Consider the following 261,823-nt stretch of genomic DNA (forward strand, 5'->3'; position numbering starts at 1 on the left):
TACTGTTCCGGCTCTTGCATATTGGCTGTCTGTGGCTTAAGACACCTCTGAAATGCCTAATCAGTGCAAAACGAAAACAAAAGAAAACAAGACAACTGCCACTAACAGAAACCAATGCACAGGAGCAGGCTATCCCTGTGTGTCATTTTTCATGATCTATAATGTTGGGGTGTGCTCATGTCTGAAATTCTGCAGTTACAGATTAAATCTTGTTTCCTGGTTAAAATATATATATATATACACACATATATATATATATATATATATATATATATATATATATATATTGCCTTTGCTGAAAAAGAAAAGTGATACATCGGATCATTTCCTTTTACTGGGGCCTTGCCCTTGAGCTGAAGAATGCTATTTATTATTTTATACTCCTCCTGACATTGTCTTATTGTCTTGCTGCATACAATCTGTCCTCAAACTGAATCTCCAAATTTCCTGATTTTTTTGAGTAACTCTGGTCCCAAGACTCGAAAGACAGCTCAGCTAAGAGAAAAATTCTCTAACCAAAAAGAAGAAAAAGAAGGAGGGGGAGGAAAGAAAGCAAAAGGAAAGAAACTCAAAGCAATTAAAACTTTAATTTTTCATGACTCATGTTTCTATAAATGTAAATGACTAATAGACACCATGAAATATTAATCAAGTCAGTAATCCAGGATTATATATGATGCCAAATTGCTCCCTGTTGCCAGTGAAAAAGCTATCAGGCAGCAATTTCTGCAAACAAACACAAGCTTCCAAATGCCCCAACGGGGGAGTGAGGTCTCGCTTGGTGCTTCATTTTTCATAAGGACCAGTCTTGGATTGGAAGGCTGTGCTGTTCTCAGTCGCAGGACAAAAAAGAGAACAACCCAGGAAGATGCGGGACAGACCTACACGGAAATCTACCAGGGGCTGTCATCTGATATCGCAGATGCTTTACCAGAGGGGCTACTATTCACCAGGATTAAACTCTGGAAGCATATGTGTTTATGCATCAGGGCATTGTATTAGAGGGAAGGCCCTGCTGGGGATTAAACTTGTTTTATTAGTTTCTTTTCTTCAGCAAAGTAGGTTATAGGCCATGTCACAGTAGAGCAAATGCTATGAGTAGTGGCCTCTGGAAAGAGTGTTTTGGGGGTTCCTGGAAGTCAGGCATATGACCTCCCCTTGCAGTTACAGCTGTCCAGGAAGAAGAGAGAGCTCACCTGGAAGATGGGAGCCAGTGACTCCAGGTCCCTTATCAGAGCTCCCAGGACCAGATTGAGCCCTGAGAAGAAGCTGATTCTTGGAAGCTGGCATTTTGGGAGCAGAGACTGGGGCCTCATGGTTGGCTTAGTGCTAAGGGTACATGATTGTCTTCCCTAGAACTGCACCCAGGACAGGCTTCCCAGCCAGCAAAGGGTCATCTCATCAGGGGATGAACAACACTGTCATCAGGGAGCCATTCTTCAGCAGTTCCATCATGTGCCGGGGGATGAGCACAGAACTGAACTGATCAACTCTAGTTCTCTCTCCCAGTGACATGTGAAGGCTGGGCCAACTTACTAAAGTTGGTCTAAGGGTCCCTGGACTTTCTAGACAACTAGGGATGGAGTGGCGTGGGAGCCTCAATAGGGAAATACTAATTTTCTGATAATGGGGAATGTTGTATGAACAACTATTTTGTGGCAGGAACTGTTATCTGTGTTCCCAACAGCCTTTGTCTGGTAGAGCCCACCTCTCATGACAGAGACTTAAAATGCCAAGAACTCACTCTCCCAGACTGTCTTCATATGTAGTCCGGTTTTGGCCAATGAGAACCTGAAATAGTTTACTAGGAGCTTGAGGGAACATTTTTTTTTTTTTTTTTTTTTTTTTTTTTTTTTTTTTGTCTCTGATAAAAAGAGAGGGATAGACAAAGAGAACTCGCCTCTTTCTTCCTGTCTTGAACATGGTTTGAGTGAATACATGACATTTGGAGCTGTGACAGCAATATTGTTTCCATGAGGAAAAGACTGGGAGAATCACATGTAAGTCAACCCAGAGCCCTGATACTGCACAACCACCAACCAACACTGGAATCACCTACTTCAAGACTTCCTGTTAGGTGAGAAAAATATCCACTCCCTTTAGAAGTTTCTTTTAGTTAGGTATTACTGTTAGTTGCAGTTGAAAACATTTCCATTGGTTAGTAATGTCTTTGATTGCAAATGACAGAAAAATCCAGTTAACCCCGGCTTAAAACATAGGCACTTCTTACTTAATAGGAAGTCTAAGGGTAGATCGTCCCAAAGTTGGCTCAGTAGCTCAGTCATGTCATCAAGAACGCAGGCTCTTCCCATATTTCAATAGGCTTTGACCTCTGGTTGTTGCCTCATGGTTGCAAAATAACTGCTGGAGTTCCAAGCATTCCATGTTGGCATAGGATGGGAAGGGAAGAAGAGAGCAGAGTGGGAGCTTTTGCCCCAGCTATTTCTCCATTATCCAGGAAGAAAATTTTTCCCAAGGTCCCCTAGGAGAGTTCTCCTCTTACATCCCATTGACCAGAATTGGGTAACATGTTCATCCATCAGTCGATCACTAGCAAAGAAGACGAAGACACCCATTATTGACTCAAATCAGGCACTGCTGAGCATTGGTTCTTGTCCTCTTTTCCTCTCCTCCCTCAGAATGTCCACTGCCCTTGCTTGCAGCCCTCTAAGTGGTCCTCTGGTGATGCTACAGTCTTTGGGTTTCTGTTAAAGAACAGAGATTTTCCTTCCTTTGAGCTTCCCGCCATCAGCTGAACCCAAAACAGATTGTGTGTTCCCCAAGGCTAGTGTTTGCTGATGTTTTTAGGGGGAAAGGCACCTCCAAAACAATAATAAAAATGATCTTCAGGTGCTGCTTCCACTGCTTGTCTCCCTAGAGCTAGACCCTAGAACAGTGGTTCTTAACAAGGGGTGATTTTGCACACAGCCTCCAGGGACATTTGGTAATATCTGTAGACATTTTTGTTTTTCATGACTCAGGGCTGGGGATGGTAGAACTACTGGCATTTAGTGGGGGGGATGGCAGGGATGCTGCTAAACATCCCACAATGTACAAAACAGCCTCCCACAAGAAAGAATTATCCAGACCAAAATGTCAGTAGTGCCAAGGTTGAGAAAACCAGCCCTGAAGGATAAGACTGAGCCTGAGAATCAACTTTCCTCCTTTTCTTAGTGCTTTCTTGCTTCTCCCTCAGGCCCTTATACATAAGAATCGCCACATTCTGTGCCTCACTCCAAGGATGCTAACTTGCCCCTGGGCAGTAGCAGTGACCGAGTAAGAACCATGAAGGAGGCACCAAGTACTTGTGTCACACTGACAAAATCAACCTAATCTCTTCTGAGTCTGTTTTCACCTTTGGGAAAATTGCAACAATCCCTGGATGACTTTTGTACAAAATTACAAAGTGTTGCGTTGCGGCATAGGCAAGAATGTGTCCCGTAGCCAGTTCATCAGAGGGAAGCACTGTGGGAGGATTGTGGCAGATTCATTCCCTTGCTGTTGATGAACTTTGGAAATGAGTGAAAGGGCAATTTAGCACATTCTAAAAATTAAGCCTGGCTGGGCCGCAGTGGCTCATGCCTGTAATCTCAGCACTTTGGGAGGCCGAGGGAGACCGTTCACCTGAGGTCAGGAGTTTGAGACCAAAAAAAAAACTGGGTGTGGTGGTGCGTGCCTGTAATCCCAGCTACTTGGGAGACTGAGGCAGGAGAATAGCTTCAACCTTGCAGATGGAGCTTGCAGTGAACTGAGATTGCACCACTGCACTCCAGTGTAGGCAACACAGTGAGACTCTGTCTAAAAAAAATTAAAATTAAGCCTTCTGAACAATTTTGATTTGGGGCAAGGTCTTCTCTTTTCCTGCTCACTTTCATTTTAACTCCACCAGGCTGAAGTGAGAAGTTAAAATTACCTTCTCTTTAGAGATGTCACTTCTTATTTTCCTTTCCTACATTCTCCTATTCTTATCCCATTTCCATTCAAAAATAGAGACAGAGACCAAGTAAAGGAAAACAGAGAAATCAAGGACGCACTGAGGCGGGATTCCCTGCTTGTTGGTGCTGTCTCAAGAGATGATCCTTTTGACTTCTTTCCTGCAGTTACCTTCTGCTTGGAGTCTGAAGATGTTAAGATACAGGTTTGGCTGCTGTTACAAAGAGATTGCCATCCCAATACTTGTTTTGAATAAACTTGAAGTTTCTCTTACATGCCCAATGGGGTAGAAGTTCTAGGGCTGGGAGGGTGGCTTAGTGGTGTGAAGTCCCCCAGATCCTTTTGCTCCACTTTGCTCAACATGCAGCTTCTACCTGGTTGTCAAGGATGGCTGTACCAACTCCCACCCTCGAATCCACACTCCAGACAGCAGGAAGGGGCAGAGGACGATGCAGAGCACCCCCTTACCTTCAAAGGCAATCATTTGCAAGTTACACTCATGACTTCTGGTCCAAGGCACCTGGCCAGAATTACCCACACTGCTACATCACCCCACTGCTGTGGGTGGGACGTGGAAAATACAGTCTTTATTTGTGGGGGCCCAGTGTGCTAACTATAATTGGAAAGTTCTATTACTAATGTTCTGTGACTAAAGTGCTGCCCGAGAGTCATACTCTGTGTTGGTATTTCCAGGGGGTACTCTATTTAATCCTCATGATGAAGACAGATAGTCTGAATCTCTATTTCACAAATAAGAAAGATGAGGCACAGAAAGCCCTCCTCCCCAAGCAGACCTTCAGTCAAGGATTCTTGTGCAAATGCTTTGTTAAGAGAGTCATGGCGGGTGGTGCAGGGGGCACTGAGAGAGGGGGAAGCAAGACAGAACAGGGGAGGAAGCCAAGCAAGGGCACGATTTCAGGAAAAGCCCCAGCTCCAGCCTGACCCCACAGGAAGCTCCAGAGCAGGCGCTGCCTCTCAGAATTTGTCCTTGAGGCAAGGGAGCCCGTGTGCACACTCCCACGCCAGTTAGGTGTTGGCAGTCACCCTGGAGGGGACTAAACTCCCAGGCCCTGTCAGCCTGTGGAACCTGCTGCCTATCAGCTCCAGCAGCCCGGGGGCAGTCCTCTGTGGAGGTTTATAAGGACCGGCCATCAGGAGCAAAGCTGGGGTAGAGCACACAGAACCTGTGGGAGGGGTTGAGAAGGGGTTGAGGGGATTTTGGGAAGGCGCCATAGTGTCCACCACACCATGGGCTCAACAGTACCTCATGGTTAAGACCATGCCTGGAGCGAGGCCACTCAGCAGTCCTGCCTCCCTGACCACACACATGCCAATTTTATCACACTTGAGAAGCTGTCCACTGTGAGAAAGTCCTTCACTCAGTCACTCAACACACTTTTATTGAGTACCTTTAATATGCCAGGCTCTGGTTAGTGACCAGGCATATGAAGACCAATAAGAAACACAGTGGTCCATTCCCTTACAGAGTTTACAGCTAAAGGTCAACAGAGACAGGAAAATGAATAGACCTTAGATTCAGAATAATCAACATAATAGTCTTGCTGTATTCAGGAGATTTCAGAGGTGAGAGACACACGGAAGAAGCAGAAAACATTTGACAGAGGAGGAGACAGTTGATTCTGGGTTTTAGAGGTTGAACAAGCGCCCTTCCAGCCAGCATGTTCAAAGCTATGGAAGCACAGAAGAGCCGGGGATGTACTGTGGGCCTAGGAGAAGTTGCCAAATGAATGAGAGAGTGAAGGAATTAGTGAATGAATGGGTCCATTGCTTGATCATTCTCAGGGGGCAGAAGATCATTTAGAAATTCTAATTATTGGCCAGGTGCGGTGGCTCATGCTTGTAATCCTAGCACTCTGGGAGGCCAGAACCGTTGGATCACCTGAGGTCAGGAGTCTGAGACTAGCCTGGCCAACATAGTGAAGCCCCTTCTCTACTAAAAATACAAAAATTAGCCTGGCCTGGTGGCGGACGCCTGTAGTCCCAGCTACTCAGGACGCTGAGGCAGTAGAGAATCGCTTGAACCAGAGGCGGAGGTTGCAGTGAGCCAAGGTCATGCCACTGCACTCCAGCGTGGGTAACAGAGTGAGACTCTATCTCAAAAAAAAAAACAAAAACCAAACCAAAACAAAACAAAACAAAAAAACAAAAGAAAGAAATTTCTTATTATAAGTAGGGTTTTCTCCCAACATACACAACCCTCTCCCTCTCATTCTTTTTCTCCCCAGGAGATTCTAACACACCCCCAGGGCAGCAGGTGCCTCCAAATGAGAACGTCTGTTACCCTCAGGAGTGAAGGACAGAACAAAAGGTGGAAACTCAGCCCTGTTGCTCAGTAAGAATGTTCTTTTTTCTTCCATCATCAGCCAAATCTGACCAGCCTGTGATTTGGCTGCAGTGTTAAGTTTCAGGAAGCCTTACTTCTCCCATTTGAAACCAAGAGGATAAGAATAGTTTGCCCTGGTTCAAGAATTACATTGAGATAAGCAGCACCTATCCCTCAGGATAAAATGCAGGTAGAGTATCCCCTATCTGAAATACTTGGGGCCAGAAGCGTTTTGGATTTTTTTATTTTTTAAATTTTGGAATTTTTGCCTGATACGGCTTGAGCATCTTAAATCCAAAAATCCAAAATCCAAAATGTTTCAATGAGCATTTTCTTTGAACATCATGTTGATCCTCAAAAAGTTTGAGATTTTGGAACATTTCAGATTTTGGATTTTTGAATTTGGGTTGCTCAACCTGTAAAAAAATATATATAAATATAAACTCCCTTCCCCAGACCAACTGGCCAGCCCCTCCCTATCTGTCCTCAAGGTCAGATTCACAAATCCCACGGGAAGTGCAGGCATCCTGTCAAGGGCAGGTGGCAGGAGCCCAGGGGGGTGTGTGTGGCACACATGCCCTGGACCTCCCACCAGGGCGTGCACAATTAAAGTCTCCACATGCTTTGTATTGATTAGCTACACAAGGTCACTGGTTTAATGACAATCATATGAATCAAGGAAAAGACCCTACAATTTCAAATAAAATGAGAGGAGCCTGGCTTAATAAAAGACAGTGTGTTCCACATTGCTTTCGCCCCCACCAGCATCAGCCCCTAGGCCCTCTCTGTGCCGGGAGAGTGGTCTCTGTGAAGTGCCACCCTGCCCATCCCAGGGTCTTTTAATGTCAAGACCCAGGGTCTTTTAATGTCACACTCCCTGCCTGATGTGCTAGGATAGTACTTCCTCCAGAGGCCCCTGGAGACTCAAATATGACATTTAAAAACCAACACCTCCTTTAATAGCTAATGACAGCAGTAAGGTGGGAACCCTATGGTGGCCTTCACTGCCTTGTGTCTCTGTCCCCAGATGTGCTGTGGTGAGCACCCAGCCACCGTGCTTGCTGAGGCTGGCAGAGCACTTTGGGTCCTTGGTGACTCTCTGGGAGACGCTGGGCAAATTGACAGCATGACTGCATCATTCTCAGAAAAATCTCATAGTTCCAGACACCAGATATCTGTTGCTAAGAATTGGAAAGAATGCCATTTTCTTCTGGAGAATTTGCAGTTTGGCCAACTTTGAGGGAGGGATTTCAATAAAGAGTGGGGAAAAAGGGCAGTTCTCTGTATTAAGTTACTGTGCTTGGCCTGGTACCTGCTCATTCAATACTTACACTCATATGACCCTGTGCAGTGTGATTGTCTCCATTTTACAGATGTCTCACAGATGTTTAGGTCACTCACTTTTAAAACTTGGGTTTGACCAGGCGCAGTGGCTCACGCCTGTAATCTTAGCACTTTGGAAGGCCAAGGAGGGCGGATCACCTGAGGTCAGGAGTTCAAGCCCAGCCTGGCCAACATGGGCAGACCCTGTCTCTACTGAAATACAAAAATTAGCTGGGCATGATGGCGGGTGCCTGTAATCCCAGCTCCTCGGGAGGCTGAAACGAGAGAATCGCCTGAACCTGGGAGACGGTGGTTGCAGTGAGCTGAGATTGCCCCATTGCACTCCAGCCTGGGCAGTTGAGCAAGATTCCATCAACAAACAAACAAACAAACAAACAAATAAAACTTGGATTTGCACCCAGGCCTCTCTGACTTGAAAAATTCAGTTTACTACCTCAATGGTACCCTAAATTAAATTAAACCTTTTCTCAAGGTTGAAATCTGTCCACATCCTTGCCCCTCTGGAAGTAAGAGCAGGGTTGCTGTCGGCCCTCCACACATCTGACCATGTCTGGGTGGAGGGCAGGCTTGGCTCTGCCCCAGTGCTGCCAACAGATTGGCCTCCAGGAGAACTTAAAGGAGGGCCCCAATCTCTAGCAAGAAATTCTTGGCCCAGGTGTGTTTTAAGATTCAGAGTTTTCCAGATTTTAGACTTACAGAATTATAGTGCCTATGCCATGTCATGCAGAATACCCAGCAGAGTCGGGGGCAGCACCTTGAAATTAATTACATGCGTATCTCCACAGTGAAATTGTTACCAGGAGCAAATCTGCATGGGTCTGCAGCAACCTCTTTCCTCTGCCTCCTCAGAAGAAAGAGTTCGACTGATGGGGATAAGGCAGAAGAGACTGCGGCAAGTTTTAGAGCAGGAATGAAAGTTTGTTAAAAAGCTCTAGAGCAGGAATGAAAAGAAAGTAAAGTAGACTTGGAAGAGGGCCAAGTAGGCATCTTGGAGGACAAGTGTGGGGTCTGACCTTTTGACTTGGGATTTTATATGGTGGCATATGTCTAGGGTCTGGTGTCACTTCTCCCCGATTCTTCCCTTGGGTGGGCTGTCTGCGTGCACAATGGCCTGCTAGCTCTTACGAGTGGAGCACGCGCAGGGTGCTTACCGGAGTTGTAGGCATGCTCACCTGAGGCGGTCTTCCTATTACTGGTGCAATGTCCCTGGAAGGTCATATACCAGTTCAGTGCCACCATTTTGCCTTTAAATGTGCATGCTTGAGCCCACTCACCCAACTCCTGAGATCTTATCAGGAAGCTGCTGATCACCAGCTTCAGGTGTTTCTATACAGGGACACTGCCTTTCTCTGGTGCTGACTGCAACCTATTATTATTTTAGAGAGGCAGACAATTGCCTAAGTATCACCTGATGGGTGTCTGACTTTCCTGGTGGGGTGCGGGGCCCTCTTTCTGCCCTCTTTGCGTCTGACTAGCTACCCACTGTAACAAAATGTTCACACCAAGTGGGATAAAGACTATACAGAACTTAAGGTCAATTCAGTTCAGGTGTTGCCGCAAAATTAGGTATGCCAAGTGTTAGACCTTTGAACCTTTTTTTCCCCCAACTTTATTTAGAAAAACAAATCTAGGTCCCAGTGCCCCCCATACCCTCTCCAGCCCCTCACCATAATCTAAGTAATTTAGAGTTGAAGGGAGGAAAAGGGAAGGGGAGGGATGAGGAAGAAGAGCCCACTGCAGCCCTAGCCATGGGATTCTTGGCCACCCCAGGACCCCCGGGGACCAGAGGGTTGATGGAGGAGGCTGCAGTGCCTGGACCCGCCATGCCCCCTAGATCTCCACACATGGTTCTCCAGGAGCAGGTAGCCTGACCCCTGGTTAAGTGCAGACTCCAGATGGTTCAGCCGGCACCTGATGGTCAGTGGCACACATCAGACACGCAGCTCAACCGTCCAGTTCCTCCGGATCTTACTGCTGGCACCCATATTGAGGAGGAAGGAAGCCTTTGGGTGGAGGGATGGGGAGTCCTCCCTCAGCAGGAGTTTCACATGGTACAGGCCCCAGGGCCCTCAAAGGTGACCTGCAGGTCTGCGAGGACCTCCTTGTTGGGAAAGACCTTTACGTCATCCAGCAGGTTTTGCAGTCAATGTCATTACCTCCTCGTGCACCAGGCCATGATGGGGAGAGCAGGTTCTTCACATTCAAGTCATGACTGTGGCTGGACAGGGGTGAGTCTCCGCCACCCACCCCCATCCCTGCATCCCTGCCCTCCCTCCCCTAAACCACATACCCCAAAAACAGGTTCTGGGATTTGGGAATCCCTCTAAGGGATCGTGGACACATAGGTTGTATTGAAGCATCCTTCTGCTTGTGTCAATCCTCTCCAGGTAAATCAATCCTGGATCAGGCAGCAGGTGCAGGCTGTGTAGGCTTCTCACTCTGGAATGCTCACAGCTGGGCCAGAGGAGGAAGCCCCACTCTCTGTGCATTTCCAGGGCATAGGACCGAGAATTAGAGGTGCTGAGCTCCTTGGCTGGCTGCCTCACAGAGCTGTGTGCCCCTAGGGAAAGTGCCACCCTCACCTCCCTGGTCTGCTAACTGTGGAGCAGGCAGAGAAGGAAGCCCCGGATGCTCTCAGTGGTTCTGTGCAGCTGAAGGCTGCTGTGAGGCTATGGGGACCTCCAGACCAGGGCAGAGCCCCCACATTCTCTGCACTCTTGGGCAGGGATTTTAACCACCAGCCCCTGCTTCCTCCCCTGTCACTGTCTGGGAATGTGGGTTCTGGAGTCCTACTTCCTGGGTCAAAGTCTGCTCACCAGGCAGCTCTGCTTGGACCTGATAGCTTATGTAAACCTTGGTTTCTTTACCTGGATAATGAGCGTGATAATAACGACACCCACCTCATAAAGTGAGAGACTTGACAAAGCTAGCATGGGTCCAGCTCAATGCCTGGGAGTACTGAAGGCACACGATACAAGAGATAGCTCTGAGCCCTACTGTGGAGATTAGGCCTGTGTCAGTGTCCTGTGGTTGCTGAAAGAAATTACCACAACCTTGGTGGCTTAAAATGACAGAAATTGGTACTCTCACTATTCTGGAGTCTAGAAGTCTGAAATCAAGGAATCAGTCAGTCTGGCTCCTTCTGTAGGCTCTGAGGCAGAATCTCTCTCAGCCTCTCTTCAGCTCCTGTTGGATGCTGGTGGTCCTTGGTGGTCCTCAGCTTCGAGATGCATCACTCCAGTCTCTGCCTCTGTCTTTGCGAGGCCTTCTCCTTATGTCTTTGTGTATCATTTCTCTCTCTCCTTTCTTTTATTAGGACACCAGTCATTGGATTTAGGATCCACCCTAATCCAGAATGATCTCATCTCAAGAACTTTAGCTTAATTAAATATGCAAAGACCTTATTTCCACATCAGGTCATATTCACTGGTACAAGGGGTTAGGACTTGAACATATCTTTTTGGGGGGCACCGTTCAGCCCCACTACAGCACCCTAGTGCCACAAAGCTCCTAGGGTTGGAAGAGTGGCACAGCAGTCACCCACATGTGACAGCAAATTGTTCTTAGACCCCTAGAGGGGTCGCTGATGGGGGTCACTTGGTACAGCGGCCACATAGTTAAAGGCTAGAGGTTTTTAAATGGGGCAGACCTAATGGCAAGCCCTAAGGAAGCGAGCAAGTTTATTTTACCAAAGTGAAATTTTGTTTCCTCATCTCTAAAATGAAAGTGAGACGTCCCACTTCAGGAGTTCTCTTGAAGACTAAAGACAACAGGTGTACAGTGTCTAGTCCATAATAATAAAAATGAAACAAAACAACAAAAATAATGTCTAATCCATAAAACTCTGTCAGTGACAAAACAACAACAACAAAAATAATGTCTAATCCATAAAACTCTGTCAGTGACAAAACAAAACAACAACAAAAATAATGTCTAATCCATAAAACTCTGTCAGTGACAAAACAAAACAACAACAAAAATAATGTCTAATCCATAAAACTCTGTCAGTGACAAAACAACAACAACAAAAATAATGTCTAATCCATAAAACTCTGTCAGTGACAAAACAAAACAACAACAAAAATAATGTCTAATCCATAAAACTCTGTCAGTGACAAAACAACAACAACAACAAAAATAATGTCTAATCCATAAAACTCTGTCAGTGACAAAACAACAACAACAAAAATAATGTCTAATCCATAAAACTCTGTCAGTGACAAAACAACAACAACAACAAAAATAATGTCTAATCCATAAAACTCTGTCAGTGACAAAACAACAACAACAAAAATAATGTCTAATCCATAAAACTCTGTCAGTGACAAAACAACAACAACAACAAAAATAATGTCTAATCCATAAAACTCTGTCAGTGACAAAACAACAACAACAAAAATAATGTCTAATCCATAAAACTCTGTCAGTGACAAAACAACAACAACAATAAAAATAATGTCTAATCCATAAAACTCTGTCAGTGACAAAACAACAACAACAAAAATAATGTCTAATCCATAAAACTCTGTCAGTGACAAAACAACAACAACAAAAATAATGTCTAATCCATAAAACTCTGTCAGTGACAAAACAACAACAACAAAAATAATGTCTAATCCATAAAACTCTGTCAGTGACAAAACAACAACAACAAAAATAATGTCTAATCCATAAAACTCTGTCAGTGACAAAACAACAACAACAACAAAAATAATGTCTAATCCATAAAACTCTGTCAGTGACAAAACAACAACAACAAAAATAATGTCTAATCCATAAAACTCTGTCAGTGACAAAACAAAACAACAACAAAAATAATAATGTCTAATCCATAAAACTCTGTCAGTGACAAAACAACAACAACAACAAAAATAATGTCTAATCCATAAAACTCTGTCAGTGACAAAACAACAACAACAACAAAAATAATGTCTAATCCATAAAACTCTGTCAGTGACAAAACAACAACAACAAAAATAATGTCTAATCCATAAAACTCTGTCAGTGACAAAACAAAACAACAACAAAAATAATAATGTCTAATCCATAAAACTCTGTCAGTGACAAAACAACAACAACAACAAAAATAATGTCTAATCCATAAAACTCTGTCAGTGACAAAACAACAACAACAACAAAAATAATGTCTAATCCATAAAACTCTGTCAGTGACAAAACAACAACAACAAAAATAATGTCTAATCCATAAAACTCTGTCAGTGACAAAACAACAACAACAACAAAAATAATGTCTAATCCATAAAACTCTGTCAGTGACAAAACAACAACAACAAAAATAATGTCTAATCCATAAAACTCTGTCAGTGAAATGCCCTCCCCTGCCCCTACTTTCAGTCCTCTCTGAAATCAGGAACCTGATCGGGCCCTCCCATCATTAGAGCACTTCAGTGCCAGCCACGGCAGGAGGCTGGTTATCTGAAGGACCTTCTCCAATGCCAATCGGTTGGCAAAGTCCAGATCTGCATTGCGGATAAGTGCTTGATTACTGGGGACAGATTCGATGGAACTGCTCCCTTAATGAGAAACACCATTAACAACCCAAACTCACAAACTCCCACCTTTCTGACACCCAGAGAGGACATCCAGGGTTTGCTCTTCAAGCCAAAACCTGGTATCTGATGCAAAACATGTCTAGGATGGGTTTCAAAGCAGGAGTCTGGGTTCCCCCCAAAGACCTGTGAGGGGCCATAGACACAGCTCACACAATGAAGCTTGGCCATTCAGACAAGGCCAGACAGGTTCTCCTGTCCTTCTGCAATTAGAAACCTGCACCCCAGCAAATCACCCTGGTCTGGTTTGGGTGTGTCCTCCAATGTTCATATGTTGGACACTTAATTCCCAATGCATCAGTGTTGAGAGGTGGGACCTTCAACAGGTGCTCAGGTCACGAGGGATGAGTGGATTAATGTGGTTATCAAGGAGTGGGTGTGTCATCGCAAGTGAGCTGTTATAAAGGTGACTTTGGGTCTCTCTTTCTCTCTCTTACCCTTTCTTTGCCCTTCCTCCATGGGATGATGCAGTAAAAAGACCCTCACTAGATGTGGGTCCCTCAACTTTGGATTTCCCAGCCTCTGAAACTGTAAGAATGCATTTCTTTTCTTTATAAATTACTCAGTCTGTGGCATTCTGTTATAGCAGCACAAAACAGAGTAAGACATCCCCATCCAGGGTTGGTTGGAAAGCCCCAGTCCTGTCCCACCAGGTCACAGTTCTCTTTGGTCACTAAGAATGCTCCTGATGCCTGCTTTGTTTCCTGGGACATGCGGAGACTTTCTTTTCCTGGTCCATTCTTACAACACAGGGCAGGATTTCTATGTTTGTTGTAGAATAGTCTGTGGACAGGGCACAGCATTTTAATTCCTCAACTAATAATTTAATTCCTCACTAATAATACTGCCAAGCAGTAAGTTTCTTTTTTAATGTCGTCATTTGCTGGTTTTTTGCTGTAAGACCTCAAGGAACGCAGAGGGACACTCCTTTTAGCCATCTGAGGACTGGATGAATGGCTTTAGCTGCCAGCGCCTGCCTGGCATTTTTTTCCACCCTGCCCCTGGAAGGGAATCGCCCGGCAGGCTTCATCTCAGCCTTTGACCCTCCCACTCTTGTTCTGGAGCCTGCTCTTCTTGGGATCCTCCCCAAACCACATGATTTTTTCCAAGACAAAGGGAACCTCCACCTGGGAAGCACCAGAAGCCCTTTCCCTTCACCCAGCCTCCTGGCTCCTCCTTCTTCCGGTTCCTGAACCCAGCTCTTCATGAAGCCAGGAAGGTCGCTGCCCACCTTTCCTGTCCTTCCCCTTGGCCTGCCCCGAGTGGGTGGAGGGATGAGATAATAACTGCAGCAGCCCAGCTTCCAGGCATGGCTTTTGAATGTTTCCGAGGCACTGGGCAAAGTGCCCTCAATGCATTATCCCAGTTAACACTTAGCACATTTTGCAGAAGAGGAAAATGTGGCCCACAGAGGTCACAGATGGGCTCCCTGGGCTCCAAGGCAGTGAAACTCCAGTGGCATCAATTGAAGGGCAGGGGGCACTGGAGATTGCTGCTTTGCTTTTTAGACTTTGATGAGGGTTCAAGTGGAAAAGAGTGGGGCAGAAAAGCGTGACCCTGCAGGGGCTTCACAGTGCTGTGGTGGTGGGGCCTCAGTTACCTATCTGTCCTGACTTCTGGGAAAACACCTATACGGGCATGGGCAGGGGGTTCGAGAGCTGTCTGAGGCACTCCAAGGCTGGGGGCCCTCACTGGTGCAGAGGAATCGGGTCAGGGCATGGCTAAACATATGCCGCTGACACTGCTCACCAGACACACATCCTCCTCTTCCAGGTTGACCAAATTTTCCCTGCTCGCAGCAACAAGGAGCTATAACAAGAAAGAAACACCCAGGCCCTAGAGCCAACCCATCAACTACACTGTGTGAGCCTAAACCCCCACCCCCAGAGTAGCTGCCCAACCCCCATACTCCTATCCCTCTGGTGTCCCTGCACTGCCCCGGATGGCCAGCTGCTTCTCCTGACCGAAGATGCTTATCTTTTCAGCGGTTTGGTAGGACTGGGGCTTCTGGCCATCCATTATTCTACAGAATTACTAAATCCACTTTCTAATTCCCAAAGAGTTTGACAATGATATCTTATTGATTTGATTATTTCCCTCTCTGCTGCTGACTCCCTCTTTTTACAGCTTTTTTTTTTTTTTTTTAAGATGAGGGGACTCTCTTTGTTGCCCAGGCTGGAGGGCACTGGTGCGATCATGGCTCACTGCAGCCTCAACCTCCTGGGCTCAAGTGATCTTCCTACCTCATCCTCCCGAGTAGCTGGGACTACGGACACTAGCCACCACACCTGGCTATTTCATTTTTTGTAGAGACAAGGTCTCACTATGTTGCCCAGGCTGGTCTCCAATTCCTGGGCTCAAGCAATCCTCCTGCCTCAGCCTCCTAAAGTGCTGGGATTACAGACATGAGCCATCATGCTTGGACTGGCTCCCTCTTTATCTATGTGAGAACAGAAAGCGTATGGATGGATTGGTGGTTGGTGCCACCCAAACCCCTGAGCTCTCCACCAGTTCCACATTATCAGTTTTCTTCAGTGCAGGATTCCTGGGGTGGAAACCAGCCAGCCTATCTGGATGGGCCTGCACAGCCCCTCTAAGTCCAGTCATTGAACTAACTTCTGGTGTGGGCTGGTCAGTGCAATACTGAGAGTTCTGCTCTCAAAGACACAGACGGAGCAGAGCCAGGCCTTACCCTTTTCCCAGGGAATTTTGGGGTAACTTAATGGCAGTGGACATCTTTAGGGAGGGAATATCAATAAATATTAGTCATTATGATTAATATTAATTAGGATGGAGTTGTGGGACTATCAGAATGACTTGGCGGTGATTTCCCTCGTGGCAATAGAAATGCCTTTAGTGGAAGGTGCATTTCTCTTCCACTCTGGAACCCTCAGAGTCAAAATCCCAGCAAGGGAAAGGAATTGTAGACATGGCAATTGCCTGGGCAAACTGATGGGCAAAACCACCGTCAGCGCCACATGCTTAGATTGAAAGCCCTCACCCACGGTCCTCTGGAAGTTAGGATCCGGCCCTGGCTTAACAATGTGTAACTTCTCGGTGATCGTGGAACTCGGAGAAATTACACGCGTCATTTGGTATCAATTACTATTCCAGCCTTCTCAGTTGAACTAAACTCCTCAGAACAGAAGATCTCCAGGTCTGTGGTAGTTTCTGCTACTTCAGGCTACTTTTTTGGGTGGGGCAGGGGGGCAAGATGAGGACATTCACAGCAGCCACTGTTTTTCTTTGTTCCAGTGATAGGGACACTGCAGCCATCTCCAGGGAACCAGTGACCTGTCTGCTGTGCGTGCTCCCACACTGGCCTGCCACGTGCTGGTGTTACCTGCGTCGCTCACTCCTGCTGCAGGAGTGGCTGCGTCAACAGGGGGAGCTGAGAGCAGTAAGTGGCTGGAACAGCCCAGAGAAGGAGGAGATCCCTGGGAAGCAAGATCGGAGTTCACGTGGAGGACGCTGGAACCACAGAAACGTGTGTGTTTGTGACAACCTCAGGGCTCCATTGCTGGAGTTAATGATCCATGAGCAAAGCACTGAGCCCACACACACTGGCCGCTGGCGGATGGACACCGCCATGCTAGATCTGTGCGGTCGCCCGGGGAGCACCGGGCCATTCCTAACAAGCGTGCAGTCGAGATGCAGACAGGAAGCCCAAGGGAGGGAGAAGGGGGCTTCAGCACATGGCAGTGCGTGGTCGCTGGGCCCGACCCCTTCTCCTGCAGCGCAGCAGTCCTCCACCTGGTCTTGCTAATACCCAGCTACTGCCCCGCCTCAGGCCATCCTTCTGGCCGTCAGAGTGACCTACTTGACCAGCCCTACTGGAATGTAGGAATCTCTGGGAGATCAAGTTAAAAGGCAGATTTTGAGTCCCTGCATCTGGGGCGGGGCCTGGAATTCTGCATTTCTAAGGAGCTCCCAGGCAAGGCGAAGGCTGCTGGCCAGCTGAGGAGTTAACAAGTGTGCGCCCTGGAGTCCCATGGATTCCTGCTTGCCAGTAGCACGCCGTGGAAAGTCCCTCCGCCTGGTTCTGCCATTTCCTTCTCTGCACATACAGTGTGGCTGTGGTGAGGGTGACACAGCTGAATAGGCACAATGGGCCAGGCCAGTGCGGGGCACGTGGTGCATGTGAAGTCAGCAGTTATAACTGCTCACCTGTGCTGCAACCCTGCAGTGCACCCTTTGCCTGCACCATGAAATCTAAACTAGAGGCCCAGCCACTATTGTGCTCTGCCCTCCCGTGCACCAGTCACCCTGAACATTGTATGGGAGTTCTGGAAGGGAGCAGAGTTTTCTCAAATGCAGAGTTTTCCACAAATCTGCATTGCCCTTGGTCTTGAATGCCCTTCTCTCTCTGATCCCCCCCGGCAAAGTCCTCCTTCTTCTTTTGGGCTCTGAGACCTCCAGAGCCACCTCCAGGAAGCTGAGAAGACAGGAAGTGTTTTTACTCTTTTCCATTCCCAGTTTTGTTCATCACCTGAAATATACTAGGTTTTAATAAATGGTGAAAGAATCAATGAAACAACAAGTAGTTTAGGTCTTTCTTCTACAGCTTCTTGGGCTGTGTTCTACCTGGAGAGGCTGAACCTTGACTGGCTCATCAGTGCTTTTTTTTTTTTTTTTTTTTTTTGAGACGGAGTCTGGCTGTGTCGCCCAGGCTGGAGTGCAGTGGCTGGATCTCCGCTCACTGCAAGCTCCGCCTCCCGGATTCACGCCATTCTCCTGCCTCAGCCTCCCGAGTAGCTGTGACTACAGGCGCCCGCCACCTTGCCCGGCTAGTTTTTTGTATTTTTTAGTAGAGACGGGGTTTCACCGTGTTAGCCAGGATGGTCTTGATCTCTTGACCTCGTGATCCGCCCATCTCGGCCTCCCAAAGTGCTGGGATTACAGGCTTGAGCCACCGCGCCCGGCCTCATCAGTGCTTTTTAAGAAATCAAGGCCAGGTGCAGTGGCTCCCACCAGTAATCACAGTGCTTTGGGAGGACAAGTGGGGAGGATTGCTTGATTGAGCTCAAGCCTGGGCAACACGGTGAGACCCTGTCTCTACAAAAAATTTAAAAATGAGTCAGACAGGCCGGGTGCGGTGGCTCAAGCCTGTGATCCTAGCACTTTGGGAGGCTGAGATGGGCGGATCATGAGGTCAGGAGATCGAGACCATCCTGGCTAACCCGGTGAAACCCCGTCTGTACTAAAAAAAAAAAAAAAAAAAAACTAGCCAGGCGAGGTAGCAGGCGCCTGTAGTCCCAGCTATTCCGGAGGCTGAGGCAGGAGAATGGCGTAAACCCGGGAGGCGGAGCTTGCAGTGAGCTGAGATCTGGCCACTGCACGACAGCCTGGGCAACAGAGCAACACTCCGTTTCAAAAAAAAAAAAAAGAGTCAGACACAATAGTGTAGTCCCCGCTACTCGGGAGGCTGAGGCAGGAGGATTTCTTGAGCCTAGGAGGTCGAGGCTGCAGTGAGCCATGATTGTGCCACTGAACTCCTGTCTGGGCAATAGAAAGACACACTGCCCCAGTAAATAAATAAATAAATAAATAAATAAATAAATAAATAAATAAATAAGGAAAAGAAAAGAAAATAGAAATAGAAACATTCACCTCCTAAAATACTGCCTCAACAGGTCTCATTCCAGACCTGTTTTAAGAGGTGAATCTCCAGTGTGGACTTTTATTTAGCAAGAACAGTTGCTTGTTTATTTACTTATTTGTTTAGGTAGTTATGTCAGTATGACATTATACATTCTTATTTTATTCAATGCTTTATAATCCATTACTGTCACTATTTATTTTCATCCTCAAGTTGTCCCAGATTTAGCTTTCAAGCTGGTTCTTGTGTCTTTTTGACATATCCCCACTGGTCTTTGAGTCATTCCTTGCTTTTCTGTGCAGTTAGACAATCCAGATCCATTTCATGGGATGTGTATTTTTGACAAAGCACAATAGGTGATTCCAGTGCACACCTGGGTTTGGAAGGCATTATACCAACAAGTAGCCTGAAATCACTAATAGGGCTAGCTCTGATTTCAGAGCCAGAACCAGTAGCAAAAGGAAGAGGGAGGTTCTTAGGAGCTGGCTAAAGAGAGCTCACTGTTCCCTAAGCCTCCTGGAAGCATCCCTAAAGATGGCTGGCTCACAGGCCTGGGGCACAGGTGACTCAGGTTCCCAGGTGTCACCTGCTTGGCCAGTTACAGGTGGCAAGTACCTGGAAGTGCCCAAGGCAACAACTGAGGAAAGTGGGAATGAAGTGACACAGAGAAGGACTTTCTGGAGTAGAATGTGTTTCCCAATAGGTGGAGAGAAGAAACTTCACCTGCCTGCATGGGGCATTGATGGTCATGAGGCTTAGGTGTGCCTCCTAAGGAATCAACTCCAGGATGTTCCCTGGGAAAGAAGAGGCTGGTGACTTTTAGCAACAAACTGCATGGTTTTCCTCTGAAGGAGGTTAGTGGTATCACAAACAACTTGCACTAAACAGCACCTTTCTTCCAAAGAACTCAAGGTACTTTCACAGATGGTTTCCAAATAATTTTTAATGTGAAAACATTTGTACAGCTAGAATCAGAGGTGAAAAAATGTTTTTAAATGACTTACAAATCTCTGGACTCTGTAAATCTAAAATTATTCCAAAATTAGGTCTTTAAAAAAAGACAATCATTTATAATGTCGTGGTAACAAAAATTATGCCCTCCTTCATCCAGATGCTCCTAGAATTTGTAAATATGTTGCCTTAAATGGCAAAAGGAATTTAGCAGATATAATTAAGCATTTTTTTTCTGTTTTTTTGTTTTGTTTTGTTTTTGTTTTTGTTTTTGTTTTTGTTTTTTTGAGACAGGGTCTTACTCTGTCACCCAGGCTGGAGTGAGGTGGAGCCATCATGGCTAGTGAGCCATGATGATTAGCTCTCTCTACCTCCCAGACTCAAGCAATTCCCCCAGCCCAGCTACCTGAGTAGCTGGGACTGCAGGTGTGAGCCACCACACCCAGCTAATTTTATTTTATTTTATTTTTATTTTTATTTTTTTGTACAGACAAAATCTCACAATGTTGCCTAGGCTGGTCTTGAGGTCTTGAACTCCTGGGCTCAAGTACTTCTCCAACCTTAGCCTCCCAAAGTGTTGGGATTATAGATGTGAGCCACCACATCTGGCCTTTTTTAATTATTAATTTTTTTGTTGTTGTTGACTGGGTCTCACTATGTTGCCCAGGCTGGTCTTGAACTCCTGGGCTCAAGCGATCCTCCTGCCTCAGACTCCCAAAGTGCTGGGGTTACAAGTGTGAACCACTGCACCCAGCAAAACTAAGGGTCTTGAGATGTGGTGATTATCCTGAATTATCTAGATGTGTCTGATATAATCACAAGAGTCCTTGTAAGAGGGAGGCAGAGGAAGTCGGAAATTCAATGATGAAAGGAGAGAGAGATAATTATTGGGAGATACTACCCTGCTTACTTTGAAGATGGAGGGAGGGGCCATAAGCCAAGTAATGTGAGCAGTTTCTGAAACCTGGAAAAGGAAGGAAAAGGATTCTTCCCTAAAGCCTCCAGAGGGAATGCAGCCTGTTATGGTTTGGATATTTGTCCCCACCCAAATCTCATGTTGAAGTGTATTCCTCAATGTCAGAGGTGGGGCCTGGTGGGAGGTGTTTGGGTCATGGGGTGGATCCCTCACAGCTCAGTGCTTTCCTCACAATAGTGAGTGAGTTCTCTCGAGATCTGGTTGTTGTAAAGTGTGGCACCTTCTCTCTCCCCACTCTCGCTCTCACTTCCACTCCTGCCTGTTCCCCCTTTGCCTTCTGCCATGATTGCAAGCTCCCTGAGGCCTCCCCCAGAAGTAGATGCTGGCACAACGCTTCCTGTACATCCTGTAGAACTATGAGCCAATTAAACCTCTTTTCTTTAAAAATTACCCAGTCTTAGCTGTTTCTTTATAGCAATGCAAGAACAGACTAATACAGAAAATTGGTACTGAGGAGTGGGGCATTGCTATAAAGATACCTGAAAATGTGGAAGTGGCTTTGGAATTGGGTAATGGGCAGAGGTTGTTGGAGTTTGGAGGACTCAGAAGACAGGAAGATGAGGGAAAGTTTGAAACTTCTTAGACACTGGTTAAATGGTTGTGACCAAAATTCTGATAGTGATATGGACAGTGAAGGACAGGCTGGTGAAGTCTCACATGGAAATGGGGAACTTATCAGGAACTTAAGCAAAGGTCATGCATGTTATGCCTTGGCAAAGAGCTTGGCTACAATGTGTTCATGCCATGGGTATCTATGACAGTTTGAACTTGAAAGTGATGATTTAGGGTATCTGGTGGAAGAAATTTCTAAGCAGCAAAGCATTCAGGATGTGGCCTGTCTGCTTTTAACAGATGCCCAGATGCAGGAGCAAATAAATGACTTGAATTTGGAATTCATAATTAAAAGGAGAATGTAATTAAAAATCAGAGTGTAAAAGTTTGAAAAATTTGCAACCTGGCTATGTGGCAGAGAAAGAAAAAGCATTATAAGAAGAGGAATTCAAGTAGGCTGTTGAGCAACCACTTACTAGCAAGATTTGGATATCTAAAAAAGAGCCAGGTGCTGATAACCAAGACAATGTGAAAAAGGCCTCAAAGGCATTCCAGAGATCTCTGAGGCAGCCCCTCCCATCACAGGCTCTAGGCTTAGGAGGGAATAATGGTTTCTGGGTCAGGCCCAGAGCCCCGCTGCCCTGCTCAGCCTTGGGACACTGTTGCCCACATCCCAGCTGCTCCCCTTCCAGCCACGGCTCAAAGGGGCCCAGGTACCTTTTCAGAGGGTGCAAGCTGTAAGCCTTGGCTGCTCCCACATGGCATTAAGCCTGTGGGTGTGCAGAGTACAAGAGTCAAAGAGGCTTGGCATCCTCCACCTTGATGGGAGTGTATGAGAAAATCTGGGTGCCCAGGCAGAAACCTGCTACAGGGGTGGAGCCCTCATAGAGAACCTCTACTAAGGCCCCACATACAGAGTCCCTGTTAGACCACTGACTGGTAGAGCTGTGAGAAGGGGTTCACCATCCTCCAGACCCCAGAATGGTAGATATACCAGAAGATTGCACTCTGTGCCTGGAAAAGCTGCAGGCATGCTCTAACCCACAAGAGAAGCCTTAGGCACTGAACCCTGCAAAGCCACAGGGGCTAACTGCCCAAGGCCTTGGGAGCCCACCCCTTGCACCAGTATTCCCTGAATGTGGGGCATGGAGTCAAGGATTGTTTTGGAGCTTTAAGGTTTAATGACTGCCACACTGGGTTTCAAACTTTCATGGGGCCTGTAATCCCTTTCTTTTGGCCAGTTTCTCCCTTTTGGAATGGGAATGTTTATTGCAACACCCTTACCCCCATTATATATTGTAAGTAAATAACTTGTTTGATTTTACAGGCTCATAGGTGGAAGGGACTCATGTTCAGATGAGACTTTGGACTTGGACTTGGGAGTTCTGAGTTAATACTGGAATGATTTAAGACTTTGGGGGACTGTTGGGAAGGCATGATTATATTTTGCAGTGTGAGAAGGACATGAGATTTGGTGTAGGCCAGGGGTGGTATGATATAATTTGGACGTTTGCCCCCACCAAAATCTCATGTTGAATTGTTATCCCCAGTGTTGGAGGTGGGGCCTGGTAGGAAGTGTTTGGGTCATTGGGGGCTGATCCCCCATGGTGTGGTGCTATCCTCAGGATAGTGAGTGAGTTTTTTCAAGATCTGGTTGTTGTAAAGTACGGCACCACCCCACTACTCTCTCTCTAGCTCCCACTTTCACCGTGTGAGATGCCTGCTCCTCCTTTACCTCCTGCCATGATTGTAAGTGTTCCTGAGGCCTCCCCAGAAGCAGATGCTGGTGCAACACTTCCTGTTCAGCCTGCAGAACCATGAGCCAATTAAACCTCTTTTCTTTATAAATTATCCAGTCTCAGCTGTTTGTTTATAGCAATGCAAGAACAGACTCATTCACAGCCTGACTGACACCTTGATTTATTTTTATTTTATTTTTTTTATTATACTTTAAATTCTAGGGTACGTGTGCACAACATGCAGGTTTGTTACATATGTATACATGTGCCATGTTGGTGTGCTGCACCCATTAACTCGTCATTTACATTAGGTATATCTCCTAATGCTATCCCTCCCCCAACCCCCTCCCCACAATAGGACCCTGTGTGTGATGCTCCCCTTCCTGTGTCCAAGTGATCTCATTGTTCAATTCCCACCTATGAGTGAGAACATGCGGTATTTGGTTTCCTGTTCTTGCGATAGTTTGCTGAGAATGATGGTTTCCAGCTGCATCCATGTCCCTACAAAGGACACGAACTCATCTTTTTTATGGCTGCATAGTATTCCATGGTGTATATGTGCCACATTTTCTTAATCCAGCCTGTCACTGATGGAAATTTGGGTTGATTCCAAGTCTTTGCTATTGTGAATAGTGCCACAATAAACATACGTGTCCATGTGTCTTGATAGCAGCATGACTTATAATCCTTTGGGTATATCCCCAGTAATGGGATGGCTGGGTCAAATGGTATTTCTAGTTCTAGATCCTTGAGGAATCACCACACTGTTTTCCACAATGATTGAACTAGTTTACAGTCCCACCAACAGTGTAAGTGTTCCTATTTCTCCATATCCTCTCCAGCACCTGTTGTTTCCTGATTTTTTAATGATTGCCATTCTAACTGGTGTGAGATGGTATCTCATTGTGGTTTTGATTTGCATTTCTCTGATGGCGAGTGATGATTAGCATTTTTTCATGTGTCTGTTGGCTGTATGAATGTCTTCTTTTGAGAAGTGTCTGTTCATATCCTTCGCCCACTTTTTGATGGTTTTTTTTTTCTTGTAAATTTGATTGCGTTCTTTATAGGTTCTGGATATTAGCCCTTTGTCAGATGAGTAGATTGCAAAAATTTTCTCCCATTCTGTAGGTTGCCTGTTCACTCTGATGGTAGTTTCTTTTGCTGTGCAGAAGCTCTTTAGTTTAATTAGATTCCATTTGTCAATTTTGGCTTTTGTTGCCATTGCTTTTGGTGTTTTAGACATGAAGTCCTTGCCCATGCCTATGTCCTGAATGGTATTACCTAGGTTTTCTTCTAGGGTTTTTATGGCGTTAAGTCTAACATTTAAGTCTCTAATCCATCTTGAATTAATTTTCGTATAAGGAGTAAGGAAAGGATCCAGTTTCAGCTTTCTACTTACGTCTAGCCAATTTTCCCAGCACCATTTATTAAATAGGGAATCTTTTCCCCATTTCTTGTTTTTGTCAGGTTTGTCAAAGATCAGATGGCTGTAGATGTGTGGTATTATTTCTGAGGGCTCTGTTCTGTTCCATTGGTCTATATCTCTGTTTTGGTACCAGTACCATGCTGTTTTGGTTACTGTAGCCTTGTAGTATAGTTTGAAGTCAGGTAGCGTGATGCCTCCAGCTTTGTTCTTTTGGCTTAGAATTGTCTTGGCAATGTGGGGTCTTTTTTGGTTCCATATGAACTTTAAAACAGTTTTTTCCAATTCTGTGAAGAAAGTCATTGGTAGCTTAATGGGCATGGCATTGAATCTATAAATTACCTTGGGCAGTATGGCCATTTTCACAATATTGATTCTTCCTATCCATGAGCATGGTATGTTCTTCCATTTGTTTGTGTCCTCTTTTATTTCACTAAGCAGTCGTTTGTAGTTCTCCTTGAAGAGGTCCTTTACATCCCTTGTAAGTTGGATTCCTAGGTATTTTATTCTCTTTGAAGCTATTGTGAAAGGAAGTTCATTCATGATTTGGCTCTCTGTTTGTCTGTTATTGGTGTATAAGAATGCTTGTGATTTTTGCACATTGAGTTTGTATACTGAGACTTTGCTGAAGTTGCTTATCAGCTTAAGGAGATTTTGGGCTGAGACAATGGGGTTTTCTAAATATACAATCATGTCATCTGCAAACAGGGACAATTTGATTTATTCTTTTCCTAACTGAATACCCTTTATTTCTTTCTCTTGCCTGATTGCCCTGGCCAGAACTTCCAACACTATGTTGAATAGGAGTGGTGAGAAAAGGCATCCCTGTCTTGTGCCAGTTTTCAAAGGGAATGCTTGACACCTTGATTTTAAGAACCATTTTGAACTTCTGACCTCCAAAAGTATAAGATAAGTTAACATTGTTTTAAGCCACTAAGCTTGTAGTAATTTGTTACAGCAGAAAAACTAACACATTAATTTAAAAATTATTTTATAATCCACCCACTATTTTTCTATTGACCAGCTGGGCTTTTCATCATGTCCTATTCCCTTTTCTGAACCACATTTCATAAGCTGTTAAATGAAAATGCAGCTATAACCAAAAATCTTCTATTTCTTCCCCTACCACCCACCTTTTTGTTATTTCCAGTATTTGTTTAGCTGAGGGTTCCTATTTTACATAAACCTCACCCTCTTCCTCGTATCCCTGGAGCTTTTACTGAGTATCTTCTACTCTTCTCTGCTTGAATGCATATACAAATGGGCCTTCTTTTGTGCCAGCGCTGTCAGCATTCCCAAACACAGACTGTCAGCTGTCTCCAAGGTATTCCTCTATGGATGGAGCATGAATCTCCTGCTCCACAACAAGCTGTCCTGCTCTGCTGTGGGTAAATGGGCCCAGAAATGAAATTACTGGCACCTCAGACTTGATCCTGAAAATGATTCATAGTTTGAAATCCACTTCTCCTGTTCATACATAGCCATGCAGAAGCTACAATGACAATGACATGTCTGGCATGCCTGACAGCATATTGGCTCTGGAGCAATGCCCAGTTAAAGCACTGGGTAGGCATTTATTGTTCATGATGTCTATGTTCTTTGTTTTTTTTTTTTTTTTTCTTTTTTTAATAGAGGGTTTCACTATGTTGCCCAGGCTGACCTTGAACTCCTGGGCTCATGTGATGCTTCTGCCTCAGTCTCCCAAGTAGCTGGGACTACAGGTGTGCATCATTGTGCCTGGCTAATCTACATTCTGTGTCATCCACAGATGACCTCATTTCCCATTTACCCGTCAGAGGCTTAGAGACTTCCCTGCCCAGGGGAGGGATGGGCTTCAAATTAAGCAAATCAGTATGCAGAGCAGCCCTAATTAAATTATACTCCTGTGGCCAATCCCACACTACAGAATAAACTATATACTGCTCATCAAATCATCAGCTTGCACGTGAATGTACAAAGGACAAATAAACATAATATGTCTCCCATATTCACTTCCAGGCCCCCCATGGTAATGGCTCATGAAACCTTAGCCAGGTGGGGCTGTGAGGAATGTTTCATCCCTTCCCATTGACAGTGTCTTCTTTCATTCTATGGATTGTCTGTGGCCACACTTCCTTGTCATCTTCCAGTCTGTCCTAGATGGCTCACCCCCTCTGCTAGGGCTCCAAATCCAATAGCAGAGGAGGCTTCTCTCTGGCTACAGTTGCTCGAAGGTCATAACTTTCAGGCCCTGTGTTCAGGAGCCTTACCTCTCCTGGTTGTTACAGGCTACTGCATCAGTCTGTGCAGATGTAGATGCTGAGATAATAACTCTGTAAATTTGGCAGCCCAGAACCCTGAACCAGCCCCACACTCTGTGATACTTCCCCACCCCACCCATCCTGTCTGTCTCACCTGTGTTGTATTTCTAGGAAGAAATTTCTTGTCCTTAGGTTTATGTTGGCAAAAATTTCCACGCTGAGTACAACTTGGAAAAGGGCCTTTGGAGAAGAAATAATAGATTCTGTGCTATTTCTCATATTTTGACACCAAGCCTGTCCTGGTTGCTGCCATGTGAGGTGTTACAATCTAAGCATTTCTTTTCTTTTCTTTTATTTCCTGTTTTTCTTTCCATTCTCTTTCCCTTTCTTTCCCTCTTTCTTTCCTTTCTTTTCTTTCCCTTCCCTTCCCTTCCCTTCCCTTCCCTCCCTCCCTCCCTCCCTCCCTCTCTCTCTCTCTCTCTCTCTTTCTTTCTTTCTTTCTTTCTTTCTCTCTCTCTCTTCTCTCTCTTTCTTTCTTTCTTTGTTCTTTTTTCTTTTTGACAGGGTCTTGCTCTGTTGCCAGCGGGATTACAGTGGTGTCATCATCACAGCTCACTGCAGTCTCAAACTCTTGGGTTCAAGAGATCCTCCTGCCTTAGCCTCCTTAGTATCTGGGTCTGTAAGTGCAAGTCACTGCGCCCGGCTAAGTTTTTAAACTTTTTGTAGAGATAGGGTCTCTGTGTTGCCCAGGTTGGCAATCTAAGTATTTCATACACAGATTTAAATGGACCACACAAGGAGACTTTTGGTTTTGGTTAAATGCACCGTCCTGGACTGCTTCTCTTTACTCTTGTAGAGGTGATCTACCTTAGGCTGTAGACTAACCTGAAAGCCCTTCTTATCAAGAGCAGGTTTTTAATACAGGCAGGGTTGGGGGAGGAAAAAAACAGGGTTTTCCACAACAGAAGACACTTGAGGGATTTTCAAGCAGGTAAGATCTATTAGAGGAGCTGTTCTTCACAGTTTTCTTTATTCTAAAGGAGTCAGTATATGCTGGGGTGGAGGGGGAAGGGAGGAAGGATTAGAAAAATTCACCTACTGAAGTCTAAGCCCATATCACACTTGGATTGAGGTCTCACCACTTCTTCCTCATCACCTCCAAGCCACCCCAGAGAAGCTGGGTGAGGGGTGTTGACACAAGGCTGGGCCAAGCCAGATCAGCCAGACCAGACAAGACTCCTTCCCACAGAAGATGATAGGTTATTGCCGGGAGGCAGGAGAGTAGCTGGAGTTGTTGGTAATGTCCAGTTTGCATGCAGAAATTTCTATTTGCCTTGGATGGACTACTCAGGGGCCCCCTCTGATAATATTGTGCTTCAATTCTGTGTTCCTTGGAAAGCTGGCCGCCAAGACAAGTCTTCCAATTTGAGAGCGGGCGGTGCTCCTTGAAGAGGCTTGCTCTGAGGAAGCTCACAGCCTGATAGTTCATGGTGATGACCTGAAGCACCCGGTCTGACCTGGTGGCTCAGAACACACAAATCAGATGGGCCATGTTTTCAGTGACCTTTAATTTTACCATCTCCAAAAACTTAGCCTTGTAAACCAGAGGATCTAAGAGAAAAAAACACCCCCAGAACATGCTCTATCTTCCCCTGACCAGAGGAGAGACGGCCAGAGCATGGAGGCAGCCCAGTGTGGGGGCTACAGGGATGCTTGGTCACTGAGGCAAGATAGCAGTGATGGTGCAGGAGAAAGAGCCTGCCCAGGGAGCCACTGCTTTGGAGGGGCAGTGAGGATGCCAGTTGGGGACCCCCAAGCCAGCCATTCCCTGCAGAGAACAGTGGGTGTGGGTCACAGGGATGCTCGGGCCCCACTGAGTCAGCCTCTGCTAGCACAACCACACCCCCTACACCAGCAACCCCAGTCCAGGTCACGCTGTGTCCTTGAGTGCAACTACCCAAGATCTTGTCACCAGCTTACCCCCTTTTCACATCCTGACACCATTCTGGTGGTAGCAAACATCCCTCGACAGAAACACTTTACCTATCCCCCAAACCCCTCATCTTCACCCCCATGGCTACCCTACTTATCAGTAAAATCCTTTTCTAGCTGCTTTACTCACCAGTCTAGGCCCAAGTTTGCCTATTGGTACTGAAAGGCACTGTCCAAAGCCCTGCAGATCCATGCCGGGTGCTCCACCCACAGGCCAACATCCAGACGGAGCGTGCCAGGGTGGGCCCCAGAGAGACCTCCACTGGTTCTAGACACAGCCCTGCTGTATCACCCACTGCTACATGCAGTATTCTCACAGTTCTTCCACCCCAAACGCTCATTCTTAAAGAAATTGCTGTTTCTTCATTGCTACTTCCAATCCTTCCCCAGTGCCCCAGACATTTGGGGAAGTGTGGCTCTCGGAAAGAACTGAGAGGCCCACCACCCCTCCAGGCCAAGAAGGAGGAGCCAGGTCCCAAAGGAAGGAGCTCTCTGACCCTCACTGACTGTGGCTGTGCCAACTGGCAGCCCTCAAGCTGGGAGACCAAGAAGTGAGGACTTTCAAGAGAGACCTAACGATCGTGTGGCCTTCAGACTCCAACTCCTACCGATGCCTAACTCATGCCTCTCCACTGTTCCCAGATCCATGAGACAGCTAAAGACAGGAGTTACAGGTAGAGAGTGGCTGGGGCTCAGTCAGTTTTAGCCTTGAACCTCTTGGGAGTCTCCCATATCCCAAGCTCCCCAGATTATATCAAGGCCCGCCCCAGGCAGATGGATAGAGCCCCAACCCCGCACTCTCGAGGGCAGCCTCAGTGCTGGCTGCACACTGGAATCACCTGGAGGACGTTCATGAACACACAGTGCCTGGGCTTCACCCCGGACCAAGCAAATCTGAAGCCTTGGGGGTGGAGACAGACACAGGCATTCTCATAAAGCTGCCCAGGTAACTTTAAAGAGAGCCAGTGCTGAGAGGCACCAGTGCAGGGGTGAGGTGTGGGGAGGTCAGAGATGTCCAAGAGCGGTGACGTGCAGGGGCTCCCCAGCCTGAAAAGGCAGTAGGGTGAACCTCCCCCCAGTTCAGCTCCCCTGGACTGCACCCTCATCCTCTGCTTTTCCCCCGACTCCGGGTGGGCAGCCCTGGTTCTCATGACTTTGTCTCCTGCTCCGCTGACCCCTTTACATTGGTGACCTGTTTCCCTTCTGATTCTGGCTTCAGATATGACGTATCAGCACAGTTGCACATGCAGGCTCCTGCCCGCCCAGCTCCCACTCCAGCCCAGCCTCCCAGGATCCTGCATGGCAGCCCAGGGTTACTGCCAGGGGCAGCTTCCTGCTTAGGTGGGAGAGAGAACTCAGGAGAATCTGGATCATTTCCCTCAGAACCTCAAGGACATCTTGATGAACCTGCAAGGCCTAAAAGGAGGAGAGCACGAGAGGTTTGTTGAATGAGAAAACAAACATAAACGCAAAAACCTAATTTAAATCATTGCTTTCAACTTGATCCTCTACCCAAGACCTTACCAAATGCCCTATCAAGTGGCTAATATGATTGCTCTGGACTTCTTTTGAAGATATGTAACCAAGGGGGAAAGAAGACATGGGGTGGGGGCTAGTGTACATAGCAGCTGTGGATTATTGGGAGAACTGGAGTCTTTTCTGAATTAAATCCAAACATTTGAAGGTGCAGGTGAAATCAGCTGTAGGTTCTATCAAGGTCCTAGCTCTTGTTCTGGGTGATGGTCTTGCAGTCCATATTACATTAAAGAATAAAACAAAAAGCATAATCAGGTAACAGCAGGCCAGACGGGGACCAATAATGACACTGTGTTCTGAAGAAAGAATGGTGATGAATCCATATGCCAGTTTTGTGGACCTGAGGTGCAGAAAATGGAACACGGCAACACACTGTAGTAGGCCAGGTCCCAAGTGGCCATAACAAAGTCTTTGCGGAGGGGTAGTGAGAGGGACTTTGATGTGGTTTGGATCTGTGTCACCACCCAGATCTCATGTGTAATTGTAATCCCAGTGTTGGAGGTGGGGCCTGGTGGGAGGGGATTGGATCATGGGGGTGTATCCTTCATGAATGGTTTAGTACAGGGGTCCCCAACCCCGGGCCATGGATGGGTACTTACCGTGTTAGGAACCTGGCCACACAGCAGGAGGTGAGTAGCAAACGAGAGAGCATTACCGCCTGAGTTCCACCTCCTGTTAGATCAGTGGTGGTGGCAGATTCTCACAGGAGCTTGAAGCCTATTGTGAACTGCGCATACGAGGGATCTAGGTTGAGAATCTAATGCCTGATGATCTGAGGTGGAACTGTTTCATCCTGAAATCATTTCCTGCCCACTCACCAGTCTGTGGAAAAATTGTCTTCCACAAAACTGGTCCCTGGTGCCAAAAAGATTGGGGACCGCCGGTTTAGTACCATCCATTTGGTGATGTTCTTGTGATAGAATTCTCACAAGATCTGGTTGTTTAAAAATATGTAGCACTTCCCCCCCCCCCCTCTTCCTTCTGCTCTAGCCATGTGAGACATCTGGCTCCTTTGCCTTCTGCCATGGTTGTAAGTTTCCTGAGGACTTTCCAGAAGCAGAAGCTGCCATGCTTCCTGTACAGCCTGCAGAATCATAAGCCAAGTAAACGTTTCTTTATAAATTACACTGTCTTAGGTATTTCTTTTTCTTTTTTCTTTTTCTTTTCTTTTCTTTTTTTTTTTTTTTTTTTGAGACGGAGTCTTGCTTTGTCGCCCAGGCTCGAGAGTAGTGGCACGATCTCAGCTCACGGCAAGCTCCGTCTCCCGGGCTCACACTGTTCTCCTGCCTCAGCCTCCTGAGTAGCTGGGACTACAGGCACCCGCCACCATGCCAGGCTAATTTTTTGTATTTTTAGTAGAGATGGGGTTTCATCATGTTACCCAAGATGGTCTCAATCTCCCGACCTCGTGATCCACCCATCTCAGCCTCCCAAAGTGCTGGGATTACAGGCGAAGTATTTCTTTATAGTAATGCGAGAACAGACTAATATGGAGTTCCTCCTGTTTGGTGCCACCGTGTCAGCTGGAGGGGAACTGGCAGGGGGTTTGAACGATGTGGCCTCTGTCAAGCTGGCTGTGTCTAGGGAAAGCTTCCAAGCTGTGTGCGTCAAGAGGAGGGATACATCTGTGCCTGAGAGAAGCTGGACGCAGGCTGCAAGGCCTGAGTTACTGTGTCCTGCAGAAGTTCACCCCAGTTGGCAGGCCCATTTAGGGGGGACATGGAGAAGAAGGTGCCGGCAAGAAGGGTTCAGACGTCCTGGTGCTCTCTCTGCAATGGCTTCCATGCCTGGAGCACTCAGAACAGTCTAGGCTGAGCATTTACAGACATCATCTCATTTTCTCCTTCCAACCCACACAGAAACCAGCTTTTATGGGTCCAGAATTGTATACAATTTGGGGAGCCTTTTTGGAAAAGGAACACATATGATCTAATACAAATAGACTGAAACAAGAGAAAAAAATTTCTTTAGAAAGGAAAAGGAACACCAATTTACCAACATGAAATTAGGTACAAAAGCAGGTCTTTAGCAGTGAGGGCTACCTAGGGTTCATCTTCACTCACTTCACAGTACATTTGGCTCTGGGGACAGGTACCATCACCCCCATTTTAAAGGTCAAGAAATTGAGGCACAGATTGGTGAAGCAATTCATCCAATGTCAGACAGTGGGCATCGAATTAGCTAGGATTGTATCCCAGATCCATTTAGTGTCACCCAAGTTAGTAGTAATGTCCAATGACCTCTGATGGCAGTGGTGATGGATGCCCCTATTCTAGAAAGAATGTGGATCTAATTTGCATCATAAAGTGATTGATGCCATCAGCTGTGTTTATGCCATCAGTTAGTCTGTGTTGATCCAGGGCATATTTTGTGCAAGTGGGGACCCTGGGAAGTTAGCAGTAATGGAGACAAGCGTGGAATACTCTCCAGGTATTAACACCACTGCCACTGTCACCCCTGGCCATAGAACACTGCATAGGAAGAAGGCAACAGAGCAAAACAAGCATATTGCATTTCTCCAGCTGCTCCGGAAGACCTTGGGACAGGAACCACGTGTGTTTAGGAGAACACCTCTATAAGCCTTTGGAAGCAGAAAACAAGAGCCTGTGGGCTTGAGCTGAAAGAAGACAACAAAGAAATGCTAGACCACCTTACGTTAGAAAAAAGTGCCCTAGTGGGGGCCAGAAAGGCAGAGCGAAGGAAGAGAGAAGGAAGGGGAGAAAGGGATAACAGTGGGTAGGGGAAATGTGGCAAGAAGTACAGCCCAAGTGGACATGTCCAAGACTTCAAAAAACCAGAATGTACTCAATTTGTACCCCTGTGCTTTGAGAGCATAAATCTCCTCCATAGCCCCAGAGTTTCATCACAGCTGGAACACACGCAGTGGTCTTGAATGCAAGGGCTGTGTGAGGGAGGGATTGTGCGTGTGAGGGCCTATGTGTGTAGTGAAGTGTTCGTAGACAAATGTTCAAAAGAGGATGCTCAGATCATTACGGATGCCCTGTGTTGTTAAGAGTTTATCATCTGTGAATGGAAGGGTTTATAATAGGATAATGACAGAAACATGAGTTTAATACACTTTTTAAAAGATGTTTCCTAGAACGTTGTATACACAATGTGCTGAACAATATTATTTCAGTGAACATAGGTCATGTATGTACTTGTGTGTGTGAGAGTGTATGTGTGTGTGAGTGGGAGTGTGTGTTGCATGTATGTGTGTGATTGTGCATGTATGAGTCTGTGTGAGTGGTGTGTGTTTATGTTTATTAGTGTGTGTGTGTAGGCATGTGTGTTTGTACATGTGTAAGAGTGTGAGTGCTGAGTCTGTGTGTGTCTGAAGCTGAGGTCAACATCTGGCTAGATCAAAAACCTAACTGAGGAAAGCATAGTGGAGTGGAAGCAAGAAATATTATGCCTGGGGCTTCACCAAAATCTAAAACTGGGCACTGGTGGGGTGAGGATTTGAGATCCTCTCCTCTAGATCTTGGAGGGCAGATGGTCCCCTCTGACATCCGGGTTGGAAAGAGGAAAGTAGCACTACTGAGCATGCCCTTGGCCCCCTGTCCCCATGGCTGTGCCACACACATTTTCTCATCTGCTTTCCCCACAATCATACGAGATGGGCATTTTTTTTGCCCACTTGGTAGGTAAAGAAATCAAGGCTCAAAGAGGTTAAAGAACTGGCCAGTAGCGAACACCCGTTAACAGGATTCCTCTGATGTCACAGCCCCTGCTGATTCCCTGCTCCCCCTACTCGCCACCCAGTCCCACCTTGCTGTGATATTCCTCCCACTTTAGTGCATTTCCAGAACGTTTGGCATAGGCAAGTCCAAGACAATTGGCTGACAGTCCCTGTGTCTCTGCAACGCAGTTGCCCAGCTCTGTTTCCTCCCACAATCTCCTCTTCCTTTCCTCTTACTCCTTTCCCTGTCAGGGCTCTCATTGAAGCCAGTGGAAAATTACTGACCTAGTCATTGGCTCCTGCATCTTAAATGGAGACATTACTGCTCCCTGCTGCCCAGATTGTCCCTGAACTCTTGACCAAATGTGTGGTAGCTGCTTTTAACTGTGACCTCACACATCAAGTGAAAATGCTGAAGATGAATACATATTACCTTTTTCCCCGCATCTTCACAGAAATTGAGAGAAAAACATTTTAATGGAATTGATTAAATACATGAGATGAGGTTTTAAACACTTGACCATAGGTAAAGTGGTGGGTTGCGCAAACTCATTTTAATGTGTTGGCCATCTGACTGCCACCAAGGCATAGCTACTTGTTTTTTCTTGGTAAAGTGCAAAATAGCTGTCAAGCCAGATCTCTAGGTGATAATAAGCATCCAATTATCACTAAAAATGGAGTCTGGTCCAGGAGACCTGCCAGTTCTTGGAGATTCAAGTAGAACTGTACGTGCTGGTTCAGCTACATTGAAAAAGGGAAACAAATAAAAGTGGTGATTTATGAGTGCCTCCTTTGTGCCAGTCACTGTGCTAAGCATACTACATTCATAATCTTATGCTGTCAGCACAACAGGGTGGACACCATTGCTATCCCCTTTTTGTAGAAGAGGGAATTAATGCCCAAGGTCACAAGCTTATATGTGTCTGGGCTCATCCAGTTCTTCTCCTCCTCAACATAAGTTAGGATGGCACTTTCCTGACCCTTTGATGTTAGTAACGTGTCACTTCCAGGTAAAAGTAGTTTCCTCATCTGCAAATGAAAAATAGTATCTATCCTGTAACCTGTTTGGAAGATGTATTAGCCTGTTCTCACGTTGCTATAAGGAACTACATGAGAACTAGGTGATTTGCAAAGAAAAGAGGTTTAATCGACTCACAATCCTACAGGTTATATGGGAAGTATGGCTGGGAAGGCCTCAGGAAACTTACAATCATGGTGGAAAGTGAAGGGGAAGTAGGCGCATCTTCATAAGGTGGCAGGAAGGAGGCAGAGAGCAAAGTGGGAAGTGCTACACATTTATAAACAACCAGATCTCATGAGAACTCACTCACTATCATGATAATAGCAAAGGGGAAGTTTGTCCCCATGATCCAGTTAATTCCCACCAGGTCCTTCCTCCAACATTGAGGATTAGTTTGACATTAGGTTCGGGTGGGGACACAAATCCAAACCATAGCAGAAGACTTAATGTAATAACGTATATACAATAATGTATGTAAAAACATATAGGATAGTACATGGCTTAATAAATGTTAATTATTATTTTAATGATAATGATTACATTATGTTGCTACTTGAGAATCTTCAGGAGCTTCCTTTACTTATTAAGTCATGACCAAACTTCTCAGTCAGACATTCCAGGCTCCAATTCCTCACTGACGCTTCTGTCATGGTTCAGGTAAGCTCTGAGAGGAGGCTACCTTACTTAGCTCTTGGACTGTGTTGGGTGGGAGGAATAGGAAGATGAAGGCAGGAACCAGGACCTGAGAAGACAGGAGCTGCTTCAAGTAGCTTGGCCTCAGGAGTGACCCATGATAGCAGTGCCTGCCTCAGCTAACCCTTAAGGTGGCCCAGGAGTCTCTATCCAGCAGAAAGAACACAGCTATTGGAGGCAATCCTGGCAATTAGCATTGGTCATTGTGCCTGTTGTTGAAGGCAAAGTTTATTAACCATTTATAGTGTTGGATTAAGACATATATATTGGAGTTTTTGTTCTGGGCAAGGTGGAGTAAGCATACCCTACCCTGTTTCTCCCATCAAATGCAACAATGAACCCTGGATAGACTACATTGAACAGCTATCTGAGGACAATGACAAGTAAACAGGAGCAGGTGGATTGGGGAAAGAGATCAGAATATGAAGTACCGCCAAAACCACCATGAGTCTCTTATCTTTTATCCCCTCTGGTATCATCTGGCCTGGACTCATTAGTCTGACCTGGATTGCACACCAAAAGCAAGCAGGGCTCTAAAAAGAATCCTCACTTTCTGACCCAAGGTGGTTGTGGGACACCTAAGAGTCATAAGAAGTGGAGAAAGTCCCCGGTTTTTAAATCTTTTCTCCACTCTCTCCCACCCAACCCCTAAGTAATCCCATAGTGGCAGCAGTAACAACAATGGCAACAGCAGCCTAGAGAGCACCGAAATACTTAAGGCTCTGAGGGAAGTGAGTCTTCCCTCCACTAGAGAAGTTGTGGTCCCAAGACGGTAGGACAAAATACCATTGCCTTTTCTCTCTCTGTTGATACACTGCCTGGTGGGATAGACTCAGGTATAGCCATGAGATGTATGCAGCAAGGTAGAAAAACTAAAGACCTAGCTTTCTAACCAGAGGACAAAAAAAATGGGGCTTCAGGGGGCCAAAAGTGCCAGAATAATCTCAGAAAGGAGAGAGTTCAAGAGAGCAGTTCCATATGAACTCTGAGGCTTACTTCTAAGCTGCACATGGTGTGAGAACTGAACTGTGCAGGAGACTGTGATCCAGGCCACCAAATGGCCACTGGGCAACATACACGCAACAGATTCCCATAGCACTGCAAAGGCTTTGAAAACTGAACTGATACTAGAACCACAGTCCACAGGTCAGAACTTGAGTCTCGAGCCTAATTAGATTGATTGCCTGCTAAAACAAAACAAAACAAAATTCAAAATTTGCTTTAGGATTTAAACGAGACATGGATCCTCATAATGTAATATTCAAAATGTTCAGGACACAATCCAAAACTACTTGACATATGAAAGACAAGAAAAACTTCAACTTATTGGGAAAAGAACAATCAACAGATGCCAACTGCAAGATGACACAATGTTGAAATTATTGAAGATGTAAAGGCAGCTATTATAACCATATTCCAAGAAGTAAGGGAAAATTCTCTTGAAACAAAAAACATCTCAGCAAAGAAATACAAGATACAAAGAAGGACAAAAGAGAAACTTTTTGGAACTGAAAATTATAATGACTGAAATAAAATATTGCCTGGATAGGATTAATAGCAAAATGGAGAAAGTCAGTGAATTGAAGATTGAATAGAAATTATCCAATCTGAACAAAAGGAAAAAATTAAAAATTAATGGACAGAGTATTGGAGGCATGTGAGACAATACGAAAAAGTTTAACATTCATATTGTTAGAGTTCCAGAGGGAGAAGGAGAAGAGTAGGATGCAAAGAAACAAACAAAACCCAAAGGAAACCGTGCCCAGATGCATCATAATTAAACTGCTAAAAACTAAGTCAAAACATCTTGAAAACTGCCAGAGAAAAATGATACTTTATATAAAGGGGAACATTGACTTGAATAACTGTGGATTCCTCAGGAAAAAAAAAAGTAGGCCAGAGGAAATGGAATAATATTTTTAAAGTGCTGAAAAAGGAAAAAACTGTCGACCTGGAATTCAATATCCAGTGAAAACATCCTTCAGGAATGAAGATGAAATAAAGACATTCTCAATGAATGAAACCTGAAAGAATTCATCACCAACAGACATGCTCCAAAATCAGTACTAAAGAAATTCTTTTCCTCCTAAGATGTGAAATAAAGCAAAGATGTTCTGGCAAAGGAAAAATGATAGTAATGGGGAAACAATCAGTGGTTGCCAGGGGTTAGGGGTGGGAGATGGGTGACTACAAAGGGAAGAGTGAGAGAGTTTGTGTGTGATGAACTCTCTGTATGCTATTGTGGTGGTGGTGGTTACATGAATCTAAACATATGTGAAACCTTATCAAACTGTTATGCCCCAAAATAAAATTTAAAAATAAAGCTAAAATGATTGTGTATTTTTTAGTGGCTTAAAACTACACAAGTTTTTATGTTATAATTAAAAGTTAGAAAGTGGGTTAGAAGTTCAACACAGGTCTCCCCAGGCTAAAAGCAAGGTGTTGGCAGGGTTGCATTCCTGTATGGAAGCTCTAGGGGAGAATCTCTTTCCTTGTCTTTTCCAGCTCCTAGAGGCCATTGCATTCCTTGGCTCATAACATCTTCCTTCATTTTCAAAGCCAGCAATATCAGGCCAAGTCCTTTCCACATTGCCTCACTTTAACCTCCTCTTTTGTCTCCTTCTTCTGATTCTTCTTTTTAATTGAGGTGAAATTTACACAAAATTACCTTTCTCATGTCCATTTTAAGGTGAACAATTCAATGGCATTTAGTACATTCACAATGTTGTGCAACCACCACCTCTATCTAGTTTCAAAACATTTTCATCAACCTGAAAGAAAACTTCATACTCATTAAGCAGTCACTCCCCATGTCCCCTACCCTAGTCCCTGGCAACCATCAATCTGCTGTCTGTCTTTATGGATTTGCCTATTCTGGATATCTGGTATAAATGGAATCATTCGTGACCTTTTGTGACTGACTTCTCTTGAAGTTTTGATGGTTCATCCACATTGTAGCACATGTAAGTACTTCATTCATTTTTATGCCTGAATAATATTCCATTGCATGTATATACCACCATTTGTTCCTCCATTCATCCTGTGTATTCATCTTTAAAGTAAAACTTTAAAAAGCTTTATATATGATGTCTCACCCAAGGCCAATCAAATCAGAATCTCTGAAGGGTTAGAACCCTGGGTGATGGTACTTTTAGATCGTCGGGGTTGAGAATCTTTGCTGTTAGATAATATTTTGGTCATCCATTTCTGCATAAGAAGCCATCCCAAAATGCAGTGGATTAAAGTAACAATGATTTTATTTTATCATGATTCTACAATCTGTACCAGGCTCAGCTCTGTGGTTGAGCAAGTAACAGATCCAATCCAGACTCTGCTAGCTTGCTGGTGGTCACTCGTGAGTATATTGAGCCAATGGGTTGACTAAAGTCTGGTTCAACATGGAATGGGACAGTTGGGCTTCTGTCTCTCATCATTCTCAAGGCCTCTCCCTCTCCTTGAGGCTACTCTACGTAGTCTCTCCAGTAGAGTAGCTGGACTTCCTACATAGTGGCCCAGGACTCCCAAAGCACAGGAGCAGAGGATGCCATGACTCTATATCCTCATCCCAGAACAGACACAGCGTCACTCCCGCCACATTCTACTGCTTAAAGCAAGAAACACATCCAGCCCAGACTCAAGGGGGGCGCCTACACAAGGACATGAATACCTGGAGATGTGGGGAGGGGGATCATGACTCACTGGAGCCACTAATGTAATGGACGACCATAGGCAATCTCTTGTGCAATGTTAATATATTTCCAGTAAAACCAAATAATTCGCACATATAAAAGCAAACAGATGTCTAATGTACAGTAATGTAACCATAGTTAACAATGCGGTATTGTATACTTGAAACCTGCTAAGAGTATAGTTCTCAAGTGTTCTTACCTAAAAAAGTGGTCAATTCTGCAAGAGGATATAACAATTTTAAATATGTATGTACCCAACACTGGAGCATCCAGATGTATAGGGCAAATATTAGAGCTAAAGAGAAAGGCCCCAATACAATAGTAGCTGGAGACTTCAAGAGAGACTCTTACCAAAAAAAGGCAAGAAGGAAGGAAGGAAGGAAGGAAGGAAGGAAGGAAGGAAGGAAGGAAGGAAGGAAGGAAGGAAGGAAGGAAGGAAGGAGGAAAATGCTGCCTACGTGAAGTAAAGGATACGTTAATTAGCTTGATTGCAGTGATCATTTTGCAATGTATACATATATCAAAATATCAAGTTGTATAGCTTGAATTTATGCAATTTTATTTGCCAATTATACCTCAAAAAACCTGGGGTTGGTAGGTTAGGTAAAGGCAAACATATTTTACATACAAATGATAAAATGAAGTGGATAAGTAAAGGCAGCACACACTTACTGTCCTTAGCATCACAGTAAGTGAGATATTAACATTTTGAAAATGATAGTTATGTTAAAACTGATTGCTGGTGACCCTGGATGAATTCTGAACTCCTCCTCTATCAAGTGGACTGCCACATTCTGGAATTTTCTGAACATTGAATGGTGAATAATTTTTAAGATTAATTTTATCTACTCACCTGTTTCCAGCTAATCACAGCCCTGGGTGATGTCACAGTCCTGGCAGGGGAGCATTTTTATTTCACTTTTTAAAAAACCAACAAGCATGTAAATGAGCTCTAAGTCCTCTCTCTGTCCATGTGCAGTGAGAACAGGAGAGTTCTAAGAAGGAAAGTGATGGGTGACATTCTCTACAGGGCTCTGCCCTTATTATGGGATAGAGTCTCCATCCTGACCTGCACTGGAGGAACCTGGAAAAGAACTGGGCCAGAGGGTAGTAGGAAGACAAGAGAAGAAGGAGCTGAAGCTTCCCCTCAGCACCACAAAACTCGTTTCAAACTAGCCACTAAAGTTCTGAAAACACCTCAACCTCCCGTGAAAATCCTACCCCAGTATCCCCTGTATTCCTATGAGGCTTTTCATTTTCCTATTACACAAGGTGGACCCAGAACCTAAATGGAAGCGATGCCATGCTTCCCATCAACTTATTCAAAAAATAGTGCTGGAGTCTCTATGATGGGTCAAGTAGCTAGGATTGTAGACGTGAACCAGACAGATAACTACAACCCTTATGAAACAAACATCCAGTAGGATAGAAAGAAAATAAATATATAAAACAATCAGACAGCCAAACAGATTAAAACAGAAGGAAGTGCTGGCATTCCTGAACACACCTGCTCCCTCATTTACAGGGGCATTGGTATGGACAAGGACTTAACTGACCTCAGTTGGCTCATCTGTTAAATGGGGCTCCCAATGGTACTAACTTCATGAGGTTGTGGGAATTTGCAAAATAATGTCTATTCAGTGGGATGACTGCAGTCTCAAACATGGTATATGATCAGTAACTGCTGGTCACTCTAATGATTAGTAGCAGTTTCTGGGGAACTATATTTAGAATTGCCTCAAGATTCAGAGAAGTCCCCTTAGCAAGTATGAATTCCTCTCCCTCCACCCCACTGACTTCAAGCTCTTTTCCAATGTGTCAAAACATTGACGATTTTATTAACTTTTAAGCTCATCCCTTTCTACTGAAACTCCTAAAGACCAGCCTCCTCATTAAAAAAAAAAAAACCCCTTTAAAAGCAACTAAACATGATCATCCTACTGTTTACACTAGGAATGGAGTATAGAAAGCCCTTGGGATCAGCAAAACCTAGGTTTGAAGGCTGGCTCTGCCAATATTTGCTGTGTGACCATGGGCAAGTAGCTTAACCTTTCTGAGCCTCAGTTTTCCAATCCATAAAATGTGACTAATAACACATGATATTCAGAGATGATATGAGGTCAGCAAAGTACTTTTCATTAAGGTGGCTATTTTTGTTATTAATAGGTCGCATAATTCAGGATCTAAGCAAAGATTTATTCTGGGAACTGAATAAGGCAAGCCATTTAAGCAAGCAGGCTGCACAGCACTGAAGTGGAACTAACTGACGGGAAGACAAACATTCTCCCAATTCCGTCATTGTGCAAGACAGGGGGATCCCCAACCATGGGGTTGCTGAGGGTTCAGAACAGAGGACCCCTAAATAGCAGTGGTCTGGCCACCTCATTTTCAGACAGAAAGGTAGAATTGCCCCAGGCCAGAGGGCATGGACAGTTGTCAGGTCCCCTGAGTTTGGGGTGTCACCGAGCTTCTATAAAAACACGTGAAGGCCCCACAAACAGTTATGTGAGTAACAAAGGGGCCACCAGCCACTTTGGTGGTTTTAATAATAATCATCATCATCTGGTTTTAATCCTGTAAACTTTGGTGTAATGAAGACAAGAGCTGGCTAAACTTAAGCCACCAGCAGCAGATGGGCAGGTAGGTGGCAGAAAGGGGCAAGGGAAGCCTGACCATGCTGAGAAAAAAGTCAGAGCATACCACGAGGAGGGTCTCTTCTCAGCACTAGGAACATATGGCTTCAGTGGGGTATACCTGCTAAAACGGATGCACCAATACGGGAACACTTTTATTAACCAAAATCCATAGTTCACATTAGGATTCACTCTGTGATATACAGTCCCATGGATCTTGACAAATGCATAATGCCATGTATCCACCATTCCACTATCAAACAGAATCATTTCACTACCCTAAAAATCCTCTGTGCACCACCTATTCATCCCTCCCTCCCCACTCCAAGCTCCTGTTAACCACTGATTTGTTTTTACCAAATACCCAGACTTCAAAGAGATGATCTTTTTATGACCTCTATAGGTTTACTTTTCCAGAATGTCTGGAGCTCATTTCTTTTTCCTGCTGTATCATATTCCATTGTCTGTATGTGCCACGTTTTGTTTATCCGTTCACCTGCTGAAGGACATCTTGGTTGCTTCCAAGTATTGGCAAATATGAATCAGTGTGCAGGTTTTTGTGTGGGCAAAAGTTTTCAACTTATTTGGATGGTTATGTTATGCCATCCTTGCTTACTGTAATCAGGTTGTAGTAAGGATAAAAGGTGTTTAGCAGGAAAGTCTCTTTCAGAGGAAGGAAATGTCTTCATTGAGCAGAATGCCTTGATGGGCTGTGTGGCTGTGGAAGGACAGCCTGGGGACATGGCCACTCGAGCTGGAAGCAGATAAAACATATACTTTAGCATCCAAACCAGGACGCTTTGCGGGTTAAGAGTGGACAATATTAATGTCACTGGAGCAACAGAAATAATCTGGTTTTAATCCTGTAAACTTTGGTATAATGAAGACAAGAGTTGGCTAAACTTAAGTACATTTTTTAAAAAACTCAAAACATAAAACAAGGTAGGTGGCTGACTTTAAAATGACAGGCCATATTGAATGTTGGTGAGGACCCAGAGCAACTGAAACTCTCCTACACAGTTGAAGAGAGTATAAGATGGCACAACCAACCGGGAAATCAGTTTGACGGCTTCTTAAAAAGTAAAACATACATCCACAATATAACCCAACCATCCCACTATAGGCATCTATCAAAGAGAAAAGAAAGCATGAAACCCAAAGACTTGAATGTGAGTGTTCACAGGAGCTTTATACAGAGCCAAACCCCAAAATCAACCCAAATCCACTAGTAGATGAATGACAGACAAACTGTGGTACTTCTATACAATGGAATACCACACTGCAGTAAAGACACACTATTGATACACACGATAACAGGGAAGAATTTCAAAATCATACCGAGTGAAAGAAGCCAGGCAAAAAAAGAACATACTGTATGATTCCATTTATATAAAACACTAGAAAATATAAGCTAATCTTTTTTTTTTTTTTTTTTTTTTTTTGAGACAGAGTCTTGTTCTGTTGCCCAGGCAGGGGTGCAGTGGTGCAGTCTCAGTTCACTGCAGCCTCAGTCTCCCAGGATCAAGAGATCATCCCACTCAGCCTCCTGAGTAGCTGGGACCACAGGCATGCACCACCATGCCCACCTAATTTTGTTTTTTTTTTTTTTTTTTTTTTTTTTTTGTAGAGATGAGGTCTCACTATGTTGCTCAGGCTGGTCTTGAACTCCTGGGTTCAAACAATCCTTCCACCTTGGCCTCTCAACGTGCTGGATTATAAGTGTGAATCACTGCATCCAACCAATACAAGCTAATCTATATAGAGAAAGAATATCACTAGTTGCCTAGGGAAGGGATTGAGGGAAGAATGGATTAAAAGGGCACAAGATAACTTTAGGTGATGGTGGAAATATTGTTTGGAAGTGATGGTTTTATGGCTGTATGTATGTCAACACCGACAGAATTGCACACTTTAAATATACGTGATTTTGTATCCTTCAAATATACCTCAATAAGGATGGAACACTTTAAGAAAAAATAAATAAAAATGAATGCTCTTTAGCCTTAAACACACAAACATGATTTTTAGGGGGCAGGGAGTAAGTGAGCCAGCATGGAGACAAGGAGGTTGAAGGCAAGTGAAGAAGTCCCAGAAATTGAGCTGGCAGCTACCAGAAGAGAAGGCCAGTGAACATTCCTCATTTTGGATTTGGGGCCCAGGCAAGGGGGTCTCAGAGATGTTTTAAGACTGATACTGTCCAACAGTCTATTTTATCTGCTGTGCTGTTCCCTAAAGAAACCCCTACATGTGCGCATGCACACACACACACACGCACACACCCAAACACAGACACATTGGTCTTTAATAAGTAATGTAATGGCCTTGAATGAGTGAGGTTTAGGAGAAATATGGTAAAGGAGCTGACTCTCTGGGTAGATTAAGGATAGGGAGAAAGGAACAGCTAAAATATGAAAGATGGGAGGGAGAAAGATCCAGGATTCAGTGAAAGCAGAAAATCAGAACGTGAGGAGACCAGGGAAATATCTGACTTTCAAGAATCCTCATTGAGATTGGGAAGCTGGCTGGGGTCCCATTCTACAAGGAATAGGGGTTTTATTTGCATTTTATTATTTAGGGCTCTAGCTGACAACCCAGTTACATGACGATATCAAAGGGCAGAGGTTACATCATTCCAGCCAAATACCACATCCTGTGGCCACTGCCCCTTACGACATAGTTCTCACCTGGGGCCTGGTCAGAGAGGACCAAGATCATTGGCCTTTTGATTCTTAGTCAGCAGTTTTAAAGTAAATGGTGATTTGGGGGAAAGGAGAGGTGGCAGATGACAAGAAGGGAAAGCATTTGTCAGTTTTCGATTTTACCACCCATGGTTCTTGGCACTGGAGGTACAGTGAGGAGTACATTCCTGACTCTTCTATTCCTGGAGCTGATGGGGCAGCAGGACTGCAGATGTGAAATCAGTAAGATTAGTGCCTGTTGAAATAGGAGAGAAGAGAATATGGATGTGAATGACAAATAATTTCTGCTAGGGGACTTCCTGGGAAGTGAGGGTCAAGTTGAGATTTGAAAGCTGAATAGGGAAATGTTGCCCCAACCCACAAGCCCTCAGTCCTGGCAAAGCAAGCCCCGTTTCCCCAATCAATGAGCTTCAGTCCAGCTATTGACTTGGCACCAACTTGTGTGCAGTGGCCAAGCTGGATGCTGTCCTGAATTATATCAGTGTGACAAGGCAACGTCCCCTTTAGTGTGACCTTGACAGTGGATTTGTCCCTCTTTATCAGAGTAGGCTCCCTGTGTTCCCAAACTCAGGAAACTCCAGGCATTGGCAGTCAACTTGCACATTCTACATCAGACCCTGCCTCACTGGAAGTCATGGCAGAGGATGGCCAGACAGACACCATGGACAGACACCATGGAGAAACACCGTGGATAGATACCATGGACAGGGGCAATGAACAAACCATCTTCTATATATAGGCATGAATTCTGCTTTCTCTTCTGCACCTGTGTACAGACACTCAGTCAGGAATCCCACTACCAGGAGCATTTTCGTCCACTTCTCTAAAGGAGTCCAGTACTCTGCTGCATAACAGTGTGTGATAGACCATACACAGGTGCCCAGTGGGTCCAGCCTCTCTGTACTCTTCTCCCTGTGTGATCCCTCCCTACATTCACTCCAGTTTTAGCCATGTGATTTGTGAGAGTGAGGCAAGCAGAGGGTTGATAAGCACTCATTCATTTCTCCTGGAATGTTCCCCCCTGGAACCCAGCTGCCATGCTATAAGTAAGTATTGACTCTCCTGTTGTGTCTGAGAGGCCACAGGAAGAAAAACTGAGGCACCCCAGCCCTCAATCAGCACCAGGGCCTCAGAGTGTGAGAGAATCCTGTAGGACCTTGCAACCCAACCCAGTCCCCAGCTGGATGTACTCCCCTGGAGTGAGCCCAGCAGAGACCACAAGGAGCAGAGCAACCACCCACCTGAGCCCAGCCATCCACAGGACATGAGAGAGGATACACTGAGATTGTTTTAGGATTATACACAGTGGGGTGGTTGTCTCAGAGCAGTATTCATCATACAGGTGTGGCCCTCAGGCCTTGTTTCCCAGCAAGAAGAGCCATTGTCATAGCTCCAGGAAAGCCTCTTTACAGCCATTGACAGTTGTCCCACTCTCGCGATGCTCTTTCAGGCTTTGGTTTCCATTGAGGATAGTGTTTTTCTTATTATTTTTCAGGTGGGTCACAAGAGTGTTTTCAAGGGTTCAAGGCCCACCCTTCAGAAAGTTGTAGATGATTGTCTTGTGACAGCTGTCATAGAGCAGGGTTTTTTTTTAACTATTGTATTTAAATATAATGAATTGGCATATATATTTTTGTGTATGTTGGTTGTGTTTGTTTATTTCTATAGAACCATCTCTTCTTCCCAAAAAACATGCAGGGCAAGACAGAGAGGAGCAGGGGAAGGGGAGAAGAGCCCCTGTGAAGCAGTCCAGTCTCTGCAGTTTCCCCAGCTTGGGCAGAGGGGCTGCCCTTCTTATTCCCCAGGCAGCCCCTGGCCAACCTTTCAAGTCAGCACTTATCTTAAGGACAATGCTTTTGAAGGCCAGGGACTTGTGGGATTTCCTCCTGATCTGATCCCACTGAGCGAAGCCTGGCAGCTTGCACACCTGTGTCCTCCACTGCATGAGATCCTCTCAGCCAGGCGGGCCATGCACAGCAGTGTGTGTTTTCTGTTCACTCCTGCCCACAGCTGTTTGCCTCCAGCATGGCCCATCTCCTGCCTCATCTCCTTGGGCTCCATGGGGCTCAGGACCTCCTTGCCTCATGGCAAGTGCCAGGAGCTAGCTTGACCTCCCACATTCTCTCCTGTGCTCAACCTTGCCTTGCTGCCCACCACCTGAGGTTTTGCTGTCTGCATTCTGCTTTCAGTCTCAGGCTGGTTCTTTCTGGCTGACCTGCAACACAGGTGACTGCAGAGGAAGGTGAAGAACCTCCTCGTGGTCCCCTGCCAGTCTTGGCTGTTTCCATAGGGAAAGGCTGGGTCATACTTTGGGCAAATTCTACTGATCCTGCACCTGTCCAAGCTGCCCAGTGTGCAGTCAGTTTCCTCTATAGGAGACGCCCTGGGGGAAGCTGGTTCCACCTGGGCCTCCACCACTGCTGCTGGGGTATGGGTGAACAGGGAGGCCACAGGGCCTTGTTGGGAGGCTGTGCAGGGTAGTGGTCCTCTCTCCAGGCCACATAGGGGATTGGCAGGCAAGTTAGCTGTGCTGCTGTCTTCTACCCTGACTCCAGGTCCTCCTCAGGCCTCTGATTTCTGTGTTGTTCCTTCGACTATTCTCAGAGTATGAAGTAAAGGTGGGAATGGCAGGCTCACTGCATCTCTGCTGCTTTGGGTTGGCAGGGATGATATGCTGTACCTTGTGGATGGGGAAGGAAGGGCAGTTTGGTAGTGGGATCAGTTGCAGGCATGAGTTTCAGGGGTATGATCCAAGCCTCCAGCTTGGATGTCTTGTAGCCTGGGAGCAGATAGGTGGCCAACACTCCATTGTCCTGTAACTAGTCCTGGATCCCTTCCCATGTACGACCCATGCACCATCAGTTCTGCCTGCCCAAGTCTTTGTAGTCAGAAAATGACTCAACACAAAGCTTTAGTTTCTCCCCACAGGAGGGCCTCTCTTGCTGGATTGAGGATGAGGATTCTCTTGAACAGGTTTTCACACTCCATGTACAGGTAGAAACAAATATCAAATGTTCCTCTCAGCCCTCACTACTCCAGCAGCTCCTTAGGGTTCTGTCCATCAAAAGGCTGGGATGTGTTGACCAGCTATACAGGAAGCCTCCTGGCTATACACCTCCACCCTGGGGCCACCTTACTTTGGCCCTGGAAGAGTTCTAGGCAGCATGAGGGGCACTGCCACAGAAGGTATCCAGCTTGTTGCCAAATAAGCCCAAGCCTGCAATCTCGATGTTCATGTCAGCATCCAAAAGCAACTATTCTGCCTTCAGGTCCCAAGTGGCAATACTGCACTTCTGGCAGCAATACTATCACGTAGCACAGCCCACACTATCTGGTGGAAATTGCTTCAGGCTTTTTTCTCCTTCAGGCTGCCACAAGCCACTAGGTACTCAAATACCTCTCTCTCACTAGCCTGTTCCATGACTAGGTAAAGTATTTCCTTGGTCTCAATCAACTCAAATAATTTCACTATGTTGGAATGACACAAGACCTTCATGATGTCTTCACGAGATAGTCTCTGGAGGCTGGAGTTCCACACTTGTAAATGACCTTTGCGGCCACCTGTGTGCCAGTCGGGATGTACCAGGCCAACTTCACCTTGGCAAAGGTTCTCTTGGCAATGGTCTTGGGGAGCCTGTAGTTGCCAATATGAGTCTCCTCCTTGGCAGAGATGCTATAAAGGACCCACAGTCTTTTGGACTTACTGCTAACAATACTAATTACCAATATTAACTAATAATACTGATAAACTAAATGAAGAATGTGAAGAAAAATGAAAAAGAAAACAATGAGAAAAACAAAAAACAATTAAGAAAAAAAAATTAAAAATGAGGCAAGGCATGGTGGTTCATACCTATAATCCCAGTACTTTGGGAGCCTGAAGCAGAAGGATCACTTGAGGCTAGGAATTCAAGACCAGCCTGGGCAACATAGTGAGATCCTGTCTCTACAAAAAGTACAAAAAAAAAAAAAAAGCCAGGTGTGGTGGTGAATGCCTGTAGCCTCAGCTACTTGGGAGGCTGAGGCAGGAGGATCCCTTTGAGCCCAGGAGGTTGAGGCTGTAGTGAGCCATGATGGTGCCACTGCACTCCAGCTTGGGTGACACAGCAAGATTCTGGAGAGAGAGAGAGAGAGACAGAGAGAGAGAGAGAGAATAAAGAAAAAGAAAAAAGAAAAGGAAAAGAATAAAGGAAAATGAAAAAAGAAAGAATAAAGAGAAAAATAAGAAAAAAAGAATAGAGGAGGGGAACACAGAGAAAACAACAAGAAAAATAGATATAAAGCCAAGAAATTTAAAAAGCTAACTTTGGTGAAAATCCCTCAGGTCACCAAAAGCTACCTTCCTGAGCTAGGAAGGCTAAAAATTTTGGCCCAGCCAGAGACATGGTACAGTACTTAGAAATCTGTAACTGATTCAGACATAGCAAGAAATAGACCTATCACAGCTAAGGATAATTCACAGTGGTTTTCTCACTTTTTGGTCTCAAGAATGGTCTCTTGAAAAACAAAAAGAGGGAGAATTCAAAGAACTTTTTGTTTATGTGGGTTATAGTGAACAAATATTTACCTTCTTAGAAATTAAAACATGTAGGATGCTTCAGTGGCTTTTTAATTTCTAGTTTGCAAAGCTGTAAAAAATTTTTGGCTTTTAAAGAGCTCAAAATATCTATATTTAAAATATTCCATTCCTTAAAACAAACAAACAAACAAACAAAACCAAGAGCTTCTAGCTGGTGTCCGGATAATCACCTGCGATGCTGCCATACTGGTCTCCTGTCTGTTCTGAATTGGGTTTGCATCCCACACAGTCTCCAGGTACAGGCTGACATGGAGCAGAAGACTGAGGAGCTGAGCCAGTGGCAGGAGGCACACCAGGCCACCCAGGTGAAAGGCTGTACACATGCAGGTGGGAAGGCTGTGAGTGGTCTTTTTTCCCCTCTGATGAGCCTGGAGGAAATACGTGGATACATACTAGATATCGACCACATAGATGTGATCACTGCAGCTGACAGTTCATGAGATCTGATCATCTTGGATAACCCTAAAAGATTCATCAGCAGATGGCAGGACCTGCAGAGCCACAGGCCAGTGATGGAGGAGTGGATGGTCAGTCTCTTCTTCTCTTCATTTTGGTCTCCACCTAGACCCTGCCTGCCTCTGACCAGCTCATCTCTGGTAGGTGTAGGCTCAGATGAAGACAGGAAGATAATGGGACAATCTTGAAGCTCAAATAAAGCTCTGGGCCTAGTTCAAGATTCCTCAAAACCCCTAAAACATTTCTTGGATGCCCTGACCTCTCTGGGGCCACCTGCTTCTGCTGGAGTTTAGCCAGATGGAGAGGTGGAGCACAGTAGAGACTGGGAGCTTCTTTACAAAGCTCTTTATGGCATGCTTCTCTCCAGTTTAAATCCCTTTAGTGACTCCTCTGCTCAAATCCCGAATTTACCACTTAATAGCCTTATGACCTTGGGAAAGATCATTGATCACTATACCTTGTTTCCTCTTCTGGAAAATGAAAACCAGTATTGGAGAGTATTGGACATGGTATATGTACTGCATCAGATTATCCCTCTGGTACTCAATGGCCGCATGTCCAGAGTTTCTATCTCTTCCCACCACTTCACAGACTTGGATGGAATGCCCTACCTCAGGACATGGCACCTGGCATCGCAAATTCCCACTAACACACCTAGAAGTATCGGGGAGTTAACGCTTATGGGGCAAAATTTGACTAACGGAAAATGGGAGGTAGGTAAGAGCCAGGCAGATAAACTCCTCCTTCTTCCCTCCCTTCCATGAATTGCTGCTAGGTACTATTTCTCCATAACAGTGCAGTCTATAGGAGACCGCCGGGGAGGGCAGTGGACACAACTGCTGTATCTCCTCAAGGCTTGTCAAGAAGCAGTGCCCAGCCTGGTAACACATCATCTTGCATTCCCTTCCATTCCTTCCTGCCCTGCTTCCATTTTCTCACTCACAATACCTTGGGTTTGCACACCGCCAAATAAAACATCAGTATTTAGTTCTTGTTTTAGCCTCTGTTCTTTGGTGACTTTGGGAGTGAGGGAGAGGAGGACCTTAGATCAGGGCAGATAAGGATGAACTCCACTGTAACTTCTCCTCCTCCCCCCATCTTCCCCAGGTACCTGGACCACCAAGCACCAGCTATTAAGGGCCCTGTCCTGTCCTGCTCTCCCCTGGGGTTGAGGGGATAATGACTATCCTGGCAACTCAGTCAGTAGTTTAGAGCCTCATTTGTGGACTCAACAGGCCATTATAAGGAGACAGCTATCAAGTGCTGAGCTGGGATGGCAACCAGGATCTGTCTCCTTCACGGGTGGTCTCTCCCCTAAAGATGGTGCCTTTTGTGGGCGTTTCCTGAACCCAGTCGGGTGTCAAGCACAACCAGGGGATGGGCGCAGAGAGAGAATTGGATCTGGTTTCTGTGCTCAAGAGATCATTTTGATCTGGGAGCTGAGAGGTCTATCTAGTTGCAGTGGCCATGGGGAAGAGAAGCCCCTACAGGGAAGGGTCAGAAAGCTTCTCTGCAGGTGACCCTTGAGCCCAGTAAGATAGCATCTAGTAATCCCTCAAATGTTCATGTAAACTGAGCAGGTGAATGAAGAGGGAAGAGGATTCCAGGCAGATTCCAGCACTGGACCTGGCAACTACTCAGAGGAGAATCAGCCTGTGAGTCTCCATTCATTCAGCAAATTATCTTGAGGCCACAATACCAAGAGCACCAAGGCTGCAGGGTCCCACGGTGAGGAGGACGTCAGGGAAGAAAGATTTCTCAAGGAGGTGTCTGAGTCAGACCTGAAGGACTCATGCGGACTGGCTGCACCTCCCATTTCTTGGACATATACCCTTGGTATATACCCTGTGCAGGACACTAAGTACATATACCCTGTGCAGGACACTAAGTATTCAGAGATGCATGAGGGCACCCTGCCTCTGTTGCAGAGCAGAAAGATTGTGGACAAAAATTCTAAATGCTGCCAAGGAGATGAGACAGACCTCTGCCAGCTCAAGCTTCTCTGGGCCTCTGGGGAAGTCCCACAACCTTGGCTGTGCCTGCCCCTGCCCTCCCACCCCTACCCCAACTCTGTCCCTGCTTGGTTACCTTGGTCTGTGTCACTTGCGGCTCCAACATGCCTAGGGTGAACATCCAGGTGCTTCCCACCCAAGCTGAGTAAGTGGAGTAGATATGATTTTTTTAATGGGCAGAAGGGGCTCATTTATGACTCGTTCACTGGCCCCAGAGATTGAAATCTTGGGTACACAAACTCTCTTTCATTCCCACTCAGGCACCAGGTCTCTTGCATGGAACAGCCATCTTAGGTTCCATGCTCCAGGACTGGTCTCTGTTCCCCATCCCACCAGGGCTCACACACAGCCCTGCAGGTAGGGTCCCCAGATCAGCTTGCATGATGTTGAAATGCAAGGCGAGAGGTCTTGTTGGTGATCTATCACTTTCACTGAGAAGTGAACATGGAGAGAACCAGAGTGAGTAAGGGTGTATGATGTGCAATGGAGGACAAAGCAGACTCCTGCCTTCATGGAAGTTACAAACTAGTGGAGGAGGGATGTTACTAGAAATAGACAAAATGCTGGGAGGATAAATAGCAGGGACTTGCTGTAGTCGGGCAAGGGGGTTAGGAGGCCATTACTTGGAAAGTACGGTTTGAAATCAGAGTTAAGGAAAACTAGGAGTCAGGAAGATAAAGGAGGTGAGTTGGTGATTGGAGGAAAAATAAATCTGTCCTTTATCCAGACGTTACCTCTTGCTAAGCAGTGGCTGAGTCTTTCCCAGTATCACCCAAGGTAGGATGGTGGGTGAATAAGACATGTGGACTCTCCAGTAACACTCGTAAATTTTGAATCCTGCCTCTGCCATTTGCTCGCTGTGTGGCCTTGGGAGATTTGCATGTCACTGCATTGCTTCTGATAGCAAAGGGGATGGTGAGATAGATTGATAAGGTTTAATGTGTTTGGCTGCTGTGTGGAGATTGGATTAGAGCAGGAGTATAAGGGAGAGAAAGAAATATGAGTGTTTCCGATGAGAGTCAAGGTGGGTTGGGCCAGGTGTGATAATGGAAGTAGGGAGAAGTGGAAAGTGATGATAATTCACTGGATTTGGTTGGTGAGGGTGTGATCAAGAGTGACCCCCAGGTTTCTGGCTTTTGTTACTCTAAGTAACACAGAAGAAGAATGGATGAAGTCATTGGTTTATTTTCTATTTATTGTGATGGCTATCATCCTGCAAAAATACTTCCTATATATTCAATTTAAAGAATAGTAATCAAAATACTTATTTACTCCTTAGGGCAGTTGAGAAAAAGAATTTACTAATACAGTTAAATCCTTCAAGTGTCCCATCTTCTCCCCAGGGGTAGTCTCTACCCTGAAATTTGTTAATCTTGTCTTTGCCATTTACTGTTTTTACTGCATATGTATCTATTCCTAAATAATATAGTGATTGGTTTTCTGTGCTTTTGAACTTTAAGTTTATTCTGTTAGGGGTTCATTGAACCTTTTCAATCCAAAAGTTTATAGTCTTAATATAATTTGGAAAAATTAATTTAAAAAATCAACTCTGGCTCACGCCTGTAATCCCAGCACTTTGGGAGGCCGAGGCAGGTGGATCACAAGGTCAGGAGATTGAGACCATCCTGGCCAACATGGTGAATCCCTGTCTCTACTAAAATACAAAAATTTAACCGGGCATGGTGGCAGGCACCTGTAGTCCCAGCTAGTTGGGAGGGTGAGGCAGGAGAATCGCTTGAACCTGGGAGGCGGAGGCTGCAGTGAGCTGAGATCATGCCACTGCACTCCAGCCTGGTGACAGAGCAAGACTCCATCTAAAAAAAACAAACAAAAAACAAAACAAAACAAAAAAACCCACAACTCGGAATGATTGGTCTCGAAATGATACCACAACCTAACTGGCACCATGATACTATAGAGAAACATTTATCCGTTCACCCATGGAAAGACATCTTGTTTGCTTCCAAAATTTGGCAATTATGGATAAAGCTGCAACAAACATCTATGGTCTATTTTTGTATGAATATAAGTTTTTAACTCATTTGGGAAAGTATCAAGATGCACGATTGCTGAATCATATGGTAAGAAAGAGTATGTTTAGTTTTGTACAAAACCGTCAAACTGTCTTCCAAAGTGGCTGTACCATTTTGCATTCCCACCAGTAATGAAGGAGAGTTCCTGTTGCTCCTCATCCTCACCAGCACTTGCTATCATCAGTGTTCTGGATTTTGCCCATTCTAATAGGTGTGTAGAGGTACCTCATTGTTCTTTTAATTTGCATTTTCCTGACGACATGTGATGTTGAGCATCTTTACATGTGCTTGCTTGCCATCTGTATTAGTCCAGTCTTACATTGTTATAAAGAGATACCTGAGACTGGGTGATTTATAAAGAAAAGAGGTTAAGTTGGCTCATGGTTCTACAGGCTGTACAGGAAGCACGATGCTGGCATCTGCTTGGCTTCTCTCAATAAAATTTGGAAATATTTAAAAAAAAAAACAGCCCTGAATGATTGGACTCAAAATGGTATCATAGCCTAACTGGCATCAAGATACTATACAAAAATGTTTCTCCATTCACCTATTGAAGGACATCTTGGTTGCTTCCAATTTTTGGCAATTATGAATAAAGCTGCAACAGACATCTATGTATATGTTTTTGTATGGATATTGTTTTCAACTCATTTGCATAAATATCAAGGCACACGTTTGCTGAATTATATGTTAAGAAAGAGTTTGTACTGGGGAGGCCTCAGAAAACTTAGAATCATGGTGGAAGGCAAAGGGGGCACAGGCACATCCCATGGCTAGAGCAGGAGCAAGAGAGAAAAGTGCGGGGTGCTACACACTTTTAAACAACCAGAGCTCATGAGAACTCACTCACTATGGTGAGAACAGTACCAAGGGGATGCTGCTAAACCACTGTGAGAAATTCACCCCCAGGATCCCATCACCTCCCACGAGGCCCTACCTCCAACATTGGGGTTTACATTTCAACATGAGATTTGGGTAGCAACACATCCAAAGAGTATCACCACCTGCGTATTTTCTTTGGTGAGGTGTCTATTCGGATATTTTGCCTATTTTTCAATTTGGTTGCTTGTTTTTGTATTGTTGAAGTTTAAGAGTTCTCCATCTAGTTTGGGTAACAGTCCTTTATCAGATGTGTTTTTTGCAAATAGTTTCTCCCCATCTGTGATTTGTCTTCTCATTCTCTTAACTTCTTTTGCAGAGCAGAAGATTCTGATTTTGCTGGGATTTTGACTGAGATTGTATTGAACCTATAGATCAATTTGCATTGACAGTGGATGACTGAGGAGCAATCCTCCAGGCATCGGTGGAGCACAGGCTGGGAGATAGTCTGGCATCAGTAGGGAGTGGCAAAGGCTGGCAGGCTGCTGGGCTAGGAGCGATGGCTGACTCATATTGGAAGCTGTACTCTCTCCTCTTCCACCCACTCTGTAGGCCTGAGTCATAAAGAGACCTTGCAGTGGCTTCCCCTGTGCACCCTTGGTACAGCTGTGAACACGCCCCCCTGCATAGACACATTGACACATGGGGCTTATCACAAGGGACCCCCAAAGAGGCTTCCTTGGAGGTGCCCTTGCATGACCGACAGAGTGGCATCCCAGGGGAAAGTAGCTGGGGCTCCTCCGCAGGTCAATCAGACTAACTGGTCCTTTCTGCTCTGAAGGCAGAGACCTCATTTTAGGGCTATAAACCCAGGCAGAACAAAAATAAAATACACATTCCAAAGACTCATGTCATCCTCCCCAGAGCTGGGGAAGCACAGCGTGGGTGGTGTCCTAGAGGCTGTCCCTCAGATGCTAGGCCTTCCACAGGCAGTTTTGTGACGTCAAATCCTCCTGACATCTGCCCCTCTGCTGTGTGTGCTCTCCGGGGGCCCAGGGCGCCGGTTCTCTCTAGCCTCCTTCTACCAAGAGGAGCTTCTGCACATGTTCTTCCAAACTCAAATTTCTCGTGGGTAAAATTAGATCAGAGAGCTGGTGTTGCCGGGAAGCTGCCTCGAAAGTGGGTGGCTGTGGGTCATTAGCGGTAAAGATAAGTTAAAATAACTCTCATAAAAATGATTTTGAATGTGGGAAGCTGACGCCCTTTTGCCAATTATCCTGAGACCCAGTTATGTCTTTCTGTTATTCTAGTTGTTTTGGGCCTCAAAATTACATCTGTATTTAAACCAAAGTTTGTATTTTTCCCCCTAGATAAAGCCAGCTCTTCTCCTGCTGCTCCAGATAAATGATTCCTCATCCTGTGTGCCTCAGCCTCTGCCACCACCTCCAAGAAGCCCTCCCTGACCCCCTCACAGACAGTTAGCTCTGCATATCCTCCTGCTCCCTATCTGCCTCACACCAGCTTCTCTGTCACAGTCGGGTCACAACTGCTCCCTGGGTCTCTTGCCCCACTGTCCAGCGAACCCGTCCTCGGCAGTCACAGGACATACTGATCTTTGCACTCCACAGAATGTGCACCCAGGAAGTGTGAGTCAGAGGAGTGAGTTGGTGCTTTAAAAACCAAAGGCTAAAATGCAAGTGCTGTTCCATAAAAACCCCAACCACTGGCAAGGGAAGTGACAGGACAGGGAAAGCAAGGCTTTGGAAGCAGGAACATTTTACTTCTCCTGACACCAAGAATAACCAAGAGGTGATTCTCAGCCTCAGTGTCCTCATCTGTGAAATGGGGTCAGTGATAGCAATCTTCCCAGGTTTCTTTTCCTTCCCTAGTTAATAAAATCGCTACTATGTTGGCAGGAAAGCCTGGGGCTTAGTCCTGGCTCTGTCACTAAAAGTTCTATGACCTCAGGAAACTACTTTACCCACCTGGGTGCCTGGCTTATTTCCTGTCAATAGGAGGTACCGATTGGTCTCTAGATCAGATTTTTTATAATGAGGATGATTAAAATTTTGAAACGAAGTGTTTCCTGACCAAGAGTTTCATTCTTAGGATTAAAAATAGAGCCTAGAAAGAAGGTTGTCCACATCTCATGGGCGAGGTTGGGGACCGAGGCTTCAGTGTCATTGTCCTGTTGGGAGTGGCCAGAATCACTCAGCATTTCACAGGCTTCTCCTCTATTGGTGGAAGAGCAGATAGGAGAGGTTGGTAGAGCGCTGGGGTATTCTAATGACAGATTCAGAGGGGACTGAGCCAGGGATCCCAGAGCAGAAGAGTGTTGAAGGGAAATTAGGAGAGAAAATTAGGCAGGTATTCTCCAGTGGTCACGTTATTTTTAGAATCTCCAAATGGTGGAGCTAGAATGGGCCATTTGAGACCTACTGGTTTAATCCTCCCTGGTTACAGAGGAGGAAACAGTGGCTCAGAAGGTCTAAGTGACTTGCCAGGTCTCCCTTTCCTGAGTTCTGTGACTCCGCTTCTATTTCAGTTGGTCGTGACTCCAAGGGAATCTTTTGTGTGTATTTTGGCCCTAACAAATACCAGGACTGGTTTTCTTTAAAAAGCTTTCTTCACGGGCACTGTTCATCTCACGCAGTTTTTATAGGAAACTGTGTTTCTATTTTCCAGCACCATTAGTTGCTATGAGTATAAACTTTCATATTTAATGCAGCATGATTCACAGTGATGCTTGGTTTAAAAATCGGAGAACCTCTACTTTGGAGAAATTAGAAGAGAAAAATTAAATGGGGATAGGAAACAATGATCTCTAAAAATATGAATAAAAAGAAATATCGATTAGTCTTTCATTTACTTAAAAGCATAGCCCATTGGACCAACTATTGTTGAAATTCAATTTCTGTACTTTATTCTGAATATTTCAGACCTTTTCCCCCTACATAACCATTAGCTCTTCCAGAGCAATTTGGAGACTACATGCATGGGGAAGGAGCTAGAAAAGTTGGGAGAAGAGAAAAGGCAACTGTCCATACAAGCCCGAGGATCTTTTAAGCCCCGTTCTTTTTTGGGAAACACTGAGATAAGAAGCCTGATCCCTACTCCCAACCCACAGCCAGTGCTTCTCTGTTCACCTGTGGTTAACTCATACCTGATTCACTCTTCAGGTGCATCAGGTATAAATCCGAGAAGTTATCCCTGACACCCCCGTGCACAGTTAGCTCTGCACATCCTCCCACTCCCTATCTGCCCCACACCAGTTTCTCTGTCACAGTTGGGTCACAATTTGTCCCTGGATCTCCTGCCCCAGTAGATGGTGAGCCCCTCCCCAGCAGCCATAGGATATATTCATCTTTGCATTCCACAGAATGGACCCTGGATTCACCATTCCCAGACATCTGACACAGACACAGGTACCACCAGCACTGTCTCCAAGGGGAGCCCAGCCATGGGCAATGGAAGAGGCTGAGGGACAGGGGCTTCCCAGGGCCCCCCTAAAGATCACTGTGGAGTCCTCCTGGTACCCACTTGGAATAACTATGAGAGTCAACATCTGTGGAGTGGTAACCATGTGAGAGTAACTGTGATAAATGCACCACCACTCTAAGAGGAGAGGGCTTTTTTTTTTTTTTTTTTTGACAGAGTCTCACTCTGTTACCCAGGCTGGAGTGCAGTGGCACCATCTTGGCTCACTGCAACCTCCACCTCCCAGGCTCAAGTGATTCTCCTCCCTCAGCCTCCTGAGTAGCTGGGATTACAGGCATGTGCCACCATGCCCAGCTAATTTTTTTTTTTGTACTTTTAGTAAAGATGAGGTTTCACCATGTTGGCCAGGCTGGTCTTGAACCCTGACCTCAGGTGATCCACCCACCTCAGCCTCCCAAAGTGCTGGGATTACAGGGGTGAGCCACAGCACCTGTCCAGGGCTATTGTTCTAATTCCCACTTAACAGATGAGAAAACTGAGGTGCAGAGTGGCTAAGGAATCTGGCCAAAGTCTTAGGGCTATTAAAAGGGTGGTGTCAGGAGAAGAGCCTGAGCTGTCTGACTTCAGAGTCCAAACTTATAACCACTACTGAGACTGCATCAAAATGACACATGCAAACTGCCTGGTGCAATTATAGCTAGTGTTAGCAAAGTTATGGGGAAACCAGAACATCAAGTCACTGGAGGTGGGTGTGTAAGTTGGTATATCCATGTTGGAAAACTATCTGGCAGTTTCTTATAAAGTTAAACATACATATTGCCATACAACGCAGCAATTTCAATTCTAGTTATACACCCAAGAGAAAGGCACGCATATAGCTGCTGAAAGACACATACCAGTGTGACCTCATGTTCACAGCACTATTTGCAAAAGCCAAACTCTGGAAGCCATCCAAAATCCATCAACAGAGAATGGAGAAGTAAAGCGTGGTATAGTTATGCAGTGGAATATTGCACAACAGTGACAATGAACAAACTACACAAACAATAAGGATGAATTTCAGTGTTGAGAGATAAAGAAGCCAGACACCAAAAGTGTATTTTGCATGTCCATTTATATAAACTTTAAAATACTCGAAGCCAGTCCATGGTGTTGGAGGTCAGAGTGTTGGATGTCCTTGGGGTTAGTTCCTAGAAGGGGGCACATGGGAGATTTTGGGGGACACTAGTAATATCTTGCTTCTTGATCTAGGTGCTGTATACAAGTATGCTGTTTTTACGAAAATTCATCAAGCTATTCCTTTATGAGCTGTATGCTTTCATGCATCTGTGGTTTGATTGAAGAAAAATTTACTTTAAAAATAAAATGTCGGCCGGGCACGGTGGCTCAAGCCTGTAATCCCAGCACTTTGGGAGGACGAGATGGGCGGATCACGAGGTCAGGAGATGGAGACCATCCTGGCTAATCCGGTGAAACCCCGTCTCTACTAAAAAAAAAAATACAAAAAACTAGCCGGGCGAGGTGGCGGGCGCCTGTAGTCCCAGCTACTCAGGAGGCTGAGGCAGGAGAATGGCGTGAACCTGGGAGGCGGAGCTTGCAGTGAGCCGAGATCCGGCCACTGCACTCCAGCCCGGGTGACAGAACGAGACTCTGTCTCAAAAAAAAAATAACAATAAAATAAAATAAAATGTCAAGAGTCACTTCCAAGAGGGCTGAAAAGGAACAGCTCTGGTCTGCAACTCCCAGCGAGATTGATGCAGAAGATGGGTGATTTCTGCATTTCCAACTGAGGTACCTGGTTCATCTCGTTGGGACTGGTTGTACAGCGGGTGCAACCCATGGAGGGTGAGCCAAAGCAGGGTGGGGCACTGCCTCACCAGGGAAGTGCAAGGGGTCAGGGGATTTCCCTTTCCTAGCCAACGGAAGCCAAGAGTGACTGTACCTGGAGGAACAGTATACTCTGCCCAAATACTGTGCTTTTCCCACAGTCATTGCAACTGGCAGACCAGGAGATTCCCTCCTGTGCCTAGCTTGGCAGGTCCCATGCCCACAGAGCATTGCTCACTGCTAGTGCAGCAGTCTGAGACTGACCTGGAAGGTGGGAACTTGGCAGGGGGAGGGGCGTCTGCCACTGCTGAGGCTTGAGTAGGTGGTTCTGCCACTGCTGAGGCTTGAGTAGGTGGTTCTGTGCTCACTAAACAAAGTGGCAGGGAAGCTCAAACTGAGTGGAGACCACTGCAGCTCAGCAAGGCCTACAGCCTCTCTAGATTTCACTTCTGGGGGCAGAGCGTATCTGAACAAAAGGCAACAGACAGCTTCTGCAGACTTAAACGTCCCTGCCAGACAGCTCTAAAGAGAGCATTGGTTCTCCCAGCATGTTCAAGCTCCAATAACGGACAGACTGCCTCCTCAAGTGGGTCCCTGACCTCCATGTAGCCTGACTGGGAGACACCTCTCAGTAGGGGTGGACAGACACGTCATACAGGCAGGTGTCCCTCTGGGATGAAACTTCCAGAGGAAGGAACAGGCAGCAGTATTTGCTGTTCTGCAGCCTCTGCTGGTGATACCCAGGCAAACAGGATCTGGAGTGGACTTCCAGCAAACTCCAATAGACCTGCAGCTGAAAGGCCTGTCTGTTAGAAGGAAAACTAACAAACAGAAAGGAACAGCATCAACATCAACAAAAAGGACATCCACACCAAAACCCCATCTGTAGGTCACCAACATCAAAGACCAAAGCTGGATAAAACCATAAAGATGGGGAGAAACAAGAGCAGAAAGGCTGAAAATTCCAGAAACCAGAACACCTCTTCTCCTCCAAAGGAACACAACTCCTCACCATCAAGGGAACAAAACTGGATGGAGAATGAGTTTGATGAGCTGACAGAAGAAGCAGAAGTAGGCTTCAGAAGGTCGGTAATAATAAACTTCTCCAAGCTAAAGGAGCATGTTCTAACCCATCACAAGGAAGCCAAAAACCCTGAAAAAAGGTTAGATGAATAGCTAACTAGAATAACCAGTGTAGAGAAGAGCTTACAAGACCTAATGGAGCTGAAAACCACAGTACAAGAACTTCATGAAGCTTACACAAGCTTCAATAGCCGATTCAATCCAGTGGAAGAAAGGATATCAGTGATCAAAGAACAAATTAATGAAATAAAGTGAGAAGATAAGATTAGAGAAAAAAGAGTGAAAAGAAATGAACAAAGCCTCCAAGAAATATGGGACTATGTGAAAACACCAAATCTATATTTGATTGCTGTACCTGAAAGTGACAGGGAGAATGGAACCAAGTTAGAAAACACTCTTCAGGATAATTATCCAGGAGAACTTCCCCAACCTAGGAAGGCAGGCCAACATTAGATTCAGGAAATATAGAGAACACCACAAAGATACTCCTCAAGAAGAGCAACCCCAAGACACATAATTGTCAGATTCACCAAGGTTAAGATGAAGGAAAAAATGTTAAGGGCAGCCAGAGAGAAAGGTCAGGTCACCCACAAAGGGAAGCCCATCAGACTAACAGTGGCTCTCTCAACAGAAACCCTACAAGCCAGAAAAGAGTGGGGGCTAATATTCAACATTCTTAAAGAAAAGAATTGTCAACCCAGAATGTCATATCCAGCCAAACTAAGATTCATAAGTGAATGAGAAATAAAATTCTTTACAGATAAACAAATGGTGAGATTTTGTCACCACCAGGCCTGCCTTACAAGAGCTCCTGAAGAAGCACTAAACATGGAAAGGAACAACCAGTACCAGTCACTGCAAAAACATGCCAAGTTGTAAAGACCATCGATGCTATGAAGAAACTGCATCAACTATTGGGCAAAATAACCAGCTAACATCATAATGACAGGATCAAATTCACACATAACACTATTAACCTTAAATGTAAATGGACTAAATCCCCCAATTAAAAGACACAGACTGGTAAATTGGATAAAGAGTCACGACCCATCAGTGTGCTGTATTCAGGAGACCCATCTCACATGCAAAGACACACATAGGCTCAAAACAAAGGGATGGAGGAAGATCTACCAAGCAAATGGAAAGCAAAAAGAAAAAAAAAAAAAAAAAAAGCAAGGGTTGCAATGCTGATCCCTGATAAAACAGACTTTAAACCAGCAAAGATCAAAAGAGACAAAGAAGGCCATTACACAATGGTAAAGGGATCAATTCAACAAGAAGAGCTAACTATCCTAAATATATATGCACCTAATACAGGAGCACCCAGATTCATCAAGCAAGTCCTTAGAGACCTACAAAGAGACTTAGACTCCCACACAATAATAATGGGAGACTTTAACACCCCACTGTCAATATTAGACAGATTGACAAGACAGAAAATTAACAAGGATATCCAGGACTTGAACTCAGTTCTGGACCAGATGGACATAATAGACATCTACAGAACTTTCCACCCCAAATCAACAGAATATACATTCTTCTCAGCACCACATAGCACTTATTCTAAAATTGACCACATAATTGGAAGTAAAACACTCCTCAGTAAATGCAAAAAAAAAAAAAAAAAAAGGTAAATCATAATAAACAGTCTCTCAGACCACAGTGCAATCAAATTAGAACTCAGGATTAAGAAACTCACTCCAAACCGCACAACTACATGGAAACTGAACAATCTGCTCCTGAATGACTACTGGGTACATAACGAAATGAAGGCAGAAATAAAAATGTTCTTTGAAACCAATGAGAACAAAGACACAATGTACCAGAATCTCTGGGACACATTTAAAGCAGTGTGTAGAGGGAAATTCATAGTACTAAATGCCCACAAGAGAAAGCAGGAAAGATCTAAAATCAACACCCTAGCATCACAACTAAAAGAACTAGAGAAGCGAGAGCAAACAAATTCAAACGCTAGCAGAAGACAAGAAATAACTAAGATCAGAGAAGAACTGAAGGAGATAGAAACACAAAAAACCCTTCAAAAAAATCAAGAATCCAGGAGATGGTTTTTTGAAAAGATCAACAAAATATATAGACCACTAGCAAGACTAATAAAGAAGAAAACAGAGAAGAATCAAATAGACACAATAAAAAATGATAAAGGGGATATCACCACCAATCACACAGAAATACAAACTACCATCAGAGAATACTATAAACACTTCTATGCAAATAAACTAGAAAATCTAGAAGAAATGGATGAATTCCTGGACACATAAACCCTCCCAAGACTAAACCAGGAAGAAGTTGAATCTCTGAATAGACCAATAACATGTTCTGAAATTGAGGCAATAATTAGTAACCTACCAACCAAAAAAAGTCCAGGACCAGACAGATTCACAGCCAAATTCTACCAGAGGTACAAAGAGGAGCTGGTACCATTCCTTCTGAAACTATTCAAATCAATAGAAAACAGAGGGAATCCTCCCTAACTCATTTTATGAGGCCAGCATCATCCTGATACCAAAGCCTGGCAAAGACACAACAAAAAAAGGGAATTTTAGGCCAATATCCCTGATGAACATTGATGTGTAAATCCTCAATAAAATACTGGCAAACCAAATCCAGCAGCACATCAAAAACTTATCCACCATGATCAAGTTGACTTCATCCCTGGGGGGCAAGGCCGGTTCAACACACACAAATCAATAAACATAATCCATCACATAAACAGAACCAATGACAAAAACCACATGATTATCTCAATAGATGCAGAAAAGGCCTTCAACAAAATTCAACAGTGTTTCATGCTAAAAATCTCAATAAACTAGGTATTAATGGAACGTATCTCAAAATAGTAAGAGCTATTTATGACAAACCCACAGCCAATATCATACTGAATGGGCAAAAACTAGAAGCATTCCCTTTGAAAACTGGCACAAGACAAGGATGCCCTCTCGCACCACTCCTATTCAACATAGTATTGGAAGTTCAACATAGTATTGGAAGGCAATCAAGCAAGAGAAAGCAATACAGGGTTTTCAGTTAGGAAAACAGGAAGTCAGATTGTCCCTGTTTGCAGATGACATGATCGTATATTTAGAAAAGCCCATTATCGGCCGGGCGCGGTGGCTCAAGCCTGTAATCCCAGTACTTTGGGAGGCCAAGGCGGGCGGATCACGAGGTCAGGAGATCGAGACCATCCTGGCTAACCTGGTGAAACCCCGTCTCTACTAAAAAAATGCAAAAAACTAGCTGGGTGAGGTGGCGGGAGCCTGTAGTCCCAGCTACTCGGGAGGCTGAGGCAGGAGAATGGCGTGAACCCGGGAGGCAGAGCTTGCAGTGAGCTGAGATCTGGCCACTGCACTCCAGCCCGGGCGACAGAGCGAGACTCCGTCTCAAAAAAAAAAAAAAAAAAAAAAAAGAAAGAAAAGCCCATTATCTCAGCTCAAAATCTCCTTAAGCTGATAAGCAACTTCAGCAAAGTCTCAGGATACAAAATCATGTGCAAAAATCACAAGAATTCCCATACACCAAGAACAGACAAACAGAGAGTCAAATCATGAGTGAACTCCCATTCACAATTACTACAAAGAGAATAAAATACCTAGGAATACAACTTAAAAGGGATGTGAAGGACCTCTTCAAGGAGAACTACAAACCACTGCTCAATGAAATAAAAGAGGACACAAACAAATGGAAGAACATTCCATGCTTATGGATAGGAAGAATCAATATTGTGAAAATGGCCATACTGCCCAAGGTAATTTATAGATTCAATGCCATCCCCATTAAGCTTTACCAATGACTTTCTTCAAAGAATTGGAAAAAACAGCTTTAAATTTCATATGGAACCAAAAAAGAGCCTGCATAGCCAAGACAATTCTAAGCAAAATGAACAAAGCTGGAGGCAACACACTACCTGACTTCAAACTATACTACAAGGCTACAGTAACCAAAACAGCATGGTACTGGTACCAAAACAGATATATAGACCAATGGAACAGAACAGAGGCCTCAGAAATAACACTAGACATCTATAGCTATCTGATCTTTGACAAACCTGACAAAAACAAGAAACGGGGAAAGGATTCCCTATTTAATATATCATGCTGGGAAAACTGGCTAGCCATATGTAGAAAACTGAAACTGGATCCCTTCCTTACACTTTATACAAAAATTAACTCAAGATGGATTACAGACTTAAATGTAAGACCTAAAACATAGAAGAAAACCTAGACAATACCATCCAGGACATAGGCATGGGCAAAGACTTCATGACTAAAACACCAAAAGCAATGGCAACAAAAGCCAAAATTGACAAATAGGATCTAATTAAACTAAAGAGCTTCTGTACAGCAAAAGAAATTATCAGCACAGTGAACAGGCAACCTACAGAATGGGAGAAAATTTTTGCAATCTATCCATCTGACAAAGGGCTAATATCGAGAATCTACAAAGATCTTAAACAAATTTACAAGAAAGAAAGAAACAATCCCATCAAAATGTGGGCAAAGTATATGAACAGACACTTCTTAAAAGAAGACATTTATGCAGCCAGCAGATATATGAAAAATTCTCATCATCACTGGTCATCAGAGAAACACAAATCAAAACCACAGTGAGATACCATCTCATGCCAGTTAGAATGGTGATCATTAAGAAGTCAGGAAACAATAGATGCTGGAAAGGATGTGGAGAAATAGGAACGCTTTTACACTGTTGGTGGGAGTGTAAATTAGTTCAACTATTGTGGAAGACAGTGTGGCGATTCCTCAAGGATCTAGAATTAGAAATACCATTTGACCCAGCCATCCCATTACTGGGTATATACCAAATGATTATACATCATTCTACTATAAAGGCACATGCACACGTATGTTTATTATGGCACTATTCACAACAGCAAAGACTTGGATCCAACACAAATGTCCATCAATAATAGACTGGATAAAGAAAATGTGGCACATATACACCATGGAATACTATGTAGCCATAAAAAAGGATGAGTTCACGTCCTTTGCAGGGACATGGATGAACCTGGAAACCCTGATTCTCAGCAAAATATCACAAGGACAGAAAACCAAACACCACATGTTCTCACTCATAAGTGGGATTTGAACAGTGAGCACACATGGACACAGGGAGGGGAACATCACACGCTGGGGCCTGTTGTGGGTGGGGGGCTGGGGGAGGAATAGCATTAGGAGAAATACCTAACATAAACGACGAGTTGGTGGGTGCAGCAAACCACCATGGCACATGTATATCTATGTAACAAACCTACACGTTGTGCACATGTACCCTAGAACTTAAAGTATAATAAAAAAATAATAAAATAAAATAAAATGTCTAGTACAGTGCCTGCCAATGTAAAGGATTCAACTATGCGAGTTCGCTGCCTCCTCTCCCTCCTCTTTGCCTGTTTGCAGGTATCTGGATGCAACTTGCTGCTTCCTCTGGTCCAGGCACTGGCTTTTGGATGATGTCACAGGTTCCAGGGCTGGGGGTTGCTGGGTCACTGTGAGGTGCCCAGAGTCTTACAGCTGGAGGGCGTAGGAGATATCCTGCCTGGGCCAGGCCAAGAGAACATTCATTCTCTCCTGTTCACAGCAGGTGGCCTCTTCAGGTGTCAGTGAGCAGGCTGTGGTGTGGTGGAAAGAGTTCTGAACCCAGGAAGCATCGTTCAAATTTAGGCTCTGCTGGACACTTGTTCTGCCACTCCTCTGGGCAAGTGATTGGGGACAATTCAGTCCCACCTGCTCATCACAAAATTCTTAATGGTCAATACAAGTAGAAATACCTGTATTGTATGTGTGTGCTGCAAAGCATGATGTCAACACAGGGTCTCATAAACAGTCATGAGGAGTTAGAGCACAGAGAAGGAAACCCAGCCCAGCTAGAATGGGCACAGCCATGCAAATAACCCAGCAGCATTCACTTTCCCTCATCTCAGAGTTCCATGCTCCCTCCACTCGCCCGATCTGCTTCTTAAAGGCTCAGGCTTAACTTCTGGTGGTGTTCACGCCATGGTTTCTCCAATGCCTCGGCAGACAAGGCAGTAGCCTACAGATGCTTCAGGGTCTGGATGTATTGCAAGCCTCTTCATGAATGCCGCTCCCCAGAACTCACTGGGTGTAAAAGTAGTACTGCCTGATTGGTTTCATCAGCAATAATGGCCCCTGGCTTTGTAAGGAGTCAGGGCTTTCAATTAGATGGGATCTCAGAAAATGTGGCTAAGTCTTTTGTTTCCAGAATCTCATCCATAGCACTCCCAAAAGGCTCTCACCCTGCTTGTCACAGATTTTCATTGCCTGTGAAAATCTCCAGTGACAGTGAACTTACCACTTTCCACAAATCCCCCTCCACGGAGAGCTCTTGAAGAGAGCTGTTGTCCTCATCATGTGTATGAGATTTATAAATAGGCAGCTGTGGTATGAAATGCAGAGGTTTAAGAACAGAGAGTGGAGCTCAGCCCCTGGTGGAAAATGACATCTGCGACTCACCCAGAAGAGCAGGTGCCTCTCAGCCTTTCTGCCATATGGAGCTGGGATGCCCGGAAGGAGCTCTCCTGAGGATGCCTCACCTAGGTGGGGTGAGGCGAGGCCTGATGGAGGCACCAGCATGGCCCATGAGCTCTAGAAGAAGGTTGGGCTTCAGGTGGGCACCTGAGCCAGCCACACCAGGAAGGGAATACCGCCTGATGCAGCTGTTCTCAAACCTTATGGTCTCCAGAGCCTGCTATACCACTGAAAACTACTGAGGACCCTAGAGAATGTTCCTGAATTACATCTGCCAACATTACAAATTAAAACTAAACATATTCTTTAATATTTATTCGGTAATTTATTAAAAATAATGAAAATCAACCCTTTTTATTTTCTAAATAAAAAAATTTGACTAAGCATCACTTTTACATTTTTGTAAATCTCCTGAATATCTGACTTTCTAGAAGATTGCATTCCATCTGTTACACCATGACACACCACCCAGCCTCTGGAAAATGCCAATGCAGGCTCGTGAGAGAATGAGGGAGAAACAGGCTAATCATATCTTAGTATTATTGTGAAAATAGTTTTGATTCTGTGGATCCCCTGGAAAGTCCTCGGGAATAGCCAGGCCAAACTTTGAGGACCTCTAGCCTAGTGACTAAGAAAATGTGTTTTGGTGTCAGATTACCTGGATTCAAATTCCATTTCAACCCCCTAGTAGGTGTTCAATAAATGTTAAATGTTATTATTGTCATAGTAGGGTACTCGGTGTATTCTCAAGGGATTTTATTTTTCAAGCACAAAATCTGGAATCTCCCAAAGGAGGATTCAAAATCGTGCCTCAATTTCAGTAATGAGAACTATAGGTTAATATTATCTCTGTATAAATGTATGAATGTGTATCATTGTTGTTTCACATTGGCCAGTAGGATTAGTATAGAATGACTCCTAGCAACAGGAGGCAACTTCGTTAAACATATGCACTCCCTGATCGGAGGACAAATGCCCCTCCCCCACCCCACCCCACCATCATTGTGAGACCTTGGGCCAGATTTTTAAACCTCACTGAGTCTCACTTTCCCCTTCTGTAAAATGAGGTTCATAATAATACCTGCCTCATAGGTTTGCCATGAGAATTAACAACGATAAGGATAAAACATACACTTAGCCCAACACCTACAGATAATCAGCACTTGATAAATACTAACCAAAAGTTTTTTATGGCAGTTCTGAAAGCCACCACTTGGGCTCAGACATCTGGAATTACCACAAGGGTATTTGTTGTTCACACAAAAATAACTCCCTAGGTGAGCCAACTGATAGGATTTTGGATGAGAATTTACTGAATTATATTTCTGGGATTTTTGTTAGATGTCTGGGTCCTCAGAGGTGATGCATACCAACGGTCCGCTTTCACAGACCCCTTTGGGACTGTGCCTGTTCTTCGGATGCTGGCTGCACCGGCAGGCACACCAGGTTCCCACGGACTGAGTCACACACTTGGCAGTTTTGCCAGCTCAATAAACATGCCTTTCTCGTCTGCCAACACTGGCGCTGTGATGAGCTCTGGCCACACTTTAAAGTATGGAAGGCTCTGTAGCCTCACCGTGCTCAGAGTACAAAGCCCTTCTAGCTGTGGGCAGCCATGGCTTTTGGAACAAGGATGATGGAATTAGCAGCAAAGACATTAAAATTTTATTTTTAGCAGTGTTCCAAATCATTGTGACTCCCCACCCCCCGTAATGTCCTCTAAATCTTTCCTGACAGTATATGTTCATGTTTCTTTCCTGAGAATTATTAATCAGTAACCCAATAGTTCAAATACAGTTTTCAGCTGGTTGCAGAAATTCATTTCTTCATCACAGCACTGTGACTTTCCAGCATATGACTGGCCACTATCTACTTTGTGGTTGAGTCATTGTTGTTCAACAGTGCTACAAGCATGTATTGAACTCCACCCATTTGCCAAACACTGCATGTGGGTATGAGGGTGAAAGGGTGGGCCACATCTGGGCCGGGCCCCGGGAGCCGGGTCTTGGGTGATGCGGAGACAAATAGACAAATGCACAAATAAACAGCCACAGTCAGTGGAGCATGTGCAGGGGAAGGTGGGGGACAGGGCACTTGGCAAGGGCACCTGAGGCTGGCTCATTTTAGCATCAGGTTTCATCTCTAATGTCACCTCTGCCGAGATGTGCTCCTGCCCATCGTATTGCAATAACTCCCTTGTCCCGCACTCTGTCACATGGGCACATTTTATTTTTTTCACAGCATTTATCATTATTCAAACATTTTATTGATTTGCTTACTTGTAAATCATGTATCACCCCTACTGAGTAGACATCCAGTGAGCATTTGCTGAATGACCAGTGGAGTCTGAACGAATGAATGAACTACATGCTCAGTAGATGTCAAATTAAATAATTATTCTAAACCACAAAGACAATTTGGGAGGAAAGGTTAAAAATGGCTAATGTGATATATGTAATTACTGTCTCTAACGTATCAGAAATTTTCTATGAGAATATTGATCAGGGGTCTTCTATGACTACAGAGGAAAGTGGAGTAAAATTAACGAGGAAGAAATTTTGAGACACGGCCCTACATATTAGAAACATACATCAGAGTAAAGACTTTAGTTCCATAGACTTTGGGAAAAAGTGACCACAGTATCCGTTTGGATGGTCGATCCCTTCACCTGTCTGAAGACAGAAGGCTCAACCAAGTATAGGAGTCTATGAGGCCAGCAGAGAGTAGCCAGCCAGCCAAGCCCCAAGGATACCTCTAAGACCTGCAATCACATAGAGATACAGGTGTGTAGAACATAGTTATTTGTAAATGCATATAAATACATGGACATATTTTAATATATTTACATATATGTATACACACCCACAAAAACACAGAGTATAAATATGAGAGGCAGTTTGGCCAGTCCCACTGGAGCCACAGGGGACCCCTGACAGGCCAGCTATCTCCTCTGTCCCAGTGTTCAAGGGCTCCTGCTATGACACATTCTGGAACATTCTTGCTACTAATAAACAGTGAATTCATTAGCTGGCAAAAGTGTCATGTACATTTGGAGCATTATTGCAGAGTTGGGCCACTGTTCCATGTTTCCAGAGATTTATTCACCCAGGAAACATATACAGAGTCTATATTGTGCGCCAGGCCCAGGCATGCAGAGAACTTGGACTAGTGATGGAGACAGACAAGAAAATAACTGGCTGTGGTGCAGGACGGTACTGCTGAAGTCTGCCCAGGGAGTTAGGGGAGCAAGATATACATTGCTTTTATATATAGAGAGAGGGCTTCTATTTGTCTATGCCTGGTGGTCTGGGGAGGCTGCTTGAAGCAGATTCCATCAGCTAGAATTTAAAGGCTAAATCAGAGCTTGCTGGATGTAGAGTAGCAGGGGAGGGTACAGGAAGTGAGGGTGATGTGCCAGGCAGAAGGAACAGCATGTGCAAAGGCAAGGAGAGGAAAACCAGCCCAGGTCACAATGCATGGAGGTGAGGGGGGGGGCCCGAGACGGGGCAGAAGCAGCCTGGGGCTCTATCAGCAGAAACCTTGTGTTTGAAGCCAGGAAATTTGAACAGGGTCCCGAGAGTTAAGGGGTATCTGAGGAACTGCTGCAGATCTGCCTTTTAGAAAGACCTGCAGACCTTTGGCAGCTGTGACAAGTCACTGAATGGGAGGAGACCTCAGGCTTTTAGCAATGGTTCTGGCCAATGGAGACCAAGTAGAGAAGGTGGAGATGAGAGAGAGTAAAAAAGAAGATGCCTCAGGACTTGCGAGACAGAGAAGATGTGATGGAGAGGCTGACAAGGATGGAGGAGTCGCTGAGGATAAGACCCTCTATACGCTAGTCCCATTCTAGGATCTGGGGCTCTGCAGCAAACAGAGGAAACCAATATCCCTGCCCTCATGGCACTGGCATCCAGTGGGAAGGGCCAGACAGAAATAAACAAGCAAGTCAGCATGGCGTATAACCAGTGTTGTGTCGTTAGGAGAAAAATAAAGATAGCAATGTTGGCAGAGGGGATAGGAGGTTTTAAATTTTATACAGGGTGGCTCTGAAGACCTACAGGGCGTGAGGAAGCCATCCCGGTGGCTCTCTAGGGGAAGAGAATTCCAGGAGGAGAGAACAGCAATACAAAGCCTCTGAGGCCTTGTGTGTTCCAGGCCCTTTAGAGGGGCCTGGGTGGCTGGAAGGACTTGGGAGGAGAGCTGCAGGGGTGGAGCAGGGGATACCGCAGATTGTGAGGGATGTTATAGGCCATCGTGAAGACTTGGGCTTTTACTCCGAGTGAATGGGAGCCATTGGAAGGTGGTGAGCAGAGAAGGACGTGATCTGACTGCACTCTGGGTTAGAGATGAGAACAGATTGGAAGGGACAAAGCAGAAGTTGAGAGCCCTGGTGTAACCAAGGCAGTGGAAGCAGGGAAGAGGTCAGATTCTGGATGTATTTTAAAGGTGGAGCCGCCAGGGATTGCTGATAGATCAGATTTGTCTGAGAGAGAGGGGAGTCCAATTTGACTTTAAGAGTTTAGCCAAAAAAAATATTAGCCGGGCACGGTGGCGGGTGCCTGTAGTCCTAGTTACAAGGGAAGTTGAGGCAGGAGAATGGCGTGAACCTGGGAGGCTGAGCTTGCAGTGAACCGAGATCGCGCCACTGCACTCCAGCCTGGGCGACAGTGTGAGACTCTGTCTCAAAAAAAAAAAAAAGAGTTTAGCCAACTGGAAGATTAGAATCACCACCTTCCAAAGACAGGAAGCTCAGAGGTAGACCTGTTTTCTGGATGGAGATGGGGACATTTATGGGTTTAGCTCGAAGGAGGTGAAATTTGAAATGACAGTTTATGTCCAGTTAGCAGTGAATTATAGAGCTCTGGGTCTGTTTGGACTTCAGATGGAGCTGTGGGACAAGGCATGTAGAAAGGTCAAGTAGGCAGCCCCCATGTCATAATGGGGTTGTCTTTCCAACTCTTAATGTCATGGTTCCTACCGCAGCTACTCTTTATAATCACCAAGGCAGCTTTTAAAAGGTATCCTGAAGCCGGGTGCTGTGGCTCATGCCTGTAACACCAGCACTTTGGGAGGCTAAGGCAGGAGGCTCACTTGAGGTCAGGAGTTTGAGACCAGCCTGGCCAACATAGTGAAACCCTGTCTCTACTAAAAATACAAAAATTAGGCAGGTGTGGTGTCGGGTGCCTGTAATCCCAGCTACTCGGGAGGCTGAGGCACGAGAATCGCTTGAACCCAGGAGACGGAGGTTGCAGTGCACCGAGATTGTGTTACTGCACTCCAGCCTGGGTGATAGAGTGAGACTCTATCTCAAAAACAAAAACAAAATAAATAAATAAAAGGTATCCTGGATCTCATTTCAAACCGATTGAACAGGAATCTCACAGGTGGAACTCAAAGGTAAAATTTTCAAAACTTTTATCAAGTAATTGTGATGGACACCACTGGATAAGATTCTCCACATTATAGGGAGCCTTCTGTTGATTTTACTGCATATTAAAAAGAAAAGCGTCAAGAGAGTGAGAAGACAAGTCACAGACTGGAGAAACTATTTGCAAAAGACATCATATAAAGGACTTATTCAAAATACACAAATAACTCTTAAAAGTCAACATTGCAAAATCAAAAACCCAATTTAAAAATGGGCAAAACATCTGAACAGACACCTTACCAAAGAAGATGTACAAATGGCAAATAAGCACATATAAAGGTGCTCAACATTACATATAATCTGGGAAATGCAAATTAAAACAACAGGATATCACTATATACCTATTAGAATAGCCAAAATCTATAACATTGACAACACCAAATGCTGGTGAGGACATGGAGCAACAGGAACCATCGCTTACCACTGGTGGGAATGCAAAATGGTACAGCCACTTTGAAAGACAGTTTTGTAGTTTTGTACAAAACTAAACACAGTCTTACCAAATGATTCAGCAATCATGCTCCTTGATATTTACCCAGATGAGTTAAAAACTTTTATTCATACAAAAACATGCACATAGACGTTTATTCCAGCTTTATTCATAATTATGAAAACTTGGAAGTAACCCAAATGTCCTTCAGCAGGTGAACAGATAAATAAACTGATACATCCAAACAATGGTATATTATTCAGTGCTAAAAAGAAATGAGCTATCAAGCTGTGAAAAGATATGGAGGAACCTTAAATGCATATTACCAAGTGAAAGATGCCAATATGAAAAGGATAATACTGTATGATTTCAGGTATGTGACACTTTGGAAAAGGCAAAACTGTGGAGAGCGTAAAAAGATCAGGGGTTGCCAGGGGTTAACAGGGAGGAATAAGGGAATGAATAGTCAGAGAACTTTTAGGGCAGTCAACCTGTTCTGTATGATAGCACAATGGTGGAAACATCACTATACACATACACATTCATCCAAACCCATAGAGTGCACAACACCAAGAATGAATCCTAATGTAAACTATGGACTTCGGTTGATTAAAAAAAAAAAAAAAAAAAAAAACTAAGGAGATAGACATTTATGGAAGAGGAGGCAAAAAAGAACACAGTGATTTTTACTCACTTAAAGTGTTAATGACTTAACCAATGGCATTTGATTAAAACTGTGCCTTTTGTGCCAGGCATTCAGCAGGTGCTAGCACTGAGTTAGTGAACAGAATGGGACACCCGCTGCCTCCATGGGGCTTATATTTTGAAAAGCCTCTTTGGAAAGTGTGGAGAGGGGAAGAGGAAGCCTGAGTGCCTGGGAATCCTGACCTACCTCTGCCTGAAGAGACTTCCTGTGGCGTAAGCTGGAGATGGCAGTGCACCCAAAGCTGAGAGCCAGGATAAAACCCCAAAGAGGGGCTCCTCGGACCCCTTGCCTTCTCAGACCTCACTTAGTGCTCACGTTTTCACCACTCAGCAGCCCCTGCTTCTTCCTGTACTCTGTTAAAGGGCAGATGGGGAAGGGAGGAGGTGTGTCAGAGACCCTCAAGCCTAGCAGAGCCACAGCCCTGGGAAGGGGCACTCTGGGATGGATACACCAGACCCCAGGCAGCAAGGGGGAAGGACGTGGTTTGAGGGAATCTCATGCTTTTCTGTATCTGCTACTCCCTGCCAGTACAAGGGCAGGGGGTTGCACAGGTGCCACCCCCCACACCTCCCGTTACCATCAAGGTCTGGGCTCTGCCTATCCTGAGAAACACACAGAGTCTGATCTTTAAAGTTGGTGCCTCAGAGTCAAGGGCAACTTCCTGAGGGCAGAAGGAGGAGAGCAGAACTTCTGTCCTGACTTGATGCCCACTCAGCAAGAAGAAAAACAGAGGAAAAGAACAACGGTGACCACGTGGAAGACAGAGCCTCTACTAAAAGAGAGTTAGACTCTTGCTAGTATCAAAAAACAAAAACAGAAAATAACAAGAGTTGGTGAGGATGTGGAGAAATTGTGCACTGTTGATGTGAAGATACAATAGTGCGGCCACTGTGGAAAACACCAAGGCAGTTTCTCACAAAATTAAGCATAGAAACTACCATTTACTCCAGCAATTCCACTTCTGGGTGTATGTCCAAAAGAACGGAAAGCAGGGTCTCAGAGTGATATTTGTCTGCCTATGTTCACAACAGCATTATTCAAGTTGCCAAAAAGTGGAAGCAATCCAAATGTCCATTGATGGACAAATGGATAAACCAAATATGGTCTCTGCATACAATGGAATATTTTTCAGCCTTACAAAGAGGGTTCTGACACATGCTACAACATGCATGCATCTTGAGGACTTTATGCTAAGGGACACCAAAAGACAAATACTGCTTGATTCCACTTAAGTCAAGTACCTAGTATAGTCAAATTCATAGAGATGGAAAGTAAAATGATGGCTATCAGGGGTTGGGGGAGGAAGAATGGGGTGTTACTGTTTAATAGGTACAGCGTTTCTGTTTGGGAAAACGTAAAAAGTTCTGAAGATGGATGGCAGTTGTGGTTACACAATATGAATGTACTTAATACCACTGAACTCTACACTTAAACATGGTTACAATGGTAGTTTATGTTATGTATATGTATAACATAATGTATATGTATATAATGTATATATACATATATTTTACCACAACTTTAAAAATGGAGTTAGCTCCTTTTAGTAACCAAGAAAGGAGCCCCTCTCAGGCTTGCTCAAGTAGGGAGAGTGGGGGTTGTGGGGGGCTACTTTGGGGGAGATGGGCCTCTCAGCAACGTACCATCAGGAGTTATGATGAAGCCAGCTCCCCGCAGAAACCAGAACAGGGGGTGGTTGGGCTGTTGCCCTTCCTCTTCCCTCCATACCACCTGCCGGTCTCCTTCCCTGCTGTTCTCTGGCTCACTCATACTGCCCTCTTTCTTCCCTGGCTTGCCCAGGACTCTTCAAAACATCCCCACACCTCTTTAGACATTCTTTCATCTTCAGCCACCTGCTAACTGCCTCCCCTCTGCAGCCTCCAGTTCAAATTTGGAAGGAATCAGACTGACCACTCCATTTTGGGGGGATAGGCACATTACAAGGGCCTGGCGAACTTGTGGGCTGGCCGCCCCTGACCAGACAGCTTTTTGAGGTAGTGGCAGTCTCCCGGGGCAGCCTGGTCAGCTGGCCTCTGGCCACCAGCTTTCCTCGTGTGGGTGGCAGGGATGGTGGGTTCCTGTGATGGGACTCAGCAGAACATCAGTAACCTAACCTGACTCCTCAAGACTGACTGCTTTCATAGTCCCAAAGGCAGTGATTCTCTTCGTTTTAGTCCGTTTTTTGTTGCTTAGGACAGAATTCCAAAAGTGGGTAACTTATTTTGAAAAAGGAATTTATTTCTTACAGTTCTGGAGGCTGAGGAGGTTGAGGAGCTGTATCTGTCAATACCTTTTTGCTAGTGGAGACTCTGCTGGGCTCCAAGGCAGCTCAGGGCATCACATCACAGGAGGATGAGCCTCCAAGCTCAGGTTTCTCTTTCTTCTCTTATGAAGCTACCAATGCCACTCCCATGACAATCCATAGCCCATTAACCCATTCATTCATTAATGGATTAGTCTAAGCATGAGGACAGAGCCTTCATGACACAATAACCCTTTTTTTTTTTTTTTTGAGATGGAGTCCCGCTCTGTCACCCAGGCTGGAGTGCAGTGGCCGGATCTCGGCTCACTGCAAGCTCCGCCTCCCAGGTTCACGCCATTCTCCTGCCTCAGCCTCCCAAGTAGCTGGGACTACAGGCTCCCACCACCACGCCTGGCTACTTTTTTGTATTTTTAGTAGAGATGGGGTTTCACCGATGACACAATCACCTCTTAAAGGCCTCACCTCCTAATACTGCCACATTGAGAATCAAATTTCAATGTGAGTTTTGGAGGAGACAAACATTCAAACCACAGCACCCTTCCTTCCCTATCCCCATACCCTTTCCATTATTTGTTATTCTGTTGTTCATTTACTCCAGAGATAATCAATGATATATGGGGAAAAAGCCAACTTTTTTCATTTTTACATTTCTATGTCACCACATGGTAACACTCAAATGTTTATTAACAAACTAAAAGGAAAAATAAAAAATAGAAAAGCACTGGATTTGGAATATGAAGACACAAGTTGAATCAGTCTGTGTGAGCTTTGAAAAACCATCTAATTGTTCAGAGCCTCCCCCTCAAATTCTGCACAGCCGAATGGGCCCAAAGGTATCAGTGATCTAAGGCATGTTCCACCACACCCTGAAAGGAGGTGAAGGGGTGTCTTTACTGCCAAATGCCTCAATGTCTTTAATATGCTAATGGACCTTTTAAATGTCCCAGAGAGATACTAAAGCACAGAACACTGCTCAAGTTCACTTGTCCATGGAATCCTTTAAATAACCCAGAACATCCTTTGGCTGGGAAAGATGAAGAACCTGTTTGAGATGCCACAACTTCTAAGGGTTGCTTTAGCTTTAAAGAATCTCAAACCGCCTATAAGTCTGTTTGATGCTTCTTGTTCATTTGCCCAGAATAAACTGTTCTGGAGTTTAGATTTGAGATGACCTTGGCTACCTTTGGTTGCTTTCTGTCTGTATCACATTTGTGGTTGTCTAGGGTTTGTGTCCTTCTGTTTATCCATGACCAGCAGGTAGCCAAGTCCACTGAGTCAGGTTCTATGAAATTGCTTTTGCTTATCTCAGGTAATGATATGGTACCTCCTGTTACCAAGAAAGATAAGGTACAGTTGCCCCACCACTGACACATGCATGAGTGAGGACATCTGAGGGGACAGGTGCTACCCAGGAAGGCGCCTATGTTGTTTCACTGCCAGATCATCATTGCACTAATGTAATTAATGGAAGGTGCAATCTAAAGTGTAGGTTGGTCGTGGCAAAGTGAAATATCTTTCATGACTTTTATTAATGGCCAGATATTATAACTGAATGGAGAACAGGGATCAAAGGGAACACTGTCAAATGCAGAAATACAGACATGGCCAGGGCTGCCAGGGGACCTGAGGTGTGCTCTCCTGTCCTGTTGCCCTAAAGCTGCAATAATGAAGTGCCACAGACTATATAACAGAAATGGACCCCCTTAGTTTTGGGCACTCAAAGTTTGAAATCAAGGTGCTGGCAGGACTATAGTCCCACTGAAGCCTCTAAGAGAGGATATTTTCTTACCTCTTTTGGCTCTGGTAGCCCCGGCTGTTTCCTGGCTTGTGGCAACATCATTACAATCTCTGCCTCCATGTTGACATGGTTGCCTTCCTTCTGTGTCTGTTTACACATTTTCTTCTTATAAGGACAGTAGTCGTATTGGATCGTGGCTCACCTTAACGACCTCATCTTAACTTGATTATGTCTGCAAAGACTCTCTTTCCAAATAAGGTCACATTCATAGGTACGGAGCATTAGAAATTCAACCTATCCTTTGAGGAACATAATTCAGCCCATTACACCCCTTATGTCAAGGAAAAGCACATATGGGGCCCAGCTGCCTGCAATATGTTGTGTGTGGCCTTCTGAGCCCTGTCTGTGAACAGTGGTTATCTAATCTCTTCTTTTGGAACCTATTCGTTTTTTTCAGACAGGACACTCCAGAGTCCAGACACCTTTGGCACAAAAGACAGAATTTAAAGCCAGGGATGTCAAAGGTATCGGAGGCTTTATTTGCAGATGAGAGAGGATATATTCTGGAGTTACCATAACACATGGCTTAGGAGCTAGTTGGACTCTGGTTTGAATCCTGCCTCCATCACTCAGTAACTGTGTGATGCTGAGAAAAGCTCTTGACCATTCTGAACCTTGGCTTTCTCACAGGCAATGGGAATGACACCAACCCTATCCAAGTGGTTCTCATCTGAGGGAGATTTTGCCCCCTATGACATACATGGCAATGTCTTCACACATTTTTGATGACCATAGCTGGACAGGTGCTACTGGAATCTAGAGGGTAAAAGCCAGGGATGCTGCTAAACATCCCATAATGCACAGGCCAACCCCCTACAACCAAGAATGATCTGGCCCCAAATGTATCAATAGTGCTGAGACTGAGAAATGCTGCCCCATCCTCATGGGGTTGATAATGAGCTTTGGAAATGAGGCATGCAAGGAGCTCAGCACATGTCTGCCATCAAGCCAGTCCAATAAATGGCAGTTCTGCACATTGAAAAGCAGGGAGTTCGTGACAATCCTATACAGATATTTGAGCTCACTAGAATCTTCGGAGTATGAAGAAGAACAAAGGCTCTCATATGTAATGCAATCCCTGCTACTTTATGAATGCCTAATAAACATAAAGAATGTAAAAATATACTTGAGTAAAACAGACAATGAGGTATATAGGAGGGATATAAATATTAATGGTGTGTTTGTTATGTCACTTGCTTGCTACTTTTACTGAGATCACCTCATTTAATCCTTTAACTAACATGATAAAGTAAGAATTTTTATTCCCATTTTGCAGGTATAGAAACTGGGGTTCATGAGAGTTTAGTATCTTGCCCCCAGGGTATGTATCTATAAGTGGTAAAACTGCTCTATTTGACCCTCGGTCTCTTTGTCACCAATCTCATGACTCTCTGTTGCCCTGTCCTGATTCACATGTAATCACTGGAAGTAATGAAATTATTAATCATGAATCCAATGGTGTGGATGCCAAGGGACATAGAAAGGGGGATTCTCAGGAGATTAGGAACCTAGTAAAGATTCCTCAGGGATTTCTAAGGGATCTCTAGCATTCTAAGGCCTCCCCTCTCTTCCTTCCTTTTGAGCCTGGAACCTGCTTGATGTTCTCTCTGGTGATCCTGACAGCTTGAACAGTCTTGCCCTCAGGAGCAATGAAAAATCCAACAAGATTATCCCACTTACTTTTCCTTCTCTAGCTGTGTGACAGTTCCCTCATGATAATAGAGCACTAGTACACAACACAGAGGAAAGCATCTAATTTAACCAGAGGTATGACAGCAATAGCACAAAACTGAGAATAGAGAACTGGAATATACTCTTGTAAGGTACTTGAATACACATGAAGTGGTAGTATCACTTGAAGATAGACAAAAAGAAGTCAAAGATGCATGATATAAACCTAAAATAACCTCTAATATAATAATACAAAAAGTTACAGCTAATAAGCCACAAAGGAGATAAAATGGAATCATAAAAACAATCAGTTCATCAAAGAAGATACACCAATGGCCAGTAAGTGCATGAAAAGATACTCAACATCACTAGTCATCAGGAAAATGCAACTCCAATCCCCCAGTGAGATACCACTTCCCACCCATCAGCAAAAAGACAAAAACTAACAAATGTTGGTTACAACGTGGAGAATAGGAAGGTTCATTCACTGCTGGTGGGAATGTAAAATGGGGCAACCACTTCGGAAGAATCTGGCAGTTCCCCAAACAGTTAAACGTAAGAGTTGACACATGACCCAACAATTCCACACTTAGGTATGTGCCCACGAAGGATGAAACATATATCTTCACAAAAAAGTATACATGAATGTTCATAGCAGCTTTATTCATAACAACCAAAATGTGGGAAAGACCCAAATGTCCATCAACTGATGAATGGACAAACAAATACTGTATATCCATATTGTGGAATTAATTTACAAAAAGGAAAAAAGCACTAATATATACTATAACATGGATAAACATAAAAAAATTATGCCAAGCAAAAGAAACTCTTATAACTCGATTTATGTGAAATTTCCTGAATAGGCAAATTTATAGAGACAAAAAATAGATTAAAGTTTTAGGGCCTTTTAGGGCTAGGGCAGGAGTAGGAAAGGGAGCATTTTGGGGTAATAGCTAAAGTGTATGGAGTTTCTTTTAAGGGTGATTAAAATGTTTTATGATTGATTATGATTCCACAATTTGTGTGTATACCAACAATCACCAAATTATACACTTTAAATGGGAAAAGTATACAGCATATAAATTATATCTCAAAAAGGCTGTTTTCTCTCCAAACGTGGACAGAAAAAGAAGAAAATGGAACAAATAGAAAACTACAAGATAAAATGGAATCATAAAAATAATCATTTCATCCAAGAAGATACACCAATGGTCAATAAGGACATGAAAAGATTCTCAACATCACTAGTCATCTGGGAAGGATGAAACATATATCTACACAAAAACTTATACATGAATGTCCATAGCAGTATTATTCATAACAGTCAAAATGAATGAATTTAAACCTAATAATATCAATAATCATATTAAATTTAAATGATTTCAATTCAAAGGCAGAGACTGAGCAGTGGGATTTCCTTTAAAAAGCAAGAACCAAGTATGTGCTGCCTACGAGAAACCCACTTGAACTAAAAAGACACAAATAGGTTAAAAGTAAAATGATAGAAAAGAATATACCACGCTAATACCATTTTTTAAACAGTTGGGGTGAGTATATTAGTATAAGAAAATATAGATTTCAGAGCAGAGAATATTACCAAGGACAAATAAGTCCACTGAATAATGATAAAATGGTCTATTCATCAAGAGGATATAACAATCTTAAATATTTATGGGCCTGATAACAGAGCTTTAAACTACATGAAACAAAATCTGATAGAACTCCAAGGAGAAATCAAAAAATTCCAAATTATATCAGATATTTTAATTTAACTACTTGTTATACAATACCTGAGAAGGAAACTTTGGAGGTTGTCTAATCCAGTCCACTCTTTTTGCTAGATGAGGAAATGGAGCCCAGGAAAGTCAAGTGACTTACCCAAGGTTGTGGAGTTAATTAGTGCCAGAGCCTGGATATTAGCCCAAGGTATGACCAGGTTCCCTCAGGAAGCAGACTCTAAAATTCAGCCTAAAGTTGTGGTGACAGATTTGCAATCAGAAGCAGGAGTCTCACTAGGTATCTAGTCACGATTACCTGTGTTTTAAGAGACTACCCATTAGCCCTTCTGCAAATATTTATTACAGGCTAGGCACTTTTGGAGGTGCTAGGGATACAGCAATGAAGCCAAAGTTTCTCTCCTCAAGGAACTTCTATTTTAGTGAGAATAACACAGGCAATAACAAAGTATGTAAGTGATCAATGCTGTTAAGAAAAGTAAGCAGAGTAGGAGACACAGTGGGCCAGACCTTTTAGAAATTGTGTCCCCCAATATTTCCCCAAGAAAAGCTAGTCCTGTGAAATGTTTCACAGAAATGGGCAAATAAGCTCTGTCTGTCCTCTTCTTGAAGATCCCCTGCACATTAGTAAATTAAAGGTCATGAGAAGTCCTGCAGTGATGAAACTCATTTCCATGTGTTTAATCCAGTGCCTTCCAACCATGGAACAGACTTTGAGGAATGTCCATAGTGCCTCCTGGGCTCCCTACAACTTCTTTCATACCTACTTTGTGGATGAAAGAGCCAATCCTCTAACTTTTTAGGTCTTTAGCATATTCCTCAAAAAGACTAGCTTCCTTCAGAAGGAATTCACAATTGAGGCAATTACATCCACCAAAGAGGGAGCATGATGTTGGGGAAGTAGCCCTTCCTTGGGCTCCTAGGGAGTGATTCTCAGCAAGGAATCACTTGGCCTTTCTATGCTCAGTTTTCTGGTGAATAAAATGAGGATGCAGACTCATTTAAAATGAGCTCTCAGACTTTCTGCAGCTCTACTCTACCGTTCTGTAATTCTTTGCACTTAGATTTTAAGATGGCAGGTGACCTTGGTCATTAGAATATCTATGTTCCAGATACTAATCCTGCTGCTGTGGTGTGGAGAACAAGCTTTGTCTCATTCATGCTCAGACTTGAGATCAGTTTAAAGCATTGGTTCTCCAGTGTGGCTCTGCACTGGAGTCATCTAGCGCTTTAATAAGCACTCACACTTAGATCCCATCCCAAGTTTTTGATGGAATTGGTCTGGGGAAGGGCCTTGGCATTGGAATTTTGACAAGTGCCCTGCGGTGTTCTCATGAGATGCTAAGGTTAAGAACCATTGCTTGTAAGACACAGTCTTCACATTGCAGTCTTTCTTGTTCACCTTCATGGTGTATTGCCCTCTGAGCACCATCTGTACCTGAGAATGTGTGACTGTATATGGAACAACACTATCCTTTGCCATTAATAGAAGGTAGCTTAAAAAAACAACAACAAAAAGAAAACAATATAATTACATTCTAGCTAAATAATGGTACCTGCCAAAATTCTAAGCCTAAGGTCAGCATTTTCTGTAGACAGATTAACACATATGAGAATGTGTTGTGGTCACAGTGGCCTCAAACTGAGAGCTTCCCTTCATGCTTTTAGAGTAACAGAGACACAAATAAGGAGAAATTCATTACAGAGTGGTTCAGCTGTAATTAATGCTGTGTCTGGGGCCTCCTAAGATCCTTTTTCTCACTACCTTTAGATCACACTCTGGGGATGCTCTACAAGGTCTTCATGACTATTTCTTAGGGGAGCCATTCCTGGAAGTGGGGCTGGGGTCAGGGACTAGCCTTACCAGGCCTTCAGTCTTCCAATATTTAGAAGAAATAAGGCAAAAAAAAAAAAAAAAAAAAAAAAAAAAAAAAAAAAAACACCAGTGGCAACATTGAAAAGAAATAGATGGCGAAACCAGAAAAGGCATTGTGAGATTGAGTAGGGCAGGTGTCAACAGCAAAGTCCAGGCTGTAGCTGCTGTCAGGTGAGTGTGAAGTGGGAGGCAGAGCAATTGACATTTACCTGCTGTTCCTAGGTATATGAAAGGCTTTCCCTCCACTCCCAAGCTCCAACAACAGTGCTCAATTCTTCTGGCCCGTGGCGGAGCTGAAGGAGCCTCCTCACCCCACCACCAGAAGTGTAGGTCCAAGGACATTCCCCTGACTTGTCATAAGGTAGAAATAGTTGCCTCATTTCTTCTCCTGCTTCTGTATTATTTTGTGCTTGGAGAAGGCTCCTAATTAGGCATCCAGAGACCAAGGTAATGGACTTTACTGAGAAGACCATTTCATAAACCCTCAAATCCAGTAAACAAAAAAGAATAAACTGTTCTGTGAAAAAGTGAAAGTCTGAAACTAACTGGAAATGTTGCTTTTTAGAGGAAATGAATAAAGTGAATGGCAGCTTAATTTCCTAAATGTGATGGTGATAATCACATCATCTTTAAAGATTAATGAATACTATTTTCTGTAATAATAATAGTTTTGGAGGTGGAGGGACAACACAGTGCCTCTGATGGTAAATGTTCTCCATTTTGTTACTGTAAATGAAACTACCTCGTTTTGTTGGGGCTTTGCCACAATGATCTCTGGCCAAACACACCGTAAGAAATAAAGTGCCAATTGGAAAGGCATTTAAGGTATTGGGGAAATGACAAAGGTCTTCATTTGTCAGTCATGAGATGAAACCCTATATTAGTCAGTAGACTAGGAGCTCTAAAGGAGGTTCCTGGGTCTCCTGGGAAGCTGTGAATGCAGGTGCCTGTTTCTAACTGGTATCAAGCTCTATTTCAGGAGCTGATGCTAAGCCATTTTATAAAACCAAAACATATTTAGGTTTGCATGTAAGAATAATTAGAAACTGTTTTTCCTCAATATCTGTGTATCTGACCAGAAGAAATAAGTTTCTCCATTTCTATTAGCAGAAATGCTTGTACAACCCCTCAGCAAATATGTTGAAACACCTGCAAACAGGCAAATGGAACCTAAATGGGGACATTTTGTTCAAAACTCTTTTTAGTTATTTCATTATCATGGAAATTTATTGATTAATTCTGTTTTAAAACTTCATTTTGGAAAAAAAAAAAAAAAAACCCTGAAAAATATATACAATGGACTATCTTAGTAGGCCTGTATCTATTTAAGAAATTGTATCAATAATTAATAGCTTTCCCAAACAGAAAGCATCAGGCCCAGGCAGATTCACTGGTGAATACTACCAAACATCTAAGGAAAAATTTATACCAATCCTCTAGAATTTCTTCTAGAATATGGAAGCCGAGTTAATACTTCCTTTACTTATTGAATGAGACCAGCATTACCTTAAAACAAAACCAGTCGGCTAACACGGTGAAACCCTGTCTCTACTGAAAATACAGAAAATTAGCCGGGTGTGGTGGTGGGTGCCTGTAGTCCCAGCTACTTGGGAGGCTGAGGCAGGAGAATGGTGTGAACCCAGGAGGCGGAGCTTGCAGTGAGCCGAGATTGCATCACTGCACTCCAGCCTGGGTGACAGAGTGAGACTCCATCTCAAAAAAAAAAAAAAAAAAAACAAAAAAGACAGTCAAAGACATTACAAAAAAGGAAACTACAAATGAATATCTCTCAAGTATATAGAAGCAAAAATCCTCAACTAAATATTAACAAATTGAATCCAACAATGTACAGAAAGAATTACTTAACATGACCAAACAGGCTTTACCCTAGGTATGCGAGGCTGATTCAACATTAAAAAAAATCAATGGATGTAGTCTATTATATCAACAAGCTTAAAAAAAAGGAAAGAAAAGAAAAGAAAAATCACACGATCATACCAATAGATACAAAAAAGGCACTGGACAAAATCCAACATCCATTCATGATAAAAACGGTCAGCAAACTAGGAATAGAGGAAGACTTCTTCAACTTGATATCGAACATCTACAGAAACTCCACAGATAATATTATATTTAATTTTGAGAAACTAGAAGCTTTCCTGCCAAGATTAGGAACAAAGCAAAGATGTCCTCTCTCACCCTTCCTTTTAAACATTGTACTGGATGTCTTAGCGAATACAAAAAATAAATAAATAAAGGAAATAAAGGGTATACAGATTTGGAGGGAAGAAATAAAAACTTTGTTTCCAGATGACACAATTCTTATATAGAAAATCCAAAACAATTGACCAAAAACAGTCCTTGAACTTCTAAGCAATTAAAGCAAAGTTATAAGACATGAGGTTAATATACAAAGCTCAATCCCTTTCCTACATGCCAGCAATGAACAAGTGAAATGTGAAATTTAAAACACAATACCAGTTACATTAGCATTCCACAAAATGAAATACTTAGGTATAAATCTAACAATATACATACAAGATCTACATGAGGAAAAAACAAAACTCTGATAAAAGAAAGAAAAAAGGAACTAAACAAACAGAGAGACATTCCATGTTCATGAATAGAAAGACTCAGTATTGTCCAGTTCTTCTAAACTTTATCTATAGATTCAACACAATCCCAATTAAAATTCCAGCAAGTTATTTTGCAGATATCAATGAACTGCTTCTAATGTTTATATGGAAAGGCAAAAGACAGAGTAGCCAACTTAATATTGAAGAAAAAGAAAAGTTGGAGGACTATACTGTCTGACTTCATGACCTACCATAAAGCTACAGTAATCAAGGGAGTGTGGTATTGTCATGAGAACAGACAAATAGGTCAGTAGAACTGAATAGAGAGCCCAGAAATAGATCCACATAAATATACTCAACTGATCTTGACAAAAGATCCAGGACAATACGATGGAGAAAAGACTGTCTTTTAGCAAATCATGCTGGAACAACTGAACATCAAAAAAAAAAAAAAAAAGAATCTCCACACAAAACTGATACCTTTCATAAAAAACTCAAAATAGATCATAGCTCATAGGCCAAAATACAGAACATAAAACTATAAAACTCTTAAAAGATAGCACAGGAGAAAATCTACTTTGGGTTTGGCAAAGACTTTCCAGATATGACTCAAAAGGCACAATCCATGAAAGAAAGCATTGATAAGCTGGACTTTATTCAAACTAAAAACTGCTGGTTAGCAAATGACACTGACCAGAGAATGAGAGATAAGACATAGGGAGAAACGATGTACAAAAGAGATACCTCATGAAGGACTGTTATTCCAAATATACCAACAACTCTTAAAACTTAACAAAAAGAAAATGCACAACGGATTGAAAATGGGCAAACTACCTTAACAGACAGACACCTCAACGAAAAAAGATACACAAAAAGCAACTAAGCGTATGAAAAGATGTCCCACATCACATGTCATCTGGGAATTGCAAATTAAAACAACAATAACATAGCACTTTACACTTATTAGAATGGCCAAAATTGCAAACACTGACACCACCAAATATGGAGCAACAGGAATTCTCATTAATTGCTGGTGGAAATGCAAAATGGTGTAGCCACTTTGGAAGACAGTTGGCAGTTTCTCACAAAACTCTTACAAAACATGTTGTTACCATCCGATCCAGCAATCTGTTGCCTGAGATGCTGTGATGTGCTTTGTGGATGGGGAAGGAGTGCAGCTAGTGGTGGGATCAGCTGAAGGTGGGGAGGGAGGTTCTGGGACTGTGCTATAGTCTCCAGCTTGGATCTCTTGTAGCCTGGGAGCAGATAGGTGGCCAGTACTTCATGATACTTCCGGTGCTGCAAGGATCCTGAATCCCTTTTCAGGTATGACCTATGGACACCATCAATTCATTCTGCTCAGGGTCCTTATAGCCAGAGAGTGGCTGGACACTTGTTTTCCTCCTCATGCTCTACATTCATTTCCTCCTCATGCTCTACATTCATCTTTAGATTCTAGGGGCCTCTCTTGCTTGTGTTGAGGATGCGGAATTTCCTTCTTTCATTTTTTAAACACAGGATTTCACCCAGGCTGGAGTACAGGAGGATGAAGAATTTCTTGAGAGAAAGTTTTCACACTCCATAGACATATAAAAGTGTTACCGTGGGTAAATACAATGGAGAGCAATTGCAGTGGGGGTACAACACAGCAGAAGTATAGTGAGCCTACCATTCCCATTTTAAATTTCTGTGTTGTGAATAGTCAAAGGAGCAACAAAGAAATCACAGGCCTGGGGAGGATCAGGAGGCAGGGCGGAAGCCACCAACACAGCTAGCCTCCCTGCCAGTCCCCTCCCTAGCCTGTACCCCCACGGCACGGCACCCCTAGTGAGGCCCTGTGGCCTTCCCCTCCACCCATACCCCAGCAGCAGTGGTGGAGCCCCAAATGGAATCAACTTCCTCCAGGGTGTCTCTTACAGAGGAAACTAACTGCACACTGGGCAGCCTGGACAGGTGCAGGATCAGTAGAAATTGCCCTGGGGAATGACCCAGCCTTTCCCTATGGAAACAGTCAGGGCTAGCTGGGGACCATGGGGAGGTTCTTCACCTTCCTCTGCAGGCATCTGTGTTTCAGGTCAGCCAGAAAGAACCAGCATGAAAGACATGCTGCATGGAAGAAGCTGAAAGACTTCTTCCCCAGGGGCTCTTCTTCCCTCCTGTGCTCCTCTCTGTCTTGTCTTCTGTGTTTACTGGGAAGAGGAGATGGTTCTATAGAAATAAACAAACACAATCAACAGATACAGAAACATATATGCCAATTCATTATATTTAAATGCAATAGTTAAAAACAAAAACAAAACCCTGTTCTATGACTACAGCTGTCACAAGACAGTTGTCTGAAAGCAGAGTGCAGACAGCAGAACTTCAGGAGGTGGGTAGTAGGGCAAGGCTGAACACTGTACCTACGGGAAAGCGTGTGGGAAGGTCAAGCTGGCTCCCGGCACTTTCCATGCAACAGGGAGGTCCTGAGCTCCAGGGAGCCCAAGGAGATGGGGCAGGAGATTGGCCATGCTGGAGGCAAACAGCTGCAGGTGGATGGGAACAGAAAACATGCACTGCTGTGCATGGTCTGCCTGGCTGACAGGACCTCATGCAGTGGAGGACGCAGGTGTGCAAGCTGCCAGACTCCGCTCAGTGGGATCAAATCAGGAGGAAATCCCATACCTTCCTGGCCTTCAAAAGTATTGTCCCCAAGATAAGTGCTGACCTGAAAAGTCGACCAGGAGCCTCCTGAGGAACAAGGGAGGAGGGTGGCCCCTCTGCCACAGTGGGGGAAACTGCAAAGACTGGACTTCTTCCCCAGGGGCTCTTCTTCCCTCCTGTGCTCCTCTCTGCCTTGTCTTCTGTGTCTACTGGGAAGAGGAGATGGTTCTATATAAATAAACAAACACAATCAACAGATACAGAAACATATATGCCAATTCATTATATTTAAATGCAATAGTTAAAAACAAAAACAAAACCCTGTTCTATGACTAAGCTGTCACAAGACAATTGTCTAGAACTGTCCAAGGGGAGGGTCCTGAACCCTTGAAAACACTCTTGTGACCCACCTGAAAAATGATAACAAAAACACTATCCTCAGTGGAAACCAAGACCTGCAAGAGCATCCCGAGAGTGGGACAACTGTCAATGGCTATAAAGGGGCCTTCCCTGGAGCTGTGGTGATGGCTCTTCCTGCTGGGAAACAAGGCCTGAGGGCCACACCTGTATGATGAATACTGCTCTGAGACAACCACCCCCACTGTGTAAAATCTTAAAACAACCCCAGTGTATTCTCTCTCATGTCCTGTGGGTGGCTGGGCTCAGCTGGGTGGTTGCTCAGCAACTTGTGGTTTCTGCTGGGTTCACTCCTGTGGGCGCATCCAGCTGGGGGCCAGGCTGGGTTGCAATGTCCTAGAGGATTCTCTCACTCTGTGAGGCCCTGGTGCTATTTGAGGGCTGGGGTGTCTCAGTTCTTCTTCCTGTGGCCTCTCAGTCACAACAGGTGAGTCAATACTTCCCTATAGCATGGCAGCTGGGTTCCAGGAGGGAATATACCAGGAGGAATGGACTAGTGCTTTTCTCTGCTTGCCTTACTCTCACAAATCACATGGCTAAGACTGGAGTGAATGTAGAAAGCGGTCACACAGGGAGGAGAATGAGGGGAGACTGGACCCACTGGGCACTCATGTACAGTCTATCACACACTGTTATGCAGCAAAGCACTGGAATCCTTTAGAGAAATATACAAAAATGCTCCTGGTGGTGGGATTCCTGGCTGAGTGTCTATACACAGGTGCAGAAGAGAAAGCAGAATTCCATGTCTGTGTGTAGAAGATGAAGGTTTGTTCATTGCCCCTCTCCATGGTGTCTATCCATGGTGTCTGTCTGGCCATCCTCTGCCACAACTCTTGGTGAGGCAGGATCTGATGTAGAATGTGCAAATGGGCTGCCAATGCCTGGAGTTTCCTGAGTTTGGGAACACAGGGAGCCTACTCTGATAAAGAGGGACAAATCCACTGTCAAGGTCACACTAAAGGAGACGTTGCCTTGTCACATTGATATAATTTAGGACAGCATCCAGCTTGGCCACTGCACACAAGTTGGTGCCAAGTCAATAGATGGACTGAAGCTCATTGATTGGGGAAACGGGGCTTGCTTTGCCAGGACTGAGGGCTTATGGGTTGGGGCAACATTTCCCTATTCAGCTTTCAAATCTCATTTTGACCCTCACTTCCCAGGAAGTCCCCTAGCAGAAATTACTTGTGATTCACGTCCATAATCTCTTCCTCTCTCCTATTTCAATGGGCACTAGTCTTACTGATTTAGTGTCTGCAGTTCTGCTGCCCCATCAGCTCTGGGAATAGAAGAGTCAGGAATGTGCTCCTCACTGTACCTCCAGTGCCTAGCATCATGGGTGCTGAAATTGAAGACTGACAAATGCTTTCCCTTCTTGCTGTCTGCCACCTCTCCCTTCCCCTGAATCACCATTTACTTTAAAACTGCTAACTAAAAAGCAAAAGACCAATGAGCTTGGTCCTCTCTGACCAGGCCCCAGGTGAGAACTATGTCGTAAGGGGCAGTGGCCACAGGATGTGGTATTTGGCTGGAATGATGTAACCTCTGCCCTTTGACATCATCATGTAACTGGGTTGTCAGCTAGAGCCCTAAATAATAAAATGCAAATAAAACCCCCATTCCTTGTAGAATGGGACCCTAGCCAGCTTCCCAATCTCAGTGAGGATTCTTGAAAGTCAGATATTTCCCTGGGTCTCCTCCTATTCTGATTTTCTGCTTCCACTGAATCCTGGATCTTTCTCCCACCCATCTTTTGTATTTTAGCTGCCCTTTTTCTCTGTCTTTAATTTACCCAGAAAGATTCAGCTCCCTTACTTTCTCTCTCCTAAACATAACTTATTGAAAGCCATTACAATACATATCTTACAAAGATTTAGTGTCTGTACATGGGGTAGGGGTGGGAGGATTGCATCATGAAATAGCACAGCAGATAAAATAGACTGTTAGACATAAGTTTAAAGGCCTCTGTTGCCCACTTTCCTGAGCCCCCAAGCCAAGCTGGGGAATGTTCTCTTCTGTTAGCTGTCTGCTCAACTTCTTCTTGGACTCCTTCATCGCCCCCGCCCCAGCCTTTTCATCTCCACCCAGGCTCACCTACCCCACTCTCCCCAAAAACAAAGCCTATGTTTTTTTAAGTTCAGAGAACATTTTTTTTCATTTTTTGAAGATTTTTCCAAAGCGGTTGAGTTGTCACTGAAGTACACCAAAATGTACATATTTAAAGTATACAGTTTTGTCAGTTTTGACATTCATATGCCCATGAAACTACCACCTCTCAAAGTGCATTGCCATCAGCCCCCAAAGTTTCTTGGTGCTCTTTAAAATCCATTTCTCCCTCCCCATCATCCCCAGGCAACCACTGATCTGCCTTCTCTATATGTACGTCAGTTTGTATTTTCTGGTGTTTTATATAAATAGAATCATACAGTATGTTCTTTTTTGCCTTATTTCTTTCACTCAGTATAACGATTTTTGAGACTTTTCAATGTTGTGTAATAGTTTGTCTTTATTGCTCAGTACCATTCCATTGTATGGACACATTCAAGTTTTTGGGTTTCATGCTTTCCTTTTTCTTTGACAAATACCTATAAGTAGATTGGTTGAGTCATATGGTAGGTATATGATTAAATTGTTAGGAAACTTCCAAACTGATTTCCAAAGCAGTTGTGACATCTTACACCTCCACCAGCAATGTATGACCATTTCAGTTGCTCTGTGTCCTCACCAACATTGGATACACTGAGTCATTTTAAAGTTAGCCATCTCATTGCAAGTTTTTGTGGGGTGTATGTATGTGTGTTTTTAAATGCACTTTGGTGCATTTTAGCCAACGCTTGGTTTCATTTATACCAAGGGAAGCATTTGCTAGGTTTATAGGGAATAAAACCAGATTATTTCTGTTGTTCTAGGATATTATTGATAGTGTCCTCTCTTCACCTAAAAAGTGTCCTGGTTTGGATGATAAAATATATGTTTTCTCTGCTTCTAGCCCAAGTGGCCACGCTCCACAGCTGTTCTTCTACAGCCACATTGCCCATCAAGGCATTCTGCTCAACGAAGAGTTTTCTGTATTCTGCTCAATGAAGAGTTGTCGCTTCTTTCAAAAAGTTTTCCTGCTTGTCTTAAACAATTTTTTTCCTTACAGCACCAGGATTTCAGTGCGTGGCATAATGTAGCCCATTGTTTGGGTGGGAGAGGATGGTAGGTAGGAAGGCATTTTTGCGGTCAAGTGCAAATAGCTTGCCTAAAAATAAAGCCAATAAAGAGGACCGTGGAGCCAGAGATGGAGGCAGTCCTGCCATGCCCTGATGACCCCATCATCACCTGGGTCGGATGCAACCAGACCTGAGGTAAGATTACTTACCTTAACTTTTCAACAAGGAACCAAGAAATACCCCCCTCTTTATTATTATTATTATTTTTGGTCTAAGGTAGTTTTACTTGGTTTTCCTGACTAATACACATAGCAGGGGAATGTGCCTCAGAAAGGCAGTAGCATTTTCCAAACCTGGGCTGCTTCTCATTTTACATCCGAAATACCTTCCGCCTGTGAGAGGTACTATTTTTGCTGACCCAGTCTTTGGAATTGAAACCAGATGCACTGGTCACATTGGCTGGGGATGAAACTTCAGAGAACACTAAATGGCCAGGGTCAAAGTATTCAACGATATCACTGCATGATTTGCTTAATCGAAGAGTCTAGCTCTGGGTATCCACTATAATGCAGCTGGCTCTTTAATCTTTAACGAAATTGTCGTTTAGCAGTGTGATCCAAAAACTCTTCTGGGTTTGGGAAGCAGCCCCCATTTCCTTCCTTCGTAATGATTAGACTTAATAATTACAGAAACTTACCCTTGTATACTCACAGCGCTAAATGTGCAAAGGAGCAAACCTGTATTTGACCTATGCGAACACACAGGAGGGTGGTGCGTGCCCTCTGCTAGGAGCACAATGAGTCGCTGGCGTTATTAGAGGACATCTCTCTGAGCGGAGCAAAGGTAATATACTGGTGGAAGAAAAGAAAAGGCCGAAAGTGGGGACAGAAATTAAGACCATCCCATTCAGTCTGCTCTGGAACGTTCTGCAAAACTCCGTGAGACGCTGGACCTACAGGGATGCCCTCTCAGGGATTGCCCCGGCCTTCATCCCCACACCTCAAAGATAGACGAAAAGCAGCTGGGCAGATCTCGCCTCGGACAATCCTAAACAGCCTCTACCAGGCATAACCAGACCTAGGCCTCCGGCGGCAACCATGGTCCGGGTGCAGCTGACTTAGGACAGCCTCCCTGTGACCCGCCCTCGCCGGCACGGCGACGGCTCCGCCCCTTAAGCCCCTAAGTCCCGCCTCTGCGCTCCCGGGGCCTACCCCGGTGCTCACGGTCCCGCCCGCGCGTTTCCCACCCCCTCGCGCCCGGGCCGCGCTCCCACACTCTATGACCCCACCTCTCGCACTCCAGGCCCGCCCCACGCGCTCCCGGGTTCAGCAATCCACCCATTTGTGCCAGGCCACGCCCCCACAACCATGGCTCCGCCTCTCGCACGCCAGGGCCGCCCCTCGCGCTCTCAGGTTCGCTCTCCACCCTCTTGCGCCTTGGTTCCGCCCCTTCCTCCATGGCCCCGCCTCTCGCACTCCAGGCCCGCCCTTGCGCTCTCGGGTTCCTCTCTCCACCCACTGGTGCCAGGCCCCGCCCCCCATCCAGGCCCCGCCCCCCATCCGGGCCCCGCCCCCGCGTGCCCTCGGGAGTCCCGGGGAGGAGTTGCCGCGCGGAGGAGGCGTGGCCGTGGTTCCTGCGGAGGCGCGAGCGGCACGGCCAGGATTTTGGCTTTGACACCGACTGGGAGCGGGAGCCGTGCGGCTGGTGCTGCGTCTGGACTGGCTCTGGCGGATCCCGCGCCCGAGTTGGGCGCAGGACTTTTTGCCGGGATAAACGCAACTGCGGCGCCGCCGCAAGTCCTGGTGCAGCTTCGGCGGCGGATTTCGCCGCCGCTGCCGCCGCCTCCGAGCAGCCCTGCGGCTTCTATTCACTCTGGGAGAGCGATGCTGAGTTTCTCCCATAGAAAGAGCCGGGACACGCAGACCGAGGCGGCGTAGGCGGCTTCCAGGGCTTGGCCAGTGACCCACACCAGCGCTGGCGCTTAGGCTGGAGGCCGGGGGCCCGCGCTGTCCCGGGCTGGGCTTAGGCTTCCGAGCCGCAGGTGGAAGAGGAACCGGCGCCCCGCGGAGCAGCCGAGAGGTGGGGCGCGGGGACCGCGGCAGGTCGGGTGGGGGGGGTCGATAAGCACCTTCTCAGTGCTGGCGCCGGGGAGCACGGACTTCCCAGGTTGCAGGTAGCGCTGTGTCAGATGCGGAGCGTGGGGGAGGTGGGGTGCCCCCCCCTTCTGTGTGAGCCCGAGTGTGGGTGACCCAAGTGTCGGGGTTGAGAGAGGCCTGGAGAAGAGGTGTGAAGTTGATGGGGATAGGTCTTTTCCCAAGAGAAGCGGCCTATAGCCTTTTTGGGCTCAGTGTGATAAAACCTGGACGTCCCCAGAGGAGAATCCACATGGGCCCAGCCTCACTGTGCCTACGTTTTTAGGGGTTCATGGGCAGCCACCAGTCCCTGACTCCTGGTTACTAACTCCAGCACTAGGTAGGGGGTGCTAATGCAAATTGCCTAATTCAATGGGTTTCTATGTTTATTAATTTATTTTCTAGGCGGCCAAGTGAAAGGTAATTTTGGACACGCCAGGCATGGAAGATTCGGTGTTTGTCTATAGTAACCTCTTCAGTCCCTGAATCCTGCACCTTCTGTTTTTCTGTGCTTGTACGGCCTACTGGGCTTCCTCCCTAGCCAGAGAGCTCTTCTGCAGTGGTAAGGCCTTCCTGGGATCCTGATCCTGGCGGACCATGGGGAGCACCCTGGGCTGCCACCGCTCCATCCCCAGGGACCCCTCGGACTTGTCCCATAACCGCAAGTTCAGCGCAGCATGTAACTTCAGCAACATCCTGGTGAATCAGGAACGGCTCAACATCAACACTGCCACGGAGGAGGAGCTGATGACCCTGCCTGGGGTGACGCGTGCTGTGGCACGCAGCATCGTGGAGTACCGAGAGTATATCGGTGGCTTCAAGAAGGTGGAGGACCTGGCATTGGTCAGTGGTGTAGGCGCCACCAAGCTGGAGCAGGTCAAGTTTGAGATCTGTGTGAGCAGCAAGGGCAGCTCCACGCAGCACTCTCCCAGTTCCCTGCGGCGGGACCTGCTAGCGGAACAGCAGCCTCACCACCTGTCCACAGCTGTGCCTCTCACCCCACGTGTTAATATCAACACAGCCACCCCGGCCCAGCTCATGAGCGTGCGAGGCCTCTCGGAGAAAATGGCCCTCAGCATCGTGGACTTCCGCCGTGAGCATGGGCCCTTTCGCAGTGTTGAGGACCTAGTGAGGATGGATGGTATCAATGCCGCCTTCCTGGACAGGATACGGCACCAGGTGTTTGCTGAGAGGTCCAGGCCCCCATCCACCCACACGAACGGGGGACTGACCTTCATCGCCAAGCCTCACCCGAGCCCCACCTCCCTGAGCCTGCAGAGTGAGGACCTGGACCTGCCGCCAGGGGGGCCCACCCAGATTATCTCCACTCGGCCCTCCGTGGAGGCCTTTGGAGGCACAAGGGATGGGAGGCCTGTGCTGAGGCTGGCCACCTGGAACTTGCAGGGCTGTTCTGTGGAGAAGGCCAACAACCCCGGGGTGCGAGAGGTGGTGTGCATGACACTCCTGGAAAACAGGTGAGGACGGGGACGACCATGGGTGTTGGGTGTGAAGGCGACTTGTGCGTGGCCTCATCTATGGATGCAAATGAGTGGATTCTTTTGTGAGTAGGGAGGGTGCAAGAGTTTTTAATCAATGTTCTTGAAGCCTCAACCAATATTGTCACCTGAGAATGGACTGTCCTTCTGCTCCAGAATTTTCTGAATACAGCTGGGCTTGTGGACCATGTCTTGAGCATGAGATATCTGACTGATTCATAATTTTGGGGTAAGCGGAGGTTGTGTTTTTGTTACTGATTTGGAGGATGCTGGGTCTACACCAAGTCAGGCACTCAGAGCATGGGAACTGGTGCAGTTTTGCATGTGAGAAAGAGTTCATTGGATTTTGTTTATTAATGGGAGGGAAAATCATATTTGTTCCATCAAATATGCCTATTTGTGCACACAAGATCATCTTAAAGGCCGAATATTTGCAAACACATACAAGTGTCTGTGTTTACCAAAATGCTATGAATGAATCACTTTCCATTCTTTTTCCTTATTTAACCTGGAGTTGGTTTTCAGCCCTACAACTGTGGCCCAAAATGTGTGTAACCTTTTCTGTCCCACAGCCAGAAAAAAGCAAGCTGAAGTGTGTGTGAAAATTGGCCAGATTTTCCACATCTAAAGCAAAGAAAAGAGTCTAGTAGGATAGGCCATTACCACAGAGCATTTACATTATTCACAATACTGCTCTCTGTAGGAATTTCTGTTAGCCTCGTCATAAAACAAAAACAATATTATTTTGGCAGTAACTCCTGCTGTTAGTAAAATAGCACACTGTATAATGTAATCAGGTGTGGGAAGGAAAGAAATATTTGTGATGGTCCCTTCCAGGTCATAAGAGCTGTGATCCTGGACTTGAGGCGTTTTGCCCCGCCACCCACCAGGGGTGCAGTGTTTGTGGCTATTCGTTGATTTCCTTTGCACTGAGTTGTTGGTGAGGCTGGTGGCGGGGGCGGCAGTTTGGTGACACGAAGTGAACTCTCAGCGGGAAATCACAGTGAATGATGGCAGATCACCAGGAAAATTAGTGAGGAGAAAAGCAGGTCACAACGTTTCCTTGGCACTGACCCAGTGGCATGCTCTCGTCACTGAGAGAGGGACTCCTCACTGGGTCAGGGAACTGGACTGGGGAGCCCTTGAATGCTCTGCCTGCAGTGCTGTGTCCTCTCTTTTGCAGCCTAACTCACTCCTTTTGCAGAGTCTTCTTGTGCACAGGTGAGAGCTGAACTCGGGCCCTGGGAGACAGTTATAAAGAATGGCTTGATAATTGTTTTCTTTATCCATAGCAGCACGGGCATGTGAATGGGAAATGAGGAGGGGAGAGGCAGGAAAGGACACAGCTGCTTAATTCCTATTATGTTTTCTAGTGGCTCAATTTGGGAGGGAGGTGATGGATTTGGATCAAAAGTTGGTCCAGTGGGACTGACCAGCTAGGCAGCCCCTGCCCATTTATTATGTCAGTGGTTTCTAAAGTGTCATCCGTCCCCCCGCCCCCCGGCCCAGTGGATGAGCAACATTAGCTACTCACTCAGAAACTTTGTTTCTGTGTTTTAACACACCCTCCAGGCGGTTCTGATGCACACTAAAGTTTGAGAACCATTGTACTAGGTGTTAGGCAATCAGCTGTCCCTCTGTCTCTTGGAAGCCCCTTCCCTTGGCAGGGTTAGTGAATTCATGCAGAACTTTGCAGGTACAGTCAGTCGGCCCTCCATACCTGTGGGTTCCACATCCATGGATTCAACCAACTGTAGATGGAAAATATTCAGGGAAAAAAAATGTTGCGTCTATACTGAACATGTTGAGTTTTTTCTTGTCATTCCCTAAACAATCCAGTATGGCAACTATTTATATAGCATTTACATTGTATTAGGCATTCTAAGTAATCTAAAGATGAATTAAAATATACTGGAGGATGTGCATAGGTTATATATAAATAATATGCCATTTTATGTCAGGGACTTGAGCATCGTGGATTTTGGTATCACTGGGACTCCTGGAATCAGTCTCTGCAGATACCAAGGTACAATTGTCCTTTTTATTTTCCCCTTTGATTGTTTTGATTATCCTTCTAGCTATTCAACCTTGTGATATTCTTTCTGGCCAAGGCTTGAGGAGCTTATTCATCTTCTAGGACATATGAATGTGAAGGGTAGAGAATGGGAGAGTGAGCAGAGATGGCTGGCCTCAGCGCTGGCTCCACCCTGCAGCCCACTGAGCAGGAGCCCTCATGACTCTTGTCCATTGTGAAGGTGCTGGGGTTGTCCTGTTTTTTTCTTCTTTGGGTTTCCTAGAGAGATGATGATTTGCTGAAGACATTGAACTATTGTCATCAGGCAAGAGTGCAGGAAAAGCTTACCCAAACCCACCTGTAAGTGACTGGGAAGGTGACCTGCACCATCACATTCTCACTCTTGGCCAAATGTGTTGGGGGTTGGTGGTTCTCTTTGCCTGGTCACAATGGATTCAGTATTCCAGACACTCCTAGCACATTGTTAATGTTTGGTAAACATGAACTAATGGATCAGGGCCTGATCCCCTACGGAGCAGGGTGAGTGCATTGCCTGTATGACTGTCCTAGGGTATCAAAAGCTGTCACAGAGTAGATGTGTCCTCAATGATAGCAGCACCCATTCTCCAAGAGCTGTGTGTTCGTCCTGATTCACAGAAATCTCTCCCATTCCAATTGTTCCCATATTAGTAAGAGGAAATACATTTAGTATGAGCAAGAATGGGTGCCGGTGATTTTCTGGGTGGCTTTGATTTACATCCATGTATACCTGTAATAAAAGAGTTTCCTAACTTTTGGGTATGCCTTCGTGCTTTCTAACAGTTTTCCCATTTATTTGATTTTCCTAGTAAGTCTGGGATGGAGGTAACACTGGCTTTTATTAATGATTCTTCATCTCTGGCTGAGGAAACTGAAATCAAATAAGTTAAATGACATGACTCTATCATGCAGCTCATTAGTGACTCAACTGGGACTGGGACCCAGACCTTCTGACCTTAGACCTATGCCCTTTGCAAGCTTGCTGTGTTTTGTAAGCACAACACCTTTAACCTGCCTCTTGGTTAGACACCCATCCTCTGCCTCATCAAGGGCACTTGTTAAATTGTGAGCCAGTCACAGTTTCTTAAATTAAACCCATTGTAAAGGGATTTTAAAGATACCCTTAGGCAGTTCCTTTGCAAAGGGAATAGCTGGCTCTTGATTTTTCTGTGAATGTGCTTTAGTAGGTGTGTTTTCTTAGGCTGAAGGGTAGCTGTATGGGATGAGAGTTAGAGTCTTCTCTTAACCTTCTTACAGCATGTCTGAGCTATAAGAAGCTGTTTTGCAAGTGAGGCATGAGGTAGGACAGCATTAATTGATAATCATACAGTCACCAGGAGCCTTCAGGGATGTCATGCTGGTAGCACAGAACTGACAGATTTCATTAGATTATTTTGCCAAATATCAGTCTGAGGCAATACTCTTCCTTGTTCAGTATTTATGGAGCAAGATTACAGGGGAATGTTTCTGCTAAATATGCTTGCAAAATTTGGAGACAGTCCATATCTGGATTGAAAATTGGTTAATTTTTCATTTTTACTTATTTTTTACTGGGAAGTCGTTCTGTTTTGAGAGTCTCTTTGGTTATTGAAAGTATCAAGCCTCAGGGAGCTGAAAAATAATCTCCAAAATAAATAAGAACATTTAACATCCCAGTTGCTCATTTTCCCTGTGGCCTACAGAAGAAGAGAACTTGAGTGTCAAAGTCTTCAGCCCTATAATGGCTTAAATCAGTTTTCTTGCCACATGTCTGTGGTATCAAAGCACAAGGTGGATTAGTGCCACACACTGATAGTGAAAAAAGAGATTTTGCTTTATTAGACTTGATTAGTAGGATCAATATAAACATAATCCATCTTGTCATTGGATTCACTCATTGAAAAATATGTATTGAATGTCTGCTGTGTGCATTTATAAGCTTATTTCAGGGATCAGCTTGGTCCTGTTACTTACCAAACTTAAGTCAATGTAGATTAGTTTGTGTGGCCCAGCCTCAAAACAGTCTAGTAAACCCAGAGTTTTGGGGCAAGTCACAGGGAGTGATTGATGCATGGTTGTATTTTTCTCATATGAACAATAGGCTCACCCTGGGAGGTTGAAGGGTGGGTGGATGCAGCCAGACATTACATTTGGGGACAGAATGCCCAGCAGTCCTCTTAAAGTAGAAATTGTGAAATCCATTTTGACACTTGTGGAAACTGAGGCTCTGAGAGGTTAAATAACATCTGTGTGGCCTTCAGAAATGTAGATATTGGAGTCAGGATTTGAAGTTTGTCTGCTTTCAAAGCAGAGGGATTAGGCCGGATTAGTCATTTCTTTTCCCAAACTCCATCCCCTTCCGCTGCCTCTCACTCCCAGCCCACCCACATTTCCTCCCTGCCTTTGGCTGGCCAGGTGTCAGGGTCTTGGGGGAGAAGTAGGGCTTCCCTATAACACTGAGATTGTGTCCTGGCCTCTGTTTTTTCCCATTTTTGTTCCTCTAAAGGATGGGGCTTGGGGCCAGAGGTAGACCAATCCAGAGGGTGTCAGGGCTCTTCCACCAAGCCCCTCAAGTGTGAGTCTGTGACCTTGGGCCTGACTCCAAGATCAAGTTCCAGTTTTCTGAGCCAAGGAACTCTAAGTTGTTTCTAAATAGAAAGATGGTCAATAACAAGAGTGTTGTGGATTTGTAAGAGAAGAAGACAGTGTGAGTGCAGGGAACTTCCAATGTAAGCAGAACTTAGGGTTTCTTTCACTAAAGGGAAAGGTGTGACTTTTGTTTTACAAGGAAGCTGGGCCCATTTTGGGTCTGATTTCAAGGTTCTTTGGGAGTTTGATGATGTTGATTTTCCCAGGGGCTATCCATTCCTTATTCACTCATTCACCCATCCATCCATTCATTCATTCAATTAGCAGATCTGTTTGGAGCTCTCACTAAGTACCAGGTTCTGTATCAGGCTCTGATAATAAAGTGAAGAACAAGACAGAGTCCCTGCACTCATGGAACTTCTGTTCTAGGCAGAGAGAAAAACAGGTCAACACACAGATCAATCATCACAGATAGTGGTGCATGCTGAGGGTGATGGAGGTGAAGTAAAGAGAAACCTATTTAGATGGGGGTCAAAGAAGGCCTCAGCTGAAAGCTGATGGATGAGAAGAAGCCAGGCATGGAACAAGCCAGGGAAAAGAATGCTCCATGGAGGAATTGGCAAGTGCAGAGACCCCGAGAGTGCTGGTTCCAGAAAGGCCAGAGTTCTAGAGTGGCGGGTGGGTGGGGCTGCAGAGCAAGGCCAGGCCAGATCAGGTGGGGCCTGTAAGACTTCTCTTGTAACAGCAGAAGGAGGCCACAGAAGGTTAGAAGCAGAGGCTGAAGAAATGACCTCTTACCAGATAGTCTGACTGCTAGGGGGTGCTGGAGGAGGCGTGCATGGAGCGGGTCCTGGGAGTTGAGTGAAGAAGCTGTTGCAGGATTCAGACTAACGGCAATAATGTCTGGGGAGATGTGGAAGTGGGCAGAGATGAGAAGGCTTTTAGAGGTAAAAATTGACAAGACTTGCCTATATTGTAGATAGTGTGAGATTCAGCAGGTAGCTTGTTTAAAATGCTCTGAGGTTTCTAGGAGATAGGTGCAGAGGCACGTATAATAAGAAATCCTGGGGCTGACACACTTGCCTCTGTATTGTTTTAACATGATGCAGGGTGTTCACCTCACCCTTCCCCTTGGCCACAGCTGTGCCCTGGGTGTGAGGTCTTAGATCCATAGCAGATGGAGTATGAGGCCACGGTCTGCCCTCTGCAGATGGGGCATCTGGCAAGGTCACATATGCTCTTCAGCATCAATGACAAATAGAACCAGGGCTTGCTGTGGGGACTTTAGGTGACTATTTCTATCAGGAGTGGTTCACATACATTCATTTCAACATTGAGCAGCTACTTTGTGCTCACTACCTGATGAGGTCAGAGGCACGGGCACAGGAAGACCCCACCCTGTGGTCAGGGGGCTCACCGTCTCAAGGACATACACATTCAGCGGATATTTCCAGGATGATGTGTGGGATGAGGGAGTATGTGAAGCTTGCTAACAGACCTGAGAGCACAGGAATTTGTTCTCTGTCTGCTTGGCTCTGCAGGTGTGTGAGACCTCAGCATCCGGTCAGGGATGAGAAGAGAGGACCAAGTCAGGTGGATGGGAGGTTGGAGTGTAAGAGGAAGGAATGTAATGGCATAGTGACAATTGAGGCTAAAAGTCAGCATCCTCCCTCCTGCATTGCACACACATGGCTGAAGAGGGGGAGGTCCAAGCTGGGCCCTACACTGAGGCTTATAATCCAAAATACTCAGACAGGAACATGGCAGGCTCCCACACAAGGCTCCTCACAGTGAAAGAATCTGGTATACAAATGCTAAGCTTATAAGCAGCAAAGTATGTGTCATTTTAATTTCAAAATGACCTTCCCCAGCTTGGGCGACATAGCAAGACCCTATTGCTACAAAAAAATTAAAAATTAGCTGAGTGGGGTAGTGTGTGCCTGTAATCCCAGCTACTGGGAAGGCTGAGGTGAGAGGATCTCTTGAGCCCAGGAATTCAAGGTTGAGGTGAACCGTGATCATGCCATTGTTCTCCAGCCTCAGTGACAGAGTGAGACCGTGTCTCTCTAAGAAAGAAAAAAAAAACTACTCTACCTTACAAAGGATTTTATCCCAGAATTCCCTAATAACAGTCTCTGTCAGTAACAAATTAAATGATGCATTTCACTGAACTTCTATTTGCTCATCATGGACATCCTGGTTTGTGTGTGGTAATTTATAGCTGGGTAGAATTTCACACTGATGACTTCTCATATCATAACATTCAGGAAATACCACCAAAATGTCCTGCTTTACCTGACAGGCTGTTAGTCCTCATCAAATATTTAGGAATCTTAGAAGCTTCCTCACCCTCTTTCTCATGAGTGTACACAGGCCAAAATTCTTATGTAACATCTTGATTGACAGCAGCCAAATTACTGAACTCAAGTGGCTGGGAAAACCCTGGAGAGGTATGCTCAGAGTAAACATTTCATTATAAAGAGAAGTGTGGAATCCTTCTTGCAGAGTCTTGAATAAAGAAAGCCTGGGTTGGCCGGGCGCATTAGCTCACACCTGTAATCCCAACTTTGGGAGGCTGAGGTGGGTGGATCCCTTGAGCCCAGGAGTTCAAGACTAGCCTGGGCAACATAGTGAAATCCCATCTCTACAAAAAATACAAAAATTACCCAAGGGTGGTGGTGCACACTCTAGTCCCAGCTACTACACCCGTAGTCCCAGCTACTCAGGAGGCTGACGTGGGAGGGAGGTTAGCTTGAGCCTGGGAGGCGAAGGTTGCAGTGAGCTGAGATGGTGCCACTGCACTCCAGCCTGGGCACAGAGCGAGACCCTGTCTTAAAAAAAAAAAAGAAAAGAAAGAAAAAAAGGAAAACCTGGATTTTCTTTACTGACTACAATTCCCCAACTAATATTGATTTGTTGTTTGTTTCCAGTGAGGCCTTGTTTCCTAATTCTATTCTGGTTCAGCTGTTACCTGATTAAGCTGTTAAGCTGGGCCTTAAATTGTTTTACCTAGAGGCTGCTGTAGACTCCTGAAATGCAGTGCTTAAGCGACAGAAGGTTGTTCCCATTGCCACATTTAAGGTTGTGCATGCCTTGAACGTTCTACAGATCTGAAGTCGTGTTTGCTCACCCAAAAACTGGAGAATAAAACTGGTACTTTGTCTTTCTCAGCTTATGCTAAAAGTGGCAGGTCTCAGGTGGGTGGTTGTTTTTTAAAAAATATCTATTCAATATCCTGTTAAAAAAACACTTCTCTATAGGTATTTTCTATTAAGCAAATTCAATCTGTTTTTGGTTTTTGTTGTTGTTGTTGTTGTTGTTGTTGTTGTTGTTTTTTAGCAGTTTCTGTTTCTTGAATGGGAAAAAGCCAGTATTTGGGTGACATTAGGCCTTGGTCTTCACTGCCAGCGGTCTCAGGGCTCCTTTCTTCCTTTCTTGGTGGGCAGCCTCTGTGACTTCAGATTATTTTGTTGTTTTATGGGTAGGTTTTTTTTGTTTTGTTTTGTTTTTTCCTTTTCAAAGTGATTCCCGATCTTTTAAAGTTTTAATTTGAGGACTCATTTTAGATAGCAAAATACTTCATGTCCCTCCTCTCTCCCTCACTTGATGGTGGACTTTTAGTGTCCGCTTGGTGGTAGAGGTTGTGCTAGAACAAAAGCAATGATGATTAACACTGACAGTGGCTGTGGCTGAGGCCCATAGCTAAGTTATAGATACAGAAGAGATGGCTCAGGGAAGCTGAGAAGTTTTGCTGCTTTTGGAGGGTGGGACTTGGGTTACAATCCAAAGTCTTTGCAGTTAGACTCCAAAATTTGATGATAAAAAATAATTCTGTTCAGTAATGCTACTCAGAGTAGTTGTATTTCATTCACCCAGACTGCATTGTAGACTAGATGCTTTCTTAACCAGCTTGGCTTGGGTTCCCTAGGTTATGATTTTTCATAAGTATACTGATATTTAATATCATCATGTGTCTGTGAACATATGTATTTGTCTTAGTGTTTATCTCTTCAAAGTGGAGCAGGGATGTTTGCAAAGCAAACTGATTGCAGGATACTATATTTTTATGACTTTTCACTCTTTTATAATTGTCTTAACCACACTTATTTTGACAGCAATTTCTTAAGCAACTTGCTTTTTAAGAAGCTTTTCAAGTATCCATCTTCATTTTCTTAGAAACAGTTTATCTTTCTGCTCATGCTTCTATTTCAACAGTTGATAATCACATTTTAGGAGATCATGGTAATATGTGCAACTGACATAAACAGTTTAAGGACAGACACAGTTGACTCTCTGGTAAGCACATGATGCCCTGCTCACAGCTGATCAAGCCAAGTGTACTCATTGCACCATGGGCATCCCTCAGCTTGTTTACAAAGGGAATGTGGACACTTTGGTAGGTCCCTTGAGTGGAAGTTGGTTAGGAAAACATCTATTATGCTTTTTAAAATGATTACTGTGGTAACCAAGTTGTGTATTTAAGCTAGATTCAGTGTTTGCTCTACATGTTTATTGTAGACCCCAACAGGTAACTGCAGGTTGTTACTGACCCGCCATTCTTTCCTCTAGGAGATTGATTGAAAAAGTCAGTCTCTGGAGAAGACAGTCAAGCACTGAGTAATATTTGGTCAATGACAGATTGTGTATATGACGGTATTCCCAGAAGATTATAGTGGAAGTGGAAAATTCCTGTTGACTGGTGACATCTTCATGATCCTGATCCCATGTAAGCCTAGGATAATGTGTGTGTGTCTCTGTGTTTAACAAAAAAATTTAAAAAGTAAAAAAGAAATATATTTAACAATAGCAAAAACTTATAAAGTAAGGATATAAAGAAAGAAAATATTTTTATACGGTTATACTGTGTTTGAGTTTTAAGCTATGTTATTACGAAAGTCAAAAAGATTAAAAAATTTAAAAGTTTATAAAGTTAAAATGTTACAGTAAGCTAAGGGTAATTTATTAGTGAAGAAAGAAAAAACGTTTAATTTAGTGTAGCCTAAGTGCACAGTGTTTATAAAATCTACAGTAGTGTAAGTCATGTCCTGGACATTCATATTCTTTCACCACTCACCACTCACTCAGAGCAATCTCCAGTCCTGCAAGATCCATTCATGGCAAGTACCCTACACAGATGTACCATATTTTACGTTGCATACTGTATTTGTACTGTACTTTTTCTATGTTTAAATACCATAGCATTACAATTGTCTAGTCTTCAGTACAATAACATACTATGTAGGTTTATAGCCTAGGAGCAGGCTCTACCATCTAGGTCTGTGAAAGTCCACTCTGTGAAGTTAGCACAATGATGCAATCACCTAATGATCCATTTCTTTTTCTTTTTCTTTCTTTCTTTCTTTCTTTCTTTTTTTTTTTTTTTTTTGAGACAGAGCCTTGCTCTGTCGCCCGTGCCCACCACCATTTCCTGGCTAATTTTGTTTTTGTATTTTTAGTAGAGACAGGGTTTCCGTGTTGACCAGGATGGTCTCAATCTCTTGACCTCCTGATCTGCCCGCCTCAGCTTCCCAAAGTGCTGGGATTACAGGCATGAGCCACCACGCCCGGCCCTAATGATCCATTTCTTAGAACATATCCCCATTGTTAAGCGGTGCATGATTGTGTTTATGAAGTCAAGAATTTGACTCATAAAGTGAGAGTTTGACTCAAATTGATACATTGTCCCAATTTCCCCAAAAAAGTCTCCTGCAACTTTTAGAAATAAAAAAGGTGAAGTCCTGGTGAGCTTTTATTTTGATTTAATACCTGTACTAGTCAGCATTTTCTTCAGCGATACAGATGAACTGCTCACAGAACTGATGAACACTGTAAACGGAGAGGGATTCAGGCAGGGGGATGGGACTAGATGGCTTATAAATACTTTCCCAAGTTCGTGACTCCACACTGTCTTTTAAAAATGGTCTGAATTGAATTTTAAAGTCTGATTTTTAAAATATTAAATACACATCCACACAAGTGAAACTGTACAAGAAACTGTGGTATTACAGTATACATTTGCTGAACTCAGTTTAATGCCCGGCCAGACTGTTTGGAGTTGATTTGTCATTTTTTGTGTTATGTTAGTTTGGATGTCTCCTGAATTTGTAATAAAAAATGCAAGTAGTTGTTAGATATTGTTAGAATTTCAACTAGAAAAGGAGTTGCTTCTATCTTTTAAACTTTGAGGTAAATTTTATTAAGAGCATTTGGAATTACAAAATGGATGTTTAAGATATGACCATTTGCAAGCACTTAACTGTGAAAATCAGGAGGCCAGGAGAAGTGGCTCATGCCTGTAATCCCAGCACTTTGGGAGGCCTAGGTGGAAGGATCACTTGAACCTAGGAGTTCCAGACTGGCCCTGGCAACATGGTGAAAACCCCATCTCTACAAACAAACAAACAAACAAACAAACAAACAAAAAACGGGATTTCTTGTCATTGGTCAACCCAAGCAAGATAAACTGGATGAAGAATGAGAAATGAGACTGTAAGATCACCTATAACCCCTAATTTCAAATACCATATTTGCATTCATTCAAACTGCTGTGGTATTTCGATTCATTGATTCTGTTGGTTCAAATGATATGTTTAAATATATACATTTCTTTCAAATCACAAAAGTCCCTTCCAATCCTGAGGCTTTTTCCACAGAGAGGGAAAATGATCACTGTTACTACCAAATACCCTTGAATACTGAGAAGGAACAGTGGCTGCTGTTCCTATAGATAAGATTGTTTGCTTTTTAGGGCCGCCACAATGAAGTCCACAGACTGGGGGGCTTCAGCCTCAGAAATGATTGTCTCACAGTTCTGGAGGCTGGGAGTTTGAGATGAAGACGTCGGCCAGCTTGGTTTTTCTCAGTCCCCTTTCCGTGGTTTGCAGATGACTGTCCTCTCCTTGTGTCTTCACATGGTCTTTCCTCTGTACCCAAAATCTCTTCTTATGAGGTCAACCAGTCATATCAGATTAGAGCTTACCCCGATGGCCTCCTTTTACCTTAATCAACTCTTTCAAGGCCCTATCTCCAAATACAGTCACATTCTGAAGTACTAGGGGTTAGGTCTTCAACACAGGAATTTGCAGTGGGGTGGAGGCGTGGGGGGGACACAATTTAACCCTTGACAAGATGGTTTCAGAAAAATTACCCAGGGGTTTCCTTCTGGGCTATTTGTGAGCAACTTGCTCCTCTGAGTTTTTTCTGGAGGGATGACGATTTCAAAGTATTTGTTTCACAGTTTAAATGCTAGAGAAAGCTACATTTGAGTTCCTGGAGGGACACACTGCTCTGCCAAGAGGAATGGCTTTCTTGCTGGGCCATAGTAGATAGGGTCCAGCTGTTAGGGCCTGGACCCTTGCACTTCTCTCCTTCAGATTTGCTAGTCTGAGTTTTCCTCTGAAAAGAGAGCAGTGACCTGGAGCCTTCGACACTGCCACCCCCACGCAGCAGCCTCCAGTTTGCCAAGTTTCTTGCTTGCCCTTGGCTATAAGTAATATTGACGTGTAACTTTGCCAAACCCTGGGCACTGGGTACCAATTTCAGTTAGAGATTTAGTGCCATTTAGAGCATAGTGCCCTTTATTATTACTATTATTGACAGAGTCTCGCTCTGTCACCCAGGCTGGAGTGCAGTGGTGCCATCTCGGCTCACTGCAACCTGTGCCTCCCTGGTTCAAGCGATTCTTCTGCCTCAGCCTGCCGAATAGCTGGGATACAGGCGCACGCCACCATGCCTGGCTGATTTTTGTATTTTTAGTAGAGACAGGGTTTCACCACATTGGCCAGGCTGGTCCCATAGTGCCCTTTAGAATTGCCGTGGAAGGGTGAGATTCAGAGTGACCTCTGTGAAGCCAACGCAAGTTGGGCTTTTCCTGACCTCTATAGTTAAGCACGCCAGCTACGGGCTCCCCTATTAGCACGTATTTCCCCTGCCATGACCAGCTCTCAGTTGTAATTGTGTGTTGGTGCTGTCTGCCCTGTGGACTGCACCTCATAAGGGCAGGAGTCATGCACATATAGTGGAGTTTGGGCACAGTATCACTCAGGAATTTGTGGAAAGAATAAATGATCACTAACATTTATTGAGGATTTATTTTACCCCACATGCTATTGCCTTTGACACTCATTAACTGAATGCTCACACTACCTCAGTGAGGTGAATAAACTATGTCCACTTTACACATAAGGAAACTTAAAGAATATAAGCTGACTTGCATGAAGTGATGTACTTGGTGAGACTGGAATTACCCAGAGCCCAAACTCTTTCAGATGAAGAGGTAGCAAATCCATAAACTTGGAGATGGAACCAAAAGATTAAGAAAGGGGACAGTTGGCCAGGCACAGTGGCTCACGCCTGTAATTCCAGCACTTTGGGAGGCCGAGGCGGGTGGATCATGAGGTCAGGAGATTGAGACCATCCTGGCCAACATGGTGAAACCCCGTCTCTACTAAAAATACAAAAACGAAATTAGCTGGGCGAGGTGGTGGGCGCCTGTAGTCCCTCAGGAGGCTGAGGCGGGAGAAAGGGGTGAACCCAGGAGGCGGAGCTTGCAGTGAGCCGAGATCGTGCCACTGCACTCCAGCCTGGGCGACAGAGCAAGACTCTGTCTCAAAAAAAAAAAAAAAAAAAGAGGTGGGGACAGTTGTTTCCAAGCCTTTCTAGATCTAGAAAGTATGAAGAGACAAATTTAACTGCAAGTAAAGAACCCTGTCCTCCTGGGGGTGCTGCCCTGCCAGCGCTTGAGGAAATCATCTGATTCAATTTGAGGATTTCCTTCTCCTCATCCCTGGATTCTGGATATTACGTAGAAATTGTATAGTATGTGACCTTTTGTGCCTGACTTTTTTACTTAGCATAATGTTTTTGAGGTTTATCCGTGGTGAAGCGTGTATCAGTATTTCTTTTTTTTTTAACAGTTGAATAATATTCCACTATATAGATGTACCACATTTTCTTTATCCATTCATCAGGTGATGGACATTTGGATTATTTCCACTTTTGGGCTATTATGTGAATAATGCTGCTAAGAATATTCATGTACAAGTTTTTATTTGTATATACATTTTCATTTCTTTTGGGTATATACATAGGAGTGGAGTTGCTGGAGTAATAATTTTTTGTTTATGTTAATTTTGTGTTTAGCTTTTTGAGGAACTGCCAGATTGTTTTCCAGGGTGGCTGCACCATTTTACATTTCCACCAGCAATGTATGAGGGCCTGTTTCTCTACATCCTCATCAACAGTTGTTGTTGTGTCTCTTTTTGATTGAAGCCATTCTAGTGGGTGTGAAGTGGTATCTTCTTGGGGTTTTAAATTGCATTTCCCTAATAACTAATGACGTTTAGCATCTTGTCATATGTTTATTGGTTATTTGTGTATCTTCTTTGGAAAAATGTCTATTCACATCTGTGTGGGTCATTTTCAAACTTGTTTCTAAGCTGAAAAAATACAAGGTATCTTTGTGTTGATTTCCTTTCACTTGCTCTTCCCCTCTTCCTCGCCTCTTAGTCATGGAGTCATTGTACCAGTACACAACCTGGAATCATTGTTTTGTAATAGGAAAAAGTACCCAACATCCTACAGAAACAAACCCCACATCTGGGAAGGAGCCTGGAGAACTTCATTTGGGATGCTTCATGAGTCTGGCTGGAATCTTCTGTCTGAACTGGGCTTAAACAATGTCCTGGAGAAGTATTGGTTTTCACACTTAAGTTACGCATTTTTAATGGAAGTTTAGCACTTTTTTATCAAAAGCCAAAATATAATGGACAGTATGCCAGGTGAGCTTTAGAAATTTCATCAAAATAACTCCAATGAGAGGTGAGCTTTGGCAATTTCATCGCAATATCTGCAAATCATAGGCCCTTGGGCCAGGAAATAACCTTGAAGGAACACCTGCTGCCGGCATCCACAAGTGACATTTTCTATGTACATTAAAAATTTTGTATTTTGGCTAGGTGCGGTGGCTCATGCCTGTAATCCCAGCACTTTGCAAGGCCAAGGCAGACCTGAGTATCACCTGAGGTCAGGAGTTTGAGACCAGCCTGGCCAACGTGATGAAACCCCGTCTCTACTAAAATACAAAAATAAGCTAGGCAATGGTGGCGCATGCCTGTAATCCCAGCTACTCAGGAGGCTGAGGCAGGAGAATCACTTGAACCTGGGAGGCGGAGGTTGCAGTGAGCCAAGATCATGCCACTGCACTCCAGCCTGGGTGACAGAGTAAGACTCTGTCTCAAAAAAAAAGTATATATTTTATATATATGAAATGTTTATTTCCTGTTCTTTTTAACTCCTGCTGTGGAGAGTTAAGTCATTATGCTCTTCTCTTTGTGGAATCCTGTATCAGTCATTGCAGGGACCTGCTTCTCTCTGGTTTCATTTTAAAAGTGTCTTTTTTTTTTTTTTTTTTTTCAGAGCTCCCCTCAAGAAAGATTAAATTGTCTTTTTTTCTTTGTCCCACTCCCATAGATTCCGAGTGCAAAGTATTACATATATGTCCTTAGACATCGGCTTAAAAAATATGTTTTTAATCTATAAAAATGCTGTGTTCTTAAGATTTCCAGCTAGTTTTGGCTTCTGAATGTTGCTTGATCATTCACCATAGATTACCTGTTCATCACCCCCACTGCAATGGAGATCCAGTCCAATGTTTAACTGTCCTTATTACCATGTAATTTCAGTCTCCTTCCATCTTATCTTCTCACTCGGAGTAGAATAGTTTTAGTTCATTTTACTTTTTTCCATGCTTCTTTTTGTTTGTTTGTTTTGAGACAAGATCTCACTCTGTCGCCCAGGCTGTGAAGTACAGTGGCTGATCACAGCTCACAGCAGCCTCAAACTCTGAGGCTCAAGCAATCCTCCCACCTCAGCCTCCCAAGTAGCTGAGACTACAGGTGTACACCACCACACCTGGCTAATCTTTATTTTTTATGTAGAGAGAGCGCCTCATTATGCGGCCCAGGCTGGTCTTGAACTCCTGGGCTCAGATAATCCTCCCACTTTGGCTTCCCAAAGTGCCTCATATTTTTCAAGCATAAATCAATTTTGGCTGTACTCTACACCTCAGATTTTCCAGGTATACTCTTGTGGGAATAGATACACAAAAATGGGTGGACCCAGCAGAAAAGCCAAAACACACGTTGCTGGCTTAAAACAAACCAAAAAAAACATATATAGTGACTAAATTATAAGTGTTTAAAATTTCACTTGTACAAAACAACTCCAGCAATAAGTCAGACTTTATCAGACGTCAAACTTGAGATCAAAGACCTTGGAATTATCTTTCATAGTTCAGACATCATTAATTGAATCTTGTTTCAGTAAACCTTTCTTGCTTTTCACATCTCCGTGGATTTGTGTATGTCTGACTGCAGACATATGTTTGTACGTGTCTCCACCCACAGAGTGTCTGAGTATGTGTGAATTATAAATATACCCATCTTTTAAAATAGATCTTTATCTTTGGTGTTGTGTCTTTGCTTCTTCCACTTTCACAGTGAGTAAGTAGAGTTGGGAAGACCTATATATACAGTTGGCCATATACTGCCTTCTCACGCATTAATTGTAAACTCTTCTCCGTAGTTAGTTTCGGCCAAGCTCGATGGTAGCTGGCATCTGATTTAGTTTCAAAGCAATCTGCCTGATGGCTGCTAACATCAGAGTCAGGTGCCATGACCTTTTACATAGTTCAAGGTCAGACTGTGAAGTTCATTTTTGATGTCCAAGTAGGGGACTTTACTTTTCGTATGAAATATTTAAAACATAAAAAAAGGCTTATATATGTTTATGTTAAATATTTATACATACAATATAAATAATACTTGGGCTCTTTTTCTCTCCCTTGTCAGGTGTATTTCACTTTCCTGGGGACTCAGGGCTCTTCTGCCTTACTGTGGTGTTATGACGTACACTGGTTTTCGTCCACGAGTCCTAGCTTCTAACTACCATATCCCTAGTTACAGTCTTTTGTTATAATGTTGGGCGTGTTAAGCCTCAGGAAAGTTGAATCTCTCTCCTGCCTTCCTTTCACCTGCCTCGAGGTAGGACTCTAGTCTTCCCCTCCTTTTGAATTGTGGGTCTTTTCCTAAGACCCTCCCCGGAGAGGGACCTGTCTCATACCCTGAGAGAAGGAATGCTTTCATAGAAATCCAAGAGGACTGGGTTCTAGAGCTTCCAGATAGCTGGACACGTGGAGGTTCCTAGAGGGCAGTGACCCAGGGAGGGTATGGAAGCTCTGTGTCCCTTCTGCCGTACGTTGTCCTCTCGCATCATCTGTATCCTTTGCAGTATCCTTTACAACAAGCTTGTCCAACCCATGGCCTACAGGCCGCATGCAGCCCAGGATGGCTTTGAATGCATCCCAACACAAATTTGTAAACTTTCTTAAAATATTATGGTTTGTTTTTTTTTTAAGCTCATCAGCTATCATTAGTGTTAGTGTATTTTATATGAGGCCAAGGCAGTTTTTCTTCCACTGTGGACCAGGGAAGTCAAAAGATTGTACACCTCTGCTTTATAATCAGCCAGTAAACCTTCAGTCGGTGTTTCTGCAAGTTGCTTCAGCAAATTAACCAAACCCAAATGGGGGATTATGGAAACCTCAGCTTGAAGCCAGTTGGTCAGAAGTTCTAGAGGCTCAGACTTGCGACTAGTGTCTGAAGGCTGGGGAGTGGGGAGGGCAGGGGGACTGGGGACAGTCTTAGAGACTGAGCCCCAAACGGGTGGGGTCTGGTACTACCTCCAGGTAGATAGTATAGAAACAGAATTGGAGGACACCCAGCTGGTGTCTGAGGCTTGGTATGTGTGGAAAGAAACCTATACATTCAGTCACTGACATGGTTTAGCTCTGTGTCCCCACCCAAATCTCTTCTTGAACTGTAATCTCCACATGTGAAGGGAGAGACCTGGTAGGAGGGGATTGGATCATGGGGACGGTTTCCCCCATGCTGTTCTCATGATAATGAGTGAGTTCTGATGAGATCTCATGGTTTAAAAGTGTTTGGCTCCCAGCGCTTTGGGAGGCCGAGGCGGGCGGATCACGAGGTCAGGAGATTGAGACCATCCTGGCCAACATGGTGAAACCCTATTTCTACTAAAAAAAAAAAAAAAAAAATACAAAAATTAGCTGGGTGTGGTGATGCGTGCCTATAATCCCAGCTACTCGGGAGGCTGAGGCAGGAGAATCGCTTGAACCCGGGAGGCAGAGGTTACAGTGAGCTGAGACTGCGCCACTGCACTTCAGCCTGGGCAACAGAGCGAGACTCCGTCTTAAAAAAAAAAAAAAAAAAGTGTTTGGCAGCTCCCCTACTCTCACGTTCTCTCCTGCCACCATGTAAGACATGCCTTGCTTCCCCTTCCACCACAATTGTGAGTTTCCTGAGGCCTCCCCAGCCATGCGGAACTATGAGTCAATTAAATTTCTTTTGTTTATAAATTACCCAGTCTCAAATATATCTTTATAGCAGTGTGAAAATGAACTAATACAGTCTTAGAAGTCTTCTGTGTTGATTGTTGTGGTGTGAGAGCAGGGGAAAACATGGCTTGAGAGAGGTTTTTCTGTATGTACCCACTGTCATCCTTTTAGATCCCTTTCTGTGCTTGGAAAATTTCTTTTTTTACGACACATGGTGGGCAGCAGAGTCCACCACACAGTGGGAAAAATACAAATGCAGAGATTCACTTCCCAGCATCCTTTGCAGCTAGGGTCTGGGCCCTGCAGGTCCATGCAATCATCCTAATCTCTGATTGAGAGCCAGTGGCACCAAAAGCTCAGGGACTCAGTGAAGAGCTCAGTCTGGCTGTGGGAATAGTAGTTTATACAGGGCTGAGTCCTTGGGATGGCAGAGACTGTGTGGCTGGTGGCAGTAAGTAGTGGCCAGGGCTGGTGCTGTTGGCTGCACAGGCTGTGGCACTGAGGGCTTGGGATTATTACAGTTGGGGCCTCACCTGACCAGTTCTGGGGTATGTTTGCCTCTTGTTCCTGATTGCCCACCCCTACCTCCCTAATATCCTTTTAGCAAAGGATCTGCTTAAATCAAGCATTGTTGATTTCTGTTTCTTGCAATTAAGAATCTTAATTGATACACCCTGATACACAGATGCTGGACTAGTGGTTTTAAAAATCTTTTTAGTCAGGGAAGCCTTTCATTAAATGAAATCTTATAAGGAAGCATAACACACGATGCTGGTGAGAGAGGTGCTCCTCTGCATTAGGGCCCTGGAGGGAATGCTAGTGCATAAAGCATAGCTGAAATCCATTGCCATGGATATTCTGTGATCCTGGATCAATTACTGCCTCCCTGCCCATGTTACCCAGGCCCTGGTCTCTGCCAGGCAGCTGCTGGATGAGGAGGGGTTGATGTTTGCTGCTAGTTCTAAATCAGTGTGTATTTCCAGGGCCCTTCATGCACTGTTTGTCTCCTCCAAGACACCGGCCTTCTCTGCCTTCTGATCACTTTCACTGGGTGAATGGTGACATACCCTCCTGTGCGCAGGCCCTGTGCAAGTGTGGATACCTAGATCAAAGAGATTACATGCCTCTTAGAGTCCTCTTCAAAATACCAGTCCATTTCTAAGATTAAAAAACTTAGCAATCAACTAATCAGCAACGGCTGATATTTACCTTGTTAAAAGAAAGACCTTAGGCCAGGTTCGGTGGCTCACGCCTGTAATCCCAGCACTTCGGGAGGCCAAGGCAGGTGGATCACAAGGTCAGGAGATCGAGACCATTCTGGCTAACACGGTGAAATCCCATCTCTACTAAAAATACGAAAAAAAAAAAAAAATTAGCTGGGCGTGGTGGCGGGCGCCTGTAGTCCTAGCTACTCGGGAGGTTGAAGCAGGAGAATGGCGTGAACCCGGGAGGTGGAGCTTGCAGTGAGCCGAGATCGTGCCACTGCACTCCAGCCTGGGCGACAGTGCAAGACTCCATCTCAAAAAAAAAGAAAAAAAAAAAAAAAAAAACCTTAGCCAAAAAATTTAATAGAGTTTAATTGAGCGAAGAATGATGTCCAAACTGGGCAGCCTCCCAAGCCAGAGCAGGCTCAGAGAGACTCCAGCACAGTCATGCAGTAGAAGAAGACTTATGGACAGAAAGAGGAAAGTGATGTACAGAAAACATTAGTGAGGTGCAGAAGGAGCTGGATTGGTTACAAGGCTTACCTTATTTGAACATGGTTTAAACAGTTGGTCCCCTTTGATTGGCAAAAACTTGGTGATTGGCATAAGACTAGGTTACAGTCTATTGACACCTCCACCTAGGTTATAGTTCACTATGCACAGAGAAACCTTTAGGCTGAACTTAAAATATGTAAGGAGGCAGTTTTACACTAAACTTGATTTAACAGCCCTCACAGATAAAGTAGGATGTGCTTTGCAGCAGGTCTGCCGTGGCATGATCATAGCTCACTCTCACTGCAGTCTCAGACTCCTGGGCTTAAGCGATCCTCCCATCTCAGCCTCCCGAGAAGCTGGGACCACAGGTGCATGCCACCACTCCTGACTAATTTTTGAATTTTTTCGTAGGGATGAGGTCTCACTAAGTTGCCCAGGCTGGTCTCAAGGTCCTGGGTTCAAGCGATCCTCCCACCTTGGCCCCCAAAAGTGTTGGGATTACAAGGGTGAGCCATCATGCCTGGCCCTTTTTTTTTTTTATTTGAGATTATTATAGAGTCACATTTAGTTGACATTTTGGGCCAGATGACTGTTGTGGGGGCTGGCCTGTGTTTTGTGGGATGTTTAGTGAATCCCTGGTTCTATTCCCTAGATGCCATGAGAACCCCACCTCCCTTCCCGGGTGTGACAGCTCAGTGTCTTCAGACATTGCCAAATGAACATGCTCTTGGGAGCAGAATCATTCCCAGTTGAGAGCCGCTGCTCCAGAGCCGTTTTAAAGGTACAAGGAGCGGTGTCACCACTGTGGGGATTGCAGCTGGACCTGACAGGTTTTCCTTGGCTATAGCAGAAGCCCCAGACCCTGCAGCCTCGGCTGAACGGAGAGGAGGTGAAGTCAGAGGAGCTGAGCAGGCCACTGCTGGGTCCCCATGAGGTGATGACTGCATGTGGCCTCTCTGGGAGAGCTGGGAGGCAGCAGGCTGTGGCGTGGGCCCTTTCAGCCCTGATTGTGCGGTGTGAGTAGAAGGCAGGGCTGAGGAGGGGAGGCCCAGGGAACCCTCGCCTGCCCCTGCCTCTTGCTGGGACTTCCTGAGTAAAGGAGGAACTTGGGAGCCACAAAGAGGTCCACTGCCCTGGTGATGCAGTTGGGGAAGGGGTGGTGCCTGGCCTCTCAGGGCAGAACCTCTGAGAAAGGCCCCTGGGAAGGAAGATTCCTGAAGAAGATAAAGCCAGGCCTGCTCGTGGCGGCTGGGGCAGGGATGCTCAGTGCGTTCGGAAGACAGCAAATCACTCCAGGAGTGGCCTGAAGACAACCCTCTCCCTCACAGTCTGCCAAAGAGCAGAGGTTTGGAAGAAGGAAAGAAGAGGTGGGGTTTCCTACCCCTGAGCCTCATTTTAGGGTAGGAAAATCAGGTCTCATGGGAGCCTTGTGTATTCAGCAGGTTCTCCCATGCAACAGATGTCAGAATAAAGTTATTTCAGTTCAGATGCTATGTCGTAGCGCTATGATAGCTGTGAACATGCAGGTAAAGTATTCTCAGGGTTGGTGATACTCCAGGACTGCTGTTTGTACTTCTGTGGAGGAGATTATAATTTTTCCTTAGTAATGACTCCATAAAGCAAAAATGAAAGCTTCACTGGAATAAAGTTATCTTTTTGTGTACAGAGAAACATTTACAATTAAACAGATAGTATATTGACTTCAGACCGTGCTAGCTTGATATGCGTTTGACTCTATTGTATATACGATCCTAGATAAACCACCAATGCCAAGAGCAGAATAAATCCTTTACAGTGAGGAAAAAGAAGTAGGAGGGAAATAACATATGGCATAAAGTTATACAAACTAAAAATAAAGCTGCCTGGTTCTCCTGAAGTAGCTCTTAGGTACTTTGAATGTCTTCAGTGGAAGGAAAAATAATAAACCCAAACATGATTAAATATATTTGGACTTAAACTGTTATCACACATTTTTAGAGACAGAACGTGGATCTGTGGTTGGAGCCAGGGCAGGGAATAGGGATTGACTGCACATTGGCACCAGGAAAATATTTTGGAATGATTGAAATGTTCTAAAATTGGATTGTGGCGATGGTTGCATAACTATAACTTTACTAAAAATCATTGAATTGTACACTTCTAGTGGATAAATTCTATATGTAAATTTTATGTTGCTGAAGCAATAAAAGACTTGTTACTGTGTGCTTTAAATGACATCTTATTTGGGTTTTTTTTTTCTCATTTTTAAATGTTTTGCAATTTCAACTTTTATTTTAGATTCAGGGGGTGCATGTGCTGGTTTGTTACATAGGTGTATTGCATGACGCCGAGGTTTGGGGTATGAATGATCCCATCACCCAGGTAGCGAGCATAGTACCCAGGAGGGAGATTTTTTCAACCCTTTCTCTGCTCCCTGCCCTCTAGTAGTCCCCAGTGTCTCTTGTTCCCATCTTTATGTTCGTGTGTACCTAATGCTTAGCTCCCACTTATAAGTGAAAACATAGAATATTTGGTTTCTGTTCCTGCGGTAATTCACTTAGGATAATGGCTTCCAGCTGCATTCATGTTGCTGCAAAGGACATGATTTCATTTTTTTTTATGGTTGTGTGGTATTCCATGGTGTATAGGAACCACTTTATCCAATTCATTGTTCATGGGCATGTGGGCTGACTCCATGGCATCTTATTTGCCTTAGCAGTTTTATTTTGTTTTGTTTTGTTTTGTTTTGTGTTTTGAGACAGAGTCTCACTCTGTCACCCAGGCTGGAGTGCAGTGGTATGATCTCAGCTCACTACAACCTCCACCTCCCAGGTTCAAGCAATTCGCCTGCCTCAGCCTCCCAAGTAGCTAGGATTACAGGTGCACACCTCCACGCCTGGCTACATTTTGCAATTTTAGTAGAGACTGGGTTTCCCCATGTTGGTCAGGCTGGTCTCAAACTCCTGACCTCAGGTGATCCACCCACCTCAGCCTCCCAAAGTGGTGGGATTACAGTTGTGAGCAACCGCGCCTGGCACCTTCACGGTTTTTAGCTTCATTGTTTCATTATTCCTTCAAGTGTCTGACTTAAGTCATTTCAGCCGTCAGAGCCTCATCTTCTTCCCTGGAAAATGGAGGTGACGGTGTTCCTACCTCAGGAAACTGTTCTGTCAGTTAATGGAATAAATAAGTGTAAAGCACTTGTACCACACCTGGCTCCTAGTGTTGTCACCACCACTGCCATCCCCGTGGTTACTGTTCACTGTCACTTTCTTCTCCAGCCTGGCCAAAGCCAGGTCTCTAGTCCAGGCTCCCTGTCCAGTCTCTCCTAGCCACATGCTGCAGTCAGGGTGGAATTCTGAATGAGAGCTGAATCTTTCTGAAAGCACTGGGGCTCCCCTGTGCTTTAGGTGAGTTCAGACTCCTTACGGCCACAGGGGCCCTCCCCCGACACCTGGGCCCCTTCTTGGTCTCATCGTCTCGTGATTCCTCCAGTTGTCTCTAAGCCCTCGATTCTCCTGCCATTTGGAAATTCTTCCAGATCTCATATGGGCTTTGCCTGGGACAGTCTTCCCTCTCTTCTGCCAACCCTTGCTCTTCCTTTAGGTGCCAGCATCGTGTGGCTCTTGGAAAAGCCAGCCAGGAGTGCATGTTAGGCCCTCTCTACTTTGTGCCCCCTCAGCAGTCCTCCAGAATTGTAACTACCATGAACACCCGTGCACCACCATGAGTCCCATGAGGTAGGACGTGCTCTCCTGCCCTGCACTGGTGTGGCTTCCAACTGTGCCGGGCACAAGGTCAGGAGCCCTCGAAGGTAAACTGTGTCTCTAAAGTGATGAGTTGCCTTCCTGTGTTAATCGCTCCAGGGAGACAGTTTAATCCAAGGCCATGTTCAGTTAATTTAGAACAGCCTAAAGTCTAGAACCCTTTCTCTGAGTCTTTGTTCAAGAGAATGTTCCTTTATGAATTCTGGGGATTTGATTTTAACTTGAAAAGAGATTATAGCCTTGGCATTTGGCAGGATGGTACTTTTCCAAGGGGAAGAAAATAATAAAAGAAGTTACCATGTTAACTTGCAAGCCAACTTTTTCTTACAGAGTTCCTCTTTATTTTTCCAAACATGTATTTAAAAGATACATTTGAATGAAGCAATGTCCTGGCTTTAATCTCCGCGATTTAGTGGTTTACTACCCCCAGTGGTAACTAGACTTTCCTTTCCCTGACCACTAATGGGCTGGTGGGAGCTGGTGGTTCCCGCAACTTCTATTTGTGTGTATGTTATCCCATCTTTAAAGATTTCTGGTTTAGCTGCATTTCATAAGGTGTGTAATATTACATCAGTACTTCCACATGATTTATCGATGTTATATATATATATAGGGGTTACATGCTCAAGTGTTATAAAGATGGTTGAAGTTGTGATGCATTATTTTAAAATTAGGAATAGGGCTGGGCACAGTGGCACACACCTGTAATCCCAGCACTTTGGGAGGCAAGGCGGGAGGATTGCTTGAAGCCCAGGAGTTCCAGACCAGCCTGGCCAAGATGGCAAGAAAGGACCACACTGTCTTAAAAATAAAAAAGAGGCCGGGCATGGTGGCTCATGCCTGTAATCCGAGCATTTTAGGAGGCCAAGGTGGGCGGATCATTTAGGCCAGGAGTTCAAGACCAGCTTGGCCAACATGGTGAAACCCTGTCTCTACCAAAAAAAAAAAAAAAAATTAACTGGGTGTGGTAGCGCGTGACTGTGAGGATAATGATTACGTAGAACTGTATCTGTACAGTGGTTTGCAGACTGTAGAAATCAGCACGAGCTCTTCTGTGAAGGGAATGATAGGTAGACCTTCTCCAGTGTGTGCATAGCACACAAAGATGTAAGCAGAGGGGCTCGGGATGAAGGATTGGGCCCTTCGGCTCGGCCTCCTCAGCAGTGGTGCTGGATGCTGTTTGTGAAGCACAGTTACCTGAGTCACCTGAGGAGCCTTAAGTGTGTCCCCCACCCCTGGCTTGCCCTCTCAGGATGCCCTTCACTGCCCTGAGTGGGGCTGGGGTGGGTGTTGAGCTCCTCCCCAGCAAACTGAGCCGTGGCTCCCAGACACCCACCTGAGGGACTTGGATACAGCATGCAGGAGCTAGAGAGCAGTAGGAAAGACTCTAAGAAGACTATTTCCACCAAATTAAGTTCATTAATAAAGGAATTAGGTAATTGGCATGGGATGTTTAAAATAACTGACACCCGGAGAAAGCGATGCGGGGGAAGGGTAACTCACCCCCTGTGCGTGGGCATGAAAGTCACTTATCTGATCCCCGTTGGTCCTCGTTGGTACCAGATGTCTCATCCCATCCATTGTATCCTTTCTGATTGGCTTATTGGGGAGGCAAAGGGGATGAGACAGCAGCTGTGTTCTTCCCCTCTCCTTCATGCCCTGCCCACACTTTCATTCTCCATTCTGGGGGTAGTGGAGGGAAAGGCTGCTGCTCCCTTCCCAGAAACCAGGGCCGTGGTGCCCCTCCTTGGCCTTACTGTTGGAATATTGGGAATCCTGTGACTGTACCCACAGCTGTAGTCCTAAAGCAATCAGGTAGGCAGGAGAAATTTTATTAAACATGCTTGGAACACATTCATAGTTGGGGGTGGGGATCGTGGCTCTTAGGGCAGCCCTAGGAAGTTTAGGTGACTACTTTAGGAGTCCGCATATGTCTGCCTGCCTACCTCACGAATGCAAGTTCATCCTCAGATCCCAACTTAAAACCCCTTCCTCTGGGAAGCCGGTTCCAATTCTGGACCGGCTGGGCTCCTTCCCTGCTGTGTGCCCGCTGGGACAGTGGGCTTCAGTCATACATGCACTCAGTTCCACCCCATATCTGTCCCTTACTCTGCAGGCTCAGGCCCCCCACCCCCTCATCATGCACCTGGACTTCTGCATCGGGGTCCCCCTCAGTCAGCTCCTGGCCTCTCACCTCTTCCCTGCTGCCAGCTCCGGGGTGACCTGGACCACCACCCCACACTTCCACTGTCCTCAGCAGCATTTCTTAAAGCTGGGTTGGAACTGCAGAAGGATTCCCTGGGATGCTTTCTTGAGCTTACCCAAGACCTGCTAGGGCTGACCTTTGTGGGTAGCCTGGGGACTGTGCATTTGACAAGCTCTCTGGTGATGCTGGCAAAAGCAGAAATTTAGGGACCACTGAGCAGGGTCCACCAGGCGGTTCACAGTCTCCTGTCCATGTGCTCACCACATCTCATGATCCTGTCCCATGCCCTGCACACCCCACCCGCCACACCCCACTACCTTAATTTCCCCTCATGTGCCTCTGTTTACTTTCACACTCAGAGGGCTGTGGCTGTGCTGTCAGTGTGCACAGATGCTGTTGGTTAGCCCTCCTGGCTGTGACTCCATCCTGGTGTCCTGTGCTCACCTCTGTGTTTGGTAGCTGTGGAACTCAATGCCCATCCCAGAGTCAATCATTTTGACTTAAGACGAGCGATTATATCTTTGCACTCCTAACATCTGTCTAGCACAGCCTGACACATAAGAGGCAGAAAAAACAGTTTTGAATGTGCAAGTTGTGGTGGCCAAAGTGAGAAGCACCTCGAGTTGTCCTGTATTCTGGGGCTCCCTCACGTGCCTAGCTCCCAAACACTGCCCTCATTTTACAGGGAAATGTGGCAAGTGAGGATGTAAAGGTGTAGGATATCAAGAAATGTGGCAACATTATTGAAGTTAGGAACCGTCTGGATTTTGTCTTGGTGCTTCCAAGACCTCAGTATCATGGAGCAGTGGAGTTCAAGGCTCCCGTTTTCATGGAAAATTACAAGCACACTTATTTTTAGGTCCCATGTCCCTACTTGTTCTTTCTTCAACTCTTCGTGTGGCAATGTTAACAAAGAGGAGGAGGAGAGAGGGCAGGATGACAGGACAGCCTTGCCCCATCTGTTACTCCTTCTCCAATGTCGCCAGTGAAAACCAGAATTCCCCAGACTTTTGCCATCCCAGTTCCCATCTCTTGTGTTTCTTACCACTGACTAAAGCCATTGACAAGAATAAAAGTGACTGATAAAATAATAGCATGGGAGAAATTAAAATCTACAATATGCTTCTGGGAATTTGTCTGCCAGTGTGGATAAGGTTGCACATCGCAGCGTTGGTTGTGAAAACTGTGTGTCCACTTAAACAAACTGTAGTCCAGCCACAAAGGGGGACATTCTGCAGCTGGAACAGAAGGAAGAGAAGGCCCACGTGGAAAAATTTCTGTTCTGTAGTGTTCAGAGCAAAAAGTAAGGTACAGAACAATATATATATCTTCTTTGCATTTTTGTGTAAGAGAAAAGTAAGAATATATATTTGTGTTTATTTGTAAATAATTGAGAGATGCTGGGTGGACACCAAAGAGTCCACACAATGGCAGTCCATGGTGGGGGCATGGAGAGGACCAGGACAGTGTGGGAGCCAGATTTCTCAGTGTGCCTCTCTTTATAGCATCTTGGTGTTTTTGAACCATGTGAAAATCTTATCTTTCAAAAACTTATACAAAGGTTAAAAACAATATGTAAAATATGATTTTTAAGTTTAAAGTTACATAAGTACGCTGATCATTCTTTTGTCATTAACAAAATCACTCGCCAGTGTTTGCCCTGCCTGGGGCCCTGCATGGCTTTCATCACAAGCTTCTCATTTCACCTCTACAAGGAGGCTGTGGAGTTGCCCAGTGATGCGCCGCTGAAAATCAGGCAAGTCAGGATTGGAACTCCTGATCTCCACCTTGGGGATTACAAAACGGAAGCGGAGCAGAGGGTACTTCCCGTCAGTGATGGACATGAGACCAATTCACAGATCCTGGCACTAAAACTGCACCTGTGAAGTTAAACCCAGTATCTTGTGTCTTTTCACCCTTTGTAAAGTTGTGCTTCATGTCTTCAGGCTTTTTGGGGTATCTGCATCCAAATAGGACCTGGTGGTTATCTCATGTGACTTTTGACTCCTTCCCTTTGTGGAAAGCAGTAACTATGCACCCCGTGCAGCTCTGGGGTCAGGTGAGCAGGGCCAGCTTGGGTGTCAGAGCAGCTCAGGTGGACAGAGCTCAGGTAGGCTTCAGAGTGGAGAGCCAGGAGGGCGGCCTTATCCCTCAGCCCCACTCCTGAGGCAGCTCAAAGACCGATTGTTCTAACTGTTCACCCACCGACTTTGAGCAGCTGACTGTGTACTGTTCCTGAGTGTCTTCGCTGTGCAGATGGCACGCATGTATCATCATGTTCTCCACGAGAACCGAAACCCAGCTCTCTTGGCACAGGGTGTGTACTTGGCTAATACAATTTACTTGTGCTCCCAGTAGAACATAATAGGGACCCGGGCAGCCTGAGCACGATCTCTTTCTGCTGAAACGTGGTCACGTCTCCCTGTGAGACCAACCTGACAAGAGGGCTCCCTGAGCTGCTTTTTCCCAACATATGGGAGAACTGCACGCCCGGCTTCTGTCCCAGGAAACCCCAAAGCTGCAGCTACTTGTGCTGTAGGGATTTTGTCGAAACTGCCAGTCTGTTTGTGAGCTTCACACCTGATGGGAGAACTGCTTTGCTCCGAATAACTGTGATGTTTTTGTTTGTTTTCCTCAGACTCAAAAGTTTTCCACAATTGTGTACCTTTCTGCTTTGGCTGGCTTCAAACACAGATTTGTATTCCACTGTTGATACTTGTGGAGGCTTTGTATTCTTTCTTATTTTTTGTAGAGATGGGGTCTTACTGTGTTGCCCAGGCTGGTCTCAAACAATCTTCCCACCTCAGCCTCCCAAAGTGCTGGGATTACAGGCATGAGCCACCGTGCCTGGCCAGACTGTGTTCTTGACGGTGTTTCTCCCTGGGCCCACAACCTTTCCGTTTTGTCCAGATTATTCCTAGCCCTCGTTTTTTGTTTTGTTTTGTTTAAATGTGTGTTGTTGTTTGTTATGTTTTCTCACAAACAGCCACAAATTCTTTGTAGAATGAATCTCAATATAAGCAAAGGAGCAGACTTTGTATCTTAGGTTCTTCTGGCCTTGATTTTTTTTAGCTTTTCTCTTGTGCGGGAATCAGCAAACATTTTCTGCAAAGGCTCAGATAGTAAATATTTCAGGTTTTCTGCCTAATCTCTTACAGTTACTCAATTTGCTATTGTCAAGTGAAAGCAGCCACAGCCGATAAATAGATGAAGGTGATTGTGTTCTAACAAAATTTTATGGCCACTAACATTTGAATGTCATATAGTTATAATTTTCTTATGTTATAAAGTATTATTCTTATTTATATTTTTCTACCACTAAAAAAAAAATGCCAAAGCCATTCTTACTTTCCAAACTATACAAAATCAGGTGGCCAGCTGGCTATGGCCCATGGGCTGCAGTTTGCTGATGCCTGCTCCAGAGTACTGTTGTGGTTTGACCACTTCCAAGAAAGAGGAGGCATTCCAATTAGCAGCCACAGCCAGTGCTCAACCCAGCATCTGTCTTATTTGAGTGACAGAGTCAAGGTTCACATGTACCTGAGAATATAAGCCCTGGGACTGTGTGAGGCCAAGAGTAAGTTCTGGAGCAACAAATCTCCATTTCTTCCTTCTCCTGAAGAGTGGCAATCCCTTCAGTTTGAGGCATGAAAATTTCCTTACAGTTCTTTCATAACTAGGCAGTAGACTGTTGATCCCCTTTTAAGAAAGCATCTTTATTAAATCAGTTAATCTAACACTATCATAAAATATGTGTAAAATATTTAAAAAATTTTTTAATAAAAAATTTTTAAAAACATTAATTAAAAAAATTTTTTTGAGACAGGGTCTCGCTCTGTTGTCCAGGCTGGAGTGCAGTGGTGTGATCTCAGGTCACTGCAACCTCTGCCTTGTGGGTTCAAGCAATTCTCCTGCCTCAGCCTCCTGAGTAGCTGGCACTACAGGCATGCGCCACCATACCTGGCTAATTTTTGGATTTTTAGTAGAGATAAGGTTTCATTATGTTGGTCAGGGTGGTCTTGAACTTCTGACCTCAAGTGATCTGCCTGCCTGCGCCTTCCAAAGTGCTGGGATTCCAGGCATGAGCTACCTGGGCTAAAATATAAAGAATTAATGATCCAATGAACAACCCATATGCCTGCCACCCAACACCATTACTTTGAAGCTCCCTTTGTGCTCTCCTCACACAGGGATGGCTACTTGCTGGAAATTTGTGTTCCCCATTCCATTGCTTTTCTGGAAAGTTTCACCACAGGTGTCTGTACCCTTGAACAGATGCATCATTGTACTTCTCATAAATGGAATAGCATGCCATGTGTTCCTCTGCAGCTTGCTTTCTGCTTCTTTCAACCTCTGGTTTCTGAGACCCCTGCCTGCTGTTGCATGTAACTGTAATTTCTTCAGTTTCACCATGGTACCCTATTCCATTGTGTGGGTATCCCACAGTTTATTTATTCGTTCTGTGGTGGAGGGACATTTAGATTGTTTCCAGTTTTTTGTTTTCACAAGTAGTGCTGCTTTTAACATTCTTGTGCCTGTCTGTTGGTGTATGGGGGCAAAAATTTCTCTTGGGAATGTATTAGAAATAGAATGGCCAGCTTTTGAATTTTTACTTTATTGATCACACTGGTATGAGGCATCCATGTGGCAGACATGATTTACCAGTGATTGCTGAGCATGTGGATTCCAGGTCTCTGGCCCTAATGCCCACCGTGTTGCTACCCTAGAAAGATGCTGCCCTTTACAACTCATGCATCCTGAGTTAGAGATGGCTCCTATAAGGTGAGGAAAATCATGCCTCTACATCTGCTCGTGCTTCCTAAGCAAGCTTAAGGTTTCGTTTTGTGCCCTTTGTGTTGGTGACAGTGTGTTCATTTGGTGTGTCGTTAAGCTTTGCAGACATCGTGTGTTCTATATAAAGTTTCTTTTGTGCTCAATAGAAGGCCCTTACCTTGTCATAAAAGTGTACAGCAGAAATCAGAATACCTCTTTGCCAACTGTTGAAAGGATTCATTTAATACTAGAACAAGTATAACTGGCTGTGATTCATCTACTATGTCGACATGTTGGAAGTGCATTTACCCTCACTTTTTCCTTTCTGGAACTTACATTTCTTTCACATGGTGTATTTCTTTTGCAGTTTGGCTTCTTCATGGCGTTTGTAGAAAACTAGCAAAATATGATCTTAGCTTTGCATTCCCCTGGATCCAGAGGCCAAATGGGCAGACTAGACTTTGTTGGCACTCTGGCCCTGCCAGCACACCTCTCTGGGCCCAATCTCTACAATCTCTACTGGGTAGTGGCACAGCGCTTTCTCCCGCCTTTCCCTTCCTTCTGCCTTTCATGCTTCTCTTCCTCAAAATCTACCTCTGCAGTCGCTTCCCCAGGGTTTACAATATAGGATGGGAAAGGCCAGTGGGGAAAGGGCTTTGGAGTCAGGGCCACTCTTCTGACCCCTGAAAGTCTTTCATAAGTGGGGTCAACCTGAAGTTCTAAGTGTGATTCCCAGAGGGAAAAGCAGGGTTCATGTCTCTGGCCCCAACTTCACACCGTCCATGGAAGTCTTAGAGGGTTCTGTCAGGCTCATTCAAGGACAGCAAAAATGCATCGCCACATTCTCCTGTATAGTCATCTTGTGAAAATACTGCAGCAGCCCACTGGAAGGATCCAATAGTTGCTTATTTTTTCCTTCATGACTAAATCAAAAGTTTCTACACTGATCTAAGTAGAAATAGAATAATTCAAGGGAAGCAATGAAAAGTAATTCGAAATAAGTGTATAGCTAAGCCTGCACGAATGTGTATTCACGTGGATGGAGGTGTACCACAGGGTGTTTGCTGCCACTAGGGTATATGCAAAATTGGGACTGATTAAAATTTAGTAAGCTAAGCATTCTTTCGGTAGTCTTACAGACTATTATCGGAAATGTTAAATAACAAACCATGTTTGCCACAACATGTGTTTCTGTAACACAGGTTAGCTCATCTATTATTATGATTGTAAATATGGGAATGATGTCAGAATAATGTAGAAACCAGTGTTTCCCCAGCATGTTTATATTTTGCAGTGGTGCACAGAGCCAGCAGAATTCTGTAAGCTGTGGAGGAACACAGGACCCATTCACCTTGTCCTTCTTGGTTTGTGTTGGCCATGGCTGTGTTCCGGAAGTGATTTTGCCTGGCTCTCTCTGAGCTCTGTGCATTTTGCTCTTGTTACAACTCAGCTGCCTCAACTCCTCTTTACCTCCTCTTCAATTAAGCTGGTATTGGCTTTTTAAAATGTTAAGTGACGTCACATTCCTTTTTTTTATTTGAAATGTTTTTAAATGGTGGTAAAATATACCTCACCTACAATTTTCCATTTTAATCATTTTTCAGTGTACAGTGGCATGAAGTACATTCACATTGTTCTCATCACCACCATCCATCTCCAGAACTCTTTTCATCTTTTCAAACTGAAACTGTGCCCCTATTAAACACTAACTTCCCGTTCCCCATCTTCCAGCCCCTGGCAACCACCATTCTACTTTCTGTCTCTATGAATTTGACCACTCTACATGTCTCCTACAACTGGAGTTTTATGGTATTTGTCCTTCTGAGTGTGGCTTATTTCACTTTGCATAATGTTGTCCAAGTTTACCCATGTTGTAGCATGTGTCAGGATTTCCTTCCTTTGTAAGGCCCAATAATATTTCATTGTATGTATACCCATTTTGTTTATTAAGTGTTGATGGATACTTAAGTTGCTCCCACTTTTTGGTTATTGTGAATAATGCTGCTATGAACATGGGTGTATAAATATCTGTTTGAGTCCCCACAAGTCCTATTTCTTTACTTATTAGTAATTTAACCGATTTTTAACTGTGCTGGTATTTTTTTATTGTTTATTTATTTATCTGAGACAGATTCTTGCTCTGTCGCCCAGGCTGGAGTGCAGTGGCACGATCTCAGCTCACTGCAACCTCTGCCTCCTGGGTTCAAGCGATTGTCCTGCCTCAGCCTCCTGAGTAGCTGGGATTATAGGCACGTGCCACCACGCCCTGCTTAACTTTTCTATTTTTAGTAGAGACAGGGTTTCACCATGTTGCTCAATCTGGTCTTGAACCCTTGTCCTCGTGATCCGCCTGCCTCGGCCTCCCAAAGTGCTGGGATTACAAGTGTGAGCCACCGTGCCTGGCCTGTGCTGGTATTTAAAAAAAACTGTAGTTGTGACTCTCTTGTTAATTATCTGGGTACAAATTTACACCAATATTCAATGGTTGGTCTATGAGTCTCTTTCTCTGTCTTACTGTCTCTTTTTCTCTCTCTCTTTCCATAAGACTTATTAGTTTTACTACAGCATTTTTGAAGATGTATCCTTTTTGATAATCAGTATAGCAGTAATGATTGTATTTGATGATGAGGCCAGCAATGGGTAGAAAGAGGCACCTCCTCTTCTCACTGACATCAGTAAGATATAATGATTTATTTTTATGGGTCATTGTGTGTGTCTGGCACCTTCTGGCTCTGTGCTGGGGTCATTCTGAGTGCTGTGGTCATGACCTTTGATGCATGCGTGAAACATTCTGTCAAAAGGTGGCCGGCTGGAGCCAGCAGCACTGTGACCAACTGATATCCACAGGCTGGGTGGGTCCTGCAGGGATTACTGTGTGTTGGAAGCGAGCACTGGGTGGGGGTGTCCGGTGATCCCAAAAGTTATGAGTCAATAATCAAATTACATAACAATAAAATTTCAATCAGGGCCTTTGCTTCATCCAGTAAATAGATGGTGAAAATTAATTCTTCATCCTTTTTCTCTTGTTCTGATTCCTAGTCATCTGCTGAAATGACTGGTTTGCATTAAAAAAAAAATTGAGCTCTGAACTATGTGAATGGCTAATTACAGATATTTATTTTTAAATATGTTCAGAAAATGAGTAAATGAATGCTTATGAGGCCCATGGGTTACTTCTGGTGTTTCATTATGGAAGTGTTTAAGTATTGCTATGGATTGATATAATTTCATATTTGGGAATGCTTTATTATAAGTTATTAGTGAATATTGATTTCTACATTTTAAAAGTATGTTTACTGGATAACCAGTTGGGTCATTCAGTGGGTTCAAATTGACAGACACAGTGGAAATTTTGAATAGGCTGGTGCTGTAACCAGCACCATTGAGACATTCCTGTCCTTTGTCAGGGTTCCCGCAGTTGGTGTCTGTAGGCGTCAGACCCTGCTCTTTGTACCGGCCCGCACGGGACACAAAACTCCAGCAGAGCCCCCACAAGGGCTGAGAGGGTACTACCCAGCGCCTGACACAGGCTGGTCCCCCAAAACTATTTGCTGGCTGGTTAATCCAATTCGCAGAAGTTTCATGAGGAGTGTTGATCTGAATTCTGAAGGACAGAACATTTATCTGGTTGCAAAATGGAGATTTTTTTAAAAATTCCAAATCCTAAGAAAAACAAATGAGTGAATAATTTTACTTGGTCTTGAAATGTTAAAACTAACATTATTATTAAATGTGCAATAACTATGGTATAACATGTTAAGCTTCTTTATGTTATCCATAGATACTATTTTTCCTAAATCTTTTGTGAAGTTCTTTGACCATATTATCTTTTCTAGGTAGAATTTTGTTGAATGCCAGAATCTTGAAATCTGATCAGTAATGGGTTTTTGTTGGGCACCTGCCTTGGGTAAAGAGCTCCACTTGATGTAGGTGGTATGGGGATAGAAGAAAGTACATGGCCCTGTCCCTGCCCAGAGATGACTGAGAAGGAAAGCTTCCAAGAAATGAGTTACCCCCATTTTCTTGCTGAGAGTATTTAACACCGTGGTAAAGAGGAGAGGCCTGCACATGGATTTAGTTCAGTTCCTTTGTCTGACACTGTATCTGACATTTTAAGCAAATGATTTTGCCTTGCATTGCCTTGCCTCAGTTTCCTCATCTGTAAATAAAAATAAATAACATGACCAGGCACAGTGGCATGCGCCTATAGTCTCAGCTACTCAGGAGACTGAGGCAGGAAGATTGCTTAAGCCCAGGAGCTTGAGGACAGCCTAGGCAATGTAGTGAGACCCCGTATCTTAAAATAATAATAATAACAATTACATGATTTTGATGGCATGTGGAAAAGCATGGAAGTCTCCTTTAGCATGGTGCTTGGCAGGTACAAAACACATAGTGAAGGCTGAGTGTGGTGACTCACACCTGTAATCCCAACACTTTGGGAAGCCAAGTTGAGAGGATCAGTTGAGCCCAGGAGGAGTTTGAGCCTGCCTGAACAACATAGTGAGATCCTGCCTGAACAACAAATGTTGAAGTTAGCTGGGCATGGTGGTTCATGCTTGTAGTCCCAGCTACTTGGGAGGCTGAGACAGGAGAATCATTTGAATGCAGGAGTCAGAGGCTACAGTGAGCTATTGCGCGACTGCACTCCAGCCTGGGCAACAGAGCGAGACACTTTCTCAAACAAACAAATATAACACATGGTGAGATACTAACCATGCATCCAAGTTCGGTCTGACTCTTGATTTGGCTCCTGCGTCTTATTCCCCACTCTCAGTCCCGTTATATAATCAGACAAAAATCAACATAATCCTGACCAAGAAACAGTCCATGCCTGACTCTCCAAAGCTGCAAGTTCATTTTCAGACATGGGCCACCATGCAGGTGAATCTGTGGCAGTGATAACCAGCACTTGGGGCCACCTTGGCAGACTTACAGAGGGGGAAACATCTGGCAGCTTCCTTTTTTCCAATGGGTTTATTTTAGGCCTCTTGAGTCTCTGATACCTAGTGGAAGCCTGGCACACAAAAATAACACTAATCTGGGTACAGCTGTAAAACAAATGACTCTTTCAAAGTGGGGGAAGTTGGGGATAAAGCATGAAGCTTGGTTATCCCAGGTTACTGTTAGAAAGGAGAAGCCCACCCTGGGGTAAGGGTCATTGTCCTTCCTGGGACGTGTCTCAGGACAGGCTCAGGCGTGACTTGCAGCCAGCACCCCCGGAATGCCCAGCCTTCCTCATTTTGGTCTCTTGCAGGCCACCTTCCCTTAAGTCACTACCGGTCACTGACCTCTTCCCCAGAAAAAAGACTTAAGAGGTCTCTAGACTTGCAATGATTTCTATGTCCACTTTTACTCAGGAACTTCTATTTGCTCATTTGGGCCAGGTGGCATAAAATCAAATGGCGCTTGGAAGTGACCACACTGGTATCAGGTCATGAAGTGTGCCCCATTTCTGTTAGGGAAACATTCTCCTGAGAAGTGCTGGTCTGTGCCAAGCATTGTTATCTTGGATGACTTGGGTCCTGGTCCTGAAATTGAGCATGTGCTTGAAATGACAAGAGAGAGTACATAGGACAAGGAGGTAGGTTAGCCTGGTCATTCCTAGGTCAGAGTGGCTTCTGTGGAGAACTGAAAATTAGGTTGAAGCCTTTCCAGAGCAGCTGGACAGATAAGGATGAAGGAGAGTGTGTGCACACCGGAGAGGTGGGAAGAGGGAGGGGAGAGGACGAGGCTCAGACAGAACGAGTGCAGGAGAGGGGCAGAGATGCTGCGGTAGACTCTGGAGCTGCCAGTGATGCTGCTGTTGTCCTGGCAGCTTGGAAGCAGCTATCATCCTGGCTGCTGCATCTTGCCCCTGTGACAGCTGAGACCAAAGGTCGGACTGGTGGAGCTAACTAGAACTGGTTTTCTGCAGTGAGATTTCACCCCACACAGAAGGCTCAGACTGGGAATGATTCAGTGACGTGTTCAACTGCCTGGTTATTATAGTTTGAGCCATCCCAGGAGGTGCAAATCTTCAGCACTTGGACTAAAAACAAATGCAGACTTATGCCCTGACCATTCCAGCAGGCAGCGCTTGGTGTCTGATCGGACATGTTTCATTTTAGGGGGGTTGCTCATTTCTGTTAGTCTCAGGGAGCTTATCATGGACCAGGAGCTGCAGTCTTTTCTGGTGTGGGAGTCTGGGATCCTAAACTGCTGTGTGACCCCTGCTACGTGCCCTTAAGTTTGAAGGGGCAGTTTCAGGAGGTAAAGATTAGGAGCTCTTCTTTAGAGGAGTCTAGGCCTTTACAAGAGTCTTTATGAGACTCTTCTCGGGTTGTCGGAACCCTATAGGTTAAAATGTCTCATCTGTGTGTTCTGCGCAGGCACGCAGAAGCCTGAGTCGAATTTAAAAGGAGGCACTGGGCAACCAAGCCCTTCACCCTTTTCTAAAAAAGGAGCACATGAGCTTTGCATTGCAGATGCAATTTTTATTTTTAAACACCGTAAGTGATGGCGTGTGAGCAGTGACGCATCCACAGCCAGCTAATCTGTATTGTGCAAAAACACACAAACCACAAATTATTTTTAAAAGGGAAGAAAGCAGAAGAACAGATGCAGCAAACTCATTGTATCACGTAAACTGAGAAGAAAAACTCCACCAGATGCATTTCTGAGCAACAGCAGAGGGAACACTAGCATGCCCAGATGGGGCAGGGAGTTCTGTCTGCCTGCTTCTCTGGGGGAGATACCTTTCTTTGTGTCCAATTTCCAGGACAGTGACACTGTCCATTTTTGTGTGCGTGTATGTCTTCTTTCTCTTTCCTTTTAAAAAGATAATTTTTAACAATTGCATACAGACTGAAAAGTACAGCAGGCAGAAAAGTGTGCAGTATTGTCCCAAAGTGAGCCAACCTGTACCTCAAGCCGCAGAAACTTACCCGGCGAAGGCCTATGTCTTACTCAACACACCTGGGTTACGAAATAGCCTATTATATGACCCAGCTCCCCTTACATTTTTTTAAAAAATGAGATTAGCATCTAAGAAGTAACAAAAATGGTACTCTTTGGACCATGACTAGAACTAAATGTTGTTTTTGTGAATGCAGTTAGAGACCTTCTGGATCAAGAAACACAGAGCATCTGAGTGGGAAGCATTCTGTCTTCTGTCCTTGGCTCCAGCAGCCTGGTTGGGCTGCATGTTCTCCATGAGGATGAGTAGTGGCCAGATCCCCGGACCGGGTGGAAGGCTGTGCAGGGCGTCCCTTCTCTGTCGGTTTCCTGGGTGGGGCTTGGTCACTGGAGGGGAGATGGGCAGCGAGGGGCAGCTCAGGGCTGGACTCTTCACTGCTGTCTCCTGATGGTCTCAGTCGGATGCTGCTGGGTGCTAGTCTGCACCGAAGAACCCCCAGCCCAGTGGGGGAGGCAAGCAGGGCACAGAACAGTGCATCACGATGGGGCACAGGGTTCCGTGGACATTGGCAGCAGGCATGCTCACCACATCTTGGGGTGAGTGGGATGGCAGGGAAGGGTCCCACTCACCCCAAGAACTGATGAGGAATGCCAAGCTTGGAAGTGCCAACAGGCAGAAGTTAGATGGAAGACAGGCCCAGAGAGCAGAGCTCCCGAGAGGGAGAGTATGCAGACGCCTGAAGCCTGGAGAGAGGAGGAATGAAGGCGGGATGAGGTATGGCCAGAGAGCAGAGGGAGTGCCACACAGGAGGACCAAAGAGAGATGCAGCTGGATGAAGAGAGAGTGGCCACTTCATGCCAGCCTTGGGAGGTCCCCCGGGGAAGTGTGGTCCCCTGAAGGCAGAGGCGGGGGGAGGCCATGGAAAGCGCCCAGAGCTGGGCTCTGGGTGTACCTTCCATGTGTGGATGGAGTGCTGCCCAGAGGTGCTGGGTCTCCTCTCCTAGGAGAGTCCTGTGTCTAGAAAAGCTCCAGGGACCACAGCCTTCAGATGGCCCTGCCTTTGGACTCTGTGGGTGTTGTTCTGCCTTAGGTGAGGGGCAGTCTTGATCAACAAAATGTTCCTAGTGCTATGTTTTCCAAGAGGAATTCAGAAACCCAGGCCATCAGGTCCCGTGGTCAGCAGGTAGGTGTCCAGCGGCAGAGCAGCCACACCCATCCTGGTGCCCTCTCCGGACGGCTCCTACAGCGTAATCACCACTTCCCTCTGCGAGGGCCTGGGGGGCCCTGACACCATTCTGTGGGAGAGCTGACGGTAAGATTAGGCTTAATGTGAGCATCTTGAGAGTTCAGGAGCCTCTTACCCCATTCGCATCCTTAAGGCCCTGCGGTTCCCACCAGTCCCAGGACTCGCCAGTTCTAGATTTATTTTGTGTGGTCTTTGAACTCTATATTTTGAGTTCTTTTCACCACAGAACTATGGCTACTTCTGTTGTGAGGCCAAAGGAAGATCTAGTCCATCTGAGAGGGACCTGCAGAATTCCAGTTCCGTGTGGTGAAGAGGATGTGGGTGTCTGCAGTACTGAATTTGGTAGTATGCTGCTTGCAATGAATGTCCTCTCTTTTGGCACATGCCCCAGGCCCTGAGGGCTTCCGTGGGAACAGCTTTAGCGTCAGATCCAGGTCCAGGCACCATAAGTACATGTTGGAGGAAGAAATCCTTGAATGAATGGATGAATGAATGAATGAATTCCAGTTTCAGCCTGAGGCAGGATATTTGAGTTAGTGATTTTTACCCCAAAGTAATTCTGGCATCCTGCCCCATCTCTTCCTTGTGACCCTCTCCAAGATGAGTGTGTGTTCCTTTAAGGTGGGGGCAGCACAGAAGACTTCCCCATCTTGGGTCCTCCTCCTGCCCCCTTCCTTCCCGGGCTTGTTACCTCTGCATTTCCATTGTATCAAAACCTAAGTCTTCTGAATCGAATCCCCCTAGAACTTGTGAACATTCATCTCAGATCTTACACTCATGGGAAAAAGCCCCCCATGTGGCTTTCCATGTGACTCCAGTATCTAGGAGGAGTCCCAGGCCAGGCTTGGGCTGGACCCGGAAGAGTGGAGGAATTGATCATGGAGCTCTGCCATGGGAGGTGGATGGAGAGGCACCGGGGGGTTCTTCATTGGCCCTCCATATCTTCACTTGCCTAACCTTTAGTTTGGAGGGATCCATTTCTTTATCAGAAATCCATGTGTTCCTGAGTGTGCCAAGAATAGTTGATTCCAATGGTGATTGAATGTGTCCTCACCTAATCTACAATTACTAGACACAAATACTCACAAATCTAGAGGCTACCAAAATCTTTCTCTTTGCAACTGCGAAATCCTTCCTAATGCCCCAGACAGAGCTCTGATTTTCAGCCCATCCCTCTTGGATCCATGTCCTCTTTTGTTCATTCATGTATTCTGGTAGTGATCAGGTGTCATGGGTGCTCACTCTGCAGGGACCTGGCAAGATCTGGGACAACACGAGAGGCAGGGCCCCCTTCCGAGTTCCACAGCAGTTAACTCTTAGTAACTTGGGAGGGGAACAAGCTTGTTGGAGGGATGCTCATTGAGACCAGACACATGCTGAGGCCCCAGGTGAGGAGGGGGGAGCATGCAGGATTTGCTCATGGGAGACATGAGGCGACTCCTGCCTCCCTGACCCAGTGTGCCGGGGGCAGAGCAGCCCAGCGGACAGACGGCTCCCTGATGGAATGATGTGGTGGCAATGCCTCACTGCCTGCCTCTCTCCGTGGTATAGAGGTGGGTCTAAAAAAGGTCCCCTTCATAAAAGAAGTAGTGAAAGCCATCAGAGAAGGCCTGACACCTTTATGAACTGAGTTTCTAGCAACTTTGCAATTTTATTTAAGAACTGATCTCACTTATATGTGGAATCTAAAAAAATTAAACTTACAGAAGCAGAGAGTAGAATGGTGGTTAAAGGGGTTGGGGTGGGGGCTAAGATGGAGTGGATTAGGGAGATGTCAGTCAAAGGATACAAAATTTCAGTTAGATAGGAGGGATAAGTTCAAGAGATCTCTTGTACTTCATGGTGGCTATAGAGAATAACCATGTATTATGTAATTGAAAATTACTGAGAGTAGATTATAAGTGCTCTAATCACAAAAAAATGGTAAGGATGTGAGATGTGCATATTAATTCACTTGATTTCACCATAACACAATGTATACATATTTCAAAACATCATGTTGTATACCATAAATATATGTAGTCATGCCTTAACAACTGGGATACGTCCCCAAAAAATGTGTCCTTAGGCGATTTCTTCATTGTGCGGACATCCTAGAGTGTACTTACACAAACCCAGATTGTAGAGTCCACTGTATACCTAGACTATGTATGGTATGGCCTATTGCCCTTAGGCTGCAAACCTGCACAGCATGTTACTATACTGAATATTATAACTGTAACACTATGGTAAGGATTTATGTATCTAGCTAAACATAGAAAAGGTAGAGTAAAAGTACGGTATAAAATATAAAAATGGTACACCTATATATAGCACCATGAATGGAGCTTGCAGGACTAGGAGTTGCTCTGGGTGAGTCAGTGAGTGAGAGGTGAGTGAATGTGAAGGCCTGGAGCATTACTGTACACTCCTTTAGATTTTATAAACACTGTACACATAGGCTACACTAAATTTATTTTTTTTAAAGTAACTACTGTGATATTAGGATGATGACAGCGTCACTAGGGGCAATAGAAATCTTTCAGCTCCATTATAATCTCATGGGACCACCATTGTATATATGGCCCATTGTTGACGGAGATGTCATTATGTGGTATGTGACTGTACAGCCCATTGTTGACGGAGATGTCATTATGTGACTGTACAATGTTTATTTGTCAATTAATAAATACGTAAATAAGCTCACAAGATGTGTTAAGTGAGCAGGGCACTCTTAGGGCATCGCACGTGACTCAAAGCACTTCAGTGCTGGAATGTCAAGTCCTTCTTCCCTGAAAATGGAAAGGAACGTTTTAAACGATTAGACATTCTATATTCCTTGGTATGTGGGGATTAAATGAACCCCATCTGTCAATACACAATTTCTGATTGATCACTGCTTTGGCCTTGTCTCCTTCCCAGGAGGCCTCAGCAAGAGCCATCTCCATGGGCGTGCCAGCCACGGTCACTCTGATGAACCGCCCCTTCTCCTGCCACCACCTGTCTTGGGGGTCCCGATTACTGCTGTGCTGTGGCCTGAGCAGTGCAGCTGGTGGGATGAGGTGCTCTTCTAGATATGCAGACAACCCTCTACAGGGAGGGTGGACCACCGAGGAGAACCAGGAAGAGCCTCTTCCTCTCTTTCTCTAAGGCACAGCACCCTAAACGTTGCCCACAGGCCCTCAATTTCACACTTACCCAGCCAGTCCAAGCAGGAGGCACACATTTTGCATGTCTTCTACTGGAATCTGGGCTCAGAAAGGCCAGTTTATCCTCAGAAAATGGGAAAATGGGAGCTCTTTTGCTTTCTGGGAAATCCGAAGAAAGTTCTCAGAAGTTGTGGTGTCTTGCCACCACAGAATGCCCAGCACAGACTGACTTAGACCCATCTGTTTATCAAGGTGGCCCTCACCAGCAGTTTCTCCTTTGGGTGTCAGGAAACTGAGTTGACGCGGTTTTCCAGGGTAGGGACTGTCTTGGTGATAAGAATGTTTTGGGAAGAGATTTTTAAATTTTCATGATTGAAAGCTCATTACCTGTCCCCCTTCAGAATTTTAACTCGCCTGATTATTGGCCTGGCCTGAGAAGTGGGAAGGATGAGGACTTGCTGAGAGAGGGCAGGTGTGGGTGTCAGGAGCATGGCATTTTTTGGGATTGAGACCTCATGTCCTGGGTTAGCAGTCATGACATCTGAAACTCCCAGGACTTTTTTCTTCGGCTCCCTGGGCAGCCTGGGCCAGCTCTGCAAAGCCTTGAGATCCACAGTGGGTGAGGAGCACAGAGTGCCTGACTTTAGGCACCCTTTTCCCTCTCCTCTCTGAATCTCAGCTGCTTCAACCCTAAAATGGGGATAAGAATGCTTTACCCCTTGCTGAGACACTGGGCAGACTACTTTCAAAATCTGTGGTGGTTCCCCACAGTGAGGGAGGTGGGGAGCACTTCCCTGGGGGTCGTGGGCCATGAGTACCAGATCAGAGGGCCTGTGGGTACAGGTTGGGAAAAGCACCTATGAACTGTCATGAGCTCCCCCTCCAACCTGTCGAATGGGCTTGTCCTAAAGACCAACCCTAATGCATGCTCCGTGGGACACCTGGCCCTATGTAGGCATTTATAAAGAATAGCTATTTTTTTAACTTTTATTTTAGGTTCAGAAGTTCCATGTGCCTGTTTGTTATACAGGTAAACTCATGTCATGGGGGTTTGTTGTACAGATTATTTCATCACCAGGTACTAAGGCTGGTAGTACCCAATAGTTTTGTTTTGTTTTTTTCTGATCCTCTCTCTCCTCCCACTCTCCGTCCTCAAGTAAACCCCTTGTGTGTGTTGTTCTCCTCTTTGTGTGCATGTTTTCATCATTTAGCTCCCACTTATAAGTGAGAACATGTGATATTTGGTTTTCTGTTCCTGTGTTAGTTTACTCAGAATGATGGCCGCCAGTTCTATCCATGTTCCTGCAAAGGACATGATCTTATTTTCTTATGGCTGCATAGTGTTCAGTGGTGTATATGTGTCACATTTTTCTTTATTCAATCTGCCATTGATGGACATTTAGGTTGATCACATGACTTTAAGGATAGCTGTTATTTATTACCTTATAAATCTTGAATTCTTCCTGTTCTTTTCTAAGATTTATGGGTATTTTCTCCTGTGTCACACTGCTTTAAGCATGCGTAATTTTGCTTAAGCTAAGAGACCAATTCTAAAAAGAAGAACTTATTTTCAGGAAATCATTAGCCTCACATTCCAGTTTTCTCTCAAGGACATTGTAGGATGCTAGATTTGTCCTTCAGAACGTTCCTATCGGGAGGTTGACATGGAGGGTTTGTTTGATTTCTGCTTTTTGTTCTGGTCATCACTGAGATTACATTTCCCAGCTGGATTTCTGCTAGAGGCTGTGGTTGCAGAGGTTTGCTGCAGTCTTCTGCAGATTGTCTGTTTTGCCAGCCCCATGTTAACAAACCCATCACCAGGTTTCTCATTTCCTGTCCCTACTTATTGCTTCACGAGCCCAGCAGTAGCCCTCAAACATGAGCGTGCACCAGAACCACCTGTTTGGATGTTTGGATGATATCAAAGTTTCTTTCTGTGAGATGTTTATTCATCACAAAGGGGAAAACAGTAACTTTCCATTGGAGACATCTGATAGACACCACCTAAACCAGATGACCCGAGTTAACGTCACCTGAAATGGGACATACCTGTCATCCTGTACCTCCTGATAGGATACCCAAGAAGGGTGCAATCTTATGTCTGCGGTGGTTTTGCCAAAAATGCATAATCGGAATTTAATCACAAAGAAACAACCAACACGCCAAATCTGAGAGACAGTCTACAAATAACTGACCAGTACACTTAAGATATTCCAAAGTTATGGAAGACAGACTGAGAAACAGCCCCAGATTGGAGGAGACAAGGAGAGATGGCAGCTAAATGCACTGTTGGAACCCTGGACCTGAAAAAGAACGTTTGTGAACAAATGGCAAAATGTGAATATAGTGAATATAGGTTATAGAGTAGTTAAGAGTATTGCATCACCATTAGGTACCTGATTTTGATAATGTACTGTGTTTTGTAAGATGTCAACTTTGGGTGAAGCTGGTGAAGATTCCCCGCATCTTCTCTGCACCAGGGCATGGAGAAAAGCGCTCAGGTGTGGGAGCAGGAAAGGTCTGGACTAGGTTCAAAACTTGTTTCTGATGACTATCAGCTGAGTGACTTGGGGCAGTTCTCATTACCTGGCTGAGCTTCCGTTTCCTGATCTGCAACCAGGGATGAACTGCCCACCTCCTGGTGTTACTGCAAGGAGAAATGAGATGCTATGTTTGGTGCACAGTAGGTGACACTCCCTTCCTACCTCCTTGCCTCCCAGGCTGTAAACTATTAACTCATCGTCTTTTCTTCTTTCCAGCCTTTCCCCTGACCTGTCCCTTATCTCTGCCAACCCTCACCATGCACCCTCTTGGATGGTGTTTTCAAAAAAATCTGCAGGTGCATTTACTCCCAAGGTCTAGGAATCTGAGATGAGAAACTTTCTCTGTTTCTTGCTGGATGAAGCCTAAGGTAAAATTGAGCCCTGCATCCTGCCTCAGCTGTCTTTTTGCGAGTTCTGGCTTCCCTTGGAATTCTCATTCAAAGGGTTCTACCCGCCTGCAGCTCACAGTGTGGTCCCTGGACCAGCAGCATCAGCATCACCTGAGAGCTTGTTAGAAATGCAGAATCTCGGGCCCCACCCCAGACCCACAGACTCAGGACTGCACGTACCCAACATTCCCAGGTGGTTCGTGATTCAAGTTTGAGACTTTCTCTACTCGAGGACTTGTCATAGAGGTTTTCCCAGCTGAAAGAACAGCTTGCCTTCTCATCATGTGCCTCCACAGTGGAGAGCTGAATAGGAGTCAGTGTGAGAGCTGATCAATGTGAAGATGGGTTAGAAAAATCTGCAGGACACGCATCATTCGCCGCCAGGCCCTTGTGTGGAGTTCTCTCCCCAGACATTTCAGGAGCCTGAGATCCTGCCGACAACCTAGAATTTCAGCCAGGGCCTCTGCATGGGGTTTCCTGGCCAGGATCTTGCGTGGGGGTGCTGCTTATTTTCTGCAGGGACCTGGGTTTCTCATCCTGTTCGCTAGCCTGGGCGAAGCATGCCTGGAGTCTCCACACAGTAAACTTTTGCTGCCAGAGCAACTCACAACCAGGTCTGTAGCCTGGTTCTGAGGGTGGTGGAGCCGGTATCCAGGCTCTGCGAGGGTGTCCACAGGAAATGAACTGTACAGATTGCTTTTAAATGATAAGAGGCTTGTGGCAAGACTGAATAACTCTCAGCTTGATGCAGGTACTGAATAGGCTGTATTTTAATCTAAGCTAACATTTCTTGAATGACTCGGTGTCCCTGAGAACCAAGCCATGTGCTTTATGTTTCTTGTTGTTTAATCGTCACCATGACCCTACAAGGTGAAACCACCACTAGCCCCATTTTATAGCCCTGAACACTGGACCTTATAAAGGCTAATGTGGCCCAACGTTATGTAGCTTGTACGTGGAGCTGGGATTTGAACCCACAGTTCTCTTGAGTTTGGAGCCCAGCTTTTGAACCCCGTGCTGTACTGATCCCAGCTCCTGCCTGGCATCTGAAGCAGGACTGTCAAACCAACGCCTTCTCACAGGCAGGGCAGAGGTCATGGCCCTGCAGGCTCCTTCCAGTGTCTGTGTCCTTGCCCTGGATTAACCAGGTGGGGTGGGGTGGGATGTGCTGGTGGCCACTCTTGGCATGTCAGGGATACGTATTGGGTTCTGGGTTTGGGTCTCTGGCTCCCAAAGAGTGAAGAGTTTTGTGCCTGGAGACCCAGGGTCAGAACGCCCCCATGTGCGTGGTAAATGGTGCTCATGCCGATGCTGCTGCTCACGGCAGGGCCGGCCAGTGTGCAGGAGGAACACAGTGGCTTTGAAGTGTGGGCTTTCACCTGGGTCCAGGGCATTCCGGGAGTGGGCTGCGCACAGAAAGGAAGTGGCTCAGAAAGGCACCGCAGGTCACACCCACACCACGCAGTCACCATTCCTGTTCTGTGTTCATTTTCTTTCCTTTCCCCCTCCCTTTCTAACAGATAAGCAAGGGAAAGCAGAAAACCACCAGAAACTCTAAATGAACACCTGCCTGGTTTAGTTTATCCTGTCTTCCCCAGGATTCCAGGGCAGGAGAGGCTGGTGTTTTTAAAACCCAGTTTTCTCTTAGACTCAGCTGAAAGGCTCAGAGGTAATTAGCTGTTATGGAAAGACTGCATTGTCATTTTTAAAGGTTGCCTTGTGGGAGTGATCATTATCTGCAGCAGGATAGGAACATGGCAATAAAAATAGACCCCAGACCCTTGTCTGCAGGAGCTAAAAGAAACCAACCAATCGGTATAATGAAAAGTAGGCAGTGGGCTAAAAGTTGCCATTCTCTCACTTTTTGGTTAGAAAAAGTGTCATAAGGAGAATACAGTTTATTTACTGTGAAAATTTAGAGGATTCAGAAAAGCAGAAATAATGAAGAAGAATCACCCATAAATACTCCCACTCAGAATAGCTGCTGTTAGTGCCTCAGCAAATGTACTTCCAGTCTATGGCTCCGGTACTCATGAATAAATGTTCATTTGTACAGAATGGAGATCACGCTGATGTATAATTTCATGAACCACTTTTTTTTTTTTTTTTACCCAATAACATTTCAGTCTTTTCCTATGTCAAATGCCCTTTCTTTCTCCTTTTTTTTTTTTTTTTTTTTTTGGAGACACAGCCTTACTCTGTGGCCCAGGCTGGAGTGCAGTGATGCGATCACAGTTCATTGCAGCCTTGACCCCCTGGGCTCAACTTATCCTCCCATCTCAGCCCTCTGAGTAACTGGGACTATAGGCGTGCACCACAACACCCAGCCAATTAAAAAAAATTTTTTTTGTAGAGAGAGGGTCTCACTATGTTGTCCAGGCTGGTCTCAAACTCCTGGCCTCAAGCGATCCTCCCATCTCAGCCTCCCAAAGCACTGGGATTATAGTTGGAGCCACTGTGCCCAGCCATAAATGCCCTTTTAAGAAGCATTTACAATGGCTGCATTGGATGAAGGCATAATAATTTAAGGACAGCAGCAATAATGAGGAGGAGGAAGAGAAGGAGGAGGAGGAACTTTTGTGTAGGACTTGCTGCCAGCCATGCCCTATGCCAAATCCTTTTGCAGAAAACTCTTTGGGCTGTGTGGTTGTGGGTTGTCTGCCCACTTAATGAGGCACTGACCTTCCCTTAGGGTGCCCCAGTGTGATTTAGGGGTCCTCCGAGTTCTTTGCATTTGCCCCAGGACAGATGAGGAGGATCCCAGGAGAGTGAAGCCTGCAGGTACCCCAAGCCTAGCAGACAGACCGGGCTCACCTGGGCTACAGAGCCGGGAGCTGCCACCTTCCTGGGTGCACCTCCTCCCCCTCTGTATTCCGGAAGGCCTCCCGGAATTTCTGACATGGCTAGAAATTATTATGTGACAGTGCTGTTTGTTTGTTTTTTAAAAAAAGAGCCTTAGGACAGTGTGGCAGATGTCTTTAATGACTTCCTGGGTATGAGATCCTGGGCTGCATGCTAAACTGTAGGAATGAATAAATTGTGGCCACTGCCCTCTAGGAACTGGTGGAAAAGACCATCTTGGAATCCTTATCAGACAGGGCTGAAGCTTAGCTGTTCATAAAGCGAGGGACAGTGGTCCAGGTTCATTTCTGTTCTCACCACTGGCCTGTGTAACCAGTTCATTCCCACTCCCCCGCCGTCAACCACGCTGACTTTCAGCAGGGAAGGAGTTAGGTGTGTTCAGAGACCTGGCCCTCAGGGAGGTGTGAGATGGGCAGGGAGGGGGGTCAGCAGCTGATAGAGACAACACAAACATGCCTCACATTCCATGAGAAACAAAAGCCGGAAGGAGGTTCTGGAGGTGCCAGTGATGTGAGACTTTTTGCACCTTACTTGCTTCTGTGTTATTGGGTTTTTCTTGGCAGTGAGAATGTAGTCGTGTATTATTTGTATAAATAAAATCATTTAATAGACAAACAAGGAAACAATATTTCTCTAGGCTTTTGAAAGATTCATCTCCTTACACATTGTATCATCCCTAAGTCATTGCAACTTGATGATTTTGCGTTGAGGCAAATGGCCCACATTTATATGGGAGAGAGAAGGGATTGGCCTGTAAAGTATTTCTGGCCTCTCTGGAGCTTTGCAAAGGTTTCGTGTGTTCTTGCCGATGCAGCCTGCAGGTTTTGGGTCTCAACGCTGCATCTGGAGGGGTACAAGCGTGGTACTAAGTGTTGGTCTGGAAAACTGAGCAGGTTAAAAGCATAGAATGTGATTTTTTTTCCCCCACGTGAAATGGCGTTAGATTTTTAATTATGTATTTAACTTTTGAAAATGGTAAGAAATTCCCAAAGCGAGCAGGGAGGTGGGGAGTGAGTAGCAAGCGTAAACCAGGTCTCTGTCTATTTTTAAAGTGTGACTGCCTCAGCAAAGTGGAGTTTTCTGCAAAGAGGAGACAAGGATAGCGAAGAGTGGCACAGACAAAACCCCATAGAAACTCTCTCTCAGACTCTGGGGTAAGAGGGGCACTGACCTAAATAAGGACAGGAATCTGCCGAGTACAATGAGCTCAGGCTGCAGGACAGGCTGAATTGAGGGCGCTGTGTCTTCCATTCACACACCGGCCCTGTGTGCATTCAGGTCCCAGATGACGTGTAGGCCACTGCCCCATGCCAGCCAGACTGCCCCAGCCCCGCCCACAGAAGCTTTCCTGGTTCAAAGGGCTTGGTTGAAGATTGAGTGATAACAGGGCTAAATCCCTGACCAGAAACACTGGCTAAGACATAGGATTTTATCATAATAATCCCAAGAAATGAGCGAATCTCCTTGGGCCCCAGGGCTAGGTCAGAGAGAACAGTTCTCAGTGGAATGTCAGCCATGGGGCTGTGTGCAATGTGAGCCACATAAGCAATGTTAAATTTTCTTTTAAAAAGGCAAGAAGAAACAGGGGACAGTTATTTTAATATTTTTTATTTAATCCAGTATATCTAAAATATTAACACTTATGCACATAATCAATATGAAAACTATTAAGGAAATGTTTTACATTCTTTTTGTGTACTCTTCAAAATCTCAACTCAGACCCGCCATATTTCAGGTGCGCAGTAGCCACGTGTAGCTTATGGCTGCCATGTTGGACACCAGGACTAGAAGCCGTATCACTCAGCACCGTACAGAGTGGGGCTGGAAAGCTGCCAGGATGCTGTCTGGGCCCATGAAATCCCTGCATCTCACATGTAGAGTCCTCCTGATATTCATCTGCCATTAAAAACAAAAGTGTTACACCTTCATAAATTATGAGGTAATAAGAATTATTCACATTTTCACAGGCCCTTTCCAGTTACGGGACACTTTGGTATATTTTCCGGTGCACCTAAAAACTCCATGAGGAGGCCGAGCACAGTGGCTCATGCCTATAATCCCAGCACTTTGGGAGGCTGAGGCAGTCGGATCAGCTGAGGTCAGCAGTTCGAGACCAGCCAGGCCAACATGGTGAAACCCCGTCTCTACCAAAAATGTAAAAATTAGCCAGGGTGGTGGCATGTGCCTGTAATCCCAGCTATTCGGGAAGCTGAGGCAGAAGAATCACTTGAACCTGGGAAGTGGAGGTTGCAGTCAGCTGAGATCATGCCACTGTACTCCAGCCTGGGCAACAGAGTGAGACTCTGTCTCAGAAAAAACCACAAAAACAACAACAACAAAAAAAACTCTATGAGGGAGGTAGGCAGATACCATTCTTTTGGCAAAAATTTATTGAGGGTCTGCCAGATGCGAGGCCCTAATTTGCATACAACTCCTGCATTCCTAGAGTTTAGATTCTAGTGGAAGAGGAAAACAAATCATGTTGTCAGCATGGTTTGAATGGTAGTAGGAATATGAGTGCAGCTGCAGCGACACATGAGAGACCTTTAATCTGCCCACGTTATCAGGGGACGTTCTTCAAAGGAGGGATATTTCATTAGAGAAATACCGAATGAGGAGCTCTGTGCTGGGCAGATAAGTGAGGGTGGAAGGAGCACCGCACATTCTGAACATAGTCCATTTGGGGCAGAACTTCTGACCCTGGTATGTCCATTTTAGACCCCAGACAGGGTAGGCCACCTGCTTGAAATCCTACCACGTGTTCACAGGAGACTGGGCTGAAACCCAGGAGTTTGAGCTGGTCAGTCCTATAGCAGCAATTCATCTGGAAAAGGTGGTTCTTTATGCAAGGTCTTCAGGACTGGGATAGACATGGGAAGAGTTCCAACCCTAGAACCTGCTTGATCAGGTGACCTCAAATCCAGGGTCGTTTCCTGCTTGCAGCTACCACTTTTGGTTTTGAAATCTGCAGAATATTTTGAATACAATTCTGCTGCGTCATCATGCTAAAGTTCAGTAAGGATGTGTGCTTGAAGTGCTGTTTATAAAGTGTTTCTACTTTAGTAATCCTCGAATCTTAGAAGAAGAGTCACCATTTCCTGGACATTTTTGAACCACAGGTGAACTGGCTGCTTGTCTGGAATCTCAGTGCAGGAGTTCTTTTTTTTTTTTAAACCTAGACAGGGAGCCAGGCTCTTGCCTTTGTCCACACAGGCCATTGGCCACCACCAGGGCGGAACAGAGACAGTGCCAGCTTGAAGCCTGCAGCCCTCCAGGAACGGTGCCTCCTCTGTACTCAGCAGTTTTTATTTTTATCTCATCAGCGTGTTCCTCCTTTTGAAGTGTGAATCCTAGTGACCCAAATGAGCTGTCTGCCTGGGCCTGGGCCAACAGGACCAGGTTACTTGAGTTCAGCGGCGACCCTGGGCCGGGGTGGCAGGGATGCTAGTTCCCGTGTGACTGGATGGGGGCGGGGTAGGCGGGCTTACTGGAGCCAGAGGCACAGGCAGCCTGCTCGACTGACAAGTCCTCAAACCAGGAGGACTTCACGGTAAAAATAAACTGGATCCTGTATTCCCCCTCCCTCATTTGCTTCGCAGCAGCCCTTTACAAAGAGTAAGCAGCATTTGCACAGTTTAGATGTTAACATTTAGAAATGCAGAATTAAGCACGTGTACCTCTCAGTATTTGGCTGTGTATACCATTCAGGCCCAGTGGCTTTGATGGTAGTCTCCATGCTGATGCATTGGAACAGTGTGGTGGAGTGTGGTTTAATACTCAATGGTTGGGCATTGGGGGTGTGCTGTGTCACTGGAATTGAGTGGTCAGCAGTGGTGACTGATGCTGGGGGTAGGGGGCCTGGTAGAGTTTGAGAAACAGGAAGACAGATGGGCCCCCCACCCCTCGATTGGCTGATGCCTGAGTCACACTTGGTTTAGAGGGAAGAGAAAGAATACATGTGGGTCCTCTATGCTGTAGCAGGAACTGTACTAAGTACTTTTCCTGTATATTCCTGTGAGTTCCACACAACTGAGCATATCCTCATTAGAGGCAGTGATGCTCCAAGTGTGGTTCCCAGACAGCAGCACCTGCAGCACCTGGGAACTTGTTAGGAATGCAGCTTCTCAGGCCCCACCCATGGTCTATGGAATGAGGATTTAAATGGGGCCTAGCAGTCTGTGGTTTAACAAGCTCCCGGGTGATCCCTGTGCACGCTAAAGCTTGGGAACCCCTCCTGGAGAGGTAGAGAGCAAACCTGGAGCTAGACCGGACTCAAGCCTCAGGTGTTTGGCCTTTGACAAATTGTGCAGCCATTTCTGTGCCTCAGTGTTCTCATCTGTGGAGTGGGGGTAATAATAGTGGGGTTGTATGGGATTACATTAAGCAATATATGTTAAAACCAGCCACGGTGCTGGGCATGTGGTAAGCATACCATAAGTGCTTGCTGTAACTCACTAGCTTTGATCGCATGTCTGTTGAACTTCAAGGCTGTTTACTCATTATTTTATACTGACTCTGTTAGCAGCCTAACTCAATTAGTGATTAAGGTGTCTAATTCTGCAAAAACAAAAACAAAATAAAAGTAGGTTACTCTGTAGGTCAAGGCTAGCAAGGTGGTTTCCTTTCTCATTGCCGGCTCTGTTTCTGTAGCAGAGGCCACCTGGTGCCCTGTGAGGAGGATCTTAGAGCCATTCCTGAGCTGGGCACATACATGTGTGCCGCTGTTGATGAGAGATGTCTTGTCATGGGTGTGGAGAAGTGTAGTGTGCCCTCCTCTGCTGCTGTTGGTTTTTGCCCGTCAACTTAGTGTGAATTTCTGATCCTTTCCTGTAGCTGGGTTCTAATGGGAGGCTATTAAGAGCCACTACTGAATACTACAGGCCAGACGAGTCATGGGCTGCACGTGTTTAGGGCCAATTAACAGGAGACTGCATGTGGTTTGTGGGCAGATCTCACATGAACTACCAGAGCAGGAACTCACTCATTACTGTGGGAAGAGTACCAAGCCATTCATGAGGGATCCACCCGCATGACCCAAATACAGATACGGAAACTATCCCATTTCTGCATATGGGATATAAGACACATATCCCAATAGACACCGCCTCCAACATTAGGGATCACATTTCAGCATGAGATTTGTTGGGGGGCAAACATCCAAACTATGTCAGGGACCTCGTGCTGGTTGGCTGTGGAGGTGACTGAGTCCAGCCAGTGCAGAGGAAGGAAAAGCTCCCTTAAAGGGTAGAGGAGGGCTCGGGGGAGGATAGAGAGGACGTTGAGATGGGTTTGGACTTCCTGCGGGCAGCGAGGGTTTCCAAAGCAGACAGGCAGCTAGGGATGAGGTGGTGGGTGGGTAGGGGAAGTGGAGGGAAGGCAGGACCCCAGTTTTAAGAGTTAATTGTTGTAACTGAGCAGGATAGTGATCATAAGGGCCCAGAAATACAGGTTGAATGTCTGTAAAGAAAATTTCAAACTTGTTACTGATGGGTTTTTTGAATGATTTGAATAAAAGGAAAAATAAACCAGATTCCTGGCTGAGAAGACTACATTTTATAAAGATGACAGTTCTTCTAAACCAATGCAAAAGGTACTTAATATGATTCCAATGAAATCCCAATGTTTTTTTGGGAACACGACAAACTGGTTCTAACATTCCTCTGAAAGAATAACAGCTGAAAATAGCGAGAGGATTTTTTTCATGAAAGAGGATAATGATGTCTCCTTCAGCTTGTTCCCTGCACACCTTCCAGAGCTGTCTTTTTAAAACATGAATCAAATCCTGGCTGCTTCTGTCATCCTGTGGCTGTTAGAATAAACCTGCGCCCTTTCCTGGTACATGTGTGGCCTGCCTGGCTGGCCTTTGATGCCTCCTCCCTCGCTCTCTTGCTCTCCCAGCTCCAGCTGTCCTATCCTCCTAGAAAACATCAAGCTTCTTCCCACCTGCACATTTGCTGCTGCCTCCACGTAGACCTTTTCCTTTCTCATGACGCACTTGTTCTTGTGATGTTCTTGTGACCTCTGCTCAAATGGCTTCTCCAGGAAGCCTTCCCTGACCACCTCATCTCCCTAACACTTGTTCCTGTCATTTCTTCTCCTCTATTTTCATCTGAATTACACACTTTATTTATAGTGTGGTGGCTTGAAGCGTAGGCTCCGACCTGAGCTGCCTGCATTTGCATCTGGTTTCACCCCTTACTGCTGTGTGCCCGTCTAGGCATCAGTTTTCCTCATCTGTGTAATGGGAATAAGAGTGTCTATGTCATAGGGCTGTTGTAGCGTGACGTGAAAAGAGCCTCACGAGCCTGTCACACAGAGTCAGTCTTCAACAGATGTTGTTGTTGTTGCTTGTTCAGCCTTCATTCACCCCATACCAGAAAGGGAAGCAAGACAGAATCGCCTTGTCTGGTTCACTGGCAGTAGCTTCAGTGCCCAGAACTAGACCTGACACATTCTGTGGCTTGGTAAGTATCTGTTGAGTGAATAGCATGATAGTAAAACATGCTATACATGCGCAGTGTTAAAATAGCAATTGGTGTCTGAGATACAGATTAAAGGAACAGCATAATAACTCAAGAGCCAACCTTAGCATTTATGAGAATTTAATAGATGATGAAGCAGCAGCACAAATTAGTGGGGAGACAGGAAGGATAATTTGGTAAATGACCCATGATAAATAATTAGATCCTCTCCTCACAATGTATAGCAGAATCAATTCCAACTAGACATTTCAAATTAAATTCCAAGAAAAACTAAGAAAATATATGAGAGTATCTTCTTTTCTAGGGAAGGGTTGTCTTTTTAAGCACAAAACCCTGAGAAAAAAAATCAGAAAGAAGAAACAGCAGTGGGTTGGACTGCTTTTAAAAATTAACTTTGGCGGCAGGGTGTGGTGGCTCACACCCGTAATCCCAGCACTTTGGGAGGCCGAGGCATGCCAATCAACTGAGATCAGGAGTTCGAGACCATCCTGGCCAACACGGCGAAACCCTGTCTCTATTAAAAGTACAAAAATTAGCCAGGCGTGGTGGCAAGCGCCTGTAATCCCAGCTACTCAGGAGGCTGAGGCAGGAGAATAACTTGAACCCGGGAGGCGGAGGGCAGTGAACCAAGATTACGCCACTGCACTCCAGCCTGGGTGACAAGAGCAAGACTCTGTCTGAAAAAAAATAAATAAATAAAAATTAATTTTTGTATATCACAAGCATTAGAAACAAATGTAAAGTTAATGTAGAAAAATTACCTCAAGTGACCGAAAACAAAGTTTAAAGCCTGTAATATAGAAATTACTTACATAAATCTACAGAGAAGGGAATCTAGAATATCTCAATAGAAAAATTAGCCAAAGGAAAGATATAGATCCTGCACAGAAGAAATACATGCAGCCAGGTAGCATAGGGGAAATGTTTAACTTATGGGTGATCGAACAAATGCAAAGTAAAATGAGATGTCAGTTTTCCTCTATCAAGTAACCTGGTGGGGATTGTGTTAAGAAAGATACATTTCTAAATTGCTGGTGGGAGTATAGCTAGAAATAGCTTTTCTGGCACACAGTTTGAAGAGGCTTAACTATGTACAAATCTTTTGACCTAGTAAGTCCACCTCTGGAAATCCAGCTTAAGGAGATCATCAGAAATGCATCCCATATATATGCAAAGATATTCATTAATCGTAAGTCAGAAAAGCGTGAAAAAATTAAATACCCAGCAATAGGGGAAACAGTAAATTATAGTATATATACACCAGAATATCATATATCCTTTAAAAATATTTTTAAAGTTATTTAATGTAGTGGTTCTAACCTCTGTTTGCATCATGCTTGCTAATGTCCCAATGGCCAAAGCAAGTCACATGGCCAAGCCCAGACTCAGTGGGAGCTGACTACACAAGGGATGAGTACTGAGGGCCACCGTGTAACCATCTACCGTGTGTATTCATGATATGATTGCAGTTTCTAAATATAAGACATAAAGACACATGTACATGTAGGAATATGTCAGTATGTAAACAGTGGTTATTTTAAATTGATTATTCTGTGTAGTTTCAACATTTCCTATAACAAGCATCTTTTTTATCGTCATTAACAAAAGTATACCTTAAGAAAGCATGGCTGTGGCTGGGCAAGGTGGCTCACGCCTGTAATTCCAGCACTTTGGGAGGCCAAGGCGGGCAGATTACCTGAGGTTAAGAGTTCAAGACCAGCCTCAACATGTTGAAATGCTGTGTCTACTAAAAATACAAAAATTAGCGAGGTATGGTGGCAAATGCCTGTAATCGCAGCTACTCGGGAGGCTGAGGCAGGAGATTGGCTTGTACCTGGGAGGCGGAGGTTGCAGTGAGCGGAGATCATACCACTGCACTCCAGCATGGGCAACACAGCAAGATTCCAACTCCAAAAAATAAATAAATAAATAAATAAATAAATAAATAAATAGCATGGCTCTGGATTTGGAGAAGCTAACCTAATATATTATAACAGACAGATTCAGGAGGTAGTTGGGTGGATGGAATTAACTGGCACTGGTGGCTTTTTAGATGTGGTGGATGAGGTGGGGAATGGGGGCGTTCAAGAATGGTGTGGCTTGGGCTTGGTCTGTTGGTGTCTGAGACAGGGAAAAGGGATGTGGTGCAACTTGCTTGGAAAGTCTCATTTACCATGTTGAGTTTCAAGTTCCTGCGAGGCACTGTAGTTAGAGGTCCAACAGATGTTGAAAAGACAGAGTTGGAGTTCAGAAGCAAAGCAGGGATTGGACAGAAATATTGTTCGGATTATTGATGGTCATTGTGAGGGAGAAAACGTGATTGCCCAGGAGTGGCACAGAGAGGGTGGGAAAGAGCACAGAAGGCAGGTCTTTGAGTTCACCAACATTGAAGGCCCTGCAGCTCTAACTCCAGACACTGCTTCAGTGTGACTCCACTCACAAGCCCTTTCCTGCCCACAGCCTTGACTACCTGTCACCCCATCACATGCAGGCTCAGCACCCTGTGCTTGTCATTTGGAGAGCCTGACATGTTTGTCATGAAATTGACTGGTGAGCGTGTACCCCATCAGTTTGTCGGCTCCACGAGAGCAGGGGCAGGGCAGGGTCTGTCTTGTCCTCTGTTCATCACTGTTGTCTAGAGCAGTGCTTGACACAGGTTTTCCGGGAGGCTGAGTGAATGAAAGCATGTGGCAGACAAACCTGGGAAGCGATGGATCAGGGGGATGCATAGGATGGGTAAGGATTCAGAGAAGATGTTGGTGGTCCAGGAGAGTTTCAAGAGAAGAGTTTCAAGGAGAGAGCAGACACCGTTGCCAATGATCAGAGATCAAGAAAGATGGGCTCCAGAAAGATCTAGAAAGAGCAAGCTGTCTTAGAGTAGGGATGGAGGCAGGTCCTGGGGGTAAGGAATGGATCGATTCTGTCCAGAGCCCAGGTGGGTTCACTGGTCTTGGGAAAAGCCGTAGAAGCTCTTCTGAGTGGGCGGGACAGCAAAGAGGATGGGACAAATATGGAAGAAGGAAAGAAGGTCACATGGTAAACTGACATCATGGCTCCAGGTCAACTGGGTTGACATTTGGTTTTTCAGATAGCATCCACAGGAAATAGATGTCCTATTTGAGAGATAAGGTTGGGCTGTCCCATCTTGCACCCCCACAAAGCCACTGGGTATCCCCCAGAGCGTGCTGCGGCTCCCCATCAACAGGTCTGGTCAAGGAGATCGTCCATGATACTGCGTAAAGTTGGCTGTGGTGCAGTCTTCGTCAAAGTGGCATCATTAATTTGGTCTTATACCCCATTCAGTCTGGTGGCATCTGCCTCCCCTGGGAACTTGTTAGAAATGCAAATTCTCAGGGCCTACCTCAGACAGACTTAAGTAGGAAACTCAGGGGCTGGGGCTCAGCCATGTGTTTTAGGAACACTCCCGGGTAACGTTCACTAAACATGGAGAACCTTTATCTCACTCCAGAAATACAAGCCAGCAGTTGTTGCAAGCTAACTAGCGCTGGCTGACATTGAGGCAGGAGCCTCCCAGCAGGAATGGATGTTTCTTCCCGCCACCTTCTTGGAAGTGCTTTTGAAGTTGACTCCACTCAGAATCGCCTTTGGAATTCCCTGAGCTGGGAGAATCAAGCTGATATAATTAGAGGCCCCTGTCATGCAGCCACTTGGTATTACAGGGTCAGCAGTTTCTGCTGGGATCCCAGGCAGCTTTCCAGGCTTGACTCTGATCTATACGTGAGGTTCTGAGCCAGTGAGGAACTCCTGGGCCCCCCTGAATTTGGTATTTTAAATTGTAGACTATGAGGGGCCAGAGGGGCCTCAATTGCAGGCTGGAGGATAGAGTTTCATGCATAGCAGCTGGAATTCATAGCAGTGGCATCTGGGAACCGTAGCTTTGAAGACACGGGTGAGATGCTGTTGCTTAACGAAAACCAGACCCGAGCCCACCCGCTGCTGCCCTCCCTGTGACTCTGCACCCCACAGCGCTGCACCAGGGCAGTGGGCGCCTTGGCGCCATGCGGGGTCATCAAGCCCCTAAATGCACCCTTCTGTTCCCCAGGAAATGAAAGCTGATTTGGCAGGGCTGGGGCTGCTGCTGCTGCTTTTAAGGGGCTCGACCTTTTAACTGCAGCTCTCAGTATGGACATCCAGCAGCAGATGTTAATTGCTAGAGAGGTAGGTGGAACGTTTTTCTCTTTGTAATGCAGATGCACAGATATCTAGAGGCCAACCAGATCCCCACACCTCCGGAAGCTGATTCCAGAAACCAGGCTTGAAATTTCACAGCCAGCTAAAGCTCTCAATGTAGAGTAAGTGCCCATTTGTCCCTGAAGAGGGATGCCCACTCGCATTCTCAAAGCCTGTAGGCACCAAGTGTTGGGTCCGTTGCTGCCTGGGTTTTTTGTGCCAGTCTGTTCTGCACTGTTGAGTGCAGTGTTGTGGTTAGATCCTTGGGGAGTGAGGGCTGGTCCCCTTCCCCTGATGTTAGGGCTGTTTCTGGGTGGGAGGCGAGAGCAGGCAAGTTCCTGCAATATCCCTGGGAGACCCTTCTCCCCTTCTGGAAAATCTCTGGGCCTCCCTGCAGACTGCAGGCGTGTGTCCAATACAACTAAATTCTTTTACATTTTGTACATTTCTGTGGGTAAGTCTTCCTTTTCAGCCAAAGACAAAGAGAGGATGGGAGGCTTACCTCCTCCTGGGTCTAGTCTACCCATATGATTTTGAGCCAATGGGTAAATCTTTTCAAATACCTTTTTTTCCCTCTCTCTCCAGTGAGTGGGTTTTAATCATACTTATTACAGCTTGTGGGCCCCCACACAAAACATTTGGGGCAAAATACTGATAGTAGTTAGATTTGGGAATCTAAAAATCCTATACATAGTATTCTAGTTTATCCAGAGAAGTATATCCAATTATCAAAGGAGAGGAAGGAGAGAGGAGGTTCCAAAGCTCGGCCAGGTTGTTTATTGACTGCCCCGCACAGGGCTGCTGAGGTCAGTGGACCTTTCCGTGTGCCTCACAGGGGTGGAGACAGTTCCCTGGAACTGTTCCCCTCCTGTCACCGTCGCTCACTGGTTCTGAGGAAACAATTGGCAATGGTTAGTAAAATCTTCAGTCTCTTTAGTGCTCAAGTAAACGTAAATTTAAACTGCATAATAGCACCTTTTCCACCTATTAGATTGACAAGGATTTTCCAAATTACCCAGAGCAAGGGAGTGGATTGTGCGACTGCTAGTGGAATTCTAAATCTGCAAAGCAATTTTGCAAAAGTTATCACAAACCTTAAAAATGCACACAGCTCTTGACCTGGCACTCCTGAGAAGGTATTGTTTGAAACAGTTAAAGTTGTGCAGAGAGTTCAGAGGTTTTCATCAAAGCGAAAAATGTGAAATGGCCTTGATGTTCAAATGTTCAAAAAGACTTGTTAAATTATAGCATGTATCTATATATGTGTGTGTATCTCCATTAAAATCATGTCAAATAATACTTAATGACATGAGGTCATATGTCAATGAATAATAATGACTAACTTATAACATTACTTGATGGCAACTTAAAATAACAGACAACAGCACATACAATATGATGCCCATTTTATTAAATGTATACATTCATATTTTAAAGGTCTAGAAGGATATATATCAAGACCTTAATGGTAATTCCTAGGTAGCAGAATTATGGCTGATGTTTCCTTTACTTTTTTTCTGTATTTTAAAACTTTTCTGCAGTAACTATATGCTTTATAAATGACTGCTGTTGTTAGTGGAAAGGGGTCCCGATCCAGTCCCCAAGAGTGGGTTCTTGGATCTTGCACAAAAAAGAATTTGGGACAAGTCCATGGAGTAAGTGAAAGCAAGTTTGTTAGGAAAGCAAAGGAATAAAGAATGACTACTCCGTAGGCAGAGCAGCGGCATGGGCCACTGGTTGCCCATATTTATGGTTATTTCTTGATTATATGCTAAACGGGGAGGATTATTCATGAGTTTTCCAGGAAAGGGGTGGGCAATTCCTGGAACTGAGAGTTCCTCCCCTTTTTAGACCATAGGGTAGCTTTCTATCAACTGTTACTTATAAACTGTCATGGCACTGGTGAGAGTGTCTTTTAGCATGCTAATAATGCATTATAATTAGTGTGTAATGAGTAGTGAGGATGACCCGTGGTCACTTTCATCACCATCTTGGTTTTGGTGGGGTTGGGCCAACTGCTTTACTGAAACCTGTTTTATCAGCAAGGTCTTTATGACCTGTATCTTGGGGCAACCTCCTATCTTATCCTGTGACTTAGAATGCCTGACCTCCTGGGAATGCAGCCTAGTAGGTCTCAGCCTTATTTTACCCAGCCCCTATTCAAGATGGAGTTGCTCTGGTTCGAATGCCTCTGATAACTTTTAAAATAAATAACCAAAAGATTGCTGTGAAATGTGCTCTTATAATTGCTATTGTAAACAACTCCCTGCCCAGAGAACCTAACTGGCTGGTTTGTGTTACAGGGAGAGAGGGGGAATTGCTTTTTGCTGATTAGCGAGGCCATGGGCTCTAACAAAACCCAGAGGTGAATTTCGCCTGGCCTGAAAGGAAGAGAAGCCTTGCTAAGAGGTGAAAGGTCAGCACTGAATGCCAGATGAGGAATTTTGGCTGGAGTATTAATTTGCAATCACAGACCCTGTATTGTGTTAGCTAACTAGCATATTTTCAGTATGCTCTGAAAGCAGAAATTTCTTTTTCTCTTGTGTGTTCAGTTAATCACTCTTACTCTTTCCCAGAGAAATGAAACAAGAATATCTTAAGATGGTGGCAGTGAGTGGTTGAGAACAGCAACAGTAAGCCTGGCTGGGCAGAAAGATACTCTAGTTGTTATTAAGAGCTGAATAATGGTCCCTTGGGGCCTAGGCCAAAGCCAGTATCATTCTATTTTCAATTGCACGGGGGGGACTCATTTATACTGAATACAATAGTCCCCCTTGTTCTTGGGGATATCTTCCAAGACTTCAGATGTACCAAACCCTATATACTGTTTTTTCCTATCCATACATACCTATGGTAAAGTTTAACTTATAAATTAGGCACAGAAAGAGATGAACAACAGCAACAATAAAATAGAAAAATTATAACAGGAGGGGGAGGAGGAAGAGGAAAAACCTAAAAAAAATTATAACAATAGACTGTAATAAAATTTATGTGGATAAGGTCTCTCTCTTTCTCAAAACACCTTCTACTTTACTCACCCTTCTTCTTGTGCTGATGTGAGATAATAGGAAGGCTGCTAAGTGTCTAAAGGATGGGAAGCATCTGCAGATGAAGACGCTGAGCAAAGGGAGGGTTCACATCCCTGGTGAGACAGAGCGGTGCAGTGTGAGATTGTGAATTGTATATTTCCAGAATTTTCCATTTAATATTTTTGGACCGTGATTGACTGTGGGTCACTTAAACCGTAAAAAGGTGAAACTGCAGATATGAGGTGACTACTGTACTATGTGAAAATATCACCCTCTTTTTGCTAAAAATATGTGATCAAATGTAAAGTTGGGCCTTAGAAATAGGCATGTCATGATGGCTTGACAAGCTTAGGATGGAAACATTAGGAGGTGGAAGAGAAGTAGGCTGGTGGGAGGGAGAACAGCGATTTTGTCCAGATGAGGAGGGAATTTGGTTAATAAAAGCTTAAGGCTGGAGCCTAGGAGAAAGGCCTGGAGAAGCGTTAATACTGGGTTTTAGGTAGAGCAAGAAAGTGGGGTTTCGGGTTGGTATCTGGAAGTCTGTAGGAAGTTCCCTACAGAAAATAAGAGAAATTATTTTTCCTTTATGGAAAATATCATAAAACAAATCATTGCATTGTAACATACTTTGAAATGCATCTTAGAAAATAAGATGGATTGATGTCTGATTAGGTGGGCAGATGTGTGATAATGATAATGCTCATTGTGGAATGTAGGCAGTGTGTCTATCAATCTTCACCGTATAGTGCCCTAAACTTTCCTGTAGGTTTAAAAAATTCGTAATTTAAACGTTAAGGAACAAAAGAGCAACTAGATGGCAAAGCCTAAACTCATGGACATTTTACAGGAAAAAAAAAATCAAGCAACAAGGAATTTCCTATGAATTCCAAAATATAAAAAGTGGGGACCTTGCTGGGTGTCGTGGTATACATCTGTAATCCCAGGACTTTGGGGGGCCACGGCAAGAGGATTGCTTGAGCCCAGGAGGTTGAAACCAGCCTGAGCAACATAGCAAGACCCTGTATGAAGGAAGGAAGAAAGGAAGAAAGGAAGAAAGGAAGGAAGGGAGGGAGGAAGGGAGGGAGGGAGGGAGGAAGGGAGGGAAGGAGGGAAGGAGGGAAAGAGGGAAGAAGGAAGGAAGGAAGGAAGGAAGGAAGGAAGGAAGGAAGGAAGGAAGGAAGGAAGGAAGGAAGGAAGGAAGGAAGGAAGGAAGGAGAAAGAAAGAGGTGGGGACCAAAAACAGCCCAAACCCCTAATTACTGACCTGATAGTTGGCCAGCATGCATTTAAAGAGAGAGAAAGAAAGAAAGAAAGAAAAAGAGAGAGGGAGTGTGTGTGTTTACTTCATTCTCACAGGCTTGGATACACATAAAGAGATACATAAAACATGAAAGATTACAGTATTTGAGGGGAAGCTAGTGAATGGAAAGGAAAGGTAGGAAAATCAGACAAGATTGGCCCCTGGAAGTCCATCCCACATGGTCTGAGCAGGTTGCAGGAGGAAGAGCACAGGAAAATGCAAGTACAGAGGGGAACAGGCCCAGCTAGAGTCCCCTCTGCTACCAGGTGAGGTCGTGGAGGATGGGGATGCTGTCCCCACAGTAGATGCAGAAAACTAGTTTGATCTTGTTGTTTCTTATACTTCCTCCAGTGAACGCCAAAAAATAACCAAAGAACAATTCAGGAAGAACAACTGGGAAGAAGGGTGGTAAAAATGACTTTTTCCTGAAGGAACAAATACCTTCAGATGATGTTTGCAGCATTTTCTGATTTTATTGAGCAGATGGCTCCTTCTTGGGTGAAAGCATGTTGAAAAAAATTAAGGGGGAAGGGAAAGGCTCAAGTTCCAAGGAGAAGTCCCCAATTCACTTGGGTTAAGGAGATGTTAGTTATAACCCAATAACTTGGGTTAGTGAGGTGAACGGTAACAATTAGAGAGCCCCCCTTGCTTTGGAGACATCGGACTTGTATCATCATGACCAAGTGGATTAAGAATAACCAAAAAGAACCTCATGGAAGTTCCGTAGCTTCATCTCTTGCCAATTGGATGTGACACTGGAGAGGAAGTTTGGGATGAAAGAAAGAGGTACCTGTAGAAGCCCTGAGCCCCAGTGGCAAATGGCACTCTGCTCTTTCTCTTCCTTTAGCCCTGTTGTCCTCATCTCTAAAGCAGAGCTAATGGCATCAACTCCATCTCATATCCTGCAGAGAATATGAGAATGTCTCCAATGTCTGTGGTTCAGAGTGTGTCAGGTGGTAGGCTGAGAAAAATGCTTTCTCCTTCTCCTTTCACCCTCTGCCCATAACAAACGTGTAACTACACTGAATCCTTTTTTTTTTTTTTTTTTGAGATGGAGTCTTGCTCTGTCGCCCAGGCTAGAGTGCAGTGGCGCGATCTCGGCTCACTGCAACCTCCACCTCCTGGGTTTAAGTGATTCTCCAGCCTCAGCCTCCTGAGTAGCTGAGATTATAGGTGCCCACCATCACAACTGGCTAATTTTTGTATTTTATTAGAGACAGGGTTTCACCATGTTGGTCAGGCTGGTCCAGAACTCCCGGCCTGAAATAATCAGCCTGCCTCAGCGTCCCAAAGTGTTGAGATTACAGGTGTGAGCCACCATGTGCAGCCAACTACACTGAATTCTTAAATAATCAAGGCAGTGAGTTTTCTCAGTTTTGAGGGAAGAGTTTCATCCTTCAATTTAAAATAACCCAATATGTAATTTCTTTTCGACATTTTATACAACCTTATCTTTTGGAGTTTTGTTCCTTGTCATCTTTTAATAAAGAAACTTGCATTTTGAATGAATGTTACAGCTTTGAAAGTATTTAAGAGCCAGCTCTATGGTATATGTTTTGCTTATTATCTGTATCTTTCTACTTTTAGCTTTAGAAGATGGAGAACAAAACTGTGTTATATAGTCAGCTCCAGAAAAGTTATAATATTCTTTGTACTTCTTTAAGGAGGATGAGCCTGGATTGATCTGGAATTAAAGTGCTAACTGTTAAAGAATGCAATCAGATTATTTAATAATAATAACAGGGACACTGCAGGACTGCATGTCCCAGCCTGGCACCATAAAATCTGAACTCAGCAATTCCACCTTTACAGGAACATTTTCAGGTTATGGGTCAATCATTTAGATCCTGTTTTTTTAAGTGGCTAGAATACCAGTGTGATTTTGAGGAATGAAAGCTTTATATTCTGATCAGTTCTACAAATGGTAAGAATCATGTATGAGGTCATGTCCATTTCAATTCAGATAAATATTAATAACTGTCATTTATGGTATACCTATTATATACTAGGAGCAATATATTATAATAAATGCCATTTCAATGATTTTCTAAATAACTACAATCATTATCCTGATTTTACAGATGAGAAAATCCAATCTCTGATCAAATGCCTTTTTATGGGACAGGTTCTCTGTGTCCTCCCCACAGCACACTGGTCACACCTGTGCTCCCTGTCACTCATGCTCCCTTACCTGGCTTTATTTTTAATTCATTTATCATGCAGATAAATGAATTTTTAATTCATTTATCATCACTCGACACATTATATAGTGGCATTAATTTATTTTATATTGTATTCAGGATCCAGTTAACCCTTGAACAACATGGGGGTTAGAGGAGCCAACCCGCCCTGCCCTGCACAATTGAAAATTCACATAGAACTTTTGACTTCCCCAGAACGTAACTACTACCAGCCTACTGTCGACAAAGCCTTACTGATAACCTAATGGTTGATTAACATGTATTTTGTATGTCATATGTACTGTATGTTGTATTCTTACAAATAAAGTAAGCTAAGGAAAAGAAATATTGAGAGAATCATAAGGAAGAAAATATATGTTTACTAGTCATTAAGTGTAGTGGATTATCGTAAAAGTCTCATCTTCATCGTCTCCATGTTTTGAGTAGGCTGAGGAGGACAAGGAAGAAGTGGGGTTGGTCTTGCTATCTCAGGGTGGCAGAGGCAGAAGAAAATCCACCTGTAAGTAGACCCGCGCAATTCAAACCTGTATTGTTCAAGGGTGAACTGTATATATAACAGAAATATTACACATTATATAATTAAGTGATAATTATATGATGTTTGTTGCAGATCTTTCCTGTCTTAGTGGTTTTGGAGTACAATAACAAAATACTATATACTGGGTGATTTATAAACAAAAGACATGTATTTCTCACAGTCTGAAGGCTGGTGAGTCTAAGATCAAGGCGCCGGCTAATTCAGTGTCTCGCAAGGGCCCATTTCCTAGTTCATACATGGCGTCTTCTAGTGGGGTCCCCACATGGTGAAAGAAGCAAAGCAGCTCTCTTGGGGCCTCTTTTATAAAGTCACCAATCCCTCATGTCCTAATCACCTCCCAAAGGCCTCACTTTCTAATGCCATCACACTGGTCATTAAATTTCAACACAGGTGGCTCACGCCTGTAATCCCAGCACTTTGGGAGGCCGAGGCAGGCAGATCACTTGAGGTCAGGAGTTCAAGACCAGCCTGGCCAACATGGCGAAACTGCATCTCTACTAAAAATACAAAAAGTAGCCAGGTGTGGTGGCGGGTGCCTGTAATCCTAGCTACTTGGGAGGCTGAGGCAGGAGAATCGCTTGAACCTAGGATGCAGAGGTTGCAGTGAGCCAAGATCATGCTACTGCACTCCAGCATGGGCGACAGAGTGAGACTGTCTCAAAAAATAAATAAATAAAAGTAATAATAAGAAATAAATTTTAACACAGAAATTGAGGGGAAGAGGGGATATTGACATCCGGACCTCAACACCTCCTCACTAATGCATGCTGGGTGGAGCTGGTGTGCAAGGGCTCTCGGGAGCCTTTTGTGCGCATCTCTTCCCAGCTCCGCATTGAGTCACACCAGGTTGGTGACTTGAAATGGGCCTTGGTGGGAGTAAGGAAGACACCACAGAAATTGGCAAATGCGGCAACTCCTCTGCATCCCCCACCCCTAGAGCCAGTGGTTAAACACTGACCTGCAGGCCGCCACTCCCTACCCTGCATTAGAATGTAAGCTTTGTCGAGTCAAGATTCTGTTTTATTCCTTGCCCTATCTCTGGTGTTGAGAACTATGCTGGGAACATAGTAGATGCTTAGTAAATATTGGTTGAATGAATAAAAAGCAGTGCATGCTTTTAAGTCATACAAGTTTGGGCTCATCCCTGTGTGGACCCTGAATAAGCCACTTCATTGCTCTGAAGCTGTACAATAGAAATTGAAATCCCTGCCTCTTCAGTTAAGGATTAAGATATCCCAAAGCCAAGGATCAGGGGAGAAGGTTGAAAAGTTAATATTGTAGCGTACAGATCATGCAGTCAGTCCTTGAATACTTAGTTTAACTTTAGAATCTGCAGTTTGTTACAACTATGTCTGCAAGGAGAAACTTGCAGATGTAAGTAAAAATAATAGAATCAAGGCTTAGCAGGGTACTGACATCTGGAAAACACTTTCAACGGAATCCTCTTTCTCCTCTTCATTGGTTCTTTGTACATTTCAGTCTGTTCCCCTGCCTTTTCTTCCAAATTTTCCAGAAATAAAATTGCCTAGTCTACTGTAGTTTTATCTCCTGCAGTTAAGCCAAGCCATTAACTTTCTAATGGACTTCCCTGTGGGGCCTCAGATCTAAATTAGGTTAAATGTTTCAGCTTTTTAAAAAGTGGCATTAAATAGGCAATTTGCTGCTGGGAAAAAAGCTTGTATGTGGGAGTGTTTCCTAGTGTTTGGTCAGCAGCCAGCCTGATTTTTGCTGTTCATCCTCACCCCTGTTCAGTGGGATCTCAGTGGAGTGAAAGGTTTCAAGTTGACGGGAAGCTGAGCTCTTTCTCTGTCCCTTCCCAAGGTGGGTATGAGAAGGAGAGATCAATCCTTTACACAAGTAGGTAGAAAACGGGCCGACAGTCAGTCCAGTCATAATAGCTGGACAAATGTTTCCTTGTTTAAGGATGCACAAAGACTAAAAAAAGGCTGTGGAAAAGTCCTGCAGAACAAAGTAAAAGCAAGAGCTTCTGTACATTGAGATGGAGTTTTTATTTTGAAAAACCATCTACAGCAGAATCCAGAAGATAGTTTTGGGAAAATGTGTGGCATCCTCAGTATACAGCAAAAGGATATGGTCTCCCTGGGACAGGAACAGTAAAACGTGAAGAAAGGATATTTGACATGGAAAAGCAACAGAAAGGGAAAAGCAAGGAGATGGATTCAATAAGGAAAGGTTTTATGGATCCAATAGCAGAACTAAAATCCAAATTAGCAAGAGTATAGAAAAGTATTCATGTATAGTAAAGTGAATAATGGCCTCAAAAAGTTTTCCATATCCTAATCCTTGGCACTTGTGAATGTTACCTCACATGGGAAAAAAAAAAAAAAAAAAAGTTTTGCAGATTTGATTAAATTAAGTATCTTGAGAGGTAGGAGGGTTTATACTGGGTCATCTGTGTGGGCCTAAGTGCAATCACAAGTGTCCTTGTAAGAGACAGGAAGAAGGAAATGTGATGTTAGACAGGAGAGAAGGCGATGTGACCATGGTGACAGACTGGAGTGACGAGGCCACAAACAAGGAATGCAGGCAGCCCCCAGGGACAAAAAAATATAGGCTGTCCTCTCGAGCCTCCAGAGGGAGCATGGTCATTCCGATAGCTTGATTTCAGCCCAGTGAGCCTGAGACTTCTGGCCTCCAGAACTGAGGGAATGACCTTCTGTTGTGTGAAGTCACCAAGTTCGTGATAATTTGTTAGGACAGCCACAGAAAACAACACAAATGCCATGGAAAATCAAATCGGTGATATGAGTCAGGGGGGAAAAAAGTCGAGAAAGGTTCTGGAAAATATGAGAAAAGAAGAGAAGAACAAGAGACAAGGTTACCCATGTGGAAGATGGAACTGACCACCCACATTCAGATTTTTGGCGTTGGTGATTATTGAAACCAGTGATCTGTCATCCAAAATAGGATGGAAGGAAACCCTGTGCTCAGGAGGAACTGTGCGTGAATATCCAGGGGCTCACTCAACCACATTCTGAACAAACTCAGAAAGTGGCAGCCACATCTGAGCATACCCTGGGAATAATAAAGAATAACGAGGATAAGGGGACAAGCATTTCATCCAAACAGAGAAAAAACTAACAAAAATTAAGTCGACTTCAGACTTGTTCTGTATGACAAAGAGACTGTGTTTACGGAAACTGTCAGAAGATTAAAACATCTGGGAATTAAAAAAAAACAAAAATTTGGCTCTATTCCCAGGCCCTAGAACACCAGCCTACGTGTGGAGCCTGAGAATCTGAAGCGTTAAAAGTTCTTCGATTGGTCGGGCGCGGTGGCTCACGCCTGTAATCCCAGCACTTTGGGAGGCCGAGACGGGCGGATCATGAGGTCAGGAGATCGAGACCATCCTGGCTAACACGGTGAAACCCTGTCTCTACTGAAAATACAAAAAACTAGCCGGGCGAGGTGGCGGGCGCCTGTAGTCCCAGCTACTCGGGAGGCTGAGGCAGGAGAATGGCGTGAACCCGGGAGGCGGAGCTTGCAGTGAGCTGAGATCTGGCCACTGCACTCCAGCCTGGGTGACAGAGCGAGACTCCATCTCAAAAAAAAAAAAAAAAAAAAAAAAAAAAAAGTCCTTCGATTGTCAAGTAAGTTTGTGAACCTTCTACAAAATTTGGGGGTTACATTGCAACCCAAACAATTTTATGCTCAGCTGAGCTGCCTTTTGTCTGTGAAGCCAATCAGAAAGACATTCTCAAACATGCAGGGGCTTAGGGAAGTATACAAACATGCTCCTTTCTTTAAAATTCACTTTAAAGACATGTCATAGATGCCCAAGAGTTAAAACAGAGCTCAAGAGTAGGTAACATAAGCACCAGATTCCATAAAACTAGGGAGCAGTTTAAATTATTGTTATAAGTCTGATTAGGAAACAAATACAAATGTCAAAAATTGTTCTTAGAATAAGCTGTGTAGTGGAAAGACGACAAAATGCCTGTCTTCTGGATCTAAACCTTAGAGTATTGCTAATGAAGATCAAAGAGGGAAGGGGCGATAAGGATTGTGATGCTGCTTGTCCGAAATAGGATGGTATCAAGAAAAGGTTGTTTCGGTCTTTATTCTAATCCTCGAGAAGCGTTAGTGGCTCAAGAAAGGCTCTGAATGATGAGTACTAATAGCCTCCATTTAGAGAGGCTTATGAGCGAAGCAGTGTGCTAAGTACTTTACCTTAGTCACCTCTGCTCCCGGCCACAGAAGTGAGCGCCAGTCTCTTTCTCTTCCCACCTGCTGCTGAGTTCTTCCTTAAGAACTACAGGTTCCTTAAGACCCTGCAGCCAGTAGGCAGTGCAGCTTGAACTGACTCTTGCTTCTTACATTAATATGAAAAACTTAAAATGAACACTGATAGATCCAAAAACATGTTCAGGAACTACTCAAATGCTTGGGAAATGGAAACGTGAATGCAGCACAAAGTAGACCCAAAAGAGTATCAGTACACTTTACTAATCAGGAAATAAATACGCAGGGTGCTTCCCCTAACAAGAGTGCACTAGAATGATAGAAAACAAAATTTAAAACCAAACTACTTAGAGATAGAAGAACACAATTCAAATAACCATTGTACCCAATAAGAGGTCAACACTACAACTGTAGACTACATAGAAAGTAACAGGAAGACTGCGTAATGAAATTTGAAACAAGGATAAATACATACTTAGAGAAAAAAGTATGGCTTTATATATATAATAAATCATTTAAACAAAAGAAAGTGACAGAGAAACCAAAGAAAACAGTGGAAAATTGGAGAAAGGAATTAAGATAAATGTGAACCTTCATTAGAAAAAGAATGGTACAATCGATAAATCCTGGTGCTAATTTTTCAGGAAACCAACAAAGTAGACTGATTTCTCACAGATCTAATTTTCAAAATGAGAAAAAATATCTACCCATCTTAAAGAACGGAACGGGGGGTGGCCAGAAGCAGATGCAGAGGTGGTTATTAAGTTTAAATTGATTACTTGTATACTTTTATGCTCAAAATTTGAAAATCTGAATGGATTGGATAATTTTCTTAAAAAATAGAATATACTGTAATTGATTCAAGCAGTTGGAAACCTGAATGGAACAAAAAACGTGGGCACCGAGATTGTTTTGCAGACTAATTCTTTTAAACCTGCTAAGAACAGTTACTGCCCAAGTTAAATTCCACGGAGATCGTTCTGTGCTGACATCCTAATCCCGCACTTGTCTTTGGCGAGGAAGGGTGTCTTGTCAGTGACAGGATGCAACGCTGTCAGGGACGTATTTAGGAAAAGCAGCTCCTTCTCCAGAGCCCATCCCTCCTCCTGGGCGTGTCCACTGGTGTGCAGATGCTGATGGCCCCGGTGTTTCCTCAGCTCTGAGCCAATAGAGGAGGAGAGTAATCATGGGGGAAAACAGGCCTGCAAGTGACCGCCATGATGTCTTCTAAAATTTGGTGATAAAAACAAGAGACGAGATTCTTGGCCGGGCGCAGTGGCTCACGCCTGTAATCCCAGCACTTTGGTTTTTTGGGGGTTTGTTTTTTATTTCTTTGAGACGGAGTTTTGCTCTTGTTGCCCAGGCTTGAGTGCAATGGTGCAATCTTGGCTCACTGCAACCTCCGACTCCCAGGTTCAAGTGATTCTCCTGCCTCAGGCTCCCAAGTAGCTGAGATTACAGGAACATGCCACTATGCCCAGCTAAATTTTTGTATTTTTAGTAGAGAGGGGGTTTCACCTTGTTGATTAGGCTGGTCTCAAACTCCTGATCTCAGGTAATCCACCTGCCTCAGCCTCCCAAAGTGATGGGATTACAGGCTTGAGCCACACCTGGCCTAATTGCAGCACTTTGGGAGGCTGAGATGGGAGGATCGCTTGAGCCCAGGAGTTGGAGACCACCCTGGGCAACACAGTGAGATCCCATCTCTGTTAAAGAAGGGTGGGGAGATTCCTTCATTAATTTCCTCAGAAGTTAACCTGGAACTTTGCTTGAAAGGGAAAGGAGGTGTGTTCAGACATCTGGATTGATGCCATTTGTGAATCTGACTTCCATGAAATTTCTTAAGTAACTCCACCCCACATAAAACAAATACAGGCCAGGCATGGTGGCTCCTGCCTGTAATTCCAGCACTTTGGGAGCTCGAGACAGGAGGATTACATGAGGTCAGGACTTCGAGACCAGTTTGGTCAACATGGTGAAATCCCATCTCTACTAAAAATACAAAATTAGCCAGGAGTGGTGGCACACACCTGTAGTCCCAGCTACTCAGGAGGCTGAGGCGGGAGAATCATCTGAACCTGGGAGGCAGAGGTTGCAGTGAGCTGAGATTGTGCCACTGCCCTCCAGCCTGGGCAATAGAGTGAGACTTCATCTCAAAAAAAAAAAAAAAAAAAAAAAAAATGCTATGGAAAATCAAATCAGTGATGTGAATGAAAGAAAAAGTTATTCTGCAGACACAGGTGGGGCCAGGCCTGTCAGGATTTTACACAATTGTGTTTGATTTCAGTCCTCCTCAACTGCCTACAATAATGGATAGGATTGTGATAGATATGAGGATATTCGTGTTTATTGATGGCAGAATTTGAAACATAATCGAGATAGGGTCTAGTTTTTGTCATATGAGGAGAAGTGTGCCAGGCATTAGGGAGGTTCCTTGGGTTACATCTGGGACTTAGAAATGAAAGGGGACTGTTCTTAGTTTTATTACTAGGGCTGTTATTAAGGATGAAAATTGATTAATAGGTTTTGTCACAGGGACATGTGAGTAGAGAGTGGCCATTGCCCCTGGCCTCTGGACCCTGGCTGTGATTACACCTTCACTCTATGTTCTCCTCTTGGGCCTCCTGTCTCCCTTACTGAAAGGCTGCCTGGAGAGCCCGTCTCTCCCCAGGTTTATGCTGCTGAAGCCCTCTTCTAAAAGCACGTGTGGAAACCCCTTCCCTATCGTTTGCTGTACAGTCCAGGAGACAGTGTGGGCTGATACATCAGGTACAGGGTCTGTGTTGCCAGCATTGCTGGAGGCTCTGGGTTTTGGTGTGGGCTCTTCAATTCAGGGTCTTCACATTTTTCTCTCTTTTTCTTGCAGAGGAGGGTGTGGAAGTATTATATTATAAAACAAAACCAGCCCAGGCATCATTTACAACTTTCATGACATTTAGTTTTCTTCCATATCCTGCAAATGGTGATTATGCTCTGAGAGAAAAACTGGGTCCCACGACTGTATCATTTGAGGAGGGAGGGAAGGCATGGGGGAAAGAGAGAGACAGAGAGAATGTGAATGCACAGCTTTGAGAGGGACTGTTTTTGCTATAATAATTGCCTTCACTTGGATAAGGCTAAATACCTGCTGGCTTTGAGTTTTTCTCCTTGGAAAATCCTGCTGTGAGAAGCCATCCAACATCTTGTACCTAGATTTTAATGTCGTCATTTCTCCTTCATTTCTATCCACTTCTCACCGTCTGAAACCTGTCATCATCTCCACCACTCCCTGCAGCTGCTGTCTCCAATGCCCCCAGCCTTTGCTTGCCTGGCATTCTGTAAATTCTGAACAACTGGCTCCCTCCCCTCTTGCAGCACTCTCTCCCCATGGCTGCCGGCCGTGTGCTCCAGGTTTCCCTTCTACCTGCCTGACAGTCCGTTGGCTGCTTCCATGACAGCCTCCCATTCCTCCTTCCAGCTGTTAAATGTTGATGGCCCTTGGGTGCCCTATCCTGGACCATCTTCTCTGTCCTTACAGCCTCCTAGATGGTCTTTCCCCTTCGTCACCATCTTCCCGCTCCTGATGTTCAAATCTATAGCCCAGGACTTGCTGAGGTGCAGCCAGTTACCTCCTCAAACTCCACTCAGAGGTCCTAAAGCCCCGAACCCCAGTGTGTCCAAGAGAAGACTCACATCTTCAGCCCTGCTTGGCACCCTAAGTAGATGGTCCCTTCAGCACCCAGTTTCACAAGGTGGAAACTGGGGTGATGTTTCTTTCTTGTTCCCGTCATCCGTTCATTCATCAGGCCCTACCAGCTGCTCACTCGTGTAGAATTAGCCCAGTGCTAGTTGCCTGCACAGGCCACCTTCATCTCTTACCTGGACCCGTCCTGGGTCTCTCCACCTCCAGCATTGCCACCCCCACCCCATCCCCATCCATTCTTCACACCATGGCCATATTTTTATTAGTACTTTCTGTGCCCCCGGACCTCTGCCACATCACTGCCCTAAATTATTTGTGACTCCTCCTTGCCAGACTCCTTGATGTGACTTGACAAACCCTCTCAGCAGGGCCAGCCCCACCTGTTTCTGCAGAATAATCCTTGAATTCCTACCTCCCACCTTCAGCCCCGCCTCCCCATGTCCCTGGTCGACGTGCAGTCCCTGAGCAGGCCATGCTCACTTTGTCCCCTCGTTCCTTCGCTGTTGCTGTTCCTGCTACCCTATGTGGAACACTCTCGTCCTCCCCTCTGCTGTGCAGGCCTGAAGGTGTCAGCTGACAGGCCACTCCCCAGGAAGCCTCCCAGCTTTGTTCATGCTCTTCCAGCAGGCACATGGCACCATGTGTTTGCCTCCTGAGAGTGCCCATCACGCGACTGATGCACTTACCTGGTTCCTCCAATAGACTCAGATGTCTAGGGGCAGAGGCTGCTTTTGCTCATCAGTATGTCCCTAGCACCCAAGAGTGCCTGGTGCATAGTGCATAACCTTACATCTTTTATCCATACAGTGAATGAATGGATCCATCATATAGCATTCATTCTCTATCTGTTACATACTGCTGTGTCTCATGGACTATACTATAATAAATTTATTATAAATGCAATGGGAACCCAAAGTGCCAGAATCCTCAGAGAAAGGGAGCCAGGGTGAATCCTTACTCTAGTATCCTTTAGGTCATAATCTATTCTGGAAGCATGAATGTCTCTATAGTTGAGAGTTTATCCTTCAAGTGCTTTTGAAGCATCCATAGAGTTATCCCATAGCTGTCTTTTTGGGGGCCATCAAACCTCATGCGGTCTGTGTCCCATGCCATCCTGCACTGCAGGGGTGCCCTCTGGCTTCTGTCTCCTCAGTGCTGCTGCCCGTCTTCTGTGCTGTCAGTGTCTGCCTGGCACTTTCCCCATCACCCTCTTTAATCCCATTATAGATCTTAATTGCATGCATTCTAGGTCTTTCTAAGTGTTGCTCATCCTGACTTCAGAACTTGCCCTTCAAGCTGTCATTGATCTAAATAAATCACCGCTATCAGCTGCTTTTGTGTGATTTGCCACTCTTCTCAATGTAAGGTACAGAAAAAGAAATTATAGTTCATTGCACCTTTCATCTCCTTGGGGCTCTGCTGTTCTCAGAGTATGAGGACCAAGCTCCAGGCCGCTAAGAGACAGAACCTCTTAGGCCCGGCTCTACTGGTCCATGTTGGAACCCAGGAGAGCCTCAGGGAGACACTTTCCTCTTCCTCGGACATATGCTGAAGCAGCTTCCTAACCCCTGTGGGCCCTTGTTGAGGGCAGGAACTGTGTGTTCATCTTGTCCCCCAGACACATGCCAGTTTCCGAAATAAAGGGAGGTATTCAGTATAAGTTTGTGGAATCAGCAGAAGAAAGGAGGGAGGAAGGGGCAGAATTGAAAATATGAGGGCCGGGCGCGGTGGCTCAAGCCTGTAATGCCAGCACTTTGGGAGGCCAAGATGGGCAGATCATGAGGTCAGGAGATCAAGACCATCCTGGCTAACGCGGTGAAACCCCATCTCTACTAAAACATACAAAAAACTAGCCGGGTGAGGTGGCGGGCACCTGTAGTCCCAGCTATTCAGGAGGCTGAGGCAGGAGAATGGCGTAAACCCGGGAGGCGGAGCTTGCAGTGAGCTGAGATCCGGCCACTGCACTCCAGCCTGGGCGACAGAGGAAAAACAAAAACAAAAAAAAAAAAAAAGAAAATATGAGATATCAGATTCCCTTTCAGGGCAAAAAGTTAGATGGTGTCAAGTGGAGGATTTCGTACATGGGTTTACTGCTCCTTCATATGTCTGAAATTTCCTCCCAGGGAGTATCTGATATACTAGAAGAATCTGATATCATAAATACTGAAATAAATACCGTAAACTGGAAGGGTTTCCAATAAGGTTAGAAATAAAATCAGGACAGTTATATAACAGGAAGCATCTCAGAATACCCTGAAGGACTGCAGCTCTCAGGAGGACAAAACAGCTTTCTGAAGAAATCCAAAGTTATGAACAGCTCTAGCAGTAGCTTCTTAATATTAGTATGCATTGCTCTCATTTTGAAACACAAACTGTGTAGATCTGAGTGTCTTATCATCTTCTCTCCCCCTGCCCCTAAAACTATCCCATTTATGTTGCTGGGGATTGTTTGTTTTTTGTTTTTGTTTTGTTTTTGTTTCTGTTTTGAGACGGAGTCTTGCTCCGTCACCTAGGCTGGAGTTCAGTGGCACAATGTTGGCGCACTGCAACCTCCGCCTCCCAGGTTCAAGCAATTCTCCCGTCTCATCCTCCCGAGTAGCTGGCACTACAGGCACCTGCCACCGCACCCAGCTAATTTTTTTGTATTTGTAGAAGAGATGGGGTTTCACCGTGTTAGCCAGGATGGTCTTGATCTCCTGACCTCGTGATCCGCCCACCTCGGCCTCCCGAAAGCTGGGATTACAGGCGTGATACTGCACCGGCCCTTGCTGGGTTTTAGTCGTGTAGGAATTGTCTCTGGTTTTTGTTTGTTTGTTTTTACCCCTTCCCCTACTCCTAATGCATTAATACTATTTGGTATTGGTTTTAGAGCAGATAATAAATGGGTTTTTATCTCATATGCCAATTTCAGTAGATTGGTTGAGGCTCACTGGACTGTTGAGAAGGATTTGGAAGCTGAATCTAAGTTCAGTGGGGGAGAGTTCTGTGGAGGCTGGGGGTTGGAGGGCAGCACTGTGCATGCCAGGCCCGTGCCAGGTGTGTTCTAGAGGACAGTAAAGTGATGAGAGCAGGACGTGGCATCCTTCAGGTTTTGACTTAAATCAGAGTCAGCTGAAGTTATTTTAATGTCATTTTCATGTCAGAGCCTGAAATTGTTGGTTTTCAAATCTTGTTCTGTGGCTGATTGTAGTATCTTAGTGAATAGTAGGGAGAAAAATAGAGCTGAATATTTGAACAGTGTTGAGACCTTTTCTCTAAACTGTTGCCATCTGATGCCTGATACTAAATTGGACTTCATGACCATAAAAGGGGCAGGAATGGGAGACTATTTGAAAAGTTCCTCCAGTATAAATATTTATCATGGTTATTTCAGAGGCAGATTAGGCTTCTGAAATTTGAGCTACAACTGGATAGTCCTAACTTAGCATATAAGTTGCTGTCCAAACTGGTGACCTGGAATCTAGATTTGCACAGTGGGAATCAGAATGTGCTGAGGAGTGGCCAATGGCCTTGACCTGCCACCAGGCATATTTCATGAATGACAGTCTGTTACATAATTCACGTAGCACCTTTCACCAAGGGAGGATCCACCCAGCCATCTTGTTTGAGGCATTCTTTTCAGAAGGAGAAACCGAGGCATGGCCTTTGCTATTACCCATTCAGGCTGGAATGTGTGAGCTATGATAGCAACTTGGCCTGAAGGCCTCCAGGCCTGGTCAGCAAATAAATTCCTTGAGCGCTTTCCATGTGCCAGTTGACACCACAAATGTAATTATGAGCAAGAATGTCTCAGTCCCCAGCCTCAAGGAGCTTCCATGCTTGTTGAGAGGAGACAGACAAAAGCACCCCAATAAACTCATGCTTCAAGGTAGCACAAAGACCACCGAAAAAAATAACATATTGTGACCTGGGATGCTGGTTTAACTCGGGTGTCCAGGGAAGGTTGCTTGGAGGAGATGACATTCCCAGTTAAACTGGAATGAGGGGATGAGACAGATGGTGTTGGAAAGATCCTGGGGAAGACCCCTCCAAGCCAGAGAAACAACAAAAGCAAACCTGCCTAAGAGATGAAACAAAAGCCAACGGGGTTGGAGCAGAGAGAATGCCCACACTCCTGTCCATTAGCCTGGATGTTTGCTAATTTGTTGTTTGTTTTGTTTTTTTGGTGGGTGTTTTGTTTTGTTTTGTTTTGTTTTGTTTTTTGAGACAGAGTCTCGCTCTGTCACCCAGGCCGGAGTGCCTGGCGCGATCTCAGCTCGCTGCACCCTCTGCTTCCCAGGCTCAAGCGACTCTCCCACCTCAGCCTCCTGAGTAGCTGGGATTACAGGCGCCCGCCACCAAGCCTGGCTAATTTTTGTATTTTTAGTAGAGACAGGGTTTCACCATGTTGGCCAGGCCAGTCTTGAAGTCCTGACCTCAAGTGATCCACCTGCATTGTTCTCCCGAAGTGCTGGGATTACAGGTGTGAGCCACCATGCCCGGCCTGATTTGTTGTTGGTGGTGGTGGTTTCTTATAAGCCGTGAAAACTTTTATTACACTTCTTGAAGCTGCTTTTAAATTAGCCATTGCATTTGGTGAGACAGTGTTTGCTTAGTTGTACAAAGGGTATGAATAATTCTATACATTAAGGTGAATTTTAAAAATTGCCTAATTCTGACCAGATGTGGTGGCTCACACCTGTAATCCTAGTACTCTGGGAAGCTGAGGCAGGCAAATTGCTTGAGCTCAGGAGTTCGAGACCAGCCTGGGCACCACGGCGAAATCCCATCTCTACTAAAAATACAAAAATTAGCCTGGTGTGGTGGCGTACGCCTGTAGTCCGAGCTGCTTGGAAGGCTGAGGCAGGACAATCGCTTGAACCCTGGAGGTCAGAGCTGCGGTGAACCAAGATGGTGCCAGTGTACTCCAGCCTGGGTGACAAAGTAAGACCTTGTCTCAAAAGAAAAAGAAAAAGTTGTCTAATCCCTTTGGAGGGGGCCATGTGCTTCACAGTGGGCCTATTTCTATTCTGTAGAACCTGTGCAGGTTGCTGGAGGTGGGGAGGAAATGACCAGTGAGCACTCACACATTAGCTGGGTGGGCAGGGAGTGTTGTGACACCATCTGCAGCTGACCCACTCCCTAAACAGCCCCTTGGAGCTCTCATGCTTTTACTGTGTGCTGAGTCCAGCCCAGGCCTCCCCCACAGCCTCCACCCTAGGCCTCCCCCATAGCCTCCAGCCCAGGTTTTCCCCACAGCTTCCACCAGGCCTCCCCCACAGCCTTCAGCCCAGGTTTCCCCCACAGCCTCCAGCCCAGGCTTCCCCCACAGCCTCCAGCCCAGGCCTCCCCCACAGCCTCCAGCCCAGGCCTCCCCCACAGCCTCCAGCACAGGTTTCCCCCGCAGCCTCCAGCCCAGGCCTCCCCCACAGCCTCCAACACAGGACTCCCCCACAGCCTCCAGCCCAGGCCTCCCCCACAGCATTGACCACCTGCTCATTGTGTCCATGAACACTTCAAAAGCAACATGTCAAAAAGGGGAAAATACCTCCCCTGTCAACCTGCATGCACTTCTCAATCCTGTCACCTTGGTTGCTGGCTGTAGCCTCAGTTCAGGCACCTGCACTGGAAACCAGCAGGTCATCTCTCCCCTTGGTGCCTCTATAGACCTCCTCTGTGATCGCCTTTTTTCCCAGCCTTCGTTCCCTGACAAAGCTAACCTGGTCTCTCCAGGAATCCTCTGGCCTCGGCTGGGCCCGGTTCCTCTCTGCATCTCTGTGTGCCCATTTGGCATATAGTACATCATATTCTGGACTGGCTGTGAGTGCCTTCCAGGCAGGGAATGCCATAGCAATCATGGATCCTTGGTCACTTGCACACAGTGCACTGTCAATGTTTGGAAAACAAATGAGTGGCTGAGCAGGGTCCCTTTGCAAGTGATGGCTTTAGCTATTTGGGTGACTGTTTTTCTTTATATTCTTCTGAATGTATTCAAATTCCTCACAGTAAGTCGCTATCAGACAGTTTTATAATTTTTTATGGCAAAATGTTTATAAATAAAATTTAGCATTTTAACCCTTTTTAAGTGTACAGTTCAGTGGCATGGCATAAAGTACATTTACGTTGTATAATCAGCACCATTCATTGTCTCTAGAACTTTTTTTTTTTTTTGGGACAGAGTCTCGCTCTGTCACCCAGGCTGGAGTGCAGTGGCGTGATCTCTGCTTACTGCAAGCCTCGACCTCCCAGGCTCAAGAGATTCTCCTACCTCAGCCTCCCGAGTAGCTGGGGTCACAGGCATGCACCACCACACCAGGCTAATTTTTTGTATTTTTAGTAGAGATGAGGTCTTGTTGAGAGGTGACAGCGTGCGAGCAGCCCTCGCATCAGCTCTGGCCGCGCTCCAGGAGCCATTCGGCCCGCCACTGCGCTATGAGGGCCCCTCTCTGAGGCTGGCCGAGGCCAGAGTCTACTCTCTCTGCTAGAGGGGAAGTGTGAAGAGAGAGGCGCGGGCAGGAGCCGGGACTGTGCGCTGCGCTCCCCACGGGTTTCAGGTGAGCGCGGGCTCAGCAAGCCCTGCTGGGCTTGATTGGAGCCTCTGCTGGGCTTGATCGGAGGCTGAATCACGTGCGTGGACTGCCGTTCCCTCTTCGCGGGATAGTTGGCCATGATAGCAGATAGCTCTGTCTCTTTCTCACTTCCCCTCTTTTTCTCTTGATTGTCTGCGATGAGCTCCTTCTGGGCTGCTGGAGTGCCCGGGTGCGGCAAAGTCCCATTTGGCCAGTACCAGTGAGAGGTGAAGCCGGCTGGGCTTCTGGGACAGGTGGGGACTAGGAGAACTTTTTTGTCTAGCTAAAGGATTGTAAACGCACCAGTCAGCACTCTGTGTCTAGCTAAAGGTTTGTAAACGCACCAATCGGTGCTCTGTGTCTAGCTAATTGGGTTGTAAATGCACCAATCAGCACTCTGTCAAAATGGATCAATGAGCTCTCTGTAAAATGAACCAATCAGCTCTCTGTAAAATGGACCAATCAGCAGGATATGGGTGGGGCCAGATAAGGGAATAAAAGCAGGCAACCCCCCCCACCCCCCGAGCTAGCAAGTCGCAACCCATTGGGGTCCCCTTCCACGCTGTTGAAGCTTTGTTCTTTTGCTGCTCTTTTGCTCCTCGCAATAAATCTTGCTGCTGCTCACTCTTTGGGTCTGTGTGCTGGAACACTGACTGTGAAGGTCTGTAGCTTCACTCCTGAAGTCAGCCAGACAATGAACCCACAGGCAGGAACAAACAACTCCAGATGTGCCGCCTTTATGAACTGTAACGCTCACCGCCAAGGTCTGCAGCTTCACACCTGAAGTCAGCGAAACCACGAACCCATCAGAAGGAAGAAACTCCGGACACGTCCAAACATCAGAAGGAACAAACTCCGGACACACCGACTTTAAGAACTGTAACTAACACTCACCGTGAGGGTCTGCGGCTTCATTGTTGAAGTCAGCGAGACCAAGAACCCACCAATTCCGGACACGTTGTGATGTTGTCCAGGCTGCTCCTGATCTCCTGAGCTCAAGCAGTCCTCCTGCCTTGGCCTCCCAAAGTGCTGGGATTACAGGCATGAGCCACTGCGTTGGCCCTCTAGAACTTTTTCTTCATCCCAAAGTGAAATTCCATACTTTTTAAACAATACCTCTCCATTCTCCTTCTCCCTCAGTCCCTGGTAAGCACCATTCGGTTCCTGGAAAGGGGTCCCAGTGCAGACCCCAAAAGAGGGTTCTTGGACCTTGTGCAAAAAAGAATTTGGGGCAAATCTATGAAGTGAAAGCAAGTTTATGGTAAAGTAAAGGAATAAAGAATGGCTGGCTAAGGTCAAGCGCAGTGGCTCACGCCTGTAATCCCAAAACTTTGGGAGGCCTAGGTGGGTGGATCACTTGAGGCCAGCAGTTCAAGACCCACCTGACCAACATGGTGAAACCCAGTCTCTACTAAAAATACAAAAATTAGCCAGATGTAGGGGCGCACGCCTGTAAAACCAGATACTCGGGAGGCTGAGGCAGGAGAATGGCTTGAACTCAGGAGGTGAAGGTTGCAGCGAGCCAAGATCACGCCACTGCATTTCAGCCTGGGTGACAGAGTGAGACTGTCTCAAAAAAGAAAAAACATGGCTAGCTATTTTTATGGTTATTTCTTTATTATATGCTAAACAAGGGGTCGATTATTTATGACTTTTCTAGGAAAGGGGTGGGCAATTCCCAGAACTGAGAGTTCCTCCCCTTTTTAGACCATGTAGGGTGACTTCCTGATGTTGCCATGGCACCTGTAAACTGTCAGGGTGCTGGTGGGCGTGTCTTTTAGCACTAATGCATTATAATTAGCATGTAATGAGCAGTGAGAGTGACCAGAGGTCACTTTTGTGGCCATCTTGGTTTTGGTGGGTTTTGGTCAGCCTCTTTACCACATCCTCTTTTATCAGCAAGGTCTTTAGGACCTGAATCTTGTGCTGACCTCCTATCTCATCCTGTGACTTAATGCCTAACCTCCTGGGAATACAGTCCAGTAGGTCTTGGTCTTATTTTACCCAGCCCCTATTCAAGATGGAATCGCTGTGGTTCAGATGCCCCTGACAATTCTACTTTCTGCCTGTGTGAATTTGACTACTCTTAAGATACCTCATGTAAGTGGGATTGTATAGTATTTGTCTTTTGTGGCGGCTTATCTCACTTAGCATGTCTCCAAGGTTCATCTGCGGTGTAGCATGTATCAGAATGTTCTTTGTTACGGATATGTAATATAGTCCATTAAAAGTATGTACTCCGTTTTGCTTATTCATTCGTCTGTTGGTAGACATCTATGTTGTTTCTACCTTTTGGCTATTGTGCATAATGCTGCTGTGAACACTGGTGTGCAATTACCTATTCGAGTTCCTGCTTTCAATTCTTTTGGGAATATACTTAAAAGTGAAATTGCTGGATCATATGGTAAAAATTACTTTCAAATGTAGAAACATTGTAAATACTTTCAAAACGGTCATTTTGATTTAAATAAAAGGTCACCTTAAGATGGCAGGTGACATAGAAATGCAGGATGAAATTTCAGCCTTTTGTTTTTGCGACTTGTTTGATGATCCTTGGTGACGTGAAATGATTGGTTTTTCAAGTGTGGTTTTGATTTTTTTCTTACAGCATCAAGCTGCTAGCTGTGCAAGAACTGCTTGACAGAGAGGCCTTGGAAAAGGTAAATATTTTACTCTTCCTTCTACATTCACAAACCAAGAACAGAGGGCCACGCATAAGAAAAATTCAACTCCCTGTCACCAGAGACAGCCCCTACTGAAAAGATGATCAGTTATTTTGTATTCCTGACAGTCATGCAGAATTTTAACCTCAGCCCCCTACCTTGCTGACATTGTGTTCACGCCTACAAACTCTGGGTTGTGTGGGGGTTGTGCGAAAGGCAAAGGCTCGCGCTGCAGGGGGCCATACTCTGGAGGAGGCTTTCTGTGCTTTCAACCATTAGGAGCCAGAGGCCTCACACGTTCCGGAGTCTGTGCTGGCCACCTCACTGCATTCCTGCTTGCTGTGTGTTATTATCTGGGTGCAGGGATGATGGAATTGAGACCCAGTGACTTGCCCAAGGCAAATGAACTAAGTAGAAGAGTGATGATTTGAATCCCAATAGTTCCATTTCCAAAACCAGTACTTCTCTATTCAGTAGTCAAGTTCATGAGTTTTTATCTCTTTTTAGGCTACTACTGAGGATTGGGAAACTGCCTCCCTGCCCCCAAACTAACGTTTTTTAGCAGAGATGGAGTTTCACCATGCTAATGTTTCACTGTGCCCTGGAAGAGACCCCCATCGTGTCTCGGCTTTCTGTGTTCAAGTCAAGCCTGGGGTTGGGGATTTTTTGCCAGTTGTGGGTTTAAGTTTGGCATGCGTGGTGGGGTGGGCTCCACAAAAAGGGCTGGGTGGGCACCGAGGAAGCCAGGGCTCCCTACTTGCCCATCAGGGGCCTCCCAACTGATACCAAGCTCTCAGACCCTGGGGAGCTCAGGACTCTTCCTGCATGTGTAGCTGCAGGTGATAATTAGAATCTGTGATGCTAACATGAAGCAACAGCACCCAAACAATACTCATTTATTTTTGGTTAGAGAGACAAGCACTTGAACTATATTCGTTTATTTTTGGAATTTAAAATATTTGAGGGGGCCAGGTGAGGTGGCTCTGCCTATAGTCCCAGCACTTTGGGAGACTGGAGGGTTGCTTGAGCCCAAGAGTTTGAGACCAGCCTGGGCAACATAGTGACACCTCATCTCTTCAGAAAATCAAGAAATTAGCCAGGTGTGGTGGTCCCAATTCCATGGGAGGCTGAGGCAGGAGGATCACTTGAGCCCAGGAGGCTGAAGCTACAGTGAACCAAGATCATACCACTGCACTCCAGCCTGGAAGTGAGAGCAAGAGACCCCGTCTCAAAAATAAAATGTTTGGATTAGTAGTCAGTCTACTGGTTGACACTAAGACAAATAAAGTATTTAAAATGAACACCAACCAGTGATGTGAGGGGAGAATGGGGCCCGAGCACTACTTTGGATTTGACGTCCCCTCAGCCTCATTTCTATCTTGGGTAAACCAAGGATAGAGCTGCTACCTGACCTCAGAGAGGCAAAGCTAGAAGCAAATGAGTTAATGTAGGAAAAGGGCTTTCTAAATGCCAAAGCACTCTACTCATATTAATTCTTAATTACTTATATTAATTCTTAATATGCATTCAGCCATTAAAACGTAGTGGGTCAGGCTATAAAAGACATCACTGGACCAAATGGCAGCATTGGATGTGGATAGTAAATGAGATGAAGGTATTGTATTAACATTGACATTTCCTGAAGTTGATAATTAGCTTGTGATCATGTAAGAGAATGGCCTTGTTCTTAGGCAGTGGTTCCCAACCTTTTTGGCACCAGGGACCAGTTTCCTGGAAGAAAAGTTTTCCACAGACCTGGATTGCAGGGATGGTTTCAGGATGAAACTGTTCCACCTCAGATCATCAGGCATTAGATTCCCGTAAGGAGAGCACAACCTGGGGACCCCTGTTCTTAGGAACTAACACAGGAGTATTTAGGAACAAAGGGGCATGGATATAACTTACTCTCAAATGATTCAAGAAAAAGATATAGTGACATATATGTATCAGACATATATGCTGACGTGTATATAGAGAGAGAAAGATGAGAATAACTCATCAAGTAAATGAGGCAAAATACAAACAATTGATCCTTCTGTGTAAAGGGGTATGTGAGTTCGTTACATGTTCCTGGAACTTTTTTAGTTTCCCCCCTCAAAAAATTGTCATCTTAGTATTCATTATGGTTCTTTGTTTTATTTCTCAATTTAAAAACACCATCAGATGGCTGGGTGTGGTGGCTCACGCCTGTAATCCCAGCACTTTGGGAGGCCAAGGCAGGCAGATCACAAGATCAGGAGTTCGAGACCAGCCTGGCCAGCATGGTGAAACCCCATCTCTACTAAAAACACAAAAAATTAGCCGGGCGTGGTGGTGCACACCTGTAGTCCCAGCTACTCAGGAGGCTGAGGCAGGAGAATTGCTTGAACCTGGCAGACAGAGGTTGCAGTGAGCCGAGATTGCACCATTGCATTCCAGCCTGGGCAAGAGAGCAAGACTCTGTCTCAAAAATAAACAAATAAATAACCAACCAACCATCAGACAAAGCTGGCAAATGTGGAGCTTGGTGCTAGGGTATATCAAGGATATCAGTATAATAAAAATGCAGGTGCCAAAAATGGTTATGGCTGGGCACAGTGGCTCACGCCTGTAATCCCAGCACTTTGGGAGGCTGAGGCGGGTGGATCCTTGAAAGTCAAGAGTTCGAGACCAGCCTGGCCAATATGGTGAAACCCCATCTCTACTAAAAATACAAAACTTAGCGTTAGTGGCGTGTGCCTGTAATCCCAGCTCCTCAGGATTCTGAGGCAGGAGAATCGCTTGAGCCTGGGAGGCAGAGGTTGCGATGAGCCCAAATTGCGCCATTGCACTCCAGTCTGGGAGAGAGAGTAAGACCCTGTATCAAAATAAAATAAAATAAAATAAAATAAAATAACAGTTATGTCTTTTGAGCTGTGTGTACACCTGATTTAGAGAGGCTGCTGAACCAACCCAATCCGTTAGTATTAACTACTTGCAAAACCTAACAGAGAAGTAGGGTCAGGGCTTGCTGTGGCTGGTGGCGGAGCCAGTCGTGCTGCCCTGAGGATTTGATTTTGATGCTGAGGCTGCAGTGGAGCAGGCCCTAAGCCCACCTTCCTAACTCTATTATCTTGGATTACTTACTTTCTCGTGCCTTAGTTTCCCAGTTTCTAATTCTAATTCTTAACTCACAAAGTTTTAAGATGACTAATTAGGTAGTTCATGTAAAGGACTTCAACACTGTGCCTGGCACTCAGTGATCTCCAATGGTTAGCTGCTGCCCGTGTTCTTTTCTCTTCTTCCTCCTCCTCCCCCACCCTGATTCTCTCTCCCCAAGTCTGCTGATGATTTTTTTTTTTGTTCCCCCCATCTCAAAATATGACCAGTAAGAAGCTTTACAAGATGGTCTCAATATGCACAGGGGCCAGCAGGGAGCCAAATTCACTGAGTTTCCTCCTCCTTCCTTCTGTTCATTCATTCATTCATTCCCTTATGCTACAGGCATTTGTTGAGCTTCCAGTGTACCAGGCAAGTGGCAAACATTTCTTGAAAAGTTCAAAAGCAAACAGTCATCATGAACTTGATAGCCAGTTACATTTGAGTGACATATGATATATTACCTGGCATAGTGCTATTTTGTGCATCAAGATTGGTCCAGTTGAGGCCAGGCGCAGTGGTTCACACCTGTAATCTCAGCACTTTGGGAGGCCGAGGTGGGCGGATCACCTGAGGTCAGGAGTTTGAGACCAGCCTGACCAACATGGCGAAACCATGTCTCTAATAAAAATACAAAAAAAAAAAAAAAAAAAAAATAGCCTGTGTGGTTGTGGGTGCCTCATAGCTACTCAGGAGGCTGAAGCAGGAGAATCTCTTAAACCTGGGAGGTGGAGGTTGCAGTGAGCCGAGATCGTGCCACTGCACTCCAGCCTGGGCAACAGAATGAGACTTTGTCTCAAAAAAAAAAAAAAAAGGATTAGTCCACTTGATATGCTGGAATAAGATGAGTTCCTAAAGGGCCTCGTGACTTACAGATTCCCTTCCACCTGGACTGATTAAAGAGCCACCAAGAAAAGTTATTTGTCAAATGTAGAGCTTTGCCACTCGAAGTGTGGCCCACAGACCTGCAGCATTAGAAGCCTGTTAGAAATGTAGAATCTCAGCTCCCTGAATTCAGACCCCCTGAATCAGAGCTGCATTCTAAAAAGCCCTCAGGTGATTATGTGCTCAAAAGTTCAAGAACGCTGCTGTAGAGTATCATTTATTATCACCATCGCTATTATTCACTAGTCAGAAAGAATCTATGAGTTATCAATTTGACTTTTATGGCCAATTAAGCTCTTTTTCTTTTTCTTTTTCTTTTTTTAGCACCAAAAGAGAGGACGTAAGCATAGTCATTCTATTTGTGAGAACCCAGTTTTTATTTTTAGTTCACCTGCATCTTCCTTTCATTAAGAAAATAGTCTTAGTAATAGGTAGAGCCAGCAAAAAAGGGCTCAGTTAGACACACATTCTGCAAACCTCAAACCTCTTTTACTGCTGTGCAGCTGAGCTTCAAATGACAACCTGCCTTTGAGTTTTGTAATCACTGAACTCCCAACACCCAGCTGTGGTAGAGCTGGTCGCTTCTAGCCAGATAGTCCCAACAGTGGGGACCTGCACGTGCCTCCTCTTTTAAGATGGAAGCTATTCTAAAGGGGCCATTTCCTTCACAAGTACTGGTAGATTAAATTTGAACAATAAAAGATTTAAATTATGTAAAACCTAATATAAAAAGCTAACAAGAAGTAGCAGTCTTTTAAGGTCTCATAGAAAATAAGTGCTTTTTCTTGCTAATATTAGGCCTTGTTATTAGGATCTTAGTATTTTCACTTAAAATGACCAGCCATTTGCCTAAGCATTACTTGGTTTTAGGTAGACGGCCTTCCCATTTTTAGACATGCCAAGGTTTTCCTGTTTTCTGCAGAGCCCAGAGCCAGCTCTGAGGAGGTTCCCAATTGGCAGAGCCGAGTTCTCCCGGTGTGGCCTCTGCTGAACTGCTCTGTCTGGCAGAGGATCTTCCCTGAAGACCCCGGCCCCTTTCCTAGTCTGTGAAACTGCTATCTGTGGTTCCTTCCCACTCTTCAATACCTGGGCTTCATTTTTCAGAGTTGATTTTTTTTTTTTCGAGACAGAGTCTTGCCCTGTCGCCCAGGCTGGAGTGCAGTGGTATGATCTCGGCTCACTGCAACCTCCACCTCCTGAGTTCAAGCGATTCTCTTGCCTCAGCCTCCTGAGTAGCTGGGATTACAGGCATCTGCCACTATGCCCGGCGAATTTTTCTTTTTTTTTTTTTTTTTTTTTTTTTTTGAGATGGAGTCTCGCTCTGTTGCCCAGGCTGGAGTGCAGTAATGTGATCTCAGCTCACAGCAACCTCCACCTCCCAGGTGCAAGTGATTCTCATGCCTCAGCCTGCCAAATAGCTGGGATTACAGGTGCCTGCCACCACGCCCAGCTAATTTTTTTGTATTTTTAGCAGAGATGGGATTTCACCATGTTGGCCAGGCTGGTCTCGATCTCTGGGCCTCAGGTCACCCACCCACCTTATTCTCCCACAGTGCTGGGATTATAGGCATGAGCCACTGTGCCTGGCCACAGTGTTGATTCTTGACAACATTGTGAAGAGGGGGATGTTTTGCCCTTGTGTACTCAGTTTTCTAGTATTTTCTCCACTTCCTTGCTTCAGTGATCCTTACTGTGTTTGGGGGCTTTCCTGTTCCATCTACCCTACTTACTATCAAATCACGTGTTCTGGGAAGAAGTGAATGGTGAACACAAGCCCAGTACATAGATACACAGAGACTCTAAGACATAGATCAGTAGGGTTCTAGTTTTTGCCTCTTATTCTTTGTCTTCATTTAGGTGCAGTAGATTGGGTGGGAGGTGGGGGACCCTTGTGGGGTCAGGCTTCTGAGTTTCTCTTCTCTCCTAACACTACACAGAGCCAGTTCTCAGACTAGTAAAAGTGACTTGTCACTTATTTTTAAAATGTTATAAACCATACAATTAACAATCTAAATTCCTTAACCAATTTCTTGTTTCGAAAAATGATTAGAACCATGAGCAGATGATCTAAGATATGTGAGTGTCAGTGCATGTGACATTGGTCTGAAAAAGTGTTTTGGATTTAGATGTGCTTTTTTTGTCAAACATCCATAAGGTCCCAAGAGCAAGCACTTGCTGTAGGAAGGATACATGTCATGCAGCTCTCTGTTGTTTTTGCTTTGAGAGTGGGACACTTCTGTTTTTCTGAACTTAAGTCACAGGCACTTGTTTCCCAGGCTTTAAACACAGGCCCATCTAATGCCTTTAAATGTGGCATTTCATAAAAGGAAATAAAAATATTGGTACAGCTTGATTTAGAAAGATCATTTCTCAATGACCCTTTCAAATGGCTTCCTGCAAAGCCACAAACAATAGTTTGACCAGTGATTCTGGCTGGACTGTGGTAGGACCACAGGGCGGACCACTGGCTGACCCCACCTGAGACCAATGCCTGCCTGAGAAGCTGCCTGTGTGAGCTGGGCCCTCTGGAGACACAGGCCACCCACCTGGTGGCCTGGCCAGTGCTGCCTCTCCCAGGCCGTGACTCTGTTATAATTACAAGTCCACTGAGTTCATGCTGTGAGGGCAGAGGTAGGGGTTGAAGCCAGCCCTGCCATTTGCTAGCTGGGGAACCTGTGAGGCCAGGTACTGGCTAGCTTCAGTTTCTTTTTAACATGGAGCTTCACAATAATACCTATCCTATTAGGATATTCTTATGAGAACTAAGTGAGACGTGTGAAATAAAAGCCATTATGTATATCGTAATACCAGAGTGGCAGTAGCTGGTACTATCCCTTCTACTGCTAATTAGCTGCTGCTGTGGTCATCGTCATTGGCATCTCGTCTTTACTTCTCTCTGGAGAAGCCCAACTTGAGATTGATCTGCTGCCATTAAAAGATGTGAAAGAAGTTACATCCTTGCTGCTTCTTTTGCCAAATTGTCTAGGAAAAAATGCCTGTCAGTCCTCCCTGCTGCTACGTGTTTTTCTTGGAATTTCAGCTTTGGAGCCCAACTCCTAGTCTAGTTTTCCTGAAGATGGAGCAGACCTCTAAGACGTGTTAGAGTGCTTTACATGTGTGACGGAGTATGTGCATTTCATCAGCAAGCTTGGGACTAGAAAATACTGAACTTGGGCCGGGCGCAGTGGCTTATGCCTGTAATCCCAGCACTTTGGGAGGCCAAAGTGAGTGGATCACCTGAGGTCAGGAGTTTGAGACCAGCCTGGCCGATATGGTGAAACCCTGTCTCTACCAAAAATACAACAATTAGCCAGGCGTGGTGGCATGTACCTGTAATTCCAGCTACTTGGGAGGCTGAGGCAGGAGAATTGCTTGATCCCAGGAGGCAGAGGTTGCCGTGAGCTGAGATCACGCCATTACACTACAGCCTGGGTGACGGAGCGAGACTCCATCTCAGAAAAAAAAAGAAAAATTGAACTTGACGGATTAGTCAGGGAGTTTCCAGGCAAACCCTAGTGGTGCGCAACGTTAGAATGATAGCTTCCTGGGAATTTTCAGAAGGAAAGAGGATAAGCCATTTTCACATAGATGTGTGTGAATAACCTAAGAATGCAAAATGCTTGTATCTGTAATTGTGAGGGTGTTTTCTGAATATACACACATGTACATCCATAAACACTACCTCTCTTATTTCGTGCTTTTGGAGTGTTTTTCACTATGATTTGGTCTTGCAATTAATTTAGTTTCTGCAACAATTGAGTGCTTGCTCTGTGCCAAAATGATACTATTTACCAAGGGGGATAAAGTTATAAAGATACATTTGATTATAAAGATACATTTACATATGAATGGCATAGAATCTCAGAATGTCAGAATCAAGACAGACTTTTAAAACCATCTAATCCAACCCTGTCATTTTGTAGACAGGACACTGAGGCCAAGGGAGTTGAAGTGCCCCCTACCCCAGGTCCACAGCAGGTGCGTTGGTAATCCGGGACCCATCCCAGTGGACTGGGCTCCATTTCCCAGCTCCTTTAAGTGCAGCCAGCTGCTCATCTTCTATGATCTCATTTAATCTGGACATCAGCCTTAGCAGGCATACTGGATGATCATATCTCCACATTTCCCAGGAGTGGGAGCAGGTCCATAGGATCAGTCCTGGCCCAGGTGATGGGGAACCAATGCCCAGGTCATCTCATAGTGTGACTTGTAGCAAAACAGACTTGCACAGTTGGTGTTAGCCTCCTCCAGCAGGAGAGACAGAGAATGTGGGCTGGGGAATAGAGGAAGCAGAAGGAGGTTCTAGGTTCCAGATATGAACAATGTCAAAGGAGCACCTAAAAGTGAAGGAACACACAGGGTGTGAGGGCTGCCTGGAGACCATCCACCTACCAGGTTATGGGAGCCATGAGGACATGTGAGAGGATGGAGAACATGGATTGGACACACCCTTCATTTGGGCTTGATGTCAAAATGAATTGCTTCAAGAATCTTAACTTGTAACAATATATATACTTTAAGATACTTTTTTTTTTTTTTGAGACAGAATCTCACTCTGTCCCTGAGACTGGAGTACAGTGGTGCGATCTCAGCTCATTGCAACCTCCACCTCCTGAGCTCAAGCGGTTTTACCCTCTCAGCCTCCCGAGTAGCTGGGATTACAGGCTTGTACCACCACACCCAGCTAATTTTTTCTATTTTTAGCAAAGACTTGGTTTCACTGTGTTGCCCAGGCTGATCTCAAACTCCTGGCCTCAAGTAATCCACCCACCTCAGCCTCCCAAAGTGCTGGGATTACAGGCGTGAGCCATCACCCCTGGCCAGATACTCTTTTTTTTTTTTTTTTTTTTTTTTTGAGACGGAGTCTCGCTCTGTCACCCAGGCTGGAGTGCAGTGGCCGGATCTCTGCTCACTGCAAGCTCCGCCTCCTGGGTTCACGCCGTTCTCCTGCCTCAGCCTCCCGAGTAGCTGGGACTACAGGCGCCCGCCACCTCGCCCGGCTAGTTTTTTGTATTTTTTAGTAGAGACAGGGTTTCACCGTGTTAGCCAAGACGGTCTCGATATCCTGACCTCATGATCCGCCCGTCTCGGCCTCCCATAGTGCTGGGATTACAGGCTTGAGCCACTGCACCTGGCCCAGATACTCTTTTTTTTTTTTAAAAAAAAAAAAAAAAAACACTGTGTTCTTTCAAAAATATCAGAATGAATTTCTTAGAACCCTTATTTATTTCCCCCCACCTCCGCCACACTTAGCCCTTCATGTAGTCAGAGCTGAATTTGAATACCACCTTAAGTGATCAATATTCATATATTTATATAAATTTGCATTGGGTTGAGCCAGATCAGTGGCTAATCATGAGTAAACTCATTGCAATCACTTTCCCAGCTAAGTTTCTATCAGCAGGAAGCTGGCAACTTCTTAAAAGGGCCGATGAGCAGAATTGGGGGTGGGTACCATTGTGGAGCCCAGACTCCACTGTATGGAATCTAACTCAGGCTCACTGCAGCCACCACAGCTGCCACCAGCTCCACTTCACAAACTCAGTGCTCAGGGTCCACCCAGCACCTCGCTGCCAGAAAGTGGACATTTTAGTGAATTATGGGCTAGGCTCCACGATTCATTGAACACACACACACATTCATTACACACACATGGTTCATTAAACACACACACACACACATGCACACGAATTTTATCCTTATCCTTTGAAAATCATCACAAGATATCAGGTATATTCAGGGACTCTCACTGCCTTTTCCTTTTTATGAAAAGCTTTTCTTCTAAGTGAGCAAAAAGTAGAGTCCCCAAACAGGACTTTTAAATTGTCTTTAGTTCCCTCAGCTATCAAAGATAAGCAGATTAAACCATGAGGGTACATTTTAAATGTATTACATTGGCGAAGTTTTAAAGCGTGATGTGTCACGGTGAAGTTGTGATGAAATCAGTGCCCCTGGCCACTGCTGGGGAGGGCAAGTGACCTGGTGCTGGCCTTTTCCAAGTTCTTGGGCAGTGCATTTCATTAGCGTTCGCGATGTCCCCATCCTTTGACTTGTGATCCTGGTCCTGGGAGTGTATCTTAAGGAAATGATCCATAAAAATGCAGAAATAATAAACATGCTGTGGCATGCTTTATAATTATGAATAAGTGGGAGGCAGTTCAGTGCTGTGTAGGAAGGGAGAGGGTAAAAAACTCCGTGGTAGATCTACCTAAGGGTCTGGTATAAATCCATCAAAAATGATAAGATCTTTTAGCCTCATAGAAATGTGGTATAATATTTGCCATAAGGGAGAATAAGCCATTGTATCTACTGCGGTTACAACTACGTAAAACATATATTTATTCTTTGAACCAGGGTGTGTTGAGTACCTCCTTTTGTCAGGGCTTGTTCTAGGCTGGAAGATACCTACAGCTGTGGACAAGACCTTTCCCTTTCCTATCTCCTGTAGCTCGCATTGTAACTTAAGAGAAAAACCTTAGTAGTGACACAAATGTTTATTTAAATACAGTAGTAATAAGTGCTTTGAGAAAACAAGTTGTCAAGAGGGAGGTCCTCACCTGATGTTCTTATGATATCAAAAAAATATTTAAAGCTAGGTGCAGTGGCTCACACCTGTAATCCCAACACTTTGAGAGGCTGAGGCAGGAGGATCACTTGAGCCCAGGAGTTGGAGACCAGCCTGGGCAACATAGTGAGACCATGTCTTTACAAAAAAGTTTTTAAAAATTAGCTGAGCATGGTAATGTACACCTATAGTCCCAGCTACTCAGGAGGCTGAGGTGGGAGGATCACTTGAGCCCAGGAGGCCAAGGCTGCAATGAGCCATGATTGTACCACTGCACTCCAGTCTGGGTGACAGAGCAAAACCCTGCCTCAAAAGAAAAAAAAAATTAAAAGTAATAATTACATAACCTTTTTTCCATTTTCAGTTTTTAAAATCAATTTAATATTCCTAGACTGAATTTTTTTTTTTTTTTTTTTTTTTTTTTTTTTTTTTTGAGACGGAGTCTCGCTCTGTCGCCCGGGCTGGAGTGCAGTGGCCGGATCTCAGCTCACTGCAAGATCCACCTCCCGGGTTTACGCCATTCTCCTGCCTCAGCCTCCCGAGTAGCTGGGACTACAGGCGCCCACCACCTCACCCGGCTAGTTTTTTTTGTATTTTTTAGTAGAGACGGGGTTTCACCATGTTAGCCAGGATGGTCTCGATCTCCTGACCTCGTGATCCGCCCATCTCGGCCTCCCAAAGTGCTGGGATTACAGGCTTGAACCACCGCGTCCGGCCGACTGAATTTCTTAAGATCCCCTTGGCAGCTGTGACTGGAGGAGCAGGAGGAAGGGACTAGAAGGATGCAGGTGCACAGGGCTAGAAGGGTGGATGGTGCATGGAGATGGAGCCGCCCTGAGTGGCCCAGAATCCTGCACAGGAGACCCTTCTAGATCAGAGAAACCTATGGCCAGTCTGCAGGTGAAATCTGGCCCATAGCTTGTTTTTGTAAAGTTTTATTGAAACACAAATGTACCCATTCAACTTATTGTCTGTGGCTGCTTTTACACTGTAACGACAGGTTAAGTTGTTGTGACAGAGACAGTATATAGCCCATAAAGTCCAAAGTACATCTTATTTGGCCTTTTACAGAGTTAGAGTTTGCCAGCTCTCGTTCTAGATCAGTGTTGCTTGGCTATTGACCCCTTTAAATATCAGATGAAAGCTTCATGCCCTCATCCCAGAAAAATGCATGTATGTCCCTCTCCACACATAGAGGTACTCATTGAGTTTCCATATTCAGGAAGTCCCAGCTCTCTTGAAGCTTCCCCATGGAGCCCTCAGGTTCATACTTCTTGACACTAGTGGAGGTAGGATTCGTTTCTTTACCCCCAAAATGTTGAAATAGTTTCTCTCATCTACCAAATGAGATGAACCCAGTGAGGAAGTGAATCAACCCTTACCAGTGAGGTTTAGTGCCCAGTCAACAGGGGGGCCATTTATGTGGTTAGAGTCCAGTCAGATTTTAGATAATGTCATGTCCCACTGGCACAGAAACAACATCCCATCCATTCTGTTTCTTTGGCTTATGGTTTGACCCCATATGGGTTATTCTAAAGGAATTATCTGGTTTATAGACATCTATGCTCCCATTCTTAATCCTCTTCTTTCTAGAGCCATTTCCTTCTTCTATAACTTCAGACAAATATAGGTCTTCCTAAACCTCCAATTGTGCTGGCATTTGCCTTCCCATCATTTTTGCCACTGTCCTATTTCTCTTCTTTCCTCTACTGTCTACTGGTAGGTTTCTTTTTTTTTTTTTTTTTTTTTGAGACGGAGTCTCGCTCTTGTTCCCCAGTCTGGAGTGCAATGTTGCGATCTCGGCTCACTGCAACCTCTGCCTCCCGGGTTCAAGTGATTCTCCTGCCTCAGCCTCCCAAGTAGCTAGGATTACAGGCATGCACCACCTTGCCTGGCTAATTTTGTGTCTTTAGTAGAGACAGCATTTCTCCATGTTGGTCAGGCTGGTCTTGAACTCCCAACCTCAGGTGATCCACCTGCCTTGGCCTCCCAGAGTGCTGGGATTACAGGCATGAGCCACTGTGCCCGGCTCTCTACTGGTAGTTTTCTTAAAGGTAAATTCTCATCCTACACAGCCAGCCTTCATCCCTCAACTCTCCTTAACTCTTAGGAACCTGGCCCCTGTCCCAGTTCATCTAACAAATCATAGCTCACCTTCCCCAACTTCTAACCTAACCCAAAGCATTTTAGTTTTCAAAAGTTTTTTGCTGTCTTGTATTAAAAAGTATTATGGAATAATTTTATGTAGAATTTAAAATTATATATATGCAATTATTTTTGGTGATTTCTATACAGTTATTTGATTTTTATAATGAAAACATTGATTTTATGTTGAAATATATTTTTTAATTTTGCAGCCACTTAGACACAGTGATATGAATTCAGGAGTGAGAAAAGGAAATCAATCCTGCCCGGAGCTTAGCTTATGTAGGTCAGCTGAGCCGCTTGGGGAGCCTGCATCCACTGCCATCTTTTACTCATGATGGTCGTTTAATTGATTTTTCTTCATACTCTGAAAGTTTCATTGCTTCTTAGTCTTCTTATTGATTCTGGATTTACCGAAGAAAAGAACAGAAGTCTTATAATATCCATGCGGATTACAGACTCAGGCAGAGTCCAAGGCAGGGCCTACACCAAGGGTAGAAAAGGTCATTTTAGTCAGGCCTGAAGGTTTTGGCGGTGGAGTTGCCTTTTGCAGTTGTTCGGATCTAAATGTGTACAGGAGAGCCAGGGTTATTCTGGCCGTGAAGAATCGTGCTCTGCCCCGCTCCATGGTTTGCTATGACTTCTGTTACCATCAACTAGAGAGAGTTTTGCTGGCCTGTCATGGTGGCTCATAAATGATAGGCTGGTTTTGTGAACTTGTCTAGTCCATGGTTTAAGCATAGTGTACCCGTGCTAAAAACTTTTCCTGTGAGCTTTCTATCTCCTTGAGATGCCCTCTTTCTTCTGGGAGAGCATCTGGAGTTCACGGTTCTCATAATGACAGAGTAGCTTATGTCAGAATAACCTTCCCTCAAATAACAATATAAGCGCTAGGGAAAATGCACGTGTGTATTTGAAGGTACCAAAGTGTGGCCAAAACAGAGAGAAACTCGAGGAGCTTCAGCCGCTGAGAGGAGGAACTAGCTGTTGGTGAGCTCTGCATTGATCTGGCTCTCCCCGTTATGGTACAGCCCAGACTGTGGGGACAGGCAGAGCTCAGACAGAAAATGGAGGCCTCTGGTGTGGTAACATGAGCGTTCTCTCCTTTTTTTTGGATCAGTCTAGGTAAAGGTTTCTCAGTTTTTGCTAAATTTCTCAAAGAACATTTGGTTCCATTGGTTTTTTTGGGTTTTTTATTTTCCTATCCTCCATTTCATTAATTTCTGCTCTCATCTTTATGTTTCTCTTCTTCTCCTTCCTTTAGGTTTGATTTGATCTTCTTTGCCCAGTGTCTTAAGGTGGAAGCTTAGGTTATTGATTTGACATCTTTCTTCTTTACGTCTGTAAAGATCTGCTGCCATACATTTCACTCTAAGTACTGCTTTAGCTAGTATGTTGTATCTTAATTTTAATTCATCTCAGAGTATTTTTAGGTTTCCCTTGTGATTTCTCCTTTGACCCATTGGTTATTTACAAGTGTGTTATTTAATTTCCACAAATTTGTGAAATTCTTATGTTATTGATTTCTAATTTCATTCCATATCACTGTGGTCAGAAAACATATTTTGTTTGATTTCAATCCTTGTCCATGAATTGAGGCATGTTTTGCCAATGAATAGAGCCTAGCGTAAGATCTGTCGCAAAGAATGTTCCATGTGCACTTCGGAAAAATGTGTATTCTGCTGTTGTTGGGGAGAGTCTTCTGTGATTGTCCAGAGGTCCGGTTGGTTTATGGTGTATGTTGTAGTTCAAGTCTTTTATTTCCTTGTTGATCTTCTATCTGGTTGTTCTGTTATTGAAAGTGGGTATTGAACTCTCCAATTATTGTTGAATTGTTTTTTCCTTGAATTCTCTCAATTTTTGCTTTATCTATCTTGGAGTCCTGTTATTAGGTACACATGTATTTATAACAGCTGGGTTTTTTAATTGATTGACTCTTTTATTATGATAGGATGTTCCTCTTCACCTCTTGTAACAGACTTTTTTAAAGTCTATTTTTCTTATATTGTCACTTCAGCTTTCTTATAGTTGCTATTTGCATGATATACCTTTTTCCATCCTATTACATTCAGTTACTTGTATCTTTGCATCTTCAATGTGTCTCTTGTACACAGCGTATAGGTTTAATCCACTTATATTCTTTACCTTTCTGTTGGATTGTTTAGACCATTCACATTTAATGCTATTATTGCTGTAGTTGAACTTATATCTGCCATTTTACCTCTTGTTTTCTGTCTTATGTCTTTTTTGTTCCTCTGTTCCTGATTACTTTCTTTTGCATTACATGAATATTTTCTAATATGACATTTTAATTATTTTAATAATTTTTAACTATACGTTCTTATTTTCTTAGTGATTGAGCGAGGATTTACCATATGTATCTTTTTTTATTATACTTTAAGTTCTGGGATACGTGTGCAGAACAAGCAGGTTTGTTACATAGGTATACATGTGCCATGGTGGTTTGCTGCACCCATCAACCCATCATCTACATTAGTTATTTCTCCTAATGCTATCCCTCCCCTAGACCCTGACTCCCTGACGGGCCCTGGTATGTGATGTTCCCCTCCCTGTGTCCATATGTTCTCATTGTTCAACTCCCACTTATGAGTGAGAACATGTGGTGTTTGGTTTTCTGTTCCTGTGTTAGTTTGCTGAGAATGATGTTTTCCAGCTTCATCCATGTCCCTGCAAAGGCCATGAACTCATCCTTTTTATGGCTGCATAGTATTCCATGGTATATATGTGCCACATTTTCTTTATCCTCTGTCATTGATGAGCATTTGGGTTGGTTCCAAGTCTTTGTTATTGTGAGTAGTGCTGCAATAAATATACATGTGCATGTGTCTTTATAGTAGAATGATTTATAATCCTTTGGGTATATACCCAGTAATGGAATTACTGGGTCAAATGGTATTTCTAGTTCAAGATCCTTGAGGAATCGCCACACTGTCTTCCACAATGGTTTAACTAATATACGCTCCCACCAACAGTGTGAAAGCGTTCCTATTTCTTCACATCCTCTCCAGCATCTGTTGTTTCCTGACTTTTTGTGATCGCCATTCTAACTGGTGTGAGATGGTATCTCATTATGGTTTTGATTTGCATTTCTCTAATGACCAGTGATGATGAGCTTTTGTTCATATGTTTTTTGGCCATATAAATGTCTTCTTTTGAGAAGTGTCTTTTCATATCCTGTGCCCACTTTTTGATGGGGTTGTTTTTTTCTTTTAAATTTGCTTAAGTTCCTTGTAGATTCTGGATATTAGCTCCTTGTCAGATGGATAGATTGCAAAAATTTTCTCCCATTCTGTAGGTTGCCTGTTCACTCTGATGTTAGTTTCTTTTGCTGTGCAGAAGCTCGTTAGTTTAATTAGATCCCATTTGTCAATTTTGGCTTTTGTTGTCATTGCTTTTGGTGTTTTAGACATGAAGTCTTTGCCTGTGCCTATGTCCTGAATGGTATTGCCTAGGTTTTCTTGTAGGGATTTTATGGTTTTAGGTCTTACATTTAAGTCTTTAATCCATCTTGAGTTAATTTTTGTATAAGGTGTAAGGAAGGGGTCCAGTTTCAGTTTTCTGCATATGGCTAGCCAGTTTCCCCAATACCATTTATTAAATAGGGAACCCTTTCCCCATTGGTTGTTTTTGTTAGGTTTGTCAAAGATCAGATGGTTGTAGATGTGTGGCTATTAATTACTGCCTCAATTTCAGAACTTGTTATTGGTCTATTCAGGGATTCGACTTCTTCCTGGTTTAGTCTTGGGAGGGTGTATGTGTCCAGGAATTTATCCATTCCTTCTAGATTTTCTAGTTTATTTGCATAGAGGTGTTTATATTATTCTCTGATGGTAGGTTGTATTTCTGTGGGATCAGTGGCGATATCCCCTTTATCATTTTTTATTGTGTCTGTTTGATTCTTCTCTCTTTTCCCCTTTATTAGTCTTGCTAGTGTTCTATCAATTTTGTTGATCTTTTCAAAAAACCAGCTCCTGGATTCATTGATTTTTTGAAGGGTTTTTTGTGTCTCTATCTCCTTCAGTTCTTCTCTGATCTTAGTTATTTCTTGCCTTCTGCTAGCTATTAAATTTGTTTGCTCTTGCTTCTCTAGTTCTTTTAATTGTGATGTGAGGGTGTCAATTTTAGATCTTTCCTGCCTTCTCCTTGGGCATTTAGTGCTATAAATTTCCCTCTAAACACTGCTTTAGCTGTGTCCCAGAGATTCTGGTATGTTTTGTCTGTGTTTTCCTTGGCTTCAAAGAACTTATTTATTTCTGCCTTAATTTCGTTATTTACCCACTAGTTATTCAGGAGCAGGTTGTTCAATTCCCGTGTAGTGTGGTTCTGAGTGAGTTTCTTAATCCTGAGTTCTAATTTGATTGCACTGTGGTCTGAGAGACTGTTTGTTATGATTTCTGTTCTTTTGCATTTGCTGAGGAGTGTTTTACTTCCGATTATGTGGTCAATTTTAGAATAAGTGTGATGTGGTGCTAAGAAGAATGTATATTCTGTTGATTTGGGGTGGAGAGTTTTGTAGATGTCTATTAGGTCCACTTGGTCCAGAGCTGAGTTCAAGTGCTGAATATCCTTGTTAATTTTCTGTCTCGTTGATCTGTCTAATATTGACAGTGGGGTGTTAAAGTCTCCCAGTATTATTGTGTGGGATTCTAAGTCTCTTTGTAGGTCTCTAAGAACTTGCTTTATGAATCTGGGTGCTCCTGTATTGGGTGCATATATATTTAGGATAGTTAGCTCTTCTTGTTGCATTCATCCCTTTACCATTATGTAATGTCCTTCTTTGTCTTTTTTGATCTTTGTTGGTTTAAAGTCTGTTTTATCAGAGACTAGGATTGCATCCTCTGCTTTTTTTTTTTTTTTTTTTTTTGCTTTCCATTTGCTTGTTAAATATTCCTCCATCCCTTTATTTTGAGCCTTTGTGTGTCTCTGCATGTGAGATGGGGTCTCCTGAATACAGCACACTGATGGGTGATGACTCTTTATCCAATTTACCAGTCTGTGTCTTTTAATTGGGAGATTTAGCCCATTTACATTTAAGTTTAATATTGTTATGTGTGAATTTGATCCTGTCATTATGGTATTAGCTGGTTATTTTGCCTGTTAATTGATGCAGTTTCTTCATGTTGATGGTCTTTACACCTTGGTATATTTTTGCAGTGGCTGGTACCGGTTTTTCCTTTCATATTTAGTGTTTATTTCATGAGCTCTTGTAAGGCAGGCCTGGTGGTAGCAAAGTCTCTCAGCATTTGCTTGTCTGTAAAGGATTTTATTTCTCCTTCACTTATGAAGCTCAGTTTTGGCTAGATATGAAATTCAAGGTTGAAAATTTTTTTCTTTAAGAATGTTGAATATTGACCCCTACTCTCTTCTGGCTTGCAGGGTTTGTGCAGATAGATCAGCTGATAGTCTGATGGGCTTCCCTTTGTGGGTAACCTGATCTTTCTCCCTGGCTGCCCTTAACATTTTTTCCTTCATTTCAACATTAGTGAATCTGATGATTATGTGTTTTGGGGTTGCTCTTCTCAAGTAGTATCTTTGCGGTATTCTGTGTATTTCCTGAATTTGAATGTTGGCCTGTCTTGCTAGGTTGGGGAAGTTCTCCTGGATAACATCCTGAAGAGTGTTTTTCAACTTGGTACCATTCTCCCTGTTACTTTCATTTTGTGTACCCCAATCAAATGTAGATTTGGTCTTTTCACATAGTCCCATATTTCTTGGAGACTTTGTTTGTTCCTTTTAATTCTTTTTTCTCTAATCTTGTCTTCATGCTTTATTTCATTAAGTTGATCTTTGATCTCTGATACCCTTTATTCCACTCGATCGATTTGTCTATTGATATTTGTGTATGCTTCACGAAATTCTCATGCTGTGTTTTTAAGCTCCGTCAGGTCATTTATGTTCTTCTGCAAGCTGGTTATTCTACTTAGCAATTCCTCTACCTTTTTTTAAGGTTCTTAGCTTCTTTGCATTGGGTTAGGACATGCTCCTTTAGCTTGGAGGAGTTTGCTTCATACCCACCTTCTGAAGCCTATTTCTGTCAGTTCGTCAAACTCAATTTCTGTCCAGTTTTGTTCCCTTCCTGGTGAGGAGTTGTGATCCTTTGGAGGAGAAGAGGCATTATGGTTTTTTTGAATTTTCAGCCTTTTTTCACTGGTTTTTCCTCATCTTTGTGGATTTATCTACCTTTGGTCCTTGATGGTGGTGACCTTCAGATGGGGTTTTTGTGTGGACATCTTTTTTGTTGATGTTGATGCTATTCCTTTCTGTTTGTTAGTTTTCCTTCTAGCAGTCAGGCCCCTCTGCTGCAGGTCTGCTGGAGTTTGCTGGAGGTCCACTCCAGGGGCATCATGAGTGGAGGCTGCGGAACAGCAAAGATTACTGCCTGTTCCTTCCTCTGGAAGCTTCTTCCCAGAGGGGCACCCACCAGATGCCAGCCAGAGCTCTCCTGTGTGAGGTGTCTGACCCCTGCTGGGAGGTATCTCCCAGTCAGGAGGCACAGGGGTCACGGACCCACTTGAGGACAGTCTGTCCCTTAGCAGAGCTTGAGCGCTGTGCTGGGAGATCCACTGCTGTCTTAAGAGCTGGCAGGCAGGAACATTTAAGTGTGCTGAAGCTGCACCCACAGCTGCCCCTTCCCCCAGGTGCTCTGTCCCAGGGAAATGGGAGTTTTATCTATAAGCCCCTGACTGGGGCTGCTGCCTTTCTTTCAGAAATGCCCGTCCCAGAGAGGAGGAATGTAGAAAGGCAGTCTGGCTACAGCAGCTTTGCAGAACTGCAGTGAGCTCTGCCTAGTTGGAACTTCCAGGCAGCTTTGTTTACACTGTGAGGGGAAAGCTGCCTACTCAAGCCTCAGTAATGATGGACACCCGTCCCCCCACCAGCTCCAGTGTCCCAGGTTGACTTCAGACTGCTGTACTGGCAGCAAGAATTTCAAGCCAGTGGATCTTAGCGTGCTGGGCTCAGTGGGGTTGGGATGCACTGAGCTAGACCCCTTGGCTCCCTGGCTTCAGCCTTCTTTCCAGGGGGGTGAACTGTTCTGTTTCGCTGGCATTTCAGATGCTACTGGGGTATGAAAACAAACTCCTGCAGCTAGCTCAGTGTCTGCCCAAACGGCCGCCCAGTTTTGTGCTTGGAACCCTGGGCCCTGGTGATATAAGCACCTGGGGGAATCTCCTGGTCTGTGGGTTGTGAAGACTGTGGGAAAAGCATAGTATCTGGGCTGGAATGCAGCATTCCTCACCTCACAGTCCCTCATGGCTTCCCTTGGCTAGGGGAAGGAGTTCCCCAACCCCTTGAGCTTCCCAGGTGAGACAATGCCCCACCCTGGTTCAGCTTGTCCTCTGTGGGCTGCACCGGCTCTCTAACCAGTCCTAATGAGATGAGCCAGGTACTCAGTTGGAAATGCAAAGATCACTCACTTTCTGCACTGATCTCGCTGGGAGCTGCAGACCGGAGCTGTTCCTATTTGGCCACCTTGCCAGCCTCCCCATGTATATCTTAACTTACCAGATTTGTACTTAGTTCAAATTTATACTCTATTTCAGACTTGTGCTCTCTTGATTTTAGTAAGACATAGAAACGTTACTACTGTATAGCTCTATTCCCTCTTTCCCTCTTTTGTACTATTGTCTATGTGTCTATACATGTTATACCTTGAACTATGCATTGTTATAATAATTACTCATATGTGTATATATATATATATTTTCTTTGAGACAGGGTCTCACTCTGGTTGCCTGGGCTGGAGTGTCGTGGCTCCATCTCAGCTCACTGCAGCCTCAGTCTCCTGGGCTCAGGTGATTCTCCCACCTCAGCCTCCCAAGTAGCTGGGATTACAGGCGCACACCACCATGCCCAGCTATTATAATTTTTTGTGTTTTTAGTAGAGACAGGGTTTCTCTATGTTGCCCACGCTGGTCTCAAACTCCTGGAATCAAGTGATCCTCCCGCCTCAGCCACCAAGAGTGCTGGGATTACAGGCATGAGCCACTATGCCCGGCTTATTATCTTATATATTTTTATGTCTTCTAAAGTAGATAAGACAGTAGAATAGTGTATATTTACAGAGTTAGCTATATTAACCATTTTGTTTGCCATTTCTAGTTTTCATTTTTTCCTGTGAATTTCATTTACCATTTGGTATACTTCCTTACTCCAATATTATCTCTAATCCCATGTAGCTCCTTTGTGCCATTATTTTTACTTGTATTACATTTGTATGTGTTATAGGCCCAGCAATACAATCACGTACGTATTGTTTTATATAGCTGCTTTTAAAATCAGTTAAGAAAAGGAAGGAGAAGAAATATGCACATATGTGTCTTTTATAATTACCTTTGCTGATGCTGTTCATTTTATCATAGGGACTCCACTTGGTCTGGGGTCACTTGCTTTCAGCCTAAAAATCGGTCTCTTGGGTTTCTTATCAGGCAGGTCTGTTAGCAACAAATTCTCTCAGTTTTTATTTGGGAATATATTTCATCTTCGTTTTTGAAAGATAGTTTTCCTGGATGTAAGATTGGTTGACAGTTTTTCTCTTTCAGCGCTTTGAATATGCCATTTCACTGCCTCCGGCCTCCTTTATTTCTGATGAAAATTCAGCAGTTAATCTTTCTGGCAACGAGTGATTTTTGAAAGCTGGGTATATTGCTGGGGGCTGAAGGCCACCATATTTACTGAGTGTGGTATTTCACTTCTGGGCTTCTGAAGAGCAACTCGTACTTCTTTAGTGTCCCAGAGCTGGACTGGCTTTGGTGACAGTTTCCTTTGCTTGAGGGGATTTCTAAGGCATTATTTGCATAAAGTCCAACAAAAACATTTCAGATGGTTTTGGCAAAGATAAAATGCAAAAAGGAAAGCCTCATGATAGTCTAGAAAGATCAAGGACTTTGTAGTGAGAAAGACCTGAGTTTGACTCTCAAATGATAGATCATGAAATCATTTTAGTAAATTTCCCCTAGTCTTTGTTTCAGTATAGTCAGCCCTCCACGTCTGTAGATTCAACCAACCATGGATTGAAAATATTCAAAAACAAAAATGTTGCATTTCTACTGAACTTGTACAGACGTTTTATTATCATTATTGCCCAAGCAATACAGTATAACATCTGTTTACATAGCATTGACATTGTATTAGGTATTATAAGTAATTGTATATAGGAAGATTTGCATAGATTATGCGCAAATACTGTACTATTTTGTATCAGGGACTTTAGCGTCTGTGGATTTTGGTATTTGAGGGAGGTCCTGGAACCAGTCCTCCACGAATACCAAGGAATGGCTGTGTATGTACAGATGTATGTGTGGATGTGTGCGTGGATGAATGGGTGGGTGGATGGATGACCATTGGCAGGCAGAAAAATAGAATATACCAGGTTCCCATATAAAGATGTATTTGTTGCTATGAGTCATGGTCCAGAATGTTTGAAAGTTGCTGTTCCAGTCCATTTATTGGGTTGGAAGAAGGTCTGCTGTGGGATTTTTCCACTACTGGAAGGGCCTCTGCTTGCCCTTGGGTATATCCTAAGCACTTTTCCCTCCTGCCTTGTTAGTCTCTTAACTCTATTTTACTTTTTAGCAGAAAGAAAATGTGCCCAACTCACTGCTGTTCCTTCAGAATTATTGCACGTAGCTACCACCTCATACGAACTCTCACATAGCCATGATGACAGGAGTTATATGCAATTTCCTGTCTTTTTCAGTCCACCTTCAAATACCTCTTATCAGAAAATGCTAACAATGACTTGGTGCTGAGAGAACTTTCAATTCACTTTTTTAGAGGATTCTGAGACTTTTCATTAATGATTCATTCATTCATTTCTGGAGAACATGACTTTGTATTCAGCAAAGTTTGGGCTAGTCAGTAATTTTAAGTGCAACAGAAGGGCAGGCAGGTGAAACTGTTTTTGCTACGTTGCTAAACACATTTATGCTCAATGTGTTCAGCAGGTAAAATTATCATGATTGAACAGGCCATTAAAGCTTGCTTTGCCAGAAAATAATTCAGTGGAGAGTTCTGTCACATTGCTAACAATGCATTTGGAATGAGTAATTCCTACAGCTGATAAAATATTTTTTATTAACCTTCAGGAGGCATTGAAATGATGAGTTTAGGCCTGAACAAGATTTCAAATGTTTGGAAACGCATCCAACCTTGTTTCAGAAATTTTGTTCCATCTTTGTAGAAATTCAAAAGCGTTCACTGACGTCCCTTAGAAGCATTATCCAAAACTCCCTTCTAGATCCTGGACTTGGTTTCCCCCAACCCACCAACTCTGCTGCTGCCCGATTCTTTCCCGTGCCCTAAGGCCTGCCCCACCTAACTCTTGTCCATGAAATGCAGACTCATTTTTACATGCAGAATTAGCCTGGCATGGTGGCTCATATCCATAACTCCAGCATCTTGGGAGGGTGAGGTGCGGAGGATTACTTGACCCCAGGAGTTTGAGACCAGCCTGGGCAATGTAGTGTTAGTAATGGGGAATCCATAGGATCTACAGCAACCTCAGTTTTTGCCTTCTCAGAGGAAAAAAAATTTTGTCTGAGGGTCATCAGACAGAATGAGAGACCAAGGCAAGTTTTAGAGCAAGAGTGAAAGTTTATTAAAAACTTTTAGAGCAGGGACAAAGGGAAGTAAAGTACACGTGGAAGAGGGCCAAGTGAGTGACTTGAGAGATTCAAGTGCTTGGTTTGACCTTTGTCTTGGGATTCCATATGTTGGCATGTATTCAGGGGGTTGTGTCTCGTCTCCCGTGATTCTTCTTTTGGAGTGGGCTGTCCTTATGCCCAGTGGTCTGCCAGCACTTGGGAGGGGAGCATGTACAGTGTGTTTAGTGAAGTTGTACGCATGCTCACTTGAGGCATTTTGCCGGTACCAGTTGAGTGTTCCTGGAGGAAGGTCATACCAGTTAAACTCTGCCATTGTGCCTCTAAGTGCACATTCCTGAGCCCACTCACCCAGCTCCTGAGATTTTATGGGGAAGCTGCTGATCACCAGCTTCAGGTGTTTATCTGCTGGGAGACTGCCTTTCCCTGGGGGCAGCTGTGACCAATTATTGTTTTCGAGAGACAGTTTTACAGCCACCTGACCGTCACCTGACGGTCGCCGGACAGTTGTGGTGTATGGGGTAGGGGAGGGCTCTCTCCTCCTGCTCATGTCTGACTAGCTACATGCTCTAACAATAGGAGACTCTGTCTCTACAAGAAATAAAATAATAAAAAGCATTAGCTGTTCATGGTGGTGCATGCCTGTGGCACCAGCTACTTGGGAGGCTGAGGATTGCTTGAGCCCAGGAGTTTCAAAACCAGCCGGGGCAACATGGTGAAACTCCATTTATACAAAATATACACAAATTGGCCAGGTGTGGCGGTGCACATCTGTAGTCCCAGCTACTGGGGAGGCTGAGGTGGGAGTATTGCCTGAGCCCAGAAGGTTGAGGCTGCAGTGGGCTGTGATTGCATCGCTGCACTCCAGCCTTGGTGACTGAGAAACACCCTGTCTCAAGAAAAAAAAAAAAAAAAAAAAAAGGCAGCACCTCACATAGGAGTGACTCTGAAATTATGCGCTCTCAGTTCACCTGTCAGTGGCTTCCTCCACAAGGAGACAGTCAAGAAATCTATCTAAGAGGCTCCGTGGAAGCACTGCTGAGTCACAGAGCAGAGCATCTTCCCAATGTGTATAGCTCTGGGGATCTTCAGGGGTCGGAAGTGTCCAGGATTAAAACAAGATCCCCAGCATGTATGATTTGAAGGGGTACACCTGGAAGAGAAGATGTCACATTCTGGGGTTTTGCCCAAATCCCAAGATTTGCATCAGCTCCTGGGAGAGCATCAGGGCCTTTCTCCCGTGATTACAATTCATGAGACCACAGTTTTGTATTATAGCTTACCTCTAGCAGGTAAGTTCTGTCTTCCCTCCCTCCATCCACCTGCCTAAATCTCTTAGTGGGAGAATACATTGCTATGTATCGATTGTTTGTTTTGTCTCTCTTGACCCACACATTCTTGTCCCACACTTGCTTTGCAAGGATACGTTTGCGAGTAAGAGGGGAGGAAGTAACTAGTATTTTTATGCTTCATTTCAGGATGTGGCAGGGACATTTTTGACGGTTTCATTGCTTAATTTATTTGGAAGCAGCACTAAACCAGCTTTTATTTATGAAAAAATTATATATGTTTGTGGGAGAGAGACTTTCACATGGATAAAGCTCACACCAGTTAATTGGTATTCGTACTATGGCTAGAAAAGTGAAATTTCTAAAAAATTTTAAAGCAAGAAGAAAAACTAAGACATACAGAATTACAGTTTGGTCTCTCTAGTTTCATTTTGTTACAGTTCCTCATTTATATTGTTAGCAGAGTAATCCTTCGGAAACACAAGCTTGATCCTATTACTCCTTCCTTAGAGTTGCTTCAGGGGGAAGCCCGCAGTGGAGTCAGAACGATAGACATGGATTTGGGTCCTGGCCTGGCCACCTACCCTGTGGGTAATCTTGAGTCTGTTACTTAACCCCTTCAGCCCTGCATTCATCCTCTGTTGAGCAAGGATGACGACACCTCCCACCCACACAGAACCATCACATGGACCACATCGTGGCACATGTGTAAAGGGCCTGAAGCATTGGCATAGGGTGAGCATTCTAGGAAATGCAAGCTGCTGTGGTTCCAAGTCATTAATATGAAGTGTCTCTTCCTAGCCTGCAGGACACTGTCATGGCATTTATTATATGGTCCTTGCCTGGTATTTAATTTGATTTTTGTAACCCGTCTCTCCTCCTCTGTGTCCAGTTTGCTTTTGGCCCACAGTGCCCAGTATGTTGGAGGTAGCCAGAAAAGCCTGTGAAACTAGCACTAAACAGTTTGTCTATTTTTAAGAGCCTGCGGCCAAAAATTTAACAGGAAGGGAGCTGAACTAAAAGGTAGCTTGGGGATTTGGCTTTCCATTTCTCCCATTAGCACGAAAGAAAATGGAGAACCAGTGACTCTCAGGACATTCTCCAAAGTGAGAATACTGTTTTATGAACTGCCACCTGTAGTTCTTGCTGCCCACACTGAAAAAAAAAAAAAAAATCTGTGTGGTTTGCCTTGAAATAAAATAGGAAACATGCAGGCTGTAAAGACTAGGATTTGACATAATGCAGATCAAAATAAAATAAGTCATGAATCAGTAGGACTTTCACCTAGGGCTTTGAAGTCTTTATTTTTATGATTATTGCCACCGCAGAGCAGAGCCGGCTGCATAAACACCATTTAGAATAGCTGAAGGCTGGCATTGCATAAGAAAAATTGCAACCAGACCAATTTCCCTGAGGGTCCATGAGTCCTAATTCTGTTTAATGTGATAATTCCTGAACAACTCTGGCTTCTTCACAGAAATATGCCTGGGAAGTTCTGGGAGCCTGGCCATCTAGAGCCCGCCTGAGAGTGAACTAGTCTTCAGTGTTTACAGACAGAGAAAATGTATCCTTGGGGTTTAAAAAAATAAGTGGGTGTTCATGTAAGAGGGTAGGAATGGGGAACTATTGTAAACTGCTGGCTTGGTCCTACTCGTAACTCATTTTCTTTGGATTTGAGTACCTACATAATTATTAATCCTTTCCCCTTTGTGTTGGCTGTCTCTGTCTTCCGTCTTCCTTTTCCTGGTCCCTGCCCTTTCTCTCAAACATACTCCTACTATTCAGTTTTCTTGTTGGGTGGTTTCTCGGGTTAGGAAACCGTCTCTCTCCTGTGTCTGTCTTACACATTCTTTCAGCCTGTAAACTTGAAAATATCAAAGAGGAAGAAAACTCTAGAAAGGGACAGCAGTGGTTGGGTAAATCAACATGGTTTGTTTGAGGAAACAAGTTATCATCTTGCAAACCTGGGGCAGATCCCTTTTTGCTTACAAGCTCAGTGTTGTAACAGGCATGGCTGGCATTTCCTGCCAAATTTGGGGTTCAGCATTTCAGTAGGGAGTGCCAAGTGAAACTCTGCCTTCTCAGCCTTCCTTCCCGGCTGGCATGCATCTCAGGCGATGTAAACCTTACAATCTATGGAAAGGCATGTCTAGTGCAAATCATGGTGTGGCCATCCCAGTGTTTCTGCTCTCACTTGGGGTTTGCCACACTGCCTGTAACTTTCCTAGATGCCCACAAAATAGCCACAAAGCCCTCCGAAAATCAGTGCTATTTTCAGACTTGCTTCCACTTAGAATAATTCATTTCAGTAATTACTCACAAATTTAGCGCCTAATTTGGAAAGAAGTATTTATTTTATTTGCCCTAAAAGTGTCTTTTTTTGCACTTCAAAGAGCCAGTATTCCAAGAATTACTGGGCTCTGCATTCCTCTCCTAGGTGCTCAGTAACCATATGTGGAGAGACGTTTGAATCCTTCCAGTCTAGAGGCAGCCAGCCTCCCAGGGCAGGGCACTGAACTCCTGTCTCTCCCCTGACCCAGAGCTCCACGGCAGCGGTAGCCTAGAGCAGCACCCATTCATGCGAAATCCTCGGTGTTTGTTGAATGACGGTGTGGTTCCTCTGTATTACCCTCAACACCTAGCCCATCACTCAAGCCACTTTTTAAATTATTGATGTATAATTCACATAACATAAAATTAATGATCAACCATTTTAAAGTAAACAATTAAGCGGCATTTAGGAGAGTCACATCGTGTGCAACCATCACCTCTATCTAGTTCCAAGATATTTTTATCATCCAAAAAGGAAACCTCAAACCTACTAAACAGTCACTCCCCCTTCCCCTCTCGCCTCAGCCCGTGGCACCTACCAATCTGAATTCTGTCCAAAGTAAGATTTATCTACTCTGGATGTCTTGTGCAAATGGAGTCATACAATATGTGGCCTTTTGTGTCTAGCTTTTTTCACTTAGTATAATGTGTTCAGGGTTCATCTGTGTATCAGTACTTCGTTGCTTTTTCATGGCTGAATAATACTTTCTTGCATGAATATACCACATTGTGTTTCTCCATTCATCTGCTGGTGGACATTTGGGTCATTTGCATCTTCGAGCTACTGGGAGTAGTTCTCCTATGAACATTCATGTACAAGTATTTGTCTGAATATGATTCTCACTTCTTTGGTGCCAAGCACATTATGTCCTAATTATCTCTGGAGTCTGCCCACTGCCGTCCTCCCAGTCAAGCTACCTCTGTTACTGCAGTACTCAGCTGGCAATTTTGTGGCCACCCTAGCCCTTCTGCAACTGGTACTGTATATCATAGCCCCACGGACTTTTCCAAATTCAGATCCCCTCTTCACGCCCTGCGGTGATCTTAGGATTGCTCAAGGGATAAGAAACAAGCTTCTTTCAGGGTATGGGGGTCCCTGCATGGCCAGGCCTCTGCAAGCTCATCTCCCCACCCTGCCCTCTCCCTCCCAATCTGTGCCACAGCCACACTGGCCTCTCTGTCCTGCAAACTCTCCGTGCTCTGTCCCATCACAGGCCCTTTGCACATGCTGTCTGTGCTGCCTAGAATGCTCTCCCTTCCTCTTGGCCTAATTAACTCCTCTTATCCTTGAGTTCTGAGCTGAAGCATTACCTCTTCAGAGAAGCTTTCCCTAACTAAGTGAACACCAACACCAAGACCATCCTGGATAAACACAAGCTCCTGGAACCACTCCTCTGCAGCCCAGGCCCCAGCTGCAGTTGTACATGCAGGTGATTATTTGTAAGACTGTAAGCTCATGTTGGGCAAAGGACCATGTCTGTTTTACTCCCCATGATAGCTCCAGAATTACCATGGACCAGCTGTTTGTATCCCCTGCCCCCCACCAACTTCCTATGTTCAAGTCCTAATCCCCCGTGTGATGGTATTTGGAGGTAGAGTCCTTGGGAAGTAATTGGGTCATGAGGGTGCAGCCCTCATCAATGAGGTGAGTACCCTTGTGAGAAGAGACATGAGATAGATGATTCTCTGCCATGCGAGGACACAGGAAGAAGGTGACCATCTGCAGACTGGGAAGTGAGCCCTCACCAGGAATGGAATCACGGGAACCTTGGTCTTGGACCTCCAGCCTCCAGAACTGTGAGAAATAAATATTTGTTGTTTGAGTTACCCAGTCTATGGTATTTCTTGTAGCAGCCCTGAACTGACTAAGAACCTAGCCCAGGATGGCCCCGTTTGGTACTTACTGTTTTGTTGTTGTTGTTGTTGTTGTTGTTGTTGTTGTTTTTGAGATGGAACCTTTGCTCTGTCACCCAGGCTGGACTGCAGTGGCATGATCTCAGCTCACTGCAACCTCCGCCTCCTGGGTTCAGGAGATTCTCTTGCCTCAGCCTCCCAAGTAGCTGAGATGATAGGCACCCACGACCATGCCTGTAATCCCTAGGCTAATTTTTGTATTTTTAGTAGAGGTGGGGTTTTACCATGTTGGCCAGGCTGGTCTTGAACTCCTGACCTCATGATCCACCCACTTTGGCCTCCCAAAGTGCTGGGATTACAGGCGTGAGCCACCGTACCCAGCTGCTTGCTAAGTTTTTGTTGAATGATCAGATGAGTCCATTCTCCTCGCCAGATAATATTACCAACCATAGCTTCCCATCCCTCTATCCATGCCAGCAGTGCTTTATTTTGGGGAGCTCTGCCTCCCAGTATACAATGCTGGCTCCTGGCCCCAACCATGATTCTTGCCTCCTTCCTCTGCTGGTGTGTTTCAGAAATTGTGCTGCCAGGTGTGGAACGTTGAAGGGGGATCTGTCTCTCTGTAGTCTAGGCCTGAGGGAGCAGCCCAGTGCATCTAACAACCAGGAGAGCACATACAGAGACTTGCTGGGTGCCAGGCCTGTGCTGCCTGCTTTAGAAATAGCAAATACGTGAGGCAGCAATGATTCTTTGCCCCTTGTTACAGATGATGAAACAGAGGCACAGAATACATGAGTCATTTGTCCAAAGTCAGAACTCTTGGTAAGTGGTAGATCCAAAGTTTGAATCCAGGCAGCCTTTCTCTAGAGTCTGTGTTCTTTTTTTTTTTTTTTTTTGGGACGGAGTCTCGCTCTGTCGCCCAGGCTGGAGTGCAGTGGCCGGATCTCAGCTCACTACAAGCTCCGCCTCCCGGGTTCATGCCATTCTCCTGCCTCAGCCTCCCGAGTAGCTGGGACTACAGGTGCCCGCCACCTCACCCGGCTAGTTTTTTTTTTGGTATTTTTTAGTAGAGACGGGGTTTCACCGTGTTAGCCAGGATGGTCTCGATCTCCTGACCTCGTGATCCGCCCGTCTCGGCCTCCCAAAGGGCTGGGATTACAGGCCTGAGCCACCGCGCCCGGCCTAGAGTCTGTGTTCTTAACCTTACTGTTAAATAATGAGTGGACTTAAGCATTCAGGACGTGGAAGAACTCTTCTCATAGAGGAGAAATCTGAGTGATGGCAGTAGTGTTTCCTGCTGGAGTCTGCATGGGTTTGTTTAAAGCACTGGAGTGGGCAGTAGATATTCCCACCAAGTTCTGGCTTGGCATTCCCATGGCCATTTTAAACACACAGATAACCAAGCTACTCAACTTATTTAGGGCTTCATGCACTCCTGAAGGTCCTAACAAATACAGGTTGATGTCAAGACAAATTATCTAAAGAATCACTTTGTTATAAATAAAGCTAGAGGGAAAAAGTTAAGGTGAGGACTATTTGTCTTCAGATGTAAAAAACTAAGCTATTTATGAAGACTCTTGTCTTGTGTCAGTCAGCAATTTAAAAAGGCAAGAGTCAAGCCAGGTATGGTGGCTCACACCTGGTCCCAGCTACTTAGGAAGCTAAGGCGGGAGGATGGCTTGAGCCCAGAAGTTGGAGTCTAGCCTGGGCAACATAGCGAGACACCCCATCTCTAAAAAACTAAAGAGTCATATCCTTTCTGATCGTATGTTTTGGGGGGTTAATGTCTTTGGTCATTCATTCCCTAGGTCCCTGTGCTGCCATCTGTTTATCACAGGCAGGTATATTAAAACAAAGCAGGCTCGCGCAGTGGCTCATGCCTGGAATCCCAGTACTTCAGGAGGCCCATGCAGAAGGATTGCCTGAACCCAGGAGTTCAAGAGCAGCCTGGGCAATGTAGTGAGATCCCATCTCTATTCTAATTTAAAATTTAAAAAAATAAAGCAAAACCCAGTAACAAAAACCTACTGATTTACTTTTGGAAACAAAGATATTGTCATTTGAAATTCTTACCCTGGATTCTTTTCTAAACATATAGATAAAAATCATTTCGAGCATGAGAGGGCATGGTGTGTGAAGTTTTATTGCTACCTTGCTAGGTGATTTTAGGATGTTTCATATTGATTAGAAATGAACTTCAAAAAGGCAGAAATTTCCTCCAGCCAATGAAAGCTTCGCCACCAAGGAGATGGCACACTGAACAACAGCAGGTTAGATGGCCCAGGAAGGACATGATTTTAAAAGAGCTTATAACATCGCACAGTATAAGTGGGAAAAGCAGAATGTGTGTGTGCGTGTGTGTGTGTATGTGTGTGTATACAGACAGATAAGATATATTGATAAAATGCACAGGAAACAGCCTAGAAGGAATTCCACCAAAAATATTAGCAGTAGTGGTCTTTGCACAGTGGTATTATACTTAATTTTTTCTGACTCTCTATTTTATAAATTATCCCACACTTGTATTTATTTATAGCAGGACATAAGCCTTTATTTATTTACTGTACCTTAAGTTCTGGGATACATGTGCAGAACATGCAGGTTTGTTACATAGGTATACATGTGCCATGGTGGTTTGCTGCACCCATCAACCCATCATCTACATTAGGTATTTTTTCTAATGCTATCCCTCTCTAGCCCCCCACCCCTGACAGGCCATGGTGTGTGATGTTCCCCTCCCTGTGTCCATGTGTTCTCATTGTTCAACTCCCACTTATGAGTGAGAACATGTGGTTGGTTTTCTGTTCCTGTATTGGTCTGCTGAGAATGATGGTTTCCAGCTTCATCCATGTCCCTGCAAAGGACATGAACTCATCCTTTTTATGGCTGCATAGTATTCCATGGTGTGCATGTGCCACATTTTCTTTATCCAGTCTATCATTGATGGGCATTTGGGTTGGTTCCAAGTCTTTGCTATTGTAAATAGGGCTGCAGTAAAGATGCATGTGCATGTATCTTTATAGCAGAATGATTTATAATCCTTTGGGTATATACACAGTAATGGGATGGCTGGGTCAAATGGTATTTCTAGTTCTAGATCCTTGAGGAATCGCCACACTGTCTTTCACAATGGTTGAACTAATTTATACTTCCACCAAGTGTAAAAGCGTTCCTGTTTCTCCACATCCTCTCTAGCAGCTATTGTTTCCTTTTTATTTATCATTATTATTTATTTATTTACTTTGAGACAGAGTCTTGCTCTGTCACCCAGGCTGGAGTACAATGGCGCAATCTCAGCTCACTGCAACCTCCGCTTCCTGGGTTCAAGCCATTCTCCTGCCTCAGCCTCCCGAGTAGTTGGGTTTATAGGTGCCCGCCACCATGCCTGGCTAATTTTTTGTATTTTCAGTAGAGACAGGGTTTCACCATGTTGGCCAACCTGGTCTCGAATTCCTGACCTCATGATCCGCCTGCCTTGCTGGGATTACAGGCGTGAGCCACCACGCCCGGCCTGTTTCCTGACTTTTTAATGATCAACATTCTAACTGGCATGAGATGGTATCTCATTGTGGTTTTGATTTGCATTTCTCTAATGACCAGTGATGATGAGCTTTTGTTCATATGTTTGTTGACTGCATAAACATCATCTTTTGAGAAGTGTCTCTTCATATCCTGTGCCCACTTTTTGATGGGATTGTTTGTTTTTTTCTTGTAAATTTGTCTAAGTTCCTTGTCGATTTTGGATATTAGCCCTTTGTCAGATAGATTGCAAAAATGTTCGCCCATTCTGTAGTTTGCCTGTTCACTCTGATGATAGTTTCTTTTGCTGTTCAGAAGCTCTTTAGTTTAATTAGATCCCATTTGTGTATTTTGGCTTTTGTTGCCATTGCTTTTGGTGTTTTAGTCATGAAGTCTTTGCCCATGCCTATGTCCTGAATGGTATTCCTAGGTTTTCTTCTAGGGTTTTTATGGTTTTAGGCCTTACATTTAAGTCTTTAATCCATCTTGAGTTAATTTTTGTATAAGGTGTAAGGAACATAAGCCCCTATTCTATTCTATTCTATTCTATTCTATTCTATTCTATTCTATTCTATTCTATTCTATTCTATTCTATTCTATTCTATTCTGAGACAGTCTCACTCTGTCGCCCAGGCTGGAGTGCAATGGCATGATCTCAGCTCACTGCAGTCTCCACCTCCCAGGTTCAAGCGATTCTCCTGCCTCAGCCTCCCATGTAGCTGGGATTACAGACGCCTGCCACAACACTCTGCTAATTTTTTGTATTTTTAGTAGAGACGGGGTTTCACCATGTTTGCCAGGCTGGTTTTGAACTCCTAACCTCAAGTGATTCATCTGCCTCGGCCTCCCAAAGTGTTAGGATTACAGGCATGAACCACCGCCCCCTACCATTAATTTAAAGAGAAAAAAAAGCCCATGAAATTACTATGGAAGTCTTAATTCCCACCTAGGATTAAGAGTCTTAGCATCCAAAGACCTTTGGAGAAGTAAAGAACCTTTGGAACATTCCTAAAGGGCAGAGATGAGTGATGAAGATGACTCTGATGACGATGGCCACAGTGTGGAAGTGCAGAGTCTGTAAGGAGTGTGTTTGCACCCCTTGCAGCTCCTCCCTCCTCCTAACTTCACTTCAGTCTCCACAAACTCGCCACTGCATCTTGCTCTGTTTCATAATGGCCCTTGCAAAGGTTTTTCTATTGTTGTTTCTTTTTCTTTCCTTTTTTTTTTTTTTTTTTTTTTTTTGGTGCTCCCTTCGCTTCTTTGTAACCATCTTGATCAGGAACCGTGAGGTTGGTGTCTTTGGGGCACATGGAGAGGCTAACAGAACCAGCAGTCGCTGGTGGCGGGAGAGCACGTGGGTGTCACTTCCCTTGGTTCTGTAAAAGCAGCTAATAATTAGCTGGTGGTGGGTGCTGAGGAAATGTCTCCTTGTTTGCTTTCTGCCTTCCTCTGCATAAGAATGTTTAAACAAGGATGCACCGTCATCCAGAATGCCTTCCTGGCCCCCATGGAAGAAGAATGGGGAAGAGCCATCCTACGAGTGGCACATTGTGACACAGGAGCAGGAAGCCCATGGCTCCTCTGACAAGGAAGGGTGGGACCTGAGCATTTAGAACAGGGCTTCCTTACAAAGCTCTGAATGCTGGGCATGTGACATGGAGTGGGCATGGCCCACCAGCCCCGGCCCCTCCTGGGAGGTGGGAGGAAAGTTGACTGATGTACTGACCTTTCTGTGAAATCTGGGTCATCAGGGCCTATGTGACCGGAGGCATCAGTGACGAAATTGACCTCAGCAGGGTGGTGGCTGTGCTGCTCCAGGGAACTCACAAGTTGGAATGCATGTGGTGCATGCGCACACACACACGCACACACACACACCCCTCACGGGTCGATTGGTTTCTGTTTTCTGAGTGGCAGTGAGTGACCCGGCCATGTTACCTTTTTGAGTCCTGGTTTCGTCGTGTGTCGAATGCGACTGTTATTCCCAACCTCCCAGGGTTGTCATGAGGACTGAATGTGACCTGTGATTAGTGCCTGCCATGTCCTTGGTACTTAGTCAATGTTGGTTCCATTTTTCTCCCCATTCCTCCCCCTGGGCTTTATTTTTAAAAAAAAACAGGACTCAGGAGCTAACCTCGTTATAGCTCCTTGGCCACCTGTATCTTCTTACCATTGTTGGATTTACCCAAATTAACCTCTTGGGATTACTACCTAAGTAAATAAGAGCTTAAAAGTGAGCTCTTATTCCAGGCAGTTTAGCAAGGGGTCTTTAGGTGGAGCACACATGGTAATTATCACAGAGAAGGAGGGAGAAAGGGGTTTTAATGTTTATGAGACTCATGTTTCCTCTCTCAGTTCTATGCTAGCCCTTCCCTCCTGCCTTTTCCTCCCAGAGTTCTAGAATCATGCACTTTTAGAACTAGAGGTCCTCTGGGCTGGAGTCATCTCCCCCCATCCCTTTCTTAACAGATGGGGAGACTGAGGCACAAAGATGTTCAGTGATGTGTGCAGGGTCCCAGAGCTCCTCTGTGCTCCTCTCCTTCCACCCATAAATGTGGCCCTCTGAGGAAACCTCCCAAGCCACAGGGAACAAGCCCAGTTCATTCTTTCATTATTGGAAAAGGATAATTGCTCACTGAGCCTCTAAGTGTACCCAGGGAATGGCCTGCCTCTTCTCCCTCCTTGAGTTCCTGGGCCTCTAGGAATGGATCCTAGAGGCAGTACTGTGATGGTGTTATGTGAGGGTTCAAAGTGGCTCTGGAGCCCCAAGACACATTGCTCCCTGCCCTACCTTGGGCCTGCCCCCTCTGGGAGGCATACCTGCATTTGCATTGGAGCAAAGGTAGCTATACCTCATCTTGGCTCTGCGGGAACCCGTCTCTTCTCTTTTAAGAGCATGAGCCAATGAGAAATCTTCTCTCTCATACAGATTGAGGGAGAAAGAAGGTTGAAATACTCCTTGCTCTTGCTTTATGACCATGTTACATCCAGTGTGTGAGCTCCTGTCTCAGCCCTAAGGAGAGCCAGGGTCTGTACAAGCCACTAAGAACCATGAAGTCACTTAGCACTCAGTAGACCTCAGCAGAGAAAGTGTATTTCTGCCCTGTAGGCCATGAGGTTTTTCCAAATATCAACATCTTGATATTTTAAATATCCTAGAGAAACTTTGTAGTAGGCTTCTTTGTTTTATTTAGAAGGCCAAACATGGTTAATATTTAGTTTATACTTGGACATTATTTGGCTTTTGTGTTCTCACTTTTCTCATAAAATAAATTGACTTTTATTTTTATTTTAAGTTCTGGGGTACACGTGCAGGATGTGCAGTTTGTTACATAGGTAAATGCATGCCATGGTGGTTTGCTGCACCTGTCAACCCATCACCTAGGTATTAAGCCCAGCATGCATTAGCTATTTTTCCTAATGCTGTCCCTCCATTGACATTTTGTGATGACCCCAGCCATTCCTCAGTTTGAGCCCCCATGTGCTCACCCACAGATATCCTCAGGTTCGGTGGCTTCTAATATCGGTTGTTAACATCCCCATGCGCAAGCTCCTGGCGTGAGGACGCCCTTGCTGACCGTTCACATCTAAAAATATTGCCTCTGTCATTTGCCCTGTGTCCTATTGTATTTTAATGAAAGTTCAGTCTCCTGACCTTGCATGGCCTCAGACAAGGGCTTCTTTACTTTTATGGTAAGGATTTATCTTTTTAAGGAGAACTCACCTGTGCATCTTCATCCACCAAAATAGGTTGCGTTTTCAGTGCCACCGCTGAGAACACACAGGAAATTGTTACCATGTGCAAAACTCATTGTCAAAGGGAAGTCACGTCCAGAGTCAGGAAAGCAAGTGAAACACCCACCTCGGTGTAGCAGCTTCATCTGGAAATTTGACCTAGAGGGTTCAAAATGAAAACATGCCCTCCCCACCCATCCAGGAAGCAGGATGAGGATGGCCATTCGGAGTTTACTTTAAAATGCCTACCAGTACTATTGATATTCTGCCAGCAGCTGTGTAGTCAAGATTAGCAACACATCTTTATAAATTGCTCACACAGAGTCCCAGGTTGCACTTCAGTTTCACTGGAAGGGAAAGACTAAAGGACCTCTGAACTTGGTGGTGGCTGGACAGACCACTGAGTGGAGTTGGAGCACCTTTATTTTTATTATTATTTTAATTTATTTATTTTTGAGACAGAATATCACTCTGTCACCCAGGTTGAAGTGTAGTGGCGCAATCTCGGCTCACTGCAACCTCCACCTCCCGGGTTCAAGCCGTTCTCCTGCCTCAGCCTCCTGAGTAGCTGGGATTATAGGCACGTGCCACCATGCCCAGCTATTTTTTGTATTTTTAGTAGAGGCAGGGTTTCACCATGTTGGTCAGGCTGGTCTCGAACTCCTGACCTTGTGATACAACCGCCTTGCCCTCCCAAAGTGCTGGGATTACAGGCGTGAACCACCGTGCCTCACCCACCTTTATTATTTTTATTTCCTAGTCAGCATCAGATGAATTACGGAATATTCTTTTCAGAAAGAGCGAGGAGCCAAAGTAGGAGAAAAAAAAGTCCAAAGGTCCACAAGCAACAAATCTGTTGGTTTCAGGCCTTAGAACCCTTTGCCACTGCAGAGTCAGCTGATTCAAGGCTGAACCAAGATGCAGCACAGCCCAAGGGTATAGTCAAAGTAGTCTTTCTTTTAGGACTTGGCATTTCTAAATGCCGGCACCTTGTACATCTCATAGACTGGAGTTTAAATATCTGACTTTCAGAGGTGTTTGAACCAGAGTGACTCCATCTTGAACAGGGGCTGGGTAACCTACTGAGGCTGAGACCTACTGAGCTGCATATCCAGGTGGTCAGGCATTCTAAGTCACCGGATGAGGTAGGAGGTCAGCACAAGATACAGGTCATAAAGACCTTGCTGATAAAACAGGTTTCAGTAAAGAAGCCGGCCAAAACCCACCAAAACCAAGATGGCAATGAAAGTGACCTCTGGTTGTCTTCACTGCTCGTTATACACTAATTATAATGCAGTAGCATGCTAAAAGACCCAGTTTTACCCAGTTTGGTCTGATGCTGGAGAAACAGATCGAGCTCACTGGTGTCTCTTATAACTGATTCTGGGAGAGAGAAACTGGGATCCCTAGGAGAGATTCCACTGGTTCATTCATTCAACAAATGCCCGTTGCATACCTACTGTGTGCCATAGTGTGACAGACTCGGTATATTGCCTCATACATTACCTCACAGGGTTATCTGTTAACAGCCACAAGTCAGAGGGTTTTGAGATACAGGGTCCCGGGAGAGCCAAAATAGTATTTGTTTGTTTGGAATAATGAAAGCTGTCTTCCCAGGCACAGGAATTAAAACTAGGAGTACACAATCGGCAGTTGTCTAGCCTTGCCTGAGCTTTTTCTCAAATTGTAGTTTAGAATTGCTTGGGGGAACTTGTTAGAAGTACCAACCTTGGCCAGAACCTCAAAGAACCAAACTCAGTCAATCCAGGATGGGGTCCACCAGTCCAAGGTTTTAAAAACAAGAACCAGATGGGGATAGGTGATGAGTTAGCCACTGGGGATTCAGAAACCCGAGAGGGTGGGGTGGCAGTAGTTGGGCTTTGCAAACCAGACTGGTCTGGGACACTTTGTGATGAACACAAACCTTCCCTCTTCCATTTTGACCTTTCTGCCCTGGTGGACTGCTTTTACATAAGAGTATTATTTCTTCCTTTTGTGGGCAAAGCAAAAAGTGTGAGAACGAGCTGCTCTACATAAAACAATTGAAGGTGGAGTTCAGATTGAGAGCTCTCAGAGGATGCTTTTGTTTTCCTTTGAAATCTTTGGGAGAAAGGAGCCAAAGATTCAGTAGAGGGGGCCAGCCCCCAGCCTTTTGAATCTGCCCTGCCTCCCCTGTTCCACCTGTCGAGGCCAGGAAGTAGAGCAGCAGGAACCAGCCCTGGGTTCAGACCCTCCCACTAACTGTGTAACCTTGAATTTGAACTCGAGCTTGGGCTTAACCTTTCTGTGCAGCACTGTGCTCATGAATAACTGGTAGCAGTTACCTCCTGTGGGCTGTGCCGGGAATAATAAGGACGGTGCTTGCAATGGCATCTGCCTTGGTACAGGTCAACAGGAAGGCTCTAAATCAGGATTCTCCAGCTTGAGAAGCTCGTAGCTCAGCTGGGGTCTTGAGAAAATGATGCCAATTCTGGTGCAGAAGGTCTAGGGTAGGCTTGAGAGTTTGCATTTCTGGCAGGCTTCTAAGTGAGGTTGATGTTGCTGGTCCGTGGACCACACTTTGAGTAGCAAGGGTCTGAAAGGTGCTCACCTCCTTAGGTTTTCTGTGAATAGGTAGTGCAGATAGCTAAGTTAACAATTCTTTTTTCAGTCCTAAAAATAAAAGAAAATACTTACTCCTTCCTTAACTCTGATCATGAAAATTAGGACACAGAATGCTTGTAGCCATAAACACTTACCTCCATCGTCTCTCAAGTTATTAATTATCCCCAATAACATAAATACTGAAGAAGAAGGCGGAGTGAGGGGTGATCTGCTCTGTGAGCTGAGAGAGGTTGCTAAGGACAGGGCTTCAGGCATACAGAATAAAGGTGGCCCTTAAGGGTCAGGGATTCTGCTTCCTTACGGCTCCTAGAGCTTACCTGTGAGTGAAAAGTTTTAAATATTAATAGAAAGCAAAGAAAAATGAGAATGTCTTTTCTTCATCCATGAAATCAACTTGAACCTGTCAGAGTCATCTAGAGGGGCTGTTAAAATGCAGCCTTCTAGGCCCCACCCCTGAGAGTCTTTAGTTAAGTAGGTCAGGGGTAGAGCCTGAGAATCTGCATTTTGAACAGGTTCCCAGGTGACACTGGTGCTTACACTGTGACCAGCTCAAAAGACCACCTGTGAGAGCCATGAGCATGGGAATCAGTGCTGTCAGCCTGGGCCACCTCTTCACACTTCCGACCCCTCCCATCAAAATGGTGTTGCCAGGAAGGGGTTTTCGAAGCTGGGGTGGGGTTTGGGTGTGAATGGGAGATACAACTGTCCTCAGGTATCTGAGGGTTAGGAGAGATTAGATTTCTGGAAAAGAACGATCCTGGTGGCACCACTGCCCTGCAGACAGGGAGTCACAGCACCATGGTGTGTTCCCTCTCCACCCCCTCGGCTAGGCCTCTCTGATCTACCTGGTTGGCTGATCCCTTGGTGGGGGGCGGGTGGGGGGTGTTTCTTAAAAATAGAGCTTTCCAGGGTGCATCCCAGGAAATTCTGATGAGCAACCAGGTTTGGGACCCCCTGCGTGGAGAACAGCGAGGCACCAGCTGGGCCCTGGAGAGCTGCTCTGTTTTTAATGCTTCTTAGATGCAGCACTAATGATCACTCAGCAAGCAAATGATTCCCTGGCAGGAAATGGGACCCTTTGTGAAGTACATTTCCTCGCAGGATCCCTAAAGTTGTAGTCGATAAATTCCGGCTGCGTCTTCCAAAGTGTTTTATTTCCCATCCGAGGATGGCTTCCAGCCAGGAGCATCTGGCCAAGGGGACTCATCCAGGGTGAAACCCCACCCTCTCCGCCTTCCCCACTCCCTCACCCCTGTCAGCAGTGACTCTCTCCACAGCCGCTCTGCTCTGGGCTGTGTTGAAAGCAGAACCCATAAAAGTCACGGTTGAGCAAATTCCAGAGAGAATGCTTCCCAGACCAACTCAGCAGCATAGAACATATCTGTATGCAAAGAGTCAGGTTACAATGGAGGCAATTACTTTGATAATGGCCTAAGGAGAAATTCCCTCCTCCCCCTCCCCGCCCCCTGCTTTGTTTGTCATGCTGTCATGCACAGATTTGAAGACTGCAATCTTGCCTTCAGTTTTCTGATTCACCAGCAGATGCTTGAGAGCATCACTGGGTGCTGTGCTCTGTGCCAGGTAGGGGTTTATAAAGGAGACTCAGGTACAGTCCCTGCCCTGTGGAGTCCACTGCTGGAGAAAGATAGATGCTTACATGACTAACTGTAAAAGCAGCATCACTCCTAGAATAGCCCATTTCTAAAGTAGACCTCTCAGCACTCTCCGTCCCCTTGTCTGGTTTCATCTTCCCCACAGCGCTTGTCCCTGTAGAAATGACTGGCTCGGTACTTGCTGGTGCTTCATCTTCCCTCTTACAGATAAAGCGATGTGAGGCGAAAGACCAGATCTTTGGACCCTGGCCTCTCCCAGCCATTGGATGTGGGCTGTCCGGGGGGCATGAGAGTGGCTTTCTGCAGCAGAGGTGTTGGGAGGGTGGTGGCTGCTCACACACCGCCAGGATCTGGGGCAGAGGCTGGAGGAGGACCTGGGCAGCCACAATAGCTCTCAAACCCAAGCGTGCATCAGAATCCTCCAGTAAGTTTGTTCAGGCACAGATAGCTGGGCCTACTTCAGAGCTGCTGATCTAGTAGGTCTAGGATTTCTAGCACGTTCTCAGGTGATTCTGTGGCTACTGGTCCCTGGACCACAGTTTGAGGACCACAGAGGGGTGCATCAGCATGGCCATGACAGTGAACTTAGTGAATAGCTGCAGGGTGAGTCCAGTGATGGACTTCTTAGAAGCTATGCCAGTGACCCCCATGAGAGAAGACGGGACTCTGGAACAGGCGCCAGCAGTGGCTGGAGAACAGAAAGGAAGCACCCCAGACACATGCGACAGTGGAATCAATGTGCTGGCGGGAGGCGAGGAAGGAGTTCGAGCAGCGGGAAGGATAGAAGTGCTTTGGGCCAAGATGGACACTGGGTGGGGTAAGGAATAATGTGTTCCCTTTGGGACCTGTTGGTGTGAGGGGCTAAGGAGACCTCCAGGTAGAGATGTTGAGGAGGTAGTGGGAAGTGCTTTTTTTTTTTTTTTTTTTTTGAGATGGAGTCTCAGTCTGTCGCCCAGACTGGAGTGCAGTGGCCGGATCTCGGCTCACTGCAAGCTCCACCTCCCGGGTTTACACCATTCTCCTGCCTCAGCCTCCTGAGTAGCTGGGACTACAGGCACCCGCCACCACGCCCAGCTAGTTTTTTTTTTTTTTTTGTATTTTTTAGTAGAGACCGAGTTTCACCATGTTAGCCAGGATGGTCTCGATCTCCTGACCTCATGATCCGCCCATCTCGGCCGGGAAGTGCTTTTAAAACTCAGGAAAGCAACTGGTGATGGGTACAGATGCTGGGGTCTTCTGGATAGAGGTGTAAGCTACCTCAGTGGGGCTGAATGAGAGTCCTTAAGGGGAGAGAGCGGTGATGTGCTCAGAAGGAAGCCAAGAGGCTCTCACTCGTAAGGGTGGTTAGAGAAAGAAACGAGTGGGGTGCTCCAAGGCTTGTGAAGGACAAGGAGGTGTGACCCCAAGAGAAGGGGTTGTGTTTGAGGCATGAGTTAGAGGAGCTGGTCTCCAAACTTTGAAGTGGATCGTTTTTCTACTCTTCATCCTACTATGTGCAATTTCATTTAGCCTCAGTGACAGTCACTTTACAGCTGCATATACACTTTACAATGCATATTGGTGCAACATGCATTAGCAAAAGAAGTGCATGCCGTGTGCATATGCGTGGGTGCTGCAGCAGCTCTCCGCAGCAAGAGGAAAGCAAGATGAGCACTATAGTGGTTCAAGTTGAAGCTGGAGGTCATTTTTTGCCCCTGTGAGCTGAGCCCTGAAGAAGAAAGTCACCATGTATCCATCTTGTTACCTCTTTGGATTTGACACTGATCCAGATCCTCCTGGGACCTTCAATCCGCTGCTTTTACAGGGATGAAAAGGATTCTGATGCCTTTTTTTGAACTGTCTGGGCAGGAATGCTACAGAGAGAATCAATTTCTGTGAACTGAGAGTCCCCAGGTGATAATTTGGCGTTTCACACACAGGCAGTTTTCTTTTTAATGTGTGATGCTTGTTTAGTCGTCTGGGTCTTGCAAACCCTGGTGTTTGAAAAACAGGGATGTAGTTCAGCAGTGTCTGAATAAGGCTGATGATTCAGAATCATGCAGTGCCTGGCTTCTCAGGCCACCACCAGCCGGGACTGCTTTAGGTGTGAACCCACGCTTCTGACCTGTGCTCTGTCGTTGCAGTTCTGCACGGAGCTAAACCAGCCGACCCTGCCCAACATGCGCAAGTGGAAGGGGCCCCGGGGATGCTGGAAGGCTGTTGTTGCTGAGAAGTCCTCGAATCGGCTCCAGAAGGTACCCTCGTCTGCAAAACCTGGCCTTTCCCTTCCTTTAATTTAAACATACTTTTCCCCTAATCAAGGGCATTTAAAAATTTCCTTTGCCAATATCCTTGGTGCAATTTTGTATTTCTGCCCAATTTTTAAATCCTTGCCGTTCATTTCTAAATGCCCTGGTTCTCGTTTCATGTTTAGATTGGGAATGGACTCCTGCCAAGACGGAAATGAGAGCTTAGGGTGTTGGGAGGAGAGGAGAGGAGAGGAGAGGAGAAATCCTGTCCAGGGCCAAGGCAGCAAATGGGTATTTCTGTCCTTTGTCCTTCTAATCCCTTCGCCACAGTTCTGTCTTCTGCCAAGTTTGTGCAGAGCTCATTACTCGTTGACTGAAAACTTCAGATTCACCTTAGTTCACAAATGAAGTATTTGCTTCTAGTGGTGGAAATTATGCACATGATTTCAACATAGAAATGTTCTATTGAAATGTTCAGCAGATTTTGGTTTTGAATTTGCTTTCATCAGTATTGCCCATATGAGCAGGTAAGGGTAAATCTCTGTAAATACACGTTTTCCCTCATGTTATTATTCAAGGCCAGATTTATTCACCTTGCAATGCTTAACATCAGTGGGGTTTTAGATTTTTAAACAGACTCCTGATAATAACCAGGAGTTGAAAATGTATTATTATGTAGTGTTCCTATAAATGCAGATTTTTAAATCCCTAGTATACCTAACATGCTTACAGAAACATGTGATTTATACTTATATGATTAATGTTTATAATTTAGGCTCTTAAATCATAAAAGTAGGCTGGATTAAAAGTGGCCACTTTTTGACAGTAACCCCCTACTCTCTTTTTAGCTATAACTTAAAAAGGTGCATGAAATCTTCTGTCTGTGGGTTTTATGCTTGGGGATGTAAATGGCTCCCGAAGCTGACAGTGAGTCAGCACACATTCAGAGAAGGCTGGAGATAAAGCTGAATTTGAATGCATCTAGTTCACAGCTCTCCCTTCCAGTCCACCTAGAAATAGTAAGAATAATACCACCTTCCTTTTTGAATCACACTTTACATATATGTGGGTATCTGAGCTTCCTGAGCCTTACATAGTCCATTCAGCACTGTATTCGTTCGTTCAACAAACCATTGATGAAAGGTGGCTGTGTACTAGGCATTTGGTTTCACGCCAGCTACACGTTGGTGAGAAACACAGCCCCAGCTATCCATGTCTGCACATTTTTACTCTTTGCAACACACAGTGGGGATCGCAGCTGAAGCCTGACCTGGCCTGTCCCGTCCCGTCGGGAGTGCGTAGCCTGTTGGAGGGCAAGACAGGTAACCCCATTCCAGGTCAGGGTGTCAAGACCATTGGAAAACAACATGAGGTTGCAGGGAGACCCGAGTTCCAGCCACCAAAACCTGTCAGCCTCAATTCCTTCATCTGTAAACTGGGAGCGATAGCCCTTTCTTAGCTCACCTATAGGGTGGCTATAGGATTTTAAAAGATACTGTGCTTTGGAATTTGTCATTAACACAGCACAGGCCAAAGCCAGGCGGGATGGGCATGAAGTGGCAGGCTGGCCGCCTGCAGTGGACTGAGAGAACTCGTGTCTGACTCTGGCTGCAGCTGAGTCCATGTCTACCCAGTTGTTAGCATGCAGTATTGTGGGCCCAACGTGGCCAAACTTCCCAGTTTCATTTTAATGGGAAATCTCCTGAATTTTAAAGATGAACAGATAATCCAAAAAATGTAAACACTATGTGAATCAAACAGAATATATCTGCAGGTTGAAAATGTTCAATCTCTGTCCCTAGACAAACATAAGAAAGTGGTAACCGCTGGGGCCATTCTCTGATGCCTGAAATTCTGCCCAGGCATCTTCTCTCCAGCTCCCTGGGGCTTACATGATAGCCAGAGGTGTGGTTTCCAGCTGTGAAGATGAAGACCTAATAAGATGAAATGATTTGCCTACAAGCCACCCTTTTGAAATGTGAGGTGGTGCTTGGACCTGAGCCCAGTTCACTCTATCTGGAAACGCTGTTCCTCCGGCTGCTGTTCTGGAGGAGAGGGGAGCGCCTAGGTCAGGGGCATTGGGAAAGGCTCCCAGGAGGGGACAAAAAACCGGGGTGGAAGGAGCAGCACGCAGGGAAGTGGGGGTGGGGAAAACAGTGCTGAGCATGTGAGGGAGGCAGAGGAAGGAGTGGGCCCCACCACAGAGGCTCCCCGTCCAGGGCCATCGGGGAGCCCCTGAAGGCTTTTGGGTGGAAGATGACTTCAGGGATGCTTTAGGTAAGTTACTCTGGCACCGTGGCTTGGGAACTGGCAGATGGAGAGATAATCCTCCAAAGCCAACAGAGCAGTCATACTTACCTCCCTCCACACCAGAGGAAACTGAGGTTTAGAAAAACTGAGTGGCTCACCCAGGGTCCCACGGCTAAGTGACTCAGGTGGGACCGAGGCCCAGGTCTTCTCATTCTCAAACCAGCATACTCTCCAGGGAATGGGCAAGGAGATAATTTCAAATATAGCAGTGCCCAGCATACAATACATTCATCCCCTTCCTCCTTCCTCCTAAAAACACACATGTTCAGACAAGGGGTTGAGCCTGGCAGGTGTGTGGCTTAGACCTGCGCTGACCCTGGGGACTTTGTGGTGGCTGCCTAGGAGGGTGGTTGTGCAGAGTCACTTCCCCTCCTTTTGCAATGGGGAAGAGTGGTGACTGCTGGCCTCTCAAATGACATGCAGATGGCTCCCAGGCAGCGGGTACTGAGGAAGCACCCTCATGGACAGCAGAGGCTGGGGTAGGGTAGAAAGGCTTGTCTTCTTCCACAAGCCTCCAGAGGTGACAGCAGCAGCAGCGCAAAGCAGGCACATTCAGAGCAGCAGGGTTTAACACCAGGCACTAGGACTCTGCCCCACTGCCAGCCCTGGCACCTCTGACCTAAACTTCACACCTCTGCCATGGCCCCATCCACGTGTGGAGGGCCCTCGAGCAGCCTAAGCCATTAGGACTATCAACTGTGACCTCCGCTCACCCAGCAAACACTGAGTGGACTTTTACTCGGTGCCGGGCACCATTTGTTGTAAGCTGCAGCTAATCAGTAAGCAAAGCCCATCCCTTGGAGTCATGTGTTTTAGTCTCAGCGTTGTGATTTGCTGTGGGATTTCAGGAACGTTACTTAGTGGTGTCCTCATCTGGGAAATGGGAGCATGAATTGCTGCCTCATGGGATGTGATGATTCCGGAGCTATCTCTGCACCTAGCCTGGCTTCACCTACCTCCCCCCAAAGACAGAAGAGCCCAGGCCACCCTGGCTGTGTGGAAAGCTCTGAAATTGGCAATATGTGAAATTATTTGGGCTGGGGAGTGGCAAGGGAGAGTGGCTGTGGCTTTTGTGGTGTGCTTTTGGTTTAGAAACAGCTTGAGCCAGAGTAGGGACTACTCTCGGTCTCTCTGGCCTCTCTGCCTCCTTTCCCCAGGCGGTGGACTCTGGCACCAAGACTGTCTCCCTCTCCACTGCAGGGAGCCGGCTATGCAGGATTCCTGTGGGACGCGGCGGCCGGCGTGGAGCTGAGAGATGCCGGCTCACAGGAGAGCTCGCCCAGCAACGGGCACGGGAAGCCGGCGGGCCCCAGCCCATACCTCGCGCGGTTCAAGGTACCCGCTCCACGCCGTCTGTGACGTGGAATCCGCTTCTTTCTAAAAAGGAAAGAGAAGGAAAAGGGCTCGTTTTGTAAAACCACGAGTAAGAGAAGGCTTGTCTTTTTGACTTGATTTCAGCCTTTCATGGTGAGAGATTTTTGTCTCTCCTGGGGCTTCCTTGGCAGGCGAACTTGTCCAGGGCAGGAATGAAAGGGATTTTGAGGCTCTCAGCCCCAGTAGCTCTGGCATCTGAGCAGGAGACGGGGGAAGGAGGAAGATTCGGTATAGCTCCTAAAGCTGACCCTCATTAGAGTCTCCTGGGGAGATTTTCCTACGGTCAGAGATTCCTAGACCCCACCTCAGACCTACAGAATTTGGGGGATTATCTGGACGGCCTGCTTTCCAAAAGCCCCTTCGGTGATCCTTCATCTCAAAGGCCGGCGTTAGGGAATGGCTGGACTCAAGGGCAGCGGAACTGGCCTGAGGAGCCCTTCTTACTGGCTGCATCTCAGGCCCGATTCCTTTATTGCTAGGGAGAAGGGCCTCTCAAGGGGTCGTTTGGGTTTGGAGGGGATTCAGGAGGAGCTCTGGGCTGTAGGCCAGGGGTAGCCCCATCACTGGCATCGCCCATGTGGGAGTCTCTGTCCCCCCTGAGTCTGGGAGCAGCTCAGCAGATTGATCGAGCGCAGTCTGTCTGGTTCTCCCCGGATGTCCTTGGGAAGTGTTAATGAACCGCAAAATGGTCAGCAGCTGGGCAGCAGAAGCCAAAGCAGGTCATGAAGTTGGCAGTCAGTGAGCCTTATCCCCGTGGTCCTTGACCGTAAGCTCACAGGCCAGGCAAGCAGGTCCGGTGCCTTGGAGTGCAGCAAGCACATTCCCTCCTGGGCATGGAGACCCTGTGCTTTCTGTGTGCCCCAGAGCAGTTCTTGAGCCTGAGAGTCACCTCAAATCCCAGCCCAGGAGGTGTCTGCCAGCTGAGGGTTGGGAGCAGCCGCTGTGTTGAGGCTACAAGCCCCTGTGCCACCTTGCACACTCGTAGCTGTGAGTTGACGAGGCTGGGTGTGTGCTCACCCTCTGGCAATCTGTCGCACCCAGCAGCCCCTCTCATTCCTCTGTCTGTGGTATTGGCGGGGCTCTGTCTGCACACGTACACCTAGGGGTGTCCATGGGGTGTTTCTGTGGCACTCATGTGTAAGTCAGCCAGGTGTCACCTTTAAGCCTCCTAACACCACCCTGGGCCCCCTTTTTATGTCAAGTCCCTGTTCCAGTATTGGCTACATGGGGTTATGGCCATGTAACCCCATGGGGGATACTGATAATCCAGTATCCCCAAAAGGCAGGTTGTTTTTAAGGGTATAATGAGAAAATGCTGATTAGCCCAAATCCTCTAAATAAAGCAGCCCTCTAAACAGGCACTTGGCCTCTTGTACTGCATGTCACATTCTAGGCCCAGTAGATGGTGCAGTACAGAGATGGGGCTCATCTCTTCAGGCGCTGTGCCCCCACCCAGCCTTAAGATGCTTTCTCTAGCAGGCAGAGCTTCAGCTGCAGAGCTCGTGGTCCTGGGTGCTGGCAAACTGGGACCACATCTGTAAGATAAGACCGGCACCCTCCACTTCCTGGGGGCTTCCCCTATTCCCCTTCCCTTCCTGGCAGTGTTGATGTTGGTTGCCATGACAAACGGAAGGGCAAGATTGCTAAGCCCTGAGTAGCTGAGCAGTGCTATGATGCCCAGAGGCAAACTCTCACCCCGTGTTTCTGCACTTGCCCTTGGGGGATGCAGGGCTGGGGCTTGTCCCAGGCTGGCCAGGTTCTGTAAGCTTTTGGTTTGGACATGTTTGAAATTAGGTTAAGATGAGCATCCAGGTATAGTGGGCTCCAGAGAGAAAAGAACACAGAGGGGTGTGTGTGGGAGGTGTAGGGGGGAGGAGGAGGAGGCAGATCCCAGCAGTGGGTCCTGGCAGGAGACCTCAGGCTGGCCCTCTGGAGAAAAGCCCCAGGTCTATAGTAACAACCAGCTGTCAGAGTCACCTCCTTTGATTGATTGATTGATTGATTGAAGTGGGGTCTCACTATGTTGGCCAAGCTGGTCTCAAATTGCCTCAAGTGATCCTCCCGCCTCAGCCTTCCAAAGTGCTTGGGGTTGTGGCCTGGTACAATAGCTCACACCTATAATCCCAGAACTTTGGGAAGCTGAGGCGGGAGGATCACTTGAGGTCAGGAGCTTGAGACCAGCCTGAACAACATGGTGAAGTCTCTACTAAAAATTAAAAAATTAGCTGGGCATGGTGGCACATACCTATACTCCCAGCTACTTGGGAGGCTGAGGCAGGAGAATCACTTGAACCTGGGAGGCAGAGGTTGCAGTGAGCTGAGATCACGCCACTCCCCCACAGCCTGGATGACAGAGACTCCTTCTCAAAAAAAAAAAAAAGTGCTGGAGTTACAGGCATAAGGCCATGCCTGGCCTTCCACCTCCTTCTTGTATGACTGCCTAGAAAGAAAGAAAAAAACTCAGACATTTACAGTTATGCAGATATGCCCGATCTTTTAGGCTCTTAGTGAGGAATAGGAGATGGAATGGTAGAGGTAGACTGGTAGAACAAAATAGGCCTTGTTCCTGCAGGTGCCTTGGAAAAATCGAAGATGAAAGACCTTGCATTATTTCCTGGGGGTGTGAGCCAGCCTTGTTCTTGTTTACCATTATCAACTCTGTGCACAAAGCTATTTATGAGTCGGTTGTAACGGATACAGGAAATATGAGCTTCTGAGCCTCTCCCTATTGCTTTGTTTCCTGCTGCTTAGGTGGGAAGTCACGACCTGACCTTTGTTAACCTTCACCTGGCAGCCCTGACCCTCCCGGGGAGTGAGAATCCCAGCAAGAATCACAGTGATGGCCACCGGTTGGCGAGCTTTGCACAGACCCTACAGGAAACGCTGAAAGGTAGGAAATTGTCTTTTGCCATGGCTCGGCCACTGTTTTGCAGAGCAGCAGCGCTGCCTCTTCTGACCACCTCTGACCAGTTGGGCTGGCTGTTTGTCAGCAATGTGAGTCGCAGGTACAGGGGACAATCAAACCTCTGGCATCTCATGGAGCCCAGCTGACCCTGCATGGTCACATCTGTGCCTCTGTGGACCTAGCATATGCGTTCCAAGGTGTCAGCTCTGTGGCTTTTTAGCCTCATTTAGACAGAAAGGATTGGGCGGCGGGGCGGGGGGGACTATAAGTGATGATGCCCTTCCCCGAAGACAGCTCATCCTGGCTCCAGCTGCCTCAGGCAGCACTCTGGTGGTGCTGCCTGCAGATTTGCATGTGCTCTTCCTGTGAATGAGAGACAGGGGGTGACAGTGGGAAATGGTAAATTCCTGGTTATCGGTGAATTGAGTTTTTCTCTCTGGTGGGATGCAGATCATGTTGAAGAAGCCCTGAACCTGTCAGCATGCTGGATTTTAATCTTGTAAGACCTCAGGCAAGCCACCAAACCACTTCAGGCCCCCATCTGATGGGGGACAGTACTCATTTCATAGTAACACCCAGAGGGCTAAGTAACAGTGTCTGCACCAATACCAACACATAGTAGGGACTTCATGTACATGAGTTGACTCTAAAACATGAGAAGAATTAAGAGAACACTGAAAAGAGCAGAATTCTGGCCATGCCTGTAATCTCATCACTTTGGGAGGCCAAGGTGGGAGGATCACTTGACCCCAGGAGTTCAAGAGCAGCTTGGGCAACATAGTGAGACCCCGTCTCTACAAAAAACAAAAAAAATTAGCCAGGTATGGTGGTACCCACCAGTAGTCCCAGATATTCAGGAGGTTGAGGAGGGAGAATCACTTGAGCGCAGGAAGTCGAGGCTGCAGTGAGCTTTGATCACACCAGTGTACTCCAGTCTGGGCAACACAGCAAGACCCCTCTTTAAAAAAAAAAAAAAAAGGGAGCTGAACTCCAGGACAATGTGGGGCTATGCGCCAACTAATATAGATGGTTTTCTGCACTTGGTTTACCAAAAGAAAAGGTTGACAAGGCTGTGAAGACTGTGATCTTTTCCATCTGGCTTGATTTTTCAGAACGCTGACCTTGTCTAGGTGAGTTTGTAGCTGGAGGCCTGGAATTCTCTTCTATCTTTTGAGTCTGAACCAATATTCTCTAGCTTTCTAAGACTTCGTTGTTAAACTGGCCCCTCACATTGGGAGGTTCATGAAGATTTTACTACAAAAATATTTCAGTCAAACTATAGGCTCACATTTCAAGAGATGTATGTATATATGTGTTTGAATCTGCATTTCTAACAAAAAAGATTTTTTATTGTGGTAAAATATATATAACATAAAATTTACCATTTTAATCATTTTACATATTCAAGTCAGTGCTACTAATGTATTGACATGGTTGTACAAACATTACCACAATCCATCTCCAGAACCTTTTCATCTTTCCAAACTGAAGCTCGGTACCCCTTCAACGATATCTCCCCATGCACCCCTCCCTGCAGCCCCTGGCAACCAGCATTCTACTTTCTGTCTCTGTGAATGTGACTACTCTAGGTGCCCCATATAAGTAGAATCATATAATATTTGTCCTTTTGTGTCTGGCTTGTTTCACTTAGCATAATGTCTTCAAGGTTCATCCATGTTGTAGCATGTGTCAGAATTTCCTCACTTTTTGAGGCTGAATAATGTCCCACTGTGCATTTATCCACCGTATTTTGTTGCTTACCCATTCATTTTCTGATAGACACTTAGGTGGCTTCCACTTTTGTCCTATTGTGACAATGCTGCTGTGAACATTGATGTGCAGCAGCTTTTCTTTTGAACCAGGACATGCCGTGACCAATGTTCTACTTTAAGGATGAGTCCTCAGGCTAAAAACAGTCAGAAGATGCTCTATCCAAGAAGCAGCTGTGTAGGAAATTGTCCACCCATAGTTAGACTCTGATGACTCTGATCTGTAAAAAGGACAACTTGATAGCTTGTCATATCTGTGGACATTACTATTGTTCTTTACCTCAAACTTTATGTGGAAGCAGAAAGGAAAGATGCCAGCTCATAATTTCTTTGGCAGCCATAGGCAGTCACCATCCCCCCACCCCCCACCCCTGGTATCCAGGGAGTGGTCAGGATTTTGGCAGAAAACCTTGGGCAGGTTATTGTTCCAAATTGCCAAGGTACTATTGATCCACAGCCTGGCTTGGCCTTGACTCGTTTGTGTAGGGACAGTGTGACTCATGCTGCCTGTGTCCCCTGCTTGTAACTAGTAACCAATTAATTGTTAACTGGTGACACTCCAGACCCAGGGGTTCGGGAAGCGATTCAGCCTGCCCAGGTCTAACAAGGGTAAACAGGTCAGCAGAGGGGTTCAGCTAAAGCCAAGACAAAACCTTCATTCCACAGGCTTCTATCAGAGCAGGCAGAACCGATGTGGTTAGCAAGCTTTGGGCCTTTCTGCCTTTGTCTGGAACATGCATGCAGGCTGACGTCAGTGGGGATATGCCAGTCCCCTAGTGGAACCTTCTTCTCTCAGACCTCACCGGGCTTGGAGACAGGGTCTCCCTCTGTGAACTGAGCAAGAGTGAAACAGCGTGTGTAGTAACTCTTGACATCTTGGCAGATGGTCCCTCAGTGGGGACTGGTTCCTGTAGTTGTCACTGGCATTTTATAAATCTAGAGACTCTCTGAGGAAGTCAGCCCACAGTGTTCTCCTCTCACTGCTGGGAATCAAGGGAGTGATAAAGGAGCCCCGCCCAGGTGGGTGGTTTTTTAGGAAGATAACTCAGGCTCCTGTGCATCTACCTGTGGATTCTCAGAGGCGATAACTGCCTTGATGTCATCACCAACGCAGATCCAATCGGAAGAACATGAGTTGTAAGAAATCCGATGTGCTCATTCAAAAAGGAAACCGTTGTCACTCCTGAAGCTACACAGAGCTGGCTCTGTTGACCCTTGACACCAGCATCTCTCCTGATTTTGGAATTGTCCTTTTCAGCCCAGATCTTTGCAGACCTGCATCCCAACGAAAACCTCCCTCATTATATGGGAACTTTGTTTTCTTTGATATTTAATGAATGTAGCATCTTTCTCTTTGTTCCTTTCCAAGTCTAACTGCACCCTAATTCTGGGGCATTTGTAGTTCCGCTTGTCTGTTGGTCATATATTTATTGAGTGCCTGCTCCATCCTCGCCCTTTGTGATGAGCCCTGGATCTGAGGCCTGGCCTGGTGACTGGGCAAACCTTCCCACCTCTGGGAGCCTGTTTCGTACCTGCAGAGGGGAGATGGTAACAGCACCTGCCCCGTGGGCCGTGGCTGTTAAGTGCGGCGCTATCGAGGAAGTGGTTAGCACAGTGCTATGACTATTATTCAAGCTGGCACTGATTTCTCCACGGTGTGGGTGGCCCTGCAGGAGAGGCTCCCTTTCATCCCACCCACTGTCCTCACTCCTCCTGGAGGAGGGCGCCATCTGCAATGCACATGCGCCCTCTGGTGGTGGCCCAAGTGGCTTCCCTTCAGATTCCTTTTCCTCCAGCCGTTGTTACGGAAGCACACCCATGTCCAGGAAAAAAAGATTTGCGAAGTGTCTCGGATACATTTATGACTTCGTTTATGAACTGCTTTCCCTAAAGCCTCCTTCACAAGGTATGGCAGAAATGCCACCTCCTGCTGTGGGACAACAAGGGTCGGGCAGAGCCCGGGGAATCCTGCAGAGCCCAGCTGGGGGGTGAGTGTTCTTTCAGGATTTCTGCTCGCTTTGCTTGGAAAATACTTCATAACTATCCCACTTCCTCTAGGGTAAATCAGACTGTGGGAGAAATGTCTAAAATGCTTTAAGAGAAAACCTTTCCCCCTTGGCCCTGAAATCACTTTGTAGTTCTTATGCACAAATATTTAACTTCCGCTGGGTGTCTCTCCCTGACAGATCTCCTGGATCAGGAAACTGATCAGGAAGAGGGCCCAAGCTACATGTGAGTGCCCCGTGCCAGGCGCTTCTGGTGGCTTCTCTAATCCTGACACCAGCCTGGGGGGAAATGGCTTGTTCTTTCCCTTTTATGAACTAAAAAGGCTTGCCCAAAGTCATGAAGCTGGGAAGTGACAAACCTCAAGTTCCACACTCCAGAGTCATCCAGCTGTTTTCTCTTAGAACCGGGGCCGAGAACCACTGTTTTCCTTCTTTTTTCTTTTTCTTTCTTTTCTTTTCCTTTCTTTCTTTTTTTCTTTCTTTTCTTTCCTTTCTCGCTCTCTCTCTCTTTCTCTTTCTTTCTCTCTCTCTCCCTCCCTTCCTTCTTGTCTTTCTCTCTCTTCCTCTCTTTCTTTCTCTTTCTTTCTTTTCTTCTTTGACAGAGTTTCACTCCAGCCGAGGCTGGAGTGCAGTGCAACAATGTCGGCTCACTGCGACCTCTGTCTCCTAGATTCAAGCAATTCTCCTGCCTCAGCCTCCCAAGTAAATGGGATTACAGACGCCTACCCTATGCCTGGCTGATTTTTGTATCTTTAGTAGAAATGGAGTTTTACCGTGTTGGTCAGGCTAGTCTCAAACTCCTGACCTCAGGTGATCCGCCCACCTCAGCCTCCCGAAGTGCTGGGATTACAGGTGTGAGCCCCTGCGCCCGGCCTAGAGCCACTGTTTTCTGATATGCTCCTGTGTCAGGTTTTGTTTCATTTTCAGCCCTGTGGCCACTCTTCCTCCTAGCTAATTTGGATTAATAAGGTGAAATGAGGACTTGGAAGAATAGGACACAAAAGTGTCATTGTTTTCAGAGAATATAATTGTCAGTTTGTTACACCTAAAGTTAAAAAAAAAATTCGTCCCAGTAAGAGAATTAAGAAAACTGCCTAGTTACAAAATTAAAATAAAAAATTACTCCTTTTGATATATATCAATAATAACCTATGGAAATAAAAAAATTTAAAAATAACTATTAGAGAAAATATAATGGGATAAAACAAAGGTCCCATTCATAATAAAAATCAAAATTATAAAATACTTAGAAATGTGGTGGTAAAGTGAAGAAAATGGCAAGACTTTAGTGAAGAATTTTTTGAATAAATACTTGAATCAATGGAGAAACATGACAAAGTATTCTTGGGTGAGACGTGTTGACAGTTGGAGGTACCCGTCCTTACCATGTTTCCGTGTGGTTGACTGCACCAGGTCTCAGCAGAGCTCTGTAATATTCTATGTGTGGTTCCCACACCTGGCTGGACATGGAATCCCAGAGAGCTTCAGGAAATGCTGAAGACCAGGCCACCGGAGATGCTAAATCAGAATCTCTGCAGGTGGAACTCCAATTTCTGAGAGTGGGACTCAAGCATTAATATTTTTTTGAACTCCCGATGCCCCAAGGGCTTTTTGTAGAGCTCCCTGCCTCCTACTTCAGTCAGAGAAGCTCCACTTTTACCCACTCTACTTTTGGGGCTTCCTACAGGATCTCATTTGAGAAAAGGAACACCCCCACCCCATACATTTTAAAAAGAAATAATGTTTAGCCGGGCGCCGTGGCTCATGCCTATAACCCCAGCACTTTGGGAGGCCGGGGCGGGCAGATCACCTGAGGTCAGGAGTTCAAGACCAGCCTGGCCAACATGGTGAAACACCATCTCTACTAAAAATACAAAAATTAGCCAGGCACAGTGGCATACATCTGTAATCCCAGATACTTGGGAGGCTGAGGCAGGAGAATCACTTGAACCTGGGAGGCAGAAGCTGTAGTGAGCCAAGATCGCGCCACTGCACTCCAGCCTGGGTGACAGAGCGAGACTCTGTCTCAAAAAAAAAAAAAAAAAAAAAAAAAGCATGATCTTGGAGCATCTTGTCGTGTCAGAAGGAAGTGCTCAAACAAACAAACAAGAAAACCTGCTGGGTGGATGTCAAAAGGACGCATGAGCCAACTGAAAGAGCTCTCAGTGACCAAAGCTGGAAACATTTTGGGAACAAAGTCAATGACATAGTACTGGATAGAACTCAAGGTATACCTGAGTTATACCTCATGAGTATCCATGAGTCCGTACTGATCTAAGTAAATGGTTGAAAAAATTAATAAATGGAAAGAAGAGATCCATCCCTTGTGCAGCAGAATTCCAAATAATGTGTGTAGATACTCCAACCTAAAGGAGGGGGAGCACAACTTAATTTTCTACAAATGGAAGACATCATTTCCACATATCAAATGAATGTTTTGGTGAGGGATGCAGTGAGAGGAATTTCCTTAGGTTGCTGGGGTGGGTTAAAACCAGAGCAGCCTTGCAAAGCAGGCTGGCAGTATTTATCCAGAGCCTTAACAATGGCCATAGTTTTTCATGAGGGTTCTTTATAGTTCTAAGGACAGAAAGCTGCCAGGTATGGTGGCTCACGCCTATAATCCCAGCACAGCGGGAGGCCGAGGCGGACGGATCACTTGAGGTCAGGAGTTCGAGATCAGCCTGGCCAACATGGTTAAACCCCGTCTCTACTAAAAATACAAAAATTAGCAAGGTGTGGTGGTGGGTGCCTGTAGTCCCAGCTACTCAGGAGGCTGAGGCAGGAGAATTGCTTGAACCCAGGAGGCAGACGTTGTAATGAACCGAGATTGTGCCACTGCACTCCAGCCCGGGCAACAGAGCGAGACTGTCTCAAAAACAAAACAAAACAAAACTCAAACGAGATGCTCACTTCAGCATTATTTATAGCAGTGGCTACTGGGAATAGCTTTAAAAGTGCCCAGCAGCAGGAAAATGGTACATTATGTGCATCAACATGATGGATGGATGGATGGATGGATGGATGGATGGATGGATGGATGGATGGATACTGTGTGCTGCCCATTGAATGCCAGGAAGACCCAGGCTTTTCCCCTGGTCTCTTGATCTGAATTTGAACCTCAGGCAGACAGAGCACAGTTTCCATTTGAGGAGTGGTTGCTGCTTGTATCTCCAGCCTCATCTTTAACATCTGGCTTCTTGATACCTTGTCCTGGAGAAGTAGCCAACTGAACCTCAGGTACCCACCCCACCCCCAGGAAGCCAGGCTGTTTCTTAACTCCCTGGCCTTGTGTAGGTTCCCTCTCATCCTTGTTGAACCAAGCACTTCCGTGCATCCTCTGAGACCCAAGTCAGGCATTGCCTCTTCTGGGAAGCCTTCCCTGACCACCTTTCCCTGTGCTGTGTTGGTTTCAGTATGTGTGTTTGTTTTTGCACCTACTCTCTGCTCTTGTCTGTTTTCTAGTCTGTCTCTTAGAGCAGGAGTTGCATTTTATTCATCTCTGGATTTCCTGCATAGTAAGTGCCCAGTAAATGTGTGTTATGTTGAGCTTTTGTTAAATATTTGGGCAAGACCCTTAGGCCTTTTTTTTTTTGTAATGAGATTGGGAACCCATAAGCTTCAACAGGGCTGATTTTTGTGTCACGCCGTCCCTCATTTCCAAACGTGTTGCTGACCTACTCTTAATGTTGGTGGCGGGGTGATATGCACACGAAATGTGGAAGAGTTAGAGGAGAGTGAGAACTGAGAACCATGCCACAGTCCTAACCGTGTGGAAGTCAAGTCAGAATCTCAATCCCATTTCAAAGGGCCGTGGTCAATGTTGGGTTTTACTTCCCACCAACTCTTAAACTCATTTTCTTCTTTCCACTTCCAGGAGAAAAGGATGTCATTATCTTAGGAGATTTTGGCCAAGGGCCAGACAGCAGTGACTATGATATTCTGAGGAAAGAAAAGTTCCACCACCTGATCCCTGCACACACCTTCACCAACATCAGCACCAAGAACCCTCAAGGCTCGAAGTCTCTGGACAACGTCTGGATCAGTAAAAGCTTAAAGAAGGTTTTCACAGGTGAGGCAGAACTCACTTGTCCTTTGTCCTGTTCAGGAATGGAGTGAGAGAAACATGTCTGAACTGACAGAAGTCATCTCACCTCCTCTGGGGCATTCATAGGGTTGTGGTTTAGATGACTGTATAACTGCCATTCAATCAGAGGTGAAATCCAGGAATCCAGGCCCCTGTCAGTCCTGCACTAAGGACCACACAGTGATTTCCAGCCATTCTCTAATTGTTTTTGTAACTATTCGTTATTTAATTATATTCAAATATACCTACTGCTTCATAGATTTCTAAATCCTCATTTTTCAAAGTGAAGGGGAGTATGACAAATAATTTTAGAACACCCACTGACCTACAGCAAGCAGATGTGTTCCAGGCAAACCTGGCTATAGACTAGCAGAGTCCTGATTCAGAGATGAGCTGATAACGTTACTTTTAGGACACTTAGTCCTCTAGCAAACATTTGTCAAACGTGCAAGTGCTGTGTTGTAGAATGCAGCGTAGGCATGCTGTGAGGTGGACGTGCTGTGAGGTGAGCAGGCGTCTCATGTAGTGTCACAATGGGACAGGAGACATGCTCAGAACTCCGCAAGGAGCAGGGTATGGGGGTGATTTCACCCTCCCTACAAACTGGTAACCTGCTGAGTCAGGAGACAGTCAGCAATATGGAAAAGACAGTAAGGTCTTTTGACAAAAGACAAAAACAGTGTTTCTAAACTCTGACTGGACACTTTGCAAAGCCCCGTGGATGCCTATTATACTTCAATGAGAAATTAAAAAATAAGAAAAGCTGCAGGGCCTGGCTTTTATTGCAAGAGAGACTAACGGGCAGCCAAGGCCAAGATCTTCAAGACTAGGACATCTAGGCTTGACTCTCACCTGCTTCTCCCCTCTCTCTCGGGGCACTAGTTTCCTATTGTACTCTGTCATGGGAGGACCCGAACGATAAAGAAAATGGGTCTCAGGGGAGTGACAATCATCAAACTAGCCTCGGTTTGCAGAAATGCGCTATGGACCAGGAGCAGAGGCCAGCCCATGGCCTTCGCAGGCTCCCAGGAACGTGCCTATTGAAGGAAGAGAGCTGGGGAAGCTGAGCCAACAGGGCTGGAAGGAAGTTGGAAATCCTTTCAGTGGTTCCCTTCCTGTGAAGTTGCTGAGCTCAGGGAGGAGTTGCCCCCGCTATAGAACGGTCAGCAGTGTGTGCCAAAGCTCCACCCAGAATCCAGGCCCCTGTCAATCCTGCGCTAAGGACTGCACAGTGCTTTCTGGCCATTCTGTAATTGTTTTTGTAACTATTCGTTATTTAATTATATTCAAATATACCTCCTGCTTCATAGATTTCTAAATCGTCATTTTTTAAAATACTGTTACTTTCTCATAAGCTTCTGTAATTTTCTCTTTTTTACCCTTTCTGTAGAAAAGATTTCTACCCCTAACCCCCTTGGTGTCTTTTGCTTTACAAAATTGGACCTTTGCTTTGGACTTGGGACATCCTTATGAGGCGTCTGTCTCTGTCTTGCGATCAGATTCACAGCAGCACGTGTGTGAGGACAGGTCAGCCCGTGTGTCTGGACGGACGGGAGGCCTGGCCTCTGGGTGTTTTCACTGCCTAAGTGCAGAAACCCTCGTTTATGTGGGAAATCAAATTGGCCAAGACCTTTCATATGCACAGGCAAATGCAGAGGCACCTTCCAGCTACCTGAGGCAGCCTCTCCAGGCACCCCGGCCTTGCAGACATGCGGAGTGACCCTCCACCTGCCAGCCCAGGACCCCCCCGCACCCACCCCACCATCCTGATTCCTGGTCTCTTCCCTTCCTCTCCCTTCAGGTCACTGGGCTGTGGTGAGAGAAGGCCTCACGAACCCTTGGATTCCGGATAACTGGTCTTGGGGTGGGGTGGCTTCTGAACACTGCCCAGTGCTGGCCGAGCTCTACACCGAAAAGGACTGGAGCAAGAAGGACGCCCCTCGGAACGGCAGCGGGGTGGCCTTGGAGCGAAGTGAAGCCAACATCAAGCACGAGCGATGATGACACCAAATCCATGTGTCCACCCTCGGACCCAGGAGGGCACAGCCAAGGAGTGAGCCCTGCGGGGTGACGCTTCAGGGCCAGAACTGCCTTTTAATTTTTATTCTCAGAGCATCAGCACTTGGGGCCTTGCCCCACGCCTTCTCTGTGGACCATTCAGGACCTCCAGTGGGGGTGGCGTCCCAGGCGTGTACCCCACCAGGCAGGCAAAGCAGAAGCCTGCAGGGAGCGGAGACGCCTTTTATCTCTGGATGCCACGGACCTGAGCAGCACTGGGCTGGCTGTCCGCTGCTGACTGGATGGCGGCACAAGGACAACATGAGCAGAGGGAGGAGAAGAAGGGGTGCTCAGGCTGCGGGCCGCAGCCCAGCAGCGCCAGAAGCACTCATTTCTGACCACCAGGCTGTGACGTTCCGGCTGTGCATTACAGAAAGCTTTTAACTGTGATCGGGCACTCTGCTCAGATACATTGAGTGGCAATTTTTAGTTTTGTTTTGAAAAAATAAACAGAGATTAACCTGCCTGGCTGCAGTGAGAGCACGGGACAAGTCCGCAACCGCCCCGGCCGCAGTGTGTATTTGCACCATGGCAGGTGCCTCTGTGTAGGGCTGGGGTTGAGCCCTGACTGGCTTCATCTCCCCTGCGCCTTTTATGTCCCCACCTTGAGGGCTTGCAGAGGCGCCTCTCAAGCCCCCACCCACTTGCCTGGACCTCTGTGAAGCCTGTCTGTCATCTCCCCTTCCCAGCCCTCCTTCATCCCCTGCCTTCTTCACCAGCCTGGCTTTTGCCTGGAGCACCATTAGCTTAGTTCTCTTTGCAGGACAACAATTCTCTCAGGGTGGTATCGCCTCCTCCCTCCTCCCCACTCACTCCAGTTTTTAGCCCGGAGCCTCCTGTGGTTGACTATCAGGAATGTGTGCTGTGTCAGGATACATAGGAAGTTAGACCTCGGAGGATCATGGAGAGTGCCCCTCCTTGTGGTCAGAAGTGGGGGCCGTTGGTTGTGGGGCTGGAGAGAGGTTGTGGGGAGGAAGCGAGGCAACGCCATCCCAGGGAGATCGGCCACAATGCCCATTTCACAGCCGAAGAAAGTGAGGCTTAGAGAGCTCGACCTCCTCAAGGTCATACCACTGGGTAAATAGAGGGGACGCAGACTCAGGTTTTGCTATGTGCTCACATTTCAACTTTATGCTTAACATGAATGAAAAAATATGGAAGTAAATAGTGAAAAGGTGAGTTATGAGCTTAGATTACCTAGATTATTGCAGTATCCCAAGGAAGCTGAGGGCTTATTCCTCTTTCCACACCAAACACTAAATGTAGACCAGTATCAAAAACCCTCCTGTCCCTACGCAGTATAAACCCAGTGGCTTCTCTGATGTGGAGCTGTTGGGCCATGAAGGGGGCCCATTTTTCCCCAAAGGCCATCCTTTTGGGGGCACCTGGCTCCAAGAGCATCACTGGTCTTGGGGACGGGAAGGGAACCCTCTTCCAGGAGCTCTAAGGGTGCTTGGGAATCAGTTGTGTCCATTCTGAGGTCTCCAGTGGGAGGGTGGCAACTGCTGTCCCTGGGTTCATGCTGTGCTTCTGGAAGCGTCAAAATGGGATGTCTGAGCCTTGAGGAAAAGCAGCAAGGTTAGCATTAAAGTCAAGAGGGACAGCTCAGGATGCTACCAGGGAGCACATTTGCTTCCCTACATTTGCCAGCCAGATGTCCCAAATCCCTTTATCTGGATTGCTTTTTGCACCAAAGCTGTGGACAGAAAAGCCTCCTTAAGTGAGCTGAGGGCAAAGGAAATCCAATCAGATGACTTTTGTGTGCGGAGTCGGGCTTGAGCCAGAGGCTGGGGAGCTGAGTCCCAGCCACACCTCACTGGTCCTTTTGCTTTTCACGCCCAGGAATCAGTGGCCCAGGAAGTGTGCTGGGCAGCTGCTCTTACTCCAGCTCAACCCATTGGGTGTTGGCTGTTTTGGTTTTAGTTGTTGCTTTGTATTTTGTTGTTTGAATTAACAGCCTTTATTTGTAAGAGCGATTTTATGTTTACAGAAAAATTAGGCACAAAGGGATTCCCATATACCCCCTCTTCTTTGCATATTTCCCCTCTAATTAGCATGTTGCATTAGTGTGGCACTTTGTTATAAATGATGAACTTGTATTCATTATTATTAGCTACAGTTCATAGTTTATATTAAAGTTCACTCTTTGTGTTGTGCATCCTATGGGTTTTGACAAATGTATAATGACATGTATCACCATGCTACAGAATCATTCAGAATACTTCCTCTGATCTAAAAATGCCCTTGTGGTGGGGCATGGTGGCTCACGCCTGTAATCCCAGCGCTTTGGGAGGTGGAGGCGGGCAGATCATTTGAGGTCAGGAGTTCAAGACCAGCCTGAACAACATGGTGAAACCCCATCTCTACTAAAAATACAAAAATTAGCTAGATGTGGTGGCGCATGCCTGTAATCGCAGCTACTCGGAGGCTGAGGCATGAGAATTGCTTGAACCTGGGAGGTAGAGGTTGCAGTGAGCTGAGATCACGCCATTGTACTCCAGCCTGGGCAACAAAAGCGAAACTCTGTCTAAAAAATTACCCTTGTTCTCCACCTATTCATCCATGCCTCCCTCCCCTTAACCCGTGACAATCACAGCTCTTTTCACCATCTCCATAGTTTTGCTTTTCCAGGGTGTCGTTTGGTTGGAATCATAGAGTATGCAGCCTTTTCGGGTGGGCTTCTGCCCCTAGCCACATGCATTGAAGGTTGTTCTGTGTCTTTCTGTGGCCTGATAGCTCCTTTCTTTTTCCCGCTGAGTCATGTTCCACTTTGTGGAATTGACCTGCCTCCCTTGGATTGTTTCTGCGCCTTCCCCAGAGCTTCCTCCCACCGCTGCCCCAGCTCCACCCACAAATGCGGCATTTCTGTCTGAGTCCACCTCTTCCATTCTCCCTCTCCATTCTTTTCTTGCTTCTCCATCTTCCAAGATTGTCTGAGAAGGGGCCTAACTGTGAATGACTTTGTTGGAGAACCCAAGGGGAGTCCCCTGCTGCTGACTCAGGGTTGGGAGGAGAAGAAGGGATTAAGTACCAGAAAAGCTCTTACAGTCCCACAGGTGCTGACTGGGAGCCCATGGCTTTCTCCCAGCTCTCCCTATCATAGGAGAACCGCAGGCAGCCAACTGTCCCTTCCTGGCCCCAAGGGAACCTCTCTCCTCTCCTGCCCATTGTCCGCCACAGATCAGAGATGGCTCTTTCTATGCAGGGGTGGGGCCCCAGCCATCTCTATCAGCTCTGCCAGCACTGCAGGGTGACTGACTAGAGGCCAAAAGCCCTCCTGGGCCTCAAATAACTAGGCCCAAGCTTTGACTCCCTCATGGCTGCTCTAGGGACTGCAAAGGAGGACCCGGGCTTGGCCTTTCCTAAAGGGCTGCTTTCTTCCGAAGTCAAGGGGATGCTATTTTCTTCTTTGTTTCTTTAGTTCTGACATCAGAATTATCCTCAGTGCAGATGACATCGCTCCCTGGAATGGGTAAGAATCCTAACACCTGGGTTTTCAGTTCTGCCCAGCATGGCCTAAGTCTCTACCCTCTGTGCAGGGGAGATAAGTGAATCTCACCTGAGACAGCCACAGGATTTGTTTTCTGGGGAAAGGAATTAATGACTTGAACAGCACTCACTGGTCTTAAACTCAGCACACATTTTCAAATACCCACTGCCCCCACTTACTGACTCCTTACCGTTCTAAGCACTTCATACTTTAAACTGACTTAATCCTCAGAACAGTGCAATCAGGTTGGTCCTATTATCTTTCTTCTGTTCCTTTTACAGAGGAGGAAACTGAGGCATGGAGAAGGTAACCAGGCTAGGGCTGTACAAGGAGAAAGGGCAGAGCCAGAATGCCTGCCCACCAGCGTTGCACTTCTACCAGCACGCCCTGCACCCAGAGGCAAAGTGCCTCTGCCTGGGCTTAGTTGGACATAAACTCTTACACCACAGACGACAGAGTGGGTGGCACTTCTCCCCTGAGGACCCTGGGGGTGGTGTCACTGCTCGATGGCTACATGCCCAGGATGTGGAGGCAGCAGGCCTGGCTTCTGGCTTCTGTCCCAGCTCTCTGTGTCATAACTGCTGGCCCCTGCACGTTCAAGTTGTCTGGCAAGTCCCAGTTTTCTTGTCTATTAAGTGAGGACAAAACCTCTCTGAGAAGGTTGGGAAAAATAAACAGGTGCCCAGCTCTCAGGGCATCTGACCGCAGGGCCAGTGGGATGACCCTGCAGGGGAGCCATTTGTTTCAAATGCCTAGACACATCATAAGGGCTCACTAAGTGGCAGCATTTCTAAAAATCATCTTTCACTGCTTCTTTCTTAGTGTTTACATGTTATCCCCAGGCTCTCTCTGCTCCTTCCAAGCTTTGTGGTTTCCCAATAGCATGTAACTCTATACTTTCCACTGGGCAATGTGGGCCCTCAGAAGTAGGCACCCCTGGCCCAGTGGTACCTGTCACATGTACACTGATTATTGAGAAAAACCCAGAGGCTCTCTGAGGGCCAAAAACTGCTGCTCCCAGGCTCCAGCTGTTCCTGGTAGAGAAACTCGGTGGGAAACTTAACAAAGCTTCTTTGGGGACAGCACACACAGCACCTTGGATTTACCCTGAGCACAAGGACAGGCAGCCACTGGGTGAACTCCTGCAGGGAGGAACAACCAACATGCTCTGGGACAGTCACTGGATTTGGCAGGCCCAGCCTCTCCTAGGAGATGTCCACAGAGCAGCCTGCATGAGCAGACACGTTGTGAGTGGCGTTGAGAGGGGCTTGGGAAGGGTAGGCCCTGCAGTCAGGGGACAGGTCATTGTGCTTCTAGAGGAATCTGCCAGGAGAGGATTGGAGACGACTTAAGCGCTCATGCCTCGATGTGATCCACACTGCATCCTGGAGAGAAAACCCCCTGAGAGGGGCAGTGTTTGCCAAGGGATGCTTTGTTGGTGCAGGAATTGAGGTTTGAGGGTGAATGAGCAAAGGTGTTGGCCACGCAGAGTTGTGAGGACGTAAACACAGACACGTGCTCGTGTGTGCACACCAGATACCTTCATGTACTGTGCTTTCTTAATGGGCTTAAGCAGCCTGAGGGCTGTTGGATTTTCAGGGTGCCGGCTGACAAGTCCTAGGGCCGGGCTGGTGCAAGGCTGCATTCGCAGTTCAGTGCCTAGAGATGTTTTCTTGGGCTTGATTCCTACTTATTCCCCCTCAGTAAAGGAATACTTGGATATTTTACTTTGAAATGCTAAAAATAAGGACAGTCCAACTCAATATCGCCTTGAGGTGTGATTTCTAAAGTGGTTTGGATGGAGCCGTCACTGGAGCTGGGTGGCTCATTGGTACAGAACTCTCTCTCCTGAACCAGGCTGGAAGTTGCAGTGAACCCTCATTCAGAGCCTCTGGGACCAGGCTGACACTGGACACTTCCTTCCTAGGAACTTCATGAACAACACCTTCTCCAGCCTGCCCACTTATCAGCTGGCTGGTTAGAATACATTAAATAGGGGAAATGAGGGAGAGAGGAAGGGGGAGGGGAGAGAACGATCAAAGTCAAAGCATCCATCCATCCATCCGTCCGTCCGTCCGTCCATCCATCCATCCATCCATCCATCCATCCACCCACCCATCCATCCATCCATCCATCCACCCATCCACCCATCCACCCATCCACCCATCCACCCACCCATCCACCCATCCATCCATCCATCCATCCACCCATCCACCCATCCACCCATCCACCCATCCATCCATCCATCCATCCATCCATCCATCCACCCATCCACCCACCCATCCACCCATCCATCCATCCACCCATCCATCCACCCATCCACCCATCCATCCATCCATCCATCCACCCACCCACCCATCCATCCATCCATCCATCCACCCACCCATCCATCCATCCATCCATCCATCCATCCATCCACCCACCCACCCATCCATCCATCCACCCACCCATCCATCCACCCACCCACCCATCCACCCATCCATCCATCCATCCATCCACCCATCCATCCATCCACCCATCCATCCATCCATCCACCCACCCACCCATCCATCCATCCACCCACCCACCCATCCATCCATCCACCCACCCACCCATCCATCCATCCATCCATCCACCCATCCATCCATCCATCCATCCACCCATCCATCCATCCATCCATCCACCCACCCACCCACCCATCCATCCATCCACCCACCCACCCACCCACCCATCCATCCACCCATCCATCCATCCATCCACCCATCCATCCATCCATCCATCCATCCATCCATCCATCCATCCACCCATCCATCCATCCATCCATCCATCCACCCATCCATCCATCCATCCATCCATCCATCCATCCATCCATCCATCCAACTCATATTTACTGAAGGCCTAATGTGTGCCTGACACTTCACAAGATAATCCCTTTTGTGTGAAGGTTACATTTTCACAGAGAAGACAGAATTCGTTATTCATAGCTATTGACATTATTACAAATAACAATTATTAAAAAGCCATCTGAAAAAGTTGCATGGCAATTTAGGGGGAAAAAAGCCCCGATTTAAGATAAATAATCCAGTTCAGTAAACATTTTTTAAATTAGGCCCCCCAAAAAAATGGTGCTGACTCCTGAAACGGAGGCCACATGTATTTGAACAAACTAAAGGCCACCGTGGACGAGCATAGCATGCGAGGCCCATGCTCCCACACTCCCACTCTTTCATGCTTCCATGCTCCCACTCTTCTGCGGTCCCATGCTCCCACTCTCTCACGCTCCCGTGCTTCCATGCTCCCCCTCTCCCACGCTCCCATGTTCCCATGCTCCCACTCTCTCACGCTCCCATGCTCCCCCTCTTCCATGCTCCCACGCTCCCACTCTCTCGTGCTCCCATGCTCCCCCTCCCATGCTACCATGCTCCCACTCTCTCATGCTTCCATGCTCCCCCTCTCCCATGCTCCCACTCTCTCATGCTCCCGTGCTCCCATGCTCCTCCTCTCCCGTGCTTCTGAGCTCCCACACTCCCATGCTTCCTGCACTCCACCATTGTGCCATGTGCTGTCGCCCTGTTCCTACCATGTCTTCTCACAAGACTTTCAGGATTAAGCAATTCCTGGCCAAGAAACAAAAACAAAACTGTCCCATTCCCCAGTGAATTCAGATAAAAACTGGTAATAAAGCCAAGTACTGGCTGGATGTGGTGGCGCACACCTGGAGTCCCAGCTATTCGGGAGGCAGAGGCAGGAGGATTGCTTGAGTCTGTGAGTTCCAGGCTTCACTGAGCTGTGATGGCAAAAACCATCAGGTACAACTCCAAGGAGAGACATTGGAGCAGAACCAAGCTGGGCCTCTTGGGAACTGAGATGTGCACATACTAATGCAATAGCAAGATCCCTAGTGTCTGACCTCATCAAGCCAAAAACATCACCACTATCGGGACAGTTCAACGTATCTTATTACGGAAAGGATTTTTCTCTTTGTTCCTATGCTCTGAATTGCGGTTTGGCTCAGTAATAAATATGTAAGACTTTTTTTTGAGCTGCTAAAATAATAAAGTTCTCCACAGAACTCGTAGAGAACCACGCAGGCAGAGGTGAGCTGGAGTCAGCTCCTACTTTCTCATAGGAGCTGATTGTTCAATTTTCAGGAATTTTGCCAGCCAGCTGTTAGTTATTGGTAACTTGGCCTTGCCCTTGGTGGGAGAATTTACGCCATGGAGATTGACAAAGGCTACAAGTCGGAACACTTTCCACTGAGAGCCCGTTGTTAAACATTTACCAGCACATCACCAGGACCAGGGCTTGGTTCTTCAGTGTAAAACATGGGTGGAGACCCAGCTCCTCCATAGCTGGGAAGAAACCCAGAAGATGGAGATGCTTCAGTCTGGAAAGACAGAGCCTATCAGCTGATATGAACAAAGTCTCGAAACCACACAAACTGCCAAACTATACTGAGGGAGAAGCCCAGTCTCCTCATTGACCCTTGCAATTTTTAAAGCATGAATTCTGTTATTTTAAAATGAAAACAAGTACCGTCTTCTACAGTCAGTTCAGAGTCTTGACTGCCCTTCTAGCACCCTTCCTCATTGCTGGCCTGTGCTTTTCCTGCTGCCTAAAATCTTCTTCTATCCACTGGAATCCCAGAAACCCTTCCCAATCCCCGCCCCAACCTCCACCTCCAGAGTCTTCTGCAACCGCTCCATCCCATGCCGGTTCCCAGCCTGCCTCGACTCCAGTGGTCCAAAACGTCCACGGGATTTCCTTGGCACTTATTTGCTTGCTGTCTTGCCTTGTTACTTAACATCGGATGGAGGTCCAAGTGATTTCCAATGGGGAGAGGTGCATTTCGCAATGTGTAGAGACATTGTTGGTTGTCACAGCTGGGGTGATGGTGCTACTGGCACCTAGTGGGTAGAGCCCAGGGATGCTGCTAACATCTTACAATGCAGACAGCCCCTGCTCCTCCAACAAGTCTGGCCCCAGTTGTCAATAGTGCAGAGGTTAGGAAGCCCTTTTGTACACTAGCGACCACGTCCTAGTTCAACCTCACTCTCCAAAGATCCAAGCACAGAGCCAGGCATGTCATAGACCTTCAATTGTTTGAGGCAAGTGTGCCTTCACTCACCTCAGGGCTTATTTCCAGAACACATTTCTTCTACCATGATTATCACCCACTCATACCTCCCTCCTCCCTCTTCCAAACCCTTATTGAAAATATAGGGCCGGGCGCGGTGGCTCACGCTTGTAATCCCAGCACTTTGGGAGGCTGAGGCAGGTGGATCACGAGGTCAGGAGATCGAGACCACGGTGAAACCCCATCTCTACTAAAAATACAAAAACTTAGCTGGGCGTGGTGGCAGGCGCCTGGGCGCCTGTAGTCCCAGCTACCAGGGAGGCTGAGGCAGGAGAATGGCGTGAACCTGGGAGGTGGAGCTAGCAGTGAGCCGAGATCACACCACGGCACTCCAGCCTGGGGGACAGAGCGAGACTCCGTCTCAAAAAAAAAAAAAAAGAAAATATAAACAAGTAGGAATTACATAAATTGATAGATAACAAGAACGGGCCATCAATAGAAGCCTCCAGCGTCAGAGGTTCACCTGGGTACTGTAGGGCTTGCAAGCCTTTCCAGAAATGTGCCTTTTAGGCCTCTGCCAGCTGAACCCTGTTCTCTGTCTGGCCACCTCCCAGTGGCTTTACTTCTGTCCCTCACCAACTTAGCTGTTGTCATACAGATTGCAGAGACATTCTTGCTGCACAGAAACCAGATGTAGTTTGTAAGAATAATTTACAGATGGTTCCATCCATCCACATTAAAAAATAGTTCCTTATCAGCCGGGCGTGGTGGCTCATGCCCGTAATCCCAGTACTTTGGGAGGCAAAGGTGGGAGGGTCACCTGAGGTCACGAGTTCAAGACCAGCCTGGCCAACATGGTGAAACCCCCTACTCTACTAAAAACACAAAAATTAGCCAGATGTGGTGCTGGGCTTGTAATCCCAGCTACTCGGGAGGCTGAGGCAGGAGAATCACTTGAACCCAGGCGGCGGAGATTGCAATGAGCCGATATCGCGCCATTGCACTCCAGCCTGGGTGACAGAGCGAGACTCAACCTCAAAAAAAAAAAAAAAGTTCTTTATCATCTGTAATGGGTCAGGCATTATACTAAGCAGGGGTGAGGTTGTGTCTTTGACAGCCATAAGACACTCACCACTAACCAATCGGATCAGACACTAGACCAGGAGCTGGGCCAGGGAGACAGACAGACACGCAGACATGGACACACCCAGGCAGACGATGATACTAGGAAGGGGCGAGGCAAGACCACAGCAAAGGCCCCAGTGAAAGGCAGTGCCACCACAGGCAGGTGCTGTTCTGGCCCCATCCTGGAGATCGGGGCTGGCGGAAGCTCGTGGCCCTCCTGAGAAGGCCAGTTCCCAGGACTGTCCCCAGAGACTCTGTCCCCAGAGACTCTGGGGATGAATGAGGTATGGCCCAGGCTTGTGGGAAAATTGCAAATCAACACTGCATCCTGGAGAAACACTTTGGTTTGGCCTCAAGTCACTGTCCTTTCATTTCTCTTCTGACCACAGTGAGTCCCCTGTGTGAGGATGACTGGGTGGAGGTGGCATCTTGCTAGCTGATTGCCTTCCAGTGGAGCAGGAACCATCTCTTAGGTGGACAATGAATGCAAATTTAAATTTTTCAAAGAATTTGTTAGCCACATTAGAATTGGTATTTATCGAGGGCTCATTAGGGCCAGAAGTTACATTAGAAACTTTATATTTCTCATATAGTTCTCCAGACAATCCAATGAAACATGGCTTAGTATGCAGGGTTCTAGGGCTCAGAGATGAACAATTTTTCAGAAGCCAGTAGTGGAGGTGGGAGCTGAAAACAGCCTAACTCCAAAGCCCGTGTTTTGTTTGTTTGTTTTTTGAGACAGAGTCTCGTTCTGTCACCCAGGCTGGAATGCAGTGTCACAATCTCAACTCACTGCAACATCTGCCTCCCAGGTTCAAGCAATTCCCTTGCCTCAGCCTCCCCAGTAGCTGGGACTACAGGTGCACACCACCATGCCCGGCTAATTTTCATATTTTTGGTAGAGACGGGGTTTCACCATGTTGGCCAGGCTGGTCTTCAATTCCTGACCTCAGGTGATCAGTCCACCTTGGCCTCCTAAAGTGCTGGGTTTACAGGTGTGAGCCACCACACCCAGCTAAAGCCAGAGTTCTCAGCCCATACTTTTACTCTATTTCTTTCTCTCTTTCTCTCTGTCTCTCTCTCTCTCTCCCCCCCCCCCCCCCCGCCTCTCTCCCTCCCTCTCTCTCTCTCCCTCTCCCTCTCTCCCTCTCTCTCTCTCCCTCTCCCTCCCTCTGGGTGGGTGTGTGTGTGTAAAACAAAGAAGCATTTTTGTTTTCATTCTTAAATATATTAATTTTCTGCAATAAATGTGAAAGCATCAATTTGATAATCAGAAAGGAAATAATATAATCACAAGCACAAAGCTGAGTTAAGGAAAAAAGGACTGAACTGACTTCCCTTCATCCTGCAGCCTGTAGGCCCCTTCCTCCCCTTGGGGGTGCTGCTGCTCCAGCTCCTTCCTGTCTCATCTCCCTTCCTATCTCATCTTTCCTTAGGGAGCTGTCTTGAGAGAGAGGCTGGGACCCTGGTCTCCCCGCAACAGGTCCTGAAGGCCAGTGACTTACCCAAGCAGAGCCCCAGGCACCACTCCCTTCTTCAGAAGTTATCAGAACGACCCTCAGGCAACTTCCTCGGGGTCAGCCCAAGGGCCTTTCCCACAGCCCTGGGCCCAGCCTCAGGTGTCTGGGGTTTTTCCTAAGTGGAATCAGGGACGATGTCTCAAACTGTGCCAGGCAGCAGCCATCCGGAAAACTGCTGACGGCTTAGCACCCTCGGGCCTGGTGGGTGAGGAGGTTCTTCCGGCCCTGGGCTCCTGCCTCCTGGCCCTTCTCGGTCAGCGCCTGCACCCAGGGCAGGAGCAGCCTCTGTGGAAGGGTGAGACAAGCTGGCTGCAGTGCAGGACAGCTGTGCTGGTTGGGTAGAGCGGAGACAGCAGAGGAAGTTCAGCCTCTCAGAAGAGTAAGAGCTGAGCGAAGCTGTGAAAGAGGCATCCTCACTTGGCTCACGGTGGGTACCTTTAGCCCTTGAAAGGCTCAGTTCCAGCCCAGACTGAGAAATGGTGGAGCCTCTCCACAGCAGAGCATTCGGCTCCGGGAATGAATGGTTGAGCTCCAGGGCTTCCAGCTTCCTCCTTCCCGTTAGCAGCCTCTCCTCCTGGGCCCTGCAGCCTGGGCCTGCCCTTCCTCAACCCAGAAGGTAGGAGGTTTCATAAAACAGAATTAGAAGTGCAAGTTTTCTGGAATCTTTAGGATTAGTTAATAAACAGATGGTCTATCTCCTCCCCCTTCCCCTTCATGGGAAATATGAGAGGATTGAGTAGAGTTAGAAATCCACTTAAATTCGCAAAACATAGATAGTTGTTGAACCTGGGTCAAGGGAACATAGGGGTTCATAATACACTTTCTACTTTTGTGTATGTTTGAAATGTTTCACAGCACAATTAGTACAATGCATAAATAATAAAAAGCCCAAGACACAAACAACACTTGTTAAAGGAATAAATGCTTATATTTATTTAAAGTATAAATAAAATTGATACTTTTTTTTGAAGTGGAGTTTTTGCTCTGTTGCTCAGGCTGGAGTGCAGTGGCATGATCTTGGCTCACTGCAACTTCCACTTTCTGGGTTCAAGCGATTCTCCTGCCTCAGCCTCCCGAGTAGCTGGGATTACAGCCATGCGCCACCATGCCCGGCTAATTTTTTTGTATTTTTAGTAGAGATGGGCTTTCACCATGTTGACCAGGATAGTCTCGAACTCTTGACCTCAGGTGATCCACCAGCCTTGGCCTCCCAAAGTGCTGGGATTACAGGCATGAGCCACTGCGCCTGGCCAGAATGTATACTTTTTAAAGCAATCAGCAAGTACTACATTTCCCTGTAGACCAAGGTGCCAGTGTGCTTGCAGTTAGGGGTGAGCGTGTGTGGGAGGGATTCGCCTCTGTAATTCCTTCCCTTTATGCCAGTCCCTGGAAAGAATCACCAAAAGGAATTCAGTGTTTAATCCTAAAAGGGAAACATTAAAATGTATGTATTTGGAGGGTAAAATGTATGTATTTGCAGGGTAAATTAAAAGTCCCAGAGAGAAAGAAGAAAGGGCTATTTTAAAGCCCTAGGTTGCTTTTTGTGTGTTAATCACCCATTGGGCACCCACCAGGATAGGCCCTGGGGGTGGGGCTGGGGGAGAGGGAGCAGGAAGATCCCTGCCTTCCAGGGCCACCCCTCCCTGGTCTGGGTCATACGTGTCTCCAGTGCAGCGCTGCTGCAGCTGCGCAAGCCTGGACAGGAAGCTGCTAGCCAGGCTGGAGGGGGATCCTCTTGTATTCCGTGTTCTCCTCTCCGTGAGTCTCCACTAAAGATGTGGCCAGGAGGAGTCTGAGCACCACCAGGTCAAAGGGAAACTTCTTTCTCTCCCGGCTCGGAAAAGCCTCACCCAAGAGCCAGGCAAAACAATTCATCCTCCATCTTCTGTCATGTGTAAGAAAACCATGGGTCCCCTTAATGAAATTTATTTTTTTATTTTTTGAGACGGAGTTTCCCTCTTGTTGCCCAGGCTGAAGTGCAGTGGTGCCATCTCAGCTCACTGCAACCTCTGCCTCCTGTGTTCAAGCGATTCTGCTGCCTCAGCCTCCCGAGTAGCTGGGATTACAGGCGCCTGGCACCACGCCTGGCTAATTGTTGTATTTTTAGTAGAGACAGGGTTTCACTATGTTGGCCAGGCTGGTCTTGAACTTCTGACCTCAAGTGAACCACCCGCCTCGGCCTCCCAAAGTACTGGGATTACAGGTCGGAGCTGTGCCACTGCCCCTCCTACCACCCCCGCCTTAATGAAATTGAACCTTGAGCCTCCAGGCTGGGGATGCCTGGGGCTGGTTCTCCTCGGCTGAGAGGGCCTGAGCAGGCCAGCCCAGCCATCTGCCCAGAGTCTCCTTCCTGCTGTGGCCACAGGGCACTCACTTTCCCACCCAGAACACTCCTGTCTGCAGCACAGCTAGGCCTGGCTGGAGCAGGTAACCCAGCCTTTACCCAAGACTTAAGGAGAGCAAAGAAGAAACAGCCCCAGGGAATCATGAAAGCAGCTTTATGTGACCTACAAGGTGGAGCTTTCTCACCCTCAGCTTGTGGGAGCAGATGGGTGGTCTCCCTGCCTGGCCCTACCTGGCAGACGCCAGCAGCCCCTGCCTCCTGGGAGGACCTTCAGTAGAACTGGACAACGAGGGCTCACTCTGAGTAAGGCCCAGAAGTGAACAGCGATGAGCCCTCCTGCCTGTCTAGGGCTGTCATCTGAGTGCCACTGTTTATGAGACAGGGTCTTACTCCGTTTCCCAGGCTGCAGTGCAGTGGTGCAAGCATGGCTTACTGCAGCCTCGACCTCCTGGGCTCAACCAGTCCTCCACCTCAGCCTCCCAAGTAGCTGGCGAGATCACAAGTACACACCACCATACCAGTTAATTTTTTTCCCCCAGTTTATAGAAACAGGGTCTCCCTGTGTTGCCCAGCCTGGTCTTGACCTCTTGGGCTCAAGTAATCTTCCCACCTCAGCCTCCCGAGTAGCTGGTGAGACCACAGGCACTCACCACCACACGGGTTATTTTTTTCCCCCAGTTTTTGTAGAAATGGGGTCTCCCTATGTTGCCCAGGCTGGTCTTGACCTTCTGGGCTCAAGCAGTTCTCCTATCTTGGCCTCCTAAAGTGTTGGGATTACAGGTGGGGGCCCAGCCTCTGAGTGCCACCTCCTGCCTGACAATCAGTCCCTTCCCCAGTTGCCAGGCCCCAGAGATGTTTGTCTCTCTCAGAGAAGAGCCCAGCACTACCCACAAGGTCTACAAGAACCCATATTTGAGGGCGGGGCGTCCAGCAGATGGAAAAGAGGTGGGGAGGTTTTCCTTAGGGGAGGAAGGGAGGGCACCGAAGTGAACAGATGCTCACTGCCAGCCTTGTCAGCGCCACACACCTGGCAAGGCCCCTTAAACCTCCCCTCAGCCCCATGGTGCAGGAAAGGAAACCAAAACTCAAGACAGGTAAGTAACCAGTACCTGGGCCTCGCCGCCAGGAGGCGACAAAGTCAGGATTCCAACTCAGCTCCGACACCAGCGGCCTGGTTTTGAACAGTTCAGGGGAGAGGCTCATATCATCAAAGAACAAACACAGAAAAACGTTTGCAGCCAAGATGAAGAGTGCTGTGTGAACCTGAGGCAGGAGAGAGAACCCGCTCAGCTGGAGGCGAGTCTGAGGAGTTTTCCTGGGAAAGGTCCCCTTGAGCCGGGACTTGACGGGGTGAGTAGCAGATGGCATCACCGGAAGAGGGGACCAAGAGGGTCGGGGTGTGGAGGGAGGACAGCGGTGATGTGGCTGCTCCTGGCAGGAGCTTAGGACGAGATGTGGAGAGGAGACTGACAGGCGCCACAGGCCAGCTCTTCCAAGCCAGGCTAAGGATGTTGAGGTGGTTCTGCAGCTCTGGGGAGCATTGCAGGCTTGTGTGGGAGTAGGAACAGGTAGAGGAGGGGGCCTGCAGCCGTGGTGCGGGGAGCGGGGCAGGTATCGGGGCAGGGATGGGGGATGGCTCTCGTTGCTGGCATAGTAGGTGCTCCTTCGGCTAAGGTGTTAGTAGAGCTCGTGGGGCCGGGGTGGTCACACTAGTCTCAGAGAAAGGACTGAGGGACTGGAGAGCGAGCGCAGAGGCGGGCTATTGGGATACTGTTGAGTGTCACAAGGGCATGGGTTTGAGTTCTGCCTCCATCCTGACCAGCTTCAGGTTTCTAAGAAGTTGATCTTTGTTAGGTTTAAAAAATAAAAATAAAAAATAAATCCAGGAAAAGAGCCAGGTTTGGGGAGAAGATGCTGATCCCTGTTTTGGACAAGTTGAACTTGGTTGCCTGTAGGTCAACTGCCCAGGCAGTTGGGAGCAGGTGGGGAAACCTGCCCTCCCTAAACTGTATTCCTTCATTCATTTGCTTCTCCAGTGCCATGATGTGCCAGGTTCTGGGGATACAGATGTGATCATCTATTAGTCTCCTAGGGGTGCTATAACAAATTACCGTCAGTTGAGTGGCTTACAACTTGAGAAGTTTATTCACCCATGGTTCTGGAGGCAGGGAGTCCAAAATCAAGGTGTGAGCCTGTTTCTTTACCTGAAAAATGGAGGTATGTCTACTACCTTGTAATATTGTCATAAAGATGAAATGAAATGTGTTTGGCATGAAATCATCACCACCATCATTATCTTCAGTGGTGGCCAAGTGTCTCTAGGGAAGAAGACAGGAGTGCAATGTGGATGGAAGGGTTTGGGGAGTTCCCAGACCACGCAAATCTGTGGGCAGGATGGCACTGAGAAATGCAGAATGTGCCCTGGGGATGGGGGCGATTTTCTACAGTCTGGAGGACGTCTTTCAATCCTGGCTGCAGTGCAGAGCTGAGCAGTGTCCAGGACTGGACAGCCCCCAGGCAAGCATGAGGAGGCCCCTTTGTGGGAGCCAACACCATACAGGGGGATGAGTTCAGATGTCAGGGCCTTATCAGAAGTAGGGGCACAGAGTTTAAACCACCACTGAAAAATAGGCAAGGGGACCCTTGTTGGAAGGCGTTTGCTGGGCATGAGAGAGGCCACCAGTGGCAGCAGGGGCAACCCTGACCTTCAGGGTCAAACCGCATAAGGCAGGCTTGCCCTGCAGCTTTTGGTTTTGGTGTCTCCTTAGCTGGCCAAGTTCCGGTAGTCAGTGATGGAAGATGCTGTTCCCAAGCACCCTGCTGACTTCCATTGCGACAAATTATTTAATTAGATTATTGTTGGGAGGGCATTAGGGACTCGAGATTTACTGAGCTAAGGAGTGAGTGCAGTGGGTGGGTGATAATGAAAGGTAAGTCAGATTGGAAGGAGGGTCATGGAAAACAAATGTCCTTGACAAAGGTGGGCAGAGCTCATGCAAATGAGACAGTCTAGGGAGCATTTCCTGCAGCTTCCTGCTCTCTGGAAACTGCTTAGAAGTCTGAGTAGCTGAGGTTGATCTGAGAGCTTGGTTTTGCCCCAGAAACACACAGATGGCAGAAAGTAGATGGCAGAGATTCAGGGGTGGTCAGGCCACCGGGCCGCTGCCGGCCAGGAGTACAGCTGCAGCCTGCGATAGCCAGGATAAACTTCAAAGGCAAAGCTGAGGTCCTGCCCAAGGCACCGTGGGGCCTTGCTCCTGCTTCCCAGGGGTGCTCCTGTTTCTGCATTTATCCCTCCAGGAGGGTAGGGATGGAGGGGGCACCCTCTTTTTCTCAGATCTGTGTGCCTGTATGGCCAGGCTGGGCTTGGTAATGTGGAAAACTTGGGTCTGCAAGGGCAGTGAAGTTCAAAGGCCTGCTAAAGAGAGCAGCAGGGGTTCACTGACTCCCTCCTTCCAGGTGGCCTGGGGAGGAGGAAGAAGGGAGAGAGATAAAAGGCCATGGAAGGGATTTCCTACCTGCTTCTGTTTTCCTGAGCTCTGGGGTCAAACCACATAAGGCAGGCTTCGTTTGGTGCTTTTGGTTCTGAGAGTGCCTAATACAGTGTCTGCTTAGCCAGCTGAATTCCGATCCGTAGTCAGTGATGGAGGACGCAATTACCTCAGTGTCTTGCTGACTTTCATCATGATGAATTACTTAAAGGATCAATGCTCAAGGTGAGGCGCACTAAGGAAGGACTCCAGTGATGAGGCGTGAGTGTGATTGGCTGGGGTTGTGGCTGCAGTAGCACCAGCTACTTTGGACAGAGCCAGAGAAGAGGGACCGGCTCCAGCCCCAGGCCTGCTGTGTATTGTGTGGTAATCTCTTTGCTCGGGGTTCTGAGACACCTGGAAGTGGCATTTTAAAATAGAAATTCCAGAGATGCTTTACCTCTTGGCAAATGGGCGCCATACCTGTTCTATGCATGAAGGGATCCTATGAATTTTCTGGACTATGAATCTCCCCCATTCCCCGGACTCTAAAAGCCCAAGGACGGAATCAGGAACCCAAGGACTAGGCCCTCGATACCACCAGACTTGCTGAGGGATGGGGGACAATTCCCCAGGCCTCCAGTTTCCTTCATGATAACCAGCAAGGAGAATTTCTCCCGGGGCAGCGGTCCTCACACGTAGGTACCTGGAAGAATCACCCGTGGGGATTCCTGACATGTGGATTCCTAAGCCCTAACCCAGAGTCTGAGGATGAAACTGACTAGGCCTGGCCTGTGGCCCAGTTGAATTGGGGCCATGCTCTGAGCCTTATACTTAGAGAAATACTGATGTGGAGGGAGTTGGTTAAAACAGAGTGCTACCATATGTGTGTGTGTGTGTGTGTGTGTGTGTGTGTGTGTGTGTGTTATTTTCTTTCCAGAAATGAGGTCTCGCTATCTTGCCTAGGCTGTCCTCAAACTCCTAAGCTCAAGTGGTCCTCCCACCTCAGCTTCCCAAGTAGCTGGGAACATACCACCATGCCCAGTTTGAACCTACCATAAATAATACTAGAGATGATAGAGACGGGGCTGACTAAATGTCAAGAACTGTGGTGGTTTATTTACTTGGAATTTTGGTGTGGCTTTCAATGGCTAGGTAAGGGATTCTTTCAGTAGCAAGGGTGATAGCTACCTGGCCTTATGTCAGAGATCAGGCAGGCAGCTGAAAAAGTGTAGGATTGAAGTTGACAGATAGATAACAGCAGGAGAACTATTGTTACTCTGGCTATTTTGTTGAAACTCTTAAGTCCTTGGCTTCACTGTCCTAATGGAGCTGGTAGTGAGGATTTTTTCACTAATCTCATTACCAGACAAGACTGATGTTGGGTAAATCCTTACTATTTACAGAACTGGTAAGCAACTGCAGCTCTAGGAATTTCTCTGAAGTTTTCTTCTGAATTTTTCTGAATAGCATTGATCATTTACTTATCTAAGAAGACCAAATTGCAGAGAAGTTGGAAATCAGATCTTTTTATTCTTATCTCCCAGAGGGGTCTCATAGGTCTGGCAAGAAGCAGTCAGACTCTGAGCGGTTTTGGTGTTGAGGCTCTTGGGTGGGAGATGTGTTGCCAACTAGGAGCAGTGAAAGCATAAGAGGATGAAAACTTCAAGGAGCCAGCCTCAGCCTCAGCCCCCACCATTGGCAGCTTCCAGATGGCCTCTGGAGGCTGTGGATGCAAAGGCCGTCATTCTCATCGTCAACATTTAGTATGTTCATGTTCTGGTAGAATTGTCCCAGATAAAGCCAGTCACATATCTAACTCCTAAACACCTCAGAAGTTTGCCTGACAGCCCTGGGAAGGAACCTCAGTTTACAGGAGGTCTATGTACCTGGAGGAGGGTGGACTGGGATGAGAGGGAGACAGACCTCTGCAATTTCCAGTATTTTATTTGAAGACAGTCCAGAGGCTTAAAGGGTCTGAAGGATGCATTGTTACCAGGTATCCAGGTCTGGTGAAAGCTAGAAAGCTGTTGTTTATCTAAGCAAAGAGGGGTTTAAAATTAGAAACTGTGAATTTCCCAGCCTTGCCTACGCTCTAGAAACAGTGGGGCTGGGTGCAGTAGCTCACTCCTGTAATCCGAGAACTTTGGGAGGCTGAGGCAGGCAGATCTCTCGAGGCCAGGAGTTCAATACCAGCCTGGCCAATATGGTAAAACCTAGTCTCTACTAAAAATAGAAGAATTAGCCAGGTGTGGTGGCACATGCTTGTAATCCCAGCTACTCAGGAGGTTGAGGCACAAAAATCACTTGAACCCAAGAGGCAGAGGTTGCAGTGAGCCGAGGTCACACCACTGCACTCCAGCCTGCTCGACAAAGCCAGCCTCTGTCTCAAAACAAATAAACAAACAAAAAGAAGCAATGGGGACCTGAGTTTGTGGGACATTATTACTTGTTGAGCTGAGAAGCTTCTCTTGACCAGAGGATCTAGTGACTTTCCGGAATACCTCCTCTCTCTCATTTCTCTAACAGGATTCACTGAACTGGAAAAAAGTTGGATTCACTGAGAAGTGTCTAAGGCAGTTATGCTGGTGAGATAAAGCAGGATCTGAGTTTCGAATTGCTCATCTCTCACACATGTATTACTTCAAATGGACACAATGAAATACTACTCAAAATATTTCTCAAGACTGCAAACTGTAAATATACAGAACATGTATATTGTTTTTAAGACCAAATCATCTCAGGGAATTTTATGATAGATTTGTCAGTGTGAAATTTACACTGGATGGAGGAGGAAACCTTTTAGAATAGGCCTGCAGGAGACTTCAGTAACTCCCTCTCTTGGGTTCTTTAAAAGATACACATCTTTCCTGCAACACTTATACTTGCTTGAAATGAGAGTTTAGGTTAGGATTTAGCTGCAAGTGTCAACTTGCAAGATTCAACATTTTAGAGGGCCTCCAGTCAAAGATAAACTACTGGAAGGGAGAAGAGCGGGAGGAGAAGGGAAAAAGAAAAGAGCCAGTGCTCTCTCTAGTGGGGAATTGTGGAGAAGCATGCAGAGATTCTTGGTGCCCTTGGTGCTCAAAAACTGGAGGATGTTCTTTGCTTGCTATTATTTATTTATTTATTTATTTTGAGACAGAATCTCAGTCTGTCACCCAGGCTGGAGTGCTGTGGTGGGCAATCTCGACTTACTGCAACCTCAGCCTCTTGGGTTCAGGTGATTCTCTTGCCTCAACCTTCCGAGTAGCTGGGATTATAGGTGCATGCCACCACCCCTGCTAATTTTGGTATTTTTAGTAGAGATGGGGTTTCACCATATTGGCCAGGCTGGTCTTGAACTCCTGACCTCAAGTGATCCATCCACCTGCTTCAGCCTCCCAAAGTGCTAAGATTACAGGTGTGAACCACCGTGCCCAGCCTCTGCTTGTTAATGTCTAATTGCTGACTAGAACACTCCAACTATCTCACCAAAGAGCAAATTAGATCTCCAACACAAATGAGTGACAAAAAGAATTAATGTTTTCTTCCATTCAGGAGGGTCAGCTGATGTGTAGGACCATATGTTAATGAAGATATAACAGTAATTATGTAGGAAAGTACTCCTAATATAATAGAGGTATTTTTAAATGGCAAGAGAACAAAATGTCTGGTTTATCTAAATGTGGATAGTTACACCTTTGGGCATTACATATTAAGAATTTGAATCTATATGGTGACAGGATTTTTTCAGGTTTATTTCACCCCCATGTTGGGGAAAAAAAATCTTGAGAACTCCACAGTCTCTTGAAATGATTGTCCACTGAAATTCCACCTATTCATAAAGTACTCCCACAACTCGCTGACAAGCATAGGTATTTTATATCCTGCCATGAGTTTCAAGACATTAACTCCTTTAGCTATGAAAATTACAGTGAACAAAAATGGATAAAAACCATAGGTGACTGACAAGGCTTTCAAAAGTGCAGACAAAGGTTTGGATTCAAAGCCTGGTCATATGGTTCGGCTGTGTCCCCACCCAAATCTCATCTTTAATTCCCACATGTTGCTGGAGGGAATCAGTGGGAGGTAATTGATTCATGGGGGCCGGTCTTTCCCATGCTGTTCTCGTGACGGTGAATAAGTCTTATGAGACTCTTGATGGTTTCATAAGGTGGAGTTGCCCTGCACAAGCTCTATTCTCTTGTCTGCTGCCATGTGAGACGTGCCTTTCACCTTCTGCCATGACTGTGAGACCTCCCCAGCCACATAAAACTGTAAGTCCAATAAACCTCTTTCTTCTGTAAATTGCCCAGTCCCAGGTATGTCTTTATCAGCAATGTGAAAACTGACTAATATAGTAAATTGGTACCAGCAGTGGGATGCTGCTGAAAAGATACCCAAAAATGTGAAAGCGACTTTGGAACTGGGTAATAGGCAGTGGTTGGAACAGTTTGGAGAGCTCAGAAGAAGACAGGAAAATGTGGGAAAGTTTGGAACTCCCCAGAGACTTGTCGAATGGCTTTGACCAAAATGCTGATAATGATATGGACAATGAAATCCAGGCTGAGGTGGTCTCAGATGGAAATGAGGAACTTGTTGGGAACTGGAGCAAAGGTGACTTTTGTTATGTTTTAGCAAAGAGACTGACAGGATTTTGCCCCTACCCTAGAGATTTGTGGAGCTTTGAACTTGAGAGAGATTATTTAGGGTATTTGGTGGAAGAAATTTCTAAGCAGAAAATCATTGGAGAAGTGACTTAGGTTTCTTTGTTTTTTTTTTTGTTGTTGTTGTTGTTATTTTTTAAGACAGAGTCTCACTCTCCCAGGCTGGCATGTAGTGGCACAATCTTAGTTCACTGCAACCTCTGCCTCCCAGGTTCAAGTGATTCTCCTGCTTCAGCCTCTGAAGCAGCTGGGATTAAAGGTGTGTGCCACCATGCCCAGCCAACTTTTTGTATTTTTAGTAGAGACAGGGTTTCACCGTGTTGGCCAGGCTAGTGTCAAGCTCCTGACTTCAGGTGATCCACCTGCCTCAGTCTCCCAAAGTGCTGGAATTACAGGTGTGAGCCATCACACCCAGAGAGCATTCAGTTTTAAAAGGGAAACACAGCATAAAAGTTTGGGATGTTTGCAGCCTGACAATGCAATAGAAAAGAAAATCCCATTTTCTGAGGAGAAATTCAGGTTGGCTGCAGAAATTTGCATAAGTAACGAGGAGCTGCCTGTTAATCACCAAGACAATAGGGAAAATGTCTCCAGGGCATGTCAGAGACCTTTGTGGCAGCCCCTCCCATAACAGGCCCTCAGGTTTAGGAGGAAAAAATGGTTTCATGGGCTGGGCCCAGGGTCCCTGCACTGTATGCAGTCTAGAGACTTGATGCCCTGCATCTCAGCTGCTCCAGTGATGACTAAAAGGGGCCAAGGCACAGCCTGGCCTATTGCTTCAGATGGTGGAAGCCCCAAGCCTTGGCAGCTTCTATGTGGTTTGGAGCCTGAGGGTGCACAGAAGTCAAGAATTGAGGTTAGGGAACCTCTGTCTAGATTTCAGAGGATGTATGAAAATGCCTGGATGCCCAGACAGAAGTTTGCTGCAGTGGCGGGGCCCTCATGGAGAACCTCTGCTTCAGCAGTGCAGAGGGGAAATGTGGGGTGGGAGCCTCAACAGAGTCCCTACTGGGTCACCACCTAGTGGAGCTGTGAGAAGAGAGCTACCATCCTCCAGACTCCAGAATCGTAGATCCACTGATAGCTTGCACTGTACACCTAGAAAAGTGGCAGACATTCAATGCCAGTTAGTGAAAGCAGCCAGGTGGGGGGGTGCAAAGTCACAAGGGCGAAGCTACCCAAGGCCGTGGGAGCCCATCTCATGCATCAGTGTGACCTGGGTGTGAGACATGGAGTCAAAGGAGATAATTTTGGAGATTTAAGATTTGACTGCCCACTAGATTTCGGACTTGCATGGGGCCTGTCAACCCTTTGTTTTGGCCAATTTCTCCCATTTAGAATGGCTGTATTTACCCACTGCCTGTATCTCCATTGCATCTAGGAAGTAACTAACTTGATTTAGATTTTACAGGCTCATAGGCGGAAGGGACTTGCCTTGTCTTGGATGAGACTTTGGACTGTGGACTTTTGAGTTAATGCTGAAATAAGACTTTGGGGGACTATTGGGAAGGCAGGATTGGTTTTGAAATGTGAGGACATGCGATTTGGGAGAGGCCAGGGCAGAATGATGTGGTTTGGATGGGTCTCCACCCAAATCTCACCTTGAATTGTCACGTGTTGTGGGAGGGACTTGGTGGGAGGTAATTGAATCATGGGGGCAGGTCTTTCTCATGCTGTTCTCGTGGTAGCGAGTAAGTCTCATGCGATCTGACGGTTTTATAAGGGGGAGTTTCTCTGCACAAACTCTCATCTGCTGCCATGTGAGACGTACTTTTCACCTTCACTTTTCATGATTGTGAGGCCTCCCCAGCCACGTGGAACTGTAAGTGCAATAAACTTCTTTCTTTTGGAAATTGCCCAGTCTCAGGTATGTCTGTATCAGCAGCATGAAAACTATTATACCTGGTTACTTGCCCCTGATGGGTGAGGGCACCACACTCCTCTTCATCCCGGTTTCATGCTCATCTTCTTAAAGATATAGTGTTGGCTCCCATGGGCATCTGCTGGAGGTCTCAGGGGATCTCCCACAGGCCTATGATAACCCACGCAACTGCATTCCTGGTCTACTACTTCCCCTGGGAAGGTGCTTTTATTCCAAACATAAGCCTTGCAAAAAGCAGTAATAAAATCCTGTGCAAAAAGCAATAATAAAATCCTGTGAACAATCACTATTTAGCAAATGATCTTCCTCTCCGCTTCAAACACACAGGCAGGCCCACTGACTACAGTGTACATTTTTTCTGTAGCACTTTTTGGTCACAGGAATGTAGCTGTGTCATAACCTTCTTCTCTGCCTCTTCTCTTATTCATCAGAGGATCTCTGGTAATCAGCACAGATCCTGCTTGACACGTTCTGCATAAAAGTTTACTAAATGAACAGGATAGTACCTTAAGACAAAATTGTCCCTCTGAGGCTGGGCACGGTGGCCCATGCCTGTAATCCCAGCACTTTGGGAGGTCAGGGAAGGCGGATGACCTGAAGTCAGGAATTTGAGAGCAGCCTGGCCAACATGGTGAAACTGAAAATACAAAAATATTAGCCAGGCGTGGTGGCGGATGCCTGTAATCCTAGCTACCCGGGAGGCTGAGGCAGCAGAATCACTTGAACCCAGGAGGTGGAGGTTGCAGTGAGCTGAGATTGTACCATTGCACTCCAGCTTGGGCAACAAGAGTGAAACTCCGTCTCAAAAAGATAAAAAAATTGTCCCTCTGATATGGTTTGGCTGTGTCCCCACCCAAAATCTCATCTTGAATTGTAGCTCCCAAGATTCCCACATGTCACGGGAGGGGGGAACTGGTGGGAGGTAAATACATTATGGGGGCAAGTCTTTCCTGCGCTGTTCTCATGATAGAGAATAAGTTTCATGAGATCTGATCGTTTTATAAAGGGTAGTTCCCCTGCACATACTCTATTGCCTGCCGCCGTGTGAGACATCACTTTGCTCTTCCTTCATCTTCCACCATGATTAGGAGGCCTCTCCTGCCATGTGGAACTGTGAGTCCATTAAGCCTCTTTCCTTTATAAATTACCCAGTTTCAAGTATGTCTTTATTAGCAGCATGAGAACAGACTAATACAA

At 45.5% G+C, this 261,823-nt stretch overlaps 1 protein-coding gene across 1 annotated transcript; it reads left to right on the forward strand.

Moving 5' to 3' along the window:
* Positions 1–93,746: 93,746 nt before the first annotated feature.
* EEPD1 (endonuclease/exonuclease/phosphatase family domain containing 1) lies at positions 93,747–237,555 on the forward strand. Its single transcript, XM_010361132.2, has 8 exons — positions 93,747–94,165; positions 94,624–95,693; positions 178,023–178,074; positions 220,480–220,590; positions 224,095–224,229; positions 227,020–227,158; positions 234,823–235,017; positions 236,834–237,555. Exons 2-8 carry the CDS (start codon positions 94,816–94,818, stop codon positions 237,031–237,033), a joined length of 1,710 nt encoding a protein of 569 aa, XP_010359434.1. The 5' UTR covers positions 93,747–94,165; positions 94,624–94,815; the 3' UTR covers positions 237,034–237,555.
* Positions 237,556–261,823: the final 24,268 nt, after the last annotated feature.

Source organism: Rhinopithecus roxellana, chromosome 6 (assembly GCF_007565055.1).
Source record: "Rhinopithecus roxellana isolate Shanxi Qingling chromosome 6, ASM756505v1, whole genome shotgun sequence".
Taxonomy (NCBI): domain Eukaryota; kingdom Metazoa; phylum Chordata; class Mammalia; order Primates; family Cercopithecidae; genus Rhinopithecus; species Rhinopithecus roxellana.

Coding starts and splice junctions, on each gene's coding strand:
- EEPD1 (XM_010361132.2), top strand. CDS start 94,816: ATGGGGAGCACCCTGGGCTGCCACCGCTCCATCCCCAGGGACCCCTCG. Junction 224,230..227,019: donor CATACCTCGCGCGGTTCAAG/GTACCCGCTCCA, acceptor CCTGCTGCTTAG/GTGGGAAGTCACGACCTGAC. Junction 235,018..236,833: donor CTTAAAGAAGGTTTTCACAG/GTGAGGCAGAAC, acceptor CTCTCCCTTCAG/GTCACTGGGCTGTGGTGAGA.